The following is a 233,080-nucleotide window of genomic DNA, read 5'->3' as shown; positions in this document are numbered from 1 at the left end:
GGGCCACCACTAAAAATCTTTTTAAAAGAAGTATAATAGACATGCTAAAAGAGGAAATAAAATGGAGTCATTTAAAATGTTCAATTAGGGCTTCCCTGGTGGCGCAGTGGTTGAGAGTCCTCCTGCCGATGCAGGAGACGCGGGTTCGTGCCCCGGTCCAGGAAGATCCCACATGCCTTGGAGCGGCTGGGCCCGTGAGCCATGGCCGCTGAGCCTGCGCATCCGGAGCCTGTGCTCCGCAACGGGAGAGGCCACAACAGTGAGAGGCCCGCGTACCGCAAAAAAAAAAAAAAAAAAAAAAGTTCAATTAAAACCAGCAAAGACCAAAAAAGAAAGGGGGGCAAGAGCAAATGCAACAAATAGAAAACAGTTATAACATGGTAGATACTAATCCACCTATCAATAATCCCATTAATTGTAAATGTTCTAAATCCAACAATTAGAGATGATAAGAATGGATTAAAAAAACAAGACTCTATATGTTGTCTACAAGAAACCCACTTTAAATATGACTCAACCAGGTTAAAAGTAGAAGGATGGAGAAAAATATGTCATGCTGACATAAAACAAAGAAAGCTAGAGTACCTATTTTTATTTTAGAAAAGTTGGCTCCAGAACAAGAAGGAGTTCATGAATAAAGAGTACATACATTGCCAAGAACAGACACCAGACTTTGCACACTCACACATATACTCTTCACACACACACATGTGCAGGTACACTCATGCACATATGCACTCAGACATATTCACTTGCACATCCATATGTAGACTTGTGTGCACACCTACACAAACTCCAAGCTACTGGGGAGACAAGCAGACACAGTCAACATTGGGAGAAGGAAAAATCTTTGGGTTTAAAATCACAACTTTCAACTTAAAACATTTATAATGTTCTTATAACTAAAAGTGGCCAGAGAGTTATGGATTCTGGTTAAGATAGTCTTATTGAATCCCCTACCCTGCAGGAAGCAAGGTTCAATGTAGCACATGTAGAGTTCTTATATAATAATCTTATTATACAATCATATGTTTTCCAATAATAGTTCTTTAATAGCTCACAGTGATATGGTACCTTTAAAATTATTTTATCTAAACACTTTAACATAGGTAATGCTTATATCTACGTTAAAACTTGCTTTAACATGGGTTAAATCAATATCCATGTATAATATTGATTTGAATTAACTTTTTCTTTTTTTTTTTTTGCGGTACGCGGGCCTCTCACTGTTGTGGCCTCTCCCGTTACGGAGCACAGGCTCCGGACACACACGCAGGCTCAGTGGCCATGGCTCACGGGCCCAGCCGCTCCGCGGCATGTGGGATCTTCCCGGACCGGGGCACGAACCCGTGTCCCCTGCATCGGCAGGCGGACTCTCAACCACTGCGCCACCAGGGAATCCCTGAATTAACTTTTAAGAGGTATTGTTTCTCATTTAAAAGTATCTGTGGTTTGGTTTTTTTTTTTCCTTTGTTGCCTTTTAGTAAAGAAGTCATGTAAAGGATATGAATGGTGTTCCACCTAACGCTAAACGAAGAATATTAGAATAACTCCTCTATTGAAACATCATGATTGACAAATAATATCAAAATACATATTTAAAATAGGGGTACTGAAATTTTGATTAAAGTGACCCAGGCGGCTAAAATGACCCTACTGTGTGACAGTCACCTCAGTGACTTGTGACCTTTATGGTTTTGCAATGGTCAGATATGAAGAAAAAATTATCTTTTCATTTCACCATTTTTTAAACTTCTGTCTACCATTTTCCTATTTTCTGCTTTATATTGTATGCTGATATAATTATGGGTTTTGCTGGCCTCAGTCTTTTTATTGAACTAGCAAAATGTCCTATAATTTCCAAACTGTCAAAATCTGATCTGCATGCCAGAAGGCTATATTTTTAAATACATGAATAGCCTTGTGAACAAAAACATTCCTGTCAATTGTGCATTCCTCAGTACCAAAACAGCTCCATCCTTGGTTATCTGTCACAGCAGTTCTTTGAAATTTGAGTGTTTAACATGTATCATCTCCTGACAGTCTACCATTACAGATCACAATCTGCTATTACAGATTAAAAAGTATAGTCCATTCACTGCTGTTGGATCTCCTGGAGCACTTGGATCTGGTAACTCAACAAGCAGCTGCAGTAACACAAAAGGATTGCTGAAACAGAGATTTTGGACTGACAGAGCACTAATTTTAATAATGACAAATTGTCTCAGAATTCAACACTTTTCATATGCATGACCCTTTTGCTCCTGAAACAAAGTAATTTATGTGCCTGAAAATTGTTCCTGTGCTTTAATTTGGTACTTGTATTGATATACAATACAAGTGTGTTTTTACTTCAGCACATCTGACATAAGAGTTAAATGTTGTCTTTGTAATATTTCTTCTATGAAAGGACAAAGAGGCAACATGTGAATGAAATGTTTTCTCTCTTCTGTGTTCCCATAGCATTTTGAATATGGCTTTATATGCTTGTTTATTATATTTTAATTAATTAATTATTTTTTCCACCGGATTGTGAGCATATCTGGAGCAGGGAAAAATTTTATACATTTCTTTATCTTGGACTCTGCGTAGTTCCTGGCATAAGACAGAACAGGAACCACACGCTCATATGAATGTAGGGGCCAGCAGTTAAAGTATAATACAATAGTTTGGATTTATAAATTTAAGAAAGCAAAACAAAAACAAGATGCACACGATAGAAAGCTCAAATTCACATTCAAGACAATCAGGGGTGGTGGTGTCAGTATTGACCTAGCAAGCCCATGCTTTTCTCTCTACTCTCCAGTAGATGGCCATGCTTCTTTTCAAGGTTTCGTATAAACTTTGCTAATACATTTCCATTTTGAAGTAATGGTGAACAATCTTCCTCCCAAACAAAACATATCTGTGAATTGAATTTAGGTCATGTGTTGACAGTCTTTTAAACTTTGAAGAAGGTACTCAACAAATATATAAATGGCTAAAAGCAGGGCATCAAAAGTTATATATTTCATAGACCACTCACTTGAAGCATGGTTTCATTAACCAGTTGTTAGTATTTTAAAATTTATCATTTATTAAAACATACATTTATATTAATTAATAAAACTAATAACTATTCTACAGAAAATGAGTTTAAAGTCATAAAAATACTTAAAAAAAATAAAATGCAAACAAAAAAATAAATAAAATGCAGTACAATTTCTTTTTTGGCTATACAAATTTATAAATCAAGAGCATAAAGAGACAGTTTTCAAATTGAATGAGTGCTTGCAAATTTGAAAAGTTGATTTTCCTTTAATTTAAATATTTTAAGCCACCATATAGTGATCAAACAATCTTTCACTTATCTCCTCATGAATTTCTAAATTTCAGTAATGGGATCTGTGAGGCACACTAAGCAACTGTGTAATATTTTTACAAGTAAAATGAAATTTCCATTGACTTTTCTAAAAAGTGAACCCCAAATATTTTTTCCTTTAAACATCCATATTGAAATTTAGAAAGTCATGAAGAGAGAAGTGAAAGACTGCTTGATCAATATATGGCTACTTAAAATATTCAAATTAAAGAAAAAACAACCTTTTAAATTCTTCAAGTACTCATGCAATTTGAAAATCTCTTTGTGCTCTTAATAAAATTATTATTAAATATAATACTAATATTTTCATGATATCACCATTTAATAGGGAAAAACAGATGTAAAAAGAAAGTATTGAACAATTTCAGCATTTGTCCTAGTTTTATGGAGTTATACTTACCTGGAACCATTGACAATTATTATGTAGAAACAAAATATAATCCAGTGGGGGCTTCCCTGGTGGCACAGTGGTTGAGAGTCCGCCTGCTGATGCAGGGGACACGGGTTCGTGCCCCATTCTGGGAAGATCCCACATGCCGCGGAGCGGCTAGGTCCGTGAGCCATGGCTGCGAAGCCTGCGCGTCCGGAGCCTGTGCTCCGCAACGGGAGAGGCCACAACAGTGAGAGGCCCGCGTACCGCAAAAAAAAAAAAAAAAATTATATATATATATATATATATTCCAGTGAAAATGTCAACAGAGAAAGGTAAAAATTATGAAAACAAGCAATGCAAACATGTTATAAGGCTGTTGGATGAACACAACAGATAGCATTTGCTTTGAAAACAGAGAGGAGGTCTTCAGTGTATTGGAACAGTCCAGGAAGAATTCACAAAATAAAAGGAACTTCAATTATACTTTGAATATAAGTATATTTTGACTATCTCTAGAAGAAAGTGTTTGGTATTATTTCACTTTGGATAGGAAGGAAAGTATGAAAATGGGACCTGTAAGGCACACTGGAGAATGGCAAGTTTTATGAACTGATGATGTTCCCTTAAAATTTAGTCATTGAAGCACTAACCCCCAATATGTCAGAATGTGACTATTTGGAGATATAAACTTTAAAGAAGTGATTACGCTAAAATGTGGCCTTTAGTATGGGCCCTGATCCAATCTAGCTGGTGACATTATAAAAAGAAGAAAGTGATACCAAGGATGTATGAGCACAGAGAAAAGACCATGTGAGGACATGGCAAGAAAGTGGCCGTCTGAGAGCCAAGGAGAGAGGCCTCAGGATCATGGACTTCGTCTCCAGAGCTGTGAGAAAGTAATTGCTGTTTAAGCCACTTGGTCTGTGGTATTTTGTTATGGCGTCCCCAGCAAACTAATGAGCACACAATTTTAGTACGAGTAGAGGATTTATGTAGATAGACAGTGGGATGTAGCTTAGGAAAGCCTGAGGCCAGATGAAAGAGATCATTGAATCAACCAGTGCTGAGAAAGATATTTATGGGGTGATAAGTGAAGGCTTGGGTGGCATATAACATTGGGGGCTTGTTTCACTGTCTTATGTAGTAGAGAAGTATTAGTCCATGCAGCACCCCTACTTCATTCCTGGAATTGAACAAGGAACTGAATGTCCATCAAATTCTTTAGAACGTAGAGACAAGTCCTTGGATTCACTGGGCAACTCTTTGGTTGGATGCAGAAACCACTTTCTTGTAGCTGTTTACTGTTTTCCTGTAAGTTATTTTCCACCTTGTGTGAAGATTTCACATTGCCAATTCTTGGTGAAGAGAAATATCTGTGACATGAGCAATTAAGCTGTGAACCTAAACAAGGGAGCGGGTTGTACACTATTGAGTATTGTCTAATTTTTAAAGTATTATAAACCTCTTACATTTTTGTTTACAGTTTATGGTTTTGCTAATTACCATGTATTTTTTGGTAGAACTAATTTTTTTTTTTTTTTTTTGTGGTACGCAGGCCTCTCACTGCTGTGGCCTCTCCCATTGTGGACCACAGGCTCCGGACGCGCAGGCTCCGCAGCCATGGCTCACGGGCCTAGCCGCTCTGCGGCATGTGGGATCTTCCCGGACCGGGGCACAAACTCATGTCCCCTGCATCGGCAGGCAGACTCTCAACCACTGCGCCACCAGGGAAGCCCAGAACTAATCATTTTTTGATGGGAAAAATTGATTTCTCTTACTCTTAGATACCATCTGAGGCTTCATTCAATGAGAGAATGAGAAACACGTGATGAAAGATGGAAAGAGAAAGCCAGCAGCTTACATGGCTCTGGATCTTCCATATCTCTGTATCTCCTGCCTGCTTGTTGGCAAATAACAAACAGAAGTTTTGAATATTTTTATGTGAGTACAGAGGGCTTAGACTTATGAACACCTTACAAACAAAGGAACTCACAGGAGGACTTAGAAAACCAGAAAAGATAAGAGAGAGTTATGCATTTTAGTGAGTATGTGATATTATCTGTCAGATAGGCCTATGTAGGTGCTTTTTAAGAGGTGCATAATAGCAATGAGTCCATTGTGAACTACACTCAGAAAACAACGATGCAGCGACAAGAGGCAAATGTGAAACCAAGTATTCCTGAACATGCTAAAGTTTGGTTCTCAAAGAATCTGAATTCAAAATCAGTTTCTAGAGGAGAAACCAGGTAATTTATGAATAAAGACTTTTAAGAATATCTGGGTCTAACTTGGTGTACTCTAAGAAGCAGCAGCAAACTCTTTGATTGCTGTAAATATTAATGTACTTCAAAAATTAAATGTGATTTTTTAACGTCAAGAAAGAGCTAGATAAATAGAAATTAGCAAATATTGTGACAATGGAATCTGGATTGTTTTGAGAATCATGCAGGAGAACATTTCAAACCTGAGCAAGGAAGAGGTCAGTGCTTAGGTGAGAAGTGTTTAAGGAAACGTCCACCTGCACATACCTCTCTATAAGGTTTAGTGTCGAGTTTTCGATTAAGGCTAAATTGACATTCAGCTGCAGCTACACAGAACAGGCTCTCTGATTAAAACTTATAAGCATCTCCTGTCTGCCTGTTGGCACAAAAACAAACAGGCATCCATGTGTAGATCTGTTCCCTAATTATTCTATGAAATCCCAAGCTATCTAGCTGAAGGTAATTTGGCATTTAAAATGCCTGAAATGTTAGATAATATCTTTGCTCACCTGGAACACATTCAGTTCATTTACTAAAGTAATGAGTTTATTTTCCCTATGCAATTTAACTTTTTCACCTTTTGGACTACAGGTGGGCAAAGGACACATACTTTACCCAGGGATTTCCCACTTGTTATCACTAGGTAATCTCAGGTTTCTTTGATTGCCTTCATTATGATAAAAAGGGAAACAGATTCTTCTCATATAATTGGTTGTCTGGGTCCTAGCAAACCTTCTATTGGAGTTTTCATATTGATTCAGCTGCTCTCTCCCTTATTCATTGCAGCTAGCACTGTCTTAGAACGTAACTACACTCTACTACCAGTGACAAAAATTCCAGGGAGAAATAATACACCTGAGAAGTAGAATCAGTTCAGTTTCACGCTGCTCAGTTATTAAGGCTCAAGCTTAAAAGCATTTATTTGCCTAGTCACTGAGTCAGAGGACGGTTGAAGTTTAAAAATGTCTAATCACGAGTACTCACAAAGTAGTGCCTATATTCTAGTCTTTGCAATTGCCCTATAATGCTTATTTAATCGCTGAAGAAGCTGAAACAGAGGGATTACATAACCTACACACAATAACACAGATTGGGCTTAAAACACAAGGAGTTTATGATTCTCAAACCCTCTTAAACAGTATTCTATGTGCAATGTATCATTTTCTTGTTAATCTACAAGTTTTTTTTTTTTTTTACATTTGATAAAAATTTCCTCCTTAACATGTTTAATTTTTTGGCCTTGTTACTATTTCCTGATCAATGAGTAGTCCTTGACTTTGGCCCTAAGAAAGACAATTGGTCACTATTTCTTCTGTAGAGATCATGATAGTTTAGGTATTGGATCTTACATCCCATAGTCATTTTGATTTGTTTTCTCATTCTACATTTTTGGTACTTTGGGGATCAGAACAAGTAATTTATTTCTACCTTAAATTTATTTTCCTTTATTTCTTTCCTTTTCTTTTTTCCTTCCTTCCTTCCCTCCCCCTTCCCCTCCTTCTTTCCTTCCTTTCCCTTTTCCTTCCTTCCTTTCTTTCTTTCTTTCTCATGTCGTTTCCACCTCCGGTTCTCATCCACACCTCTCTGCTGAGCTACCCCTTCCTCATATTTAGGCAGGCTGGATGTTATCATACTTTCTTAAATAACATCCTTTATGGTATAAAATATGCACATCTATATTTTCAAACCATAGATTTTTATATCTCAAAAAAGCACGTTTTTGAGCAAAAGAACAGCTATCCCTATCCCCTTTGCCACCAAAGTGAATATTTCAATTTGTAGTCCTTTCTTTGGAAAATGGGGATATTCTTTCGGATTGCCTGTGCAAGATACTTTTAAGTGGCTCATTTTAGTACATTTTACACTAAATGATTTTGGTCCCATTGACTTTTGACAGGGGATAAACATACATATTATATAACTGGTTATTTCTTATCAAATATTAAGGAGTATTCAAAGAAGGGAGTAGACTGAAGATGACCTTGAAGAACACACTAAGTCGAATAATAAGACTATGCTGAACGTGATATCTGGCAGGGATAATAAAACCTGTTTTCACTTTAGGTAATAATGTGCTTGAAGTTAAGTCATACTTGGAGCAAAGCACTAAATTCAAGAGAGGTGCAGCAAAATTGATAATCCTCTTAGAGGTTTACAAAGACCTTTAGAAAATGTCAAAGCAAGCATCAATTATAAACTTCTTTAAAAAATGTGATGTGCTGTCCCTAAGTGGAACAGCTGCACCTTCCAGGGAGGTAGATTGCATGAGAAAAAAGCACAGAACTTGATATCAAATGCACCTGTATGTAACTTCTGATTTCATCTTTTTCTAGCTATTGGCCTTGGGGAATTTATTTAGCTTCTTAGAACCTCAGTGACTCCATCTGCAAACTGGGGATAATGATACCCACATCATAAGATTATCGCGAGAAGAAAAGTACTTGGTTCACAGCGAATACTGTGTTTTTGAATGGTCAATGAAAGTACAATAATGACAGAGATGGATCTTAAGAAATCTTGGCACCTTTCTCAAGCTATTCTTTGGAAACTCCAATGCTAAACACTAAATCATTTGTTGTTTTATCCACAGACAGTTCTTTTTTTTTTGTTTTTTTTGCAGTACGTGGGCCTCTCACTGTTTTGGCCTCTCCCGTTGCGGAGCACAGGCTCCGGATGCGCAGGCTCAGCGGCCATGGCTCACAGGCCCAGCCGCTCCGCGGCATGTGGGATCTTCCCGGTCCGGGGCACGAACCCATGTCCCCTGCATCGGCAGGCAGACTCTCAACCACCGCGTCACCAGGGAAGCCCCACTGACAGTTCTTTTAATCATTGTATAACAAGTATACAAATTTTTAGTAGTTAAAAACAGAAAGTTCCACTTTCTTTGTAAAGTCTCTTGGCATCTCTTTTTGTAGAGTCTACATTTGTACCATTTTCCAAGTTATATTTTGGGGGGTAAGAATATTTACAAATCTAATATAGTTTATTGGGAAGACTGTAAGTAGGAATATAAATAAAGTGTTAGAGCACCTTTAAATAAATAACAGCAGTAAGTCAGGGACATTCTGATGAAACTTCATTAACGCACAAAGCCTTGCCTATAGGATCACCTTACAAGTAACGAGACAGTGACTCATTCATGGGAAATGTCCTGAGAGAAGCCCCCAAACACCTTTTCCTCAAGAGTCATCACCACCAATATTTTCAGTAAAATTATGGAAGCTGACTACAATGCAGAAACTTTCCCCCAGCAGAAATAACAGTTGTTATTCCTATCTCAATATAAGAGATAGTTAAGGGCTCCTGCAACTTATTTCCTAATATCTCCCAAACACGTTATCCTCTTTTTCACTCTTCTTGCTTCTCAGAATAGCGTAGACTAGGCTGGTCATCCAGTTAATCCTGTGTACTCTTCGTGGTACTCTCCTCTGTCCTCAGGGCATTTTTCCTATTAATTACCCAAACCCTTCTCCCATTCTAAGACATACTCTTGCAAATTTATTCTACCTACTTTCCATTATCACTTTGCTTACAATCATCTAGTCTCTTTATTCTAAAATTGCCTTCAGAGGAGCTTCAAGATGGTGGAAGAGTAAGACGCGGAGATCACCTTCCTCCCCACAAATACATCAGAAATACATCTACACGTGGAACAACTCCTACAGAACACCTATTGAACGCCGGCAGAAGACCTCAGACCTCCCAAAAGGCAAGAAACTCCCCACGTACCTGGAGACAAAAGAATAGGGACGGGACCTGCACCAGTGGGAGGGAGCCGTGAAGAAGGAAAGCATTCCACACACTAGGAAGCCCCTTCGCGGGCGGAGACTGCGGGTGGCGGAGGGGGGAAGCTTTGGAGCCGCGTAGGAGAGCGTAGCCACAGGGGTGCAGAGGGCAAAGCGGAGAGATTCCCGCACAGAGGATCAGGGCCGACCAGCACTCACCAGCTGGAGAGGCTTGTCTGCTCACCGCCGGAGCGGGCGGGGCTGAGAGGTGAGGCTCGGGCTTCGGGCGGGGCGCAGGGAGAGGACTGGGGTTGGCGGCATGAACACAGCCTGCAGGGGCTTAGTGCACCACGGCTAGCCGGGAGGGAGTCTGGGAAAAGAGCTGGAGCTGCCTAAGAGGCAAGAGACTTTTTCTTCCCTCTTTGTTTCCTGGTGCGCAAGGAGAAGGGATTAAGAGCGTTGCCTAAACGAGTTCCAGAGATGGGCGGGAGCCGCGGCTATCATCGCGGACGCCAGAAAAGGGAATGAGACGCTAAGGCTGCTGCTGCCGCCACCAAGAAGCCTGTGTGCGAGCACAGGTCATTATCCACACCTCCCCTCCCGGGAGCCTGTGCAGCCCGCCACTGCCAGGGTCCCGTGATGTAGGGACAACTTCCCCGGGAGAACACACAGTGTGCCTCACGCTGGTGCAACCTCACGCTGGCCTCTGCCGCCACAGGCTCGCCCCGCACTCCATACCCCTCCCTCCCCCCGGGCCTGAGTGAGCCAGAGTCCCTGGATAAGCGGCTCCTTTAACCCCGTCCTGTCTGAGCAAAGAACAGACGCCCTCCAGCGACCTACACGCAGAGGTGGGGCCAAATCCAAAGTTGAGCCCCGGGAGCTGTGCGAACAGAGAAAGGGAAATCTCTCCCAGCAGCCTCAGGAGCAGCGGATTAAATCTCCACAATCAACTTGATGTACCCTGCATCTGTGGAATACCTGAATAGAAAATGAATCATCCCAAATTGAGGTAGTAGACTTTGGGAGCAACGATATATATATTTTGTTCCTTTTTCTTTTTTTGTGAGTGTGAACATGTATGCTTCTGTGTGTGATTTTCTCTGTATAGCTTTGCTTTTACCATTTGTACTAAAAACTATAGTTTTTAGTGTTTGTTACCAGTGGTGGATTTGTTTTTTGATTTGGTTGCCCTCTTCTTTCTTTTTTTTAAATTACCTTTAAAAATTTTTACTAATTTTTTAATAATTATTTTTTATTTATTTTAATAACTTTATTATTTTCTTTCTTTCTCTCTCTCTCTCTTTCTTTCTTTCCTTCCTTCCTTCCTTCCTTTTCTTTTTTTCTACCTTTTATTCTGAACTGTGTGGATGACAGTGTCTTGGTGCTCCAGCTGGGCATCAGGACTGTGCCTCTCAGGTGGCAGAGCTGAGTTCATGACACTGGTCCACCAGAGACCTCCCAGCTCCATGTAACATCAAATGGCAAAAATCTCCCAGAGATCTCCATCGCAACGTCAAGATCCAGCTCCAATCAACAACCAGCAAGCTACACTGCTGGACACCCTGTGCCAAACAACTAGCAAGACAGGAACACAACACCACCCATTAGCAGAGAGGTTGCCTAAAATCATAATAAGGTCACAGACACCACAAAAAATACCCACCAGATGCACACTTGCCCACCAGAAAGACAAGATCCAGCTTCATCCACCAGAACACAGGCACCAGTCCCCTCCACCAGGAAGCCTACACAACCTACTGAACCAACATTAGCCACTGGGGGCAGACACCAAAAACAACCGGAACTACGAACGTGCAGCCTGCAAAAAGGAGACCCCAAACACAGTAAGTTAAGCAAAATGAGAAGACAGAGAAACACAAAGCAGATGAAGGAGCAAGATAAAAACCCACCAGACCAAACAGATGAAGAGGAAATAGGCAGTCTACCTGAAAAAGGATTCACAATAATAGCAGTAAAGATGATCTAAAATCTTAGAAATAGAATGGAGAAAATTTAAAAAAAAGCAGATGAAGGAGCAAGGTAAAAACCCACCAGACCAAACAAATGAAGAGGAAATAGGCAGTTTACCTGAAAAAGAATTCAGAATAATGATAGTAAAGATGATCCAAAATCTTGGAAATAGAATGGAGAAAATACAAGAAACGTTTAACAAGGACCTAGAAGAACTAAAGAGCAAACAAACAATGATGAACCACACAATAAACGAAATAAAAAATTCTCTAGAAGGAATCAATAGCAGAATAACAGAGGCAGAAGAACGGATAAGTGACCTGGAAGATAAAAAAAGTAGAAATAACTACTGCAGGGCAGAGTAAAGAAAAAAGAAAAAAGAATTGAGGACAGTCTCAGAGACCTCTGGGACAACATTAAATGCACCAACATTCGAGTTATAGGGGTCCCAGAAGAAGAAGAGAAAAAGAGAGGGACTGAGAAAATATCTGGAGATTATAGCTGAAAACTTCCCTAATATGGGAAAGGAAATAGTTAATCAAGTCCAGGAACTGCAGAGAGTCCCATAGAGGATAAATCCAAGGAGAAACATGCCAAGGCACATATTAATCAAACTATCAAAAATTAAATACAAAGAAAAAAATGTTAAAAACAGCAAGGGAAAGGCAACAAATAACATACAAGGGAATCCTCATAAGGTTAACAGCTGATCTTTCAGCAGAAACTCTGCAAGCAAGAAGGGAGTGGCAGGACATATTTAAAATGATGAAAGGGAAAAACTACAAACAAGATTACTCTACCCAGCAGGGATCTCATTCAGATTTGACGGAGAAATTAAAACCTTTACAGACAAGCAAAACCTAAAAGAATTCAGCACCAACAAACCAGCTTTACAACAAATGCTAAAGGAACTTCTCTAGGCAGGAAACACAAGTAAAGGAAAAGACCTACAGTAACAAACCCAAAACAATTAAGAAAATGGTAATAGGAACATGCATATCGATAATTACCTTAAATGTAAATGGATAAAATGCTGCAATCAAAAGACAAAGACTGGCTGAATGGATACAAAAACAAGACCCATAAATATGCTGTCTACAAGAGACCCACTTCAGACCTAGGGACACATACAGACTGAAAGTGAGGGGATGGAAAAAGATATTCCATGCAAATGGAAATCAAAAGAAAGCTGGAGAAGCAATTCTCATATCAGACAAAATAGACTTTAAAGAAAAGACTATTACAAGCGACAAAGAAGGACACTACATAATGATCAAGGGATAAATCCAAGAAGATGATGTAACAATTGTAAATAACTATGCACCCAAAATAGGAGCACCTCAATACATAAGGCAAATACTAACAGCCATAAAAGGGGAAATCGACAGTAACACAATCAGAGTAGGGGACTTTAACACCCCACTTTCACCAATGGACAGATCATCCAAAATGAAAATAAATAAGGAAACAGAAACTTTAAATGATACATTAAAGAAGATGGACTTAATTGATATTTATAGGACATTCCATCACAAAACAACAGAATACACTTTCTTCTCAAGTGCTCATGGAACATTCTCCAGGATAGATCATATCCTGGGTCACAAGTCAAGCCTTGGTAAATTTAAGAAAATTGAAATTGTATCAAGTATCTTTTCTGACCACAATGCTATAAGACTAGATCTCAATTACAGGAAAAAATCCGTAAGAAATACAAACACATGGAGGCTAAATCATACACTACTTAATAATCAAGAGACCACTGAAGAAATAAAAGAGGAAATCAAAAAATACCTAGAAACAAATGACAACGAAACCACGACAACCCAAAACCTATGGGATGCAGCAAAAGCAGTTCTAAGAGGGAAGTTTATAGCAATACAATGCTACCTTAAGAGACAAAAAACATCTCAAATAAACAACCTAAACTTCCACCTAAAGCAACTAGAGAAAGAACAAAAAAAACCCAAAGTTAGCAGAAGGAAAGAAATCATAAAGATCAGATCAGAAATAAATGAAAAAGAAATGAAGGAAACGATAGCAAAGATCAATAAAACTAAAAGCTGGTTCATTGAGAAGATAAACAAAATTGATAAACCATTAGCCAGACTCATCAAGAAAAAAAGGGAGAAGACTCAAATTAATAGAATTAGAAATGAAAAAGGAGAAGTAACAACTGACATTGCAGAAATACAAAGGATCATGAGAAATTACTGCAAGCAACTACTTGCCAATAAAATGGACAACCTGGAAGAAATGGACACATTCTTAGAAAACACAACCTGCCGAGACTGAACCAGGAAGAAATAGAAAATATAAATGACCAATTACAATCAATGAAATTGAGACTGTGATTAAAAAACTTCCAACAAACAAAAGCCCAGGACCAGATGGCTTCACAGGAGAATTCTATCAAACATTTAGAGAAGAGCTAACACCTATCCTTCTCAAACTCTTCCAAAATATAGCAGAGGGAGGAACACTCCCAAACTCATTCTACAAGTCCACCGTCACCTTGACACCAAAACCAGACTAATATGCCACAAAGAAAGAAAACTACAGGCCAGTATCACTGATGAACATTGATGCAAAAATCCTCAACAAAATACTAGCAAACAGAATCCAACAGCACATTAAAAGGGTCATACACCATGATCAAGTGGGGTTTATTCCAGGAATGGAAGGATTATTCAATATACACAAACCAATCAATGTGATACACCATATTAACAAATTGAAGAATAAAAACCATATGATCATCTCAATAGATGCAGAAAAAGCTTTCGATAAAATTCAAAACCCATTTATGATAAAAACCCTCCAGAAAGTAGGCATAGAGGGAACTTACCTCAACATAGTAAAGGCCATATATGACAAACCCACAGCCAACATCATCCTCAATGGTGAAAAAATGAAACCATTTCCACTAAGATCAGGAACAAGACAAGGTTGCCCAATTTCACCACTATTATTCAACATAGTTTTGGAAGTTTTAGCCACAGCAGTCAGAGAAGAAAAAGAAATGAAAGGAATTGAAATCTGAAAAGAAGAAGTAAAGCTGTCACTGTTTGAAGATGACATGGTACTATACATAGAGAATTCCTAAAGATGTTACCAGAAAACTATTAGAGCTAATCAATGGATTTGGTAAAGTAGCAGGATACACAATTAATGCACAGAAATCTCTTGCATTCCTAAACACTAATAATGAAAAATCTGAAAGTGAAATTAAGGAAACACTCCCATTTACCATTGCAAGAAAAAGAATAAAATACTTAGGAATAACCCTACCTAAGGAGACTAAAGATCTGTATGCAGAGAACTATAAGGCACTGATGAAAGAAATTAAAGATGATACAAACAGATGGAGAGATATACCATGTTCTTGGATTGGAAGAATCAACATTGTGAAAATGACTATACTACCCAAAGCAATCTACAGATTTAATGCAATCCCTATCAAACTACCACTGACATTTTTCACAGAAGTAATACAAAATATTTCACAACTTTTATGGAAACATAAAAGACCCCAAATAGCCAAAGCAATCTTGAGAAAGGGAAACGGAGCTGGAGGAATCAGACTCCCTGACTTCAGACTATACTACAAAGCTACAGTAATCAAGGCAGTATGGTATTGGCACAAAAACAGAAATATAGATCAATGAAACAGGATAGAAAGCCCAGAGATAAACCCATGAACATATGGTCACCTTATTTTTGAAAAAGGAGACCAGAATATACAATGGAGAAAAGACAGCCTCTTCAATAAATGGTGCTGAGAAAACTGGACAGCTACATGTAAAAGAATGAAATTAGAACACTCCTTAATACCATACACAAAAATAAACTCAAAATGGATTGAAGACCTAAATGTAAGGCCAGAAACTATAAAACTCTTAGAGGAAAACATAGGCAGATGGCTCTATAACATAAATCACAGCAAGATCCTTTTTGACCCCCTCCTAGAGAAATGGAAAGAAAAACAAAAATAAAGTAATGGGACCTAATGAAACTTAAAAGGTTTTGCATAGCAAAGGAAACCATAAACAAGACGAAAAGACAACCCTCAGAATGGGAGAATATATTTGCAAATGAAGCAACTGACAAAGGGTTAATCTCAAAATATACAAGCAGCTCATGGAGCTCAATATCAAAAAAACAAACAACCCAATCCAAAAATGGGCAGAAGACCTAAATAGACATTTATCCAAAGAATATATACAGATTGCCAACAAACACATGAGAGGATGCTCAACATCATTAATCATTAGAGAAATGCAAATCAAAAGTACAATGAGATATCATCCTCACACCAGTCAGAATGGCTATCATCCAAAAATCTACAAACAATAAATGCTGGAGAGGGTGTGGAGAAAAGAGAACCCTCTTGCACTGTTGGGGGGAATGTAAACTAAAACAACCACTATGGAGAACAGTATGGAGGTTCCTTAAAAAACTAAAAATAGAACTACCATACAACCCAGCAATCCCACTACTGGGCACATACCCTGAGAAAACCATAATTCAAAAAGAGTCATGTACCACAATGTTCACTGCAGCTCTATTTACAATAGCCAGGGCATGGAAGCAACTTACCTGTCCATTGACAGATGAATGGATAAAGAAGATGTGGCACTTATATATATAATGGAATATTACTCAGCCATGAAAAGAAATGAAATTCAGTTATTTGTAGTGAGGTGGATGGACCTAGAATCTGTCATACAGAGTGAAGTAAGTCAGAAGGACAAAAACAAATACCGTATGTTAACACATATATATGGAATCTAAAAACAAACCAAAAAGATGGTCATGAAGAACCTAGGGGCAGCACGGGAATAAAGATGCAGACCTACTAGAGGATGGATTTGAGACAGTGTTGACTTTTCCTGTTTCTACAGTGCTCATCTTCTACCAAGAAAACAAACTCAGTTCACACTTGCTTGTTCTCTTTTATTGATTCTTCCTCTCCTCTTGAAAAGTCCTCTGAGTTCTGTATACAATCGTTTCCTTCTCTTTCGCTGTGCAATATCCTCTCCTAATATTATAAAAGGTCTTGTCTCCGATTATTGTCTAAAAGTAAAGGAATCAAAAATACCTTCAGAGCTGAAAAAATTTAATGCCACATTTGCAATCTGAGCTGTAGCCCTCTCAGGTTCCTCTCAACTCCTTGTTTGTATCTCCAAGTCAGTTTCTCTTCACCATTTCTATCAGTTTAGAATCTTTATGTCATTTGACTATTGAGTTTACCCTGGCACTACTCCTGCTACAAGTTTTTCCTTTCTATTTGCATTTCCATCATTTTAATTTAGAGTCTTTTTCCATGTCTTTAGCTTTATTGCAAGAATCTCCTCCTTGGTCTGAGCTTCCATCTTTGCCATCATAATTCATTCAGCATCAACCACCACATTATTCACCATAAGGCATATCTTTGTCTTTCTCTCTCAGAACTGTTCACTGCTTTCAGTACCTGTTAATTAAAGTTGAAGCTGCTTCAGTACTGTTTGAGACCCTTTGTGATTTAATCCCAACCAGGTCTTGGGATTAAATCACAGGTCCCAGACCAGAATCCCAGGTCTTGACTCTGATATAACTGCATGTCACTGCTGTTTCTCAAACATTTATTTCCCCATATCAGTGTATGTACTCTTGTCTATGTGTTCTCCTTTCCAATTTTACTTTTGGAAATTCTAGTCCTTCCTCAGGTTCACCTCCTGAATAATTTTGCACCCCATCCTTCTCTTACTGCATATACCACACATTCTGTGTGAGATTTTTTGGTTATACTAGGTGAACCATATGAAATTGCCGTTTTTAGGCCAAAAATGTTTGAGTACAGGCAATTTTACTTGGTGTAACCTAACATTTTCCTCTATTAAATTAGAAGCTCCTTAAAGGTAGAATTGAGGTTTATCTTTTTTTGAAAATTTCCCAGCACATATTTATGATTGCTCAGTTAATATTAACTTATTGAATTTATGAGTTGATAATGAATACCATATACATCATTTATAGTTGGGATATATTGTGAATAATTAACTTAGTACTATTAGCCTACTTATATTTTTCTACCCTAATATTTTTTGACATTCTGTGCTTTGAAATATAACACACATACAGAAAGGTACATAATGCATTTTTATAATTAGCTTTGGTATCCAGTTGTGTGAGTTGTCCCACCTTCTTCTTCTCAAAGAGCTGTAAAGTGCTATCCTTCTTTTGTATAAGAATGATGCCTGAGTAACCAGTAAATTTCACCACCAAGAAATCCCTGTTTCATATCCACACTGCTTAAATTTTTATCATAATGCAAGTAAATGCATTTCACATATATTATGCCTCTCATAACTAATTCGTTAATTATTAGAGAGTGTGTACATGTATCTGAAATGGAGCAGGACACTATGGTCCTTCCCTCCTGCCTACAATGTCCTCTGCCTGCCTTTCATCTGTAGAAAAACTTTAGCCAGTATATAAGTTCAATAAGAGAAGTGAGAAAATGCAGAAGCAAAGGAAAACAGTCCAACATGACTAAATAATAGTTTAGTCAGTAAGCAAAGTCAAGGACCTTTAGTTTTTTCTCAAGGGCTATAGGTAATATTCTAAGCCATATCCTTTGAGCTGTCTTGTAGATACTGAGCCCCTCACCAGGTGGAAGATGTTAACTACATGATGACCAGACTGTAGCCATAAGTTGCCACAATTCTAAGAGCTGGCCTCAAAGAAATGGGAACAAACCAACCCTGGAACTAAAGACTAACTGTACTTGAAACAATCAAGATGATGCTGATCAGACCATTGCATGACTAATTTCAAGATGATTGTCAGAGATGACTGTGCTCTTTCTACATGTAGCCCTCTCCTTCTGCCTATAAATGCTCTTGCCCACTGATTGTCAGTGGCGGGGAGTCGGCCTTTGAACAGGAGTCTGCCCTCTCCCCTCGTTGCTGGCATCCAAAATAAAGCAAACTTTCCTTTCCACCAACCTTGCCTCTCTATTGGCTTTTGAGCAGCGAGCAGCCAGACCCCACTTTCGGTGACATTTTGAGATAGAAATAGGTATGCTGGAGAGATGAGAAGGCCTAAAAAGGGATTGTGAGTGTTAAGATTATGTCTATATCTGCTTCCTCATTTTCAAAAGTGTTAAATCTACCTAACAAATTTGTATTAAGAATTCAGAATCTTGTATTTAATCTAACAAAGCAATAAATAAATGTGATTCTGTTATAAAAGAATAATTAAACAATGTTAAAACTCTCCTTATACTCATATTCATGGAATTATGGTATAAAATTATCAAGAACATAGAAGCTTTAATACCATATAACCAGTGACAACTATGAAAGTCTGTCTCTGTGGTATGGTCCTGACTCAGTCTTTGAGATAATTCACCTGTATTTCTTTTAGTTGAAACCGAGAATGAAGACATTGACTAGTATGGTTTTCAATCATGATGGCTTTTTAAGGGAGGGTGAAAGTATCATTGCCCATTTCTAAATTATTTGCTTTGGACAAAAAAATATGCATCTGGATATTCACCTGGACTATATATGAATTATTCAGATTGCATGCAAATTATTTGCAAGAAAATACAAGCAAACAGTTATTTTACATGTTTTTAGGATTACTACCTTTTTATGTTTGTTTTCATGTTTTTAAGAAAATTATGGTTTGTTGTCAAAATGTTTGTCAGAGTCAACCATGTCTAACTCAAGGATTTATGTATGTATGTATCAATATATATCGTATATGCATGTAATTTAAATAGATGTTATTATTTTTTAGAGCTGTTTTAGGTTCACAGCATAATTAAGCTTAAAGTACAGAGATTTCCCGTAAACCTCTTGCTCCCATACATACATAAATTCTCCCTTTATCAACATTCACCACCAGATTGGTACATTTAATACAATTGATGAATCTACATCAATACATCTTTGTCACCCAAAGCCTACAGTTTACATTAGAGTTCACTCTAATGTTGTGTGTTCTATTGGTTTGGACAAATGTATGACATATATCCACCATGATAGTGTCATACAGAATAGTTTCACTGCCCTAAAAATCCTCTGTGCTCCAACTCTTCATCTCTCTCTCCTTTCTAACCCCTAGCAACCACTGATCTTTTTACTGTCTTCATAGTTTTTCCTTTCCCAGAAGGTTATATAGTTGGGATTATACAGTATGTACCCTTTTCATATTGATTTCTTTCATGTAGTAATATGGATTTAGGATTCTTCCATGTCTTTTCATGGTTTGGTCATTCCTTTTTATCTCTAAATGTATTCCCTTGTCTGGAAGTACTACAGTTTATTTATCCATTCACCTAACTGACAAATATCTTGGTTGTTTTCAAGTTTTGGCAATTGTGAATAAAGCTGCTATAAACATCTGTATGCAGATTTTGTGCGGCCATAGTTTTCAACTCTTTTGGAGAATTACTAAGGAGTGAAATTGCTGGATAATATGGTAAAAGTGTGTTAGTTTTGTAAGAAACTGCCAAGCTGTCTTCCAAAGTGGTTGTTCCAGTTTGCATTCCCACCAGCAATGACTGAGAGCTTCTATCGCTCTACATCTTTGCCAAAAATTGGTGTTATCAGTGTTGTGGATTTTGGCCATTCTAAGAAGTGTACTGTGTTATCTTACTGTTGTTTTAATTTGTACTTCACTGATATCTTATGATGTGGAACATCTTTTCATATACTTATTTGCCATCTGTATATCTGTCTTGGAGAGGTTTCTGTTAAGGTCTTTGGCTCATTTTTTAATTGTGTGGGTTTTTTTCTTCCTGTTGAGTTTTAAGACTTTTTTGTGTGTATTTTGGACAGTAGTTCTTTATCAGATGTGTCTTTTGCAGATACCTTCTCCATGTCTGTGGTTTGTCTTCTCCAACTATCTGTTACTTCTTATGTGAGTTTTGGCAAGTTGTATCTTTCAAGAAATTGATCCATTTCACATAGGTTATCAAATTTGTTGGAATAGAGTTGTTCATAGTATTATTTGATTATCGTTTTAATGTCCTTTCTACTATAATTTTCATTATTTCTCTTCTTCTGGCTACTTTGGATTTGAATTGCTCTTCTTTTTCTAGTTTTCTAAGGTGGAGGCTTAGATGATTGATTATAGAACTTTATTCTTTTATAATATATTCATTCAATGCTATAAATTTACCTTTAAGTACTGTGTTCGCTACATCCCACAAATTTCGATAAATTGTATTTTCATTTTCATTTAGTTTAAAATATTTTCTAATATCTCATAAGATTTCTTTTTTGACTCATATGTTATTTAAAAGTGTATTGTTCAATCTCCATGTACCTGGGGATTTTCCAGCTATTTCTCTGTTATTGTTTGCTAGTTTAATTCCACTGTGTATGATTTATATTCTTTTCCATTTGTTAAGGTGTCTTTTAAGGCCCAGAAAGTGATCTATCTTGGTGAATGTTCCATGTGAACTTGGAAAGAATGTGTATTCTGCTGTTTTTAGATGAAATAGTACATAGATGTCCATTATATCCTGTTGATTGATGGTGTTGAATTCAATCATGTCCTGAGTTTCTGCCTGCTGGATTTGTCTATTTCTGAGAAAGGAGTATTGAAGTCTCCAACTATGATATTGGAGTCATCTATTTTTGCTTGCAGTTCTATCAGTTTTTGCCTTCCATAGTTTGATGCTCTGTTATTAGGCATATACTCATTGAGAATTGTTATGTCTTCTTGGAGAATTGACCCCTTTATCATTATGTAATTCCCCTTTTTATTCCTGATAACTTCTTACCTTGAAGTCTGTTCTGTTTGAAACTAATATAGCGACTCCTACTTTTCTTTTATTAGTGCTAGTATTATATATGTCTCCATCCATTTATTTTAAATGTATATATGTTTTTATATTTAAAGTTGATTTCCTGTAGAGAACATATAGTTGGGTCTTGTTTGTTGATCCACTCTGACAATTTGTCTTTTATTTGGTATATTTAGGCTCATGTCAAATTCATATTGATTAGTGATATAGTTGGTTAATATCTACCATATTTGTTACTGTTTTTCCTTTGTTGCCATTATTCTTTGTTCATATTTTTGCCTTTTACTCTGAGTAGATCTGAGTTTCTGTCCTATATAATTTTCCTTTTCTCTAATGAAATGCCTTTAACATTTCTTGCAGGCAAGTCTACTGCCAACAAATTCCCTCAATTTTTGTCTGAGAGAGTCCTTATTTCTCCTTCACTTTAAAGGATTATTTCACAGGACACAGAATTCTAGGTTGGTGGATGTTTTTCTCTCAACACTTTAAATATTTTACTCCATTTTCTTTTTTTTTTCCTATTTATTGAAATATAATTGACTTACAACATTATGTTATTTTCAGGTGTAAAACATAGGGATTCGATATTTATAAACATTACAAAAATTATTAATTAACATTATCACATTATTAATCATAATGGTGTTGAAAACCTTGGTCTGTTAATTCCAACATCACTACTGTATCTGAGTTTAGTTCTGATGCTTGCTTTGTCTCTTCAAAATGTGTTTTTTGTCTCTTACTGTGCCTTTAATTTTTTTCTTGATAGCCTGATATGATGTACTGGATAGAAGGATCTGTGGTAAACAGACTTTAATTGATGTGGTTGTGAGGTGTGGGAAGAGGTGAAGCAGTCTCTAGTCCTATGATAAGGTCTCAGTCTTGTGCTGCACCTATGTCTTGGACTGTGAATTTCTCAAGTGCTTCTTAGTCACCTTCCTCACTCAGATGGGACAGGATGTCTAGACTGGCCTGGAGTTGGGTATTTTTCTTCTCCCAAGTCAATTAGGTTCTTATAAAATCCCTGTAGGCTAGGCTTTGGTCGAAAAGTTTCTCCTGAGGGAAGCCCTTGTTAAGAAAAACAGAGTGCTCTGGGGTATTTCACAATGGTTCCTTTTTCCTTCCCCCTGCCAGAAGCACAGGAGGAATTTTCTCAGGTATTCACTCTTAAAAAAATAATAAAATTATTATTGAAATGTAGTTTATGTACAATATTATGTTAGTTTTAGCTGTACTATGTAGCGATTTGATATTTGCATACATTATGAAATGATCACCATGATGAGTATAGTAACCACTTGTCCCCTTACAAAGTTATTACAGTATTATTGACCATATCCTTTATGCTATATATTACATCCCTGTGGCTTATTTTAAAACTGGAAATTTCCTGGTTGAGCTTCTGAATGTAAAACTCACAAAAGTGTGGGGGGTCCTCTAAGACTGGGTCCCCCTGTTGGACTCTCAGACTATCTCCACTGAGCCTCCAACAACATATCAATTACAGTTCAGTTTCTTCTACCTGGCCACTGGTTTGCATGGAAGTTTCTGCTACAGAAAGTTGTGATTCTCTCTATTCACCTCTCTCTGTTTCCAATTTTGGAGGCAGCAGTTTGCTCTGTGACCTCACTTCTTTGACCTAAGAACAGTTGTTGATTTTCCAGTTTGTTTAGCTTTTTATTTGTTGTTAGGATGGAGTGGTGACTTCCGAACTCTTTACATGCCAGACCAGAAATCTGAAGTCTGGATTGATTTATTGTAAAGAAAACCAAAAAAGAAATAAATAAAAAGCAACATATGCACTATCTTTAAGCTTGAAACACTTGTGATCTAAACTTTGGTCTCCCATCTTAATTCTCCATAATCTGGAAATCTCTAGATTATTGATACCTATAGGAATTTTCACTTAAGTTACAGATGCCAAAGGCAGAAGCTGATGGAATGAAATAAGATTCTGCAAAGCTTAGTTTAGGGTTCCTTTAAGATTGGCATTATAATTCCTATATTCATGTTTTTAAAAAATGTTAGTCCTAATGTCACATATCTTTCATAATATTAGTGATTTAAATATGAAAATATTTGCCCTTTGATTAATGTATAATTAGAAATACGAGAGAAAACATTTGAGAAAGATTTTCTAAGTCACAAAAAACGTTATACTTTTCCATATAAATGATACTTGAATAACAGTAGTTTCTTCAATTTCCAATTTCTCATTCAAGTGTAAGTCTTTACTGTAATGTATATCATGTATTTCTCATCTATTTTTCCCTCATCAACTAACACATTAATAAATATCTACACTATGAAGGAATCTGAAACATTAGGATGATAACCAGTGTAGAAACAGAAAATTTCACAGAATTTTCTCGTTTATTTATTCTATAATTGAATAAGTTATTATTAGTAATAAGTTTTGATATTACTTTCATTAATAATCTCACTTAACAAGAAAATTTTAGTATCAATAATACATGTTCACTGTACATGCATATGATACCAGATTGCTTAAAGATGATAAAAATATATATAAAAAAAGAAATGTATGTGTATCTGAAACTTACTTTTGACAATATTCATCCAACTGCTTTGTTACATAGATGCTAGAAATAGCTTAATGTTAAAAGAAATTTTTAGAATAACTATTTCCGTAATTCTAACATATTGGACAAAAAGAATATGTATCATTTTACTAAGTTCTAGAGGTTGTTTTTAATAAAGAAAAAGATATAAAACATCAATAGCAATACTATTAAATATATACAATTCCAAGTAGACCGATAGGTGTTATATCTAATATCCCCTCCACTAATTACTATAGGCCACACATGTATTATAGAAATTTTCAGATAATCAAACAATTTTGAGACTTTGTTATGTTTACCCATCCATATAATTAACAGTTAATTAAAGACTGGAACAGACCCAAAAAAGGAACATTTTCACTCTTTGGTAATGGGTTGTAGAGTTTAAAATTTCCACATCCTCTTAAAGGTACTTTACCTACACCATCAAACCAAGCTAAAAATGGAAAACAAATGAACAAACAAATGGAAAAAAAAATCTACAATAATTTCTTTAAAGTTAGTTTCTTTCTTCATCTGCCCTACCCAAAATATAGTGGCATGGTGGAAATTCTTTTTTTTCCCTCTTGCAGATCAATCTGTGTACATGCGTAGCCTTAAACTAATTGATATACCACCCTATAAAAGTCCTACATAATGCATCCCTGGACCACTTTATTGCTAATTTGTGAGAATAAAGCTTGTTAAGTAGGCTATTCATCCTGGATAGAATTATACAGGTAATATTTAGCTTCTTAAAACCACTGTGTAGCACATACAAATTGAATCTCTCTGTAATGTGTTAATAGGGATTTCATATCAACTTATCAGCTGCTCACAGAGAAGACTTAATCTGACTTTTTAATCAGAGTGTCCTTATAAGTGTAGATAAAGGGCTTTATTTAACTTTGCTTAGATTAAGAATGCTTTTTAAAACTTAAGTTATAAAAACTGCAAAGAACCAGTGAAATTGAGATACAAAAGATAAGTTATTTGTTTTCATGACTTTCTCTTTGTTTTCCATTGTCTAGCTGATTTCATTTCAGTTTTTTAAAAATAACTTTTATGATTCAAATCACTTGCAAGTGATAATTAACACTCATTTTGGAACTCTACTGTGTGTAAACAATCCTTGGAATTAATTTTATTCACTATGTGGTCAGTTAGAGTATTTCATATTTTCAAATCAACCATTTTCCAAATAATTTTGAATGGTGAATAGCACAGTCACAAGTCTGTTCTTTTCCGTTTACTTACATTAAAGTTTCATTTTGGGTAATCCGAGAATTTTGTATCAGCTATTTTTTACCTTAAAGGTTTGCTTCTGACACTTTAATAAATTATCCTGTAGTCTGTGCTGGAGGTAACTGAATTTTTTGCTCAACAGCCCTCTGTTGACACATGTTAATTTATTACCATTTCTCCCATCAGCTCACTCACTTGAGGCTAATTCTGATGAAGTACTTTCAAACAAGGACCACTGTTGGTTTACGTTAATGAGGAAATGGTGGAAAGGCAGATTTCAAATAGAAGAAATTAGAAAAAGAAAAATTATGAACTTTGGGATCAATTTTTCTATGAGTCATAACATAACTATAAAATATGAAGCTGAAAAGTATTATTTTCCATACACCCTGATATTTTGCTTCATTTAGGAACTCTGCATTAAGAAGGAAAATGAGGGAGAAGGTTTGTAAAGAAAGATAGGCTTACACAATCATATTTAGGAAGAGAAATTGTGTAGAAAACCTTGAATTAGGAAGAAACAGATTTAATCACGTATCTGGAGTTGGATGATAAAAGTCCCTTTGACTTTTATGTTTGTACTATACTTTTTCTACCATGTTATCACCTCTAGCAGCATTTCTTGTTATGAAAGGAGATATTTGGGGGAGATTATTCTACAGATAAACATTCTTTAGTAACGTACCTTTCACTATTAATGTAATCTTTAAACTTCCATACTGTTAACAAATGGAGGTGGTTAAGCCACTCTGTGCCCTAACTCAGTTAATTTCACATGCCATCACAGATACAAGATATGTAAAATACTTAATTGTTAAGTTTTCCCATATTTATTGAATAAAATCTTTTTTTGTCTATCTTGTTATAGACCTTCTGACTTTAAGTTTGGAAGATATACATTATATGTATAAATCTGGTCTTTATATAGACTAGAGGCAAGCTTCGGATCAACTTGCATTTGAACATATCTGGGACTCCAGCTCTTCTGAAGGGATTGTGGTGCATTTATTTTTCACAATTAAGCCTGTTTGTCAAGACTGGAGTCTTTGCATATTTTATGAAAATTTTGCTTTCAATGAATAGAAGTAATAAGTCTTTTACTAAATTTGTTAAATTAATAAGTCTATTAAAAATAAAGGAAATTTTTACAAAAAATATGTTACAAAATATAATAATATTTTATATAATATAATGGCTTGGAATGGACCAATTCTTTTTCTATAATCTCAATATTATTTCTCTGTCAATATCCTAACCAAAATAGTGTTTTTACTTGACCCAAATATATAATTGAAAAATATTTATATATTTATTATTATTTTCAAAATTCACTTATCAAAAAATTACCCCCTCCTATTCTGGGATACCCTTAAAAAATAAAATATTAAATAAATAAATAAATAAATAATTTAATGTTTTCCCTTAATCAGTATGATGTCTATGAATAAGGCATATTGAGGATGAAGAGGTTGTTAGATAATTCATTATATATAGGCTGGCATAGCATCAGGGTTAGTGGCTTAAAAAATCTCAACCACTAAGACTTATTTGAAATCTAAATTTCTAATTTAGATTAATTCAATGGCCATTCAAAAATTTATAAATTAAGATATCACCAATTTCCTTGGGCAAATCCTTACTCATTAGTAAAGACAATCTTATGCATTAGTATGAAATTAAAAGGTTATTGAGATGAGTAGCAAATGTATCACTAAAATGCCAGAAGAGTTGTTAATATCTCATTTGAAATGTAGATTTTGTTTTGAATTTTGACTTAAACAGTTTGGCTTTATAGAGAGCTCTTCTTGGTTGGTATAAGGAATTATTCCAGGATTGATAATTCTTGGACTATTGTAAGGGGATGGTATTTAGAGCTATATTTATTAGCTTATCTTGTCCGTTAAGTATTTATGAGCTGGTTCTTTATCTTCCAAAATGGCAAGGGAGCAAGAAAGATGAGCTAGGAAAAACATTCTATAAGACCTTGTAGGCACTAAAGAGATATAATCATGGGTGCAGATTCTGTCTCAGGATGTCTTAAATATGTCAGAGCACTTTCTCTTCGGACCTACTCAAAATCTTGGTGAAGAAATAGGGGGAAAATTAAAGTTATCCAATGAGGCAAAAACTTTAGTATGTGAGCAAAAATGGAAAGCTCATTTCAATCATCCATGTCCTTAATTTCTCAAAATTGCCACTTCAGGAAATGAACATTTCTATTAGAAGAAAAAAGAGGCCCTAAAACATCACCACATTTCAATATTATGACAGTCATTAAAGGGAGTGGGTTTTGTGTGTGTGTATTCTGGCTTGTTCTTTGTCAGAGAAAATGAGATTTTCCTTGCAATTACTAATAAGACATAGCAGTCTGGATAATATTTCTAAATATGAGAAATAATTTTTGCCTGCTATTGAATCTATTCTTCTGCTCTGCAGATAGATCGTTCAGTCCCATAACTTTATATTCCATCTTGATGCCAATATATCTTACAGAGAGAGCTCTTGAGCTGCTGACTCATGTAGCCAAATAGCAAACAAATAACGTGTTGGATGCCTAAAGTACATCTCAAAATCAACTTATCAATAAATGTGTTCTTGATAGTCCTTTTTCCAAACTGGCTCCTCTCCCAATATTCCCCATCTTGCAAATGTGCTTGTATCCATCAGCACTTATTTTTTTAATAAGGTAACAATCATCCTTTCAGAATTAGTACCATTCTGAGGTGGCAGGAAATTGAGATAGGGAGGACTTGAATTTCCAGTTGACACTTTTAATCACCATCTTTTGAAAGGCAAGAGCAACTGCTTGTTTCCCTTTAATGTTTTATCAAGTTCTTTTTCACTCCTGGCATCGCCAGGCAGAGAATAGGTAACTTGCACTCAGACAGTGGCAGGTGGAGATAGGGGCATTTTTTATGTCTGCTCCTATAATTTCTCCTTTACTACAGATGTTGATCTGATCTTTATTTTCTCTTGAAATATTAAACTGGTACTATCCTAATGAATTTTTTTAAATGCAGAAAAAATTGAATATAACATATTGCTTAGCAAAAGTGCTAGATATGAACCTGAAAAGCAAAGTTCTCCAGTAAACTGGTAAGATGACCCCTGAAGGAAATTGTTCTCACTAGCCTCCCTCTGTTCTCAGGGGTTCTCCAGCAATCACAAATAGGCAGCCTCTGCCAGTCTTCTAAGAACAAAACCACAAAGCTGTCAGATCCCCAAGAAGGAACCTCGAAAGACTGGTCAATGCCATAATGGAGCCAGTGAGCTAGTTGTACTTGAATTTGGTTTTGTTTCTTAATGGCTCAGTATTTTCCCTCCAGTGACACCAGATAAGATGCAATGAGGTTAATAAGTCTAATTAGAAGTTAAGATATATATATATATATATATATATATATATATATATATATATATATATACACACACACACACACATACACGGTATTAAATTTATTCCTCTTTTATAACCATCTGTTTAACAGTCAAATGTGCAAAGAATTACAGCCCTCCTTTTCATCATTAAAATTATAAGTTAAAGTTATTTTTCTTGGGTAGTGACAGTCTTAAGAACAGATTTCTGTTTTTCTTTAACACAGAAAAGATTTCATTAAAAATACTAGATGAAGTATACAAAGCCTGTGTGTTCTTCTAAACATAAGTTCATTTTAAAGTCTAAGTCATTGGTTGTTAATTGGAGTCTATTATTTTTGTCATTATAAATGACATCGAATGTCAATGGATGGTATAAAATTACAACATGTTTCTTGTGGACTAATAATATAATGATTCTAGAAGTAATTAGCTGAACCTGTTAATTAAAGAAGACAGAAGGAGAAGAAGGTAAAATGGAAGGGGGAGAGAAGGAGGAGAGGGGAGAGGGGAGAGAGGGGAAAGAGGGAGGAGAGAGAAAAAGAAGAAAAAAACAAAAAAAGGAAAAAACCACAAAGACTATGGATCTAATATTGCAATATTTCTAATTCTTACATGGTTTTAAAATCAATTTAAAAAGACTAATCTTCAAAGTCCTGAGGTTTGCTCATTTTGCAAAGAGAGCCTAGGAAGAAAGGACAGCATATACTTTGTATATGTATATATTTGTCTCTTATATCACCATTTTCTTTGTGAGCAAAGGACTAAAAAGATTTATTTCTGTACTTCCTTGAGATGAGGATAGTTTTTTAAAAAAAGTTCTAGCAAACTTGTGGTCTGATTAAAACAAAACAAAACAAAACAAAAAACTATCCTCTCTCAAGGAAGGTTATCATTTTGATGGAATAGCTCAAATATTAAGAAATAAGAATACTAGGTTTGTCTCTACATCTGAGTATCACATCACTCAGCATCCCTACAAATGAATGATCCATAAAACCTGCAGCCCTGACCCTCCGCCCATCTCATTCTTTCCTTTTCCTCTTATCCCTCCCTCTTTTTATTATTTGTTCTTTCCATACCCTTTTCTTTATATGTCTCCAGCTCATTAGCTCATTAGCTTCCTCACAGTGTGAAACACCCTTCTCCAATGACACTCAAAACTCTATACATTCTGTTCAGCTCAAATATCACATCGCCCTTGTAGGCGTGTGACAATCTCCCCTTGTCTGTATTTACATGCCTTTTGTGACAGCACATATCAAACTGTATCCAAATTTCTGCTGTATGTTTATTTCTCCCACCAGTCTGTGAGGACTGCACTCTTTGTTTTCTTATGTCTCTGGCACACTAATCATACCTAATAGGTGTATACCGAAAGAATCAAGGAGCCTACAGCTTTGAGGTGAGCAAGGAATTTTGAAAAATATAGATATAGATATGTATACATATCTGCAATCGCATAAATGTATTCAACTCTGGAAGTTGATGGAGTATAGTTATTGCTGTTAGAATCACTCTCCCACAAAAAGACAGATTTTTCCCAAGTTATATTATTATTTTGCACAGTAGTCTGACTTGGAGAGACAGTGTACTATACTGGTAAAAGAGTGAGGGGTTTTAGAACCCAGCCTCCTGAGTTTAAATTGTAGCTCTGCTGCTCTCTATCTGCATGATATTGGATTAATTAGCTAACTTCTCTGGATAGTTTCCTCATTCAGAAAATGGGGATAATAATAGCATTATCATTATGTGGTTGCTGGGAGAATTAAATGAGTTAATACATGGAAAGCATATAGAATTTTAAATATAGGTAACATTGAATAAGTACTAGTTACTCTAAATAGAACAAAGAGCTCTATTACATTAAAAGTAATAGATATCAATACTTGAGAGAATATTGAACATTCCTGATTTATATTTGTGTTTCTTAAGATATGATTACTAGGTATATTTTTCTAATATTAGGCAGATATTAATCTAACCAGTTTGGTAAGGTAAAATGAAATATTACTTTAAGTCAAATTTGCATAAATATTATAAAACACTTCAGGTATATGGATTGTTTTCCATAAAAATTGTAAAATTATCTGTGTACATCAAAACAAATAAACAATGATCAAATATACAGAATTGTTTTCATTTGCACATTAACATTTTAAATCTTTAGCTAAATATCACTTCCAAAGCTCACAAAGATATCTACCTAGGAATAAACAATGATTAACCATCAAATGGTTTAGCAATTTCTATGCCACTCATATCCTTCCTGTACCCTCCACCGCAACATAAATGTTGCTGGACTCATGGAGCTAATGTGGAGTGGATCATTGGTGGTTTGAGGATGGGGAGTGAAACTGGGGAAGGGAAACAGATGATGAACACATAAATCAATGGGAGAGGTCTAGAGAGTAATGAATACCATGAAAAAATAAGACAGATAAGTGATAGAGAATGACTGCGAAAAGGCCAGGCAGCCACTCTCCGAGGTAGTGACTTTTGACCTGAGACATAAAAGGCAGAAGAAATCAAGGCTAACAAATTCCTGGAAGCAGCTCACTCCAAGCAAAGTGATGGTAGCACAAAAGCCCTGAGGGGCAAACAATCATGGCATATTTGAAGGACTGTGTGGAAATAATCATGGCATGGTGAGAATGGAACTTGGTCAATGCAGAGAAGCCAGCAGAGGGCCAGGTCATAGACCACGGTTTGAATTTTATTCTGGGATTAAATGAGAAGTCTTTGGTATTTAAGAATGGCCATGACATGCTGTATTTTGAATTTAACAATAGCATTCTGACTGCTCTTGGGGATAATGGATTCTATGTGGCCAGAATGATAGCAGTTCTCTGGGGGAGAGATGATGGAGCCACTGGAAGTAGAGTTGACAGTACTTATTGATAGATTTATTCATTCAACAGATATATAATGGGACCTACTTTGAGAATAAACGTGTAAAAAGAATGTCTCCTGATGTTACTTGGGAGTTTGACTGCTCTCTAGAAAATCATTTCCAAAACCACAATAATTGAGCCAATGATTCTTTACATTGTAAGTCACTATCACTGCACTTCCTATAGATGGGTTTCTTTTCTAATATCTAAACTACTAAAAATTCAAGAATCATTATAAGCTATAGCATATATTTTTTTAAGATGAATTCAGCAAAAGATGGAATAAGAGGTGATTCCAATTTGGGGCAATGCGATGTGTTTAAAGTTTCTTTTTTATATCTTTAAATAGCTCATAATTCCTAAAATCTCTGTGTTTATGATCATAAAAACTCAGCCCCTGTAGAAAACTCTATATATGTGATTGTTTGAGCAAGTTGTTTAAGTGAACTACAGAATGGACTTCTGAAAATAAATTGCAGGAGAATGGCAATTTTCAAGTCCCATCTTTTATTCACATTTGATTTGAATGTGTACCTGTGTGTGAAAGAGAGTTTAAGTGGATATGATAACAGCTTCAAGAAGGAGCACATCCTTTCATGTGTTTGTTGGCAATCTGTATATCTTCTTTGGATAAATGTCTATTTAGGTCTTCTGCCCATTTTTGGATTGGGTTGTTTGTTTTTTTGTTATTGAGCTGCATGAGCTGCTTGTATATTTTGGAGATTAACCCTTTGTCAGTTGCTTTGTTTGCAAATATTTTCTCCCATTATGAGGGTGGTCATTTCATCTTGTTTATGGTTTCGTTTGCTGTGCAAAAGCTTTGAAGTTTCATTAGGTCCCATTTGTTTATTTTTGTTTTTATTTCCATTTCTCTAGGAGGTGGGTCAAAAAGGATCTTGCTGTGATTTATGTCATAGAGTGTTCTGCCTATGTTTTCCTCTAAGAGTTTTAGAGTGTCTGGCCTTACATTTAGATCTCTAATCCATTTTGAGTTTATTTTTGTGTATGGTGTTAGGGAGTGTTCTAATGTCATTCTTTTACATGTAGCTGTCCAGTTTTCCCAGCACCACTTATTGAAAAGGCTGTCTTTTCTCCACTGTATATTCTTGCCTCCTTTATCAAAAATAAGGTGACCATATGTGTGTGGGTTTATCTCTGGGCTTTCTATCCTGTTCCATTGATCTATATTTCTGTTTTTGTGCCAGTACCATACTGTCTTGGTTATTGTAATTTTGTCGTATAGTCTGAAGTCTGGAAGCCTGATTCTTCCAGCTTCATTTTTCTTTCTCAAAATTGCCTTGGCTATTTGGGGTCTTGTATTTCCATACAAATTGTGAAATTTTTTGTTCTTTTGCAATAGCCAGGACATGGAAGCATGTCCTGGCTTACAATAGCCAGGACATGGAAGCAACCTAAGTGTCCATTAACAGATGAATGGATAAAGAAGATGTGGCACATATATACAATGGAATATTACTCAGCCATAAAAAGAAATGAAATTGAGTTATTTGTAGTGAGGTGGATGGACCTAGAGACTGTTATACAGAGTGAAGTAAGTCAGAAAGAGAAAACAAATATCGTATGCTAACACATATATATGGAATCTAAAAGAAAAAAAAAAGGTTCTGAAGAACCTAGGGGCAGGACAGGAATAAAGATGCAGAGGTAAAAAATGGAATTGAGGACATGGGGAAGGTGAAGGGTAAGCTGGGATGAAGTGAGAGAGTGGCATGGACTTACATATACTACCAAATGTAAAATAGATAGCTAGTGGGAAGCAGCCACATAGCACAGGGAGATCAGCTCAGTGGTTTGTGTCCACCTAGAGGGGTGAGATAGGGAGGGTGGGAGGGAGATGCAAGAGGGAGGAGATATGGGGATATATGTATATGTATAGCTGATTCACTTTGCTCTAAAGCAGAAACTAACACACCATTGTAAAGCAATTATACTCCAATAAAGATGCTAAAAAATAATAATACCTAGCTTATAAGTATTAAGGAAAAAAAATAAAAACGAAGGAAAACAATTCTGCTACTTACACTTTATGTTTTGAATGGCATTATTGGATACCTAAAATTGTGTTAAAAGTGACAACTATAAATCAGGGAAACACTTCATGCTCGAAATCTTACCTTTTACATTGTTTAAGCTAGTAATTTTCATACAGTGCTAAAGGAGGCTGGCAGTCACCATGAACTCTGTTCACAAAAACATGACGTTACTTTACTTGTAAATCTGTTGGCTCCCTCTCTAGTTGTAGTTAATGTTATCACAGAGAGGTAATTGAACACTGACTGTTCTGTTAGATGTGAAGTCCAGTGGAGACAGATCTATAGGATCAAGGCTGGCTGACATGAAGAGTATCTTTCCCCTTGTGATACATCATGAAAATCAGCCTAGAGTTTTCTATTTGGCTTGTGGGGTTGGGTTTTCTTATTTCTAGTAAGTTCAACTCATTCATCTAAATTATCTGTAATTATGTTTTATTTAGGAAGGTCTTCCATTTTTCATGTCATTAATTTTGTGTACTAAACACAGAGACTGCAATAATTCTACTCACCTCTCATTTGAGCACTACAGTCAGTGTTAACCATAAAGTATTACAAAGTATGGACCTAGTGTTTCCAGAAAAACTCTCTATTAATATAAAACAAAAAATAGATAAAAGGCCTCAAAATCAGCAACACTAACAACAAAAACAAAAACCTTTGGCAAAAACATCTGAGGTACTTTGGTAGACAACAAAATCAAATTAAAAAAGCAGTCTTGGGCTTCCCTGGTGGCGCAGTGGTTGAGAGTCCGCCTGCCGATGCAGGGGACACGGGTTCGTGCCCCGGTCCGGGAAGATCCCACATGCCGCGGAGCGGCTGGGCCCGTGAGCCATGGCCACTGAGCCTGCGTGTGTGTCCGGAGCCTGTGCTCCGTAACGGGAGAGGCCACAACAGTGAGAGGCCCGCGTACCCGCCCCCCCACCCACCAAAAAAAAGCAGTCTTGACCGACCAAGCAAGCACTGGGTTCAATGACTCAGTTTGTTTCACTGGAATAAAGAATAATGGTAGAAATTTTATCATTTAAAAATAGCTCAGAAAGCACAATAAGGTGACAACCAAAAACGTTTTCAGAAGCAAAACTTATAATGAAATAAATACCTTTGTAAAGGAGACTGTCTTTATCACATGATTTATGTGTTCTAACAGGGAGAAACAATCAAGCAAAATTCAAACTGTAAATAAAACCACGGTTTATGGGTTGCTAACACACCTCAGATATCATTGATAATAAAAGTGATATATACTTCTACGTTTTCAAATAAGAATTATGTCCAAATTATATACATTTTCTCTGAAAAATCAAAGCACTTGCTTTTCGCTACGTCTCACACTATCTGTGTAAAACTGTAAGGGAACCAACATTATTTTCCCCATTTTATGGACAGAGAAATTCTGAGGCACAGAGAAATCATAGGACTTTTTCTTCAGTATTTAGCCAGCCAGGAAAAATAAAATAAAACAAGATTTTCTGAGTTTGGTTAGTAGACAATACAGTTACATTCCTGCTGCCCAACTGATTTTATGAAAAGAGGAAGAAATGGCTTCCCGTTTTCCTTCCTTCTTTCCATCCTTAACTCCCTTCTTCTCCTCTTTTTTCTTCCTTTTCCTTTTATATTTCCCCTCTCTTTTATTTCCTCTCCCCACCCCCTTTTTCATTCCTTCCTTCTCCTTTCCTTTCCCTTTTCTTCTGATACAAAGTTAACAAACCATGTGAAATGGCATGAGGTAGACACATACAGTTCTGATGCTATAATTTTTATTTACTGTCTAATTGAACAAGTACCTACTGAGGCAATACTATGTTCCAGGGTATGCATGTAGCCCAGGTGAGGGAGACAACATTCACTAAACATAAAGACACCACTGTGAACAGTATTGTGCATGTGGCTCTGTGTGAACATACAGCAGTGAGAGCTGACCTAAGCCTGTGAGGGGACCCAGGTGAGCAAAAGAAATTAGAGGTAAAATCTGAGGGAAAATAGTAAGGTCGAGTCAAGAGCAGTGGGAATAGAAAAGTACTATAAGCATAAGAAGGAGTGTGTAGGAAGGCCCCGACCTGTCAACTAGAATTACAAATAACAATTATTATTTGGGTCTATCTATCACTCCCTTGTTTAAATTCCTTCCCTCTTCACAATAGAATAATAGCATTCAAACTGTCAACATGTCATACAAAACCTTTCATAATTTTATTTACCCACTCTTATCTTCATTTTGTACTCCTGTGAAATGCAAACATTTACAGTTCCCAAACTTGCCACGGTCATTTTAGCCTCTGTAACATTCTGCAGCTCTTCCCTCTCCTACTGCAAACTCACATTCCCCACCACACTACCTCATTTGTCTGATGAGTCCCTACAATGCTCAGTTCAAATATCAACTCCTCTGGACAGGATTCCGAAGCCTTCCTTGAAGGGGTTATACACACACATGAACATCCATACAATAGAACTACTTTATAGTGAACACATCAAGAAGATCTCCTTGAAAAAAAAGATCAAATAAACAAAAATAAAACGATTGAGATACAAATACCATTGATGGCATTCTAACAATTCATTATGAATTAAACACCAGACTCCCAATTATTTTTGTCAACAATTTTTACGTTTGAGATTTTATGAATCTCAAAGAAAAATTTAACAAATATCAACTCAAGCTAACTTGAGTGATAGACCCCTTTGGACATCTGTGGATAAGACTGTATGGATGGAAATTATAAGACTTTTTAATTCCTCAATGGGTACCAGCAAGTTTAATATTTATAAATACTCCTTATCATATCAGCATTAAGTTTTCCATTAAGCCACTAATGGAAAAACTAAGACAAAATAATTTGGACTCTTAAAATACAAAAATGTGAAAATATCAACATGTTTTAGAAAAGAACGCACATTTTTATTTTCACAATATCTTACTCTGAGGAGCAGTCAGAGGAAAATGAAGTAGGAAAAACCGAGATGAAATAAAGTAAAGTGATCCAAAGAGGCCTTTCTGCTTCAATGCACTTTAAGATTTAAAAATAAATAAATAAATGAGAAAGAGAGAAACAATATATATTGCATATATATCTAGGTGTTCTATAATTTGTGGAAGAGAGAATAAAATCAACCGTTTTGAACACCATGGTGGGTGAATACTCACAAGCCAAAAAAAAGCACACATATCAATATTAATTTTGTGGGCTCCCACCGAACCCCCTAATTTCTTACTATCTCACCAGCCACTAAATCATATAAAGACTAATGCAGAGATGGTTTTGTTTTTTTAACAATCATGAATTCACTGATTTTCCTTCCAAACTATCCCTAATCGTCGTGAGCGTTATGCGCCTAATATTTATATACTGTAAGCCTCAAAACAGAGAGGAATAAAAGGTTTATCTGTTGACTAACAACTACATAAACAGGAGGTTGTATTTTTTGCTGTTGAAAATTTATTTATGCTAAAGAGCTATTCCACTACCTTTCATAACATGCTTTGGGAAAACTAAATTACCCAGTTACACAAGATGAAATAGACTTCCCCACTAAAATATTGCTGCTTTCATTTATTTTTCTAGGGAAACAAAATTGAAAAAAACAACGCAATTTTATGGATTTGTTCATGATATAGAAGTATAGAGGAATGTAAATTGTATTCCATCAGGACCTGTAGCCACCATTGCTTTAGAAAGATGCATGTCTGTACAATAATAGCAACCTTTCTCTCATTTGGCAAGAAGACAGAGTTCAGGTTTAGGAGACAAAAGATCCTATTCTTTTGTGGTGGTGCACTTTATATTCTGAGCTATTAATTGCTAAGTAAATCCAACTGTGGGAAATCATACAAAACATGCACTACCCCCAAATCAGGAGAAAGCAAAATTTTCTCCTCATTCTCTAAAACCTTATAATAACTCTGATCCTGATTTTCAGTGTGGACAGAAAAAAATATCATCTGTACTGAGGCCACGGATCTTAGCTGACTCCATATTCTACAGTATCCCTGCTGAGAGTGTGAATCACTGCAGAAGTGGTGATTCATGCCCTTTTGTAAAGGTTAGTCTTGCAAATCTTTAAGAAAAGTAAAAAACAGAAAAAAAAAAACCCAAAACCCCCAAAACTCAAAAAACAGATAAAGGGAAAAAAAGAGGTGACTGTAGGTTTTTCAGTGAGTGGAAATACAATTTTCCACAATCTATATATTCTACAGGGGTTCATTCTTCTCACAGTTGGTGGCTGTTCTCCCAGGCTGTAAGCCTCAGAGCTCCCAATAACATTAATTGCTTCAAAGTCCCTGCACAGATAAGAGAGGCACATTTCACTGTAGTAGAGCAGTTGGAAGTTAATTTATTATTGTTTTTCTAATAAACACTGCTGGAACATGTGTCAATATCCCTCGTGACCCTGAGTTAGAAATATTAATATATTATTTTATAAAGAAGTATATTTTGGTGGAATATATGTTTTGTTCTACATGAAATATTATCTGATTGTTACAATCTTCTATAAAGTGCAGCATTTATAGAAAATCAAAATCAAAATCGTCAAAGAATATTTGGAGGCTTTGAATATCAGTAATCTGTAATTCTTTTTAATCTTCTCTGAAAAGGACTCGGGATGTTTCTTGCATTTTATTTTGCTGCACCGCACATAAAATATGTTTCTGTGAATTATCTTACATATCTACTTCCATATTATTTAAGCATGAAAAAGAAATTAAAGTTTGGTTCAGGTTATTTCATGTTGATGTTTTCCTACGCCTTGCAGCTGCCTTTTCTCTAATCTGTCTGAAAAGCCAGCTCTAATCCATAATGTACTGACCTGCTATTAGATTCCATGATTTTGGAGATTGATATACATGAGAAAGGAAAGGTCATTAACCAGCCTAAGCGTATGAAGTTTCAGGAGACAGCACATGGGGAAGTATATCATTGCGGTTCCATTATACTCTACTGTCAGTTTCAAGTACACTGCTGTTTCAGGCACATATTTTTTGTTCACCTGAATTTGCAACTGGCCAAAGAACAGACAAAGGTTAATGAGTCTAGGCACTGCTCTGAACTTTGGACAATGTAGACTTCCTGGTTACAGTACTGCCATTTTAAAGCACTCTAGAATCGGAGCATCTTTAGATATATATGTAAGAAAACTTAGAAAATTCTATCTTCATACTGTTCTTTGTGTAGCACAAAATTAAAATGAGCTAGAAAAAAAAAATTAAATCCGGTAAGGCATATTCATTTCAAGCTTTTATAGTTACTAGTGACACCATCTGATAAGACTCCAGACTTCCTTACTATTGCCAGTTGCTGCATATTTTATAGGGTAGTGTCTCAATTTGAATGATGGTGGGTTACCTGGTGTAAGCTGTTTCACCTCATACATGATTAAATTATCTTTCTTCCTATCTGTACAAAGACTATATTGAAAATACAAGAAGAATTTGGCACTAGGGAAATACATGTTAGTATTTGACAAGTGTGGAACAGTACAGGCAAATATCAATATGTGATGAGGTCATGATAGAATCTAAAAAAAAAATGAGGAAGTTACCTGAATGTTAAGTGGACAGATGCCTAGCTCTTCTTTTGAAATGTCATTCAAACAGCCCTAATATCATTTAATTTTCAATTTTTACATTCATATGGGCAAAACAAGTTTGTATCTAAGGAAATCAAGAAACCCCATTTCTTGCAGTTTTCTGAATCAAAAAATCTAACATGCAACAGTATTAGGAGTTCATATGTGAGTCAAGATGTAAAAATATATTTCAATTTGCATTTTCTGCTTTATGATATATTAGAAATAATGACATATTTTAAAATGTGTCAAACTATGAGAACAAGATAGCAGCTAGAGTCAAAATTAACTTTAAAAACCTATTGAAAATGCATAAAGAAAAAATATCAGAGACCTTTGAACACAGAAAGGATACAGGTCTATTCTAAGTGTGTGGGGGGGGTGACACAAAATAATGTGAATTCCTAAATTGGAAGCTGGACAGGGAAAGAGGCCATGCTGGTCTTGGTGTTGTTCATGCCTTTTTGACTTCAGAGCAGAGTTGTGGAAGTTATGAACCAGAAAAAAAAAATATGTGGAACTTTTCAACATTATTTAATCCAGTCCCCTTCCTTTAGGTAGATGAACTCCCAAGGCAATAAGAAAGAACTACATAGTCATTGATTCTCTTTTTTTTTTTTTTTTTTGTGGTACCGGACGCGCAGGCTTAGCGGCCATGGCTCACGGGCTCAGCCGCTCGGCGGCATGTGGGATCTTCCCAGACCGGGGCACGAACCCGTGTCCCCTGCATCGGCAGGCGGACTCTCAATCACTGCGCCATCAGGGAAGCCCCATTGATTCTCTTTTAAAGTACTCTAGAGGGGGAAATTCCAGGATATTCCCTCACATACCTTTTCCAGCTTTTATTAGACTCATAGGATGCTTGCATACAAATGAATCTAGAAACTACCAACCAGTTCAAAATGGTCTGCTAAATCTGGCACTAATATTTCTTTCAGTATATTGATGATAGAACATTTTTTCTCTTCTACTTCCCTCAATACATCTACCACTGAATATCTTCCCATTTTTGTCTCATTTTTTAGTTCTTATACATGTTGATAAGTTACCATTTCCCTTTTTCCTCTGACCTTATAATCATAGACTAAAACTAAATATATAATGCTGGTCTGTAATATGTAAAATTAAACCTACTTCATATTTTTTATATTTTACAGTGAAAAAGATATACCCCACGTCTAACTGGATAAGAACAGAATCACAGTCTTAGCGTCAGATTAAAAGTAAGAGATTTCACATTCCTACAAAATTTCTGTTTAGACAACTTCAATGACAAGGAATTGAATAGGACATGATGCAGCCCATACAATTTTCTGGCAGATTTACTCTATCTTTATATAATATTTATCCTTATATAATGCTGGCATTATACACTATTTTGTTTGAAAGTAATTTGGGGGCTTTTCATTATTCCCTGTTAAATTTCATCTTGCTAGATTTTGTCTATCACTCCAATTTGCTAAGTATAACTGGGTATTAATATTATCATCTGGTGTAATTACCGTCACTGCCAGCTTTGTGTCATGCTATCTATGTCGTTATTCATCCATTCACTAACATACTGAAAACCAAAAAGTAAAAGGACAAAATTCTATGGATCATTTACAAATCAGAGGAGAAAATCACCATGCAGGAGAGGTGTTATAATATAGGATGTCTACAGTATTTTCATGATGTGAAAGTATAGATCATTATTGAAAAAATGAAATAAAGTTAGAATGGCCTTAAATCTTTAGAGTTTATGCTAACACTATGATCACTTATCCTACTTATAAGCCCTCACAGACATCAATTTTCCTAGGTAGAAGAGGTGGTCAGTCATCTTTCTCTATGATTTCATGGATGTTGAATGCTTTTTACTAAAATCATATTTCCCCAAGGAACTTTGATACCTAAATTAATACAATCATAAACCTCTCATTCGGGAATAGGCTTTGTTAGAATACAAATATTCTTTAGAGTTAGCATATTAATTAATTAATATTGAAAACATACCTTCACATCAATTAATTTATAGATTTTTTTTCTTCAGCATGGTTTTGGTGAAAGAATAATGAGATACTCTTTATTCTTACAAAGAATTAAGTGATGACTAGAGAAAAAGAATAGACCAGAGGAGAAGGCTGTGTATCAGTATTATTTTTTGTTTTCTTCTTTCCTCATTCTCTTCCTGCAGACTCCATCTTTGCCAGCCTTGCTGGAACCATACAACTTAAAATAATAATTAATCAAGCAGCCTCAATACTTCTTTTTTTCCACATCGGTGAAGTGACTATTGATCATAGCCCATCATCTGTGATGCCTCTCTATTCACAATAGGACACAGGTACAAAAAATTCCAAGCTTACATTATCTTTACTTCATTCATCACTTCTTCCCCTCTTTCTGTGCTCCCCTTTTCATTTCACTTACTTCCAGTCTGCTCCCATCTTAAGTTCCTCATTAGGAATGATAGTCAATTTCATGTCTCAACTCAACTGGACCACAGGTTACTCAGATATTTGCTCAAACATTATTCTGGGTGTGCCTGTGAGGATGCTTTTGGATGAGATTAACAACAGAATTGATCAACTGAGTAAAGCAGATTGCCCTCCCTAATGTGGATGGGCCTCATCCAATCAGTTGAGGCCAAATAGGACAAAGAGTCTCACTCTCTTGTGAGTAAAAAGGAACTCCTCCTGCCTGATTGCCTTTGAACAAGATGGTTGCTTTTTGGGGTTTTTTTGGGTTTTTTTTGTTGTTGTTGTTGTTTTCCTGCCTTCGAACTTGAACTGAAACATTGGCTCTTCCTGGGTCTCAATCCTGCCAGCTTTTGGACTGGAACTATACCATTAGGTCTCCTGTTTCTCAAGCCATAGAACTTCTACTAGAACTACACTATCAGCTCTCTTGGGACTCTAGCTTGTTGATTATAGATTTTGAGACTTGTCAACCTCCATAAACACATAAGCAAATTCCTTATAATAAATCTCTTCTCCCACTCATCCTCTTGGTTCTGTTTCTCTGGAGAACCCTGACTAATACATCTGGTAACTTCTGTGTATGCAGCTTTAGAACTAAGCCCTGTTTTGATCTGGGTTCTGTCAGATGCTGCTTGCAGCCTGTCTCCATAGAGAGCTGAGTAGCATCTACCTGGATTGCCTATGGCTATGCTGTTCATGTTTTGAGCAACATTATTCCTTTCTCCCATATCTCTGTGGACCATTATTTGTCTGATCCAGGCTCATATCGCCATACATAGAATGTCCTATATTATCCACACTATTGACTACCTGTAGCATTGCTTTTTTTCTGTGTCTATCTGGGTCTCTCTCATTTACTCATGGATCCTACTTTAAGATCACCATCAATTCACAATGATAAAGTAACTGCAGTTTGTGATTGGACTCTAGAAGTCTCCTGAAAACTCTCCTCTTCCACCGTTCTATTCCTCTGCAATTAAAATAAATCTGTGTGGCAATGGTAAGCTTTTTACGTAAGGTTAGTGTTATTTTGCTAGTTCACAACAAGTGCTAAAGATAGAGATGCCAAATAGTCTTTCATCTTATTTAAGGGACCAACTATTAGCCTCTGAATGATGTTTTATAAAGAGTACTGAATTCAAAAATTTTAAAAACAGTTATAGGGCTTCCCTGGTGGCGCACCTGCCGATGCAGGGGCACGGGTTCGTGCCCCGGTCCGGGAAGATCCCACATGCCGCGGAGCGGCTGGGCCCGTGCGCCATGTCCACTGAGCCTGCGTGTCCAGAGCCTGTGCTCCGCAACGGGAGAGGCCACAACAGTGAGAGGCCCGCGTACAACAAAAAAACCCCAAAAAACAAAAAAACAGTTATAAATCCATCTCTTTAACGACAAGTAGTCAGATGGGCACCCAGGTAGTAAATATCAGTAACTATCAGACCTGGGGAGCAAGAGGTTTAGGGGGGGCAATCATCAGTGTTGTGATGCTTATCTCTTCCCCTGAGTAGGTGACCAGAGCAGATTTGGGGTTGGGAGTGTAGCTCCAGAGTGAAAACGGTATGAAGATGTGGCCGTTGCCTCTATGGAGATCAAATTCTCAATTAGTGAGGGAAAGGTTAAAAAGAAAGATTTCCCACATTTGCTTGAATTAACATTCACATGTATACCTCAGTTTCCAAAATATATTTTTGTAACGTTTTTGATTCTTTTAAGTCTCAATGAATTTGAATTATACACAAAAAAATGGAATATCCAAAAGGAATACTTTTGAGGAACATTGAAGACTGTCCAGTTCAACAAGCTTGTTTTACAGGAGAGCAAGCAAGCTCTGAGAAATAGAGTTTCTTGCTAAGATCATAGAGCATCCAATCTGTTCCCCAGTTTAGTGGTACCCCAACACAACAGACCGTTTTGTTTTGTTTTTAATAGTTCTGCAGTTTGAGGAGGTTGTTGATTACCCACACTCATGTGAAGCATTTTTGCCCCCCACTTCCCTATCCCTCCAATCCAATTTAAAAGTTTTCATCTTTACACAAGGTAGGTTTTTATTAATTTCTTCAGGAATTAAAAACATCATATATAAATTATCTAAATAATTTGTTTAAAACATACCTGGAGCTTTGCCACAGACAACTGAGCTATAGTTTTGTTTAAAGCATGAATCATTTTCCCTGAGTATGAAAATTTCTTATACTAAACAAGGTGGACATAGCATGCAACTCACTATTTCATATTTTTTATTGGTGCAGTGGGATGCAAAAAAGGACATGCCTCTTTAAGGCCTCAGAAATAGAACCTTTATGGGAAAAAATTGAGAAAGCTGAAATAATCTCAACATTATCTAATGATAATATATTCCCACACTGCTATACTTTTCCACATATAACTGGAAATAAAATTGCAAAACTTTGAAAGATGAAAGGGCACAATCGAAAGGGACAAATTCTGTAGCTTTGATTCCAAATAAAATTAATGGAGATTTTAAAAACAGGCCTCAGATGACCCTACTATACAAAGATAATGCATAGCTATGTATTTTCAATGCAGTTTTGCATTGTGATCATTTTTAGAGACTGAAATGTATGTCTACTAATACCTTGAGCTAGGAGCAAATTCAACTTATAGACAAAGTATGCACCACAATATTCTGAATGTTAATTTGTGGTTATAGAACTGTATATATGTCTTTACTACAATTCCAGTATAGGAGACAACACTGAGATATCTTACATTTAACTGTTATATTCAACATACGAATCTTAACAAATCTGCATTTTTCTTGATTGACGATTATAAAGGGAATTGAATATTTGGAGATTTAGTCTAATTTCTCTCTAGTATTTACCAACTATTCTTGTGAGAGGGTTGACAATAGAAATAAAACGAAACATATATTTGAAAGTTCTGATGTTACGGTAAAAAGCATAAATAGAATACGTACTGGGTTTAGAAGGATTGTGAGGAAAAGTTCACCTCCTCTGATACTTTTATCCAATTCTTGGGGGCCTCCTGGATACTCTTTGTAGAAAATAGTGTGTGTGAACAACCCACAGGTCTGTCGAGGGAGGACCTGAGGAAAAAGAAAAAGCAGCACATTGACACGACTTAATTAAAAGCTCCATCACTGTGTCATGACTTCAGAGTCTGCGAATTTCATTCCTATTGGAGTTCCTTAACTGATAAAGCCAAAATATTAATGTAATCAAGAGTTGATGTTGGTGTAATTATGCACATATTAAGAGACTTGCTAAATAAAAGCTATAGGACAGCAGTCCCCAACCTTTCTGGCACTAGGGATAGGTTTCATGGAAGAGAAATTTTCCACAGATTGGGGTGCGGGGTGTTCAGGCAGTAACACGAGCTATGGGGGGGATGGTTCAGGAGGTAATGTGAGCGATGGGGAGCCATGGGGAGCCATGGGGAGCGACAGATGAAGCTTCACTTGCTCACCCACCGCTCACCTCCTGCTGCGCAGCCCGGCTCCTAACAGGCCGTGGACCGGTACCGGTTTGTAGCCGCGGGGTTGGGGACCCCTGCTATAGGACATATAGGTTAAAGCATTTTCATTCATGCCTATAAATCTCACTCACCATCTGAGTTATGTTAAAGAAATGGTAAAAAATAAAAGTCTTCTTAGGGTTGGTTTAATTCAAATATAGAGATTCTCCAGGGTTGCATTTTTCATGGTATTAGACCATTACTCTCCTTGTTTCTGAAATACAGTTTTACATGGTCCTCAGGTTCTGGGATTCAAAACAATGCGTTTTCATCACCCTCGCCACCTTTACTTTGTTTTGTTTTTACTACTCTGAATTGAAATTTTAATCACAGTAGTAGTCAGATAATCTAATGATTGCTTCCTGCATATTCTGTGGTTAATTCTGTTGTACATCTGAATGTTCAGCAGAGAAAGCAAATAAGTAATTTTATTCCAAAACTTATTTTGAATAATAAACTATAATCTAATGGAAAAATGCATCCAATTGCACAGAATAGCTATAATTTTATTTATTCTTTGCTTAATTTCATAACAGTTTGTATTAAATTCAAGGTAAATGAATGTGTGTAGTATTGGTTTAAAGGAATGTTTTTATTTAATAATATAACAAATGGTCATGCTACTCAGTTAAGAAAACTGCTTTCATGTTGCTTTGCAATTATATCAGAGTAATACTTTTTATATCGCCTTGATTTCTATGGACACCATATACTATTATTTGCATTATCAATAGCTCCATTTAAATCCAAGGCTTCTTTACGTCTTCTAGTACCAATTTACAATAAAATATTAAAGTTTTATGATTAAAGAATATTGAGTATTAGCTCTGGTTAACATATGTGCTATTACTTTTTCTTTGGTTTTAGATAATTATTAGATAGACAGACAGACAGGTAGATAATTCTAATAGCAATTTGAACAATGGACTGAAAAGATGTAAATCTTTAAAGGAGGGAGAACAGTTTGTAAACCTTTCCTATGATCTTGGCAACTGATGATGAGAACATGACCTAAGGCACTGGACGTGGGGATGGAAGTTTTAAAATGAACTATTTTATCTCAAAGTAAAAAATAGGATTTTTTTCATTCCAATGAATAATTATAAATTCCCATCTAATATTCACTTGGTTTTATTCTCATTTATAGGAGCATATCATTCTTACATCAGATTATTATTTTTTCAGTTAATTTATCTGAAAAGAAAATATATACCTTTGTTTTCATAGTATGCAAGAAAAAGAACAATGAAAAATGCTATCTTAAGATTCTTGAGTGTCTGAAAGCCAAAATAAACTGAGAAGATAAATTTAGCTTTCAGATGCTATTTGTTGGATTCTGTCTGTTGATGGTGTAGTGACTTGAGAGGTATTTAATAGACATGGAGAAACTCTCCAGAAGTATAAGGTCCCTAGACAAAACTTTAATCCAGAAACTGCAGTGGATGACCTATATGAAGCTTGTTTCCAATATTTTGAGCTTTGCCTTGAATTTGCCAAAACTACCTCACAGCTTAAGAAGCAAGTCTATGGGTAAGCAATGTAATAATGTGTGCCCACCATGGTAGCCAAGGGATTTATGATACTCATGTAAAAGATTTCTGAAGTTAGATTTTGTCTTCATACCACATGTAGATACTAAGAACCTTCAATACACACAGCAGTATATGCTCACCATGATGCTATCGTGAATGAAGCCCTTTCGGTACCGTGCAGGTTTCAAATGTGGATACTCTTCAGTGCTGGTGACCTGAATACCCCAGACCTTCTTCCAAGCTGCATACAGCTGAATATGAACTGGGTAGACCCCTGAGTGATGTGGTGCCACAGCATAGCCCATGTTGACAGGTATTCCATGTTCCTAAAAGAAAGCCAGAACAACATCATATGGAGTGTGGTCAATTGAATTCAACTAAAATTGTTTCCACAAACATCTATGCTAATGATGAGAAATATAAAAACTAATAGGGTAGAGTTTTATAATCCTATGATAGACACAGTAAATACTTTGGGCATGTGGTGTATAGCTAAGATTAACTCTGAATTTTGAAAATAGAAGGTTTGGGGGGAAGACAGGAAGAAGATATGGCCCTTTCTCAGACAGATACAAAAAAAAAAAAAAGGTGCCACTTGAGTAAGTACCCAAATATGGAAGACAGAATAGCCCAATGTGTGTGTGTGTGTGTGTGTGTGTGTGTGTGTGTGTGTGTGTGTGTGTCTATGATGTTGAAGACAACCAGAAAGGTAGGTATGAACCATAATGTGATAAGCTTTTACTGTTGACCTAAGGGATTGGGATTTATTCTATTTGAATAGTATAGACAGGAAGCTCTGTGAGCATGGAGGGCCATGATCTGCTCTATGTCTTGGGAAGAAGGATATAGTCACAACATGTTAAGATGAACTAGAAGTGGGGAAGAAATGAATCAAGGCTGTGCATTAGGAAGCTATTACAATGGCGCAGATTAGAGGGCACATGAGTACCTAAACTTGATTGTTGGTGGTCGGATTAAAAGCCTGGGGATAAATGCCACACAAGATTCAGTGATGTTTTGGATACTGACGGTAAAGGAAAAGTGAAGATTGGTTTTGGGTCTTAGCAGCTCAATTTATTTTTATAAAGCCTACTGTTTACTATGAGATGCTTGCCTTGGGTAGACAGTCAACTCTAAAGGAAAAGAGGTATAAATTTAAAACAAGAATATGAAAAAAATTGTCGAAGAATGGTATTATATTGTGAAGTACACGATACAGATCTGCAGTCTTCTAATTTCCGCTTCTTTATATTTCTCCCTTGAAATGCTTATCTGCTTTATAAAGATGCCTTATAGGATTGAATCTCATCAACTGAGGTTATAAATGACAATATACAGTAATACATGAAGGCTGATTGAATCAATAAACAGAACACAAAAGTGTTGACTTGACAATTGCCATTTATATTTTCTATTACATGACACAAAGCATAGGAAAAGAATTCAGTTTGGCATAATAAGCAAGTAGTGAATGGGTCATATATCTACAATACCTAAGTCATACGCCACGTTCAGTTCAGAAGATGGGCCCTAAATATTTTGCAAGTTTCCTTCATTCTTCCTTTTATGGAATGACCCTCATTGTATGGCCAAATTCACCTCTCTTTCACTAGGAGTATGTGTTTTCTAACATCTGTTACAATAAGTGACTGTAGAAAGACTGAATTATGAAATCAATGCTGTAAAGTGATATGGAGTCTTTGGCTAGGTATTGGGGAAAATTCATTTCTTTGTGTGTGCAGAGGAAAAATACTTCTTCCAGGAGCCTGTATTTTCAATATAAAGCAAAGTTGGAAAACTCCAGTAACAAAACTACTAGGACTACCAGAGGGAGCAGGCAACTACTGTTACCCTGACACTCACTGGGAAGAATGTACTGGAAAAAGCCTTAGATCTCTGGTTAGTTCCATGTTGCCCAGTGAATTGTCACAAAGTGTTCTGAGGATGAGTATCGCAGAGTAGCCAAGATGTGGATGCACTGGGTATGAGATACAGATGAACTTTCTCATGAGAGAAATCTAAGGTCAAGGGTGTTCAAACCTTTCTGTCTGGTAAATAGAATTTGTATGACTGTTGCTTAGAGAAGTAGTTCTGATTTACAAAAAGGGGGAAGACAATCTGTTATACTCTTATTACTCTTTCAAACGATTCATACCGAGGTTTCATAACTGTCTTGTCCCATGACTAGAAGAATAACAAAATCATCGGTGTATGAATCCTAATAGCCTTCACCAATCATTTTGTTAGTGTCCATTTTTTATCACTGTTTAATATTTTATTTCAAATTTTGGGCCCAGAACACTAGATAAGTGTGCGAATCTTCCAGAAGCAAAGAGATAAAAAAAAAAAAAATGAGAGAATTGAAATATTAAACAGCTGTATCTCTTCAGAAAAAAAAGACATTTCACTTTTGACAGGTAGTTAAATGAACTGTAGAACTTTCATGAAGAAACCAGAAGGTAAAAAGCAATTGATTTGGTGAGTAGGAAGGAAGTAAAAGGATTTTATTATATTTATTGATTTCTGGGAGCTTAATGTTCTACTGCTTATAAGGTCATCTTATCACACTGACAACTGGAGCTCAATCAAAATAGTAAATCACACTAGATAATTATGAGTTTATATTTTTTCAATCTAAATGATAACACAAAATGAAAAGTAATTCCCTAGTCAAACTCTTTTTCTGTTATCAAGGGGCTTTCTATAGAAACCTTCATTCTTTACTGTCCAGAGCTTAAAACACCCTTCCCAGTGACTTGGTAAACTAAAAAGTGAGCTAAACATATATTTACACAAGATCACAAAAATTGCAAAATTTGAAAGACTTTCTAATGTGAATATAGGAAGCATTGGAGACTACAAAATTAGACATGTAAATGACAGAGTAAACTAATTCAAACGTGGCTTTTATTATTTATTAAAACAATGTCTTTGAAAAGATCTAGGAGTTCTATGATATCATAATATGAGATAACACCACAAATGTTTATGGGAAGCTTAACTTGATCATTCCTATTTACATGAAATTCCCAGTTGATTGGAAAATGAGATAATGTGGTAACTTACAGACTATATAAAAACAGGGTCATCATTTTTCCAAAACTAGAAAATATATTTAGCACCAAACATCTAACGTAATGGAAATGATCTCATTTAATTTTTCTTTAATCATTCTTACTGATCCTATCTGCTTGCAATTGCTTAGTACCTGATAGTCATGAAGTGTTTTTACATTCATGTCTAACATTATCCTCATAATTACCCTGTGAGGTGGCCTGGATTATCAAATGTGGAAACTGAGGCTCAGAGAAAGCAAATGACTTACTCATGTTCACAAATGTCAGAGCTAGAATTATACCCAAGTCCTCTAAATTCATTGCTTTTGCCTTTCTACTAGGTTGCTACTACTGTGACCCTCTCTCCCTGCTCCAAGTTAATGACTAGAAGCACTTTACTGACAAAAGGGAATTGATTTTAATATATAGTTCTGAATTGGAACTCCTACCACTCTATTTTTACTTGGGGGGGTTATAAAGCAAAATTATACATTTCCCAAACTCTGCCGCTATCATTTTTGATGCAAACAAGTTTCAGCCAATTAGAAGTACTTAGGATAGATGTCAGAAGGAAGCAGGTGGGCAGATGCTAAAGTCTGGCAGCTCCTGGCTCCTGTTGCTGGTACGTAAGATCTTTTCTGAAGCAGTATTTGGTGCCCATTTGCAGGGCAGCGGTGAAAACTTCTTGCTTCTGTCAGAGCTCCAGTGGCAGCTTTAAAAGCAGTGGCCCCACTAGGGAACCAGTTCTGTCTGGCTCTGCAAAGTCCCAGAAGAGTACAGCCTAGAATCTGCTCCATCAGCCCTTCCAAAGTTTTTGGAAGCACTTAGATCGCTGAATAAAAACTCCCTTTCAAAAAGTTCCAAATGGCTTCTGCGTCTATCATGGAAATCTGACTGATACAAGTGGTCTTTCCCCTTTCTAATAAGTATAAAAGGTTTAAGAGGTTCAGGTGAGATGTCAGTGGTTGGAAACTAGGAAAACTAGAAGAAGAGTTTGCTAAAGCACTGCCCAGCATTTCTCCAAGAAAACTCATTGATACATGCGAAACACCTATTTGTTTAGCTAGATACTATCATGTTATATATATGACTGTTAAATCCTATGTTGATCAATGACTAGTGTATAGAGAAAATAACTAGGAGACTAGTCTATTTAAATAATAAAAGTCACAGGTGAACCCCATGGTGAAATCGTGTTATAACAAAAGAAGGGGAATGGATTGCACTGAAAGAACATTGCTCTAATGGATTAATTCTGATGACTTGCAAGCACCTTTGTGCCAGCACGTAAAGCAATACCCCTTCATAGGATAAACACGTCCTAATATACAGGCAAAAAGAACTGCAGGCAACATATGCAGAGGTGGAAAGAACAATCTGTGGTCAGTCATTGGTAGATACTCTTTAGAAGACCTGGCACACCATAGAGAACCAGAGAAGAAAAGGAGAAAACTAGGAGTTGGGAGGATTGGACTCATGGACATATAACAGATATTTCCTACAGCTACCACAAATAGCTGGACAGTAGCCTGAATAATGGTTGGAGGTCCTGATACAGAGAGGAGAAAGAGCCAGACAAATGGCAGTTTTCCCTATCATTATGACCTTCTGTTTACACTCCAGGAGATATGGCTTGTGAAACTAGACCTAATACATTTAGGATGGTTTAATAGTCCCAGTGTTAGCACCATGACTGGCACATTGTTGGTGTTGAATAAATATTTTTTAAAGGAAATAGCAAATAAAATTTTTTATTAAATTCATCATAGAAATTTAATAAATGAATAGAAAAGAAAAATAAATAAAATGATTTTTGCATAAATGAATGTACTTGTGGTAAAGAGATACTTCATTGAACAGTAACTTTTTTTTTTTTTTTTTGCGGTACGCGGGCCTCTCACTGCTGTGGCCTCTCCCGTTGCGGAGCACAGGCTCCGGACGCGCAGGCCCAGCGGCCATGGCTCACGGGCCTAGCCGCTCCGCGGCATGTGGGATCTTCTCGGACCGGGGCACAAACCCGTGTCCCCTGCATCGGCAGGCAGACTCTCAACCACTGTGCCACCAGGGGAGCCTGAACAGTAACTTTTTGAACTTAAAGTATTGATTTGTCTTCCTAAATATACAATTTCTAGGGAGTGACACTGGTGCTAAAGGAAACAGATCTCATTATCTAATTTTCCTTTTAATAAGGACAATGTGGAATCACTTGTCAACTTTGACAATGATCCTAGGATCATTGATTTTGCACAGTGTTTGGAACTGAAATTGTCTTCTGTTTTCATAAGTGATAAAAGCAATGACTGTGTGACCCTGGAAATTGGCTGGGTCAGTCCTTACACTTTTTGGACTGAAGCCTAGTAAATGGTGACAAATCTCTGGAGAGCTCTGTGTTACAAATGGATTTTTCTTTTGAAATAGGAATAGCACAGCAATAGTATTTCTTCTATAGTGTGAACTTTCCAATTCTAAGTAGAGCTATTTTGGGCAACTGAGACACATCCCTTTAATATTCTTGACCCTGCTGAAGGTCTTCTTAGCTGCTTGAAAAGAACTAACACAAAGACTAAGCAAGTCTTCATTCACACTGTATAAAATGTGGTTGATTAAGCATTTTCATTGCTAACTTTTGGTATCCAGAAGTCCCACTTCATTGACAATCATTCAATATATATTTATTATGTATAATAACATACTAGGAGCCATTTGTTGCAGAGGATACAGCATTGAACAAACAGACAGAAATTCCTGCCATAGGGAAGCTTATATTTTAGTGGGGTGAGACCAAGATTACACAAAACAAGTAGGTAAATTGTATATTATATTAGAAGGGCTAAGAGCTACTGGGAAAAATAAAGCAGAGAAAAGGAGAGGAATGAAGGGGTATGGGTTGCAATATTAAATAGATTATTCATGGAGAAGGTAATATTTTGAAACAAGGTCTAAAGTTGTAAGAGATTAAGCCATACAGATAACTTGGAGAAGATCATTCCAGGCAGAAGGACAGTACATACATTGTTGTGAGTTGAAAGAACCTCAGGTATTTTTGAGGAAGAATAAGAATTCAGTTGCTCTTGGAGCAGCGTTAGCAAAGGGGGAGAGTAGCAAGAGATAATGTCAAGAGGTGGCACTGCTGCAAGTAGCCTTGTCAGTTATTTACTGAACAACTCCAGGGGGCACCATTCACATCGACTATGCTTTTACAGAGGTTGTATGATGCAGTGTCACTGACAAGAAGGAAGGGGTACAGAGCATTTAAGTCCTTAATGTGCCACAAAAGGATGTTGGTATTTACCTTGAATGAGATGAGAAGCTACTGGAAAGTTCTGAGCAGACAGATGATCTAGACTACAATTTAAAAAAAAAAAATTCTTCTGGCTTCTATGTTGACAGCTGACTGAAAGGAAGTAAGGAGGAAAGTAGGAGCCAGTTACTAGGTCTTGGTAACAATCTAAGTGAGAGATAGTGATAGCTTGGACCAGGGTGGGGACAATGTAACTGGTGAAAAGTGATTTTATTCTGGATATATTGTGAAGGTGGAGCCACAGAATTTGATGATAGATTGAATATGCAAGATGAGACAAGGTGCTCAACTAGAAGGATAGAATTTCCATCAAGTGAGTCTGGAAAGTTTAAAAATTAAACAGGTTGGGCTTCCCTGGTGGCGCAGTGGTTGAGAGTCCGCCTGCCGATGCAGCAGACACGGGTTCGTGCCCCGGTCCGGAAAGATCCCACATGCCGCAGAGCGGCTGGGCCCATGAGCCATGGCTGCTGAGCCTGCATGTCTGGAGCCTGTGCTCCACAACGGGAGAGGCCACAACAGTGAGAGGCCCGCGTACCACAAAAAAATAAATAAATAAATAAAAAATAATAAAAAAAATTAAACAGGTTTGGGGGAGAAAGGACATATGTTTGACATTAGGCATTCAATTGGATGTCTAATGTCTTCCCATTCAATTGGGAAGTCAAATAAATAAGTTTAGCATTTAGAGGACCAAGTTCAGCTGGAGAGCTCAAGATATCAATTTTATTTAAAGTCATAAAACTCATTAAGATCACCAACAGAATGAATGTGTAAACAGAGAGAAGAGGAAGGCTAAGTCTTTGGGACAGATTAACATCAAGAAGGCAGAGAGGAGAGAAGAAATCCAGAAAATACACTCAGAAAGAGTATTGCAAGTGAGATGGGAGGAACACCAGGAATTTCCAAGGAGAACTAAGAATTGACCATTGGGTTTAACACTGGATGTCCTTTAATGAACTGGAAAAGAGAAGATCTGGTGGAGTGGTGAAGGGCAAGAAAATCAGAGTGGATTTAAGAGAGTCTAGAGGGAGCTGAAATGATGAAAGTGAGTATAACAACGATTTTAAGAAGTTTTGCTAAAATGAAGAGTCAAGAAATGGTGCTGTAGCTGGAGAAACAACATAAGCACAGGACTATCTAAAGATGGGAGAAATAGCTGCATGTTTATAGAAAGGGTAATGATTTAGAAGACAGGGGAGAACTAATGGAATTACAGTTTTTTATATTATATAATTAAAATATATATATATTTTTAAAATTTTTTGCTTGGCCAAACCCAGCGTTAACGTTTATTTCATCCTCAAGACCCTAGGAGGAAGGTAGTGGTAATCCCGTTGCAGAGGCCAGGGAAGCTTGCTGATGTCACGCAGCTGGTGTGGGTCTGGGCTCGGGCTGAGAGGCCAGAGCCTGCACTCCCGGCCACTAAGGTGCTGAGTAGGGTCGTGGGAGTTGGGAGTACCTGAAGCCTGGAGTCCGCAGGGCTTTGTGGGTGCTGAGCGGGTGGGCCCAGTGGCCTCAGTGCTCGGTGACCGGGCGTGATCTTCCACCGGAAGGGGTAGTAGCGGTAGTCGGCCGTGACCTGTGTGTGGATGTTCTTCCGCCTGAAGCCCGCCTTCAGCAGGGCGGACACCTGCGTCTCTTGGAACACGGTGGTGATGTCTGAGTAGTACTTGGACTTCATCAGCTCCCCCAGGAGGTGAGGTTGCAGTAGGTAAGGATGCTCCCTGGCTTCAGCAGGCGGAAGGGCATGGTCCCTAATGAGGTTGAACTGGTGTGTGTGCCAGGTCCCCTCACACAGCGGGTACGTGTCGTACAGGATCCCATCAAAGTGACTGTCTGTCAGGGGGGGCGCCACTTTCTCCCACAGGCCTTTCAAGGGAACCACCTTGCGGGGAGGCCGCTGAGCCCATTCCTGGAGCCGCTGGAAAACTTCGTCGTTGCATTCAACGATCCAGTGCGCGTCGATGTGGGCCTCCTGCACCTTCGTAGCTGTCATGGCCGCGCCGAAGCCCACCTCCAGGACCTGGCCCTTTCTGGAGGCGGTGGCGGCCGCCAGCGCTTGCAGGTAAGGGTCTCCCAGCTCTCCATTGCCAGCTCGCCCAGGATCTGCAGGTGCGTATCCAGCCCCGCGCGAAGACGCGGGTCGCGGCGCTGGCGCTGGTGCTGTGCGCCGCCCAAGCTCTGGATGCGCAGGGCCAGGTCCCTGCCTGGCCTTCTGGGAGGGGCCCTGGAATGATATTCTCGAACCGTTGGGAAGGGACGTGATTGAGTGCAAAAGGACAGAATTTGGTCTTTGCATTTCTAGCTCTTTTATTCGTTGTTTCAAGACAGGAACCAGGATTGTGTGCTGCCCTCACAGCATGCCAAGCCACGACGAATATTTAGGTCACTGTTAACACAGTTTATGGTAATAAGGGGTACCTACATATTCAAAAAGATTGTACTAAATAATTAGGACCACTTGAGTAACTAGCTCTGAAGATTATTATAATTTTTATGTTTTCTTTTCTGTATAGACATGCTCACGTTTCAAATTAAAATCAAACCTATTATTATATTTACATTTTGTTACCACCACGTTGAAGTAGTAGTTGTAGTAATGGGGCCATGTGGAAGTCCTCTTTCAATTGCTTGACCTTTTTTTTTTTTTTTTCAGTGAAATAAGAAACTCATCAGTTGAGAATTAAGATGGGGCAAGACGTGTAGTAATTTGCAGAAAGAGAAGGTATGAAACAGTGATTCAGGAGAGTAAGATTGTGAACAAAATAAGGACTTGCTGTGTAACTTCTGGGCAGTATTGAGCTCCACTTGAGGTCTGTGGTCATGGTTTTAAAGTGAGAACAATTAAGTGTTGATCTAGCCACATTAATTTTCGGGGGTACAGGAGTGGACTAGGTAGAGATTTGGATTTAAAAGGAGTTGAGACTTTGCAAGGGAGTTACCTTTACCAAGTTGAGACTTTGCAAGGGAGTTCTCCTTTACCAAGAAATGTAAAGGAGTTCAGGGAGGATTCAAGAGAATGCTTATAATGATGGGTTCTTGAGAAGAGCTTAATAAAGAGGAAAGCAAAGACCTGTGAAGAGTTTGGGGCAGCAAAGATGTGATATCAGGCTATCTCAGGAAATACTAGATCTGCATTTTAGTACCTTTCTCTTCATTGTTGCCTCTGCTGCATGGAAAGATCTAGTTCTAGATGTAAGTTAGTGACAAGAGAAATGATACCAGATAGTAAATATTTAGAGCTTCTAACAATGCCTTTAACCTGGAAGGAATAACATTCAAGATTCTTTGTAAATGTGTTAAGAGATGGAAACAAGAATAGTATGATCCATTCCATTATGATATCATTTCTATAGTTACTATAAGCAGAAACGTGCAAAAAGAAGGTACTCAAGATAATTTTGCTTAATACAAATCACAGCATTTTCACAATACGTTCATCTGTAATTTTATCTCAAGTAAATAATGTAACTAACTTACCTTCCCATATATTTCCATTCTTAGTACCTCAAATATCTATACACAGCAAGTATTAAATAATTTTTAAAAATCTTCTACCTGATTGCCTATGTTCATGAAATAAAGCTCTGGTTTAGATGAAATGGCTAGGGGTGTGTGTGTGTGTGTGTGTGTGTGTGTGTGTGTGTGTGTGTGTGTGTGTGTGTGTGTGTGTGTGTGTGTGGTAGACAAGCAGAGGAAGGCAACTTGTCCTTTTTGAAACTGGCTGGAATGTCCTTCATTTTAAAATTTTGCTCACATTTCCTAACTTTTTGGATGCTTCCACAGTTATATAGCTGATGGTTTAGAATCATTAATTTAAACGCATCACTTTGCAGAAATAGATTTGCATAAACTATTACTCTGAGCAATGGAATATATTTCTAATATTATTTTTGAGACAAGCTGAGATTTCCCTTAGGAGTCATTTTTCCCCTTAATGCCAGCTTAATGCATTTATGGAAAAATGCTTTAAACATTTGGTGTAGGAATGAGCCATCCCTCTGGTTGTAAATTTTCTCCCCCACCTCCAAAATACAAAGGGTTATTACATGTTGTCCTCTGTGACATCCTGTGCCTTCTCTAGGAGTTAAAATAATTCCCATCTGTGATTGTTTCCAATTTTGTGGAAACTTTACTACCATGTGAAATAAATTTCATCAGACAAAAAGCTTATGTTAATAAATGGTACATATATAATAAAAAAACTTAAATAAATTATGATGACTTAAGTAACTGTCTATAAAGATGGGTAAATTACTATACGTTTCTGTAGACATGCCATACCAAATATTATACTTCCATTTTGTTATTTTCATGTTAAAGTGGCATGATATTTGGAAATCAAAGTTTCAATACAGTTTTCGTCTCAAAACAACTCCAGTTCAAGCCCTTCAGTTCTACTATATTATTAACCAGCTTTAACTCTCTCCACTGTCAACATGTTTGAAAACAATTTCTCATATTGCTCAGGTTACTGCAGAAGTGACTGCATGGAACTGAAATGTTGACTCTGAAGAGGTGATTACAGAATGATGAAAATGTTCAGCCCCTACCGATAAAGCATAAAAGAAACTATCTAGCTGAATTTTTCAAATTGAAAAACAAAAGAGAATAAAAGAAAAGAAAACGAAAAACATGTGATAACTACTGCTTTTGATGGATTATCCAATTTGAATAGGGTATACTCAGTAGAGCAGGAGTTAAATTTTTTAAAAAATCTTGCAAACCTTGGCTTTTGATTAGCTCACAATCATTTATTAATTAAAAACAAGTTTGGTCATTGAAGCAATAAAATGAAAATCTGTCACTGAAAGTTAATTATGCTATTATTAAGCATTCTAAGAATTCACTCACAAAACTGCTATCTAATAATTGATTGATAATTAGGCGTAAAATTTTCACTATCAACACTTCTTAAAAAGTGTTAGGCCATGTTTAGGGTATTCTATATAAATATTCCTTTGAAGGGTCTACAAATTTTAGACAATGGGGCAGTTTGGATGTAGGCAAATCTCAAAACAGCTTAAGAGAAAAAATGCAATGGAAAAGCACTGGATAGGAAATGGTCAAACTTTGCATCAGAAAAGCAAGAAACAGTGGATTGAGAAAAAGAAAAGTGCTTATTTTTCTTGAGTAATTGGAAATCCAGAGATGAGTGGTTGGTTCAGAAGTTCAAGAATGCCAGAAGTGAGGTCTCTGATTCTCTTGGCCTTTCCTTCATGTTTTAGATGAATGTCTTTGTTCCAGCCAATAGGACCACATACTAGGCAAGAGAAAGGAACAAAGGCAAAGTGCAGAAGGGCAAACATCAGCCATCTCTAACCTGCTTTCCTGGAAGTTCCATACCGTGACTTACTTTTATATCTAATTGGCCAGAACTATGTTAAATGCTCTCTACCTGAAATAAAAGCTGAAAAATCTGTCCTCTAGCTAGACATTTTGGCTCCACAAGCAAACTTTGGCTTTATTCACTAGGAAGAGTGTGAAAATGGGTACTGAGTATGCATTCAGAAGTGATGACCAAGTATTAATCTGTACCCTATCAGAATGTAGAAATAAGAATTCTCATGCCTTGTTGCTAAGCAGCCCACTTCCTAATCTTATGTATAAAAGGCACATAAGAGTCCTGATCTAGGAGGTAAACAGGAGAGCAGTAGATTAGAATACATTAATTAGGGGAGGTGTTATGAGAATCTGGAGAACTGGAATTTCAGAAGGTAGAGTTCTAAGCAAAAGTGATCAGAACAGTTGGATTTAGGGTCCCTGAGGCCCTGAAACCTAGAGGGAAAAGTTCCTTCATATTCTGGCTCCACATGAACTACACGGGCTCATTTTCTCTTAATTCCCAACTCAAAGCCTCTTCTGACACCAAATCAATTTCTTCTTCTTTTCTTCAATATTTTATGCTCCTTTTGGAGATTCGTAAGGGCAAGAATTATCAGAAATGTATTTTATGTTCCACAAATTTCATATTTCTAAGGACACAGCAAGTTACCAATAATCATTATGGATAGATGTACATTAATTAGGGATTCATGAAATACTGTCCATTATTATGATTCCAATTTGAGATACCTTCCTCTGCATCTTTATAGGTCAAAGTGTGTAGTTCAAAGTTTGGGAGACTTTTTCTCCAAAGGGCTATGTAGGAAATATTTTAGGCTTCGCCAGCAACACAATGTCTCTGTCACATATTTTTTTTTGTTTACTTGATTTTTACAACCGTTTACAAATGTAAAACCCACTCTTAGCAGACCAGCCATACCAAAACAGGCTGCAGCTAAATCCCACAGGCAATAGTTTCCTGACCCACAGATAGGTTGTTGCTGAAGCAATATATATTGATATATATTTTGTCGCAAGAGTGGAACACGTTCTTTTGGGCACTATCTTGTGCCCTTTCTCATACTGCTCCCTCTGCTTGGATGCCCTGTTCCTGCCTTCTGCCTCAAGCACACCTACTCATTTTTCACAAGTGTTGTTATCTCAATTGTCTGTCCTGTTTATGATTTTTCTTCCTCTTATAACTAACCCGTGTCTCCTTTGTGGCTATGCTGGGCTCTGTACCTGTCTCTCAAAAACCCAAAATGCTGTTTTGTTAAACTGAAGTTATATCCCAAGAATAAGCAGCATCTCATTCATTTTTGCATCCTTGGTGTCAAGTAAAGTGCTTAGTAGATAATACACATTCATTAATTACCTGTTGAGGAGAGGAAGGAAGGAAAAGAGGGAGAAAGAAAGGGAAGAAAGAAGAAAGAAATGAACAAACAGCTGAACAAATGAAAGACGGGAGTTACTTTTTCACACTGGAGGAAGTATCTGAAAATTTTTGGACATAATTGGAAAGCAATAATTTCAAAGATTCAAGAGTTCACATAGACATGTATCAACTTTTTTTTTATATTTCGCTTATTTTCTTTAAAAACACAACTTTTATCATGAATGTTCCTTTTTCCTGGAATGTTTGGTAAGATATTGGTCTCTTTGAATCACCAAAAATTAGTGACCACATTCAGTACTGAATGATGGATAGATGGAGGACTGCAAAGCAAATTAGACTATCTTGGATCTGTTCCCAATGTGCATATTACATTACCTTGAAAAAGTCACTTGGTCGTTTTACAATCATCATCAACCTCTTATTTCAAGAGGAATGATCACATGCTTCCTGAAGAAATATGGTAAGAATGATGGTAGCCATGATGATGATGAGGAGGAGGACAAATGCTTTTTGAAAGACTTATGTGCCAAGCACTTAGCTAAGCATTATACACATATGAACATGTACACACATCACCTAAACCTCGTAAAAACCTATGTGGTAGAAACAACTATCATCTCCAGTTTACACATTCATAATTAAAGCACTGGAATTTTAAGTCATTTGCTAAGGGCACCCATCTAGTAATTGGCAAAATTTGAACCAAGATACATCTGAAGCTAAACACATGAACTTGCTACTCAGGGCAATTAGGCTGTGTCACACACAGGGTAAACTCACATCATAAAAGATTTTTATGTATAAAAATAGTTAAGGTTTTGTTTTCTGCAGAGGAACGTGAATTTTTCTTTTATATTTTGTGCACAGTTTATTGCTCTGTATTATATAAATAAAACTTAATATTTAGAGGAAATATTTATTTACCTTAAAGCAAGTAAATTAAATATTAACAACTACTTTACGCAGTTATCAGCTTACCTCCTATAGGGGGAAATCTTTGTTGCAACTGTTATATGTATCAGCACTTGAAAAGAATTGGAGCTCCTCTAGTTAATCTTAAAATATTATTTAAATGCATAAAAACCATAAAGCAGAAAGAATGACTTTCAAGACTTTATACTTACTAAAAATAATGACAACAAGGTATCCATAACAGACAGGTGCAAACCTTGGTAGATTCATATCAACGCATCTGAGTAATATAAATAGTTCATTTCCTTCAATTATTGCTGCCCAATATTAAAGTGCATTCTGTAGGTGGCATTTATTCCTTTGAGATTAAACATGTTCAGGAAAAAAAAAGCTACTGTACAGAAAAAAGATACTGCAGCTAAAATAGGGATTTGGGGGATGGGGGTGTCTGATGGTGCCCTCTGCTAAAAAAATCAAATAGATAAATATGTATTGTAGAAATTTTCTGTCTAAGGGAAATTCTTTTATCTACCCATCAATACCAGACTGGCAAGTCAAGGACTGACCATGATACAACACATGACAAGAAAAGCCATTGTTTTCTCTAAATCCATTACAAAGCAGTATGAATATTAATAGCTAGTGAAAAACCAATTCTAATTTCCAGGCAAAAAGTTTATCCTATTCTTCATGGCCTAGGTTTGGTGAAAACAGAAATTGAGAACTTTAGCGACTGCTTGAATAAACTAGCTAAGAATTTTATTAAACAATATCATCCTACTTGTAAAAAGGCCAAAAACCTATACCTATCTGCTGTCAATGGGTAGCTGAAAGCGAAATCAAAATATTTTCGCTTGTTACACAATGCATTGATAATTATGCCATTAATACATGAAATTTTCCATATTAATCTTTGAAATTTTATACAATAACATCTACTTCTCTCAATACAGAAGAAAGGTCTGGGTTCTTCAACTATTATTCAGCTTTGCAGAAGTCACATATATTACCTTAATTAACTGGACTATGGTTAACAAAAGGCCATTAGAATAACAGGGCACACAAGTTGGTTCATTTTACCTTGGGAAGATACTGTCTGGTTTTCCCACAGATCATCAGCTCTTGCTTGGGGTGTTGTATGGTGCAATTGAGAACAATGAATTAGGAACCACAAGGCAGAGTGTGGGTTCCCTGTGTGACCAAGTACAAGTCACTTATGAGCTCAGTTTTTTCATTTGTGGAATTGAGAGCTTTCATTATCACTTTAGAAACAAACCTAGGAAGCCTTCTCTACCTGATTTCCAAGCTCAGGGCAATTCAGATTCACATAATTTTACAGATATCAGGGGTTTCAGTGGTCATCTACTTTGACCACTTCATTTTACTGAAATGGGAATCTGGCTACTAGGCCCAGATAACATGACAATGGCTAGAAAAGAAAGCTACCAACATTACAAACAATAGACTGGAAAACTAGAAAAAGTAGACACAAGAATTCAAAAATTCTGTGAACATAGTTTAGGAGCAAATAATCCATATAATCACAGCTGACTCTGACAGCACAGCAGGAAAAGAGTACAGTAAAATCATTTGTATTAACATGAAAACCTTTAGCTGTTGTGAAAAATGTGTCATGATGCTTAGGACACATTTACCATTTTAAAGTGGTAAGTTATGTATTTTAAAAGGTTACTCTCTGAAATGCTTAAAACAATAAAGCACTCAAATGCTAAAGATTTTCAGTGACAAATGGATAGCTCACTTATTGTAACACAATATTTCATCTTGATATAGCATATATTAAAGGTTGAATCTATAGCTGTGCAATTTTTTCACACTAAGTTTTATTCACTTTTATTGTAAATAAAACACAAGAATATTAACAGGAAGGTACAAAGGATTGTGATATTTCAATATTGTCACAGAAAAGGAATATGGTAATGGATGAATTGTGTCTGTGAACAATAGTTTCGAACAAGAGATGAGAAATATATGCATATATAATATAAAAAGAAAAAATTAACAGACATAATGATGAAGGGATATCTCTACTGACCACATGGATATATGGAAATACTTTTAAACTGTTGGAAAATGCCATCTATAAATAAACATTCTATATTCAGTAACAAAATCATTTAAATGCTCATATCAATGAGCTTCAAGTTTGCTGGCTGGTATCCTATAATCATCCCACTGTGATTTTATTATTTTCTTCTTTCCGAACACCATTTTGCTCATCATAGGTTTCCAATAAGTAGAATTAAATATATTCAAGATCATACAAATATTCCATTTACTGAACATTTAGCAAACTTTCACTGCTCTGTCTTCCAAGGTAATGCCATTAATATTTGATTTCATTATTTAATGCTTTTTCAAGCTTAAAAATATATTTTGCCTGTTTCAGGATTAAAAACTGATACAAAAAATCGTTTCCAAATATATAGTGGGTTTTAATTTGAAAACCCAGTCTAGAAATTCTAGCTTATCAGGGGAAATTACCAGCAATTATAGCTGCATTTCTATCACAGGGCTTAAATCTAAAAGTAGGATGGCAACTTTGGTATGGAGAATTAGGATAGTGGATTACACAGACTGAAGTACATGAAAAACGAAGTAAAATACAAGTGGTCCCATCCTTAAGGAGCAAGGAAAAGGGAAGAGGGAAGATAAGACTAGAACACAGGCAATTAACTTTTAGGGAGAAGAGACAAAGGCAGTACTTTCCTCTCTCTTCAACTTCTTTTCAGTACTGTCAAGGATAACTTCTGAATTAACACAAGATGATGTCACTAAAATATTCTTTAACCCATATCTTTCTGATTTGTTCTTAAGAGTGTGTATATGGTGTAGAGAATGGGAGGTAAGGAAATGCTCCTCCAAATTCAAGAACCCCAGAGCCTGGATGACATTATATTAGCAGTGACTTGTAGGGAGAGTAGGATAAAACTGGGGTCAAAACCAGAGTCACCAAACTGGGAGGAGCAGCACAACACAAGTGTGATAACTGAAAAACAACAGTCATCATCAAGGACTGCATGAAGGGAGGCGCACTGGAGACTTTCAAGTATTATTCATTAAAAAATGAGATGGCAGCATATAGAACACAATATAAGGGGCCAGATGCTAGGGCCTTGTGGGCTCTTTTAAGATAGTTTGAAGGGCTTTCAGACAAAATGTCACAGAATCTGAATTACATGTTAACAAGATCATTGTAGTTACTTTGATAAGAATAGACTCCACAGGGTCAAGAGTGGAACTGGAGACCAGTGAAGAGGCTACTGAAACAAATTAGTCAAGAAATGATGATATTCTTCTTTCTCTAATTGCCTTAGGTGCAAGATTAGGTTGTTTATTTGAGATGTTGCCTGTTTCTTAAGGTAGGATTGTATTGCTATAAACTTCCCTCTTAACTGCTTTTGCTGCATCCCATAGGTTTTGGGTCATTGTGTCTCCATCGTCATTTGTTTCTAGGTATTTTTTGTTTCCCTCTTTGATTTCTTAAGTGCTCTTTTGGTCATTTAGTAGTGTATTGTTTAGCCTCCATGTGCTTGTATTTTTCACAGATGTTTTCCTGTAACTGATAACTAGTCTCATAGCGTTGTGGTCGGAAAACATACTTGATACGATTTCAATTTTCTTAAATTTACCAAGGCTTGATTTGTGATCCAAGATATGATCTATCCTGGAGAATATTCCATGAGCACTTGAGAAAAATGTGTATTCTGTTGTTTTTGGATGGAATGTCCTATAAATATCAATTAAGTCCATCTTGTTTAATGTATCATTTAAAGCTTGTGTTTCCTTATTTATTTTCATTTTGAATGATCTGTCTATTGGTGAAACTGGGGTGTTAAAGTCCCCTACTATGGTGTGTTACTGTTGATTTCCCCTTTTATGGCTGTTAGCATTTGCCTTATATATTGAGGTGCTCCTATGTTGGGTGCATAAATATTTACAATTGTTATATCTTCTTCTTGGATCGATCCCTTGATCATGATGTAGTGTCCTTCTTTGTCTCTTGTAATAATCTTTGTTTTAAAGTCTATCTTGTCTCATATGAGAATTGCTTCTCCAGCTTTCTTTTGATTTCCATTTGCATGGAATATCTTTTTCCATCCCCTCACTTTCAGTCTGTATGTGTCCCAAGGTCTGAAGTGGTTCTCTTGCAGACAGCAAATATATGGGTCTTGTTTTTGTATCCATTCAGCCAGTCTGTGTCTTTTGGTGGGAGCATTTAATCCATTTACTTTTAAGGTAATTATCAATATGTATGTTCCTATTCCCATTTTCTTAACCCCAAAGTTAGCAGAAGGAAAGAAATCATAAAGATCAGATCAGAAATAAATGAAAAAGAAATGAAGGAAACGATAGCAAAGATCAATAAAACTAAAAGATCGTTCTTTGAAAAGATAAACAAAATTGATAAACCACTAGCCAGGCTCATCAAGAAAAAAAGGAAGACTCAAATCAATAGAATTAGAAATGAAAAAGAAGTAACAACTGACACTGCAGAAATATAAAGGATCGTGAGAGATTACTACAAGCAACTCTATGCCAATAAAATGGACAACCTGGAAGAAATGAACAAATTCTTAGAAATGCACAACCTGCTGAGACTGAACCAGGAAGAAATAGAAAATATGAACAGACCAATCACAAGCACTGAAATTGAAACTGTGATTAAAAATCTTCCAACAAATAAAAGCCCAGGACCAGATGGCTATACAGGTGAATTCTATCAAACATTTAGAGAAGAGCTAACACCTATCCTTCTCAAACTCTTCCAAAATATACCAGAGGGAGAAACACTCCCAAACTCATTCTATGAGGCCACCATCACCCTGATACCAAAATCAGACGAAGATGTCACAAAGAAAGAAAACTAGAGGCCAATATCACTGATGAACATAGATGCAAAAATACTCAACAAAATACTAGCAAACAGAATCCAACAACACATTAAAAGGATCATACACCATCAACAAGTGGGGTTTATTCCAGGAATGCAAGGATTCTTCAATAAACACAAATCAATCAACGTGATACACCATATTAACAAATTGAAGGAGAAAAACCATATGATCATCTCAATAGATGCAGAGAAAGCTTTCGACAAAATTCAACACCCATTTATGATAAAAACCCTGCAGAAAGTAGGCATAGAGTGAACTTTCCTCAACATAATAAAGGCCATATATGACAAGCCCACAGCCAACATCATCCTCAATGGTGAAAAACTGAAACTGTTTCCACTAAGATCAGGAACAAGACAAGGTTGCCCATTCTCATCACTCTTATTCAACATAGTTTTAGAAGTTTTAGCCACAGCAACCAGAGAAGAAAAAGAAATAAAAGGAATCCAAATCAGAAAAGAAGAAGTAAAGGTGTTACTGTTTGCAGATGACATGATACTCTACATAGAGAATCCTAAAGATGCTACCAGAAAACTACTAGAGCTAAGCAATGAATTTGGTAAAGTAGCAGGATACAAAATTAATGCACAGAAATCTCTGGCATTCTTACACACTAATGATGAAAAATCTTAAAGTGAAATTAAGAAAGCACTCCCATTTACCACTGCAACAAAAACAATAAAATATCTAGGAATAAACCTACCTAAGGAGACAAAAGACCTGTATGCAGAAAATTACAAGACACTGAGGAAAGAAATTAAAGATGATACAAACAGATGGAGAGATGTACCATGTTCTTGGATTGGAAGAATCAACATTCTGAAAATGACTCTACTACCCAAAGCAATCTACAGAGTCAATGCAATCCCTATCAAACTACCACTGGTATTTTTCACAGAACTAGAAAAAAAAATTTCACAATTTGTATGGAAACACAAAAGACCCCGAATACCCAAAGCAATCTCGAGAACGAAAAATGGAGCTGGAGGAATCAGGCTCCCTGACTTCAGACTATACTACAAAGCTACAGTAATCAAGACAGTATGGTACTGGCACAAAAACAGAAACATAGATCAATGGAATAGGATAGAAAGCCCAGAGATAAACCCATGCACATATGGTCACCTTATCTTAGATAAAGGAGGCAGGAATGTACAGTGGAGAAAGGACAGCCTCTTCAGTAAGTGGTGCTGGGAAAACTGGACAGCTACATGTAAAAGTATGAGATTAGATCACTCCCTAACACCATACACAAAAATAAGCTCAAAATGGATTAAAGACCTAAATGTAAGGCCAGACACTATCAAACTCTTAGAGGAAAATATAGGCAGAACACTCTATGAGATAAATCACAGCAAGATCCTTTTTGACCCACCTCCTAGAGAAATGGAAATAAAAACAAAAATAAACAAATGGGACCTAATGAAACTTAAAAGCTTCTGCACAGTAAAGGAAACTATAAACAAGGCAATAAGGCAACCCTCAGAATGGGAGAAAATATTTGCAAATGAAGCAACTGACAAAGGATTAATCTCCAAAATTTACAAGCAGCTCATGCAGCTCAATATCAAGAAAACAAACAACCCAATCCAAAAATGGCAGAAGGCCTAAATAGACATTTCTCCAAAGATGATATACAGATTGCCAACAAACACATGAAAGAATGCTCAACATCATTAATCATTAGAGAAATGCAAATCAAAACTACAATGAGATATCATCTCACACCAGTCAGAATGGCCATCATCAAAAAATCTAGAAACAATAAATGCTGTAGAGGGTGTGGAGAAAAGGGAACAGTCTTGCACTGTTGGTGGGAATGTAAATTGATACAGTCACTATGGAGAACAGTATGGAGGTTCCTTAAAATACTGCAAGTAGAACTGCCATCCCACTACTGGGCATATACCGTGAGAAAACCATAATTCAAAAAGAGTCATGTACCAAAATGTTCATTGCAGCTCTATTTACAATAGCCAGGACATGGAAGTAACCTAAGTGTCCATCAACAGATGAATGGATAAAGATGTGGCACATATATACAATGGAATATTACTCAGCCATAAAAAGAAAAGAAATTGAATTTTTTGTCGTGAGGTGGATGGACGTAGAGTCTGTCATACAGAGTGAAGTAAGTCAGAAAGAGGAAAACAAATACTGTATGCTAACACATATATATGGAATATAAGAAAAAAAAACGGTCCTGAAGTACCTAGGGGTAAGACGGGATTAAAGACACAGACCTACTAGAGCATGGACTTGAGGATATGGGGAGGGGGAATGGTAAGCTGTGACAAAGTGAGAGAGTGGCGTGGACATATATACACTACCAAATGTAAAATAGATAGCTAGTGGGAAGCAGCCGCATAGCACAGGGAGATCAGCTCGGTGGTTTGTGACCACCTAGAGGGGTGGGATAGGGAGGGTGGGAAGGAGGGAGTCGCAAGAGGGAAGAGATATGGGAACATATGTATATGTATAACTGATTCACTTTGTTATATAGCAGAAACTAACACACCATTGTAAAGCAATTATACTCCAATAAAGATGTTAAAAAAAAAAAGAAATGATAGATATCAGTCCTTTCATTTTTCAAAGCCAAGTGATAAATATATAATAGTAAAGATGTCTTCTGTCTAAACTAATTGTCCATAACTATAGTTAAATCTGAGTAATTTTTTATTAAATCAAAATAGTTGGAAAGTCCTCTTTTATTCTCCAATTCAAAACATGATTCATTTAGAGATATGCAGAGATGGGTAATAGCTCTTCTTGGGTACATATTTTGCAACTACACTTTTAACTTTTATTATATCAATAGGACAGTTATATGAAAATACTTTAATAAGGACATACATTTGAAATATCTATAGTCTTTTAAGAGACTATCAGCAAGACACTGCATGAAAAAATATTCACGAGCTTTCATTTAAAATAGTCTATGTCCAGCTTAAAAAAAAATGATGATAGAGTTCAGACATCTGGAATGGTGCTGTGAGGAGCTCCGTGGTCCCTTTTCCAGCAAAACAACCATACCTGGTAGAAATTATTTTTTTAAAATGCCAAGCATTTTAAATCTCTGGAAAATGAACCAAGAAGATACAGCAAAGAAATATTTATTCAAGAAATCTACTAAGATTGGTAAGAACAGTGAAAGTGTGTAGCATTTGACCATGGCCCACCCCTTTCCCCACTTGCTCTAGTTTAAAGTGGCAAAATCCCTACCCACGTTGGGTGCAGCCAAGAACACAGCGGGTACCTCTCCTCCTCAAGGCAGCCAAACTTGTAGAGCAGAAACTGTACCCCAGATGTAGACCAAGAATACTGGAACCATGATTTGTCCTGGCTCCAGCTCAATTATAGGGTGCTAGTTCTAAGCCAGGAGAGGCAAGCTGAGAGGACCAGAGGCTACTATCTCAACCCAGCACCCTGATCATAAATCTGGGTATCACTCTGTGAGAAGGGGCCATTATCTCCACCCTCAGCTCTGGAGCATTGGTGTAGAGATTTTGCCCAGGGTAGGAGGCACACCATAAGAAGAGAGAGTTCCTAAGTTCTCTCAAAGGGAACTAACTTTTTTTGGGACAGAGAGTTAAGAAGTTCAAACCTAAGATCACTCTTGAAAACAAATGATGATTTTGATAATAAGCAATTAAGAGGAGGTTGTTTTCATTTTAATTAAGATTAACAACAAGCTGATAATAGACCAAACAAAAGTTTACTAGACAGAATCGGGGAAAGAGACAGCTCGGGTTGCTCCTGGAGTCATAAAAAGCCTCATATACTGGCTTCAAAGACTACTGTGAAAAGGCCCACATTTCAGTGGTTCAGACTATGGCACAATTTGCATCCTAGGGCATTGTCAAAAACAATAAAGCATATTGTTGGTAATTACTGTAGGTTCTTATCTAGCTAACTTTTATACCTGGCTAGCTGTCTGCCACAGGCAGACAGCTTAATAGAGACATCAGGAAAAGATGTAAAAGCAACCTTACTAAAAATACTGTTATGACAGAGTGACTGTGCTGCCTCTGAGGAGTAGCATTGAGGCTACACACTACAAGGGAAAAAGTCTTCACTTCAATTTCCCAATCATATACTAAACAAGTAAACTGATGAGTAAATAACAATAACAAAAACAAAACCCTGGAGATGGGAGGAGGGAATCAATATCAAGAGTGCTACAAAAATTATTTAAAATGTCCAGTTTTAAGCAGAAAATTACAAGATATGCAAAGAAACTGGAAGGGTGACCTATAGACAGGACAATAAAATAAGCAATGCAAACTGTCTTTAAAGGGCCCAGATGCCAGACTTAGTAGACAAAGATTTCAAATGTATTCTAAGAACTGAAACAAACCATACTTCCAGACATAAAGGAATATATGATAACAGTGACTCATCAAATAGATCATATCAATAAAAAGACAGAAATTATTAAAAAAGAATCAAGTGGAAATCCTGCAATTGAAAAGTACAATTACTAAAATGAAAAATTTATTAGAGAGGTTCAACAGTACATTAGAGCTGGCAGAAGAAAGATCCCATGAACTTAAAGATAGATCCATAGAGATTATGCAGTCTGAAGAACTGAGAGGAAAAAAGTAAGAAAATTCAGTAGAATCTCAGAGAAATGTAGGACACTGTTAAGTGCATCAGTATATTTGATTATTACCTTAACACCACAACCAGACAAAGATATCATAATAAAAGAAAACTACAGATGAATATCCTTATGAACATAGATGCAAAACCCTCAACAAAACACTAGCAGTTAAATTCAACAACATATGAAAAGCATTATACACCATGGTCAATGGGATTTATCACACACACATAAGGTTGGTTTAACGTCTAAAAATCAATTAATGTAATATACTATAACAATAAAAAAAGAAAAAAACATAATCAACTGGATAGACACCAAAAAAAAATCATGTGACAAATCCAACAGCCTTTTATGATAAAAATACTCAACTGAGTAGGAATAGACAGAAAATTCAACTTGATAATGAGTATCTATAAAAAGCCCACAATTAAGATCATGCTTAATGGTGAAGGACTGGATGCTTCCCTCCTAAGATCAGGAATAAGACAAGGATATTTGGTCTTACCATTTCTATTCAACATTATATTCCAGGTTCTAGTCAGGGAAATTAAACAATAAACTGAAATAAACTGTATACAAACTGGAGAAGAAGTAAAACTATCTTTATTTACATATAACATGATCTTGCATATAGACTATCCTGAGGAATCCATTAAAAAAACCTCTAGAACTAATAAGTGAGTACAGCAAATTTGAAGGTTACAAGGTCCATATACAAAAATCAATTGTACTTCTATACATAAAAATGAACAATGTGAAAATGAAATTAATAAAAATTTCCATTTACAATAGCATTAAAAAGAATACAATACTTAGGATTATTTTTAATAAAAGCAGTGTAAAACATAGACCCTGAAAATTATAAAATATTGTTGGAAGAAATTAAAGACCACCTAAATAAATGAAAAAACAGCCCATGTTTATGTATCAGAAGAGCTAATGTTGTTAAGATGACAATATTTCCCAAATTGATCTGTGGATTCAATGCTATCCTTATCCAAATTCCAGCCGGCCATTGTGCAGAAATTGATAAGCTGATCCTACAATTCATATGGTAATTTCAAAGAACTTCAAAGAGCCAAAACAATCTGCATGTTGTGAGTTGCCCTCTAGAGTGGCCCACATGGTGAGGAACGGAGGGTGGACCCAGGCAACAACTGAGGAGAAACTCAGGTCCATAGTCTTACAATCCATGAGGAACTGAATCTTGTCAACAACCATGTGAGTGAACTTCAGAGCTGGTCCACTCTCTAGTTGAGCCTTGAAATGACTGCTGCCCCAGCTGACACCTTGGTTGAAGTCTTTTAAGAGATCCTGAACTGCAGGATCCAGTTAAGTCATATTCAACTTTCTGACCTACACAAACTGTTAGATATCAGTGTGTGTTGTTTTAAGTTGTTAAGTCTTGGGCTAATTTGTTATGAAGTAATAGATGACAAATACACTCAATTACCAAAGTATTTTACATGGATATTTGTACCACAAGGGTATGTATTCTGAAGGATCCCTCAAGAACTCATGCAATTGCTGAAAATATTTCAAACTTTTCTTTGCCTGGATGCTTTACTTCTTTATATTTTATCTAAGTCCATGTTCATGTAAATGTCCACTCTGCTGAGTGTACAGACTGCCTTATACATCACTGAACCTCCAAAATATACTATTTGCTCCATAGTAAACTTTCATCAAATCAATATTTGTTCACAGTTTTACTTTTGATTAAATATTATTACCTTCTCTACATTTCCTACCATTGAAATACGTTATTAGTTGTAATTATCAGGGTTTTTTGACATCTGGTATTTGATGTACAGCATAAGGCTACACACTGCATCATTTAGTAAACATAGAGGCTCAGCAGCTATTGAAAGGCAGCTCTCCCTCTGTTTTATTTCATTGTGCCATTAATTCCACTATCATACTCCTTTATTTTTTAATTGAAATCTCTACATAGCTGATTTAGTGTGCAGGTCATTACGACACAAAGATTGTTCATAGTTGCTCTATTTTTTTTTTTTTTTTTTTTTACGGTACGTGGGCCTCTCACTGCTGTGGCCTCTCCCGTTTCGGAGCACAGACTCCGGACACGCAGGCTCAGCGGCCATGGCTCACGGGCCCAGCCGCTCCGCGGCATGTGGGATCTTCCCGGACCGGGGCACGAACCCGTATCCCCTGCATCGGCAGGCGGACTCTCAACCACCGCGCCACCAGGGAAGCCCCATAGTTGCTCTTTGAACAGTTTGGGTTTCTATGAGAACAATTTAAATGTCAGAATTTTTCATATCAGGGATATTGTGCTTATTATGAAAAAAATTATATAGAGTTCATAAATACGTGTAGTGTTTTAAAAGCAGATTTAAAAACCTGTGCCTTTATTTCAAGAATCCTTTACTTATTTACTTATGAATAAGGCTTCCAAATGTTTGATAAAATGTCAAAAAAAACCTGACAGCATTTTTGAAAAGTTACCACTGAACACGGAAAGTGCTCTTTTTCCCTTTGGGATATTTTTGGTCTGCTACTATTAGTGAACTGAAAAGCTCCACTCATTTCGAAATTTTAATGAATCTATATACAAAACTTATAACAACAAACCACCATTTCTTACTTTTCCCCCACAAATCTATTGTGAAAAAAAAAAAAATCAGGTTTATGCTACAGGCATTCTCTCTGTGTTTGAGAAGGAGATGTGGGTTAAGCCAGGAATGATTTTTGGTAGCTTTTTCATCAAGCATTTTAATATTAGTCGATTATTCTTATTCTCCTTAGCCTTAATTTTTCTGTGGTCATCTTTTCTTTTTTGCAGTACGCGGGCCTCTCACTGTTGTGGCCTCTCCCGTTGCACAGCACAGGCTCCGGACGCACAGGCTCAGCGGCCATGGCCCACGGGCCCAGCCGCTCCATGGCATGTGGGATCTTCCCGGACTGGGGCACGAACCCATGTCCCCTGCATCGGCAGGCGGATTGTCAATGACTGTGCCACCAGGGAAGCCCTCTGTTGTCATCTTTGAAGTGTTGTTTTTATTTAGTGACAATAAAAAGTCACTAAAATAAAACTAATCATACTAACAGTATGATTTATTAAAAAAAAAAAAAAAAAAGGATCAAAATTATTTCCCCCTACCCTACTGCCATACAAGTATAGTGTCTTGCAATGACCATATCTGGGTTGCCTGTGCTAATCATTAGATTAACACCTTCTATAAAAACATACACATGCACGCACACTCATGGCATATATGTTCATGGATTAAACATACATACATATATATATATACGCACACTCACACTGCATACACATGTGCTCATGGATTAAACAGACATACATGTAACTGCCCATACATACAAACATTCACACTGCATACATAGTGTGCATGGATTAAGAAATAATGATGCTGTACAGTAATAATAGTTCTTCTGACATAATGAAATAGTAAAGAAACAGCCTTGCAATATGTTTGTCTCATGACCTTTAGACATATTACAACAGAAAATAAACTCTATCCAGAGAGAATGGAGAAATTCTACAAATGGAACCATTCAATTGATTAACAGTTTTTGAAATATCAGTATGAAGCTACTAATATGTTATTTGAATCATTTTTGTACATGTTGTGAGAACAACTGTGCCTTTCACTGATAGTCCCTCTACCAGACAAGGTCATATCAAGGAATAGGGAGGAAAGTCAGGATGAAAGAAAAAAGAGATTTAAACACTTTTGATTTTTTTCAGTATAAATTGGTCATTTAGTTTGAAAATCTCTTCCCATAATTGCTTCGATTGCAGCTAGATGAGTATTTCAAGATGTCCATTCCAAATTTGTGGACTGATGTCAATGATCAAGGAATTTTGGAATTGGAATTGATCAGTGGATTATCTGGCCCCGTGCTTTTGGTTGGCAGATGAGTTGATTTAAATTAATTACCTAAAAACTCTGTAGTTTAGCGTGAAAAAAGGAATCATTACCATCTCAGGGGAGGAAACCGAGGCATAAAGATATTAAATGTGTTGCCAGCTGTATTAGAACTTGTTACTAGCTGTCAGGGATAAAATTTAGCCTGTTAATATAGTGCTTTCCACTACCCTATCCCATCTTGATACTGTTGAGGGTTTTGAAGTGTCATCTGGGCACGGAAAGATAATAATTTAATAAGAAAGAAATACATTTCCTGGCTCTTTGAACAACACACATATTGCCATCTTAGGTTTACAGTTAAAGGTGGGGTTCTGAATGTCACTGCTTGAAGAATCTTGAGAAGTTTTATTGAGCTCAACACCAGAAGGAAAAGGACAATGTCATTTCACTATGTGTGTTTAACGGACTTCACTTTAGTTATCATATTTTGATTATGCAACATATAATATTTTTCTTACAAAGTATATTTATAGGCTTCAGTCTAGTTTCTAGCCACCAACTAAACAAATGTAATTGTTCTGAATGGACTCTAAATAGCTTTCAACATTTCATTACAAAGCAATTACATCTGAGTCTTTCCCAGTGCTCTCAGCATGGCTTTAAAAAAAAATTACACAAACAGGTGAAATCAACCATTATGAAATATAATCTACATGCCTAAAAAGCAAGCCTTCAGAGTGGGAATGAGGTGGGGTGGGGGAGGTTTAAGCCAAAAGATAAACACAGTCTATTTTCAAGGTAACTGCACTGAGAGAATTCAGCATGCTTACTCAAGGTAAGTTTATTTTTTTGAAAAAGGAATATTTACTTAATTTTCCAACATTATGAAGCAGTACAAAATTTTTAGACATTCCCCAAAAGTGAGTGAGGATCAAACTTTTATGAATCCATATTTTGAAAAATATTTGGCTTTTGTAAAGTAAGACAACTGCATAATTGTCTGGATTTAGAAATATCATAATTGATTAATTAACACACATTGAATACTTATTGTATTCCAGGCACTGCTCTAAGCACATTATACATTTCCTCAAAACAGTCGTATGAGGTAGTTGTCATGATTATTTTCATTTTTACAGATGGGGAAACTGAGACACAGAGTCTAAGTAATTTTTGTTCAAGATCAAGCAGCCATTGATGGAAGGTCAGGATTCAAACACAGGAAATCTGGCGATTGAGTTAATGATCTTAACTGCTTTTTATACTCCCACACTTACTAGTAAGGATCCTATGTGCAGATTTGACACAGTCCTGGAGCTTTAGAGATGGAAAGAGGGGTGAGCCATTAACATAATAGCTAGGCATAACATTATTAAATATCATTGTACTCATATGGCCTTGGGTCTACGCCTCCCAATTTGGCTTTTAAAAAATTAAACATATCAGCAATCATACAGTGCAAATGAACTGTTTATTTTAAATGAAAACTTGAAGACAGAGATTTTAACTGGGGCCCAGGGTCTTTGGGGAATTCACATACCCCTTGTGACCAACTGCCACACTGTGTGAAGATGTGAGAATATGCATCTGAGTATTTTTCTGGGGAAAATATTTCTTTCATTAGATTGTTAAAAGGATACATGATTTACTTGATATCCAGCACAGGGGTGGACAGACTTTCTCGGTAAAGGTCCAGATAGTTAATATTTTGGGCTCTGTGGGACATATAATCTCTTTTGCAACTACCCAACTCTGCTGTTGCAGTGAAAAAGCAGCTGCAGACAATGCATAAAGAGAAGAGTTGTGGTACTGTTCCAATAACACTTTATTTATGGACATTGAAATTTGAATTTTATATAATTTTTATGTCACAGAATATTACTGTCTTTGTTTTTCATTTTAATACGTAATTTAGAGAACCCCAAACAAAACTATCTTCGTTCAGGAACAATAAAAAGCAATCAGCAGGCCAGATCTGACCCATAGGCCACAGTTTGCCAACTGCTAGTCCAGAACAGTGGTTCTCAAAGTGCAGTCCCAGCAGCAAGGGTATCCTCTGAGAAATTGTTGGAAATCCAAATTCTCAGGCCTCTTGGACAATCTACTAAACCAGAAACTCCAGGAGTGGGCCTAGCATCTGTGTCTTAAAAAGTCTTCTAGGTGAAAAAGTTACATGCTAAAGTTTGAGAAGCACTGATCTAGAGCCATTGTTCTAATGATTCAATTTATCCGTCTATTTATTCACCCTTGCAACAAATACTTTTTGAGACGGCAATTATCATGTACTAGAAATACAATGGAGAAAGTACTATTTTCCCTCTTCATAGAATAACCCTTCCATAAATCAGGAGATGGTAACTCTCTGTCAACGACCAATTTTTCTGAAATACATTTTACAGCACATCACGACCCAATACAAATACACACACGTGCCTGAAACGAAATAATACAAAGCAATGTGTACCCTTAATGCTTGTGATGCACTCTGGTATCTTCTGTTTCATTCTATATATTTCTACTAGATTAAATCCAATAAATTGATTTTACAATATATCACAACTCATAGTTTGAAAAATTCTGCAATAAAATGTGCTCACCAGTGCAAATTCCTTGTTGAGAATCATCTGCTCCACTAAAGATGACTCATTGTGGAAGAGATGGGGCTGCATGTGGCTCCACATGTGAGGAAACCACCAGAACTCATCCACAGAATGAAGTAAAAGGTCATCTCCTTCATCCTCCTCTTCAGTCCCTGTACAGCATATAAAATGGCTTAAGTGAAAATTCTATATTAACTAAAGGTTATGCTTGTCATATTTTTGTTATTCTTCTTGCTCCTGATACATAAATCCGATTTTGTGTTGTTCTAATAAAAGAGAAATGACCATACCCTAAATTACATCAGAGGCAATGCGGGTTGGGGGGGGTGGTAAGTGCAGATAGTTGTTTAGATTTAGAATTTAGGGGAATTTTATCACTGACATTGTTTAGAATAGCTAGCATATGGTGGTAATAAAAAAAAAGACCGAGTATTAGTCAATTTATTTTTGTTTTAAATTCATTAACTCTTAATTCTCTCCTTCGTTGCATACATAGGGGAAGCGTAGTCAAAGGTGATTATTCTTTTTACTCTTAAAAATATTTCTGCATATGTCTAATATTAAGCTGAAAAATCTTTAAATTTAATTGATGAAGTTTGTTGATTTTTTTCTGAATATAAAATAATATGTGCTTACTGAAGAAATGTGAGAAGGATAGACAAGTGATACATAAAAACAAAAAACCAAACCAAACAAAAAAACATCTTCCAGAACTAACCCAGTGGAAACGTTTCGGTATCTTTCGTTAAATCCTTTTCTACTTATTTTTTTAAAAGTTGAAGTCTTACTGTATAAATACGTTTGTGTCCTTACATTTTAAACTTACCATTATGAACAAACATTTCTCATTTTGATATAAATATTTTATAAAATGTAAACAATAAATCTATTAACACAATAGAAACTTGACTTGGGAATTTAAAACTAACATTAATTTCTCATCCTCTATTAGGAAAATTTGCTAACAATGCCCAATGCATACAAAAAAGTATTTGTCATGCCACAAGTGAAAAAAATTAAAGAAAGGAAGGAAAAACAACATCAGCAACTTAGTTCCAAGGAAATTCACTATGTTGCAGGCTATCCAAAAATATTTTCACTGTATGAATTCATAGTTTTTGTACAATTTTACAACATTCAGCCCAATTTTAAAATATTCTGAATCAATAGTATACGAATTGATTCCTATGTGCTCTCTAGATACTTAACCAAATAAGTAAAGTAACAAATCCTGGCTTACAGTGTGAGGTATATTTATTTGGATTATTTTTTTTTAAATTGGAGTATGTTTTATAGGTGATTTTATATCCTTTACTTAGATAAATATTAAGGAAAAATTTTAAAAGACTCTTCTTTAAATATTCCATTTGAGTGCCCTATAGTAAAGATTGCATGAATCATGAAGTAGTGCCATGAAATGGTTAAAGCATACATTTGTTAAAGTATACATTTGGCTATGTGATCTTGTATAAGTTAACTTCTTTGAGTCTTGGTTTCCTGGTTTAAAAATGGGGAAATGAATATCTATCTCACAGGCTCTTGTGAAGAGTCTAGGAGATCAATCTATTAAAGCAGTTAACATTGTGAATTGCAGATAGTTAGCATTCATAAACATTAGGATCAGTTTCTTCTTAAAAATAGTATCTACTGGTTTATACCTGTGGCGTTCTAAATTTACATGTTTCCACACATTATGAAAAATGTTGCCTGCCTATATTATTAAATTCTTGAAGTCAGAGACTGGATCCCTTTAATAGGCATTGTATCATGCCACTTCCCCAGGAGAGTAAATAAGGGAATAATTTAATTCAGTCTTAATATATACAGTCAGTGAATTTTAGAGCCTTCATATGTCTGCTTAAGTGCATGTCAATTTCTGTGTGTATTTATGTATATGCAACATTCTTGGTATATATTCCATAATCCATAATTCTCAAAAGGTGTAAGGACCACCAAGTTTAGTTAGTATTTTGGCAGTTACTGCTATAACAGTTGCTACTATATAAATATATAAAAGGTAAAGAAACAGGACTTCTGAATGTGATAAAGTTCTATGAATTAGATAAGCAGACAAAAATTCTACTGTTAGTAATATAGACTTACAATTCATTGGCTTTTGTTAATATATTGAGAATTTCAAATATTGAAATCCAAATGAAGAGAAGTTTGTCACTTCCTCAGATGGATTTTAAGTATGAAGTATTTATGCCATAGACCAAGTGTCTCTCATGGTCATAATTTAGCAGACTAAGGCACAGATTAGAAAGGGCTACTTTATGTCACATGAGATGAATGAATTGATCGTTCTCCCACAGTCCTGTTGTGCTTTGAATATACAATGTTTGAGAAATGCTTCCATTCACTTTAAACTCCATAGATTGTTATTGGAAGCGGCAGGAAGCACATAATGCATACTTGACCAAGAAAGAGGTCAATTACTCATTTAAAGAAAATTTTGCCAACTATTGATATAAACAGATGTATAATTGATCCTAAAATCTTGGTGATTTTTATACCAGAGAGTGTGTTAATTTATAAGTACTCCCCACAAGGTTAACAGTGATATTTAAAACCTCTTTTTTTACTCCTAGGATTAATTCCCTATCAGCCTTTCTCTTATTTTATACAGGTCATATAATTCAAAGCCACATAAGCCTAGCTCATGACACTAGAAATTGTTTAATGAAAAATGTGATCTCAAGTCATGCTGAGGGACCAAAGAAGAATTTCAAATATTTTCAAATATAGCTAAATTAAAATATTAAACTTTTGACTCCTTGTATACACTTATTTTTTATACCTAGTTTATGATTAAATTACACTTGAGAATAAAATTTACAGTTCATACATGACTATATTTAGCACAAGTTCTAGTACATTAAGGTGTCTGTGTTCAAACTGAGCCTTTCACTTCTAACCTGATCTAGATTCAAATCTACATCATTGTTAATTAAAAATATGGTATTTTTTGTTTTCATTTAAATGTTATATCATTTTGCTTTACTGATTCCCAGAGGATAAAAGTATTTTAATTCAGAAGTAAAATATTTATGCACTCATTTCTTTGTTTCCGCTCTTGGAGGATCTGTGTTATGAGAAAATAGCGTGCTTCTAGAAGTTTTTAAATCTGCCAAAATAAGAATAATTTTAGCAAGATTTGGGCCATAGGTTAGTTTCCATAAGGCACAGTTGTGACATTAAAATCAGATACATAAATAAATGCAATACATCGTATCAAAGAGAAAAACTCTATAACCATCCTGATAGATGCAGAAAAAGTACTGGAGAAATTCAACAATCATGCACACACATATATATATATATATATATACACACACACACACACATATATATATATATATATATATATATATATTTTTTTTTTTTTTTTTTTTGCGGTATGCGGTCCTCTCACTGTTGTGGCCTCTTCCGTTGCGGAGCACAGGCTCCGGACGTGCAGGCTCAGCGGCCATGGCTCACGGGCCCAGCTGCTCCGCGGCATGTGGGATCTTCCCGGACTAGGGCACGAACCAGTGTCCCCTGCATCGGCAGGCGGACTCTCAACCACTGCGCCATCAGGGAAGCCCTTTGCACATATATTTTAAAAGTTCCTCAGCAAACTAGGAGTAGATGGAACTTCCTCAACCCAATAAAAAGCATCTACAGAAAAAAATCTACAGCTGTTATATTTAATGCCAAACTAAATGTTTTCCACCTAATACTGGGGACAAGGCAAGGATGTGTGATCTCATCACTTTCATTCAGTGTTGTAATGGAGATCCTTGCCAACTCAATAAAAAGATAATAAAAGGCCTACAGATGTGAAAGGAAAAAGTAAAACTTACTTTATTCGCAGATGACATGATTGTACATATTGAAAATCCTAAAGAATCTACAATAAAAACTATTATAACTAATAGGTGAATATAGGAAGACTACAAGATTAGTATTTAAAGAACCATTTGCTATTCTGTATACTAGGACAGTGAACAATTACAAAATAAAAGTACAAAACGCCATTCACAATAGTATCAAAAAACATAAAATACCCATAAATTTAAGAAAAATGTCTAAGACCGCTACAATAAAAACTACCTTATTATTTCTGAGACAAAATTTTAAAGCCCTAAATAAATAGAGAGATATGAGTGTTCATGGGTCAAAAGACTCAATTTTGTGGCTAGATCAATTTTCCCTGAATTATCTATGGATTCAGATTCTAAAATAAATCTATAGATTCATAATCTTAGGAAGCTTTTTAAAAGAAATTGATGGATATTTTAAAAACTTATAGTGCTATAAAGCAAAGGACCTAGAATAGGTGCTGAAAACTAGAAATAGAAGCTAAAACTATAAAACTTCTACATGTATTATAGATCTCACAATACATCGTTATCATCTTTGTTTTAAACTGTATGTTAAGTTTTGAAGAAATTTAAAAATGAAATAAGTTCTTTTGTATTTACTCGTAAAAAAAATCAGATACATACAATTCCATTGTCTGCATTATCAATTTTGTACAAATGTTTGTCTTATATTTGCTATTATATATGAAATATTGTAATTCCTCAAAAGCAAGAAGAGGTGTCTAATTTTCTTTGTACACTGTACCTGGCACATTTCCCTATAAGTGGGTATAGAATAAACTCATTTTAAATAGCAAACTAAATGAAAAGAATCATTTGATGATGAAAATTGATTACAAGCTATCTGCATTTCCAAAACTGGAAAATAAAGCCTGGGGAATAATTCAATATTTTAAAATAATATTTGATTTTTAAAAATGCTTTAGGGCTTCCCTGGTAGCGCAGTGGTTGAGAGTCCGCCTGCCGAGGCAGGGGACACGGGTTCGTGCCCCGGTCCGGGAAGATCCCTCATGCCGTGGAGTGGCTGGGCCCGTGAGCCATGGCCGCTGGGCCTGCGCATACGGAGCCTGTGCTCTGCAATGGGAGAGGCCACAACAGTGAGAGGGCTGTGTATAGCAAAAAAAAACAAACCCAAAACTTTAAAAAGTAATAATAATAATAGACACTTACATAGCATGACATGCTATGCACTGTTCTAGACAAGAGAGATATTATTATTCCCATTTTGGAGATGTGGAAATTGAGGTACAGAAAAGGTGATCTGTTTATGTTCACATAGCTAGCGAAATGTCAGAGACTAGATTTAAACAAAAGCAGGCCATTTCCAATGTCGAGTCTTTGAGCCAATATATTATACAGAAAAGCAAAAGCAAACAAAAGAGAATAAATGTGACACTGTTTTTTACTTTCATGTTTAAAAGTTAATAGTTTTATATAAAGATCTGTTTTCTTTATATAAAAATGACCTCTTATAGAAAAGACCAGTATTTATTCAATTTGTAAATATTATACGAGGTAATTGTTTGATTCATATTCAATTCATTATTAGTTAGAGAATGGCAATGACTGCCACCAGAAATCATGTCTACAAAAACTATTTTTAGCCTTCCATCCCTACAAGCCATCTTAATCTTGTAATGTCTCCATTTTTCAATTGAGTTTTCATTGTGCAATTCCAATCATGCTTTAAATATTTCCAGACTAAAATATTTTACTCTGAACTCCATGCTTTCATTTTTTTTACTTTTAATCAACAGCATGTCCTTCCCCTTTCATTTTGGCACCCATGAGTGACTGACTTTTAGGGAAGGCTTAGTGATATGTCCTTTTTGGGTGAGATTGTTTTTAGCATGTGAAGGACAGAGAAACTGAACAGGAAAGAATACATGGAAAATACAAATAAGTGAAGCAGTCTGAGAAGGCAGAATCTATCATTATTACAGTGGGCATATGTGATTAAATGTCTTCAAAACAATGAGGCTCATCAATCAGCATCTTCATGCATTGGGAAATCAGATCATCCCGGGAGAGATCTGAGACACTCACAATGACAAGGCCATCTTCTCATGGTTACACATCACAATCAAGTGCATAGGTGAGGAAAACACTTTTCTGATTTGTTAAGCTTGCGACAGTTAAACCTCCATATAGGAATGTGACTAGAAAGGGGAGAGGCATGCTCTCCCCATGGTGAATATCATCAGTGTTTAACTCCACTCTGGAAGAAACCTTGATATCCCCGAGTGGATAAATAAGTACTTAATATATACGACTGCACCCTTGAAAAACGTCATGGATGCATTTCAATGATTCTACACATAAAGTAGCAAATCAAATAAAGTTTCATATTTATGTGAAGGTAATTAAACTTCCAGGACTCACAAATTTATATATAAAACTATAAATACATATATATATATATATATATATTACTTAGTCTCTAAAGTGAGTTACCCCACAGCATAATAGGATAGTGTTTCTTCCAGTATTTTTATTAGGTTAGTACTAACATAAAGAGTCAATAAGGTCCATTTAAGAGATATAATACCTTTTTTTGTTATTGTTGTTTGGTACCTTCCTCCAACAACCGTCCCTGTGATATTTACTAGTGTGTTGTTCATTTCCTAGTGGATGTGTAGTGTGTACATGTTTGGGATTATAAAAAAGAAATGGGAAGTGTTATAACCTGCTATGAACATTAATGCTGCAAATGTCTGGCAGGTTTAATAGGTCTGAATATGAAAAGTATATAAAAGCTGAGGCTGTTATCCAGATATATTTCGGCCTAAAGAATGGCTTTACTTACCCTATACAGCTATTTAAGACAAAATAGTACTGTTTGTGTGTGAACTCCAAATAATCCCATGGTTTTTTCCCCAGCATGAATAGATACAGCCTTTAGAGCTACCTGCTTTATAACTTCATAGTCGGTGATTCTTAGGTCTGAACTCATTTCCTCAGGGGGCTTTTGAAAAGGATTTACAACACCATGTCTATTTTCAAAATTGTAAGCTAGAATTGCTTTGCCTGTGCAGATGTGATGACCCAAATCTTTCTCTGCAAAACATCCTTTTAAAATATGCAATGATTTGATTTATCAACTGGTCTAAATACAACTTTTCCTTCTATTACTTTAAACAGATTTACATGTTTCAGAGCAGGAGGAGAAAAGCATTAAAGAAAAGCCAATAAGACATTGCTACTTCAATATTCTAATAAACCATGCTGAGCTTATTTGGGTAAACATTAAAAAGCCTCTTTGGGTAAATGAACTACATATATGATAATAAAAGACTACCTTTGCATGGTATATTTTTTTTTTTTTTTTTTTTTTGCGGTACTCAGGCCTCTCACTGTTGTGGCCTCTCCCATTGCGGAGCACAGGCTCCGGACGCGCAGGCTCAGCGGCCATGGCTCACGGGCCCAGCCGCTCCGCGGCATGTGGGATCTTCCCGGACTGGGGCACGAACCCGCGTCCCCTGCATCGGCAGGCGGACTCTCAACCACTGCGCCACCAGGGAAGCCCTGCATGGGATATTTTTGATGAGTCACTAAACTGCATGCATTCATAGAGAATACTATGAAATGTTTTTACTAAGATACTGTGAAGGAAGAACGATGCAGAGTCCTAAACAATGCATTTAGCTTTCACCAGAGATGCAGAAATAGAAGCAGATAGTAGGTATTGCCCTAATACAGTCTGTAAGACACCATTTTGTGCCATTTTTTGTTATTACTATCCAACAATCACTTTTATGCACATAGTTTTCTCTATACTAGTCCCTGACATTGTAATGTTGCTATTCAGAAAATAAGAGTCAAATTCTGGAGGTAAAGATGGGTAAAGAGGTGAGAAATATGAGAACATGGAGTAGTGCATGAACACCGTTCACATTCTGAGAATCTGTTGAGAGGCTGAGACTGAACAGAAGTGTAACTGTGACTAGATAGACATGGAAAGAAATATAAACCTGATTGTGATGGTATTAATGTATGTTGAGCCAAATCACTGTAATATTTTTAAGGAAAATCCTGCAAGGCAAGGTAAATTAAGCAAGATGACTCAAAATCTATTAAATTTCTTTGAGGCTATAAAATTCCTCTCTTATCACTAGATGTTTTCAAAAGGAAAATAATACATACAAAAATGTCACCTGGATTGTCCTACAATTTAAAAACACTGTCCATTATTATTATTATCATTATTATGTCATTGTCATCATCATCATCGTCGTCACTATGCTTCCTACTTAGACTATGCTGACACAAGATGCACAGACACACTTAGAACAATGGTTACAGTTTCTTTTACTGAGTTGACAAAGTCAGTTCTCTTCCTCTTTTGCCCTTGATTCTGACAGTATTTGAAAAAGTAAACAAGTTCATTGATTTTGGATTTGGCTACTCATAATGCACCCAAGTTTTTCCCATAATCAGCCTGGATATTCTATTTCTCCTACTTATGAAACATTAAAAATCCTCTCTCCTATTTATATGTAGCTGCCTGAGAACACAAAGCTCCTTCTTACCTGTGTGGTAAAACTTCCCTGAAAATCCAAGGTTGAAGGTAAAATTTGCAACCTGAGTGCGCAGTAAATTTTGAGTCTCTAGTAATGCCTGAAATAAATAAGAAATTAACATGATTTTAGAAAAATAAATATGAAGATTTGGGATGCCTCTTTTTCAAAAGTGTATGCATGAGTGAAACAAAATGTGGGCTTTGTTGCTTTTTGGGTTTTTGATGGCTACTTGTATATATTATAATCACTACTGTTATTATTTTTACTGAAGGTTACGAATTAGGAAGCAGTTAAGTCCTAAGCATTTTATAAGCGGCTGAGAGGCAATTCTCTAACCACACAGCACTGAAATCATTTTTCATTTCTGTGTGAGACATTTCTTGAATTTCAGATTATCACACTTCTTTTCCTTGGGGAAAATTTTTCAGAATTGTTGGATGCAGGCAGGTCCTGTATTTGTTGGTAAAGGATAAGAAGTTAACTTTTGTTTGAGTAGTAACTGAGTATTCTACTTAACTGTGCAACCTCTCCTATCATTTTTAAGGCATAATTATTGAGTTGAAAGCTTGGATTTTTACTTTACAAACTAAACAGCAATTTTTATACTTTATAGGATGGTAATTACAAATGAACAAGGAAAGGACAGGTAGGAAATGGGTAATTCCATAAAGAAATATTCTCTAAACGTTGCAAAAATTTTCCTAATTTCTCCTTTTGGAATTATTCTATGTTAATTTCTTGTTTGTAGACAGGATAAGAACATATTATTAAGACTGATTTTTGTTACTACTATCCATCTTTTAAGGTAAATAAAGAGTCAAAGGTTTAGACAATTTCTTTTGAGCATTAGTTATGGTGGCTAAGCATTTGCTTCAAAAATTTGTGAACCTAACTTTTTATTTCCCCAGAGTTAAGAGGGCTCTCCGGCAAATTTGTAAAGAAAAAAAAGAAAAGAAAGAAATGACCAAATAATTAAAAGGTTGATAAGCTATAGTTTCTGATTATTCAAGATTACAGTTATACTGCATGTAATCCTGGCTAACTTATTTAAATATTATCAATTCAATAGAAAAAGGAAAAAATAGACCTAGTAGTTTGACTCAGTTATATAAAATATTCAAAAAAGTTCTCATAAAAAAGCAAACTAGATACTAAAAAGAGAGTAGAGTTAAAAATAAATAAATTTATTGAACTAGTTGAGCTTATTGGTAAAGACTGTAGAATATAGCTTTAAAATTAAAAAAAATAAAACGATCATGCATCCTTTTTTCTAAGGGAGTTCCTTTTTCTGGAACTCTTGTTATGTTCAGTGCACAATCCCTGAGCTTTCATATATTGAAATCGTTTTTTTTTTTTTTTAATTCTTCCTTTCCCTGTTCTCCTCACTGCTCCAACCACATCCACTCAATTTTCTACCTCTGGGGTCTTGAAGGCATTCTTTATTCCACATTTATTTATCCACCATCCATTCTTAAATTCAGTAAATATTCCTTGTAGGTGGATACAGTGTTGGGTTTGGCAAGCATAGTCTCTGTAACCTTGGGCTTTACTGAGAGGGAGAGAGCTATTAAATAGAGGGTCCCACAAATGTGTAATTACAAATCATAATAAGTGCTACAAAACAAATCTAGAGCATGTTGTGATAGATGCAATAAGGGATTTAATTTAGACTGGGGAAGTGGGCCTACATTTGATGCTTTCTAAGGGGCCATTTTAAAAAGATCAAACGATCTATTTTTTCCCAATCAGCTTGCTACCACTTTAGGCAGGCCTTCATGTCTTTTTCTTGGGCTTTAAAACACTGTAGACTGCTAACCATATTCCCACCTTCCTCTATTCTATTTTACACTCTGCAGTCATGCTAACATCCTAGAAGCAGTAAATGCACTTTACCCTTGAGGTCAGGCAAGCCATTCACTTAATGACTCAGCTTGGTCGGTCATTTCACTTCTCACAACTTTCCCCTTATCTATGAAATGGGATCATGCTTAACACTTGTTTCACACTATTATTGTGAAGATTACATTGTATTAGGCATACAAAGTGCTTAGCTAAGTGCCTGGTACATAGTAAGAACTTGATAAATGCTGTTAATGATCACTTAATATGTCATTCTCTTCCCACCAATTAGGTATAAATGGTGACTTCATATTTCCATATTAAGCTACCTGCATTGGTATTTCCCCAAATCACCCTGTCGTCTGCACTATTCCCCACCTCCTACATTTCTCCATGTTTTTCTCTGTTTTTTTTGGGGGGGGGTGCTGGAAAGTGTCCAGTTGTTCCCAATCTCATTTTCCAGTCCCAACCCATTTTTAAAGATCTGCCCAAATGCCACGTTTTTGTATGAAGCCTTCCCTGATGCCTTAAAGCTTTTCCTTTTCTCATCTCCCAAAGTAAGTTCCTAAATTGTTTATCTTAAGACTTGCATCATTTTCCACTTTACTATATAACTTTGTATTTTATTTCTCCTTTTAGTCTAAAAGTACCTGAAGGTTGATCAAACCTTACTCATTTTTACACATGCCATGTTGCTAAATATAGCTTCATATATATGGAAGGCATTTAAAAAATGTGATAGGAGCATATATTAATGCACAGCTGTCAATTGAATTAGTTTCATTTATTTTTATTACTAATATTTTTCTGATGGTAAAATGATAAAAATGGCTCATGGACCATACCATTAAATGATATAGATAGGATCTTGCATTTCATGAGCACATTCATAATATGGATGTTTTATAATCTTCTATTGTAAGTCGCCTAGTAAGACAAGCTCACAGAGGCGAGGGCATATGGATTTTCTTCCACTGGCGCTAATTAGCTATATGAAGAATTTGACAGACCTTTCCGTTGTTAAAAGAAGTAGAGTTGTCTAGTCACAGCCTCCCAACATGTAATCTTGATTAATGTGGGAGTAAAATGACAATTTCTGTAAGTAAAAACAAAACAAATGGATAAAAAGAAGCAAATTCTAAAAGATTCAAGCTTTCCTACTTCATTGTAACTGAATGTTCTTTGAGTTTCAAAATTCAAGGAAAGAAAGGTTCCATGTCTTTCAATGATAAGAAAAAGAGAGACACAAATAAATATGTATAAAGTGGATATAATTTTTAAAAATAAAACTCAGAAATAAATGTAAAAGAAAAACATGTTAAACCATAAAAAATAATGAAGAAATACAGAAAAAAATAAAGGATTGAAATACAGGAAAAATGTAAAATGCCAGAGGAAATATCAGACAGGAAAAATACAAATATAAAATTATGAATAAATAAAATATAATAAAACCAAAAAAACTTCTTTTGGAAAAATTTGTTAATGGACTAGAAATAAGGTCTCAATTTGAGATAAAAATCAAACAGTAAAGCATAGGAAATAGTATACAGCTGTATATATACTATTTTTATCTGAATATTTTGTGGGGAAATTTGACTAACTTTTGAAAATATATATAAAATAAAATATATACAGTGTTTGGATAATAAACCTTAGTTATTTTCTTTAATAGTTTATAAGTCATAAAAATATATATAAATGGCTTTGAAGTTTTCCCTTGCATTATTTATGAAAGGCTCACTAAGTTATTTGATTGGGTATCAAAGAGAATAAATATATAATGTATATAAGCAGAAGCAAAAAGTCATTATTTTAACAAACATTACTTGCATTCACTTAATGTTCTTATAATAAGTTCCTCAGTATTTAATAAAGCAAGTCCAACTCTGCCCTGCTGCAAAATGTTAAAGAGAACAATGGTTTTCAAACTTTACCAGACATAAAATTTTCTAGAGGAGGCTGCTAAAATTGTCAATTCTGGGGACCCACTTGAAGAGTTATTGATTTAATCTGTCTATGATGGGGCCCAAGTATGTGTATTTCATTATAGACGCCAGCTGGTTCTTAAGAAGGGTCAAGCAATTGTTTCCAATTTACTCATAAGAAATGAAATGAAACACAAGGATGCTTTTCCCAGGCCCATTTTCTGGGTATTCTGAGTTACAGTATAGGATGGAGCCTAGGAATCTGTGTTTTTAACAGTGATTCTTATAGTTTCAAACTGGAGATTATAGCCATCAAGGAACTTCAGGAAATATTGTTAGTGCACTATTCATATTTAATTTCAAGGTATATTGCATATGTCTTAAGTCATTCTGATATTCAGATTGTTTATCATCAGGTTAACACTTTCTCTACGTGTACGTAATTAATAAGTCATGACTCTATACATACTTTGGTATAGCCTTATGTTTTCAGAATTTCAAATCAAATACCAAAGGGTGATAGTTTTTGTTTGTCTGCCTTGGAAAGTTTTTTATTACATTCAATAACTCCATAAAAATGTTATCTTATTTACAAGAGCTTACTTATCTTTTTATCTTACTTACAAGATCTTGATGTGGGAATCAGAAAAGGTTACATCTATACTTATTTTCCAGGTGGAAAAAAATTGCTTCATGGAAAGTTTAAATGACCCACCCAGATAACACAACAAGAGGGCCAAAATCGAGCACGTTTGCCTTAACATTTGGTCCGACTTTAACCTCAGGTCTGTCTACAGTAAATCTGTGTGGCCACCCAGTTTGACTCGGAATTTCATGAACTTTTGTGCAGAGACTATTTGTCAATGTACAGATGAGAATGCATAGGGCTGACCCAGGGTGAAAGTATGCCGCTTTTGAAGTTTGCCTTTGATAGTTTCTGCCTCCCTTCTTGTTCAACTCTTTCCCCTTAGAAGAAATCTCCATTCCTTCAGAAATCTACTCTCTTCCTATTTTTTGATAAAATCTTACTGCTGCTCAAAGAGGAAATTGTTTGATATAATTTATAAATTGACAAAAGCTTATTATACCAACATGCTGAGTCTTCTAAACAATTTCACATGGAACAGTTTAGCTATGATTGTGGAATGGGTGAGTTAATTAAGAAAGAATGAATGTATACTTCTGATATCTTTTGTGGGGAGAAAGGTTTGGGGATTGGGGGGTCCTTCTGATGAAATCACATTCAATTCAAAGAACAACTTGCCAGGTAGAAAAACACCATAGTGTTTCAGAGCAATTATCCTCTCGCTTTCTGTCCGTCACCTAAGTGTTCCACTGCTATCTATCTTCTCTCACTTAAGTCTCCAGGAAGCAAAGAATCTGGAACTCTCTGGGCTCTCTACCTCCTTGTGCTATTATTCACTCATTTATCCATTCAAACAGTATTGACTGAACCCCTGCTTCTTGTTTTAGGCATTCTTCTAGGTACTAAGGACACAGTAGAGAATGGTAACAATAATATCTAACATAATTGTGTTAGGTACTGCTAAGTACTATGAGTACTATAAGAAGCACTCAACTTGAATTATCTCTAAATCTCTCCACGATCCCTTGGGCTTCCCTGGTGGCACAGTGGTTGAGAATCCACCTGCCAATGCAGGGGACATGGGTTTGAGCCCTGGTCCAGGAAGATCCCACATGCTGGGGAGCAACTAAGCCCATGCACCACAACTTCTGAGCCTGTGCTCTAGAGCCCACGAGCCACAACTACTGAGCCCGCATGCCTAGAGCCCATGCTCCGCAACAAGAGAAGCCACCGCAATGAGAAGCCTGCACACCACAGCGAAGAGTAGCCCCCGCTCGCCGCAATTAGAGAAAGTCCATGTGCAGCAACAAAGACCCAACACAGCCAAAAATAAATAAATAAAATAAATAAATTTATTAAATAAAAATCTCTCCATGATCCCTTTATTAACCCTGATTTACAAGTGGGGAAAATAAATCGCAGAGAGCCTAAATAAACTACCTAAGGTTATGGAGATAGAAAGTGTCTGCCAGACAAAACCACTATTTTGTTGTTTTCATGGAGCTTACATTCTTTTTAGACATGCAGATGATACACATGGCAAATCAATCAAATAATTATTTAATTGAAATTATTATTAATGTAAAAATAATTATAGTATATGCTAATGTTGAAACTAACACAGAGTACCTACATTTTAACAGGATAGGCAATGGGTTGTAGGAAGGTCTTTCTGAAACAGTGGCAGTTTAGTTGAAAGAGAGAGATGAGAGGCCAGCTATGTCTAAAACAGGGACTCCAGAGCATGTGCTCCAGGCAAGGGGGCCAGTGAAAACAGGGCTCCATGTCAGGAAGGACCTTGACACCTTTTTAATACACCACCCTCTACTTCACCTCACATAGGATATGATTCACATTTTAAATTGGTTTCTCTGGCTACTTGCTGATAAGGAATTGTAGGAAAACTGGTAAGAAATGGGGGAAATCATTTAGGAGGATTTTGCAGTAGTTCCAGTAAGAGAAAATAAAGGCATGGCTTCTACTGGTGGTACTGGGAATGGAAAGAAGTAAATAGTGTAATTATTGATGGGCCGACGTGGGAAGTAAAGCTGAGTGATTTCATTAATGATTCAGATTTCTGACATTCGATGAAGTGAGGGAAGAGTTGAGATAGGTTTTGAGGGAAAATCAACACTTCCATGGCTACACTAAACATTTCTTCCCCACAGCAGGATGGCTATGTTGTTGAAACCTCTACATTACCCCTAACAGGAAAAACAGAGTTTAAAGTCCCACATCGTCATTGTTTTCAAACATTGGTACCCATGATTAGAGGTAACTGAACAAGGAGTGTATATATTAGCAAGGGGAGTGGTCTTATAGTATAGGGAGTGCTTTTTGGATACCGGAAGGTTAAACATTGATACTGATTAAAGATACAGGCAAGGAGAAGAAAAAAATTGAAAATTAGTTTGACCTTGTATTAATTCATGTCACGTATGTGAAGAGTCTGCATTTTCTGCTTGATTATCAAAGAACACAATGAAGGTTATATAAATCATTAAACTTGAAGTGCATTTACAGTGTTGTAAATTTTGATTGTATCAGCAAAGTCAAAGCATGTGTCTTTGACTCCCTTCCCAGTGGCTATGGACTGATTTGTCTTGTGCCCTAAACTGTGTTATGGGGGAATGTCATTGGCATCTCTGTGTCCACAGAATTCTAAGCCAATGACTTCAGTCCATTCTGAAAGCATGTGAGATGAATTTCTGCTTCTGCTTTCTGATTGGCACTCTGGTTCTCTCCCTGGGATCGGAAAAATTCCATAAAGGTGGTGAATTACTGCCCAGTTCTTAAGAGCCCCAGTTTCTCTTCAACTGTATTCTCAAGTTCAGCCCATAGAGGTCACCTTAAACTGTGAGTATGCCCTTCTCTCTCTACCTCTGTTTCCATGTTTTTCATGCTCTACCTAATCGATTGGAATTTTGAATCAAATAAATAAATTTGAATCAAATATGAACTCGTATGACCCTTGAGATAGTACTACTTGAACCACTGGCTTTTTCCTTTATAAGTTAGTTCTTCTAAGTCTCGTCTTCAATTGTATTATTTAATTTACTTTTTCTATAAGCTTTGCTCCCAAGTCTCCATCATGGCCTGCAAGAATTTTTGAGTTGTAAAAAGATAAATATAATGTAACTTTAGAATTCATGGTTCATGTAGCATGATTATTTCCTTAAAAGGATTTTATAAAGTAATGGCAAGAATAACTGTCTTATTTTCCCTAGGCCCAAATGTTTAAGTAAATGATAAAGTAATAGTGAGATAGAACTATCTTACATGAGGACTTCTTCGGGGATGTGGAATGAAACTGGTCATTGTAAGCTCAGTGACTGAAAGATGGCTTCAGGAATCATCAGGAATCAGAGAGCTGAGAGAAACATACACATGCACAACAAAATAATAATGTCAGACCTTTATTAAGGAAGGATGGGAGCAAAGTCGTTTTAACTCAAAATATTTCCAGAGATGCTAAGTAAGGATCTGCACTGAACTGGGCCCAAATTCTCTCTGTGTTAGGTTGAAACTATAAAATGAAACTTGAGTCACCCTGCATAATCCTGACTTCTGTGTTGGAGAGCCTACGTGATAGAAATGCTTTGTCCTACGGTGGAAGTACCAAAGCAGACACAGAATCACCTTTGGAGCTAGCTTGGGGTCTCTGAAGTGTGGAAGCTTGGGCTGCCTTCAATAATGAGTCATCATGGATGATTTTATTATGTAAGAGATGATAACTAGTGAAACAAGAGTTCCTGATTACGGATTTCCAAACGGTGATCCATGGGTCACCGGGTCTGTAAAATTTAACAGTTCCATGAAAAAATAATTCCATGTTCAAAATGTTTGGGAAACACTCTGTAGTATATCCCTCTTGGGAGGTTCTCAATTCACATTTACATGCTAAAGTCTTTAGTAGAAAAAATTTTGTACTTGATTTCTCTCAGCTTTTCCCCCAAACTATTTGCCAGTAACACACACTCCTACCTGCCTAATTTTAAGATACAGACTTAGGAAAAAAACATTAAGTGGATGGCTAATACCTTGGAGGTAGAGGTATTTCCTGGGGTCATGATATCCTTGATCAAATACAGTTTTCTATTTAGTATCAAATGCAAATGGCAAAATATAATAGCTGTAATTTTTACATGAAATGTGGTTCTGCATATGTATTCAGTTATATAATCACATTAAATCTCTGCATGTGATCTGTAGAAAAAGAGGACTTTTCCATTATTCCAGGATTTGTCATCTCACAAGAACTTCAGATCAAAATCAGTTTCTTAGTATTATGAAATCGTGGAAATGTACTTAGAAATAATTACCCTTTTGATAAACATGATGTTACTTCTTGGAGCATCTTATTCTTGTTGAAAACTTATTAAAAACAACTATTAAGTTGTTTTCATTACCTAAATTAAGTAAGGATAGGTCTAATTAAGTAAATTTAGATGTATCTCTAAATTACGTTTTACTTCATGATCCAAAAAAAAAAATTCTCATTTTATTTTTTAGGCCTTAAAAAATGTAGGCCTCTCCAGCAGCTGTCTGCTTAATCAAGGTCAGGTACTGGCATCCTTCCTTAGGAATCATGCTCTGCCTCTGGTCACAATCTCCATGTCTCATTCTCCATCCTCTGGTCACTCGGTACAAGTCTAGGGCCTCTTACAACAGTTCCTGGCACAACACAGATATCCAGTAGTTGTAGGCTGGTGTTGTAACTGACCTCCCTAATTTCATCTCTAGAAATACCCTCTGCTCACATACAGTCAGAAATCTCTTCAAAATGTCGAGGTATCAGCTTATTAGCTATCATTCTTTCATTAAATATTGTGTTGTAACAATTCCAAAATATTTCTTGAGCACAGAAGGTGTACACTCTATTCTCAGCTTTATACAACTCCCCATTCTTTCATGGATGCACCCTAGAAACACCTGAACTCTGTGTCAGATTTTTAGGATATTGGAGACAGGCTTCAGAGATTCCTGCCATAGCTTTGACAGATATGTCTGTTCTATAATAATTCTCCTAAAATGTCCTGGAACCACAGAAAGGGAGTTCTGAGGATGGTAGGTATTCAGCATTTTAATTTCAGTTTTATCTCTACAGCCATTTCATTAAAGATTAAAAAGAAAAAAATTTACTTTCTTGTCAGTTTCCATCATTCCTGTCCCACAGAAGGAAGGGATACATTACTGAGAGTATCAAGGGATGTCTGCAGGTTTTTATCCACTTTCTCTTAGTAAGGTATAGTCTCTTCCTGTCTTCTCTGTGATTTCACTCACAATTTCTCTCTACTCAAAGTATAAATAAATTTCAGGTTAAAATCCATATGATCTTTCCAGTGGCCAAACTTTTCCTTTCACTAGAGTTATTTCTTTAAGATTATACTTAAAAATTACAAATCATATGTTTTAACTTTATTACTATCTTTCTGTTATTAATTTTAAAGGAACCAAAGCTTTGCCTTACTTTTATTTGCTACATTAATAGAGCCAATCTTATCAACCTGAAGTTACCACTGGGGCAGAGCAAGTTGATAATGGTGAAAATAGCTGTGTGCAGTAATGATTCAACTGATTGATATGCTGTAAGTGATTTGAACAAAGATAAATCATTGACTTTATTGGGTATTGAAAAATTGCATAATACATGTAGGATAGGTGGCATGCTGATATCTATATATCTATATCTATATGTGTGTGTGTTTTACGTCCCACAGTGAATATATTTGTCTTCTTTCTGAATAAGGATATCTATTTTTGAATACATAATTGGGCTAATAGATGAATAAACAGACTGCATCTATTAGCAAATTTATTATTTATCATCAGGGTGTAAAGGTGGTACATGATAACATAATTGTTTAGACTTTTAGAAAGGATCATTACTTCAGAATATTGACGTATTTGGATAAAAGGATAGGAGTGTCAAATTAAAAAAATCAAGAACATTCCCTTGATGGCTTAGAAAACAAACAAAGAAAGGTTATTACTGATAATAAAATTGAAACTGCAATGGTCATTAGAATTTTTCATTTAGTCATTGTAATAGTATAAATTAAGTATTTAGTTTATTTAACAGGTGAAATGAGAAAAATTTATTTGTAAATAAACACATCTACCTGTAGTAACCAAATAGACTTTAAGTAAATACCAAAAACTTTATCTCCATAAGGAACTGTACTCCAACAAGCATTTATCTAACCACTGGTATCTTTTTTTTTTTTTTTTTTTTTTTTTGCTGTACGCGGGCCTCTTACTGCTGTGGCCTCTCCCGCCGCGGAGCACAGGCTCTGGACGCGCAAGCTCAGCGGCCATGGCCCACGGGCCCAGCCGCTCCGCGGCACAAACCCGTGACCGGACCCCCCCCGGACCGGGGCACAAACCCGTGCCCCCTGCATCGGCAGGCGGACTCCCAACCACTGCGCCATCAGGGAAGCCCAAACCACTGGTATCTTTGAAGCTGTCTCCTAGGTCTTGCTAATATACTGTGCCCCTTTAAAAATTATGTAAATAAGTAAATAGTCTCTGTGTAAATAAGTAAATAGTCTCTGTGTAGAAACATTTCTGTGTCTTATTTTCATGTTATTTTACCATTTTGAATAAATCTGGGTTAGTTAAAAATTTCATGATCAATCCCATAAACTTCAGAAAATTTTTCGTATGCTACATAGTTTAATATTTTGCAAATGCACATTCAGATACATATATTTTAAATGCATATCACAAAAATCATTTCCAAAGGCTAAATATCAAATCATGCGTCAAATTATATACATTGGAGGCATTAAATCTTCTTTACTGTTTAAGTTCATATGTAGTAGAATCTTCTCATTATACTGCCAGCAAGGAAAAGATGCATCTATTTGTAGTTTTCAAAAAAAAAAAATCAGTATGAAATATACATGTCATTATCTATATAATTTGGTTATAGAAACCATACCCAAAGTATATTACCATTCATAGTATAGATATTTCAAGGTGGATTTTTCCTGTATGTTGTAGACAAATTATCTTTCAGCAAGTCTCTCCCTCCCTCTGACAAAATTTAAGACTTTTGAAAATAAAAAGCTCCTGTGAGATGTTGTTAACACTCCCTCAAGCTCAATTCTATTTAAAGCCTAATTACAATTCAGGCTCTTAACAAAACAGTCTTGACATCATCTGATAGACACCTACTAGTCTACCAACTCTGCTTTCTGGTAAATGAAAGGTAGTGAGATATTCATAAAGGAGACCAACAAAAACAAAAATATATTAATGGCAACATTTTCTGTATAGCTCTCATTTTCCAACACAAGAAGGCAACATTCAAAATATTTTCTATGTAAAAGGTATCCTTTAGAGTTCTATGACTGACTTTATCCACCTTTCACAGTATAGTTTTTATACAGAATTTGGCTATAATTTAATTTTAAGAAGGCCTCTCAAATAAGTGAAATATGTTATTGTATTTACTCATGCAGGAAATATTTGAGTAGCTAATATTCCAGCTGTTCTACATAGCAGAGATTCAGCTTTGAACAAAACAAAGTCCTTTCTTTAGGAGTTCATATTCCAGTGGATGAGACAGACAATAAACAAATAAAGATATGGTGCAGTAAGATGACGGTACTAAGAAGCCGTTGGGGAGTTTTGATCAAGCAGAGATATCATGTTCATCACACCTTGAAATCTGGTCATTGTATGAAGAATTACCTGGGTCAAGGAGGACATGTGTGGAAGAGGGAAACATTTAGAAGAAAGAACTACCCTATTTGAAGAATGAATGTCTTGGAGTTGGTGGTAATGTAGGAGGAAAGTGGTCAGATTCGGGATAGAGCTTGTAAACATCTAGGACTCTAAATATCACATGATGAACTGAATGCAGCTTGTGAGAGATCTGAATGGGGTGCATGATGACTACTGCATTTGTTCCCATATTTTGTGTATCAGATGAAAGTTGTTTGGAAGTTACCAGACACATCTATTCTCAGGGACTGAAGTATCTCTTCAGCATCCCCAGAGTATCATTTAGTGTGTTGGCTTCATCTACAAAAAGCAGGTGTTCCTAATCAATTAAAATTTTTGGCCAAACAATTTTTTTTTTCCATCTGTGTTTTCATGAGAGCTCAAAAAGTGTGGAGTGAAAGCAAGCTTTTTCAAATATTTTGGAAAAAAAAAGTTGGGATGAGTTATCAAGTAAAACTACTGCTCTAATGATTTTTTATTTACGAATATTAGATACAGAGTAAATGCAGAGGAAATACATTGAGACATATTTAACAAACCTTATTTAAGGTATCTGAAACAATGTAAAATGAAAAGCATATCATTACCAATCATTTTATGTAGATATTGTGGTATAGACATCAGATATTAAATAGGATTTACACTTTCATTCCATTCTCTGAACTGTTGAAATAAAACTCAATAAAACTTAATTCTTATTTTACTAATTATGGTTCACTTAGCATTATAAAAAAAACTTAACTAAGTGTTAGAATTTGTTGAAACAAAAGTCTTCTTACTTCTATAAATGAAGTGTAGTTAATTCTTTTAAATAAGTTCTTAAGGAATCTCTTTCCTAGAATATATTTAATCAACTACAGGGACGTTTCATTTTATTAACTGACTCTTTAGTTTGACGTTGCAAATATCTCTCACCTTGGGCCATGAATGAGATAAAGCCTCTTAAAAAAATCTTACTCTCACATTCCACATTATTTTACATTAATCTCCAGAATTACTTTTAGATTTTTGAGCCATCTTTATTCTTCCTAATTGCTGCATCTATTAAGCAAGACAGATATTTTTCTACAATATCCTTGTTAATTACTAACATATCCCACATTTACATAATACACTTTTGGGGGCAATTTCTGTGGTAACATTTCATGGCTAATAGGAAGCAACTTGCTTTCCTTTATTAAGTGCACTAAAACTTCATGCCCTAGACATCATTGACGGTAAACATTTGATTCTGCTCAAATTTAATGCACCGAGGCATTTTGCTGTGCCAATATTAGGTTTATTTATGTGCTGTGTTCTGCATTGTTAGCTGCTAATGAGACTTCAACTCTTATTGCTCTAAGGCCTGAACAGTAACCTCATTTTAATGAGTTCATTATTTGCTGTCTTCTGAAAGGAAGACAACAAATTTTCCTTTTAATTAAAGGTCAAAACACCTCTGGTGAAGGAAAGGGAAGAGGTTATCAAACCCTAGGAGAAGCTGAGAGATAGCTCTTTCAGATTTCTAAGCTAAGCAGAGTTAGTGTAGACTGGGGCAGGTGGTGGTTTCTCAAGAATATAGACAGTCAATCAATCTCCAGAGACCAAGGTGCATCTAAATTTAAGACGAATGAGAACCCTACAGTACGATAGCTAATGTGCCTAAGACTGTAAAAAATGAAAGTCAGCCAAAGTAATTAAAGAGGCTTTACTCCTAACCAAAAGGGCCCCCTGGATCAATAGGGCTGCAGGGGCATGATTTGTCTTTTGCATGAGGAATGAGTTATGGGGTTGAGAGAAAACATGCTATATTAATTGAGCCCAGAAAAACTAATCTCAAACATTTTATCACAGAATGTGAAGCAAAAGCAAGTCAATATTTGGGGAACTATTTTTAATAATGTATAAGATATGTGGACCTAGCATGAGACATAAGAATATGTATATTCAGAGGAAACTTAGCTGCTAAACTGTGAAATTCCTGGGAATGTCAGTTCTTATTTGCCTTTGCAGGCAATGCATACCTCTAACCACAGGGGAAGGTGAATTTAAATAATATATAGTCCTGTCATAACAGATAGTATGAACAACTTGCTACTTACGTAAATTTTAATATGAATGAAACCAAGAGATTCGAGCATAGCAATTACATGAAGCCTCTGCACTTAACAAATAGTGTGGTTAAAGCCCAAAACACTTTCATTTTGCTCTGACAGCATACACATTCACACACGGGTGATTTTAATCTTGTACATTGCTTTCTAATTAATATCTAAATGTTTAATGATAATATATTTTTAATTTAAACATATGCCTTCAGTAACTTTATATTTACACATGAAATCTAGTACATACCTTTTTATGTTTCTAAGCATTGTTCCTGGATTAGAGTATATGAACCATAAATATTTTACTTCAATAAAATTGTAGAATTTTTTAGATTTACAGAAAAATTGCAATGACAGTACAGACAGTTCCTATATACCAACACCCATGGCATCTTATGTTAGTGTGGTACATTTATCACTATTAAAGAGCTAATACTGATATATTATTATTAACTAAGTCTATACTTTATTCATATTTTTCTCAGGTTTTCCTTAATACCCTGTTTCTGCTTCAGGATACCACATTACATTTAAGTATATGTCTCCTTAGGCTCCTCTTGTTTATGAGATTCACACTTTTTTTTAGAGCAGTTCTAGGTTTACAGAAAAAATAAGTAAAAGTACAGAGTTCCCATATACTCCCTCTTCCCTGTATCCCCTCCCAGATTCCCCATTTGTTAAAATTGATGAATTAACATTATTATTAACTAAAGTCTATAGTTTACATTAGGGTTCCTTCCTTGTGTTGTAAATTCTATGGGTTTTGACAAACGTAGAATTTCATGTATCCACCATTACAATTCCACGTAGAAAGTTTCACTTCCCTAAAAATCCCCTGCACTCCACTTATTCATCCCTTCCCTCTCCTCGTGGCAACCACTGATCTTTTTACTAACTCCCTAGTTTTGCCCTTTCTAGGATATCATTTAATTGAATGATTATACAATTAAATTATACAATTATACAGCATGTAGCTTTTTCAGATTGGCTTCTCTCACTTTGCAATGTGCATTTAAGACTCCTCCATGTCTTTTTGTGGCTTCATAGCTCATTTGTTTTTATTGCTGGATTCCATTGTCTGGATATACATGTTTTGTTTATCCATTGACCTTTTGAAGGACATCCTGGTTACTTCCAAGTTTGGGCAATTATGAATAAAGTTGCTATAAACATTCAGGTGCAGGTTTTTGTGTGGACATAAGTTTCAACTCATTTGAGTAAATACCAAGGAGTGCAATTGCTAGATGGTAAGTTAAGAGTATGTTTAGTCTTGTAAGGAACTGCCAAACTGTCTTCCAAAGCGACTGTACCATTTTGCATTGTACCACTTTGCGTTCATTTTGCAATGAATGAAAGTTCCTGCCACTCTACATCCTCCCCGGCATTTGGTGATGTCAGTACTTTGGCTTTGGCCATTCTGATAGGCGTGGTAGTGGTAACTCATTGTTTTAATTTGCAGTTCCCTAATGACATATGCTGTTGAGCATCTTTTCATATACTATTTGCCATCTGTTTATTTTCTCTGGTGAGGTATCTGTTCAGTTCTTTTGCCCACTTTTCATTTGGGTTGTCTGTTTTCTTATTATTGAGTTTTTAGAGTTCTTTATATATTTGGATGCTAGTCCTTTATCAGATATGTGTTTTACAAATATTTTCTCTGGCTTATCTTTCCATTCTCTTAACAATGTCTTTTGCAGAGCAGAAGTTTTGAATTTTACTGAAGTCCCACTTATCAATTTTTTTCTTTTATGGATAATGCTTGGAATAAAATTTATTTGGTAAATGACTCAATACAAAAAGGAAGATCAGTTTTTATTGACCATCTTTTTGTATGTAGCACTGTGATATGGACTAGAGTAAAATGATGTGGGAAGGAGACAATATAGTAAACATCCATTGTCTTTAAGGAGAATAAAATTCTGTATAGTTGTTGATCATAAATTACTGTATATATTTATTTAAACACCATTTTATGGTTTTGTCTAAATGTGTTTAAATGAAATCAAAGGTGGTCAATTGTGTGCACTTGGAAGTTATTCAATAAATAAAATATATATTAACTACAAAGCCCAAAATATACAGTTATGAGAGACAATAAAATTGGCTCTCAGTTTTCCTTTTGACAGTCTCCTTGCTTTGGCTTTTCCAGATATGCAGAGGGGAAAATTAAGATTTGGGAAAGAAGAGAATTTTACAAATGAGGACTTATTTCAAAAGTTTTTTTTTTTTTTTAAGTTGAGAAAACATTATACCATACTGCTATACTACGAATAATGTCTGTTGAGCGTTTTAAATTTTTCAAAATATTGTCATATAGTATTTCACTTAATGTTCAGAATAATTCTGTGCATTGTTATTATCTTTATTTCACAGCTGAGGTTAAAAATTCATCTAAAAAGTGGTGTGGCTCAACCAGGCTCTGAAATCTGAAACTTATGATTCCAAATCTCTTGTTCCTCACAGTACCTATGGGACCTCTGGCTACTGTCCTCTGTGTACCACCATCTACTTACTGATGGTTAGCTGAACTGTGACTAGTTTAGCTGAGCTACGTATATTTTACTTAAATAGCCACTTCAGTTTCAGAATTTAATGTCTCAAAGGAAGGAGTTAAAACTCACGTAAATAAAATAGTATTTAAATTATGTTATATAATTATAATTTAGTTTCATGGTGTGCTATATACAGTAAGTGCCTGGAATCTCAAATAAAGAAATGAGACTCAAGTTACAAAGCATCTATACTGTTTAAAAAATTTAGTTGAGATTTTAAAAAATCTTTTTGCTCATTACTCTCATTTCCATGCTAAGAATCTAGATCTGTTTTGGATATAGGAATTTCATCCGGGTCCACTGCTAAATTGGACTCAATCTGAAAGGTTTAGGACTCATTTATTTTGACAAAAACCTGAATTAGTAATGTATTTCTTCATATTTTTCCTTATCTGATAAGAATAGGATAGGCTGCAGACTTATTAGGTGTCTTTTTGCCCTCTAACCTTAAAGTTATTGTTTCTGGTTTAAAGAAGACTACTTTTAGATGTGGTGGTGGCTGACAGGAAGAATGAGACATAGAGAGTAGCTCGGTCTCAGCATTAATTCCAAGTTGTTATGATGATGCCTTCCAGTGGACACCTATTCTGCTGACTTTTAGATCTGTTTTTGTTGGATATTTTATGTGTACTTTACATCCCTTTTGACAGATAAACAAATTTAAAATAATTTTAAAAATTATATTTGAGCTTCTGTTTTCAAAACCAAGTGATGGAGGCAACTGTCTATACAGGTTTGTTATGAATCCTGGAAACCTGTGCACGCATCAAGTCTATCTTCTGTCTAGGAGTTCTCTAGTTATTTAAAGTTAAAGTCCTTATCCTTGAAGTGAACTTCCATAAACACATTGTTCCTCTGGTTTTGGTTGTACCACCTCAATTCAAGATGTAAAAGCAGATTAGTAATTCTGTTTTTATTCATGATTCATAAATGGTCAACTGCATTCCATATCTTCTTTTCTAGGGGCACTGTTTATTGGCAAATCTTAAGGAAATTGTTAAAAGTATTACCCTGTATCTGTTTCATTTTGAAAGCCATATTTGGCCCTGGTATTTGGTTCAGAGATTGATGCCAAATTGTTAAGATACATTTGTATAAGTCTCAAAAACAATGTGCTGACTTTTTTTTGATATAGTGTTATATTTGTCAAAAATCATATTCTTATTCCCATTCAATAAAACTTGTACAGATGGAGTACTTAGTATATACTTGAAACTGTTCCATGGTTTTAGCAGGAACCAAAATATATAAAGTAATTGTCCCTACATCTAAAAGAAGTAATTTTCTGTTGAACAAACAAAACAAAATAAAGCTGTATAAAAGGCAGCATGAAAAGAATGGTATGACAGAAGCAACTAGACGTAAATGCTCAATGAATCCAAATTAAAGAAAAGAGTAGAGCAGTATAATGTTGATCAGAGGAGGTTTCATTAAGTTAGTGAGTTTAAAAGAGATCTTTGACAGATGGCCAAAGAGCACATGAAAAGATGTTCAACATCACTAATTATTAGAGAAATGCAAATCAAAACTACAATGAGGTATCACCACACACTGGTCAGAATGGCCATCATCAAAAAATCTACAAACAATAAATGCTAGAGAGGGTGTGAAGTAAAGGGAACCCTCCTACACTGCTGGTGGGAATGTAAATTTGTACAGCCCCTATGGAGAACAGTATGGAGGTTCCTTAAAAAACTAAAAAATAGAATTACCATATGACCCATCAAACCCACTACTGGACATATACCCAGAGAAAACCATAATTCAAAAAGAGTCATGTACCACAATGTTCACTGCAGCTCTATTTACAATAGCCAGGAGATGGAAGCAATCTAAATGTCTATCACCAGAGGAATGGATAAAGAAGATGTGCTATATATATATATAATGAAATATTACTCAGCCATAAAAAAGAACAAGATAAATGCCATTTGCAGCAAAATGGATGGACCTAGAGATTGTCATACTGAGTGAAGTAAGTCAGATACAGAAAGACAAATATCATATGATATGGCTTACATGTGGAATCTAAAAAAAAACGGGTACAAATGAACATATATACAAAACAGAAATAGTCACAGATGTAGAAAATAAACTTATGGTTACCAGGGGATGGGGGGGATGGATAAATTGGGAGATTGGGATTGACATATACACACTACTATATATAAAATAGATAACTAATAAGAACCTGCTGTATAGCACAGGGATCTCTACTCAATACTCTGTAATGGCCCATATGGGAAAAGAATCTAAAAACCAAGACTGGATATATGTACATGTATAACTGATTCACTTTGCTTTACGCCTGAAACTAACACAACATTGTAAATCAACCATACTCCAATAAAAATGAAAAAAAAAACCCCCAGATCTTTGAGGAAATTGTAGTATTTGACCTAGTGTACAAGAAGAAAAAAATCAGGGAAAGGTGAGAGAGAGCAGGCAGAGGTGAATTATTTACTATCATATATTTTGGAAGTTGCATTTCTTTTCTCCCCATTCTCTGATTTTGGAGAGAACTGGGTTATTTTAAATGACATCCCACAGTTTGAATATCTGGCTATGAGAGTTTATTTCCACATTTCCCATAAAACGACATATTGTCAAATTTCCTGCACTTTGTACATGTGTCTAAGTAGCTTCCACACGTACAATATTAGCTAATGTTTACTCAAACACACTGATCAAGGACAAAGAGAATATTAGGGCCTATAAGGTCCTGAAATATGTTAAAGTCCATTATAAATAACCAGGGAAATATTGCATTATTTTAGAGTACTTTTACTCATCAAATATTAACTTTGAGTACTTATCAGCATGCAAATATGCTAGAAGTTGGTAAGATTTTTTTCTTATGTGTGAAACATGGTCTCTATCCTGAAGGGTAATCAGTGTGAAGGAAAACATGTACCTGAGTAATTATAATAAAAAGCAGAAAAAATGTCGTAAGTATTTTATCAGCAAAGTGCTATGAAAGTTCAAAAGAGGCTTGACATTATTGTCTTGTACCAGGCAGCAGGCAAAATACAGAATGAGGCGGCCAAAGGGTGCAAGATAAGACAGGTGAGGCAGAGAGTTTTATGAGCCAGGTGGGAGAACTTGTGTACTTCAGGATGGTTTTTTGAAGAGGATTGGAAATAAGCCCTCTTCAAAAAACTTTAATCTTTAAAATTAGAATAATCTGGCAAGTGTGGACAGATCAGTCATGGCTGTTAGATGGGATTTGGACATAACGGGAAACTAGCGAAAAAGAGGTTATTAAAGTAATATTTACTTGGGCTTTAAGAGCTTTGGTCGTGGTAGCCATGAACACAAAGGAAGAGACAAATGGAGTACCATGCAGAGGAAGAAAACGCAGGACTTGCTAGTTTTGTTACATGCCAAGAAATAGAGAGGAAATAGAGAACTTTGAGCCTGAGTGTCTGAGAAGACTGGGAGCCCACACATAGAATGATATTGACGTTAAAGGAAAAATAACTGGTATGGATGGTGACATCAATGAAGTGTTAACATTAAATATTTTAAATGAGTTAAAATGACCTGAAGATGAATTAAACATACTATGTTCTTGCATAAATGCATGCCTATGTCCCAAATATAACCATTTATAAAATGATAGAAAAAACCCAGAGTTAGAACTAAGCTTGAAAGAGTAAGATTGATTCAGACATTTAGAGACATTATTCAAAAGGTGTAAGTATGGACATTTAATTATTATTAATTTGTATGTTAATACAGAAGTAAATTAATGTTAATTTTATAATAAAAATTCATTCCCACTTGTAATGGTAATAGTTTTGATGATCTGGATCTGTGGCCTTACAACTATCAGTAAATATTTTGAGATTATGTCCTTAATACATGAATATTTATTTTTATAAATCATATACTTGTACTCCCATAATCACTTATGTAGTTTATAAAATGTGCAAAATAGAAATGAGTAAATGAAATGAACACTAATTTTAAATGTTTTATTATATTTGTTAACAGCATAATATTTTTTTTGGTGCTAACAAAAATTATAATGTCTTAACTGAAAGGAATGTGACTGAACAAGTCAGATCTGATTAGAGATCCTTGTTTGAAACCTGTAATGTGACTTGACTGACAAAACATGCACTAAGGAAGTGGGAGTACTGTCAGCTGTGCCATTTTCTTGCTGTTCATTTGTGCTCGAGTTATTGGTATTACGTTTAATCAGTGGTCTCTTCCTAGGAAGAGTTTTCAAACTACTTGCTTCATCTGGGAGGGTTAACTTAATCAAACTGGAGCATAAAAATCTGTAAGTGCCTTTATATCATTTTATAAAGTACAATATGTAACAATAGATTGGAATTGAAGAAAGCAGGGAGGTTTACTGTTGTCAACCCTGCTCACTGTGTCACTCCCTTTCTCCTCCAAGGATGCTGTGATGTGGTCTGAGAGAGGAGGCTGCCTGAGATTCAGCCTAGTGGGGCATCAGGGTTCATCCCTACAAAATAATATTTTAGGTCAATACCTCTCTTTCTTTTAGATGAATATCCATCAGTGTCCTAACACTTTTTCCCAAACGCCAATTGATTGCCTTGTATTTAACCCATATTGGAGTGGTGCTTGTCAAGGTCACATTGTGGTTAAGAGCTCAGAAGTCATATGCATGGGTTCAAAATGAGCTCTACCACTTACCTTACTTATGCCTTCTGTTTCCTAACTCCCCCACCTGTAAAACGAGGGTGTTACATACTTTGTAGACATGTTGGGAGGAATAATTGAAGTAACATATAATGTTCCAACATGTGAACAACGTGTGGTAGGTAATAAGCCTTCAATAAACACAAATCATTGTTGCTGCTGTTATATGACAACAAAGAATCCATCTGAGGTCAGGCAGGATCCAGAATGTGTGAGATTATATTAGTTCCACGAAATCAAATGTACATATATACTGGAGTTATTTGGCATTACCTCAAACCTCCTTTCTTTTTGTCAGTCTTCAATATGATATCGTGCAATGTGTGGGGGGCCCATGTGTTAGCTGTAGCTTCATTCTCTTTTGCATATATTAGTAAATTCCTTCCTCTCTTCTAGAACATTTATTTTCAATATGTGATAGAAGGTATTTTTATAAAATTAATCTGATGAAGTTATTATTTAAAAACAAAAAAACTGTGACCCAATCTCTTTTTCTTGGAAGGGAACTCTTTTTTTTTTTTTTTTGCGGTATGCGGGCCTCTCACTGTTGTGGCCTCTCCCATTTCGGAGCACAGGCTCCGGACGGGCAGGCTCAGCAGCCATGCTTCACGGGCCTAGTTGCTCCGCGGCATGTGGGATCTTCCCGGACTGGGGCACGAACTCGTGTCCCCTGCATCGGCAGGCGGACTCTCAACCACTGCGCCATCAGGGAAGTCCTGAAGGGAACTCTTGATAAGAGATTCAGTATAATTTGCATTTCAAATGTGACGGGAGTTATGTTCCATCATTTCATGTAATTACTTATTTTGAATAGATCTTCCTTGGCTAACAATGATTTTCTTGGTTTCACACAGAAAAACAGGGTCCTTGGTTTGTTGAAGCAGTACTGGCAGTTAATTCTGGGATTAATTCAAGATTTCCGTCTAATCTCCCCCTAAAGCAACCTTGACTGAGCGATTTAATGATGCAGCCTCCTCCAACCCTCACTCAGTACTCCTTATCCTGTTCTACATTTTCTTTATTTGCCATAGGACTTAACTCCTTCAATATGTCATATTACTTATTTATTATATATGTGAACTGTCACTTCCCTGCCCCCCTGCCACTCAAATAAGGGTAGGAGACCTTTCTTTGTACCCTGATATATCCCGGGGGCTAAAACAGTACCTGGAACATAGAGTGCTCAATAAATATGCAGTGAATGAATGATGACAGTGTTTGGAACTGATGGAAATCAATTACTAGGAGGTAGGTGCTCACATTTCACAGCCCCAGGGTGAAGACATTCCAGTGGAGCTGTAATTACTGTCTATTGGCTGAGAGGAATAGAGAATCATGTTCACCATGTTTTCTTTCGTTACTGGCACATTGTATATAGCTGGGTATTTGAGCCTGTTGGGTTAGATAATCAGATCATACTGTAAGAGTAAGATTGCAACTTGAAGAACACTTTGATCTTGTGAAAAATAAACCCCTAGAGTTAAAAAAAAATAAATAATGGCTTTCATTTTTCCTGTTAATTAATCAACAAGCTGGAAGTAAGTAGGTATTCATGATTAACTAACCAGGAAATGCCACGCTAAATGGAGAAAACCATAAAAATCTCAATAGACATTTTGAGCAGCAGCAGAAAAATCTCTGAATAAATTATCTGCTTTTCTTGGAATAGGTCACTTCAAGAAGTCTCTGAAATTCTCTCTGATTTGTAACTATTACAGATCTCTGAAGTGGTACAAGAAGTATAAATTTAGAGACTGAAATGTGTGCTGAACTGTCTGCTCTAATTCACACAGTTCCTCTCTGAGAATCTCAAAGAAGCATTTCTCATTTTTTTCTAATTTCCCCTAAACTGGGCAGGAAGATATACAGTTATGAACTGTTGGTTAATGATATAATCAGATGAATCCAGAGCTATTTCATCACTGTTAAGGGAATTGTGAACCTCAAATCAGTACATGAAACATTTACAATGATATGTTGACATATATTTTAATTTGAATTAAGATATTAGATTCATCATAATTTATATTACTGATTCATTTTCAATAAACTGATACCTCTGCTAGTTTCACTTAGGAGTAATGAAAGATGAAAATATTTTGACATCTCTTTTATATAACTATTATCATTACACTGCTAAAATTCTGATATTGAAATATAATGTTAATTTGAATAAGCATCTACATTAGACACATGTGTAGCATTATTTTGTGTGGTCCAATACATTTCTTCTGGCTACCATATATGACCAGAGACTAAATGATGTTAAATGATCCTGGCATTTCTTTGTAAATTTTATTTGAATTCTCCAAAATTGTCTTCCCAATCATTCATTTTAATTGAATGCCTTGGTTTTTATTTGTTTCGTATATTGTACATTTGATTTTTACAAATACTTTTTATAATTTCTCTGTAAAAATAATCTTTTAAAAAATCTCTTTTGTTACTGTGAAAAAAACTTCTATTGGTTTTTTGATGCATTAGAATTATAATGCAGTAAAGAGTTAAAGTAGAAACTTGTGTTGTCCACTGACAGAGTGGAACGTTAAAATGAGTGAGTTTTCCCATCCTTAAAATAGAAATAAAAAGACTTACCTTGAAGAATTAATGTGAGATATAAATGATACAAATCATGAAAAGCTGCCTGGCACATATACTTTTTATGTACAGAGAAGTAGAAAACCATGATAATAAGATTTCTTAAATTCTTAGAGGAAGTTCATCTTAGAGATTGGGATCCTTGTTTTCTGCTCCCTCATCTTTCTACTATGCTATGTTGTTATTCATGTCTAACTCCAAATTGTTGTGTCAAAGAACACCTTTCACCATAAGGACACACTTAAATAACAGTAATATGCAAGAGGCATTCTCAGGCAGGGCTGAATCTTCATCTCTTACCTCTGTTTCCCAAGTTCCATCTCAGATCTGGAGGCATTTGCTTTCTGCAGCAAGCCTAGTCCCCTCCCTGTACCTGTCAGAAAGGTGATCAGCCTAGGATCAAATAAACACCCCTCATTTTTATTATGACAAACTCCTTAAGTTATTTAAACAAGGCCAATATTAAAAATCTAATTTTCATTCAGTCTGCAGCCCTCCACTGGCTTAAACTGAGAACTCAAATTACTTGCCAGTGTGAGTCTCTTCATTCAGGCTAAATTAGAAAATGACTCTGGAGAATTCCTTTCATGTGTTCATAGGTGGCCTCACAGACCGAAATGGAAAAAAAAAAGTCATGTTCAGAAGAAATAACTACTTGTTTTTATTTCAATGCATTCTTAAAAAAATCAGTGATGCTGCAAGATGTTCAACTGAGGCATGTAGGTTTCAGTGAGGCAGCTACCTCAACTGCCCATGCTGTACTTAGTTGAATTTAGGGACCCTGGAGGGAGTCATGTATACCTTTTACATTTCCACACATTTCTCTATTATCCAGGCTGATGATATTGATACCAATCAGGGTTCTTGACCTTTCCCAATCAATAGAAATTGACTACTGGCCAGACAAGAAATACAGACAAGGCTTTACTGGGGCTCCTGCGGCCACAGGAAAAAGTGAAATCAAGTAACACATTCCCTTGCCCACTCCCCAAGATGGGGTCAGCTGGTTCCTTATGTGGGGTGAGGGTAGGGGTGTGTCCAGGGGTCGGGCCTGAGGTGTGGCTTAGAAATTTTGCCCACCCCTTAGGTAGTGTTGAGTGCAGGGGTCATGCACAGTACCCTGCTTTTGCTCTCGACACCCTGTTTCTGCTCCTGGCTCTTCAGAAGTGGCAGTTGGGACTTTTTGGTCTCTTTGTATCTTTTGTTCAGAATTTGCCCCAACTGTGCATGTTATTTTTAGTCCAGTATAGTTTCTTTGTATTTTGTTGCTGGAGGAGACATTTGTCCAGGTGCAAGCACTGCAGAACTGCAGCAAAGGGTCCCACGTCCCAGCCTGTCTCAGTATCACTTGCTGCTTAGCAAATACGATTCCTTCTCCAACTTCTGAGCTTTTGTGTATTTGGGGTACTTTTCACTTCCACTGCAGCTCTATCTATTATAAAAATTACTCTTCCTCCAAATCCACTTATAAATCTAAAATTTCCATGATGCTTTTCCCAGTTCTTCATTAGGAGAGAATTTCCCTTTCCATCCTATTTTCATTCTACTTCTAGCATATTTAGTCATCCATATAGATGAAGGAGACAGAACAAGGAAAAAAAATGGAGATAGGCTCTCCAAGTTCCTATAGGAAATATATATCTATAAAATCGGTGATAATATTATCAAAAATTCATAAAATCAGCTCTTAAAGGTGTGAAATATGTCATCATTCTAATTTTTCAGTGACCGATTTTTTCAGTACAGTAGAAAGTAACGTCCACCTCCATTTACAAGTAATCTGAATATAGACGTAATATTACCTCAGAAGAAAGCTATGCCAGTGATTCAGTCTTATAGTTTTTGTGGGTCTCTTCTTAACTTCCTACACGATAGCAAGGGCTCAGAAAGAAGGAACTTAATCTTATTTATCTTCATATTTCTATGTAAACAAACATGCACAGTGCACTGTCCGTAGTACAGACCCAGCAGCTACTGGATTGAATTGAACTGAATACACCATTAGATTTCTTAATATACCCGGAGAGAAATATGACTCATTTTGGAAGAATTATGTTAGTGATGTTCTTTTTTGCCCACTCCAACCATCAAAATCCTGATTTAATAGAGGAGTACTATTTCCCTAGTTCTAGGGGTTTTAAACTTGCATCCTTTTGAAGAGGATTAAAGGATTTGTTGGAAATGACACTCTATATTGGAAATTATATGAAGTCTATGATACATAAGCATCTACAATATGTTGTGATAGTCCTCTCTGGTTTTCCTCCACTGATGATAACTTAAGTAGTGTGGCTAATGGAATCGTTCTGCCTTGTACTGTATTTCTGTACTTAGAGGGCCTGGGGATTAATAATTTCCACTAGAGGCTGTTATCCCCTGCCTGCTTTCCTGGCATGTCCTCTAGTCTCAGAATTCTTGCAACTGTCCACAAAACTTAGTGTTTGCTTTGCTAAATGCAAGAACGGCTATTGCACACTGCAACTTTCTCCATCTATCCCCCAAGTGAGCATCTTATATCTATAGCCTCTTCTGGAGATACTTTTTCTGGCATACTGTGGGTATGAGAGAGGCTTTTTAAAACCTGTTTTAATGGGAAGAATCACTTCTATCTTAGAATCCAAGTTGCAAATGGAGTCTCCAAAATGCAGAGACCTGAAGGTCATGGCTCGTATTGTACAAGCCCATTAACTATTCCCTGGGTAGCGGGTACTCTGGAGTAGCCCATACCTCACCCCCTTGATGAAGGCCTTAGGGAAACATTGTTTCTAAAAGAAAGCAGGCTCTGGGCAAGGATTAAAAGCAGTCTCATAACATAAGTGCTAAAATTCAGGCTTTCAAGCCTCATTGCTCTCAGATATAGTGACACTGCTGATAGAGGAAGTTTTGTGGTCTGACTATAGTTTTGCACTCAGACTTTTTTTTTTTAACTTAACCCCAGACTTAATATTTTGTGGTCTTGCCTCTGTTTGATGAGGCTACTGCCTCATGATGTATATTTTACCCTTTGGTTGAAGATCTCCTACTGGCAAAGAGAGATCTTTTAGGCCTTGAATTTAAATTGTGCTAGCTCTTCTCAGATGAGTCACTTCAACCACCACGCCTCATAACAAGGCATGATTTGCTATCCCCCCCATTCTGGGCCTAAACTTTGGATCATGTTGAGAATGTATCTTGCTTAATTCCTACTAACAACCATGAAAGACTGAGAGAATAAGCTTCATGAAAGCAGAGTCAATGTCTGTTTTGTTTATTGCTATATCACCAATGCCAAGCACAGTTTCTGGTTTGTACTATACTAAGTACTTAAATGCATCTATGCAAATTAATGGATAGATTAACACATCAATGACAGTTTTATGTTTCATCAAGATATTTAATCATCTGCTCATTTTTGTAAATGTGATTTTTAGATTGTACTTCCATAGAAATTAATAGGTAATAAAAACTAACCTCTATTGAGCATTTATTAAGCACTGTTCTAAGCACTATATACATATTAACTCATTTAATCTGTATTAGTTGGGTACATGTTACTACTACTTCATTTTACAGATGACGAAACTGTGGCTCAGAGAGGTAAGTAAAGTCAAACAGCTGGTAGAGGCAAAGCCTGGATTTAATCATAGATGGTCTTGCTTCAGAACCCTTGCAGGATCTCTGAATTTTGAAATCTGGTTTGCTAAGTACTAGTAATGTGACCATTTGGAATTTCATTCACCTCTTCCATCATCTGTAAAATGGGACAAATATTTGTATCCACCCAATAGTGTCTTGTGATCAATAACAGAGATGCTACATAGAAAGTGCTTAGAATAGTTTCCTGGCAAACAGAAAGTGCTCAATAAAGATGAGTGATTAATATTATCATAATAAAACATTTACATAATTGTTATCTGGATGTGCATTCATTTAACTAAACTTGTACCTGACTTTGCCAAATGGAGAAGATTTAAAGCATAAGAAATGTATGCAAAAGGTCATAGCATAGCATGTTCATGGAATGGTAAAACATTCTGAGTGTCCTTTCTATTCTTTTCTTACTAATAAGTTGGAAGTTATTTTCTAGGTAACAAGTAATCACAGAGGTTTTCCAGGATGATTATTCTGAAATATGGTCTGTAGTAGGGAAAGAATCATTATGGTAAGGACAGTTAGGAAGTGTGTAATACCTCACAGTCCCAATAAGATATTTACTAAGCACGTAATTGACACGTAGGGAAGGCCCTTGGTGGAGGTGATCAATTAAAAGACCTATACGGGGCTTCTCTGGTGGCGCAGTGGTTGAGAGTCCGCCTGCCATTGCAGGGGACACGAGTTCGTGCCCCGGTCCGGGAAGATCCGCGGAGCGGCTTGGCCCGTGAGCCGTGGCCGCTGAGCCTGCGCGTCCGAAGCCTGTGATCCGCAACGGGAGAGGCCACAACAGTGAGAGGCCCGCGTACCGCAAAAAAAATAAAAATTAAAAAAAAAGACCTATACGGACAAATCCTCACTTTTCCAATCTTAGTTTAAGTGGCAACATTTTCATCTTTCTCAAATATATTCAAAATCCTTAATAAAGTATATACATCTGACTTTTTTTGATCAACAGTCACGAACATCTGTCATTCTATGTTGTAATGCAACAATGTGGAATTCAAAATTATGTTTCAAAATATTAAATTTTATACTTGTTTAAAAGCTATAGTTTATCAATCCAATTCACTTCTAAAATATCACAGCAGCTATATCATCTTACACTAAATGGGAACTGATTTGACTATAATGCCAACTCAAAATCATGGTAAATTAAGGGTAAAGTTAATTGACATAAATTACAGGCAGTGTGGGAAAATCAAGTATTTTCATTTTAACAGTTTACCTCATTTCCCAGGAATTTAATCTTTCTTGTCGCTTATATATTGCCTCATGGGAATATGTACTCCTTAGAAGTCCTGCTAAGAAATCAAATATCTCCATTAATCAGCACATGATGATAAATCAAAGATACAAAGGATTTTAATATGTTTTAGCTCCTTTCCATATATGCAGTGAGAACTTTGTTTAAACCTAGTTCCACCAAGTGGATTGCCAATCATTTTAAAAAGAAAGTAAAGTAAAACCAAACAAGCCCCAAATTCCTTGATGCAGAAACTCAAAAACTCTGTCTTCATTGTCCAAAGTCTTGGTATGATACTAGTTTTTATGCAAAAATTCTTTCCCTTCTGCTAGAGTTTTCTGCATCCAGCTGTTCAAATCCTATCTTTCAAGATCTACTTCTTTACTGAAGCCTTCGTTGAAATCCTCCACCCATCATAATTTTCTCCTTAGAGTGGTAATTTTTATTTTCCTTGCCAATTATTTATTTCCCTCACACTAGCACCTTAATTTTCCTCCATTGCATGAGGTCTTAGCGGGTTTCTTAATGCCTGCCCTGCTTTATCTAAGGAGTGAGCATGCACACAAAGTAGGTGGACCAGACTCTCTCTTCCAGGATTTTAATTATTCAGTGGAGTGACCCAAAGACAGATGCTTAGAGTTGATTGACTTACTAAAGTGACGCTGTAGAGAGTATGGCCATTAATTTCCCCCACCTAGACTATCAGGGCTGTCCTGCTCTCTGTTTTGAAAACAATTTTTTTCCCCTCCAGCTTTCTAATACATATACCTTCCAACTGATTTTGCTTAAGATAACCACAGCCTGATTCCATTTGATTAACAAAGAAAAACAACTCTGTATATTAGGTAACTTTTATGGGAGCCCTATATTAGAATTTAGTTACATATTTATAAGTGTTTTCACTAATTTTTTTCACTAATGTATTAGTCTTATATGTATATAATATTGTAAACTGCTTCAGGATTAGAATTATGTAGTATACCTTATTTTCACAACAACCTTCAACTAAGCACTGGGCAGTTCTTAATAATAATTGTTAAAATGTGCCCAGTTTTCAATAATCGTTTACAGTTTTCAAGTTAGTTCATAAAATCAACTTATTTTTATATCCACTGTGTAAACTTTCCAAGACAGATATTATCATCATGCCTAAAGGCAGCATTGCCAGTAGGAAAGAACATGGGCAGAGAGAGGTTTGAAACCTACTCTACCACTTAGGGGCTCTTGTTTGCTGGGGCATGCTATACAATGTCTCTGTAGTCTGTCTCCTCTTCTGTTAAAGAATTTGAAAAAGAATATACACATGTATATGTATAAATGACTCAGTTTGCTATACAACTGAAACTAACACAACATTGTTAATCAACTATACTCCAATATAAAATAAAAAGCTAAAAAAAAGAGATCACACAAACTCTACAAAAAAAAAAAAGAATACATAGATAACATCTACCTTAAATTGTGATGCTACTCTGCTACTATATAATGATGTAAAGGGAGTATTACAAAATTGGTACTAGGATTTAATAAATATTGATTATTTTATAATCATTTTATAAATAAAGAAAATGAAGCACACAATTTTTAAATGTGTTTTGCCTGTTCACATGGTCAGTAAGCGGCTGAGTATCGAGGAGACTTGGTACTGTGTGTCCCTGACTACTGGGCAGCCCATTACGGCAAGAATCTGCTTTCTCATTACTTACTGATCTACGGCTGTCTTTACTTCTCAAAATTAAATAAATATCCTGCCCTTTGCCTACCTCTATGGATCTAATCTCCTAAGTTTTAATTTTTTAAATTAAGTAGCTAAAAATAAAATAATTTAAACTTCAGTGTTTAAACAGTTGAAAATCAGTCATTTGTACAAACATGATGCCATAGCCCATTAAAACAAACAAAAATAATTAGACGTGTTTTATCATGATCACCCTTCAATATTAATAGATATTTTGGCTTTAACCTTGTATTACTCACTAATTATCAAAACAATAAATAAATGAGAATCTTCAGTGGAGATCTAAAAAAGGTATAGGCTTCCAAATAGTACAATTCAATTTTCATTCCTTTGGGAGGTAAAGGGATTTGGTTGATTGCTTTTGCAGCTGGCACTTTGTAATACTTTATTCCCGAATCCCTAAGCTTTGGGCGCACTATGCAATGACTACAACAGGAGGCTTTCCGAGCTGTGGCACACAAACTGCATATCTGTCATTTTGTACATTAAGCTGGCCTCGGTTGGTATAAGTGCATCTTCATCTTGCTGCTCATCACAGGAGCCACCCCTTTTCAGTCAACCCCAAATCACAGCACCATTTGTACATATAACAGAAACTTATTCTACTATAACAGATGTATTAGTTTTGAGCTGTACATGACATGTATGATATTTCCTCAGTCCTTAATATTTCATCCTTTTCAGGGCTAATTGGGCAAAAAGTTCCTAGGATTGTCTTTAAATTAGTGAGAGGAGAAAAAAGTGAAAAATGAAATTTTTTCATTGGAAAGTTAAGAAAAAACTTTTCACAGGAAAGTTAAGCTGTAACAAATTTGATTTTCAGATGATCAAACTGAAATAAAGTTGAATTTACAAGTTTGAGTATTTTTCAATCTTACCATAGTGGGGAAACTTTCCCTCTAATTTTAACAAGGACTTGCTTCTTTAATTTTAAATTGCTTATCTTTAATATAATTGTTAAAATTTAATAGTTTAAAGCTTTAATTCATTACTAATGCTATAAACATTCATTGAATACCTATTATGTGTTTGGTGCTATACTGTCTAAAAAGAACAATTCACTTATCTCTCTTTTTATTCATTTTTAAAATATTCATTGAGTACATTTAGAAACCTAGGGAATGACCTAGAGCTTAGCAGGTTTTTCTAAGGTTTCTGACCCAGAAGAGAATCTCTGAGTTGGCCTTAAGAATAGCCTCAGAGATATGATAAGTTCCGACGGATGGACAAGATGAGGGAATCTTAACTTTAGAATTTTCATCATACACACATCAAATGCAATATATTTCGAGAGGGCACAATAAAAACTATTATGTCATAAATATACCATTTGTCTTTTCCTTATTGCCATATAGTTGTCAGACTTATATGAATAAGAATATAAGATGATTTTGTGGTTCTCCAATAAGTAAATTCATTGACTAAGTCTAGTTCCATAAATTTAATATTTTAGGAGATTTTTCCTTTACCTAGACTCATCTTTTACTCAAGATTTCTCCCAGATTTCAACTAAAATTTCAGATGGTAATCTTAAGTAGAAGTTTTTGCATTTGCCTCTACTTAATTTATGTTCTCCATATATTTGGTAATAGTCAGTGACAGTTACATTATGTGATTGTCTTTGAAAGACATAGGCACAACTTTATTGGGTTTACAAATAACTTACTTTACAATATTGGACAACAAAAAAAAGTCACACACATACTAGAGTTAACACAGTGAATTGCCATTACTCTTGCCTCAAACAATCACATACACTTGCACTCATACATATGGATGTCAGATGATATGCTGTGTTTTCTGAGGCTGATACAATTTGCCTGTTAGCCCTCCCATGAACTGCGGGGCTTCAAATGTTTTGAGATGAGGTCACAGCAATTTCCTTGATCTTTCAGTGTTTTACTAAATAATTTACTAGAGTAACCTTCCAGTAAGGATTCCTAGGGGAAAAACTCCTCATAAAACTCACTGAATTAACCACTTACTTGCCTCTAAAATATCTACTCTGGACAAATGAGTCACTGATATATAGGGCAGTGCTGGTAATATACTGTGCTCTCCTCAAAATCTTAAGAACTAATTCATTGAAAACAGATTATTAAACAAGAGAGAGAACTGAATTAAGGGAAGACTTACAGCTGGACTGTCATCTCCAAAATCACTTATTAAAATATTTGTATGAAGACCAAACTAGTATTAACTCTTCAAGATATAGTTCTATTGAACCCTCCTTTTATCTTCTTCCTTTCACCTGTCAGATGACTTACTCTTTTGTGTCACTACTAGGGCACATTATATTTTTTGTCTAAAGTAATATTATTTGGTTAGTTTTTTTTCTTAACATCTTTACTGGAGTATAATTGCTTTATAATGGTGTGTTAGTTTCTGCTTTATAACAAAGTGAATCAGTTATACATATACATATGTTCCCATAGCTCTTCCTTCTTGCATCTCCCTCCCTCCCACCCTCCCTATACCACCCTTCTAGGTGGTCACAAAGCATTGAGATGATCTCCCTGTGCTATGCGGCTGCTTCCCACTAGCCGGCTATTTTACATTTGCTATTGTATATATGTCCATGCCACTCTCTCACTTTGTCACAGCTTACCCTTCCCCCTCCCCATATTCTCAAGTCCATTCTCTAGTAGGTCTGTATCTTTATTCCTGTCTTGCCCCTAGGTTCTTCATGACCTTTTTTTTCCCCCTTAGATTCCATATATATGTGTTAGCATACGGTATTTGTTTTTCTCTTTCTGACTTACTTCACTCTGTATGACAGACTCTAGGTACATCCACCTCACTATGAATAACTCAATTACATTTCTTTTTATGCCTGAGTAATATTCCATTGTATATATGTGCCACATCTTTATCCATTCATCTGTTAATGGACACTTAGGCTGCTTCCATGTCCTGGCTTTTGTAAATAGGGCTGCAATGAACATTTTGGTACATGACTCTTTATGAATTAATGGTTTTCTCAGGGTATATGCCCAGTAGTGGGATTGCTGGGTCGTATGGTAGTTCTATTTTTAGTTTTGTAAGGAACCTCCATACTGTTCTCCATAGTGGCTGTATCAATTTACATTCCCACCAACAGTGCAAGAGTGTTCCTTTTTCTCCACATCCTCTCCAGCATTTATTGTTTCTAGATTTTTTGATGATGGCCATTCTGACCAGTGTGAGATGATATCTCATTGTAGTTTTGATTTGCATTTCTCTAATGATTAATGATGTTGAACATCCTTTCATGTGTTCGTTGGCAATCTGTATATATTCTTTGGAGAAATGTCTATTTAGGTCTTCTGCCCATTTTTGGATTCGGTTGCTTGTTTTTTTGTTATTGTTATTGTAAATTTTGGAGATTAATCCTTTGTCAGTTGCTTCATTAGCAAATGTTTTCTCCCATTCTGAGGGTTGTTTTTTCATCTTGTTTATGGTTTCCTTTGCTGTGCAGAAGCTTTTAAGTTTCATTAGGTCCGACTTGTTTATTTTTGTTTTTATTTCCATTTCTCTAGGAGGTGGGTCAGAAAGGATCTTGCTGTGATTTATGTCATAGAATGTTCTGCCTATGTTTTCCTCTAAGAGTTTGATAGTGTCTGGCCTTACATTTAGGTCTTCAATCCATTCTGAGTTTATTTTTGTGTATGGTGTTAGGGAGTGTTCTACTCTCATACTTTTACATGTAGCTGTCCAGTTTTCCCAGCACCACTTATTGAAGAGGCTGTCTTTTCTCCATTGTATATTCTTGCCTCCTTTATCAAAGATAAGGTGACCATATGTGTGTGGGTTTATCTCTGGGCTTTTTATCCTGTTCCATTGATCTATATTTCTGTTTTTGTGCCAGTACCATACTGTCTTGATTACTGTAGCTTTGTAGTATTGTCTGAAGTCAGGGAACCTGATTCCTCCAGCTTCATTTTTCTTTCTCAAGATTGCTTTGGCTATTCGGGGTCTTTTGCATTTCCATACAGATTGTGAAATTTTTTGTTCTAGTTCTGTGAAAAATGCCATTGGTAGTTTAATAGGGGTTGTATTGAATCTGTAGATTGCTTTGGGTAGTATAGTCATTTTCACAATGTTGATTCTTTCAGTCTAAGAACATGGTATATCTCTCCATCTGTTTGTATCATCTTTAATTTCTTTCAACACTATTTATCTTGAAGTTTATTGTCTGTTAATAATTTACCAATAGATACACCGACTTTCTTTGCTTCATGCTTCCATGCCTCTCATTTTTCTACCCATTGAGTTTTACCATTTATATTTAAAATGAGTTTCCTATAAATACCATAGAGGTTGGAGCTTGCATTTGTTCAATATTATAATCTGTCTTTTAATTGGAGTCTTAGTTGCTTACATTTAAATAATTACTGATATGGTTCTGTTTTACATCAACCATCTCAGTGTTTTATTTCAATACAATCTCATATGGTTTACTTGTTCTTTATTCTTACTTTTATGCATTCTTTTGGGTAAATTGAACATTTTATGTTCTATTAATTCCCCTCTATTGACTTTTTAGCTACAGCCATTTTTAAACGACTGCTTTAAATATTACAATATATATCTTTAAGGCATTACAGTCTGTATTCGAATAGTATACTACTTCACTGACAATGTAAGAGCCTTACAACACTGCAATTCTATAATTCTTTTCTTTGTGCTCTTGTTGGCATATATTTTACTTATACATATGCTCTGAACACCAAAATATATTATTTTTGTCACTTTAAATAATTAATATGCTTTTAAAAAATTTAAATTATGTGTAATGAAAAATAAAGACAAAGACATCAATTAACCCAGATATCTACCTCTTTTTGTCGTTTTTAATTGCTTCCTGCTGATACTGACTTTTATATGATACCATTTCACTTCGGATTCAAGAACATCTTTTTAGCATTTTTCACAGTTTATATGTATTAAAAACAAACCCTTTCAGTTTTTTGGGTTTTTTTTTGTGTGGTTATTTGGTATGTGGGCCTCTCACTGCTGTGGCCTCTCCTGCTGCAGAGCACAGGCTCCGGACGTGCAGGTTCAGTGGCCACGTCTCACAGGCCCAGCCGCTCCGCAGCATATGGGATCTTCCCGGACCGGGGCACGAACCCGCATCCCCTGCATCAGCAGGTGGACTCTCAACCACTGCACCACCAGGGAAGCCCCTTTCAGTTTTTATTCTGTCTCAAATGTTATTTCACCTTGATTTTTGAAGAATATATTTATAGGGTACAGAACTCGAAGTCTCAGGTTTTTATGAACTAAATGTTCCCCCCCATTCATATGTTAAAGCCCTAAGTCCCAATGTGATGGTATTTGGACATGTGGCCTTTGGGAGGTAATTACAGTTAGATTAGGTAATGGTGGGATTGGTGGAGAGAGAAGGAGAGATGTGTGTACTTCTACATTGAGGAAGAGGCATGTGAGGACATAGTGAGAAGTCAGCTCTCTGCAAGTCAGGAACCAAATCAGCCAGCAATTTGATCTGGGGGTTCCCAGCTTCCAGAATTGTGAGCGATAAATCTGATGCTTAATCCACCATCTGTAGTATTTTGCTATGGCAGCCTAAGAGAATTAATACAGATTTAGTTAATAAGAAATGGGGTGCTACTGTAATGAATACCTAAATACATAAGCAGCTTTGGAACCGGGCAATGGGTAGAAGCTGGAAGATTTTTGAGGTACATGCTACAAACTTGAATATGAAGGGTAATTCTGGTGAAGTCTTTTGCATGTGGATATTTGGTTTCCTCAAGACCAGTTATTGAAGATACTACAAAGAGGATTATTCTTGAGGCTTGAGATCGGATGGATTTGCCTAGCTAGTTTTTGGACTTGTTTGGGACCTGTCACCCTTTCCTTCTTATCTATTTTTCCCATTTGAAATAGGAATGTCTATCCTATGCCCATCCCAGCATTGCATTTTGGAAACACATAACTTATCTAGTTTTACAGGTTCACAGCTGGAGAGGAATTTTGCCTTAGAATGAACTGTATCTCAGGTTTCACCATGCCTGATTTAGATGATATTTAGATGAAACTTTGACAGAGTTTAGAGTTGATGCTGGAATGAGTTAAGATTTTGGTGGCTGTTGGGATATAATGAATGTATTTGCATGTGAGATGGACATGAATTTTGTGAAGCTGGGTGAAGAATGGACTAACAGTTTGTATCTCTCAAAATTCATATGTTGAGGCCTTTACCACCAATGTGATGATATTTGGACATGTGGTCTTTGGGAGGAAATAAAGGTTAGATTAGGTCATGAAGGTGGAGCTTTCATACGGGATTAGTGGCCTCATAATAAGAGTAAGAGAGAGATCACTCTCTCTGCATACATGCACCTAGGAAAGGCCGCATGAGCACATAGCAAGAAAGCAGCTTTCTGCAAGCCAGGAAGAAAAGTCTCACCAGGAATTGAATGAACCTTCACCTTGATCTTGGACTTCTTAGCTTCCAAAACTGTAAGAAATAAATCTCTGTTGCTTTAGCCATCCAATTTATAGTAATTTGTTACAGCAGTCCAAATAGACTAATACACAGGTTTTACTTTTTTCTTTAAGCATTTTAAAGATGTCTTTCAATTGTCCTCAAGCCTCTTGTTTCTGATAAGTTAGCCATGATTTGTATAGTTGGTCCCCTATTGGTATGCTTCTTTTGAATTTTCTCTTTTACTTTGGTTTTCAGTAGCTTGGCCACAATGTACCTGAGTGAGGTTTTTTCCCTTTTGTTTTGTTCTTGTTTTTCTGGTATTTATTTCTTGTGTTTTTTTTTTTTTTTTTTTTTTTTGCCTGATTTCCTGAGTATGAAGTTAACACCTTTCAGCAATTTTGGAATATTCTCAGTCATTATATCTTAAAGTATTTTGCCTTCCTCTTTCACATTCTTTTCTTCTGTTACTCCAATTGACATAAGATAGATCTGTTTATATTTGTCATTCATTTTGTCAAATGGCTCCTCGTGACTTCAGTATCTTAAATGGTTGACTGAATAGAGACTCGGAATTTCAGATGATGTGAAAGACAATTACCATATAAACTCTTCATTCTTTCAAACACAATTCAAATTTCTTTTAAACTATTTCTAAAACTGAAGCTGCTAGGCATTTTGCTCAATTAAAACAAGAAATAAACCATTGCTTAAGAAAATGTAGCAACTATTCTGCAATCCTTTGATTAAATAAAATGCTGAAGTTTATCACTAACTCAGAACTAAATAATGCAAAAATGATAATCAAAGAAGTCTATGTTGTAGGGTTTTTTTTCCATTGATGATAGTTTAATTTTCTTATGCAATTTAATTGCAATGCCTTTCCTTTCCCACAGTCACTACAGTATGAAGCAACTGGCAACTGATAAGTTGAAAAGAATAAAAAAAGGACAATGATAAAACCATCTATAATATTTAAATTTAGTTTGCCTTTGAAAGTTTAGTAGTCAGACACAAGGTGCTTACCTTATTCCACTGTATGACTTACTTGTCTGTTGAATACTTTCTATTCATCTCTATGCTAAACAATTACCTTAACCTCACTTCACAGCTGTCATGTCATTCTGGTACTTATCTGTATTTCTACACTCTGAGAAAAGTCTTATCACTTATCTCTTCAGATATTCCATTCAAGTCTATATCTTAACCTTTCATTATATTTCATGCACCATAAAACTTTCTACTTTTATAACAGACCAACATTAAGCCATCACTTTTTTTTTAATGCTACAATTTCCATGTATATACTTGTTTTTTTAAAATGATTGATAGCTTTATCAACTGACATTTCTTGTAAGGTCTACTGCTGTCAACTTATACAACCCTTTTTTAAGTGAGGTATTTAATGTATTAGAGAAATAGCAATACGGGTAATAATAAACAATAAAAATCTATTTTGTTAAGGTCTACTCATCTCAGAATCATAAATAATATAGTATCAATTAAAATATTTTCAAATATTTTATCTCTCTGAAGAATCGCAGAACTTACTTTATTTTATATTCCAGTACATCTCCCTGAGGCAAAAGAACACTATTTCACATGGAACCCAATCATTAAGAACAGAAGTAAGAAATAACATATTTAACTTATAATAGTTACATGGTCCTACATGAATAGTGTTGCAGATACATTGGCCAGTGAAAATTTTTCATGTCTACAATCAAAAACATATAGGTTGTTAATTGTAATAGAAGAATTGCATTAATTCATAAAAGACTTTACAAATAGGATACATAAATGGCAAAATGAAGGAGAGAGAATAAGTTTGTGTGTGCATGCGTGCGTGGCAGAGGTGAAGTGGATAAAGTGAAAGGGGGATTTAATGACCACCTAGAATGAGTACTAGAGTCTTAGAGCTAATCCATCATTTCAGAGAACAAAATAAAACAAAAAAATACAAACCAATAAGCAAGCAACTATTGATTCTGTCAATGCTATCATCATAAAAAAATGATAATTTATCAGTTTTACAATCTAGGTATTATGCCTATTAAAGCCAGGTATTCCTGAGACCATTTTTTACAACCAGCAAAATGTCTTCTTTTTACATTTATCATTGGTATATGGGAGCTTTCACTTATAAATGTCTGGGTTATCTGATGGGAAATTGAACCAGCATCTTAAATTTTCACTACCTGATGTTATGGCTCAGTGTCACTCTAAATCAATGGTGTTGTTGATGGTTACAAAATAAAACTATCAACCCAACACCATAGTTTGTGACCTCACTTGCTCTCTTTTCTTATTGGAATTTTTTCACCCAAATTAAGTAAAATAAACTTTTTATATTGGAGTGAGTGCTTGCCCTGTGATTCTTAATATAAAGAATATAATATAAAACAAAATATAATATTATTCCTATAATACAAAGGTTGATTGAAATATATTTTCAGGGCTTCCCTGGTGGCGCAGTGGTTGAGAATCTGCCTGCTAATGCAGGGGACACGGGTTCGAGCCCCGGTCTGGGAGGATCCCACATGCCGCGGAGCAACTGGGCCCGTGAGCCACAACTACTGAGCCTGCGCGTCTGGAGCCTGTGCTCCATAACAAGAGAGGCCGCGATAGTGAGAGGCCCGCGCACCGCGATGAAGAGTGGCCCCTGCTTGCCACAACTAGAGAAAGCCCTCGCACAGAAACGAAGACCCAACACAGCAAAAATAAATAAATTAATTAAACTCCTACCCCCAACATCTTCTTTAAAAAAAAAAGAAATATATTTTCAAAACCGTAATTAAGTTTGTTACCTATATTAGTTTTGTGAAGTTATTGAGCACTTCATGAATAATTCAGTTAATGGAATTTCCTACATCTAACTTGTGTTCTGTCTTTTTAAAAACTATTCTTAAATGTATAAAGAATAGAAAGAACTTTTCTACCCTGGAAAAAAGAACCAAAACTTTCTTGCTCCCTCAGTATTATTCCATCTGTCTTTTTACTAGCAAACTTCTTTTAAAAATAAGCTATATTTACTCCTTTCCTTCTAATAATTTAGCTCAAATTAGCACTATCAGAAATTCAACACAATTGCTATTAATAAAATCTAGCTGCAGAATAGATCTTTTTCTCATACTTCATTTTCTTTGATAACATTTAAAAACTTCTTTCCCTATCTTTGTATGGTATTGAATAGGGTAGTTCTCTTTTATTACTCTTGCTTTTGTCTATTGCAGAGGCTTTCCTTAATTTTCAATGTAGAATAATCCCCAAGCTTCATACTCACTACTTTCACTCCTATAAAATTTAAATACTTTTAAAAATAAAATTATTTAAATGATCACCACATTACATCTGTCCATTAAATACACATCCAGTCCAGAGCTCTTTCCTGAGTCACAGTCCGCTTGCCAGTCACCGAAGGAACCTCTCAAGTCAAACGCCTTTCATCACCTCAAGTTTAATATAACTAAAATTTAATTTATCTCCATTTCAAAATCATACTCCTTCCAGTTTCCTGATTTCCTCTAATGCTACAGTAATTTCTAATGCTTTACCCAAGGCTAAAAGAATCAAGGTCATGCTCCAGTCTCTCAACATCTGCCTACTCTGTCTTAACAGTTTTCCCCTCATGATCCATTTTTTAAATCTTTTCATTACCTTTAACTACTTCAGAGTCTTATCAACCCAAAACTAGATCATTGTCAATGTTAGCCCATTCAAAAACATTCAGTAGCTACATATTATCTACCAAAGCTTACAAATGTTATTGTGTGGCAGGCAAAATCCTCTAAAATGTGTCTCCCACATTATTTTCCCAGCCTATCTCCCAGAGTTTTCCTTATGCAACCCAAGTCCAAATAATTAAATGACGTTCAAATGAGGAAATTTTTCTATGTACATTATCTGTATTCCATCATCCTTGGGAAATGACATTCCGCTTATCCTTCATTTTCACATATTCAAGTTGAATCTATAATTCAAGGCCTAGGACAAATATTGTTTCCTCCTCTATGCCTAAGTGATGCCACTCTTACCTCCTTAACCCACCAGCTTGAACTAATAGTATTATCTTGTGGACTATGCTTAAAGGCCATCTGCCTTGAATATGTTATGTAGACCGCTTAATGACATTCTGCCATCAGTATATTACTGATGCATTATATTTCCAGTTGGACTTAAGAATAGCCCATAATATTTACATCTGCTCACAACTTACCACACTTAGTGTGGGGTTTCAAATATTTATTGAATGAATAACTCAATTAACTGAAATTCCTTGTGTTAATTTTATGTGTCAACTTCACTGGGCCACAGAGTACCCAGATATTTGTTCAGACATTATCCCAGGTGTGCCTGTGAGGGAGTTTGTTTCTGGATGAGATTAATTTTTGTATTGGTAGACAGAGTAAAGTAGATTGCCTTCCCTAATATGGGTTGACCTTACTTAATCAGTTGAAGACTTGAATAGGAAAAAAAGCTGAGTAGGAGGGAATTCCTCCTCCCTGACTATTTGATCTGGGGTATCAGTCTTTTCTTGCCTCTAGACTAAAAGGAAAAGGCAGCACTTTCTGGATCTTGAGCCTGCCGGCTTTCAGACTGGATCTTACCATCAGCCCTCTGGGGTCTTCAGATAATGACATTTTTCAGCTCCTATAATCATGTGCCCCAATTCCTTATAGTAAATCAATCTCCCTATCTCTATCTCTCTGTCTTATTGATCTATTTCTTTGGAGAACTCTGAATAATACATTCATATATTACTTTTTTCCAGTTTTATTGAGATAAAATTGACATATAACACTGTGTTAGTTTAAGGTGTACAGCATAATTATTTGATATATGTATGTATTGCAGTGATTACCACGATATGTTTAGTTAATAGCATCATCTCACATCGTTACAATTTTTCTTTCTTGTGGTAAGAGCTTTTAGGATCTACTCTCTTAGCAACTTTCAAATATACAATACAGTACTGTTAGCTGTCAGAATCATACTTCAGAGCAATTTTGGAAAAAACTGAGAGATCTTAAAATTAGGAAGTAGTTTTTCTTTATCAGAAACTAGCTATTTATTGTGCTTTTGAAAAAATTTTATTACTCAGTTACTTGATGCTTAACTGTAAAATGGTTTCAATTACAATTAAGTCACTCAAACAGAACAATCACTTAAAAGTTGTCAAATATTACTAATTGTTATTAAGGGAGAACATACTATTTAATAAAGCAAATTGGCTTTTTAAAACTTCAGCATGTTATTATCAAAAAAGCAAGGATATAATACAAAGTATTTTCTTTTGCTTAATGTCACTTTTGAATTCTATGAAATTCAATTACACTTCATGGCCACTTTTATTCAACATGTATATTTTTCTTCTTTGTTTTATCCACAAGGCACATCATCCAAATAAAGAGCCACATAATAGATAGTCTTTCTTCACGGAACATTGCTACGTACAATACTCTTTTCTCCAGAGCACTCCTTCCTTAGCCAATGGAGTATCATCTTACTCCATTCCGTGAATCCTTACACACAAGGTTCGTTTGGGCAACAACGGGTATGGGTGTGGATTTGATTTTCCCTTGCCACCTAATTCACTCCCTTGAAAGGAAGCCATTTTATTTTCTAAAGGAATGTGTAGTAAAACATTCAGATGACAAGAGGTGAATCCAGTGTAAAAATGTGCTAGCTGTATCAGAAAATGTCTTGATTACTGAGGAAAAAGAAAGCAATAATTTATAAAGGTCTTATCTAGAACAGTGCTTCTCAAACTTTTTGGACTAGAGATCCCAGAAGCAAAGCAAAGGCCCTCCGTGCCCAACTTCACAGCCCATTCCTAATTTTTTAGGAAGAGAGGAGAGGAGAGTATCATATATTTGTTTGGTTATAGTAATTAGAGACCTTTTTTCCACAAAAAAATTGGAGAAGAAAAGCTTAATATATACCTACTATATTAATAAGGGTATGATATTGTGGGTCTGTAATAGGGGATTGGATAGATGTGTTTGAAAAACGATTACATATTTTTCTCAAGATCTAGTTATTTTTATAAGTTAAAATGCTGTTGGAGCATGCATATGCCTGTCACTAAACACTACTGTACTCAAAATACTTAAAATGGATAACTATAAAGGAAATTAAGCTAATAATAATTTACTTTCAACAATAGAAAAATGATAGCCGTGGGAGCAATGACTAACCCCACTCCCCATGTACTTATTTACAAGTATCTTTAATACAAATTGCAATATTTGCATGTGCAGCAGAAATTTTGCCATATTAACTAGTATGATGTGTAGCAGATTTCTTCATAGAAAACAGTTAAAATCCTCAGTACGATATGGAAATATGTTAATTTAAATTTTCTATATGAAACCTCTTTTTCAGTATAAATAATATGGGGACTGACTGATGAGCTTTCCATTGCGGAGCACAGGCTCCGGACACGCAGGCTCAGCGGCCGTGGCTCACAGGCCCAGCCGCTCCGCGGCATGTGGGATCTTCCTGGACCGGGGCACGAACCCGTGCCCCCTGCATTGGCAGGCGGACTCTCAACCACTGCGCCTCCAGGGAAGCCCTGACTGATGCATTTTAACTACATATATTTAAATTCTTCTTTGCAAGCAATCTCAGCTTCACTATTTTGACTTTAAATTATTTTTTCACAAATAATTTTGAAAAGATAAGAATGAAAGAACTCAATCAAAATTACTAAAGTGTGTTTCCATATTATTCTCTTCCAATAAGTGATTTGTCAATGATTGCAAGATGGACTACAAATCTTCTATTATCAATTAGTACCCTGAGCAGAGTTTTACATAAACGCCAGGAACAAAAATTAAGTGGTGTATGTGGCAGATGTGCATTATTTTATTTTTTTAAGATTGCAAAATTTAGAATATTTATAAAATAAATCATGGAGCTAAGATAATAAAGTACTTATAAATTATTATTAGGCTTACTGTTCATGCTCAGTAAAAATATATCAATCAATACAATAAAAAATAAGGTACCAGAAGGTGAAGCTCTCCCTTTAAAACCATTTCCTCTTTTCTTTCTTTTTTCTTTTGTCTAAATATTCATTTAACCAAATTCTTGTTCTCACTGACCATTTCTCCTGGATCCTGCATTATCAGCAATGTGGTTGTCAAATAACTTGAGCTAAAGAAAGATTTATCACCCATATAATACCCAGCTTTCATTTAACTATTTAAAGAAAAGATTTCCAGACATTTTGTGCCAAATATATAACTGTGGATAAATTACTAACTTTGTCCAATGGGCTTCTTATGTTTCCCCTCAAAACAAAATATACTAGTATGGAAAACATTTTTTTTTAAACTTCCATAAAAGTATAAATTTCTTTCAATTAGGATTATACATAATATATAGACTTTTATAGACTATATTACTTGGGAAAAGGAGTTAGAGTAATGACCTATGATCTAATCTTTCCCTTTATTAAAGACATCCCCAGAAAAAAAAAGGAAAGCAGGAAACCCAGTCTAATCTTATTGTCATCTGAATCTTTGGGTTAAAAAAAATATGATTAGATTTGCTAGAAGGAAGAGACCTGATTTCTGAAATGCCATGAGAATTAAGATTATTTATATAATAAATAGAACTGTGCACCTATAAGGCCTGGTCTCAGGAAGAATATTACATAAGTTATGAAACCCTCATGTTATAAAATGAACATATTTTATAATTTAAGTTTTCCCCACTGTTTTAAGGACCCCCAAAACCTCCCTCTGGTACCTCATTCTCTTGAGCCAGAGTGGCAGATCCAACATGAGAAGAGGGGACCTAGAGAACAGCCTTGATACCCTAGAACATTTTCTGCTTCCTCTGAGCTTCTGTGTTAGTCTGATTTGACAATCTGATCCTGTTTGTCAATTCAGTACCTTCCCTGGAGAATAAATGTCTTTGAAGAGGCAAAGATAGGTTACTTCCTGATATTACTTACCCTGTGGACATGAAGAAACAAAATGTACACTCAAAAACAAACTTAAAATTTAGAGATATTTTTGAGAGTTCTCAACAGAATTTAACCTTCGGGGATAATTTAAATTTATTAGTCAGTTTCCATCTCTGTTATTTGTTCTTCATAAAGGCCATAATCAAAGGAGAAGTATTCCATAAAAATCCTATTGGCTTGCTATCACATGAATAGCATGCATTACATTTCTAGAGTTCATACATCCCGTGGTATATATTTATCACCATAGATGAACAGAGTTTAGTGTACAGAGACATAATTTAAAGTGATGCCTGAAGTATTTACTTTAAAGCTTACCAGTCCTGGATATAGTTCTAAAAACATGTTTACCCAAGGTATATACTTATACAATATGACTTTGTTGATGAGAATTTCTGTAAATTCTATAAACATTTCTTATAGACTGGACCAGCTTCTCAAATAATATCTGTTCCTTTTTATTAAAGTGTCACTTAGGTTAGTGAAATAATACTCATATTTCCATTGAACTGGTTTTATAGTCTTAAAAATTAATATCTATGATTTTCTACTTATGTCATTGAATGTTATACAGAGTACTTTTCCTTCCAAAAATTCCTTGCTCTAGGTCTAGAATAATAAAGCTTTATTTACCTTTTAACTCTTTTTGGGATAGCCAATTCTCCATTTGATTACCTATAGATAAACCTGAAGTTAATTTCCTATAAAAAACATTTTGTATCATTGACTTTATTGAAGTTTATTGTGTTTATTGAAACACATTGGTTTGAGTCAGTTTAGGGCTCTCAAAGAAAGAGGTGTTATAAGAAGGAATCATAATCATTACACTCTATATTAGAAAATATGATGGAGGTTAACTTCTCAGTGAAATACATTTGAACTATAGTTTCTGCATATTTGTTCTCCAAAACACTCATGTACATACACAAACTCACACACACATATACACACTCATATATATGTATACATGCACACTCAGACACATGTTTTCTTATAGTTTCATTATTGAAGGAAAGAAAATATTTTATACACACAGACACAGACACACACACACACACACACACACACACACATGCAGAATTTGGTTTTCACTGACTCTCACCCACATCTCTGGTTTACACTCCTACTACTCTAGGTCGGCCACGCTAAAGTCCAGATAGAAGAGATTTATAATTCCTTATTCATCATGCATTTTTTTTTTTGGCCTTGACTCAGATTATCATCTCAAATATCTCTGTGCCACTAGAGAGCTGCGCAGGCACAGCATTGTGGAGGGTACTGTAAGGCATAGAAGTTTATAGAAAAAGGAGTCATTGAAGTGTTTTATGTAGGAGTTTATATAGGACTTGATTGACTCATGTTTCAGATAGATTCTTCTTGCAATTTTGTGGAAGATGAACTTAAAAAGAATGAAAGTAGAATCAGCAAAAGAGTTGGGAATAATTTTGTTATAATTTTACAAAAGAGAAGATAGTAACCATCATCATTATCATTATTAATAATAGTAGAAACAATAATAGGAGCTAATGTACCCAGAGAGTTGGAGTGCACAGTTTGTGGCATGACCCAAACTTGACTTTATTTTGTCTTCCACCATCCTGTTGAATTCATCCAATAAGGTGTAGTGTTACACTGCACTACAAAGAAAACTTGAGCAGGCTTCTGACTTTTCTGCTCAGTCTTAAATAGTAATCAGTCCTGCTTCCTCACAGGTTCATTCACTCAGAAATTAAAAGTAGGCAGACAAAAATGTTAATCACATTAAACACAAATCAATCGTTATTTCAGATAAGACTTCTCCCTTCTCTCCCTTCCACACTCCAGCCTGCCTTTGAAAAGAAGGTATAATCAGCCTCTGCTTTCGCCGCTCCCACACTTTCCTGAAGTTTAGCTGCTCTTTAACTCCCAGCTTGGTTCAAAGGAAGGATAGTAGGGAAAAGAGGTAACCTGGCTGACCCTTTCTCTGTTGGCGTGTTTTCACAAGTTCTTTGAGTGTTCACAGTACTGTGAATCCTATGAATTCTCAGATTGCATTTCTGCATGCTGTGTAGGTATGGTATTTAATTTCTCTGTTGACCACTCCTTTTCAGTGAGTTTCACAGGTAGGCAGCTCCATACATATGCTGTAGTCTACATATGTCCCCACAAGTTCCTCTTGGACAGGACTTAATATCAACTGCCTCCCCTTTCTGCCCCCGAGTCTTACATTTGCTCCTTTTGAAACACACAGCTGTTATGGGAAATGAAACCCTGCTCTCACTCCAAACTTCTCCACCAAAGCAGTTTGTCAGGCCATGTATTGACTTCTAGATTTCTGGGTGAGAGCAATATGCCTCAAAACTGTAGGTAAAACATATTAAGCTTTCGGAGTTTTCTCCTTAAAGTGCAATCTCTGTATGTTTGATATGGAAAAGAGAGTAACCTACATCCTACCTTCACCTGGGGAGAAGAGTGAGTCTTCACCAGATGTTTTTGAAGAATTTTTCTCAAACTGATCTCTTGATCTTTTTTACAGTCTCATAGTAAGTGAAGTTTCAAGTATCGTGGATACAGTTTTTGACGATTTTCTTCGTAAACCCTTCATATCCTGATCTGATTTTGTGATTTCATGTCTATTATATCTTTTTGGAAACTTAAATTTTAGCATCATGTTAAAGCACTATTTTTGAGCATTTAACATTTTTGGCAGGCACTGTTATAGGAGCTTCACATATATCAGCCCACTGACACCTCACAATAACCCTGAGTGGAATAAATCATCTCAGTGATTCCTATGAATGTACTTATAGTAGAGAAAGATAGGAGGGCATAAATTCCAGGAGATATTTAGGGGATATAATCAGCAGTAAGTCTTGATTAGAGGTTAGAGGTGACAGAGAGGGTCAGTTATGGCTCTCTGGACTCTTAGCAGGAACATCTGGTTGGATGAACTTGCTATCAAAGAATAATGAGTTTAAAAAGTGTAGGATGAAAATCCTTTATAAAGGGTAGAGTTTGTAGCTATACTTTGGACAGGAACTGCCAAGGGTTGGTACTTAACAGGTGGTTCAGTATTAAAATCTGAATCTCAGGAAAGAGATGTGGGTACAAGTACAGATTTGAAATACATTAGTGTACACGTGTGCTGAAACTCTATTGATCAAACTTGCAAATCTGAAGGTGCAGAATAAAAATAACAATGGACTGAGCTGGAACCACTGGGAGCAACAACATTCCAAGAGAAGATATTAGAACCAGACAAAAAAAGAGTCAAAGAAGCGATAGGAAGCTACAAGGAACACAAGACTATCATATGCCTGAATTTGTGAAGGTAGTGAGTTGCAGGAGAGTAACACTATATGTAGTGTCAATGTCACTAAAATAAGAATTGAAAAAGACTAACTAGAAATAAAAAGTAGGAGGTACTTAGAAGACTCAGCAAGAAAAGCTATATTATAGACATGTGGTAAATCCAGAGTACATTAGGTGAGAACTGAATATGTGTTTATTAGTCAAGACGCTTGCAGAAAGCACACCTCATTAAAATTAAGGTGACTAGAGGAGAATTTTATAAAGGAGTGATTTATAAAAATGAGGATTGGGAGTAGAAAAAACACAAAGGATAATATAATGTCTTAGAACCTAAACACGAGACTCCATTACCGCTTCCAAACCTATGTGTCATGAGATCATGAGGGCTAAGAGGAAAAGAATTCTAAGTAGAGGGGCCATCCGAGAGAGGTAAGAGTTTCAGTCAAGACACTCAGCCAGAGTGCTGCAACCCTACAGGTAAATGGATATTTTTATCTCACTTTCCTTCTGCCAAGCTTCTATGTGTGTTTCATATTGGCAAAACTCAATTGGAAGCTATAGAACAGGGCAGTTCATTGATGTAACCCATAGAGGTCAGCCCAGATCTGGAGAGGCACATGTAAGATATCCAGCACAAATATGGTAAAAGCAAGTGCTAAAATCGAGAGTAGGCTACTGTTTAAAAATGTGTCAGTGAGAAGGAAAAGAAAAAAAAAAATCAGCTGCAACCAGAAAGGCATGAGAGTTCAAAGAAACGTTTTTAGGATAAGTGAGCATTGAGCATGTTAATAGGCTGCAACGAAGAATGCCTTCTGAGAGAGGTTGAAAATATAGGGAACAGAGTTATTCATTCATAAATCAAGATTCCAGGGGACAATGAGATGGGATCAGGGACACAGATTAAGGAATTGGTATTAAACAGGAAGAGGGGCACTTCTTCATCTGATATTTTGGAAAAAAAGAAAGAAGGATAAGTGCGTATGGAGATATGTTTCATGTATGAGAAATATTATATTAGGGTGGCCTTTATTTTCTTTATAAATTTGAGGATAAAACTACTAAGGGGGAAGGCTGTTGAGTAGGCGGCACTGTGCAGCATGTTTTCTATGATCTTTGAGAAGAACAAGTAAGTGGAATGACAAGCAAATACATAAAGGCTCAACTGGGGGGTCAGGTACCTTCTACCACTTTCTCAGTGTTGTGATTTTTCTCAGAAGAACTTATCTACTCATTAATGAGTAGATAAACTCACAAAAAGAAAACTCAAAACAAATTATTTACTCATAAAACTTATTATTCCTAATGGTAGAGAACACAGATTTTAATACTGACTCAATTCAGGGTTTCATTATATATGCATGACAGAAGAAACAGGGATCATGGGCTAAAAATTCCTACAAGACAAACAAAGCAGACGCACTAGGTGAGGGTATGGTAAAGCTAAATGGAAAAAAGGTTTTGGTCAGAGAGTTGACAGGGCAATCTGTCTCTGAGGTTGAAAAGTTTCAGATGATGGCTTTAAGAAGAGGTAGCAGGAGAGTGGACATGAAGGAATTAAAATTGGTATGGACAGAGAACTGAGATCTTAAGGTAGTGGTTCTTGAACACATTTAAGCATAAGAATGACTAAAGGAATTAACAGTGCTAATATTTTAAAACCATCTATGAAGATACTGTCTCAATAAGTCCAGATTGGGTCTGGCAATCTCTTTCTTACCTCCTTAGGTAACTCATTGGATTGGTCACTATCCTCTGTGACAACAGAGGGCTAGGGGCAGGCCCCACTTGGAAGTTGACTTCTAGGTTGAAATCTAGGTTGGAGGAGGGAATTGGGATGGAGAGGAAGACTATGAGAACCTAAAGTTTTCAGTCTATGATTAGGAGGTTGTTAGATGACAGTGGAACAGGTTGAGGTCTGTGTGGCCAATTGGTCTGATGCTCCAACCAGGAAATACAAACAATCCAAATGTTCATCAGGATTGAGGAGTGATTTTTGAAGCAGCAGTAAAGCATCAGGAGAATGTCATACTTCTCTGCTAGGGCAGTATAATTTTAGTTACAGAAAGGGCCACAGAGAAAGGAATGTCCTTAAGAGTTCCAGTTTTCATTAAAGGCAAGATAAGATAAAAGCCTTCTGTGGAAAGGTTGAGAAGGTAGGAAAGATAATTCACAATCCAAAGAGCATTGCAGAGAATGTGGGGGGAAGTTTGTAGTTAGGAGTGGGGCATAATGTTTTGATAAACTCAGAATAAGTTTGAATGCATTTCAAATGCATTTGAATGCATAATATGAATGCATTATGTACTTTTTATTCTGTTAATGCTGAGCATCTAATAAACTTTTAATGGAATTTGTAGACGACTGTCTTACTTAGAAGGAAGATATAACAAGAGAAACTCTAGCTTGAATTTAATTCTGCCCTCCACAAAAATGCTTATTTTTAATGTCATCTTGACAGAAACTTTAAGTCATAGTAACCACGTCATCCTGCATTGTTTAATAGAGAAAAAAGGGAATCCTAACAGAGGAGTCAGGCTTTTGAGGAAAAAAACAATAAAATAGAAACATTTTATTGTTATCTCATGGTCAGAGACATTAAAAAGCAACTCAAAGGAGATGAATAGAGGATGCTAAAAATATAATTCTGATTCTACATTTGCGAATAATTGCAATGAAAATTTTAAAGCAAGATAAGGAAAATAAATTCAGTTGGGTGGAGAGGTTTCCAAAGATAGCAAAAGTCAGAAGATGTGTTTAAGATAAAGTGAAGAGTATGTTACTAGGGAAGACTACAAAACTGTGTCATGTTCTTTGAGGACAGTACTATAAATAAGGCAAGTGCTGGATCTCACACATTAATGGAGAAAGGATAGATAAGATAGATAATTCAGAAAAGGATTTCAAGGATGTTTAGAAATCTTGATACCGTACTCTGTAAGGAATGATTAAGCAACTGTAGCCAATATAACTAGTATTTCCCCTGCAATGTCATCATTCCCTCTCTGTTGGGTCTTGTTTCTCTATCCCCCCCAATGACATCTCAGGTATAACTCATAACTTTCTTGTTCACTTTTCAGTGTTAGTTTAATTTTCAAGGATGAAAAGAAATCCAGTCCCATTAAATAAAAAGTGTGATCCCCTATCTGGTTTAATATGTCCTTTGTTCTCCCCAGCTCAGATTTAAAATGGCAGTGACGGAAGTGGGACATGGTCTGCTCCTTTGTTATTCCTTTATCTGGTTCTTTAATACCTCCTTAAATCAGAGAGTCCATACTGCTAAGGGACTTGCAAGTTTGTGGTAAAAACAAGATTGTGTCTAACTTAAACAATAGGAGTATGCAAAATAGAATAAAATAAATTTCACTAGGTAGTATTTCATATGATACAGAAAAACGGAAAACAAAGGCTATGAATTGTGAAGAGATAAAGGTCGTAGTTGAAGTAATGAGTAAAGTCCACATGGTCATAGGATTGGTGCTGGTTCTTCAAAGTAAGATAATACAGGGAAAGAGCAGCAGGATTTGTATGGACAAAGGACATAGAAACTATAGAAGAGGTAAGCAAAAGGCATGAGTGACAGGTTCGAAGGCTGATGAGTAACTAATTGTGGAAATATAATTTGTAGTCCCATTAAATTCAGAGATTAAAATATATACCATATTATTTAAGACACAATGGCATAGTTTTGTTTTTAAGGGAACTACCAGTTAAGGAGTAAGAACATCCAGCATGTGGGTAGGTACATTGTGAATGTTTAAACACACTGAATATATCGGTCACATGTGGGTATAAAAGTACCATGCTTATTCCTGACTCCTGCTCAGGGCCTCCTTTGTCAGCTGCAGAACAAGGATGTAGCAAAAACTCTAATTCATTCTATGAAAGTAAATTATTTAATTCTACTTACAATGGAAAATGTCATTACCAGTAAGGATACAGAAAGATAATAAGAGCATTACTTGGATTTATCTTATGCCCCTGTATGCTAGTCAAGATAATTGGGACTCTAAGCTTCTGAGTAGTTATCTTTGGAAGTAAAGATTCAAATAAATGATTACACTGCTTTCTTTGATTGTTTATTAGAACATAGCAGTTTTAACAGGCAGTGGGGGAACACAGAATAAAAATGTAAATGTTAACAATGTTTCTTATTTCAAAAACCTTACTTCTCAAAGGAGAAAAATGTTTTCATCTGGTTAGAAAATTTTCTCAAAGTTGACTACTACGTAATATTTCTTAACAGAGCTCTGTCTTTAACAAATATTTGCAACACAAGTTTAAAAGAAACTATGATCTTTCCATTTACCTTCTTCTTGTTTTCATATAAAACATTTCTGTTCACAATAGTTTATAGCTATAAACTATTAGTTTTTTAATGTAGATTTAATATAAACTGTATATTTCTATCATTTTAAAAATAGTAATTATGTGTGTGAATATGTGGTATAAATACTCTAAATTTTCTAACAAGAAAAACTAATAATAGTAAATATATATAATTTATAAAGTGACTTAAGATAAATCATTTCATCTAGTCATTTTACCAGAAGGATGAAAATAAAAATCCTTATGTATTCTCCCTTTAAAAGTGGAGATTCTGCAAAAAGAGATTAATAAAAATTGCCAGGGTTATATAACAGGCAGATGTCAAAACCCAAATTCTTCCCCAGGACTTTTACTGCAAGTTTGTACATCTTTTCTATATATAGAAAATCAACTTAAAGGTATACTTTAATGATACATGACTAATCTACCTCTTAAGCATCTGATGTCTACAGATGGTCTTATACTATAAAGACATTAAAGCAAAATCATTATTCAGTAATAACAAAAATTTTCAAATATTATTTTGATATTAAATAAGGAACACAATTATATAATATCTTTCATATTTATTTTCATACTTATAATATTTTTATCAGCAACTAGAAAAGGCAAAGTATGAAACAAAAGTTAGTTAAAATATAAGAACAAAACTTAAAAATATATAAGATCACGTACCAAAATGTTCATTGCAGCTCTATTTACAATAGCCCGGAGATGGAAACAACCTAAGTTTCCATCATCAGATGAATGGATAAAGAAGATGTGGCACATATATACAATGGAATATTACTCCGTCATAAAAAGAAACGAAATTGAGCTATTTGTAATGAGGTGGATGGACCTAGAGTCTGTCATACAGAGTGAAGTAAGTCAGAAAGAGAAAAATAAATACCATATGCTAACACATATATATGGAATCTAAAAAAAAAAAAAAAAAAGGTTCTGAAAAACCTAGGGGCAGGACAGGAATAAACATGCCGATGTAGAGAATGGACTTGAGGACACAGGGAGGGGGAAGGGTAAGCTGGGATGAAGTGAGAGAGTGGCATGGACATATATACACTACCAAACGTAAAATAGCTAGCTAGTGGGAAGCAGCCGCATAGCACAGGGAGATCAGCTTGGTGCTTTGTGACCACCTAGAGGGGTGGGATAGGGAGGGTGGGAGGGAGGGAGATGCAAGAGGGAAGAGATATGGGAACATATGTATATGTATAATTGATTCACTTTGTTATAAAACAGAAACTAACACACCATTGTAAAGCAATTATACTCCAATAAAGATGTAAAAAAAAAAATATATATATATATATATGAGAGGAAGTAACTTTTTATTTGTTATCTCACTTGGTAAATTATGTTGTATTTTAAGAGAGAGACAAAGGTGGGGGGAAGACAGAGAAAGAATGTGTATGCTACAAGAGCTTTCATGAAAAGAGAAATAGAATGATTTAAGATCAATAAGGTTGTGATCTCCTTTGTAAGGATGGTGGCCATTAATGAGCCTTCCAGAAAGGAAAAAAGATATAGAGGCAAGAGTAATCTGTAACACAGTGAATGCTGCTAGAGACTAGTGACCCATGGAAATGGAGTCAAAGCAAGACAAGTAAAGGTAAATAAGCAAAATGTACCACCAAGGAGCAGAAGGAGATATGGGTGACTTTTGAATTTTGAATTGAGCATATAATTGCTAATTTGTGGAGCAAGAGTTGAGTCTGTAAATCCATAGCAAAATGAGAAAGATATAATTTTATATTTTAAAGCAGGGGTCCCCAACCCCCAGGATCTAATGCCTGATGATCTAAGGTGGAGCTGAAGTAATAACAATAGAAATAAAGTATACAATAAATATAATGGGCTTGAATCATCCCAAAACTACCCCCACCTCCCCGGTCCTTGAAAAAATTGTCTTCCACGAAAATGGTCCCTGGTGCCAAAAAGGAAAAAAGGTTGGGGATCGCTGTTTTAAAGTATCTATCTACACATTATACAAATCCTCAGTAACAGAATTTTTGGTTGTTCCTACTATTGTTGTGTGTGTATATACATCATATATATATATATATGATATATATATGTATATATACATTTATGTATATATGATGTGTATGCTTTTCTCTCCAGAACGTTCTCTGTGATCAGGGATTTTTTAAATGTCTCCGGGGCATAAATTTAGTTTCTGGAACATCACATGTGTTCAACAAATATTTTCAGAATTAAGGGATAAATAATTGATTTGGATAACTTCCAATAAATACGTAATGCTGAAGGCTAAAGTTAGGATCCTAGTAATTTTAGTCGGTGTCAGTTCTGAGTCATCATTATTGATTCAGGTATTCAACAACATAAACCATCAATATTATGCCAGCTTCAGGACCCTACTCTTAAATTAGAAGAAATAAATTTATGAAGAAATATTTGAAGGAAGCAACTAGAGGGTGGGAGAATGACCCCGTGGAATAAATAGGCCATCAAAGATGGGAACTTGAGAGAAGTTCACAGGTGACTTCTTCTGTGTTAAATACGTGTTTTGACTTTGCATCTGAAGCTAAAATCAGAAAGTAAGAATAAAAACAGAAGTCAAAACCTCATCTAGGTAGAATAGATTGTATATTTTGTGCATCTAGAATCAAGTACAGTGCCTTACACATTACACCTGTTCAATTAATATTTGTTTAGTGGGTGAATGGACTCAAGTGGGCTTTTTTTTACCATTTCATAAAAAGAGTGAGAAACTATAAACAGGGATAACTGAAATAAATTTTAGGAAGTCCAATAACCTTTCTAACTTTCCCGCTCTTTTTTTTTTGCTATCCTGTCTTTTTTGTGTGGTTATTTGCTGGGAAAATCATTACAGTTTGATTTGTGCTTAACTTCAGAGGCAACAGGAAGGGGAAAACTGGGGAAAGGATAAGACAATGGAAAAAGGAACCCTATGCAAGAGAAGAGGTGATGAATGCCATCAAAGAAGCCATAAATTTCTCTGATGTTTGGCAAAAAAATGAAAGTCAGAGAAGCAAATCTAGGTCTGAAAAAGGGTCCAGTGGCTTAACACCCATTCATTAAATTTAGCATTCAACCAATGAAAAAAACCTGAGACACCCTATCTCTAATATCAATATTCTGTCTTCATATAAAGACTTACGCTCCTTTATTTTCAAAGCATTAAAGAACCTGTTGTTAAGCATGTAAGTTTTTAAACATGTGACTTTTCCCCTTTAAAAATTAAGTTATAAGAAATATTCCAGGAATATGGCAGCAGCTACACATCCCTCTGAATACCCCACAAACATAAAAATATAGGGAAACTAGAAACAAGGACTGCATCTAAAACAAAGGTAGGTGAACAGGTATTCTAATGAACCCACAAAATGAGTGTGTGTGATCAAACTACGTACAGGTAAAAGATTAATGCAGTTTCAGCTTCTGTAGAGGAGGAAGCAAAGGGGAGCAAGAGGGTGTGGGGAACACCTGAGTACAGACATGTCTCCTTTCACAGATGAGTCAAAGGGAAACACTGTACGGTTACAGTAATTATATCTGGACATATGAACCTCAGAACTAATCGACAGAAGCTTCTAACGTGGACAAATTCTATACTGAGGGGGAAAAAATAACTGTTAGTAGTAGAATCTAAATTAAGCGGGGAATGAAAGCAGGGCAAATGCAGTGACATGAAGTGTGTGTGTATGTGTGTGTGTGCCCACGCACGCACACATATGTGCATAATATAACACAGCCAAAGCTATCCATATTGATTAATCAATAAATATAAATGGCTTAACTCATCTATTAAAAGAAAATGTATTCATATTGCCTAACAATCCTAAATCCAACACTATGCTGTATATCTCTCTATACTACTATGAACTGATCTCCAAGTTTTTTTGTTAAGAAAAAAAATCAATGTAGGGAAGAGTTTGTAGTGTATATTAGTATTTGTCTAAGGAAAGAGGGGTGTATAAGTAGTACATATGTATCTACTTACATTTTAAAAAATAAAAGGATAAATCAAAGCTAGTTTTTGAAAAGGGGATTGATGGAATAGTGAAAGACAGAACTAAAAGCTTGACTTCTTTGAATATACCTTGTTTGGTGAATTTTTCTTTGGGAGCATGTAACAAGTTAACATAATTTTTTAAATTAATTGTTGAAAAGAATTCCATAGATATTAAAAATAAAATAAATGAAGATAAATGTCCATCCAACTAGAGGTATAACTGCACAGTAGGGTACTATCCAATGAAGCTTTTAATCAAAGTAATGTTCTGTACTTTTCTACTGTAATACATCTTAAGAACTAAAAGAACTACAAAAAGTTTGTGTTATCAATAATCACATTGGTATGATTATCCTAAGGATGTTCGGTATGTATCGTGAGATATGACATATAAGTCAATTGTCCTCTTCAAGTATTCTCAGTGTCACTGAACACCTCTCAGCATGGAGAAAGGAGATATACACGTAGGACAGAAATGAAACCTTCTGGTCCAGTTTGAATTGGGATTATGAGTATAACACTTAGATAATGTATTTTATATGAAAACAGTGAACATCCTTAGGGCATAGTTCGCAGCCATGAAATATGTCTAACAGGAGCCAGGGCTTTTTGGCAAAATACTTGAATCCAGTTCTAGACCAGAAAGTGAACAAGTTGAAGCTGGAACATCTTGTTATACTATACAGCAAATTGAACTGTTTCCCACAAGTCCAGTTGGAATAATTTGAGCATCAATAATGGATAAGAATCTCTTCAGTGGATTTAAATATATACATGTATATCTTTATATAGCTTATATAGCTCATAAGGATACTGAAAACAAAAAGCAAATAACTGTTCACAGTTGGAGAATGCCAGTTAACCAACAATTTCTTTTGAAAACTAGTGGGTAAAAAAAAGTGAGCATTTATTTCACCTTTCCTTTATGAACTGTACCACAAATAACCAAATAGTGAAGTTCCTCTTTATAGAGGTACTCTATAAAGAGATAATAAATAAAGAAGGAATTACAATGTCACCATTTCACAATTCCTAATAAATTAATGGATCTAGGCATTGATCATTAATGGCTGCTAAAATCAGAGACAGCCAGATATTACGTGTCTCCTGATGAAGGAAGACAACCCCCTTTTTGAAGGAGTCTTACTTAAATAGTGAGTCTGAATCTCATCTAGTCTCTAGATCCAACTCTCAATTTACAGAAAATACAGAGTATATTAAAGACAACTTTTAGATAAATTATTTAACAATGATTGCTTCTTTTCTTGGATCTCATTATTTACTAATTATAGCTTTTTAAAAACACGTAATTATTTATCAAGTGCCTCAGCCTTCCAGAACTTTCCCAGTTCACTGAAGGAAAATTCAAACAGGTTTAAAAAAAGAAAAAAACTCAATATTAAATATGGGTATGATGCAAATCAGTTCAAGGTGGTTTCTGGTTAGCGCTGTGCTGACAGGCTGGCTAATGGCATTCTCTAAGAAGGATTACCTCTGAATGAAAGTGTATCACTGAAATATGAATGTAAAGGAAAAAGATTAAATGTCTTGTTTTGAAGTTAATTTAATCACAGAGCTTTGATATCTATCTCCTTTTCATTCCAAGGATGTTCCTGATCATTATCAGCAGAATTTGGTGTTTTTCATTTATTTTTTCTGACAAATCACATTATATACTTGTGAGATGTCTGAGTCCCTGCCTATAGATAGGTTTGAATTTTCTCAATACACACTCAGTGAAGACTCTACCCCTCAGATATTTGTGGAAGTCACTTCAGAAATTTAAAAAAAAACCAAAAAACAGGTGGCAGTTTTTTCCTTATGAAGTAATGGCTTCTTGTGAAAGGTTTAGTTATTCAGTCATTTATTCATTGTCGTCAAATATTAAGTGCCTATTATATGCCAACTTCTAAGGGTGGTGCTAGAGATATAATGATTTACTTATTTAATTTATTTAACAAATAGTTTATAGTACTCATTATATGTTGGACGTCTTTACAACTGGCATATCTGTGATATAAACACCGAGAGGTTGGCTCCAGACTCTGCGTCAGAGGTTCCCAAACTTTTTCCATTGATAGCATTTTTACTATCACAGTAATTTATTTCATGGTATTCCTAGACCAAAAAATTTCTTAAGAGTTCTATTATTACATATTTGGTTTCCTAAAGTTAATAATAGTAGTATACATGGTATCTGACAGATGTCCCTGTGTTTTTCTCAAATATTTAAAAGATCTTGTGGCACTCCTGAGAGTTTACTGCATGCCCCAGGTACCTTGGTACAAAGTTTGGGAAATGCAAATTTACTTGTTTAACCACTACACATGCTGCTTACATATGAAAAAACAAAAACAACAACAAAAAAACAGTGCCTACTCTTAGTCTAGACTCTGACCACGAAGAAACCAGAAATATCCTATCAATTTAAAAATTATTTTTAAAAATCAAGGTGAGATATAAACAAAATTATAGCTAAAAATCAAAATAAAATTCCAATAAATGTGTGCTTTAAAGCACACATTAGTTCTCAGTCATGGTCTTCTACTGATACACTAGAATGTGTGTAACAGTTGGCAGAAGTAGTATAAAAATGCTTTAGTATTAGCTAAAGTACTCAAGGTTTGAGAGTGATGTACATTTTAAAAATAACATCAAGGCCATTCAAAGTTATCACTATTATGTACTTTCACTTCCACATATTTTATTGAATGGAGGAAATAAACTCTCATATGTATTCTATATCCAGCTCATTAGGAATTGTTAATTACTATCTTGATATAAGATAGATCCATGAGTATAGGTAATATACACGAGGTCATCAGGGGGTCACATCTTTTGCAGAAAAGTAAAGTCAAGAACTACTGTTTAGAGTATCATAAAGACAGCATGATAAAGTGAAGAACATAGGTTTTCAGTATGCGAGTAGAACCCTGGATCAACCAATGAAATAACTGTGAGACTATGGGCAAACTACCCAATGTCTCTTACCACATCAGTTTCCTCATCTGTGGAATGGGCAAATAATATTTAATTTGTATCTTGCTCTGAGTTAAATAAGATACCAAGAATGCTTACTGCTTGATACGCATTATTAATGCAATAAATACTGAATAAATGAAGTAAAGAAGGGGTATTATTAAAAAGTTGACTTCATGAAGTATTATATGAATAATATAATCAAAAGGCTATTGTATTTCTGAGGGGTAGAAATTGCACCTTGAGGGATCAAAAAAGATTTATAGGAGTGGGTTTTGAGGGTAGCTTAGAGCAGTGACTTTCAAACGTTTTACCATGACCACACACACACAAAAAAATGCATTTTTATATGACTCATTAAAACTTTATGTTGGTAAAATTTTAATATATTCAAAATAATAATTTGCTTTCTATATTCGATGCATCTTGTTTACAGCCTACTAAATTATTTTTATGTCCCATAGTTTGAAAGAAACTGATTTAAAGTATGGACAGAAACCGAATCTGAGTTTTTATTTCAGAATCGAATGGTACACAGATAGGGACTGATCCTTCTAATAGTACAGTGGGCTAAATATGCTACAGATACTACCAATCAAATTACAATATTTGGAATGTATTACAATGGCATATATGTTTCACGTCGGTGTGCTCACTAGAATTAACAGAAGAAATATTGAAGATTTAGGAGTAATAAACACACACACACACACACACAACTATAAGCTGAACCATGCTCAGGCAGCAATAGGGGGAAGCCAGTGAGTAGGGAAGGTTATCGGTAAAGGATGCTTTTCCCGTTGGGCAAGTGCCCATGTTGGTGTTCTACAGGGAAACAAAGTAAATCTTGGAGCCATGGCAAGGTGGAGGGGGTCAACCAGAGATTCTTTATTAAATCAGGGTCATTGATGAGAGCCAAAATATTCCAAATCAATTGTAAATACTGATTCAGTAGTAGAAGAAAACTCAAATCATCTCTGATGAGAAGCACCCCCAAGTTTAGGCCCTAAACATTTTCATAGATTAAACTCAAAATCAAATGTTCCAAACACGTAAGGAAACAAGCCACTGTGAGTAAAAGTCAGCAGGAAGGAAGGAAAACAAAAACAGATTTAGACCACCAAGAACATCAGATACTGAGTTATTAGATGAATAATACAATTATGTATGAATGTTTAAGGACAAACAGATAAAATAACCAAATAAAATGAGACCAAAAAAGTGACCAGGCAATTTCACAGAAATGGCTAATAAATATATGAAAAGATGCACAAACTCATTAGTAATCATGGAAATTCGAATTAGATCACAATGGATGCCATTTCACACCCTCTAGGTGAGGCAGAATTGAGGTCTGGAAATGTTAATGTTGGCAAGAATGTGAAGCAATGGGAACGTTTATACTCTATTAGTGGGAATGCAAATTGGTAGAATCATTTTGTAAAACAATTTGGCATTAATTATAAAGATGAACATGGCATTCTCTACAACTTGGCATTAATTATAAAGATGAACATGGCATTCTCTACAACTTGGCAATTCTATTCCATAGAAAACCTCTAATGAGGTCTAGTAAGAGAAACCCATGTAAATGAGACCCCAGGTTTTTACATATGAAGTCTAAGAGTAAGGTGAAAATAAACTATTCTTATAGAGGGGAACAAGAAAATTTGCCTAGGCAGTGGAAGAATTTGGAATCATAAGCCAACCCTCATAAAGATTTGAAGTTCAAAATCATGCTACCTATTATGTATGAAACCCTCACCAGTTAATTAAAAATTATCTTTTGTTGGTAGTGCCGCTAGGAGACTGATATAAGTGAATGTAGATCTCTTAGAGGACTCAACTTCCATCCTCTAGTAATTTCCACAGGAATAATCTATGAAAGGAATAGGCGTGGTTTTAGGTATGAAAGCTATGCAGGGACTCCCTCTCACAGGGTGTTCTAGGTCTTGCTATTGCCAAATGACCGACCTTCTGGGCTGTAGAGACTAACATTGAATAACTGGTCTCCTACCATCACTTGAGACCTCTTTTGTTCTTGAGGGGGCAGTGGGTCATCCTTGCATAAGTGACACCTTCTCCTACTATGAATATGCTTTCCCTGCCTATAGTACTTTTGTTAATTTGTTTTAAGGTGGAGATAAAATAGCAAGTGAGGGTGTGATGAATCCTGTCTAGTAGAGGGAAAAACTGATGTAGGAGAGAGAAGGGAGAATTGCTAGAGCAAAGTCCGTCCATGAGCAATGAACTTCCTATTAGGCTACTCATTCTTGAAATGGCAAAGTACTGGGCGTTATGGATAGTTGTAGTTGTTCTGTTGGTACTTGTCCAAATCACCTTTATCAGAAGGTACATCCATCCCCCAACTGTTGAAGTGCTGTCTGCTAATGGCCCACAGTTGTTTCTTTCCAGGGAGAATAAGCTATAATCTAGGCCAAACAGGAACCTGGTTGCCCAGTCTGCTTATGAAGGGCTACCCCCGTACCTTACCCCCATGCCAGGCCAATGTCTGAAACAGCTTGTGCTAGATTCCCCCTTGGAGAAAGACTGAAGCTAATTTATAGCTGAGATCCTTTTCTTCCTTGCCTTACCCTGCCCCAGGCTGCCCCCCTGTTGTCCTCCTCCTAAGCCCTTCCTCAATAAACCTCTCAAACAAGAATTGTCTTCTCAGGTTCTGTTTCTAGAGGACCCAGACTAAGATAACTGAGATAACTGTCTATATCCTTATCTTCCATACATTCTTTTTACTAAAACTATGTTCAATACTTGCCTACATTCATGCCATACAGTAAAAGAAAGAAAAAGAAAAAAACGCTTACCTGGTTTGTGTCTTACTGTGGTGTATTTTCCCAAGGTGAAAACTCTTGATGTATGTGAGGGTGGAGAAAGGGATAACTCATAATACTGATTGTAGGATAGCCTCCTTTAACTATTAATCAACACCATAAACACAGTAGATTTTAAAATTTTTCCAGTTTGGTATGTATCAGATATCTGATTATTGTATCAGATAGACAACTGATAGATAGATAGATAGATTTGGTATTTAAGAGTAATTTCTGTTAAGCCTGTATTTTAGCCTATATTGTACCATCCTTTATTCAGAACTTTGAAAAATGGAGTGGTAGGAATAACAACAATTGTTCATTAATATATCTTCCATCTCTGAATTATTGCCAAATGCAAGTATTGCTCTTGATGGAAAGTCCACTGAGAGCAAATCAAAGAGAAAATTGGCAGGAAGCATTAACTCCTAAAAATGACTTAATTTTCACATATTTAATATATTCACACAGTGTCAAAATTCATCCCAAGTTTGTACCTTTAATCAGAGTACCAAGCGCATTCTAACAGCTTGAGCATTTACTGGTGTTCATTCTTTTAAATGGAGTGGGGATATTTTCCAAGACCTCTTAATTTTGCAAGATACGATGGGTAAAACTTCTGAAAAAATGTATATGGTTTTATTTCAGATATAATTTAAGATAATTAAAAACTATTTTATCAGTTATATCACAAAATTATCCAGAAGAAATCACTATTTGATTTTATTTTAAATATTTAATATTTTTAAAACCTATTAAAATAAAATTATGTGTCAGACCCATTATATTTTAACAGTATACATATTTATTTTTATATAACATAGAAATTAATAAAGTTATTTCTGAGTTTTTATATTATTATTGTTAAATATTCCCCCAAACCAAATGCCAGATAGACAGGCACACATTATTAAAGGAAAACTATGGCTCTTGGCATATTCTTTGTCTTGCTCCATAAATAATATTCTTGTTACACATTATTAGTCTTATTATAATTAGTCATGAAAATAGTACACATATTTATGCTCTTCTTATAAGGATAATGAAATTAGATCCATTTGGTTTTAATTCTGCTTGCTTTGTTTCTAATCTATTTCATAAGACGCATCTTTAATTTATTTCAGAGTAGTTTTTAATATTATTACTAAAATATTTTTTAATTTAATAATGAGGATAGATTTTTTCTGAGAGTAAATAAGTATGATTTGGCTGGCAGGTTTGACAGTAAAGGCTGCCCACACTAAACAGTTTTAATAGCAGATATGCTGAAGAAATTAATCAAGCCAAATCTACAGTTCTATAGTTGTGATGACTATATATATCTATGTCTCTCTCTCTCTTTCTCTAATGCTCAATAAAAAACATCTTATGAAAAATAATACATTGTTAAAGTTGCAAAAAAGTTAACTATTTTTTGATTTTTCCAATATTTTCTTAGTGTATGAGGTTAAACAAGGTGCCATTATGTGAAATTGTAGTATGTAAAGTAGTTATTTGATAAATCTGGGAAAGTATTTTTGTGCTCTTTCCAGAAACTTACTAAGGGATATATTCCAATGACTGGGTATACATTTGTTATAGAACAGGAGATTTAGAATTTTTTACCTGAAAAAATTGAAGAAGCATGTAACCTGATCAACTTTTTAGCTGATAGATCTTTAAAGATCTTTTAGCTGATAGATCTTTCCTTTTTCAAATGAGAGCTTGTTACCTAGGATTTTTAGCATCTCATCTGGAACCAGTTAGAAGAACTGAATCATTTTGCTAAAAGGCAACTTCCACTCCCAATTACTTAGTTATATAAACAAGGCTTTTAGCATTTACAGTTACAAAAACAAAATATAGGAAGAGAATTGATATTGAACTAATTTTCTAAATAAATCAAATACATTCAAGGAAATATAAACTTTAAAAAAGGCCTTATCAACATCCTTAAGACATAATTTCAAATAAAATATTTTATGCTTACTAATTCCTTTTCAAAGTTTATAAGGTCAGTGCATTTTGATCAAACTCTTACTAATGATAATGCCTGAAACTCAATCCAGAATTTTTTTTAATGCTTAGAATTTTACAGAAAGAGGAAACAGATCACATTACAATATTTCAAGTTAGACATTTTGCTAAAATTATGTGAGAGTACGAACAACAAAATATTTCCATACATAAATTATATTAGGATAATATTTTTTGTGGTAAATTGAGTGGAATCAGAGTTATAGGAGAAAAAGAAACAATAAATAAATAAGCAATAATTCTTTTGAATGTTAAAGAAGGGCTTTCTTTATGCTTATTGTGTGTTCCCCCTTATCCCCCAAAATGATTGAGGATGTTCAGTTACTTTTGTTGAAAGCAATAATTGGAACCACTTAACTTGAAACAGGATTTGTTGCCTCATCTTTAGTCAGTGTACCCTATCGACACTCATATTTTGAAACTATTTCTTTTGTAACTCAGCAATGTACTATGGTAAATTTTAGGTTGATGAGGAAAAAAATGTAGGTTGTCCTTCTTTTACAAATTGGGAAAAGGACGATTATGCAAGGGGAGTGGAAAAGGAGACCAGTAAGTTGTCAGGACCTCAGGTGCATTCTCCTGTAGATCAAGTATAGGAAGGAAGGCATAGGAAAGTTGAGGATGTTGCAACTGATCAGCTTAAAACCACTCCTGCTAGAAATGTCCTTGTGTACTCCTAGGATTACACGTAAGCCAGATGTTTGGAAGACACCAGCACTAGAGTAATTGTGTAGATGACCGGGTAGCACTAAGTACCTTTTTAAGGTAAGGGGTAATCAATTAAAAGTGAATCAGCAGTGTGATTGTGTGTTTTTCTCCAATGAACTTTAACAGCTGGAGTCATAAGTGGAGTAAATGCACAGTTAAACAGGGCTGGAGTTTTGCCTTAGTTATAGCCAGGGGTTGAAGGTGTATACAAGGGAATTAAATCTGCAGCAAATTAATTGGGAAATGAGAAGGGAAGAGGGATAGGGGGTAAAAAAAATTGTTGGAATTTGTGTAATAGATTAAAAAAATATGAGGTGACGGCATGAAAGGGGGAAGTTTAAAACTGAGGTATGTAAAACATACTCTATGCTCTTTGTTACATCCATACAACACGTAACATGTAGGAGGCTTTAGCTCATTATAGCACCTCTAGTCCATTGTTCTTATTTTTACAGGTGAAGACACTGAGACCCAGTGACTTTAAATGAGAGGGTTTTGCCTAAAATTCTATCAGGACTAGGACCAAAATCTGACTTTTCTGATTATCGTGTTCATTGCTTTTTTCTATCCCTTCCAAAGTGACTTTTTAAAATATACTGTTTTCATGTTATATAGGCCTACCAACTCCCATAGCGTTCATATTTTTCCTCCTATGAGAATACAAATGATTTCTTACAGGTTTACTCTTCTATGTGAGGGAAAGATCCTATTGATAATATTTTGGATCTGTTCTTATGTCAGTGCCCTGGGGAATCACAATCCTCAAACATGTAAAAAGTTTTCATTGCAGTTAAAACTTTTCTGAAGGCATCAATTACAAATATTGCAAAATGACCTTCCAGAAGCATGTAAATGGCTAAGAGCATACTAAATCAATCATAAATTATACCTGCTTACTTGGCATATATGCTTTGAAAATGAAGCAACACACACACACACACACACACACACACACACACACACACACACACCCCACTGTTGAGAACATGTCTGTCGGTTTTTAATGGAATGAAATACTTCAGAGACTGCCCAGCGATATTTATGGTACTTATGGTCATGGCCATGCTTTAGAAGAGAGCTTCTAGTTTTCAAAAATAATGATGTCATTTTATGGGAAACCGTGTTTTCATCGTCAATAGTAAATTGAATAGAATTATTGTTTATAATATCCTAATCATGCTTGGCTGTTGTGTCCATGAACTTCAGCAGTACTATGGGAGGAGACATGCACAGTTTGTGAGAGTCATAAAAGATACATAGTCTGTGTTTGCATGTTTCCCTCTAAAAGGACTGTTATTAGTCACAATTTGAAAATGTGAGATGTCAGATGTTATGCTACATTAAATTCTTATGACTGTAGAAATAAGTAGGTTATACATGCCTTGATAATATAAAGGCTCCTTCAAACAGGAAAATATTATGGGTTTGTAATGCAGAAAATCTTATTTCAGAAGCAAATCCTCAGATTAATCAGTGGAAAATGGTTTCTTAGAGTGGCATACTGCATTTTATTTAGATTGTATGCATTTTAGTAAAATTGTTCTAAGTACTTCTGAGCTTACCTCAATAAGAATATGGTTTTGTAATTTCAAGCTAAACAACTTTTATAGATAGAATTCTTTTTAAAATTGCAAGATTTTACTGCACTAGGAGTTGTTCCCTGGCTTCCTATATTTACTTTTTCCCCCAAGACAGTAAGTATATATATATTTTCTAGTTTTATTAAATTCTTACTTGCCTTTATGATTTTGTTTAGTTTTAAATGTATCCCCAACTGCAGTTCAAAATTCAGAGCCTCTACACACTGCTTACCTAAATTCATATAAAGCATATATCCCTATAAATTTTATGTGAAAACTGGTCTCTAGCTTACCAAACATTGAAGGACTGGCTTAAAATTTACGTGACCCTAAATCTAAATACATTTCCATCTCCAGGCTTTCTATTAAAATCAGAGTTGTCTGTGGTGGTTTTATAAGCCAGCACTGTCGATAGGCAATCAGATTGAAACAGCATTTTATCCCCTATAAAGTTTTTACCCAACTCCTCTCAGAAAACATATAGAGAAAAGGTATAGATATAAATTTTCATCCTAGTATTTTGCCAGGATACGGTACTTCATTCACCTTTTTATCCATTCAAACAGATGTTCAGTGGATCCTATAAACATTGTGCAGCATTATCAGCTTCCTTCTAACCCACCTAGCATGATCATAAAGAACCTGCCTAGAGAAAGGCATTTAAGAAAGAATGATAATCACTTTGAATTTTGTTGTGATTCCTAGTGTAGAAAAGCCACATAAAATCCTGATGTTAAGTATAGATGTAAACCAAGTTAAAAAAAAAAAACACCAAGAACATTTTAGGTCAAAATGTCACTGTACTACTTAAACAAAAGACAATTGTTTATAACGTAATAAGGCCATTTATTCCATACTAGAGTCCAGTGGAAAAATCAGGGTGGCCAGCATATGCTGAACCATTAATAAATGGATGCTCTATCACATGTTATGGGAGATTAATATATTGACTGAAAGTAAAATTGTATGAGAAGCACATTTCTCTCAGTGCCAGTGAGCAGCAGATGTAGATGATACAGGCAATGTAAATAAAATTTCGTTGTCCAATTTATAAAGAAATCTAGATAATAACCATTGAAGAACATTCCAAACACTAGTAAAGAATTAGTAGTGGAATTTCAGGAAAACATACTCAATGCATAGTCTTATTCTTTAAAAATGATGAGAATGGTGGAAGTCATTTTGCAATATGTAAGTGTATCAAACCAACAGGTTGTATGCCTTAAATTAACACAATGCTATATGCCAATTACATCTCAATAAAGCTGGAAAAACTGATGAGGTAATTTTCTCAGTACTCTACATTTTATTATTCTCTGGGACTTAATTCTGTCTCCTTTTCCATGCCAAACTCTTCTCTGATGATTAAATTCTCAGTCCTCTGTACTCCCAGAATACTTTACTGTATGCTTGGATAGCTCTGACACCTGCATAATAAACATGGTCACACACAAAATGATATTCAAGGATGTGAACATTTTCCTGGGAATGCAAAAATTAGGTGTGCTATTTATCAAAACTTGTCATAATAATTAGTACAGTCTAGCATGCACTTACACCGTTAGAGAAAGTAAAGTAGTCAGTTGAAGAGAGTGAGGGAATATGAATCTAGATAGTGTGGTCTCCCACAAACTGCCTCTGCACTTCTCATCTTTTAATCAACACTATGCTGGTTCGTTAGCTTCCCATAACTACTCAGTTATGAAAATGATACTGCCCCTTCTTACACTGAGGGATATCTACCTTAATATCTAAAATTTCTTTGTTTAGTTATCTCAGCTATAGAAACATAATGGATCCTAGTCATATTGGCTCTCAGTAAAGAATCTTGTATCTGCTGAAATCTCTATGTATGTTACCCACCAAATTTCTCTAAATGCTAATAAGTCACTATGAGTTTTTTAAAAGGAAAAAAAAGCAAAAAATTATTACAGTTTAAACTTTTATAATATTTAATAATAATGAAATATGTACAATATTTAAAGCATGATGTATCTAAACAGATATGAACTAGTATAAAGAGATAAGACATAGAGAGTTTATTTCACTCTAAGAATGAGGAGAACTAAACAAAGAAATAGAACTTATATCTATTGTGAGGCAAGAAATCACTGGAGTCACACACTTGCATATGAGTTATACTAAATAAAAAAGGAATATCAGACATAAAGTCATTGAATCACTTTCTTTGTGATTTGGTGTATTTATCTAGCACAGTATTTTTCAAACTGGAGTCGTTGAATTTATTCTAGTGAGCATACACGTTTTCTCTTATGCTTATATATAATACACATTTTGTATTTTATTTCAACGATAATCTTTAAAAAGTATCATCATATTCAAGATCAAATACAAATATGATCACCAACCTTTTTGATTTTATATAAATTTAAACAGATATACTGCAAAATATAATTATTAGAAAGGTGAGATAAAACCTAAGGAGCTGAAACTTTAATGTTTTCTCTTGGCATTCCAGTGGGCTGTGCGCAGCCTCCTTTGTAGAGCGCTGACCCAGAGGAACACCGAGGGCAGTCAATGGCCTGCTATGAGCCTTATGGTGTAGACCTGACAATTGCATACCAAAAATTTCCTCATATGTTACTATTATCTGGAAATTTTAGGTCCTTGATTCTTGTTGTGGCCTCTATCCCTTGGCTGATTGTTTTATAAAAGTCAGAAAACCCAAAACTCAGATCACCTTTGACTTGGAAGCCTCCTTATTCCATTACAGTTATGTTGTCCATTGTAAAGTCCACATTCACCCATGAATAAACAGATAGCTATATTACTACACCTGTTTTACTGACTTGTATAAATCCTTTTACTGTGTTTTTTTTTTTCATTTGGAAATAAACGAAAATGAAAACAAGCTTAATCTGAATTTAACTTGTCATTCATTTCAGTTCTTGAGTCCAAACAGATTTTGTGGTTGTGCTTAACTTTCCAACTTACGGCCTAGCACAGGTGATATTAATGCCTAATTTGAGTCTCTAATGTAATTTGTGCCAAGTAATACTTGCCTCTGTATGTTAATGAGAAATGACACAAGGATAATTAATAAGTAGGTGGTAGGAGAGCACAAAGCAAAGGCCAACAGGATGTACAAATGAATCCTTGATGCCAAGAAAAAGTCTGAGCAAGCTGAACTTTCATGAGTCTCTGCACAGCAGATGGTACCATATTCACACCGCTCAGGTTACTCACATTGTGAGAAATATTTAAGCAATAACATCTTCCATCACATTAACTTAATGTTGTTAATTTTAATACTGACCATTGGTTAATGTTGTTTTTATATAAACTGTGGATTTGGGGGGGTTATAATTGAATACAAACTCCAAGTTTACATATAGTTTAATATTAACAAATATTTGTTGTAATATAAAAATGTTTCAAATTATCACTGCTGTTTATAATTGTTTCTCTTTAAAAGGGACCTATAAAACATTCAAATCTGAAAAACACTGATTGGGACATGGCTAATAATGCAAATAATAGTAAAGTGCATTAAAATTAGAGTTTAGCATATACATTTTAAAAGAATAAAGCACCCCCTATAGGCTTCTAAATTAGTTGTAATCTTGAAAGGGTGATGGTGATGTTGACAGAGCTAACTCAGTTTCAAAAGACTCTTGATTTGTCTTGGACTTTCTTCCCAATTTAATTTAAGTTTCTCAACCAGGGAGCAGCTCAAATGATTTGTAGTCTCATAAAGCATTCTGAAAGGCCATTTCATTGGCCATAGGAAATAAACTTAGAATCGGATCCCCTCTACCCAGTCTATGACAGAATGCCGCTTTCGCAATGTGCCATTCAACTTTTATTAGAAGTTGTTGTTTCACCATAAAACCAAGCTCTTCACTATATTTCTGAACATGCTCAGTGAATAAATATTTATACTATGATTTAAGCACAGTTTATAGACTTTCAAGACTCTGGATCTTAACATTAACACAATTTCTTTATTTCCAAAGACTAATTGCTTTTCTTTTAAGTAATTTAAATTACAGAAAAAGAAATCCTTCATGTCTCTGGATGTTTTTCATCAGAGATTTCAATTTCGAAAGCTAAGCTGTAGTAAGTCCTAATAACAACAATAAATAGCAACAACAAATTCCAGTTAGAAAAAGCAGCACCATTTTGAGCTATGTTTCTGCTTTTTTTTGTATTTTTATTCTTTAGTTTTCTTATTCTCATGCACATTCCCATACACACACATATTTATAGTAAAATTACCTTTAGAAATTAAAATGTCAGTTTAACTTAAATTGTTACTCCTCACAGATCATGTATTTCAGGCAGCATTTATTTCCCTAAAGACTAACAGAAATAAAAATAGAAATTTCTTACTTCTCCATATTAGTATAGGTGTAGTTACAAATTCATTAAATGGTTTTAATTTAATACTCCTAGTTTACTACTTGTATTTAGCCTTTTTTCTCTCCCCCTCCACACACACGTGTTTATAAAGAAGAGTCTTAAAAAAAAACTTGAAAGAAAATGTATCATAAATATGACCACATCGAGTATTAGTTTAGACTTAACATCTGGACTCAAATATGGTAAGCTATCATTCTTGAAGCTGCTATTATTAATAATGGTCAGGCCAAATTACATTGTCATGTCAGTGGTTTGGTGAACTATGCATCATTGCCTGTTGGTCCTCTAAGTCTGAGACAAATACAAAGTTGAAAAGCGTCAGACAAATAGATTATAGCAGATGATATGTTGCCTAATAGGAAGGGCTCAGTATATTCAGTGTATATGAATATGTATTGCCAAATGAAGAGGTTGTCAGTGTAAGAATTGATATTTTGTATTAATATATTGCTAAATAGGAAGAGTATTAATATACCGCGTTGTAGTTACTTCAACCAAGATGACTTATATATGTAAGTAAATCAGCAGTACATAACCCCAGAGGCTGATGCTTCTTCTGCTTGTAAGAAACAGAGGTTGCTTTTCTCTGGAGTGAGTTGTCCTTGGTTAGCAAATGTATTAATGGAGGTACAATCGTCCAGCAACCTCAGCCTGTGAAAGGGCATAGACTGGAAGGGAAGAAGAAGTAGCAAAACAACGAATTGTTTAAGTTGTTCTTGATAAAAGATTACATCAACTTGGCAATTTTGGGTGAACATTAAGCAACTGAAAGAAGGAAAGAGAAAGAGAAGCAGAGGAAGAGGAGAAAAAAGAGGGAAGGAGGAGGAGGGATGAGAAGGCAGAGAGAAAGGAGAAGGGAGGTGAAGAAGGAAAGAGGGGGGAGAAGAAAGAGTCTTAGCAATATAGTGACCTGTGAGGGACTAGCAGAAAAATAGCCAGAAATTAATGTCAGATATGGATATGGCTAAAGGATTTTTAAAACTTGGATGTGCAGTATTGAATTTTAACTCTTGTTATTGTGTATAGTCTCCTTTGTAACCAGAAGCCTCCATCAAAATCTGTTATAAATAAGTGCTCTGTCTACATGGAAAGTCAAGGGAAATATGGCAATGCGCAGGGAATAAGGAGGTAGAGACAGAATGCTCAGTTCTGTTTCTGTGTCACTCACTGTGTGGCTTTAAATAAATCACTCAATATTTACTACCTACTCTGTGCAAAAAAGCATTATTCTTGGTGTTCTACAGACTTTAACACAAATCCTCAGAACAATCTAAGTATGATGATAACCACTCTAAAGTTAGTGAGATTAGAGGAAATATAAAATACCCATCACAACGTATATACTCAAAATATAATTTTTCACATTATTAATAAATAATAGGAAGGTCATCATGAGATGCTTTTCTAAACCTTTAAAATTTTTTTTTCCTTTTTGTTAACTTATATGTTTCCAAACTTAGACAAATATTTTCTTTAGATTTTTTTTTCACCAGGTCTCCTTGCTTAAATTGAAATCTTCTCAAATTGTATTTTCCTCCAACGGCCTCTGTGTCATAGGAACTACCTCCTCCTCACTTCCTAGCTTCACGATGGAAACTTGAAGTGATACTCATGGTTCCCCTCTCTGTGTTCCGTAGATTCAATTCGCCAACTTCAGTAGACTCGTCCACCAAATATCTCAGGTTTATCTCCTCCTCCCAGCTCTCACGTGGTCACTCTGATGTAATTACCAACACGTCAGGGAAACAGCGCTGCTCCTTGCTTTCTTACTTGAATCCATCTCAGGATATAATTCCATGGAGGATATAATTTCATGCTTCGATATACCACAACTCTCCTTGAAAGACTGTCCTGGCAAACCCCCGTGACTCCCTTCCTTAGGTCTGTGTGAGCAAATCGGAATGTACTTAAAGACATGGTTTACTTTAGCTAATTTCATTTGTGACTTTTAATGCTTCCCCATAAGGACTTCGAAATCATTCCTTAACCCTCCTTCCCTATTGGATTTCCACAGAGAGCACTTTCTCTTCTCTCTCCTTTCCTTGATCAATACTCAGCATCTTCATGAAACTTAGTTAACTTTTTTCAACATGTCACTACCTTTTAATTTTATAAACATTAGTATGTTTCCTAATTCATAATTGGATATCTTGCTTATTACGCCAGCTCTCTCCCTAACTGTGCCCCCAAAATACATGCTGAGGTTTTTCTCTCTCTCGATGGCATAACCAGAATCTAAATGACCTTAGATCAATCCTTAGAATGATTTTTAAATGTTTCTTTTCTTCTGTTCCTTAGAGATGCTGACCCCTGTTACCCTTCTAAAGTAGTAAATTTTTATCTGTGGAATGTCTTCTGTATCCATCCTCTCCTGTCTAGTTCCACTGACACAGGGTTAGTTCAGGTCTTATTGTCCGTGTGATTTATTGCCACAATTCCCTGTGCGGTGTCTCTAAGGGTTTCTCTCCTGCCTCAAGCCCTCCCACCCATCCTACACTGTTATTTTTCTGTCAGAACTTCGATTGGTCCTTCTTGAAACATAAAAAAACAAAACAACAAGACATCCAATTGTTCTTCATTTGCTGCAGAATGAAACCTAAACTCATTGTGTCCTTTGCGTCACTATATAAAATAATACTAAAATAACTTTTTAGTCTCCTTTTCATATTTTCTACACAAATACAAGATCCAGCCCACCAGACAAATATTGTACCTTCCCATCTCAGAATTTTTCTGAGGGATTCTTTTTGTCTGGCCTATTCACTGGTTGCTGGCATTCCCTTAAATCATTGATGGTCTGGTTCAAATACAACCTTCTCCATAAATTTTTTTCTGGTTACCTTCATCACAATTCAGCATTCTAATAGCTACAATTCCTCTTTTATTTATATCTTGCTTTTGTCATATTATATAATACATTGAAATTACTTGCATGTATGTGTTTCCTCTAGCAGACCATTGATCTTATCCAAAATTTCCAGAAGCTATTCCTGTGTTCTAGCCCTAATCATATAAAACTGTACTTTTATTGCAGTAGGAATTTCATTAATACATTTTATTGACTGAATTCTGCTTCTCTTGAATCTCATCCATGGCTAATCCAGTTCCATATAGAGTACCATCTCTTAAATAATGTTAACTCTATGACTGCCAGTTATTGACAGACATCAGATAGTTTTGACATATTTGTATATTATTACCAACATTTATAACTGAACATTAGAATATAGTATTTCATATTTTGATATTTAGACAAAAATTCTAAAGTAAACATAAAGAGGTTGACTTACTGATTGATCATATTTAACAAGACTATGAGAAACTTGCTTTATGGAGATAATATGTCCTGTCCATATTCTAAAAGAAGTTAAATAGCTTCCAAGGGCTATTAAGACTGAGAGGATACGCGCGTGCGCGCGCACACACACACACACACACACACACATCACACAAACCCACACACATCTCTTACACATTCTTGATTAGTTAAAATAATGTTCAGTTCTTATTTAATGAAAATCCAGATTTCTATAAGGAAATTATAAACCCACATATAAGAAGAAGAAGCAGTTTCAGTTGAGAGGTTAAAAAATATACTGCAGTTTCCATTTAAAAATTTGGACTTTTTGTTTTTTTTTACAACCAAATAAAAAACAAAAATACAAATATCCTGATATTTTAAAATAATCTGTATTCCCTATCATCTATGACTTTCTGTGCATACAGATCAAATCATACACAACTAAACATATAAAAATGTTTTCAACCTTTCACTTCACATCCTGGTATTTGTAGTGGGATAATAGTTAATAAGACCAAAATTCTTAAGATGGAAGAACCAGGGTGTAAAGCTCCTGTTTTCCTACAAACTCCTTAACTTCCAACACCATTTTAAAAAATCAAATTTGCAGCAAGCAATACAGTGAATGGAGATTTAAAATACTGAAAAATTACTTTAAAATAATTAGACAACTCTTACAACTTCATCTAATATATTTCATTAAAATATGTTTTCAAGACTCTTAGGTTCATTCTGTATATCTGATGTTTAAACAAAGCACTTTTATTAATTTACTCACTAAAGTAAAGATATAGCCAACAACAAGCAAACCGTTAAGAGTAATATATATGTAGCATCAGAAAATAGTCTTGAGATAAATAAAATACATTTCTAAAAAGCTTTTCTTCCTTCCAGTATTACATGGTAAGAACTGAACAGACTAGCTGTAAGGAGGCAAATTTTCAGATCTTTGGAGAATAATCACTTTTATGAATGTGATTAAATATACAAACACATATGCATTATTTAATACATGCATTTGGATGATTTATCAAAATCAAATGCTCATAATGGAGGAATTTAATAGATACATAATATCTAATAATTTTTAAGTTAAGCTTCACTATCTTATGTTAAAAAATATAAAGGTATTAGATGAGCTTGGCAAAGGAACAAATTATGAATTATGATTCCTATCTTAAATTTTCATTTATTAGGGTTACATCTTCTAATGAGGACAGTCAAATTACAAAATATTTGTTCACGGGCTTCCCTGGTGGCGCAGTGGTTGAGAGTCCGCCTGCCGATGCAGGGGACGCGGGTTCGTGCCCCGGTCTGGGAAGATCCCACATGCCGCGGAGCGGCTGGGCCCGTGAGCCATGGCCGCTGAGCCTGCGCGTCCGGAGCCTGTGCTCCGCAATGGGAGAGGCCACAACAGTGAGAGGCCCGCGTACCGCCAAAAAAAAAAAAAAAAAAAATTTGTTCAAAGAAAAATATATAGAGAAAAGCAAACACTCTGCAAATGTAATGATCGATGGAAAAGTTCAAGATCAAAAGTCAATATTAAGAGGCATTGTAGTATATTTGGTAGGAATTAAGACTTTCAGAATTCAAATAACAACTTTCCTACCTTCTGGTTATGTAACTTTGAACAGATGTTTAAACTCAAAGCATCTCTGTTGCTTCTTCTGTAAAATGGATTACTAGAAGCACTCATGACTTAGATTGTTTTGAGGATTTGAATTAAAATCCATAGAACACTAAGAATAATGCTTTGCATAGAGTCAGTAATAATAAAAATTATTTTCTATTTTTGTTGCTTTTTTACCTATTGCTTTGTTTTGAAACGTCCATTCTAACATGTCAATTCCATTCTTTACTATGGCATCCCTATTATTTCATTTCTCTTTCAGTCAAGTGATCCAATCACAGTAAATATGCTAAAACTATGCTTAAATTATAAGACATCTGGCAGAAATTTCAAAATTTTAAAATCCAGTCAAAAATTTAAAATCCAGTCAAAACAAAAAATCCAGTTTTGTTTCTGAAAACAGTCGCATATAGGTACGCAGTTTACATTTAGCATAAACTGTTTAAATATTTCAATTTAGTCCTGCAAGGCTATTATTTTGGCTGACTTAATAAACATATCAATTTACCTACAGTGCTTGAATGAATGACTTAGATACACAGATACAGCTTTGTTTTTTGTGACTAGAAATTTTCTGCATAGCTACACACATATATACACACACTTGAGTGCATGCACACACATCAGAAATGGGCAGGGTTCAGATGTGTGTTTATCTAGATGCCTGATGTCTTTTACAGGAATATATATATATACACACAGACATGTTTTCTCTCTCTATATGTATATATGTATACACATGTTTGCATTTGTATATAAATAAATATATAGAGAGGGACCCCTTCCCACTTTTTTTTTTCTCCTTACTGTGCATAGGAAATGATACTTTTATCTTTTCAGAGCTGTTGATTCACCTGAGCCATTACTGTCCTGATGAACAGGACTTTTTTAACTGTTTGAATTATGTTAATGATATTAAACTGTATTATTGCCCTAAGTGCTTATTCTTTTACTTGCATTTGAATAGTAAAGCAACGTCAATAATACTATTGCAAATGGAAAAAATGTATTTGATAATTTTTTTGTGGTGGGTTTGTTGCTATAACAACGGTTTTCAAGCTAAGCACTATAAAAATGCTTTTAAAATTTGGATGAGCTAGTTATCCTAGTAATATACTTGCCTCTTCTATGTTTTGGTTTCCAATACAGGAAGCAATTCTTTTTGTTTTCCTGCTAAATTTTATTACTTTGTTCTGAGATTTTAAAACATAGTTTAACTTTACCCCTGCCAATGCACATCACCTATTTTTTTCTTTTATTTTTTTCCCTTTTTTTTTTTTTTTAACATTTTAAGACATTGAAATCCAGATGAGCTTTTCTACAGCAGAACACACAGCTTTGAACCCATTTCTTCTGCTCTGAAGTAAATACAGCAATGTTTAAATGTAGCATATTCTGAAACAGTTTCAATTTCAAGATCTCTTTTAATTCCCTTTTTTCAGTAGTACAAAGTGAAACTGTACTCCACAGGGACTCCAAACATTTTTCTTAAGTAGAGCAGTAAAAAAGACTTAGAATTAAATTATATAAACTTAGCACGTAGCAAAAATTAATTGTGATTTTTATTTAAAAAAGTGGTTTCAAAGAGTCAGAACAGATGAGTAGCTGGCACTGTGCAAAGTTCTAACGTGCGCATGCACGGGTACACACACACAATCAAAATTGAATTTATTGAGACCAAGAACCAAGAATTATATTCTTTCCTATTAGCATATAGCACTGAGCAGAAAATTATTAAAACCTTAGTATGATGAAGAGAACTGTCCAAAGTATAACTCCATCCCCAACAACCAAAATAAGAAAAAGAAAAATAAATCAATTGACTTCTCCTGATTGTAACAATAAGTACAGTGAGAATTGTTCATAACCAAAGTGAAGAGATATTGGAAGGGATATTAAGCTGGGTATGGAATGAGCAATATAATCTTAGGGAATTAACAAAGTTGCATTTTGCCCCTTTGCTCTAACCACATACCTGTGGACATCCATAGTGTTTCATTTCATCATGCCTTATATTACCTTCATTAGGGAAGGGGTTCCATTTGGTACATAGGAGACCATAAATGGATGTAATATTTTACAGTGAGAATTACAAAGAGATGCATTTGGTTTTCCAGTGAGCTGAGAACAAGCACAGACGTGCAGAGACCAAGGACAGCCATAGAAGAATGTCAAAGCTGTAGACATTATTAACCTAGAGAATTCAATGATTTTTCCTTATAAAACTCTTCTAAAGAAAAATTTTATATAGAATATTTCTCTCTTAACCCACTCTTTCTAATCTACCACTACCTTGTGTTTCATCCAAATTTCTTTCTTTATATAAAAGTGCATTCATACAGTTATTCTATTCTCTACTAACCCCTAAAATTAGTCACAAACATTTCAAAGTTTTCTAAGATTTTTAACTAGCAGCAACTAAGAAAAACATTCTACAAAGGCACATAAGGAGCAGTCACAAGAAATCTTAAAACTTTTATAATAGTGTACCTGGAACTCACCTAATCTTACTAGGTAAGCTCTCTCTAAAGCTTTGGTATATGAGCTACTTGGCCTGTCTTAACTTGAGTTATTCCCATTAAAACTCTAAAAATGGAAGTTTTAGCCATGGCAATCAGAGAAGAAATAAAAGGAATACAAATTAGAAAAGAGAAGTAAAACTGTCACTGTTTGCACATGACTTATACTATACATAGAAAATCCTAAAGATGCCACCAGAAAACTACTAGAGCTAATCAATGAATTTGGTAAAGTAGCAGGATACAAAATTAATGCACAGAAATCTCTTGCATTCCTATACACTAACAATGAAAAATCAGAAAGAGAAATTAAGGAAACACTCCCATTTACCATTGCAACAAAAAGAATAAAATGCCTAGGAATAAACCTACCTAAGGAGGCAAAAGACCTGTATGCAGAAAACTATAAGACAATGATGAAAGAAATCAAAGATGATACAAACAGATGGAGAGATATACCATGTTCTTGGATTGGAAGAATCAACATTGTGAAAATGACTATACTATCCAGAGCAAACTACAGATTCAATGCAATCCCTATCAAATTATCAAAGGCATTTTTTCACAGAACTAGAACAAAAAATTTTACAATTTGTATGGAAACACAAAAGACCCCGAATAGCCAAAGCAATCTTGAGAAAGAAAAACGGAGCTGCAGGAATCAGGCTCCTTGACTTCCGACTATACTACAAAGCTACAGTAATCAAGACAGTATGGTACTGGCACAAAAACAGAAATATAGATCAATGAAACAGGATAGAAAGCCCAGAGATAAACCCACACACATATGGTCACCTTATTTTTGATAAAAGAGGCAACAATATACAATGGAGAAAAGACAGCTTCTTCAATAAGTGGTGCTGGGAAAACTAGACAGCTACATGTAGAAGAATGAAATTAGAACACTTCCTAATACCATACACAAAAATAAACTCAAAATGGATTAAAGACCTAAATGTAAGGCCAGACACTACAAAACCCTTAGAGGAAAACATAGGCAGAACACTATGACATAAATCACAGCAAGATCCTTTTTGACCCACCTCCTAGAGTAATGGAAATAAAAACAAAAAAATAAACAAATGGGACCTAGTGAAACTTACAAGCTTTTGCACAGCAAAGGAAACCATAAAGAAGATGAAAAGACAACCCTCATAATGGGAGAAAATATTTGCAAATAAAGCAACTGACAAAGGATTAATCTCCAAAATATACAAGCAGCTCATGCAGCTCAATATCAAAAAACAAACAACCCAATCCAAAAATGGGCAAAAGACCTAAATATACATTTCTCCAAAGAAGACATACAGATGGCCAACAAACACATGAAAAGATGTTCAACATCACTAATCATTAGAGAAATGCAAATCAAAACCAAAATGAGGTATCACCTCACACCGGTCAGAAAGGCCATCATCAAAAAATCTAGAAACAATAAATGCTGGAGAGGGTGTGGAGAAAAGGGAACCCTCCTGCACTGTTGGTGGGAATGTAAATTGATACAGCCCCTATGGAGAACAGTATGGAGGTTTCTTGAAAAACTAAAAATAGTACTACCGTATTACCTAGCAATCCCACAACTGGGCATATACCCTGAGAAAGCCATAATTCAAAAAGATACATGTTCTGCAGTGTTCATTGCAGCAGCACTATTTACATTAGCCAGGACATGGAAGCAACCTAAATGTCCATCGACAGATGAATGAATGAAGGAGATGTGGCACATATATACAATGGAATATTACTCAGCCATGAAAAGGAACAAAACTGAGTTATTTGTAGTGAGGTGGATGGACCTAGAGTCTGTCATACAGAGTAAAGTAAGTCAGAAAGACAAAAACAAATACGTATGCTAATGCATATATACGGAATCTAAAAAAACAGTACTGATGAGCCTAGTGGCAGGGCAGGAATAAAGACACAGACATAGAGAAGGGACTTGAGGACATGGTGGGGGGAAGGGAAGCTGGGATGAAGTGACTGAGTAGCACTGACATATATACACTACCAAATGTAAAATGGATGGCTAGTGGGAAGTTGCTTGGATAGCACAGGTAGATCAGCTCGATGGTTTGTGACGAACTAGAGGAGTGGGATAGGGAGGGTGGGAGGGAGGCTCAAGATGAGGGGATATGGAGATATATGTATACATATAGCTGATTCACTTTGTTGTACAGCAGAAACTAACACAACATTGTAAAGCAATTATACTCCAATAAAGATGAAAAAATAAAATGAAATCCTGTTATTTCAAGAGCTCTTGTCTTCCCTAGGATGTTTTCTTTTCTACCTGCCCCTTATTTCCTGTATTGTTTATATTCTATGTAGTAAGTGACAAATACAATATGGTAACAATGGCTATTTTGGTACATAAATCATTCAAATGAAATTCATTTATACTCCAGAGTACTGCTACACAGTTGTCAATCAATGTCTTCCTACTACGTTCTGCAAAACTTGCTAGGTCTTTTTTCATTTGTGCCATTTGAAAAAAAATGTCCAACAAAGTTCATTGGCATTAAGATGAACAACTGTCAGCAGAGACATTCTTATGTCTCAATTTAGTAAAAATTTTTGAAAGAGAGAGCAATTTCCTGTAAATTACTATAACTTCCTTTTCACTGTGAAAATACAAAGTGTGTTTCTATTTTGAGAGGTCAAGGAGGTAGTCTTCTTTAATCATCAAAAAGTTGCAATCAAGTAAACAATTACCAGCAGCCTAAGAAATTTAAAGACAGAATTTAAATTGTAGTTATGCAACAAAAACTAAAATTTCATTTAAAATATTCAAATAGGATAGAAATTTAATATTTGAAACATAGCTTATAGTTTAAAATTTATGTCTTGAATGTGGGGACTAAGATGGAGCCAATTGTGAGGGCCCATCTTATGTATTATTAAATATTGTTTGGGAGGCTGGTATATATTTGGGAGTTTGTGTAAGATGAAATGATACATTTTTTCTAGAAGCAGTATTTCATATGAACATTTCTCCAGAGACACAAAAAAATATTACGTTTTCTTTAATTGTAGGTTGAATGCAGCATTTATAAGAGTGAGAATTCCTTAAAATAATTAAAAAATCAGGCAAACTATAACACATAAATAAAGTAAACAAATTTTATCATTTAAATTAGTATTTTAAGTGATTTCTAATTTAGTAGGTTGAAAAAGATTTTGGAATATTGCTCTATTTATAATATGTGATATAGTCCAAAAGTTATGAACATTTCTACTTATATGTGAAATGAGGTTAATGTTGGAAAAGTAATAGTGAGTGTGAAATCAATGCTGAGGTATTTAAGATGAAATGTGATATTTTACAACTTATTTTCAGGTCAATTAAAAGTTTTTTAAAAACTTGAAAAAATATAATGGTCAGTAAGTATAAGAAAAGCTATTCAACCTCATAAGTAAACAGAAAAAATGCTAATAATAACTCATATACAATTTTAGGCCCATCAAATAGCCAAAAACTTTAAAAGTCTGAAAATACCAACACTGGAGAGAACAAACACTCAAAGAAATTAAGTTTAGTGAACTAGAGATAAGCATCAATGTGGATGAATATCGGGCATAAAAGTAAGGAAAGGGGCTTCCCTGGTGGTGCAGTGGTTGAGAGTCCGCCTGCCGATGCAGGGGACACGGATTCGTGCCCCGGTCCGGGAAGATTCCGCATGCTGCGGAGCAGCGAGTTCCGTGAGCCATAGCCACTAAGCCTGCACGTCCAGAGCCTGTGCTCTGCAACAGGAGAGGCCACAACAGTGAGAGGCCCACATAAAAAAAAAAAAAAAAAAAAAAGTAAGGAAAAAAACTGCAGAGAATATGTATAGTAGCTAGTTACCTCTCCAGTGGAAAAAGTAGTATGTGACTTAAAAAGTGCTGGTAACATTCTATATCCTAAGCTAAGTGGTGTGTACAAGACTGTTCTTATTATCATGTTTTAATTATAGATATTCCATATATACACTCTTTAGAATGTATAAAGTATTTCAATATTATAGTAATTAAGAGACACATCAGAGGAATACCTGATTTATTTAAAAAAAAAAAAAAGAGGCCAAAATGGCTCTGAATTCAAAACGAGACTATGAACTCATCTCCTATCATGGGCAGACCAAAATTACAACTATTTACAGAGCAACTATCTATGAGAATGACCTGGAGACTAACAGAAAAAAATATTTCAACAACTAAAGATATAAAGAGCCACAATGAGATGGGTGGTAGGACAGAGATGCAGTATAGTTAGGATCCACAACTCTGGGTGGCACCCCACAAATGGGAGGATAACCACACAAGGCTGGAGGAATCACAGGCCCTGACTTCAGACTATACTACAAAGCTACAGTAATCAAAACACTATGGCACTGGCACAAAAATAGATGCATAGATCAATGGAACAGGACAGACAGCCCAGAAATAAACTCTACATTTCTATAGTTAACTAATCTACAACAAAGGAGGCAAGAATATACAATGGGGAAAAGATAACCTGTTCAATAAATGGTGCTCAGAAAACTGGATAGCTACATGTAAAAGAATGAAATTAGAACATTTCCTCACACCATATACAAAAATAAACTCAAAATGGATTAAAGACTTAAAGTAAGGCTGGAAACCATAAAACTCCTGGAAGAAAACATAGGCAGTATCCTCTTTGACATTGATCTTGGCAATATATTTTTGGATTTATCTCCTCAGGCAAAAGAAATAAAGCGAAAATAAACAAATAAGACTACATCAAACTAAAAAGTTTTTGTACAGGGAAGGAAGCCATCAACAAAATGAGAAGGCAGCCTACTGAATGTGAGAAGACATTTGTAAATGATATATCTGATATGGGTTAATATTCAAAATACACAAAACTCTCACAACTCAACATCAAAAAAAAAACATACAATCTGATTAAAAAATGATCGGAAGATATAAATAGACATTTTTTCAAAAAAGACATACAGATGGCCAACAGACACATGAAAAGATGCTCAACATCACTAATCATCAGGTAAATGTAAATCAAAACCAAAATGAAATACCACCTCACATCTGTCAGAATGACAATCAACAAAACAACAACAAATAACAAGTGTTGGTGAGGATGTGGAGAAAAGGGAGTCCTCGTCCACTGTTGGAGAGACTGTAAATTGATGTGTCCATTATGGAAAACAGTATGGAGGTTTCTAAAAAAATTGAAAATAGAACTATTTATGTCTGGCAATTTCACATCTGGGTAGTTATCTGAAGAAAATAAAAGCACTAATTCCAAAAGATTTATGCACCCCAGTGTTCATTACAATAGTATTTATGGTAGCCAAGGTATGGAAGCAACTTCTCCATCGATAGAAGAATGGATAAAGAATATGTGGTATATATGTACAATGGAATATTACTCAGCCATAAAGAATGAAATCTTGCCATCTGTGAAGACAGGAATGGATCTAGAGGGTATCATGCTAAGCGAGATAAATCAGACAGAGAAAGGCAAATACTGCATGTTCTCACTTATATGTGGAATCTTAAAAAACAAAGCAAAGAAACAGAATGAAAACAGACTCATATTTATAGAGGACAAACTGGTTGTTCCCAGAAGAGAGTGGAGTGGGTGGTTGGTCGACACAGGTAAAGCAAATAAAGAGGTACAAACCTCCAGTGATAAAATAAATAAGCTACAGTGATATAATACACAGCATAGGAAATATGGTCAATAATATTATAATAACTTTGTTTGATGATGGTGATTAGACTTACAGTGGTGATCATTTCATTAAGTACGCAAATATCAAATCGCTATGTAGTACACCTGAAATTAACATAATATTATATGTCAACTATATTTCAATTAAAAAAAAAGAAGTAAAGAGTAGTGGATGGAAATTATCAATCCCAGCAAAGAGCTAGAGAGCAAAGCTCAGGGTAGACATAAAAAAATGAAGGGTTGAATGAAAATAAAATGCAATGTCTATGACTGCTTTAACAGTTTAATCTGTTATCTGAATAATAATAATAATATATTCTACCTGCCACAAGATTCTATAATCAAGGTGCTTTTCTCCATGATAATTTAATATATTTCAGAACACACTGTATTTCTACAGGGAGTATAAAAGGAGCAAGTTTTTATTTTGTTTTTCTCTTCAGTCATTCTTCAGATAGGAAACAATTCTGTAGCATATTTTGATGATTATCATGAACAACAACACTTAGCTCGTCTTAGCTGAAGAGCCTTATAATAATCTGAGCTAACTAATTGGCTAATTAATTAATCACTATTTATATAATCACAGAGAATGACAAAATATACAAAACCAATCAGAAAATATCCCCTGTGCTTATCCCCAGGGCTTTTAAGGCATTAACCATGAGATTTAAAGGCTCTAATAGGGGATGTTTTCCTCCTTGCTGGGAGGTGACCAGCTTGGCTGCTCTTACCAAAATATTTTCTAATATCTTCTCTTTCTCATGGAGACAATTGCTACACCTTGAGTAGCAAAATGGAGCAGCATGGACTTTGTGTTCTTCCCCTGGTGTATCAAGAGATTGCTCTCTGCTCAGTACTTATCTTACACTGTGAACTAACAAAGTGAGCACTCAAGTTAGTGTTAGATCCATTACTATTTAGCCTGTTTTGAGTGCAAATGAATTCAGGGAATGTCTAATCCTAAAGTAAAATCTAGTTTGTCCTGAACAGAACATCCTTACTTGGTAACAGGTCTTGTTTTAAAATATGCTTTTTAAAGAATAATAATTGATTAATATGCAGAAGACAGGTGTAAATGAAAGTATGCCTCTAAACTCCTGTTTCTAACAAAAAATAGACATGTTCACAATAACTGATGTCATCAAGAAAATAAATACATAAAAACTAAGTAAAATGCTCTGAGTAGAATATAATTTCTGGGTACAGTAACTAAAATGAAGATTTAGCTTCTTTGTTCATTTAATACTTAACCCCTATATATCATTACAAATTTCAGAAATATTTATAATATAGCGTCATTTGGTACATCTCACAGTCATGTTAGGAGGGGGTCCTACTGCAATTCTTGTTAATCAAAGGGTCATAAATAGGATGGAAAAAAATTCAAAATGCCAAGTTCCAGTTGAAAGATTGTGCCTTCTCTGCTGCACGAACACAGTGTGTCCCCAGTTAGACAGTCCTTTAGTTTAATTTTCCTGAGGACTGCTGGTACTTACTGAAGTTTTAGGCTTTCTTCCTTATAACCAATGAGAGCCTGAGGGGATGGCTAGCATCTTGGCACATGAAACAATTTTTCTCTATCTGAAACTAACTTGTCATGACCTTGGGTTTATTACAGGATATCCAAAATGATGCATTCCACCTATTTTCCTTCTTATTTGATTCCTTCCCTTTACTTATCATAACTAAGATTGCAAGTATTAAGCTTGATGGTTTCTAAATCTATACTGCCACCTCTGATGGTGTCTGAAACTCGATCTATTTTTTCAAATGCCTACATCTGGATGTCCTATGTTAAGTCATTAGATCTTAAACCAAACTCCTCATCTTCCTAGCACCTTTTCCTCTGCCCGATTCTGCATATGTTTATGGACACACTCAGGCTAAAACCCATGATACTACAGCATCTGCACCTTTTTTTTTTTCTTGCTCCTTCACTGAGCATGTTTCCAAGTCCTGTCAATCCTGCATGGTCTCTCCCAGTCTCCCCTTTCCATCATGGCTGCCACCAAGCTCTGTCTTGGCTCTGTCAGGCCAGGCTCTGTCCTAGAAGCTTTCTAGTACTTATCTCATTCAGGGCTCATCCCAATACTAAGAACTGTGTTGCTTTCCATCGGTTCTACAGATTTGCAATCTGAGAATTGGAGAGGTTTTCAGACATGTTCGGGGTTAACTAGTAAGTGTAGATGCCCAGACTGAAACCCAACCACAAGGCACTGTATTCTAAAAGAAAGCTTAGACATTCAGGACAAATAGTCTGGGTTTGCTCCGCTACTTACTAGCTAGATGAGTATCGATATTGCTACGCCTCATTTTACTCATTCAGAAAATGTACAAAATATTCCCTCTTACTGTTGTCATATGAAATGATATACTGCCTGTTAATGATTATCCCAGTACTTAGTGTCTTTTAATATGCCAAATAAATACTATTTTAAAACATGTATAATAATTATTATGCCCATATAGTTGTAATAGGCTCTTTTAGGTCTTCTCAAAAATATCTCCCTATTCAAACAACATATTTTTCTTCAATCCTAGATCTGATCATGTCACTGTCTGGCTTAAAATCTTCAGTGATTCAAATGGTATCCTTCTACCCAGAGAGCTCCATATTATGGCCACAACCAAATCTTCAGCATTTAGTCCCACTACTATTTCTTATTTACTTTATCATCCAACTAAGACAAGCAACTTAACATTTGTCCTGATAGTCTCAGCCAAGTCTGAGCTTGGGCTGACCTGCTGGCCAAGAATCTACTTCACCATCTTGATTTGCTAGTGTTCTGTCAAACCATTACAGAAGACTCAAATGTCACCTCCTCCAAGAAACCTCCCTAATTACTAGAAGAAGAAATATCATTTCCCTTCCTTTGTTCCCATTGCCCATAGTAATATCGTCATGGCACATATTGTATTCTGCCTCGTAATGTTGATAATTGTGAATATGTCTTTCCTATACTACTGAAATCAAGAACCTAATATTTCACATATTTGTGTAAACCCTATAGTGAAGAATATACAGAGCCCATAGGTGAGAAATAAATGATTTGAGCATTGAATTAAATTATATTAAGTTAATATATAAACTGTAAATGTTTTCAGCTGAATGCCCAGTTTGGAAGAGATATTACTGGTGTATATTTTCTCACATTTTTCATTCTTATCATTTAAAAGTGTACTTTCATATAATTTTGACTTTTTTTTTTAAAGTGGAGAAAGACCCTATTTTCTTCCATAAAGGAATTTTTTTTTTTGGAAAAGTAGTTTTTCCTTCCATTGACAGAGTTAAATATATGGCCACTTGAAAGAATTCAGAAGAAAAAAAAAACCTGGGACATTTACATTGAGACTTTAGATGAAAGAAAGATAATTACAATTAAATATACCCTGTACAGTGGCTGTCCTCCTCCGAGTATATTTGAGGACAATATTGACTCTGCCAAAATACTTATATGTAGCTTCTCTTTCCAGTCAAGTCAAACTCTACTTACAATAAACATTTTAAATGCACCCCAATGTTCACAGTAGCATTATTTACAATTGCCAAGATATGGAAGCAACTTAAATGTCCATGAACAGATGAGTGGATAAAGAAGCTGTGGTATATATACATACATATATATATATATATATATATATATATACACACACACACATACACAATGGAAAACTAATCAGACATAAAAAAGAACGAAATTTTGCCATTTGCAGCAACATGGATGGACTTGGAGGGTATTATGCTAACTGAAATAAGTCAGACAGAGAAAGACAAATACTGTATGATATCACTTATATGCGGAATCTAAAAAATACAACAAATTAGTGAATATAACAAAAAAGAAGCAGACACAGATATAGAGAGCAAATTAGTGGTTACCAGTGGGGAGGGGAAGGAGGGGCAACATAGCGGTGGGGGAGTGGGTGGCACAAGCTATTGGGTGTAAGATCGGCTCCAGGATGTATTGTACAACATGGGGAGTGTAGCCAATATTTTGTAATAACTGTAAATGGAAAACAAACTTTAAAAAATTGTACAAAAAGTTTAAAAAATATATCTCCCAGCTGAAAAATAAATTAATTTAAAAAACATTTTAATTGACACAGTAATTCTCTCTATGTTTATATAGAACATGGATCATTCTTATAAGTCTTTGATAGTACCTGCTTTTATTTTTTGAACCAATTGAGTGTCTTCAAGTAGTACATAAACTTCTTGCATCTGGGCACCTAAGGAGGTTCTAAATGCAATTCTTCCCTGAATATCTAAAGAATCTGAGTCAGATTCTACAGGGCTGTAGTTTCACACAAGTCTTGCTGATGGGTCCTCTCTCCTTTATAGGATTATTGTTGTGACTGAGTTCCTGCTTCCAGGTCTCTGTCATGTTCTCTCTGCCAAACTCCATGTTGTCAAATTCCACCTCTTCCACTATCTTCTGTTCCTTTTTTTTTTCTTTTTCTTTTCAGAAAGAAGACTTATGCCCACAAACCTAATCCATTCATTCTGCAGTGAAATATCCCTATAAATGTTGACCCCCATCTGCCTGGGCCACTGCCTAGCTCTTATGCTACACTTGCTGATTGCATGCTGGCTCACTTGCTTAGAAACTGCCGAGGAGCTTTCAGATGCTGCTTGATTAACTCTGACAGGCCATCCATCCAGTTCCTGCTGCCTGGACTGTCCTGCATTGTTGAATCTATACTGGTTGATAATGTGTCAAATCTGGAGTCCATCTACCACATACCAACCTTTCCTTTTAGGCTCCTTTCCTTTTTTTGATTGTGACTCCATTTATTCTAAGATATCACAGATTCTTTAAAAAATGTTTATTAAGTTGTCAAATATAACAACTTGTTTCAGTTACAATTGTAAAATGTTAGAAAACTAGTCTTCAATTGCCATTGTAGCCTCTCATCATCTCTGTTGATGCTCATAGAACCAATATCTTTCTATTTTCTTAGGTCACTTCTTTAAATATCATGAGATTTTTTTCTTTTTCTCTTCCAACCCTTACTCAAATCTATAACAAGGTTCTTAACTTTTTTTCTATGCTAGATTTCTTTTTTCCTATTCATAGTAATCTGGCTCCTGTTAAACATGGTAATTCCTACAAGTTTGAACTGGGATTTTATTTAGATATTTACATTAATAATAAAAAAAAACCTTTCTCAAGTATTTTCATCATATCATTTCCTTGTTTAAGAACAGTTTTCAAATAGCTATTGGGACTAACCAAAACTCATTTCTCTGTACTTTAAGACCCTCTATTAACTGTCTTCTTTATATCTATTAACTTAACATCTCTGTTTCAGTCATTCAATTTGCACAATTTATTACTTTTGCACTATAAATCTTTGAACCTATGATTTTCAGTGTAGGAAATATGGAATCAAACAATTGCATAAAGACATCCAAATTAAGACACTGGTAAATTGCTTTATCTGGACCAAACCTTAATACCAGTCTACGTATATAGATCCATTAAAAACACTACGTGGGGGAAAGAGTCAAACGAATTAGCCAGCTAGCCACTTATTTTGGACTTCAGGTTTATAACATAGACTTTTTTTTCGCCTCTGACTCAAAATATACATATCACTTGTTTTGAGACAAAACTCAAAACTATCCTTAAATTGTTCTTTTTTAAAGTAGTAAGTTCAATTCTGAGACTAATTAGTTCTGTACTCACCAAACAGTTAGAAAACAGTGTAATGACTGTCAATATAATATTTTCAAATCAGGTCTAAGATTACTTATTACATATGTTGAGACGTAATTAGATGTATGGGAAAAAAACTGTTTCACCACCTAATTTTGGAGTTGACTCATGTACATGAAGATGATAAGTGACAGTTAAGGTCGTGATTATTTAAGGACACAGTTTCAGCTTGGGTCATTAGGGCATCTGTTGCCTTCTCATAAGAAGTTGGACTTGAGATAGCTTTTGAAATATGAGTAGATTCAAGGAAAGTATTTTAGCGAAGGCTTAGAAGCTGAGAAAAGAGGTGAACATAAACACTATCAATGCATCGCAGGGGAATAAACAGTGGGCTAGCCTAACAGAAGCAGTGTATATTGAGTAGTAGTAAGAATAGATGTTGAAAAGGCAAATCGAGCTGGATTACATAGGACCTTAAAATAAAGTCTGGATTTCTCAGGCAAATAATGCCTTAAATATAGTCTTATACAGAGTAGATGTCCAATGAATAAATGGATGCATTTCTTCAATAAATCTAAAGACATATAAAATGCTAATAATGGTGCCTTGTTGCCAACAGAGAGAATAATGACAGCTCAACAGAACTGATGAAAGCACCAGAATTATTTATAGCATCAATAATATATTTGATTTCATTTCCAGTGTGGAAGCTTACATTCACCATCGAGAAAGAGCATTTATTCTGTCTTAGGGAAACTATGAAAAAAAGAACATATTTTCTCAATTCTATCAAATTTCTATGACTATACCAAGTGTTAACAACCGAGGGTAAAACACTGTTCATAGAAATCAGGTTAGTGGTCTGCAAGAAGACTATTTAAATTAAGTTTTTAATAATCAGGATGGCCCTTTATTATTTTACTTTTCTCTAAAAAATGCATTATCACTCAACTGATATCACTTTGGGAATGAACATTACCTACACGTAAGTAAGGCCATGATGAAAACAAGAGCTGCTTTCAAAACCAAGAAAGAGTAAATTCAAGTGTATAAGACATCACCCTCCATAGGGTGATGAAGGTCATCTTGCTAATAGAGCTTTAGATTTACAGGAAGTATTTCATGATGGCTTTGAGGACCACACAGAAATATTAACAAGTGAAAACATGACGATATTTTCTGACTTCATTCATAGCTAATATTTCACAATCTTTCAAAATACAATTAGTTTCTACAAGTTTCTATACATTAAATTTCACTCATATCTTGAATTTTTAGATACACAGTGAAATTTAATTAACAGTCAGATGACAGTTACTGAAACTGAGCTTAATTTTGCTTGCCTTAGAAATGGACATATTAATTTCTATATCAGTGGCTTTGGTCAGATGAGGGCATGATGAAATAAGATAAAGCACACAAATCTCAAAAAAAAACCCCAAACCTAGATATATTGTAGTTTAGATATGGCAAAACCATGTAGTGGAAAGAATATGGACTTTCAAGTTCAGTTGAAAAACTTGCATTCTTTTCACTGCATCAAACTCTGTGCCTTAAAAACACTAATTCTTTAACTGTATGATCCAGAATCTCTACCACAAAGTGAGAAAATTGGCTCAAATAATAATATGTGGGTATATGTTTTGCCCATAGAGTGAGGTGGTGCTGCAGTCAAGGCCATGTTTGAATTTGTTGTTGATTGCTCCCAGCTATGTGTTCCCAGTCCAATCGTGGGAGTGGCCTGGGGAAGGTCCAATCATGCACATAGCCAAGGTTTTTCAACCCTAACCCTCCAGCTTTCCTCAATTTGTTCTATTGAGGAACAGCATACTTCTACTCTCTAATTTAGAATAATATAGAAAAATGTCACTAGCTATCCAATACCCTAGCTCTGGAAAATCTGGGGAGATTTTGAGGGAGGATGGATTTCTCCTCATCTATCAGTGTGCGAAGAAATCTTACACCACCAGAAAAGGAACATGAGGATGAAGCACGGGTAGTATGCAGAGCTTTTCTACACACAGTTCAAGATTCTTTCCCACAAAATCATATTTATCCAAAAAATAATAGTCAAAAGAGAAATCAAATTCCCAAGACTAGAACTATAATTTTTATATTGAAAAACAGTATTCCCTATTGACCTATAAGTAACCCAACAAGTTATTTCAGTTCCAGTCAAGTTTCTGATATTCTTTGGTTAATAGTTCTGAGCAAGAACCAGATACAACACCCAAAGGGGAAGAAAAGAGTATTTTCTTCAAAGTGACAGTTAACTTAGCATGGGCACGTGTGTGTGTTTGTGTGTGTGTGTGTGTGTGTGTGTGTGTACAGAATATACAATTAGTATACATATGCACATACATACACACTATATATATATCTATATATATACACACGTAACTTCTCTGATTCTTTATCTGTCTGTGGCATTGTTCCAGCCTTTGTTAAATTTTGGTATTCTGTTATTTTGTTTGGGGTTATGTCACTCAAGAAGTCCTCAGTAATCCTTGAATATTAGATGAGTAGTGGTGAATAGCTATTTGTTTTCTATTGAGAATAAGTGATAGAGCTGAATTTGAGGTGGAAAAATTTGTTAAGAGTTATAAAGAACTTTTTCAATTCATACAGTTTATTAGACTAAAATTAGGAAACTTTTCCTTTCAGGATTTCAGGATAGGAATCACTCAGAGAACCATTTGAAGCACATGACCTTGCCTTAAGTTTTTGATTTTAAAATTAAAATAAAACTAGAATTTACATTAATTAAAAGGAATAGTAAATACATAAAAAGCATAAGTAAAAAAAAAAGAAAAATCTAGACAAAATTTAAGAGGGATCACTTAATCCCTTTACAACAATACTCAAAATAAAATATTTGGATCCCAGTCAAGCGATACTTCATTCAGTGGCTCATTAAAAACAGAGTTCACTGATCCACATGTATTTTGAAGATTTTTAAAAAGTTAACTTATTTCACTGGTTTTAATAATATTTTATTATAATGGTCATAAGGTGTTAGGATGGGGAAAAAAAGCTGTTATATTGAGGTTTCATCTTTGGAGGATAAAAAGCCTAACAGCAGAAATACAAAAAAGATGACGATCTTAACAATCTCTAGTTCCTTTATTATCCTAAGCTGTGTTCTATTATTTTTGTTTATATGCTTGCTAAAATTACTTGTTCACAGAAAGAATTTAATTATATATAAAACAAGATAGGCACAAGTGAAACTCTTGAATCAAGATGATAAAAAAGGGAATTATTCTCAGAACTACCTACCCACCTTAGTAAAACATATTTGGCTTTTCCTTTATCTGATAGCAATCACAGGGTGAATTTGTTATACTGAAGCCAATTTGACCTTAGCCTAGAAGTGGTACCAGTTAACACTGCTGTGTTACCCAAAATGATGTGATAATAGAGATAGTGATGGTAGCTCCTGAGGTCAAGTCCAATACCACATCCCCTATAAAACTTTTTTTTTTCGTATCTATATTTACAAATGTATGAACATTTCATATAGACAAGCACTATGCTTACTTGTTATATAAAAGTCTTGGGCTGCTTCTCTATCTTATGTTTTAACCACCATTGTCAAACCTAAGTAGGGCAGGAGGATCTGTCCAGCAATAGATTTTCATGACTGTTATTAGTCTTACTGCTACAAACTGCAACATGTGTGGAGTAATGCAGGCTGTTCTATGGGGTGTTGGCTGGGATGGGCAAAATCTAAAAGAGGCAAGGAGATTAAGTTCAAATACTCTTTAGGATATTTTAGTTCTACGCCCCTCTGAAGCATTTTGGGGGTAGGTGAGGAATGGTTAAGGCTTAGTTTAAGTTTTACTTTTAATGCTTATTTTATCTCAAATTTACTGCATCTTAAAGTTTTGAGTAATTAGAAGTCCAAAATATTCAAAATTCTATTTCATCAATACCACAGAGTTAGTGAAAGAAAAATAATCATGTGATTTATAAATGTTCTTACCTTCACATCTTTGACATTCATCCTTGTTCCTTCCTTCCCAACAAAGATATCATCAATGTCCACAAGGATATACCTGTCCAAAGACAATGTCAGTCTCTTCCCTGACAAGAAGGAGATGGCATCTATGAAGATGAGCTTGTGCAGCCAAAAGTTTAAGTTGTTGCCAAAGAGAACTCGCTGAATTCCATCATGAAGCCCCAGATCCTGAATCACCGTCGCATAGAGTGGTTTGCTGGAGAAGGATGAAAGGGATTTTTCTGTCTGTAATTCAGTTAAAAGCACAGGCTGGTAGGTTGAATGGTTATACTGGAAAATTGTCCAGTCTTCCCCAGGAAGAGGGCCTTTCTCAACCTTAGGAGCTTTGGTAATATGCAGCAAAGGAGACTGAGGGTTGACAAAACAGTCCTTTAGAGCTAGATTATTGAAAAGGTTTAATGGAAAACCTTTTAATTGTGTACTTGGTGAGCTGTTTTCATTGGCTTTATGAAAACCAATTATACTAACACTGTATTCCACACAGTATTTTTCTAAAAGCTCTCGATTCCATGAGTCCATGCTGACATACTTCAGAATATTTTCATAAATAACTAAAATATATTTCCCTTTGCCATTATCTGTTAGAGGGGGTATGTCTCCCTTGCCAGGGGCAATGACCATATGGAACTGAAATCGGCTGGACTCCAAGATAGCGATAATATCTTGACCAAGTTGAGAGTACTGGCTCTCCACAAACAGGAGGACTGTAGGATCAGTTTTGGACGTATCAATAGGTTTGACTGTCTTCAGCTCCATTGACCGATATGGTAGGATTTTAACGTCAGTACATTCTGCTGCTGCAGTGGTTTCCATAAGTGTCATTTCCTGTTTATAGCCAGAGTAGAGGAAATAGGCAGAAATGACAATGCTCACCAAGCAAAAGGTGGCTAAGAGAACAATCAATGTTCGAAAACTTCTCCGAAGCTTCACAACAAGATTCATTTTTTAAAATACTGCTCTGGAAGCTTTTTCCAAGTTCTTTTCCTAAAGTGCCATCGTAAATAAAGTATGAAATGGTACAAATGCTACTTCCCACAAGTTCATGTAACCATTGCAAACCATGTAAAATGTTTGATGGGGTTGCAAGTAAGTTAAAGTTGGAGGACAGTGGACTAGGAAAGTAAAAGTTGAAGAGATTTTGAATATGTCCAATACCAAAGGTTGCTGTAGAGTCCTCTAAACATTACCTGAAAAAGAGGAGAAATATAATGACTAAAACAAAAATAGTAATATAAGTATTTTCGTGTATACCTATGCTGATATATAAGAAACATACATATTAAAGATAAATTTAGTATGTTAATATGCTAAAATATTAATAACCCAATGTTTACAGTCTGGATTTTACTACTTAGAAAGTAGTAGATTTTTTTCATGTCTTCAAGAACACAGACCCTATTTAATTTTGCCAAAATATACATCTATATAGAAATACTGATTGAGATTTTTCAAACTAGTCACCTCAAAAAAAAAAAAAGGTAAGAAATAAAGTTTTAGTGTACAATGGTAAAACCATAAAACCATAAATGGTAAAACTACCTTTTTAAAAACCATAAAACTTGCTTCTGCAAGGCTGGTAGACATTATATACATACAGAATTAGGAAATCAGGTATCTGTGTGGGGTTTGGACCAGTGCTTTTAAGTATCACTTAACATGCTTTTAAGTATCTACTTAGGTATCTGGAGTTCTAAGGTGAGGGGATGATTTTGTCTCAAATACATAGTAGTTACAGGTTTTTCCCTTTAGTAACATTCTTTTCTGAAGTCACAGGGAGACACTTGGGCTTCTTCAGCATAACAGCCAAAATAGAGAGGATTTTTCTTTCACCATTCTTAGAAGCAAAGTGAGAGAGAAGCTATGGGAGAAAGAACAAAATGAGAAGAGGATCTTAGATCTTTTTAATGAAACAGAGGCCAGAAACCTAGATGAGAAGAAAAATCTTGACATGTTTTTCTCAAAGCACATTCCTAAATTTGGCTGATTTCTCTAATTAGAATTAAAATTGTTTTCGATTATTACATTTTATCCAACAGTCAAGTGTTCTACTTCCCTTATCAATTTCTTTAAAAAGAAAAAAAGTAGAAAAAAAGAAAAAAAATTAGAAAGCATTAACCCCAGCTTTCCCAAATTGCTTCACCACAAATGGACATAATTTTCCATTATTTTTGACTCTGATTTTTAGAGAATTCCTTCCTATACAAATTTTCTTCATTCTCCTCAAAACTGTGTTAGACTAATTATGGAATTTTCTATTTCCCGGTTTACCAAAATAGCGTCCCTAGGAAAGTAACCAAAATAGGTTATGTTTTTAATGTGATACATATACTTTAAGGTGTATATTATTGATGTACTGTATCATAGAGAATCGAATTAGAGTGTTTTGTAATATGAGTTGTATATTCCATCACACTGCAAATATTTTATGTTTCTTTTTTATTTTTTAATTTGAAGAAACTGAATAATGATTAAAAGAATATTAGATTAAATGATTAAACATAGTATTATATCGCTTTATTTTTATGTTCTGAAACACATTTTTTCTACTTAGTAATTTAAATTTTAAAAATCAACAATAAGTTGAAATAACATTTGTTTTTGTCTTAGATTTTGGGAAAAAAAATTTAAAACCACCTCAAAAGTACATGAGTTAAAAATTTTAAATTTCTACCAAACATTTTACTTCTTCAGATTCCAAATATATAAGTAGGCCTGAATTTTCCCCTTTGAAATAGTGAGCCAATTTAAAAAATCTCTCCAGTGATTTCAAATTCACTTTAAAGGAAAATTAACTCCACATGCTAGGAACTTATTAATACACTGTTATCAGACATAATTTTTAAGATAATTATTTGCTCCCCCAAAACCTTTCAATTTTTTTAAAGTTCTGTTCCCTTTGAATACATTGAATTATTATTTTACTAAAAAGAAATAAAATACAGTGATAAAAAGGCTTAGGTTTGGTATAAAATATATAAACCAATTATGGTCTACTCTCTACTTTTATGTATGTTTGAAAATGTTCATAAAGTACATTTTAAAATAAAAATCAAATTAAATTATATATATAAAATAAATATTGAAAGGGATTTGGAATTTGCCAAAGAAAGTTATCCAGTCTTTATTATATTCCTTCCCAGACTTCTCCAAGCTCATGTATTTGATTAAAACTCCATTTAAGGAGACATGGAATCAGTCCCACTCCCACCCCACCCCATCCCACCCCTGCATCACTCCACAAAAGTAGAAATCTAATCCACATACTTTGGTGGTTTAGTATTTTCAGAATGCATTCAATCAGGAATTTGAAAAGAAACTAAGTGCATGCCAAGTTAATATTTGTTAAATCCTTATCTATTCTGACATCAAAAATGTGACTTTTATTTTTGAATGTACAAAGTATGAGATGTCAGTTTTGCATATTAGAACAGATCATTCTAATATGCAATAGTGAAAAGGAAATAAAAAAGCATATGGAACTAGAATCTGCCAACCAAAAGAATAAAATTTAAATGTGACATTTATTTAAAATTAATAGATGCAGATTACCACCACTGTAGATATATGTTTCACTCTGTGTTTGTGTGCGTGTATGTGTGTGTGTTAATCGAATGAGTTATACTTCCCATTCAATCCTCCTGTTTATTCTTCCCTAGCAAAAACTGGCCAGTGGAGGTGAGGAAGCCTGAGCAATAAAAGATAATGTAACAAGGAAATTTACTTATGTCCTGTGCCTGAGATAAGAAATGATATGGTATGCCAGAGATATAGTATATATATTTGGGGAGGGGAAAAATTTCCCCCCTAGCCCACTTGGTTCATTGGGGTGTTCTAACAATTAAAATGAAAAAAAAAGAAAGAAAGAAAGAAAGCAGGAGAAAAAGTTAATTTCATATGAATGGAGGTCTCATAGATATAGGACTTAAGAAGTGACCAAAGGAGGAGAGGGGGAAGATGGCGGAAGAGTAAGACGCAGAGATCACCTTCCTCCCCACAGATACATCAGAAATAGATCTACACGTGGAAGAACTCCTACAGAACACCTACTGAAGGCTGGCAGAGGACCTCAGACCTCCCAAAGGCAAGAAACTCCCCGCGTACCTGGGTAGGGCAAAAGAAAAAAGAATAAACGGAGACAAAAGAATAGGGACGGGACCTGCACCAATGGGAAAGAGCTGTGAAGGAGGAAATGTTTCCACACACTAGGAAGCCCCTTCGCGGGCGGAGACTGCGGGTGGCGGAGGGGGAAAGCTTCGGGGCCGCAGAGGAGAGCACAGCAACAGGGGTGCGGAGGGCAAAGCGGAGAGATTCCCGCACAGAGGATCGGTGCCGACCAGCACTCACCAGTCCGAAAGGCTTGTCTGCTCACCGGCCGGGATGGGAGGGGCTGGGAGCTGAGGCTCGGGGGCTTCGGTCGGAGCGCTGGGAGAGGACTGGGGCTGGCGACGTGAACACAGCCCGCAGGGGGTTAGTGCACCACGGCTAGCCGGGAGGGAAAAGGTCTGGACCCGCTGAAGAGGCAAGATACTTTTTCTTCCTTCTTTGTTTCCTGGTGCACGAGGAGAGGGGATTAAGAGCGCTGCTTAAAGGAGCTCCAGAGACGGGCGCGAGCCGCGGCTAACAGCGTGGACCCCAGAGACGTTCATGAGACGCTAAGGCTGCTGCTGCCGCCACCAAGAAGTCTGTGTGGGAGCACAGGTCACTATCCACATCTCCCTTCCAGGGAGCCTGTGCAGCCCACCACTACCAGCGTCCCGGGATCCAGGAAGAACTTCCCCGGGAGAGCGCACGGTGCGCCTCAGGCTGGTGCGACGTCACGCAGGCGCGACGTCACGCCGGCGCGACGTCACGCCGGCCTCTGCCGCCGCAGGCTCGCCCCGCACTCCATACCCCTCCCTCCCCCGCACCTGAGTGAGCCAGAGTCCCTGGATAAGCGGCTCCTTTAACCCAGTCCCGTCTGAGCAAAGAACAGACGTCCTCCAGCGACCTACACGCAGAGGCGGGGCCAAATCCAAAGTTGAGCCCCGGGAGCTGTGCGAACAAAGAAGAGAAAGGGAAATCTCTCCCAGCAGCCTCAAGAGCAGTGGATTAAATCTGCACAATCAACTTGATGTACCCTGCATCTGTGGAATACCTGAATAGACAACGAATCATCCCAAATGGAGGAGGTGGACTTTGGGAGCAATGATATATATATATTTTTTTTCCCCTTTTTCTCTTTTTGTGAGTGTGTGTGTGTATGCTTCTGTGTGAGATTTTGTCTGTATAGCTTTGCTTTCACCATTTGTCCTAGGGTTCTATCCATCCGTTTTTTTTTTATTTTTTTAACTTAAAAATTTTTTTTCTAAATAATTATTTTAATAACTTTATTTTATCTTACTTTATTTTATTCTCTTTCTTTCTTACTTACTACTTTTTCTCCCTTTAATTCTGAGCCCCATGGATGAGAGGCTCTTGGTGCTGCAGCCAGGAGTCATTGCTTTGCCTCTGAGGTGGGAGAGCCAACTTCAGGACACTGGTCCACAAGAGAACTCCCAGCTCCACGTAATATCAAATGGCGAAAATCTCCCAGAGATCTCCACCTCAACACCAAAACCCAGCTTCACTCAACGACCAGCAAGCTACAGTGCTGGACACCCTATGCCAAACAACTAGCAAGACAGGAACACAACCCCACCCATTAGCAGAGAGGCTGCATAAATTCATAATAAGGCCACAGACACCCCAAAATACACGACCAGACATGGACCTGCCCACCAGAAAGACAAGATCCAGCCTCATCCACCAGAACACAGGCACTAGTCCCCTCCGCCAGGAAGCCTACACAATGCACTGAACCAACTTTAGCCACTGGGGGCAGACACCAAAAACAACGGGAACTACGAACCTGCAGCCTGCAAAAAGGAGACCCCAAACACAGTAAGATAACCAAAATGAGAAGACAGAAAAACACACAGCAGATGAAGGAGCAAGATAAAAATGCACCAGACCTAACAAATGAAGACGAAATAGGCAGTCTACCCAAAAAAGAATTCAGAATAATGATAGTAAAGATGATCCAAAATCTTGGAAATAGAATAGAGAAAATGCAAGAAACATTTAACAAGGACCTAGAAGAACTAAAGATGAAACAAGCAACGATGAACAACACAATAAATGAAATTAAAAATACTCTACAAGGGATCAATAGCAGAATAACTGAGGCAGAAGAACGGATACATGACCTGCAAGATAAAATAGTGGAAATAACTACTACAGAGCAGAATAAGAAAAAAGAATGAAAAGAACCGAGGACAGTCTCAGAGACCTCTGGGACAACATTAAACGCACCAATATTCGAATTATAGGGGTTCCAGAAGAAGAAGAGAAAAAGAAATGGACTGAGAAAACATTTGAAGAGATTATAGTTGAAAACTTCCCTAATATGGGAAAGGAAATAGTTAATCAGGTCCAGGAAGCACAGAGAGACCCATAAAGGATAAATCCAAGGAGAAACACGCTAAGACACATATTAATCAAACTATCAAAAATTAAATACAAAGAAAACATATTAAAAGCAGCAATGGAAAAACAACAAATAACACACAAGGGAATCCCCATAAGGTTAACAGCTGATCTTTCATCAGAAACTCTGCAAGCCAGAAGGGACTGGCAGGACATATTTAAAGTAATGAAGGAGAAAACCCTACAACCAATATTACTCTACCCAGCAAGGATCTCATTCAGATTTGATGGAGAAATTAAAACCTTTACAGACAAGCAAAAGCTGAGAGAGTTCAGCACCACCAAAGCAGCTTTACAACAAATGCTAAAGGATCTTCTCTAGGCAAGAAACACAACAGAAGGAAAAGACCTACAATAACAAACCCAAAACAATTAAGAAAATGGGAATAGGAACATATATATTGATAATTACCTTAAATGTAAATGTATTAAATGCTCCCACCAAAAGACACAGACTGGCTGAATGGATACAAAAACAAGACCCATATATTTGCTGTCTACAAGAGACCCATTTCAGACCTAGAGATACATACAGACTGAAAGTGAGGGAATGGAAAAAGATATTTCATGCAAATGGAAACCAAAAGAAAGCTGGAGTAGCAATTCTCATATCAGACAAAATAGACTTTCAAATAAAGACTATTACAAGAGACAAAGAAGGACACTACATAATGATCAAGGGATTGATCCAAGAAGAAGATATAACAATTGTAAATATTTATGCACCCAACATAGGAGCACCTCAATGCATAAGGCAAATACTAGCATCCATAAAAGGAGAAATCGACAGTAACACATTCATAGTAGGGAACTTTAACACCCCACTTTCACCAATGGACAGATCATCCAAAATGAAAATAAATAAGGAAACACAAGCTTTAAATGATACATTAAACAAGATGGACTTAATTGATATTTATAGGACATTCCATCCAAAAACAACAGAATACACATTTTTCTCAAGTGCTCATGGAACATTCTCCAGGACAGAACGTATCTTGGGTCACAAATCAAGCCTTGGTAAATTTAAGAAAATTGAAATTGTATCAAGTATCTTTTCCAACCACAACGCTATGAGACTAGATATCAATTACAGGAAAAGATCTGTAAAAATACAAACACACGGAGGCTAAACAATACACTACTTAATAACGAAGTGATCACTGAAGAAATCAAAGAGGAAATAAAAAAATACCTAGAAACAAATGACAATGGAGACACGATGACCCAAAACCTATGGGATGCAGCAAAAGAAGTTCTAAGAGGGAAGTTTATAGCAATACAATCCTACCTTAAGAAACAGGAAACATCTTGAATAAACAACCTAACCTTGCACCTGAAGCAATTAGAGAAAGAAGAACAAAACTCCCCCAAAATTAGCAGAAGGAAAGAAATCATAAAGATCAGATCAGAAATAAGTGAAAAAGAAATGAAGGAAATTATAGCAAAGATCAATAAAACTAAAAGCTGGTTCTTTGAGAAGATAAACAAAATTGATAAACCATTAGCCAGACTTATCAAGAAAAAAAGGGAGAAGCCTCAAATCAATAGAATTAGAAATGAAAAAGGAGAAGTAACAACTGACACTGCAGAAATACAAAAGATCATGAGAGATTACTACAAGCAAGTCTATGCCAATAAAATGGACAACCTGGAAGAAATGGACAAATTCTTAGAAATGCACAACCTGTCAAGACTGAATCAGGAAGAAATAGAAAATATGAACAGAACAATCACAAGCACTGAAATTGAAACTGTAATTAAAAATCTTCCAACAAACAAAAGCCCAGGACCAGATGGCTTCACAGGCGAATTCTATCAAACATTTAGAGAAAAGCTAACACCTATCCTTCTCAAACTCTTCCAAAATATAGCAGAGGGAGGAACACTCCCAAACTCATTCTACGAGGCCACCATCACTGATACCAAAACCACACAAGGATATCACAAAGAAAGAAAATTACAGGCCAATATCACTGATGAACATAGATGCAAAAATCCTCAACAAAATACTAGCAAACAGAATCCAGCACATTGAAAGGATCATACACCATGATCAAGTGGGGTTTATTCCAGGAATGCAAGGATTCTTCAATATACGCAAATCAGTCAATGTGATACACCATATTAACAAATTGAAGGAGAAAAACCATATGGTCATCTCAATAGATGCAGAGAAAGCTTTCGACACAATTCAACACGCATTTATGATAAAAACCCTGCAGAAAGTAGGCATAGAGGGAACTTTCCTCAACATAATAAAGGCCATGTATGACAAACCCACAGCCAACATCATCCTCAATGGTGAAAAACTGAAACCATTTCCACTAAGATCAGGAATAAGACAAGGTTGCCCACTCTCACCACTCTTATTCAACATAGTTTTTGGAGTTTTACCTACAGCAATCAGAGAAAAAAATGGAAATAAAAGGAATCCAAATCGGAAAAGAAGAAGTAAAGCTGTCACTGTTTGCATATGACATGATGCTATACATAGAGAATCCTAAATATGCTACCAGAAAACTACTAGAGCTAATCAATGAATTTGTCAAGTCCAGGACACAAACTTAATGCACAGAAATCTCTGGCATTCCTATACACTAATGATGAGAAATCTGAAAGTGAAATCAAGAAATCACTCCCATTTACCATTGCAACAAAAGGAATAAAATATCTAGGAATAAACCTACCTAAGTAGACAAAAGGCCTGTATGCAGAAAATTATAAGACACTGATGAAAGAAATTAAAGATGATACAAATAGATGGAGAGATATACCATGTTCTTGAATTGGAAGAATCAATATTGTGAAAATGACTCTACTACCCAAAGCAATCTACAGATTCAGTGCAATCCCTATCAAACTACTACTGGCATTTTTCACAGAACGAGAACAAAAAAGTTTTGAAACAATAAATGCTGGAGAGGGTGTGGAGAAAAGGGAATACTCTTGCACTGCTGGCGGGAATGTGAATTGGTACCGCCACTATGGAGAACAGTATGGAGGTTCCTTAAAAAACTGCAAATAGAACTACCATATGACCCAGCAATCCGACTACTGTGCATATACCCTGAGAAAACCATAATTCAAAAAGAGTCATGTACCAAAATGTTCATTGCAGCTCTATTTACAATAGCCCGGAGATGGAAACAACTTAAGTGTCCATCATCGGATGAATGGATAAAGAAGATGTGGCACATATATACAATGGAATATTACTCAGCCATAAAAAGAAACGAAATTGAGTTATTTGAAGTGAGGTGGATGGACCTAGAGTCTGTCATACAGAGTGAAGTAAGTCAGAAAGAGAAAGACAAATACCGTATGCTTATACACATATATGGAATCTAAGAAAAAAAAATGTCATGAAGAACCTAGGGTTAAGACAGGAATAAAGACACAGACCCACTAGAGAATGGACTTGAGGATATGGCGAGGGGGAAGGGTAAGCTGTGACAAAGTGAGAGAGTGGCATGGACATATATACACTACCAAACGTAAAATAGATGGCTAGTGGGAAGCAGCCACATAGCACAGGAAGATCATCTCGGTGCTTTGTGACCACCTAGGGGGGTGGGATAGGGAGGGTGGGAGGGAGGGAGACGCAAGAGGGAAGAGATATGGGAACATATGTATATGTATAACTGATTCACTTTGTTTTAAAGCAGAAAGTAACACACCATTGTAAAGCAATTATACTCCAATAAATAAAAAAAAAAAAAAAAAAAAAAGAAGTGACCAAAGCAAGCAGGTTTTAGGCAAAGAAACAATAAATTTGAGAGTAATTGACAAGACAAAGAAACTTGGCCTTGGGTACTAGTTAGTGTAGAATCTAAGCAGTTTTTACACAGCCTTTTCTACTCTGAATTCCCTATCTCTGGTGATAAAGATATCTCCTTACCTCCTGCTTCAGGGAAGGTACCTTTCACATGGGAGATTATTTCCTTATTTCTGGAGACAAATTAGAGGTAGAGTGTTCTTCTCACACTGACTGTTTCTTAAGTAACGTTAATTCCAAATAATCAATATGCCACTTTGGCACATTTGGGGTGGCTGTCCTGAGCCCCAACAATGTATATTGATCTCTGCCCCCAGTTCCTGGCAGAGAGCTCCTAAATCCCTTGTAATTTCCTTGGTGATGCGAGTGTCTTTCATCCTAATGAGGTGATATGAGCAGGACCCTGTGGGGCTACTGGGCACAAAAGCCTTCCTGTGCCCCCCATTTATTTGATTACAGGAAATAGTCTTCATTCAGCCTCCATGACCTTCCCTGAGTTCCAACCGGCAGGTTCAAGCAATTGTTCATTAGGGAAGGGAGGGGATACAAGACAAGGGAGAAACAACAGTCAAGAGAAACAACAGTGCAGCCTTGGGGCAAGGTCCTGGTTCCCCAACAAGGGATATACACAATATCTTTGAACTGTTTTGCAAATACTGAAACCCCTACCAGGCGGGAGAAGTTAACAGTTAACGGTTAACTTCGACATGGTGTCCACAGGCACGTAGACCCCAGACTGTTGGAATCAGAAGGTTGATGATGCTGACTGCCACTCACCTCACCACCAACCAATCAGAAGAATGTCCATGAGCTGATCATGCTCTCTTTGAACCACTACCATTAAACCCCTTACTCCAGGTTGGGACACACAGTTTTGAGGGTATTAGCCCACTGTGGCTCCCTTTGCCTGGCAAAGCAATAAAGCTATTCTTTTCTACTTGACCCAAAATTCTGTCTCAGAGACTTAATTCAGTATCAGGGTACACAGGCTGGATTCAGCTTCAGAGGCAACAGTTAGTGGGTTCCTGGATGGGAGCTGGGCACCAGAAAGACCAAACAATAGTTAGAAGCTTGGAACTTTCAGCCCAGCCCTATCCTCTAGGAAGTGGAGAGGGGCTAGAAATGACTGATCACGCCAATGCAATGAAGCCTCTATAAAACCTCCCAAAGTACTGGGTTTGGAGAGCTTTCAGGTTTGGGAACACATCCACTCACTGGGAGGGTGACACACCTCCAACTCTGTGAGGACAGAAGGTCCTACTCTCAGGACTGTACCAGCCCTTGTCTTATGGATCTCTTCATCCAGTTGTTCATCTGTATCTTTTATTATATAATAAACTGGTAAAACTAAGTAGGTGTTTCCTTGAGTTCTGTGAGCTGTTTTAGCAAATAATCAAATCCAAGGTGGGGCGTCATGGGGACCTCCGATCTGTAGCCAGGTTGGACAGAGCCAGGGACCTACTACTTGTGATTGGATCTGAAGAGGGGAGCAGTCTTATGGGACCGAGCCCCTAACCTATGGGGTCTGTGCTAACTCCAGTTAGTGTCAAATTTGAATTGTAGGACGTCTGGCTGGTGTCACAAAGCACTGCTTGGTGTGTGGGGGAGAACCTCACACACCTTGTGTTGGAAGTGTTATGAGTGTGATAGTAGTGCGAGAGTAAAGGAGAAACACACAGGAGGAAAAGTAGGTTTTCTATATGCCTATCTAGTACTGTGACCATTAAAAAAAAAAAAAGGCAAGGCAAAGTGCAAGGAGGTAGGAACGCCAACTTAAGCATCTTGGAAAGGTCAAATAAGACAATCGAGATTATTTTTAAAGACACATGTATGTTAAATGAGTCATATAAAATTAAGATTATTCATTTAAAGATAATGGTGAAGACATTAAAATGCTGCTCCAAAAGTCTAAAAATTATGTGGCATGTGTTTTTAAGGAGTCTAGGTGATATGTTAAATTTTAATTTTACCTTAATAAAATGCATTGTGAAGGATGAACCTGAGACGAGTTAGCAACGAATTGGCACAAACAGGAGCACTTTGTCCACTTTCCCCTTCCACCATGATGTTGGTCTTTTGTTACCGAATGAATGGACAAATGTGTGGATGACTGAGTAAACTGCATCTATGAAGAACTGATATTTCCTCAAGCACCATACCAAGCAAGTTAAATAGACTTTGATCCCAATTCTGCTGAATCTGGCTTTCACATATCCTAATAAATCTACTGTTAAAAATCTGGAAAAGGAGACCTTCTCATTATTTTGGCAACAATCTATCCCGAAATTCCAGTTGTGTGATCCCTGTGCAGACTTTGATGAGAAAAAAAGCAAGGCATTTTTAGGTGCTGCTTTCCTTGTTCTCATTCTTTTTCTTTTTTTAACTTCTGATCTTCCAAGTGTGACTCATCATATCAATAGTAGTGGAATAAATAGTTCCCAGAATTTCCCTCTCTTAAGATTAGATAGTATGAAAAAATTATTGTTCTGTGTATCTGTTTTAAAATCGCTCTTTGACTTATTTCCAAACTGTGTTTATAGATTTTCTAAAATAGTCTGCAAAGTCCATTTACCAAGGGGTCTCAATCATTGTAAATTTTTAGTAATATCAGGTAGCAGCAGAGAAATTAGTGAACAAAGCAACTGCAGGTACTAGAGTGATTTTTGGCAAGAAGGAAATTCAGAAGTAAGCCAGGGGCTAAGAATTGCAATGATTGTATGTGTGATTGTTTCTTTCTTGAACGTGAACTGATGAACTATACAGAACATCCAAGAGGCTCTTAAAGTTCAGCTGAAATTGAAAAAAAAAGAGAAACTATTTACCAGCATTTAATGAGTAGCTACTACTTGCCAGTCATTATGCTACTTTCTTTGCATTCATCATCCTGTTTAGCCATTATTAGTCTATTTTTTAAATGAAGAAATTGAGGTTTAGAGGGTGTAGGAAAAAGACTGAGATTATGCCATGAGTGATTTGTGATGCTAGAATTCTATTTTCTCACAGTTGCACTGATGAGAAAAATAAAAATTAAGTTAGTTGAAACCAAACTCTTAACAGTTACTGTAATTAAGTACTTTAACCCAAATATTGGCAAGTTTTATTTCAACTTTAACAATTCAGATATTCAAAGCTAAAAATATCTAACAAAAATGCAGAAAACATCTATAAGTGAATTGGATCAGATCAAAAGAAGCTGTGTTGTAAGTTGGGATGACATAAGAATTGCAATAATTTGACCACCTTTGACTTTTCATGATACATGGGGGGGGGGGGGGAAACATTTTATCAAGTATCCCATTTCTACATGCTTCATGAGATTTTTGTTTGCCCTTAGGAATATTATGAAGAATTAGCTTATATTTCATATAAATAGAACAGTGTTTTTAATTAAAAACTGTACTATGTACACAGTTAACCATTCATTCAAATATATTAATGGCACCTTCAATCTCTAGGGGAGAATTCCAAAATTTATAACCATATTTCAAGAGAGATACTCTTTTTTTTTTTTCAAATTATAGGTCAACACCACATAAAAGAAAAGAAAATAGATGAGAATAGAAATATTGGTGTACTTCACGAAGTGTAAAGGTAAATAGTGCTTTAGGAAACATGTTTGGGGTGTGTGTGTGTGTGTGTGTGTGTGTGTGTGTATTTATTTGTGTTCTGGGTCCCAATGCAAGATTATTTTTTATTCTGAGTCAGGGTCTAAAGTTTTTGCGAAACACTACTCAAGAGAGCACAGATAATTCAAATCGTTTAACCTGGTTTTATAAATACTGAAGACGTTTTAGCTGTAGATGAATGTAGTCTCCTATGATTCCAAGTGGTTCCTGAAAATATCCACTATTGACTCAAGTTAGGAATTGGTTGATAACATGTAGTTTGGTCACTTGGTGCTCCTTTCAGCTTCCAGGACACAAAGTATTGTGATATTATTTTTGGCAACAACCAAAGCCGCATATATAACTTCTTTCAAATAAAGGTGTAAAGTGATGAGTAATTGTTATATTTACTCAAAATCAAAGAAGTATATTTATTTTATGATTTTCTGCAATAAGGATATTTTCTACCCTTGTAAATAACCAGCTGACTATTACTTAACTTTTATACATTTCATATTTTCTTGACTTCAGTGACATAATATACACTTATTTCAGTCCTCAAGTGTGCATTTTTATCAGTACAACTCCTAAAAGTGTCATTTCAAACATAATGATAACATTACTACCACCATAGTATATTGTAACATCATATTATACTAGGTACATAGCTCTGAGCTAACAGCTGTATTCACACTTCAAAAGGCAACTCAGTAAATAGAAAAGTAAATTTCAGTTGATTTCTTTTCTCATCATTTCTTAGAGATATATATAGTGCCTATTTACCATTTTCCTAGGTCTTGTTTTCTAAAGCAGAGAAACAATATGATTTTTCAAAAAGAATCCATTTTTATTAAGATCAAACTGTAAATATCTATATATTTATCTTGTTTATCAGAAAAACATGGGAACTTTGAGAAGGAAAATACTAAATGGATATTTATTCTGCTTTACCACATAAGATTTCTAGATAGAGTAGCAGAAATGCTATTTGTGACCAAGTGGGGTGATCTAGTAAAATAATCATTGTGTAAAACTGTTTGTATTTATATTTAAAATTTCATTATTGATTTTTTGCCCTTAACACTACTGAAATAATGATATCTCCAGTATGGTCCAGAATTAAGTAGAATTAAACCGCTTTGAAATGCCTGTATCTTTCCTAAAGATTCCTGAAATCCAGGCAACTCCCTTAGAAACTTGGGATGACTTTGGATAGATCTGTGGCATCTGTCTCATCTTTGTCTAGATTTGGGGGTAATATTTACAATGGGACATTCAAAATCAAACTAGGACCAGATAAGCTGTCTAAAATTCAATTTTGGATATGCTTCTATTTTCTCCTTTAGGTAAGAAGCAAAGGCATTCATCCAACATTCATTCAACACATAAATGTATCAACGTTTATTAACAGCCTACTATTTTCCAGGTACATCTACAAATTCAGCTGTATATCATCTCATCATAAAACAAAAAACAAAAAACCTGCCTTATTTTGCTTTCATTTGTTCTTAATTTCTTCTCTTTGTTTACTATTTTTCTTTCATTTCTAGAAAGTCTTTTTTATTTTTTTAACACTGTATATAAAACTTGTGCTAATGAATTTATTGTGAAGTGTGGCCATTAATCAGCCAATCTATATGACAATATTTCCATTTCCTATCACCATTTTATTTTCTCTCCATATGAACAATTTACATGGGAGCTACAAAAGATGACTGAGGAAATACAATGGTTTGCTTCCTTATTTAAATATAATCTTAACCATTTTCTCTCAAAAGTAGGCTCTTTTTCTATAAGTTGTCTCATCTACAAAGGTGAAATGAAAAAATTTTAAAAAGCTGACACTACTACTTTCTTTGTGCAAATTATTAAATAAATCTTATTACAAAAGCATGAAAAATTTGAAAACCTAGAAAAATAAAAATGAAATGAACATTGCTCAACAAAATCCTCTCATATATTTCTTCCTAGTGTCTTCTCGATATGTAGTTTGTAATCTGGTTTTATGTAGCTGTGATTACACGATAAACATAATTTTTATCCTACCTTTTAACTTAAAATTATAACATAACTAGTTATAATAAAAGGAACACGTGATTGAGAAGTCCTTCTTATATCCATCATTGTTTTTTTCATTTCTTTTCCCCCAACTATATATACTCTGATGATTTCAATACCTTTTTAAACCTGGTAGACCCATCACCTAACTCCTCAATTTACGCTACAAAGAAAATAGAAAGTGAGGGTTGAACCAGCTAAACATCACCCAGGGAGCCAAACTGACTCCCATCAATGTTTCTCAAACCTAAGGAAGTATCACTTTACTTACTTACTTGCTTCCTGGTTCTGTGGAAAATATATATCTCTTTTAAAGTTATTTTATTTCCTTTCACCCCTAAGTCTTTTCTAGAACTTCAACCTCTCCTTTCTGAGGATTTAGTTAAAAACTGGGGATAATCATGTTAGTTATTCACTATAAACAGCGTTTGCATACGTTTTGTCTGGTAATTACAATATTTTAATATCTGAATGGCTTTAGTCACCACCATTTGCTCACTAATTTAAGTCTATCTGCCTGTCCTGTATTTATTTTAGTTTAAGACTATAATCTTCTTCACAAATTTAACTCACACCTGTGTTCATACAAGTTCCTCTCACAGTTGCCCCCTACCCCAGCCCTAGCTACTGCCTTAATCTTTCTCTGCACCTTTAAAGTCAAACTTTTTGAAGGTTTTCTCTTGCAAAATTCTTTCATCTTGTTATTCCTGCACTTTACATGTTGACCCATTTGCAGTTCTGGAATGACCAATGCTGTCTCTCCTCTTTCTAAGTTTGACCAGCTCTGTTTCACTTTTAGAGATTCAGTTTAGATAAAGCCACAACAAGAAAATCACTCTCCCTCCCCTGCCTTGCAAACGTTAGTTTAAATGAGTTTCAATTTAATTACTCATGAATTCCCATGAAGCCAGGGACTGTGATTTATTCAGAATTGAATCTTCAGCACACTGTAGACCACCTTGTAAGCCATATGTTAACAAAAAAAAACATTCAATGACACTTAAAGGTGGTCAGGTAGACTTTACTCAAGACCACTGTGATAGGTATAGGGACCACTGCAATGGGGTTTTATAGTGGTGGAGAGAGATGGGCTCAACTCCGAATACAGTATGGGCAAGTAGGAATTTATAGCCAAGAATCAGAGTGGGAGTCAGTGAATGGAAAATTACTAAGAGGAAACATTCTATGTAAGGGAGGTTCTAGCTAAAACTACCTAACAGGATTCTTGCTAAAAACAGGCTGGGATTATGAGACATCGTCTTGGGGATGGTGGAGGATGAGGAAACTGATTGGATACTGAGGGTGATCAGATATCGAGGTGGGGGTGAAGGGGTTCTGGGTAAACTGAGTGAGCAGGATTCTTGTGAAAACTAGATTTTGCAAGAAAGTGCATACCTGGGAGAATGTTCAGAAGCCTGCTTAGAGTTTGGTCAAGCAAAGAGTCTTTGTCTCATGTATGAAACAATGCTGATTTATGCTAAATCAGCAACTTATTCACATCTTGCATATATTAATTTTTTTCTCTACCTCAAGGAATAGCTCAAATGCTATCTTCTCCAGAAACCTGTGGGGTGGGAGAAAAAGTCTGAGCTTCAATTTCATCATTGGGAAACTAAAGAAAAGGAGCTGTTTATCTTTCTATTTCCATGTATCCATTAAAACGGGGAGATTTGAAAGGATACTCATTAAGAGATTGATCATCTATGTCTTTCTTATACTTTTCTATATCATTTGAATTTTCTGCAGGAACCATGAAGTATATTTATAAAAAGCACAAAAAAATCTAAGTAGAAAATTTAAAAGGAGGTGAATTTGATAATATTAAGGTTGCTTCAAACTCTAAAATTCTGTAATTTTGTGAATAATAAGCCTTTCCTATTCATTCTGATCCCTGATAACCATTCTTCCTCTAAATAGCTGAAGAATATGTCGTCCATATATTTTTTGTGATACCCTTACATTTTTGTTAAATGTATTTAAGTCTTCCCAAGGTGATTGTGGGTACATTTTCAATAGACTAGTCTGTTTATTAAATTTCTCTTTTCACACTAAACTACTTTCCCTCCCCTCAAGCATAACCCAATACTAAATTAGACACATAGTTGAAACTTAATAATCTTGACTAAATCAGTTAAATTTATATTCCATGTTAGTATATTTGTAATAGTTCTATTGGAACAATGATCTCAGAATTCAAACCTAAGATTTTGAAAATTGGAAAATCAATTGCACCAAATTATCTCTAAGTTTACTTATAACTAAAATATTATGATGCATCAGTTGTTTCTGATGAGTCCAAATTTGTCAGAAGATACATGTAAATAATTCTTTAAAAATACCATATTCATATTAATCTGTTGTTGAAATGAAAAATACAGTGCTTGGATTAAAAAGGGTGGCAGGATCCCCAAATGTCAAAGTTTTGTCTACCCCTGAGATAGGCACTGGCATCTCTGATCAACCTGAGTCTTCAAGGAGCAGCAGATACGCATCCATCCATTTGCCTGAGTTGATTTGCAAAATTTGTTCAAGACCCTCATGCACATAGAGCACTGGGGGTATAGGAAGGCACAACTCTGCATGTGCACTTGTGTTTCCATGGTGGGTGCCTGCAGCAGTGGCTTTGCTGAGACACATTCAGTGATTTCTGTGCAGTGAGATTGGTGACAGGCAGGAAAGCCAGGATGGACCTACCATTTGACAAGCACAGATGAAACCTTGAAGGGCACTGAAATGACTGTGTGATGAGAGAGAAGAGCCAATAATGTAGGTGCTTTATTATTAACCAGAGCCCATGTGTACCTACAGGCAGTGGAAGTCTGGAGAAATTGGATTATATTAATATTGGTATATTTTCTGCCAGAATTTACTTTGTGTCAGTCTTTCATTTTATTAATACAGTGATAAATGTTGTTCTTTCTGCCTTAATCATTAACTTCCTACTTTTATTTTCTAGCTGACTTTTTCTAATAAAATTTTCACATAATCCTCAGCCTTGAATTTCAGGGAAGGGAAAAGATTTTTCTCTAGGCATAGACTCTGGCTACAAAGGACCCATACAGTCATCTCTGCTAATTGAGTGATCCATGCTACAGAATTGTATTCAATACCTTTTTAACAATTAAAAGAATACTTAAAACTAATTTTTATAATATAAGTAAAGTTATTATAAATACTAGGATATAAAGTATTATAACTAATTCATAAAGTTTACAACTACAATAAAATGTAATATAATTTAAAATTTTTTAAAGTAAAATATTAAAAAGAAATAATTTATTCTCAATCTAGTTAGCATTTCCTAAAACACGGGCCATACAAATAGGTTAATCAATCATGTTTAGCATTTGTGTTTCTAGAATTCAAGACGTTAACCTAAATATTGGTATATCACATTTATTTGAAGAGAGAAAATAAGACATTTGCTTTTTAAAATGTATTCTTTCTGTACTCCTGAACAATCCTTCAATCTCCTGGCTTTTTCAACACTAGAGGGCGATATGTTCTTGCTTTTATTGCAAAAACAGACCCACAGCACTTCCTCTCCATAGACAGCTGAAGTGCTGAGTACAGAGACCACAGGTTACTTTGCTCTTAGGACAAGCATTCTGCTGTTGACATCAGAGAAATATCAGTGATTCTTAAGGTTAAAACACCAATTACGCCACAATTCTACACCAAATATATTTAGTCAATTCTCTTCCTCATATTTGAAATAAACAACCAATATTATACTGCTTGTATGATTCCCTGTTTCTGAATTCTTATTTCTGTTTTTTAATTAAGTATATTTTTTGCTGTTATACCCAAGATAAAGATAAATGAAATATCACCTGTCCTTAATATTGTACTAGTTTTTGCAAACTTTTAAGATCTAAATTTTTTACTTAAAGGAACAAAAGTATAATGCCTGTAATGCAAAGGTGTATAAACCAGCTTTGCCATATCTTGTTTCCAAATTAACATTTTCTTTAGGATATACGACTTCTATTTCTTAAGTAGGTACAATGTATGCTTTTTTTGTGTGAAATAGAGTTACCATTCAGTTTTACATTTCCCTATTATGCAATCATGTTTGTGCAATAATTTCATTTGCCCCCCAAAACATAATTTTTGAAGATCTGAATCTGCTTAAATGATTAACTCCTTTTCATAATCTTGAGTAAATAAACAACATAAAATGAATGTTAAGCAAAACTTAAAGAATGAATGAATGTTAAGCAAAACTTAAACGTGAACACTATGATTTAGGTCATCTCCCAATTTACTTTACTTCTCAGTTCTGATGTGGGAATATAAAACATAAGAAGTGTATTCAAAATAATTTAAAATTGTGGTTACAATTCTGTTTAAAATGGCATTATGATTCACTAAAGAATGAATGAATGTTAAGCAAAACTTAAACGTGAACACTATGATTTAGGTCATCTCCCAATTTACTTTACTTCTCAGTTCTGATGTGGAAATATAAAACATAAGAACTATATTCAAAATAATTTAAAATTGTGGTTACAATTCTGTTTAAAATGGCATTATGATTTATTTGCAAAGAAAGATTTCTAGATATCAATTTCTACTGCTCACAGCTATATCTTAGAATTGTAGTATTATGTGCTTTCATTATAATTTATCATTTACCTGAGAATCTATAAAAATACCTGTTCATATGTAGCTGCTTTGCTGATTATTTGAAAGATAATAGATCATTAGGAGGTTGTTCGTGCAATGGAATATGCTCAAATTAATCATCCTGAGTAATAGGTATAAGCATATAATTTATTTCTGTTCACATTTTGAGTTTTTCCCAAAGTTGTTTCCACAAGTTAGTCGTTAACAATTTGTTAAAGTATTTTAGAGACTAAGAAATGATGTTCAATATCACAGAATATATCATAAATGAGTATAGAATCAGATGGTAGTATAACTTACAAACTATAATTGGAATGCAAACATCAGGATGATTGAAAAATGCAATCAAAAATAGTTCTTAATTAGATTTAGTCATATCATTCTGCTCATGTCACAGTTAAGACCACACACACACAGACCCCAAATCATAAAGGTCCATTTTGAAAAAATGACCATAGACCAAATATTGCACATTCAGCATTTTCAGTATTGAGATCCCAGCAGCTCTTCAAGAGATGCTGTTACTGATGCCTCTGGACCTTGGATATAGGTGAAGACACTCTAACCTAAAGGGAATCTGTTCTGGACCTGCCTCTTCACTTCACTAGCTTCTAAGTCAAATTCTGGTAGAGGTACATCTGATTACACACTTTTAGTTGGCATGTCCATGCCTTGGCTGTGAGAGAGGAAAATAATTATCTGATATCTAAAGTGAAGAAGCGGAAACTTCTAGGATCGTGAATTTCTCAAACATAGGAAGAATGTTCAAATTGTTGAACAGAGTGAAGATAAAATAATTGATAAAAATGTAAATTAATCTGAAGGATTTTAAATATATAAAATGAGAATAATAAAGCTTTGTGGGACTAAAAACAAAATCAAAGACCAATTGAAATAAACAAAAACAATACCACAGAAATCAGAAGGGAGTAAATGGAGTAAAAATGTTCTAAAGAACCCTGTATTATGGTAATGATATTAACTGACTTAAGACATTGGTAAGTTAGGCATGCATATTTTGATTTCTAATGAAACCAATACAGAATATATATCTTCAAGACTAGTAGAGGAGAGAAAATGAAATGAAAGAAAAATATTCAATTAAAAAAAGAATAAAGAGGAGAAAAAGAAACCTAGAAAAGGTAGGACTAATGCAAAACAAAAAATATTTAGGTCTGTTTATGTTAGCAATCACACTAAATATAAACTAAATTATCTTTTAAAATCAAAGATTGGCAGTTTGACAAATCCAAGTATATGTTGTTTAAAAGTGACACATGAAAGTATGTGTGAAAGTAAACATCTAGAAAAAGATACATCAGAAAATTTTAATTAAAGGAAAACTGATAAAGCTATGTAAATATCAGGAAATTAGATTCAAGGCAGAAAGAATTACTAGAGATACAGAGATCACTGTAAAACAATAAAAAATTCAATTTACTAGGAAGTCATTAAAATTTAAATTTACGTGCATCACAACCTCAAATATATAAAGCAGAACTACAAGGTGTCATTTTTAAATTCCCAATTGTAGAGGATGAATTATGACATTTCTCAGGAATTGATTGAAAAGTTGGATAGAAGATTACTAAGTTTAAGAATACCTATAAACACGATTAACAAATTTGGTCTAAAAGACATACTTAAACTATGATAGTCAACAACTGTAGAATGCATACTGAACTTGGAGATATTTACAAAAATTAATCATACTGAGTCCTAAAGAAAGTCTCAATAAACTTCAAAGAACTAAAAGCCACATAGAGATGTACTATAACCATTATGTAATTAATCTAGGAACTAATAACAAAACAACTAGAAAATTATCATATATTAAAAATTTAAGAAACATAATCCTAAATTAATTAAGGCAAAGAAAAACATGAATATATATTTTATGTTACAAATAATGTCCAAAATAACACATATCAAAATTTGTGAATTAAGCTATCATAATAGATAAATTTAGAGCCTTAGAAGCATGTACTCAAAAAAAGCGTGAAAATTAATGAGCTAATAAGGTAAGCATTTTCTCAAGAAGCTAGAAAATAATAAAATAATAACAAAGATGATAGAAGAAAAGATATCAAAAATGAACTGAAGGGCTTCCCTGGTGGCACAGTGGTGGAGAGTCTGCCTGCCGATGCAGGGGACACAGGTTCGTGCCCCGGTCCGGGAAGATCTCACATGCCACGGAGCGGCTAGGCCTGTGAGCCATGGCCGCTGATCCTGCGCGTCCGGAGCCTGTGCTCCTCGACGGGAGAGGTCACAACAGTGAGAGGCCCACGTACCACAAAAAAAAAAAAAAAAAAAAAAATGAATTGAAAAAAATTCAGAAAAAAATACAATAAAAAAACAAATCTAAAACCTGATTCTTTTCAAAAGGCTGATAAATTTGACACATTAAGATTAAAAAGAGATAAATCACACATAAATTATAGGGATGAGAAAGAGAAGATAACTAGCTTTCCTTCAGGTATTAAAAAGATACAAGAGGGCTTCCCTGGTGGCACAGTGGTTGAGAGTCCGCCTGCCGATGCAGGGGACACGGGTTCGTGCCCCGGTCCGGGAGGATCCCACGTGCCGCGGGGCGGCTGGGCCCGTGAGCCATGGCCGCTGAGCCTGCGCGTCCGGAGCCTGTGCTCCGCGGCGGGAGAGGCCACAACAGTGAGAGGCCCGCATACTGCAAAAAAAAAAAAAAAAAAAAAAAAAAAAAAAAAAAGATACAAGAAAGTTATGGATAAATTTATAAGAAAAGATTTTAGTTTTAAAAGAATTTAAGTAAATAAACTTTTGAGAAAAGGTAGCTTTTTTTGTGTGTGTGTGGTACGAGGGCCTCTCACTGCTGTGGCCTCTCCCGTTGCGGAGCACAGGCTCTGGACGCGCAGGCTCAGCGGTCATGGCTCACAGGCCCAGCCTCTCTGCAGCATGTGGGATCTTCCTGGACCAGGGCACGAATCCGTGTCCCCTGCATCAGCAGGCAGACTCTCAACCACTGCGCCACCAGGGAAGTCCGAGAAAAGGTAGCTTTATAAAATTGATTTAAAAGAAGCCTCAAAATGAATAAAGCAAAATACAAGAATTTGAATAAATAGTCAAAAATATTCCCAAAAGAACACTCTAGTCACCGATTCCTTCACCATAAGGTCGTATCAAAGCTTCAAGGAATAAATATTTCCAAACTTACACAATCTTTTTCAGATAAATGAAAAAAATAGTAACACCTGTCAACCTCATTTTATAAGGCTACCATAATCTTGATAGTAGTAATTGATGAAGGGATGATACGAAAAAGGAAATCACAGGAAATATAATTCATGAATATAAGGTGTAAAAATTCTAAACAAAGTACTTATAAACCAAATTAGCAATTTATAAAAAGAATGAAATGGCATGACAAAGTTGAGAGTAACTCCTATAGGTTGACTTGTGTCCCCCCAAAATGTGTATGTTGAAGCCCTAGCCCCTAGTATCTCAGAATGTGAACTTATTTGGAAATAAGATTATTACAGATACAATTAGTTAAGATGAAGTCATACTGGAGTAAGGTAGGCCCCTACACCCATATATGACTGGTAAAATGGGAAATTATAAAAAGGAGACATTCAATACAGACACATGCAAGGGGAGAATGCAATGTGGACAGAGGAAGCAAGGCTCTGTTGACACCTTGATCTCAGACTTCCAGCCTCCAGAATGTGAAACAATAAACTTCTGATGTTTAAGCTACTCACTTTGCTGTACGTTATTACGGTAGGCCTAGCAAACTAATTTACTAATTACTAATTATCCTCTCATCCACACAAAATCATCTTTACCCAACTTCCAGGAAATCATACACTTTTGGTTTTCTATAAGCTCTTAGTCACATTCTCTGGTTCTTTCCCATCTCCCTATCCTCCAATTGTGGAGTTCCCTGGGTCTTAGTCCTTGAAACTCATCTCATTTCTATTTATATTCATTTCCTTGGTGACCTCACACTGTTTCATGGTTTTAAACACTATCTACAAGCTGACTTGAAAATTTACATCTCCAGTTAAATCTTTTACTTGCTTCTATTTGTGTGTTCAACCACCTATTTGGTATTTCCACTTGGAAATTTAATGGATATCTAAAACTAGAACAAAACCAAATCGTAAGACCCTACTAAATATATAGTACAGGGAACTCTTCTCAGTACTCCGCAATGACCTATATGGTAAAAGAATCTAAAACAGAGTGGATATATGTATATGCATAACTGATTCACTTTGCTGTACAGCAGAAATGAACACAACATTGTAAATCAACTATACGCCAATAAAATTTTTTTAAAAAGACCAAATCTGATTTCCTGATATTTTTCTTAACCCCAAACTGATTCCTCTCACAGTTTCCCCAGAGAAGTAAATGATAGATGTGTTACTTTATTTGCTTAGGGACACACACACACACACACACACACACACACACACACACACACTAGATTTTCAATCTATTGGCTCTACTTGTAAAATGTATCTAGAATCTGAACAATCTTAAAACCTTCTCAGCTCTCACTCTGGTTCATATTAGCATTATATCTCCACCAGATCATCAAAATATCTTCCTAATTGACTTCTGCCTCTGCTCTTTCCCCACATCAGTTTTTTGGCCAAAGGAATCATTTTACAATGTACATCAGATTAGGCCTCTCTTCTGATCAACTCCCACCCCCAGAGGGACTCCCCCATTTCACTCAGAGTAACAGTGAAATTCATAGAGTGGTCTCTACAGCTCTACCTAGTCTACCACTTCTCTTTCACTGAACTCTCAACAAACCCACTGGCCTTCTCAATGTTCTCTGAATATGCTGTGCTCTTCAGATAACCTAGCTCTGGGCTTCTGCACTTGCTGTTTCTTCTGTCTAGAATACTTGTCCCCCAAGTATAAACATGACATACACTCTCATTTCTTTTAGTCCTACTAAAATGTAATATCATTTATATGTGGAATCTAAACTATGACACAAATGAACTTATGTACAAAACAGAAACAGATTCACAGACATAAAGAACAGATCTGTGGTGGCCAAGGGTGAGGTGGGGTGGGAGAAAGAAGGACTGGGAGTTTGGGATTAGCAGGTGTAAACTATTATAGACAGAATGGATAAACAACAAGGTCCTACTGTATAGCACAGGGAACTATATTCAATATCCTGTAATAAACCATAATGGAAAAGAATATATTTAAAAGTATATATAAATATGTATAACTGAATCACTCTGCTGTACAGCTGAAATTAACACAGCACTGTAAATCAACTATACTTCAATAAAAAAATAAAGAAAATTAAGCATGCAAAAAAATGTAATGTTCTCAGTATATCTGCTTTTGGTCTCCCAATGCAAAGTTGCAAGCTCCCTCCCAACACTTTCTAACCTCTTCTTTTTTTTTCTTATGGGTGTGTGATTTTAACACTCTATTATACTATATAAACAATATTACTTTTTTTGCATCCATCATTTCCAATAGAATCTAGCATTTGAATCAGGGATCTTATTCTGTCTTGTTCTCTTCTATTCTCAGTGTCTGTATCACACTTTAAAAGGGAATAATAGATAATTGAATTGAAAAGATAGGTAGGTACCAGAAGATAAAAAGGTCTTATTCAAAATGTTACAGATTTAGGGCTTCCCTGGTGGCGCAGTGGTTGAGAGTCCGCCTGCTGTTGCAGGGGACGTGGGTTCGTGCCCCGGTCCGGGAAGATCCCATATGCCGCGGAGCGGCTGGGCCCGTGAGCCAGGGCCACTGAGCCTGCGTGTCCGGAGCCTGTGCTCCGCAATGGGAGAAGCCACAACAGCAAAAAAAAAAAAAAAAAAAACAAAAACAAAAAACAAAATGTTACAGATTTATAATTGCCTTGAATATTGGACAATTATTGAAACATTTTAATTTCAAGGCTGACATGGTAAATGTTGTTCTATAAAACTTTTTTTGAGGGAGTAAGAAGACAGACTGGAGCCATAAGGGTGGAGACCAGTTAAAAATCGATTGCAATAGTCCACTTAAGAAAATGGAAATAGACAAACAACAAGGTCCTACTGTATAGCACAGGGAACTATATTCAATATCTTGTAATAAACTATAATGGAAAAGGATAAAAAAAGAAACTTTTCGTGAAGCAACAGTTAAATAATTAAAGCAGTGGGGCAGGGATGTCAAAGAACTTTAAATCAGTGAAAGCGAAGAGAAGGTGAAGAATTACACTCAACTCTATATGGAAACACATTATGGCTAAGGAGTCACTTACTCTATGCCAGGTGCTATGTGATATACTTTACTTAACATATTTCACTTGATCTTTGCAATGAACCTATGAGGGAGATATTACGACCCATTTGGCAAAGGAGAAAAGCTCTATTTAAGCAGTGTGCTCAAGGGGCATGTGGCTAGAAAGTGGCAAAGTCGGAATCTAAACTTCACAAGCTCACACTCATAACTGCTACGCTATTTTGTCTCTTCTTTTGGAAACAAAGAGACAAAGACCAAGGACTAAAAGGAAGAAAAAAAAAAAGAAAACAGAAATAGGGATTTTAAGAAAACGCAAGCAAAGTTTATATGGAAAGCAAGATTCAGAGCAGCCAACACAATACCGAAGAAGGACAAAGTCATCAGACTGACACTAACAAGCTTTAAGAATTAATATAAAGCTGCAGTTATCAAGACAGTGTTGTACTGGCAAAAAAATAGATGCATAGATCAATGGAACAGAATAGAGAGCCCAGAAGTAAACCCATACAAGTTAGTCAACTGATCTCTGACAAACAACAAAGGCAATTCAATGGAGAAAGGATAGTTTTTTCAATATATTGTATTGGAACAACTGGACATATGTTAAAAAAATACTTTCTACTCAGATCTTACACCCTTCCCCAAAATTAACTCAAAATGAATCAGAAACCAAATAGTAAAATTAAAAAAAAACTATAAAACCCCTAGAATACAAAGTAGGAGAAAATCTAGATGACTTTGGCTTTGCTGATCACTTTTTAGATATGACACCAAAGGAATGATCCATGAAAGAAAGAATTGGAAACTTAGACTTCATTAAAAAAATTTTTTTTCCTGTGAAAGACACTGTCAAAAGATTGAAAAGACAAGCTACAGACTGGGAGAAAATATTTGCAACAGGCATATCTGATGAAGTTCCAACAAGCTGCCTGCTGAATATATAATAATGGAATTTAAGGTCTGTGCTGGAATGGTAACTTAAAGGGGAGGAAAGGCCATTATATTGAGTGGCAGAGCTAAGGAACAGTATGTATAGTAAAATGATAGAGGCATACCATCAAGACCTTTGACTTTGCTTGAATTATGGTTAGAGGAAGAGAGCCACGGAAGCTACAAGCAAAGGGATGCAAATGAGTCTGATCAAGAACTGAATACTTCACTGTTTGCAGATGACATGATACTATACATAGAGAATCCGAAAAATGCCACCAAAAAACTACTAGAGCTAATCAACGAATTTGGTAAAGTTGCAGGATACAAAATTAATGCACAGAAATCTCTTGCATTCCTATACACTAATGATGAAAAATCTGAAAGAGAAATTATGGAAACACTCCCATTTACCATTGCAACAAAAAGAATAAAATACCTAGGAATAAACCTACCTAGGGAGACCAAAGACCTGTATGCAGAAAACTATAAAATACTGATGAAAGAAATTAAAGATGATACCAACAGATGGAGAGATATACCATGTTCTTGGATTAGAAGAATAAATATTGTGAAAATGACTCTACTACCCAAAGCAATCTACAGATTCAGTGCAATCCCTATCAAATTACCAATGGCATTTTTTATGGAACTAGAACAAATAATCTTAAAATTTTTATGGAGACACAAAAGACCCCGAATAGCTAAAGCAGTCTTGAGGGCAAACAATGGAGCTGGAGCAATCAGACTCCCTTACTTCAGACTATACTACAAAGCTACAGTAATCAAGACAATATGGTACTGGCACAAAAACAGAAACATAGATCAATGGAACAAGATAGTAAGCCCAGAGATAAACCCACGCACATATGGTCAACTAATCTATGACAAAGGAGGCAAAGATACACAATGCAGAAAAGACAGTCTCTTCAATAAGTGGTGCTGGGAAAACTGGACAGCTACATGTAAAAGAATGAAATTAGAACACTCCCTAACACCATACACAAAAATAAAAAATGGATTCGAGACCTAAATGTAAGACCGGACAGTGTAAAACTCTTAGAGGAAAACATAGGAAGAACACTCTTTGACATAAATCCCAGCAAGATCTTTTTTGATCCACCTCCTAGCATAATGGAAATAAAAGCAAAAATAAACAAATGGGACCTAATGAGACTTCAAAGCTTTTGCACAGTAAAGGAAACCATAAACAAGACAAAAAAACAACCCTCAGAATGGGAGAAAATATTTGCAAACGAATCAACGGACAAAAGATTAATCTCCAAAATATATAAACAGCTCATGCAGCTCAATATTAAAGAAACAAACAACCCAATCCAAAAATGGGCAGAAGACCTAAACAGACATTTCTCCAAAGAAGACATACAGATGGCCAAGAAGCACATGAAAAGCTGCTCAACATCACTAATTATTAGAGAAATGCAAATCAAAACTACAATGAGGTATCACCTCACTCCAGTTAGAATGGTCATCATCAGAAAATCTACAAACAACAAATGCTGGAGAGGGTGTGGAGAAAACGGAACCCTCTTGCACTGTTGGTGGGAATGTAAATTGATACAGCCACTATGAATAACAGTATGGAGGTTCCTTAAAAAACTAAAAATAGAATTACCATGTGAGCCAGCAATCCCACTACTGGGCCTATACCCAGAGAAAACCATAATTCAAAAAGACACATGCACCCCAAAGTTCATTGCAGCACTATTTACAATAGCCAGGTCATGGAAGCAACCTAAATGCCCATCAACAGAAGAATGGATAAAGGAGATGTGGTACATGTATACAATGGAATATTACTCAGCCATAAAAAGGAACGAAACTGAATCATTTGCTGAGACATGGATGGATCTAGAGACTGTCACACAGAGTGAAGTAAGTCAGAAAGAGAAAAACAAATATCGTATATTAATACATGTATGTGGGACCTAGAAAAATGGTACAGATGAACTGGTTTGCAGGGCAGAAGTTGAGACACAGATGTAGAGAACAAATGTATGGACACCAAGGGGGGAAAGCACAGTGGGGTGGGGATGGTGGTGTGCTGAATTGGGCGATTGGGATTGACATGTATACACTGATGTGTATAAAATTGATGACTATTAAGAACCTGCAGTATAAACAAACAAACAAACAACTAATACTAAACTTTCTTTGGGTTATTTGTATGGAAATATGTTAATATAAATGTTTCAGACATTACATGAAATTTCTAAAAATCTTATATGTTCTGGTATAATGTTATAAGTCATAATTCTAGTTATTACTTTAAAATGTGTATCTCAGAAATAACTAAATTTCCTTGTCAATTGCATTATTATGAACTTTCATCAAATCTTTAACCGTGGTCATTTTTAAGTCTCTTGTCATTTACAGACAGTTCTGGGTTTACTCTGATGCTTTTGCAAAAATGTTCCTATAAAAGGGTTTCATCTTCAAGGAATTCATGGAAAAGACTCTGACAAGTACGGGATTCTGGTAACTGACTATACTGCTGACCTGAATGAATAAGCATTTTCAGAACTCTAATGGAAAACTGATGAATTCATAAAAGTGCTAACAAAAGGTCAAGATGAAAAAAAAATAATTACATGGTACTGAGTGAACTGATGAGGATGATTATAATCTTTGTGACTTTATGTTTGAATGAAAAAAAAAATCCCACAAGGGCTCAGAAGCAAAAAATACACAAATCAATTTTCACTGCAAAGTAAAGGAGCTGTTACGGTGGAGGATTACTGGACTGAATGTCAATATTATGGCATAGTATGAGTATGTTTCGTGTTTGGTAATTGCAATCATTTTTGCTTTTGTTGTGGTCATCCATTTACAATGCTTGGTGTCAGTTTATTTATCTCTTGTAAAAATAAAATACAGTGTGTGTGAGTGAAAAAAAAATAAAAGGGCTCTAAAAAAAAAAAAGAATTGAATGCTATATATGAGTCAAGAAATACAACTGAAACTTGACCTTGACTTTGGTGACCTTAGCAAAATGTCTGGTGGTGTAGTGAAGTCAAGGAGAAGATTAAACCAAGTGGAGAAGGAAGTAGGTGGTAAACAATTTGAGAATACCTGCAAGTTAAAAGAAAAAGAAAGTGAAAGAATGAATAGAAATACAAAATTTGTTGCCAAGTGAGAACTCTAAGGGTATGCTATGAGATGTAAGCAAAAGGAGAGAGTCCTATGAACATGAAGTTATTACGAGAGGATTTAGAGAGGGAAGTCAACTGTTCTAATCATTGAAGAATGAGATGATTTGGATTTTGAGGGGAAAGGAAAGAGATTTGAAACAGAGAAGAAAACCAAGATTCAGGACCAGGCAGGGTAATGACAGGACAAATTTTGCCTTTAGAATTCCAATATATTAATTTTCTGTGCTTTTCTCCATATATTTTAGTTAAATCAACTTATAGCCAGCAGCAATAAAGTGACTGTCATCAACTGATAATTGTTCTGGGTTAGGTCAGTAATCATTTTTTAAATACTATTATTATATTTAGCATTGATCTGCATCCTTGTTAATTGTCTCAGCAATCATGGAAGCAGTTATCCATGAAACATAAAATGCTCACTTAGCTTTCATATTCTTACTGGCAAGGGAACTATAAGATATAGAGATGAATGAATGAAGTTATAACATAGGAGTGTATTTCTTGACCTATGAATGAATAGAGGAGAGAGAAAACGAATTTTGCCTAGTATTTAACATCGAAGTTTAATTTCAAGAAATCACTAAGGAATTCATTAAACTATAAGTTGTTTAAACTTTTGTAATTATTGGCTTGTTATTTGTGACTTTAATGTATTACTAATAGTGTTACACTTATGCTCACAAGTTACATTAATATCCAGAGTCTCCTAGAAGCTATACTTTTAATATTTTAATTATTCTCCTTTTGAATTAAGGTATTTCTTTATCATTATTAGTAGAATTTACCTACAGCAGAAGTAACAAAAGACTACTATCTCTTAAAATTCATTTCAACAATCACTTCTCTACCACTGACTTTCTTACCTAGAGACTCAATACATAAATGCCTGGAGAAAATTTAGATTGTTTTGTTTTGTTCTAGTTTATAGGAAGTTCTAGTAGGTTTTGTTTTTCATTATATTATCTCACTATCAGGATACTATCGTGTAACATGATAGACTACTGACTTCGAGCTGCTTGTAATGGAAAATAAACTCTTTTCAAGTGGACACTTTTATCCTGTGTACAAACAACTATAAATTCCAATATGCAAATTATTCAAAGAACGCAGGGAATGATTGAATGGAGAACTTAACGCACAGAAGCTTGAAGAGAACCGTCCAATGTCACACAGCTCACACGAAGCCACATTTTCTGATTGATTCTCTATCTCCTTCTCCATTATTGCTGTTCTGCATCTATACCCTAAATATCAAGAAGTAGAATTTCATTGCCATGAGCAAGACTTACAAAGAACTTTATTGAAATGAAAATATTGAGTTTTGTTGATGATTTCTTTCCTAATTGTGGATGGTATGTATCTTATCGTTACTATTTCCACCTTTTACTTATTTCTCTTACTTCAGAGCATTCTTAATTTTACACAGCACAAAACAGTTGGATAATCCTTTACCAAAGAAAGACATGCTCCATTCAGTTTCACAGGTGATCTGTGCCTATTTTATTTTATATTTTTATCTAATTGCTTTATAGCTTATGTAATTTTAACTTTTAGATACTGCAGGATAAAACACCAGCTTGGCCATCAACAGAAATAACATGACTGGTCACATATAAATATATCCCATATAGAATTTCATCTTCCCACTCAAAACTGATCCAGGATACACAATTCTCAAAGTTTGGAAAAAGCATGATAAAAACTCATGAGAAGAGACTTGGAATGATTTCAAGCATTCTGCTACTTGTCAGAGGCAACATTTCTTGAGATGCTCCTATTTTAATACTTGATGAGTGGAATCTAGAATTATTACAAATGTTACTTATGAACGCTTTAAAAGGATGCTAGGCACACTACCAAAATAATTCACTTAGGAAGCCTATTTGGTATAAAAAAAATACTGGGAGATTATGAAATGTAAAATATTTTGTTGATCTTCAAAATATCTTTGGGAGAAAAGAATAGGAGGAGTGAAAGTGGTCTTGTTTTAAATGTGAAAACCATAAAGTCAATTTAAGATACCAACACATTTGTGGAAAAACTTAAAATATAATTTGTATCTTTTTATTCTCAGTCTGGGTCAACATTAGTAATTTAGAGTAGTTCAATCTATTGTCCAAAAGCTTCTGTGGAAAGAATTCCTGCCATGAGTAGAAGCGAGACAGCAGTTACCAAGCTCTCTTGTGTTTCTCATTGCAGGACTACAAGGGGTGTGGGTAATGAACATTCCGCCCACCTCCAAACCTGCTCTGCAGTCGGTTAAAAAACTGCTCAATAAATATCAAGGAAACAACTGGGGAAAATTATGTAGCAGCATAATTTTCACATGTTTACATGGTTACCACATGTAAAACAAATTTCATTTTCCCTTTTCTTTTTTTACCCAAATATACTTTGAAGATAAATAAAATATTTTACATTTCATAATCTCCCAGTATTTTTTACCAAATAGGCTTCCTAAATGAATTATTTTGGTTCAGTGCCTAGCATCCTTTTAAACCATTCATAAGTATCTTTTGTAATAATTCTAGAAAATATGTCAATATATATAGACACCACGTGAAATATTTTTTAGTGTTTTACTTGAGAAAACTGCAAACGAAGTAACATTTGTATCTGTTTTAGTTCTAACCAGTTTCAGTTTCTGAAACTTTGCCTTCTTGTCTTCTTCCAATCCCACGTTCTTCCTTACTCCAGCATGCCAGAAAATTAAGATAAACTATTTGGAAACTTTTTCTGACAGTTTCTTCTTCCAGTTTATGGTCTGTTTTCCTTAAGATATTTGAATGTGAGTTAATTTTCAAAACTGTGATGAGTCAGATTAAAATGTTGGTTAGTGAAGTTTGATCCTTTAAGTTAGATTTAATATTATTAATATTCAAATATGTGATAAAAATACAGTAGAGACAGTGCAAAATGTGATTTAGATCATTACCTCCAACTGAAGAGGACTGGAAACAGTCAGTACTCATCACTCAGGAGTTTCTTTAAATTAGTACAAAATGTTACACTGTAGGCCAAAGTCAGAGTACTGATGCATGTAACTAATATGTAATTCTATTAATTTAACACCTCTCATGTTTCCAACATCGTACTAGGAACTTTATGTATATTATCACATTTAGCTTTCCCATCAGTTCTGTGAAGTAATTATTACTGCCATTTGCAGATCATGAATCTGAGGCACAGAGGGTTAATTAGCTTTCTCGAGGTTATATTACAAGATTCTAATTCCAGCTTTGGAGGAATTTAACATTACCTCCTGCCTCTTGCTATGCCATGATGCCATCTCATCTTAAATCAATTCATATTTGTTTACATGACTTCAACTCTTCTCTAGCAAGGCTTACACTTCACAGTTAAGCCAAACAATCTCTATATTCCTCATCATGTAGAAGTTCATAGAAGCCAGAAGTATCTTTCTTACTCATTCATCTAATCTTTAGATATTTTCTTTCTTGGACTGGCTCAAAAGAGGAGTAAAACCAATACGTTTCAATTTTAAAAAATCAATTCTTTGTTTAAGAAATGTATCATTTAATTTTCTTTAAGAGATTATACACTTTATATAAATGGCCTTTTAATAAAAATTTGCTCTTATGCGGTAGGGCACATCCTAATCAATACATATATTCCTGCTATGTAGTTTTACACCATCATTATTTACTTGAATGTTGTTGACTAGTCTTCTAACCCAATGCTAGAGCTGGGTTTTAGGTGGGCAGGATATTCACGCTAAAGCCTTTATCCACACTCCTTATAGTTGCACAATGAAAAACACGAGACACCTCTGTAGCCACCATTTATCTCCTACTCACAGCAGACATTCCTTCCATGGGAGTCTTCTGGATAAGCTGCACTACAACCTGTGCTGATTGCTTTGATTGACTGGAATCTCACTGATTTTCAGAATGTACAGTGTCTCCTGATATTGCACAGAAACAACCTCCCAATTTCTTTCATATTTCAGTCCGCTGGTATCACACAATATAAAGCAAATTTGCTTTTCATTAAGGAAAAAATCCTGCAACATATAAAGGTAACTGTACTGTTTCTCCGTAGTCTTTTTCTTCTTAAATATCATTGTTTCTTCAACTGTTGTTCAAATGACACGCTTCCCAGATGTCACCTTCCATTTTACATTTATCAAACCCTTGCCCCCTGACTTTAGGTCAAGCACTCTCTAGCATTCCTGCCATTCAATTTTTTGGTTACATTAGGGGCACTGATAAACACACAGTAGTTACACCATAAGGTATAGATATTGCGATACAACTGTGAGAGTAAAGTAGGGACAATGGTCCACCCTGGGGAAAAAGGAAGGTCACAGAAGACTGCTCCTGATTATGAGGCATCAGGAACCTGAGATTGGTGAATAGGCCAAACGATGTCAGATCTGTGCTAACTAGGATCACTGTTTCCTTGCTGTTGATGCTGTGATTCTGTTACTTCATTTTACGTTTGCATTAGCATTGTATTAGCCTTATTATATTTTGGGTTCTTGTTGAGTTTGAAGTACTTTTGTAATTGGTGAAATGTTTTAAAAAATTCAATAATTACATTTATCCCTCTGTAATTTCATTAAGTTAAGTCCATTGTTCTGGCCAACTGAGTGATGATTTAGAATATTGGTTCTTACACCCAACAATCTGTGACAATGAGTTAGGGGACCAGTTCTTCTGCTGCTTACATTTCAATAATAGCATTAACTTACAGGCTATAGGAAAAAATACAATAATTTGAGATAATTTACTCATACACTACTTTTTCAATTCTTTGGTACTGTAAAGAGGAGAAGTAAAGTTGAGAATTATATTTTCTAAAACTGATTGGTCTATTTTCCAGAGAAAGTAACACTAAACTGTGTGCCATATCCTAAATGCTACCGGACAATTTCACAGAAACAAGGAAAATAATCAACAGGTAGGGTCAAAATTCAGCCTGTCGGCCTGCATGTTACAACAAGATGCTACTCATCACACTTTTCTACAAGATGAAGTAATGTTCTCAGTTTGGCTTATCACTTTTCAGTAGATTTTCTGAATATCGTCAGTTCATCAGAAAGGTATTTCCTAACCGGCTCTATGGCTTTCACTTATACCGTTTAACCTACCTTGATTTATTCATCTTCATAGTACAGTACTTAATAGCCCTATCATAGTCTTCATTTGTCTACTGCCTGTTTTCTCCCACCAGAATACAAGCCTCCTGAGAGCTGTTTTGTTCACCCTAGTATCTTGAATGGTGTCTGGCACATATTAAAAATAAGAGAGAATATTTATTATCACTATGAACATTATTGAACAAAAATGAAAAGGTATTTTTTCTGTTTAATGTGAATATATGTGTAGATGGAGAAGGAGAATAACCTAAGTACTAAATTGAATTCAACTTCGTTTGACCAATTTTGATCATTTTTTTGTGGTTATTCAAAAAGCACCCTATTCCAAGGAAAGTAGCTTTACAAACAGATATCAGGAGCCATCACACTTGAATTAATAAGTGTAATTTTTAAATGACTGCCTGTGTTTGATTTTACATGTTACAGTATGTGAAATCTCAAGTGGATTGACATAACTATTAGTGAAAGATTGGCTGGGAAGCAAATGAAATTTAATTCTGATTCTAATTATCCATGTGCACTTTAGAGTAATGAATAGAATTAGGACTTTTATATGCATTTACAGGAGCATATGTATCTCTGCATCTCTTTCCTTTCTTGTATTAATCTTTAGTGTCGCTATATTTATTTCTGAGGTTTAAATTATTTTTATGTAGGTGTGAAAGACTATTCAGTACATCAAGAAGAACTCTTTTGAGATGTCTGATAAAATATGACAAATTCTGTGGATCAGCAGGCTACAATTGAATTTGTGATTCAGGAATGGAGTCAAGCCAAAGCATCTTAATGTGCTTTGGCTTGACTCTCTTTTCTTTCCATTCGTATGGCAGTCGGCCTTTATTTAGGCTGCATATGAATGTTACTATGTTTAAACTATTAAATATAAAAATGATTTATGGGGGTTTAAAACACCAGTGTAAGGATTATCTACATTTATTATTATTTTATTTTTGCCACCAAGCTGCATTTGCTGCATGAAAAAAATTTCACTGACAATGAAAGGGAACTGTATGGAAAGGGAGCAAAGGGTTCTTCTTAAAGAATTTAGTCAATTAAATAGAAATTCATAGGTAGGAGGACAGTCAATATTTTAAAGTTGACATCTCTACTTCTCTGACATGAATTTCACGTCCTATCGTACTTTCCCTTTATGGTTTAGTGTTCTTTAACCCCCTTTTCTGTGCATTTTCTTCTACCCACTTCCATGTTCAGACCTTGCCATTAGATAAACAATAGCTGTCATACTAAATATGAGTGGTGTGCTCCCCAACTTTGCAAGAGAGCATTTAAGCTGAGATGGCAAATATAAAGAGAGAAAAGAAAGGAGGGATTGAGGAAGGGAAGAAAGGAAAGAAGGAAAGAAGGGATGGAAAGAGGAAGGGAGTAAGGAAGGAAGGGAAAGAGGTAAGGAAAGAGAGAAAAAGAAGAAAGGTGGGAGGGAGGAAAGAATGAGGAGAAAGAAGAAAGGAGGAAAAGGCAAGGGAAGAGAGAGGAAGAAAAAAAGAAAGAAGGAAAAGGAGGAACAGAAAGAAAGGAAGAAAAAAGTGAGTGTAAAGAGATTAAGGAAGCATTTCCACATTTACCTTTTGCTTGAACATACTGAAATTGCCCAGCTTTCAACTTCCATAAGGTTATGGTGGAAGACAGATTCCATTAAAGACTTTTAATGAGGAGGTTAAATATTTGAAATAAAGCAAACTCAAGTTCATCTGATGGTGGAGGGTCCAAAATGGGGGAAATCTTTTAATCTGGGGAAAAAGAATGCTTTGTGTTATGTGTGTGCATGTGTGTGTTAGCTTGGTAAAAGTTCCTTCTTATCAAACCCTTCAAATATTTAAAACACTAATTTCTAAGAAGTGTAAAAATTGAGTTTGGCAAGGAAGTTTCTTTCTAGAACTAGTGTCATCAGCTTTGTTTTCTCAGATACCCTGAGTACATCACCAAATTAAGTTCTCAAGCATTCAGTCTTTTTTAACCCTTCAATTTTTTCATGTTTCCTTAATTCCAATTAATTAATCATGATTATCATTTAGAATTCATAAAGTATCAAGTATATCTCTTGAAGAAATATTTTTAAGGTAACCTATATATGAGAATTTCCTCAATGAGTCACTTGAAAGCCAATATTTAGTTTGTCATATACAGGCTATTTTGTTATAATCTATGTCATGGCCTGAATTATAAGGATCTTTATGAATAGAGAAAAATTATAAGAAGACAAAAGAAATAAATATATCAATTTATATCCACAAACATTTTCACCAGTAGGAATGGAGAATAAGTTATCTTCACATTTAAAAAAAATGTATTTGTCTTGAAATGCTGAAAGCCATTGATATGTTTGGATTCTATTAAGACTGTTTTGGATTTGGGGGAAATCTGTTATCAGTTCAATATTATTCTAAAAGATATTTTAGATTTGTCAACTCTAGAATGTGATAGCATTCTTAAGAAAACTGAGATAAAGAACACTTGGAAATAAGACTGTGTTTATAAAAGTTCTACATTGCAGTTGACATCTCTAACTTCTGAAGCTTGCTGAAAATAACTAAAAAAAGAGGGCATTTGACACTCTAACAGTATAGCTGAAAGTTTCCTGAAGTGTTAAAGAAGAGGTTGACTAAATGTTATTCCCTGATGGCTGAAGACAGCAGCATTATGTCTACCACCTGACCCATTTCTCTCACTTCATAAACTTAAAATAAATCAACAGACAACATGGTTTCCCTTTTTCCTAGTGATTTGGAATAAATATGGATGAGAGTTAACTTCCCCTTTTGTTGTCTAGCTTCACAAGATATACACCACCACAGTTTTAGTAAGTCTACTTCTACAGTAAATTTTACTAGGCCAGTTACTTTCAGAAAACCTTCACACTTCTTTTGGGCATGTATTTATATGTGGTATTTCTTTTCTTTTCTTTCTTTTTTTTTTTCTTTTTTTTTTTTTTTTTTGCGGTACGCGGGCTTCTCACTGTTGTGACCTCTCCTGTTGCAGAGCATAGGCTCCGGACGCGCAGGCTCAGCGGCCATGGCACACGGGCCCAGCCGCTCCGTGGCATGTGGGATCTTCCCGGACCGGGGCACGAACCCGTGTCCCCTGCAGAGGCAGGCGGACTCTCAACCACTGCGCCACCAGGGAAGCCCCAATATATGTGGTATTTCTGACCACTCTGCCATCTCCAAGATAAAGGTTAGGCAGTGCATCTCATCTTTATTTCTCTTTCTGCTCCTGAACATCAACTATATTTTATAGGACTTTCAGCTAGGCTATTCACATTTTTCATTAGGGCAACCTTTAATAAAGAAGACAAGTTCACTATTTTAAAATTTTACTCTCCTCAGAAAATATATTTGCTCTTTATCCCACAGTTTGTACTAGAGAAAAAAGTGACACTTTAGGTTAGACTTTAAGCATAATGCATTATCAATGAATTTCAGCCCAGAAAGAATTAGCCTTCTGGGTGCGCAGCTTCTCTGCCATTGCTTCCAGCCAGGGCTGATATTCTAGCTTTATTTTATAACTTTTCCCAGCTGCTTTCCAAATCTGGGGAGACAGCAGCATCAGCTAGAAACTTCTAGTTTGAACAAAGCATGCTAAACGTTTCTCTGTTCTTCTCCCTGAGTCGTTGCTACTATATGAAGCACAGAAAGTTTGATTTTTGGATTTTATTCTCAATGGCACCTTTCCCACTCAAACAGAACGTGCTGAGGATCATATAAACATCAGACCTATAGGGTACAAATACTTACTGAGCATTTATTTAACATCTTTAAGAAGTAAGGTTAGCACTTAGATTTGAATTAAGAAACTGCATTTATTTAATTCCAAATTATGATTTTATGTATTTGTATATGTATATAAAATAGTCTCCATTTACTTTCTTTTGGTATTTAAGGAAAATCATTTAAATGAGATGTCTCTTAGATAATAACTTCAGCTGGAGGAAAAAAAATGCAATTTACATACATTGGCAAGTTTATAGAAAGGAAAACAAATATTAGAATCCTTGTGAAGTTTTACCTTTTTATTTAAGAATGATGCCTGAGTTTCTAAATTGCATTTATATTTTCCCTCTCAGGGTGAATTTCATGTTATAGTTAATAAGTCATACATATTATAATTTTTTCAAAGGATTTTCTAAGCATCAATCTTAGTGCTGACCAACTGCCATTAAGATGGAGTAAAAAAATGATGATTCTGCTTAATGTTCAATTTCCAAAAATCTCCATCAGCTTATCATGAGACTTCTATCAAATGTAGGTGCTGTGTCATATTGATCATCATAAGATATATATTCACAGGATTCTTATTATAACAATATTAACAATCACAGCAGGTGTTAAATTATGTTAAATTCTCATTTTTGTATGGAGGTAAATGTATGTGTTGAATACATTTTGCTTATTAATCACTCATTTTTTATGAATTCCAGTTGAAGACTTAGACTTTTTAGTCAGTGGACTTTACATTCTCTACATACATTTGCTTCATGAAAAAGCCATGACCAACATAGCACCTACCTGGCATCTGGATATAGCTAGCTGAAATATTTTAATAGAATAAATTAAAATTATTATTTTGATATAAAAAAGACTTTTAATATCTTTGTGGGGAAAAATTGCCTCCTAGTTTGGGAGATATTCAGCCAATTACAACAACTTTTGTCTTCATCTATTTCCATTTGTATGAAGAAACTCACAGGATTTGAATCGTGAAGTTGGTAACAAAGTGAATAACTAAAATATTGATAATTAAGACAACACATCAATATCTTCACATGCAATTTACTTTACAACATTTATGATATTGAGTTGATGAAAAATATTCTGATAGACAACACCATGAAATCAAGAAATAGTGAGCTTGAAAAGACAGAATAAAGTATAAACTATCGAAACTTTCTCAGAGCTATATTAGAACTCACAGTATAACCTATCATAGCAAACAAAATATATTATCACTTGAAATACTCTTGATAGTAACTCTGAAAAATACAGTATCTTATTAATGAGGAAAAATTACAAGGAAAATACAGGTTTAAGTTTCCCTTTTTATTTAACTTTCTCTAATCAGAGATGCTGGAAGAGATGAATGAAAACCATATTTAAATAACATTTTTTAAACATGTTTATTGGAGTATAACACACCATTTACAATGGTGTGTTAGTTTCTGCTTTATAACAAAGTGAATCAGTTATTCATACACATATGTTCCCATATCTCTTCCCTAAATAACATTTCTTATATTTCAACTTATTCTGTGCATTAGGAATTTGGAGGTATTTACAGGTGTAACATAAAGCTGTTTTTATCCTCCTGGGAATCTGCGCTTATGGCATATGGCATATATTGTTTTAAGAATTTGTTTTTCTTTCCTAATAGGTCCTAGTAGGAAAGCATCTATTTCTTTAAAAGCAATTTAAAATGTCTGTGACAGCTGCTTCTCTAAAGCAGACCATTAGGACAGAACGTGGCTATAAATCTCAGGTCCCAAAGAGAGGAGTTCCCATCTTGAGTAACCTGAATGCCATGTTATCGGTAACACTTCTCAGGGAAACATTTATAATCCCACTGTTCGGCTTGAGTTTGGAATACTGGCATTTTAATATGAAAAGGCTAAAATTGTTATCAAGTGAGATCTTTAGTATGCAAATGTTCTGGCAACAGTTTACAATATTTCAAGTTGTATCTTTTTTTAGGCAGGACTGTATTTTCCATTTAGTGTGCAAATATAACTTCCACAAAGAGTAATGACAGGTAAGCACACATATGCTGAAAAGGGAAACTGCGTTTGGTTTAAAACTATAATCTGCTTCTACATAAATCTTTCACAAATAAAACTTTATTGTGTTCAACTTGTTTACATAGCTAAGCAACATATATTCATTTAATGCACACACCTCAGTTTCAGCAAATTAAGCAATAACTTACCTAGAGAAGCATTTCAATTTTTTTTTTCTTTTTCTAACTTGTATTTATCCGAGTTAGAAAATGAGATATCCAGTATGCAGATTCATTTGGCTCCAGGTTAATTAGAAGGAGCTTTCAGTTCATACAATCTGCCTTAATATTCCGAGAGCACTCTTTAGCTCCAGTCCTAGTATCTGGACTCTTCCAGCAGAGTCTGTTTTTATTTATACGCACATTGTCCTTTTCAAAACAAGCAGCCAGCTGGAATGATTCAAACCTCTGTTCAGCACACCGTTAAAATGCAGCTTCCTTCTTGAACATGAGACTTACACCAGGGAGCGGACCGAGTACAGCAGAGAGGCTACGAGAACTATTTAATCACCAGAATACCAGCTGCTCCGGCTCTGCTCTTGCTACTGCTGCTGTGCTTCTCGTTTAGCTGGAGTTGGTCTTTCCCTCCCCCCTCTTTCTCCCACATCTCCAGAACTATAAAGGCAGCTCTGCCGGATTATGATTGGCAGAAACGGCCAATTCCTTCGGCTAATCATCCTCAAGACTTTCAAGGACCTGGAGCTGTTGTGATGTCATCCAGTCAGTGGGATGTTACACATGAATACATTCCCACAGAAGCTAATTCAGCGATCAGCTGCATTCCTCTCACACCACGGTGATTGATTAGATGTTCCTTGCGGATTTGCATAATCTTTCATTGTACAGTTGGACTGATTCCTATGAAATTTGAGAGTAAAATTCTACTTTGCAGCTATGACACTGTACCAGAAGATTCTATGGGGTGAAAAAAGAAAAGTTCACAACAGGGTTTTCTGTGGTAAATGTGCGCTAGTCGAGCAGGAGTTATGAACTCAACAAAAGCCAAGGATGAGCAGGAGGAAACTTGGAGAAATACTAGTGACCTACATATTCCTGAAATTAATAATAATATTTTAGATCATAATAAATGCTAGAAGAAAAACAATGAGTAGGCATATGTGCATGTATTAAGGGTATAAATGGTTTCATTGAGGTAAATTACTGGATTATTATGGAAAAGTTCTCTTCTATTCCCAGCATGGACAAAAATTATCTCCATGTCTCACTTTCTACTTGGCAAAATATAGGATAAGGATTACCTGCTCTTTGTTCTCTACTAACTCACATTAACTCATAAAGATATTATACATTGCATATTATAAATTACACTTATTTACTTTATGTAAAGTTCTTTGAACTTCTTCATTCAAATACATACAAGATAAAAGTAAAGTACTTTCAAGGGTATTTCTTCATTCCAGGCTATCTGATTCCCTGGGCTCATATTGTTTGGGTACGTTCTTTAGTCTCCACCATTTAATTTAATGAAATAAAATGTGTTAATGACAGTTCAGCTCGAGGCCCCTTATAGGCTAGAGAAGAGAGCTGCAAACTTTTCTCAAACCCAAAGTTCTATTCTGGTACGCTTGTGTCTTTGGTGAGAAAGAGCTCTGCTAGAATTGCTGGGGTGGTGTCAGAGACCCTTTCAGTATGCTGCAGGTAGAGTGGGGATTGTCCCTCAAAACACACATTTATTAATGATGTGGTCTTTGGGTGAATAATTTTAATGCACTCAGTGGTACTAGTGTTATGCTGCACAAAGTTTTGAGGGTCAGCAAGCTGTAAGCATATGCTAAGTAGAGGATAGGAAAAAAATCTGGTAAATTGCAAAGACTACACCAGTTATTTCCTAACCTAACAACACTATCACTAATAGATCATGGATCATGTGTCAGTTATTTTTTCCGGCGCACAGGCTAAAAGTATACTAAAGGAGGGCTTCCCTGGTGGCGCAGTGGTTGAGAGTCCGCCTGCCGATGCAGGGGACGCGGGTTCGTGCCCCGGTCCGGGAAGATCCCACGTGCCGCGGAGCGGCTGGGCCCGTGAGCCATGGCCGCCGAGCCTGCGTGTCCGCAGCCTGTGCTCCGCAACGGGAGGGGCCACAACAGTGAGAGGCCCACGTATCGCAGAAAACAAAAAAACAAACCAACAAAAATAAATAACTAAAAGTATACTAAAGGAAAAATTTGTATTTTGAAAATCCTCAAGACTCAAAGAACTATTTACTACCTTTTAAGAATGTTTGCAAAGCAAAGATGCATTTGAAGGTCAAGTCAAGAATTTCCACAGTGACTCACATCAAAATACAAAATGGATAAATAAATTGCAGCTAAGCAGTTCAATACTATCTTAATAAAATAATAATTATTAGAACATCAAGCCAAACACTAATTGCTGAGAAACAAAATAAAATAAATAAAAAAGCTGATTGAAGATTTTTCCATTTTATGGGGTTTCTCATACTAATAATGTCTTTTTATTTATTCAAGTTCAGTCCTCATTTTTGTCTTACGTATACACAAATGAAAATAAACATTTTAAAATTACTCATTTTTTGTATCCTATTGATATATTTCTATTTTACAGCTCAGTAAACAATGCTACTTTATCAGAGTAATTTCACTTACACAAAGCCATGGTGTTAAAACACAGAGGAGGATTTATATCCTTAGCTCTGGTGATAACCGTAGTTGGTGTGAATTGATTACGAGGAAAAGATGTTGATATGTTTTTAATCCAGTATTAGTCTATAAACAATGCTGTAGCTAAAGAAACAACATTATTATTTGGAATGAAATGAATAATAGAGTGAAAGCACTTTGACAATGTAAAAGTGTTGTCTACAATATTAATGGAAGATATATTAACACAAAATACATTAAAACATCTGTTAAACACTAACTTTAAAATTTAAAAAATCCAAATTTCTGAGTTCAACTTCCTAGTAGGAAAAGGGAAAGAAAAAAACAGAACAATTTGTTGTGCTGTTCTCATTGTTTATTCAGAATTAAACATAGTCTTGGGGATAGAGGGTTCCATCAGATATACCATGTATAAATGATGGGAGCCAACCACAAAGTGCTTTCCTTGCTACTCCTGGGGAAAGTTGGAGAAATTCATGGTGTCCATACTAAACAATAAAAATAAAATAATCCCAGAAGCATCTTGAATAGTTTTCTCATAATTTCCTTTGTAAATTGTATTTTCCAGTCATTAAAAACAACTTTGTGAACATTTTAACTTTTATCATTTTCTAATCTGTTAGGATAGGGAAATGAAGTAAATGACCTTGAACGCTGTGAAGAAGAAATGTGATATGCAAGAGAAGATAGGAAGAATAACTTTCTCAAAGTGTTTTTTAATCACTCAACCTGTGTTTCACAATTTATAGGGCTTGCATTTAAGTCAGATGTAGCATCTATACAGTTAGCTTGCAATAATACACATTTGCCCACCTGCTCATAGTTGAATTTTATTATTTTTCTTTTCATGTCCCATGAAGTGCAATATAATTTTTTCTTTATCTATTAAGACATAGGTCCAGGTCCAGACATATACTAAGTTCTCAACGGATCTTTATTAAATTGAATTGAATATGTTGAACTAATAAATTTTTGGAGCTCCACATATTTTTATTCAATTGCTATCAAAACCTCTTTTTTCAACTGAATTTCCTTGGAAGTTAAAAAAATGTATTATATGCATGGTTTTGAAATTGTAAAATTAAAAAAATTGAAAATATTCTATAATACACATTTAAAACGTATATAAAGCATATAAAGAATACACCAGTGCCTACTTATTCAGTTGAAGAAGCAGAAACCAAACCAAACACATTTAGTAAAGAAAGAAACTCATTGTTTCATTTATATGTCAATTCATTTTTTACAGTGAAAGACAGTAAGTATATCTACTAACAGAAATAATAGAAGAGTTCAGAAAAATTCAGCAAATTTAACAATTTCTAAAATTTCCATTATTTTTTTCTCATTAACTTTCTTTTTGTTAATGAATACTAAAGGCAAGTTTTAAATCCATGCATCTAAAATAAATAGAAATTTGCAAAGAAAATGCCAAAGAATTATTTACAAGTATCTTGTAGCTTCTATTTTTTTTTTTTTTTTTTTTGCGGTACGCGGGCCTCTCACTGTTGTGGCCTCTCCCATTGCAGAGCACAGGCTCCAGACGCGCAGGCCCAGCGGCCATGGCCCATGGGCCCAGCCGCTCCGCGGCATGTGGGATCCTCCCGGAACGGGGCACGAACCCGCGTCCCCTGCATCGGCAGGCAGACTCTCAACCACTGCGCCACCAGGGAAGCCCATTGTAGCTTCTATTTTTTAAAAACCCTTCACATGCATGTACAGGTTATAAATAGAAGATAGTATAGCTTTAAATATACATTTTTAGTTTTCCAAGTTTTATTTCTCTTCCTTAACTCTACTACAAAAATAACAATTTTGAATAACTACAATTAAAATACTAATGGCTGAGTAATATTCCATTGTATATATGTGCTACATCTTCTTTATCCATTCATCTGTTGATGGACACCTAGGTTGCTTCCATGTCCTGGCTATTGTAAATAGTGCTGCAATGAACATTGTGGTACATGACTCTTTTTGAATTATGGTTTTCTCAGGGTATATGCTCAGTAGTGGGATTGCTGGGTCATATGGTAGTGCTACTTTTAGTTTTTTAAGGAAATTGAGTTATTTGTAGTGAGGTGGATGGAACTAGAGTCTGTCATACAGAGTGAAGTAAGTCAGGAGATAAATACCGTACGCTAACACATATATATGGAGTCTAAAAAAATAAAAATTGTTCCAATGAACTTAGGGCCAGGACAGGAATAAAGATGCAGATGTAGTGAATGGACTTGAGGACACAGGGAGGGGGAAGGGTAAACCGGATGAAGTGAGAGAGTAGGATTGACATGTACACTACCAAATGTAAAATAGATAGCTAGTGGGTAGCAGGGGAGGTCAGCTCGGTGCTCTGTGACCACCTAGAGGGGTGGGATAGGGAGAGTGGGAGGGAGACGCAAAAGGGAGGGGATATGGGGATATATGTATACATATAGCTGATTCACTTTGTTATAAAGCAGAAACTAACACGCCATTGTAAAGCAATTATACTCCAATAAAGATGTTAGAAAAAAATACTAATGTATTCTACAATTTAAACTACTAAATCTTATATATGTAGGATTATATAACATGGTACTACTTTCTGTCCCCTTTCCTTATAATTATTATTTTTTCAATGATGAGCAACTTTCTAGTTGTCCCAACCAACACAAACAAGCTCTTCTAACTCTTTTTTAAAGGAAAAAGCATGAATGGAAGAAACTGCTATGTTCAAAGTTTATGCCATTGGGGCGAAAAGTCTCTAATTTGGCTGTGGGTGACTAACACAAAAACTTCTTTTTTTAAGGAAAAAACCTTCTGCTAGTAATTAGTCAGATAAGAAATCATGTGACAAAGAAAGAGCATAAAGCCAGCTTAGCTCCACTGGAATCATATACATGGTGAGAAAAATTAGTGCCATGTAGCATTAATTACATAACAGGTATTCCATTCACATACTTAAATGGTATCTTATTACACATCTGGATCTCTGGTTAGCAAGTTATTGAGAGAGGAATAAATGGGAACCACAGGTTGGAAGAAAGAATCTTCTTGCCAGTATCACTGTAGCACATTGTTTTAGCAAGAAACAAATCAGCACGTTAATGCTTCAAATAAATCCTTTGAAGATGCAAAGCTTGAAAGGCCAAGAGAGGGAACAAACAGACTAAACAGTCCAATTCCAGTTTGGCTAACAACAGCTTAAAGGAACATGATTTTTAATAAATAGCAGATGTTGGCCAAAGCATTATTGAATCACAAAAATCTTTGTGGTGTATTGAAAGGGTAGCACAGGGGCTTCCCTGGTGGCGCAGTGGTTGAGAGTCCGCCTGCCTCTGCAGGGGACACGGGTTCGTGCCCCGGTCCGGGAGGATCCCACATGCCGTGGAGCGGCTGGGCCCGTGAGCCATGGCTGTTGAGCCTGCGCGTCAGGAGCCTGTGCTCCGCAACGGGAGAGGACACAACAATGAGAGGCCCGCGTACCGGAAAAAAAAAAAAAAAAAGGGTAGCACATAAGTGAGACCCCTGGTGAGGGAGGGGAACACAGTAGAAATTGAATTTATGATTATTCCATGGTCTGATCCCTGTTATGAGAATTTTCAGTGAATTTCACTTTTTGAGGCTAAATAAAAGTGGTTAGAGTTCCTAAAGTACATTAATTAGGTCACAGCTCCATTGGGAGTCTCTTATCAGAGGAGAATCTTTAAATACTGCAAAGCGCTTCAGTATGAATGGGGTATCTACAATAGGGAGTTACTCTTTGTTTACTTCATTTCTCTTTCTGTTCTTTGTAATGTGTTTGCCAAAATTTCATTATGGTTTCATGGCAATTTCCTTTTGAGTTAGGCCTTGCAAGTCAAGTCATTTTATATCCTCTATAACTTAAAGTCCGAAGTGCTCAAAATGAGACACCTTCTTGCAGACCAGAATCCTAACATCATGGTGATAAATTTGTAAGAACTTTCTGTCCTAAAGGATATTTCATTTCATCTGTTAGTAAATTCATTTTATATTAGGTATCCCAATATCATTTGTTTTCTGTCTGTTCCAGTCCTTTGGGGAAAAGCATCTCATTTATGAGCTACTCCTGCTAATGTTCTGATCAGCGTGGGAAATCTGAATGCTTCACCAAGGCTTCCTAAGTTGGCTTCTGTTCCGTTAGCTTCTACACCTCACTCGACATTCCCATCACTCTGGGGCAATTCAATGGATGCTGTCACTCTTTCTCCAATTTGGTTTTAGTACAGTGGTGTGTGTTGGGGGCAGGCGAAAGGGTGAGTTGTGAACAATGGTACAAAAATATGATGTTTGAAAGTTAGCTAGCAATCGTTGAAAGTCTCCTTTATGCTTGAGAGGTGATACAAATAAACATATGTGATATATGACAAGGGTCAGACTGTACTCCACCTGTAACCCCAGTGTTGCCTTCTGTAACCAGCTAGTGATTAGGTATACAGCACTATATTGCTACCATTACCTGTCTTAGAGACACACACTAATTTTGAGTCCCCAGTCATAATCCAAGCAATGGCGTTTTTGCTTTTTGAAGACAGAAATCATCTTTTTTTTTTTAAGTTATATCTTCAATACTTGGAGCACTGTCATGGCATAAAGTAGATATTTGTACATTAAAAAAAATTAAACTTAAGAATGAATGAATGGTGGCAACTTAGAGCCAGGAAATAAGGAGGGGGTGCACTAATATTTATATACAAATATATTTTCAATGCAATCATAGCATCAGTTCTATATTCCACAAATAGAAGCAATAACTCATTTCAAGATGAAGCCACAAAGATGTGTTATAAATCAATTTTCCCCATGGATAAGAAAACCCAGATTCGTTTTCCATTTTAGAACCCATGTCATTTAAATCTCCCTAATATTACTCATGAATAAAAATATTTTAGTAAGAATAAAGTCTTCATTTCTTCTTTAAATATTTTAAATATATATGTATATATATATTTGATTTGTATTTATACAATCAAAGGAATGACATTGTAATTTCTAAATGTTCCATCATATAATATGATTTTTCTATCTTTTCTATTATAAGTATCATTTTATTTTAGTGCTTTAATTGATGTTTCCCCTTTCTGAATAGAAATGATCATACATGAAATAATTATAGCTTAACTGGAAATAAATATGGTACTCTGAAGATGGAGATATTTTACCAAAGAAGACAAAATGAATAACTGAATGCAATATAAAATTCATAAATAAAATAAATTAAAATGAATTCTGTAATGAATAAAGTAAAATGGTACTGTAAACACACTACTTAATGAAGGAATGATAAATTTGTTTGCCAGCTCAGCTGTTTATGTCTGTTAGAAGGTGAGGAAGGAAGCAGTAATTAAATTGAGGGGGAAAAAAGCATGTGATGAGTACAGAAGTATATCAAAAAATATGCTTACCACTCAACTAAAATCTTCAATATTTTAGGTTCCCATAGAGGGCAATATTGTATAAAAGATGGCAAACCAGAATCTGCCAATTCATCTTTGCTGTTATGCTTTAAAGAAAACTGTTGTTACCATAAATTGGATGCTGTACTTCCCCTCAAACTCTGACTAATGTATAAAATGATACACACAAAAACACAGAGCAGAGACCCATCAAACTCAAAGAAAATTAATTTGGTATTCTACTTACTGGTAGATTACTTGAGTGAATAGCTTCCAGTTTCACCTATAATTGGACTCAATCACTGACTCTCAGATAGATTGTATTCTATCATATAACTACTATATAGTTATATAGTCTAGTGGAAATATTAATGGAATAGTGTTTTCTTCTATGCCTGAAAAAGAAAGTAAACTACAAATAAGATGAAAAATGTGTCTATATTTCAAATCTAGCATTACTGAATCACAACAATCTCTGTTGTGTAATGAAAGGGTAATACATGAGTGAGACCCTGCATGAGATGTGGGAAGGACAGTAGATATTAACCAGGAATAAAGCCACAGTGCAGGGATAAGGTGTGGAGAAGACATAGTTATACTTAGCTATAGGTCTTAAAGTTATTTCTATCACTAAATGTGCATGCACTCATTTACTTTCCTATCTCTCCTATAACTTGAAAAGTAATTGCCTCAACATAAGTCCCTTTATCTCCGTGAGGCTAAATATGACTATAACTTGAAGCATTTATTCTCAAATGACCTTTATAGTAACTGCTAATTTGTATTAAGATTATACTGAAAGTAGTAAAGGAGGGACATTGTGCATTGTATACTACCGTTAAATATTGATATTACTTTTTTCTTTTTTGTAGTACGTGGGCCTCTCACTGTTGTGGCCTCTCCCGTTGCAGAGCACAGGCTCCGGACGCGCAGGCTCAGCGGCCATGGCTCACGGGCCCAGCCGCTCCGCGGCATGTGGGATCCTCCCGGACCGGGGCACGAACCCGTGTCCCCTGCATCGGCAGGCGGATTCTCAATCACTGCGCCACCATGGAAGCCCCATATCATTTTTTAAAGTACTTTAGAGTTTACAAAAAATGTTCCCGTAGATTATTGTGAGTCTCATTATGATCTTATGATGAATGCAGTAGTGTGTAGATTGTACAGGTTAAAACATTGAGACCCAAGCAGCAAATCTGGAGTCTGCCAGAAGACTCAGTGACTTCCAGCCCTGTTATCTTTTCACTATACCAAAAAGTTTCTCTAAATGAATCTGTCTAGAGAATGCTCTTTTGCATAATTCTGTAAGCTGGATGACCTTTCAGGTGGCCATCTAAAACCCTATGCTTCATAAAACACTTAATGAGATAGGAGTCGTGCTTTCAACCATTCTGTATGGCAAGTTATCAATAATTTGGCAACACTCACATTTCCATATCTGTTTCACAAATTTCTTGTACATAAAAAGTTATTTACATCAGTACTGGTCTGAAGGTTCATATAGCAAGAAGGATTTAAGTTAGGCTTTAGAAATACTAAATATGTTAATGAAATTTATGAGATTTTCTTTTCATTTTATTGAAGTAGAGTTGATTTATAATATTATATTAGTTTCAGGTATACAACATACTGATTCAATATTTTTACAGATTATACTCCATTTAAAGTTATTATAAAGTATTGGCTATATTTCCTGTGTTGTATGATATACCCTTGTAGCTTATTTATTTTATATAGCTGTTTGTACTCCTTAATTCCCTACCCCTATCTTGTCCCTCCACCCTTCCCTCTCCCCACTGGTACCATTAATTTTATCTCTATATGTGTGAGTCTGTTTCTGTTTTGTTATATTCATTTGTTTTATTTTTTAGATTCTACACATATAAATTATAACATACTTATTTGTCTTTCTCTGATTTATTTCACTAAGCATACTAGTCCCCATATTGTTGAAAATATCAGAATTTTATTCTTTTTTATGGCTGAGTAATATTCCGTCATATTATCTATAACCATCTATTCATCTTCTTTACCCATTCATCTATTGATGAACACTTAGGGTGCTTTCATACCTTGGCTATTGTAAATAATGCTGCTATGAACGTTAGGGTGCATGTATCTTTTTGAATTAGTGTTTTCATTTTCTTTGGATATATACACAGGAGTAAAACTGCTGAATCATATGGTAGTTTTATGTTTAGTTTTTTGAGGAACCTCCATACTATTTTCCATAATGGTTGCCCCAATTTACATGCCCAGCAACAATGAATTAGGGTTTCCTTTTCTCCACATCCTTTTCAACATTTGTCATTTGTAGATTTTTGTGGAAAGCCATTTTGACAGGTGTGAGGTGATATCTCATTGTGGTTTTCATTTGCATTTCTCTAATGATTAGTGATGTTGAGCCTCTTCTCAGTACATGTTGGTCATCTGTATATCTTTTTTGGAAAAATGTCTAGTCACGTCTTCTGCCCATTTTTTAAGCATGTTGTTTTTTTGTGAGACTGTACTTTCTGTACAATTTTATTTAAATCATACAATTTTTTTTTTGGTTTGTGAAAGAGGGATGAACCAGAGAATTTCTCAGTTCCATGCTATGGTATCACAATTTAGATTGCCAGTCATCAAATTTCTTTGACCTAGAGCATGCACACACACATACCAGAAAGGAGAGTTTCATAAAATAGTTCTTACTATAACTGTGTGAATTGTAATTAATACTTTCCTTTTTGTTCTATTTCTTTCTATTCCATTCCTTAAACATTTGAAATGCTAACTTTAATCTGTTAATATAAATGTACATAATGAGCCATGGCCTGCATTTTGGAAAATAAGCAAATCTGGATTTATTATATATCTATACACTAATGAATATAAAAAGATCAAGTCATTTCCAGTTTTATAGTTGGAACTTTTCCTAATATTTCCATGAAGCTGACTATTTTTACAATCTTAACAAACACTGGTTTTTCACAAAGTGACTGTCAATATGCAATGCCATTCTTCAGAGAACCCAGGTCCAAAGAGGCAGACCAAGTTAACATGTGAACACAGAAACAAACAGAGCTTTCAATTATACAATAATAACAGTGGTCTCTTAGTGTAGACAACAATAGAGTAACTAATATATTAATTCCGTTTAGGACTTTAATAGTTTGCAAGTATAAATTCGTAGACAAACACTTAGAAATCCCAAACTTGCAATTAAAGGAAGAAAAGAGTTGCCATAAAGCCATGGAAGGAAGCACTCAGTATTTTTTCATGGTTATTTGTGGGAAAACTGAAAGTCCAAACTTAACTGCATCATAGAAATCTTACTGCTACCGTATAAGGCTAGATTGCTTTTAGAGTGCCACTCATAAATAAGCTTATTTTAGTTGTGCACCGTCTATAGTGACAATAGTTCCAAGCTAACTCTAAAGTAAAAAACAAACAAACAAAAAAAACACATGCTTTTCTTCTGTGAAATGTGCAGCTAAAATTTGAGGAAAATAGAAATCAGTGCTTCAGATTAAAGAAGAAAGAAAGAAAATGAAGTAGGATACATTATTGACTTTACATTTTTACTCCTGCGAATATTAAAGCCCTCTGTCACATTACTTTCTGGTTCCTTCCAATAAGAAGGCTACCATATTTCCCCATCCCTATACTTTTTGATCTTCACAGCTGTCCCTGACCTTTTTGGCACCAGGGACCGGTTTCATGGAAGACAATTTTTCCACGGACCAGGGTTAGGTGGTGGGACGGTAATGCAAGCAATGGGGAGCGACGGGGAGCGGCAGATGAAGTTTCACTCGCTCACCCACCACTCACCTCCCGCTGTGCAGCCCAGTTCCTAACCAGCCGAAGACCCGTACCGGTCCTTGGCCCAGGGGTTGCGAACCGCTGTGCTACAAGATGTGTTTTGTACAACAGAATGAGGAGAAAGTGCCACTATGCTAGTTCTAAGCTAAGGCCTGAGAGGCATTATGGATTTCTACTCTCCTGTCATTTCATTATCACTGTAAGACCATGCCTGGTCATGTGGACCAATGTTTCCCAGTTAAGATGTCCTAGTCAAGTGTCCAGTTTAGAGCAGAGTCCTTAGCTGACCTGTAGATGCATGAGCAAGCCTCATCAAAGCTTGCAGAGCCCAGCTACATCAGCTGATCTCAGCTAATCTGCTGATTCATGAGCAACACAGGAGAAGAGAGAAAGAGGC

The 233,080-nt window shown here is 35.5% G+C and overlaps 2 protein-coding genes across 2 annotated transcripts; both read right to left on the bottom strand.

Annotated features, from left to right (window-relative positions):
• Nucleotides 1-40,697: 40,697 nt before the first annotated feature.
• On the bottom strand, nucleotides 40,698-179,945 carry LOC141275670 (bifunctional heparan sulfate N-deacetylase/N-sulfotransferase 4). Its single transcript, XM_073804696.1, has 6 exons — nucleotides 178,968-179,945; nucleotides 85,053-85,140; nucleotides 76,655-76,809; nucleotides 46,823-47,008; nucleotides 44,594-44,722; nucleotides 40,698-40,754 (listed from the first exon to the last, which is right to left on the bottom strand). The coding sequence occupies exons 1-6, from the start codon at nucleotides 179,943-179,945 to the stop codon at nucleotides 40,698-40,700; spliced, it is 1,593 nt and encodes a 530-aa protein (XP_073660797.1).
• On the bottom strand, nucleotides 54,340-56,527 carry LOC101318079 (guanidinoacetate N-methyltransferase). The gene is given in 5 exon segments (XM_019927984.1): nucleotides 54,340-54,725; nucleotides 54,728-54,782; nucleotides 54,784-55,112; nucleotides 55,115-55,266; nucleotides 56,520-56,527. Coding segments are annotated over 5 exon segments (930 nt in total).
• Nucleotides 179,946-233,080: the final 53,135 nt, after the last annotated feature.

This window comes from Tursiops truncatus, chromosome 5 (assembly GCF_011762595.2).
Source record: "Tursiops truncatus isolate mTurTru1 chromosome 5, mTurTru1.mat.Y, whole genome shotgun sequence".
NCBI lineage: Eukaryota > Metazoa > Chordata > Mammalia > Artiodactyla > Delphinidae > Tursiops > Tursiops truncatus.
This window is presented reverse-complemented; position numbering and strand designations above follow the sequence as displayed.

Excerpts from the sequence above, each read along its gene's own strand:
- LOC141275670 (XM_073804696.1), bottom strand. The coding sequence starts at position 179,945 with ATGAATCTTGTTGTGAAGCTTCGGAGAAGTTTTCGAACATTGATTGTT. Across the intron at positions 85,141-178,967 it reads TGAATGTCAAAGATGTGAAG|GCATTACTAGAGACTCAAAA; the intron begins GTAAGAACATTT and ends TATTTATTTCAG. Across the intron at positions 40,755-44,593 it reads TCACAATCCTTCTAAACCCA|TATGTTAGTGAATGGATGAA; the intron begins GTACGTATTCTA and ends TTTGGTTTTCAG.